This window comes from Cygnus atratus, chromosome 7 (assembly GCF_013377495.2).
Source record: "Cygnus atratus isolate AKBS03 ecotype Queensland, Australia chromosome 7, CAtr_DNAZoo_HiC_assembly, whole genome shotgun sequence".
Lineage (NCBI taxonomy): Eukaryota > Metazoa > Chordata > Aves > Anseriformes > Anatidae > Cygnus > Cygnus atratus.
In genome coordinates, this window is record NC_066368.1 from 20,789,947 (window position 1) to 21,054,464 (window position 264,518).

The window sequence follows — 264,518 nt, forward strand, 5'->3', positions numbered from 1 at the left end:
TGCAATGTGCTTTGCATTTTTACTTACCATCCAGCACTGCATTGTCTGGAGAGGAAAACAATACAGCACGGCCCCGTGCTGTCTGGGGAGAAGCAAGTTCACCCGCACGCACTGTGCACTGCGTTATTCAGCCTTCAGGCACCCCAGCACCACCCTGGCCTGACAGAAAATCCTGCGGATGCGATAGTGCAGCACCGACTGCCCCAGCCCAGCAGCATCAGGGAACTTCGGGGTCCTGGACTGCCTGATCCGGCAGCACAGGCGTGCACAGCTGTGTACAGACCACATGAGCAAATTGGAGCCTTCTATGGGCACCAAAGGATGCTGGTGCAGGACCAAGACGGAAAAGTCCCTTGCTGCTTTATTCCCATGATAATGCACCAGTTCTTACACGCAGCATGGGACAGCGAAACCCAGGATCAGAACAGCACACTCTGGGCAAATCATCCCCCAGGTTTGCACTGTGTGATCAGGAAAGCTGGTCTTTACTCTCACTGCAAAGATGCAGCCTTTCAGCTGTGTTTTTGTCTTGAATGTTTCTCCTCAGCCCACAGGGAGCATATGGAGGGGCTGCAAACAGTGACAATCCTCCACACAGCCCTTGCCCAGCTGCTTCTCCAGTTCACCTCCTTCCACAAGAGGCACGCGAGCAGCCAGCTGGTTGTGCAGAGCAGTTTCCATGGGGCACAGCAATTGCTTGTGGCAGCCTTCGTTCGGAACCAGATTGCCGGCGCAATAGCCTGCTCCCCACAAGCTTTGATGAGAATATAACAAATCCGTGCTGCCAACCACCTCAGCCTCTGCAATCTGCACTGATGGACGGGACCAGCTTTGCACGGTCCATTACTCTTGCTCAGCTCCTGCCAGTTTGCGGTCATCCACAGAAGCCAGATTTCAGACACGCAGGCACATGCAACACGGAAGTTTTCCACCAGGTTAAATAGTCTGGGAGAGGTTGAACTTCCACCCCCTTCTCGTGGAGGCTTTTGCTATTTCTCTAAGGCTTAGTGAGGTCTCCAGAAAAAAGGCAAAAAGAGGGATTTGGCTCAGAAGGTAGAAGCAGTTGCCGTGGCTAGGAACTACTTGCAGTCACTCTCCCCAGAGCTGAGAATCCAAAAAAAAAAAAAAAAAAAAGCCATTAAACACTGAACGCAGTTGTTCTCAGCAGCTGCTCCTTTCCAGAGGAAGCTCAGGTAGAGGCTAGCCACAGCCAGCTGAAGGCTCTCCAAATGGAAACTGATGTTCTGCATCTGGTGCAATCTGCACTCAGGCCAGGACCTACAACTGAAGCAACAGAGCTAAACTGAGACACTCAAAAATACTAAAATCTTTCTCTGGAAACTCTACAGAGCACAACACTGAAATTGCAGAGCAGTCCCATTGGGCTGAAACATCCTCCTGGCTGTTCTACCTAACCCATGTCTCAGGAGCACTCCTGCATTTCCCCGTGACGTGAAACTCTCCAGACAAACATCCCAATGCAATGTTTCCCATTGTCTCTACTTGGCCACGAGAAGCCATGCCTTTTTGGCAGGAGCAGCCTGACCTCAGTCAGTCCTATCTTCGTCACCTCTTGGCTGGACTACAGCTATGTGATACACCTGGGCACGAAGCCCACAACACTGGCAAATAGCAGCTAGAAGAGCATGCAGCAGTGGGAACCCTGGCCACCGCAAACACATCAGACCCACCCTCTGCTCCCCGTGCCACCTATCCCAGGAGGCCAAGCCACATGCAAGCCTTGCTCCTGATATTCAAGGCATCTGAGGGCATGGAACCAGCGTGGCTAAAAGATTAGTTAAGACACAAAGGTGGAAACCACGATCAACAATCAACAACTCCACCACCCTCCAGGAGCAGCAGAACGGCCGAATTTGGCTGTGGCAGAGACAGGGCTTTCTCGGAGAACAAACTCCTCCCGGCTGGTAAAAAGTAAAGTATGTCTAACGTGCTGAGTAATTCCCTCCTTTTGCACGTCCCATCTCTCCGCCAAGAGGTGAGTCAGGTTTGCTCTGGGTTTTGTTTGCTTTTGCTTTTTTTTTTTTCTTTTTCCTTCTGTTTTCTAATTAATGCAAAGTAGTAACATCTGTCTCCCGAACCCAGGTGAAGTTCTTGGTCTCTTCTCCAGCAGCGAATCCTCCAGCTGGCAAGACAGGATGAACTACCGCTAAGTCTTGGCACCAAGCACAAGAGCTGCTACTACATTTCAACAGCAAATGCTAGAGCCCTCCCTCCCAAAGAGACCATTCATGCAACAGGGCGGTTGCAAGGAGGTTGTCCTAGCAAAAGCCTCCCACTTCAGCTCCCCAGATCCTCTAATCCAGCAGTCTTCGTGCTGCACTTCACAGGGAGCAAGCTTGTGACATGGTGCCGGTTCTTATTTCCAGTTGCCTGAAGGAAATAGCTAAAAATACTTTTGCTTCATTACTACTTTAAAGCATAAGCACTAATTGTATTAGCTGCAGGCTACGCACCGGGAAAGGTCTGGAGGGGAAGGCAGGCAATTCAAAGCACCACCCTCCGTTGCTGCAGCCCCGGAGCTGGGTTTTCAGCTTCCCTGAGGCACGTGGTGATAGGGATGGACTGTCCCGGGAAAGCGCTAATGCTGCCATGCTGCGCCTGCTTCTCCTGACGGAGAAGAGCCTGTGCCGGCACGGGTTAAACGGGTTAAAAGCTGTGGTCCCGTTTGCTGTCATTTCTGGCAGGCCAAAAGCAGCGGGGCCGACATGAACCTCAGAGTGCCACCCTTACGAAACCACGGTAATTTCTCACGAGCGTGTCAGCATTGCCAACTCCTCTCAAACTCTCCACGCTTCTACTGAATTAACATGTTTGTGCACGGTTTTGAACCGTAATCTGTAACGCCTGTGTCTGCTTAACCCCTCCTTACACCCTGTGCTGCTTCGCCCGCATTTGCCCTCCATACATCACATCCATACGCCGCGGTGCGCACCAGGCAGGCTCCGCGATCGCGGCTCGTAAATCACCGGGGTTAACATTCACTCCCGCTCTCACGGCATTATCCCCTAATCTCCAAAACACGTCGGGGGAAGAGCTCGCGGGGGGGCCTTTGGCGCCATAAACGGGCGGCACGGTGCCATGGAAATGACCCCGAGGAAACCCGCCCGCGGCGGCCCGGGGCCCGACGGCGGGGCCGAGCCCGCTCCTGCAGCCCCCCGGGGCTCGGCACAGAGGGGAGCCGCCTGCACCGAGCCCGAGCCCCGACGGCGGGGCGGGCACCCCGAGGCTCGCCGCGCCGGGGGCCGGAGCCGTCGGTGCACGCCGGTGGGGCGGACGGCAGGCACGGGGCCGGCCAGCCGTGAAGCGGAGCAGGCGAGGCACGGCCAGGAGCAGTGCCCGGGGCGGGGGCCGTGCCCGTGCCCGTGCCCGTTCCGCTGCCGGTGCCCCCGACGGCCCCGCCGCTCCCCCGGCCCTGGCGCGGCGCCGGCGGCGGCAGCGCCCGCGCTGCCGGGACGGGGCGTGGCCAACGCGGTACGGGCGAGGCCCGCCGCGCGCCTCAGCCAATCCGCGTGCCGGGGCGCGCCGGGATGCAAATGAGCCGCGTTGCGATTGGTCGCGCCGGGCGGCGGGGCGGGGCTCGGGGCGGGGGCGGGGCGGGCGGCGCTGGACGGGGCGGGCGGCGGCGGGCGCGCAGCTGGAATGGGGCGGGCGGGAGCGGGGCGCCCGGTGCAGCTGGCGGGGGGCGCCGGCCGGCCGCCATAAAGTGAATGGCCGGGGTGAATGGGAGGCAGTCGGCCGGCGCCCTCCCCGTGAGCCGCGGGCCGGCAGCGAGGCGCCGAGTGCCCGCCGAGCCCCGGGATTTACTCGCCGACGGCGGCGGAGCAGCCCGGGCGGCGGGGCGGGGGGCAGCGGCTTCGCCCCGCTCGCAGGACTGAGGCCGCCCAGCAGCCGAGCCCGCGCCTGGAGCCGCCGTAAGTGCCCCCTCCGGGCCCCGCTTCTTCCGCACCCCCCCCCCCCCCCCCCCCCCCCCCCGCCGCAGCCGCGCCGAAACCGGCGGCGGGGCGAGAGCATCCCCGGCGGGGCGGCTCGGGGCGCTCCGCCCGGCTCCGCGGTCCCGGCACCCCCGTGCCGGTACCCCCGGGGCAGGGGGACAGCGGGCGCACCGGGAGCTGCCCCGCGCTCCAGCAGCGGCCCCGGGGCCCGTGCGCTCCCCGGCTGCTCCCCGGGCCGCCCGCCGCCGGAGCGCCGCAGCCCCGGCCGCCCCCTCGGGGCCGCCGCGGGCCCCTCCCGGAGCGCCTGGCGGTTGCTAAACTTAGGCATTTTCCACTCGGGCGAGCGGGGCAGGGGCTGTTTAAATTAGCCGGGGCTCGCTGTAAATAACGGGCTGCCGGATCGGCTGTCTGCAGGGTCCGGGGGAGCGGGGAGCAGAGGCGGGGAGACATCGCCTGGGAAAAGGAAGGCAGCCCGACGGCTTCTGGACAGCTGGATAAATGATATTTATGTAACGGGCTGCCGCCTGTTTACAGCGCGGCCGACCTCCCTGCAGCTCCGGGGAGAGGGCGAGCCCGGCCCCCGCCGACGGGGCGAACCCGCTGGGCTGCTGGGGGCTCCCGGGGGCCGCCGTCGCCGGGGCCCCGACCGGGAGCGTCAGCCCCGGCCGGCCCCCGGGGGGAGGCTCCGGGCGGAGCCGGCTGTCGGGCTCCGGCGGCGAGCCCGGCCCGGGGGCAGGCAGCAGCGCGGCGCCCCGAAGCCCTCTTCCTCGCGGCGGGGGTGCCGGTGGCTGCGGGCGGCGGGGAGCCCGGGGCGGGGGGAGAGCCCCGGGGGCTGCGCTGCAGCTGCTGGAGCCGGCTCGGGGGGGCGGCGGGGCCCCGGCCCGGTGCCGCCGAGGGGGGCACACCTGTCGGCCCCTCGCCCGGAGCCCCCGCCGCCGCCGGACAGCTGAGCGGGATGGGCAGCCCCCCCCCCCCCCCCCCCGGGCTCCGCACACCGCTCCCAGCCGGCTCGGCTCTGCGGGGGAGGCTGCGGGGGGTGCGGGAGCGAGCCCCCGGCCGCAGCGCCCCGGGGATGCTCCCACCTTGGTGTTCCCCAGCAGGGCTTCGGGGGGTCCCAGCCCGCTCTGTGCCCTGTGGGGCGTCCGTGTGGGGTGGCTTCGTGCCCTCCGCGAGTTGGAGAGACGCTGAAAGCAACAGTTTTGGATGGGAGCTCTCGGGAGCGTCCCCAGCGTTCCTGTCCCAGCTTCCAAAGGAAGGAAAAGGACGGCGTTTTTGGCGATGGGACCAGGGTCTCCGTGAGCCCCCCGCTCCCGTGGCGTGCCGGTGAGCCAGAGGGATGGGTGTTTGCACAGGCTTCGGTCGTGCCTTGCTGTGAGGGACAAAGAGCTTCCTGCTGGCTCCAGAGGGACCAGCAGGGCACGGGAGCTGCTCTCAGGCTCCACAAATGTTTGCAGAAACGGGGCAGGGTTTGGTTTTCGTTAGCAAATGGCCGCAGCATGCCCGGTACTCCCTACCGGGAGCCCTCGCAGGAGATGGCTGTCCCTGGCGACCCGGAGGGGGCTCTGGGCAAGGGCGGTGTTTTTCCTGATGTTACCGGGATTGCACAAGACCTGCAGGCTGGGCTCTCCCCATGAAACCCACCTATGTCCCAGTAACTGGGCTCTCCTGTACAAGGCACTGGTTTAAAAGTGTGATATCTGTTGCATTTCTAAAAGGGCTTAGTTCAGGCAATTAACAGGGCTGAAAACTTTGAATTGCCAAGTATTGGTTTGTGTACCCTGTGGGGAGTCGGCAAAAAGAGCGGCATCTTTTCTATCATCAGATGCTACCCAAAACCTTGAGATTGAGAGGTGAGGCTGACTTTGGAGACTGCCAAAAAGAAAAAGCCAGAAACCCGATCTAGGAGACAGCTCCAAAAGGAAGATGAGATGAGCTGGGGACATGAGTTCTGTCTCGTGACCTGGCACATGTGCCCTGGCTCTGGGGACAGGGGAGGTCCTGGGCTGGGAACGAAGTCCCCCGTGGGGATCACTGGTGGCCTCACACCATGCGCCCCGCTTCGGGAAGGCAGCGGGATGAGGCTGTGGGGTCGGGGGCAGGAGTCTGCGGCATCTCTGCGTGGGCTCGGTGGTTATCCGGCCATTTGAACATGGGACCTTGCTATTTGCTCAGGGCCTGGCTGCAGGGAGGTGGTCCCCACTTGTCACGGGATGCTGGGGTCCGAGGACATCGAGCTGAGCCAGACCTGGGACCTGGCTTTTGGCCGGGGCGCAGGGGGCACAGCGCTGGGCTACCCCCAGCTTGCCCTCTGCCTCCACTGACCAGCATCACAGTTAGCCTCGAGGCTGGGGGAAAAACCCTCTCTGGTCAGCACGGGGCTGAATCGGGGCTGGGGGCTTCAGGCGGCCAGAGAAAGAGGATTTGCGAGGCCAGCCTCGCTGCGCCTCCCCTTTGTGTGCCGCTCCCCGCGCCCGCACCCCTGCCCTCCCGCCTGGCTCACCTCTGAATATTAATGCCTCTGGCAGATTGGATAATAATGTGACTGGGAATTGAATGAAGCTGGTTATTAGCTCTTGGCTTCCGTGGGGCATTTAAGGCAGCCCGCAGGCTGCTGCTGGAGGCGCAGCGGGACGGAGCGCAGAGCGGGTCGCTTCTGCCGGCAGGGCTTTGCTCAGCCCTCCCGTGCCCCGGCCCAGGACTGGTACTGCTGTGGGGTTGCTGGAGACAGCCCTGCTGGTTTTCAGCATGGGCAACAACTAAATCCTGAGTCCTTCTGGGGAAGGAACCAGGAGATCTAGCTGGACGGAGGCTGAGAAGCATTTCCATTATTATTAGGCTTTAAATAGAGATACGGAGCTGGGGAGGGAAGCCCCCTCCTCTGCTGTCCCCACCAGTTTCAGGGTATTGCCCAGCAGATCTGGGAAGAGGCTGGTCCCCCACATGCTGAACAGGAAATTTCCTGCTGATTTGATGGGAACAAGTTCAAGCTCGGAGTGCCCCTTTTTGACAAACTGCACCTTCTGATCTCTCCTCATGAGCCTTCCCGTAGGCGGGTTGCTGAATGATTTAGCAGGAGGGAACGTTACCCATCTCGCAGAGGGGAAGCAGCCCAGCACAGAGCCAGAAATGCTGCCTCTGTCCCCTGACCCTTGATGCGATGCTCTCTGTCTCCCAAAGCACGGCTCCGCCAGAAAGTAAACATTTACCCCCTTTTTCTCCACGCACAAGAGTAGGGAAACCAGAGCTAGAAGTGCAGAAGCTGCTATTAATTTCGCACATCTGATTTTTCAACGATTCGAAGCATTCAGGAATGCATTGACGGTTCTGTAGCTACTCGTGATCTCAGCTGAAGCAGACCTGGGGTCCTGCATTTGTACAATTAAACTCCTAAATTACCGTCAGAGCTCCCGTGAATGAGACACCTGTCCGCAGACCCCGATTTCCCCGGCAAACAACTTCCACCGCCCCAAAACCTGAGAGCCCGAGAAACATTTGTGTCTCTGGGATGCGGCACATGCTTGGCTGTTTCTCCCAGCCCTGGTCCCACAGACCACTTTTATTAAATAAACGCCTTTCTTTGCTGCTAGCGGGGCTTCGGGGGGATGGCGTGGGCTGGGAGGCTCAGCCCCAGCAGAGCTGCCTGCAGAAATGCAAAGAGCGCACAGATGAACCGAAAGGCATCGTCGGCGAGTGCGCGGTGACTCTGGCCTTCCTTCCCCCCCTCCGTCCTGCCTCCCAGCTCCCTTCCAGCAGCAGCAGCCCCAGCCTCGTCTCCCTTCCTACCCCTCCTCAGGGTGCCGTTTCTGCAAGGCTAATTTTTAAGAAGTGCTTATAATAACTGACCAGAGAGAAGCATGAGAGCTTAACCATGAATCAAGTTGACCTGTCTGCGTGTGGACATTTTTATTTACTCGTCTTTCTGAAAAACAAATAAACAGAGAATGCCTCCCAAATAAACCAGCTCCCCACTTAGATTTGAACATACTTTAAAAGAAATCTCTTTTGTTTTAGCCATTTTTATTTCCTGTTTGTTTCTGAGCTTAGACTTGACAATGAAAACCACATGAAATTCCCTTTTTGTTCCATCAGTTTTATTTTTGGTGCCACAATATCCAAAACTTCCAGTTCTACAAGCTTTTTTTTTTTTTTTTGAGATGCGCATTTATTGCAGGGCTATTTTTTTAAAGTAAATTCATGGATTTTTTCCACCCAAAAAAAAGAGGAAAATTGTTTAGAGAGTTGGATGGATGGTGATGATTTTAAAAAATAGATAAATAAAAATCTTGGATGTAAGAGATATATGTTGAGCCATAAAAGTCACGCGGTGTGCGGAGCTGTACTTAACCAGGGAGAAATTTCACGGGCGAAGCGTTGAGCGGTGCGTACTTGTACGTCCTGCTCAGAAGGGGTTTTCAGCACAATTTTAATACGGGTGCAGAGAAGCCAGTGCGGGAGCTTGTCTGCAGCTGGGGGAGAGGGGCTGCCGGGGTGCTTGGCACACCGCGGCCGGTGCTGGGCTGTCCCCGGCCGGGTTTGGGGCTGGGGCTGCCGAGGCGTCTCTCCGTGTCCCCGCAGCGGTCGGGCTGAGGGGCTGCGACCCGAGCTGCTTCCAGAGCACTCGCTTCCCTCTGCCCCGGCCCTTTTTTCTCTGAACCACTTTGATGGGATTGCCCGAGGGCCAGGCTGAATGAGTAATTATGGATCTGCAGCTTTCTTCATTACCCACCCAAAATGCCTACCTCCCAGGGCTCTGTATGGGATGCAGCGTGGAACAGATGGAAAAAACTAAGGATTAAAAAAAAATAAATTAAAAAAGCCCAGACTTTGCACTTAAGCAGTGCAGTGCATTTCAGGACCCTGACGTTCAAAGCCGGGTTCCGCTGCTTCCCACGTCTTCGTGCCCCAAGATTTATGGCACGGTTTGCTGCGGGGCGAGAGGTTCCCTCGGCACCCTGGGCCCAATCCTGCAAGCGTGGGCCACTTGCACAAGGGTGCAGGGCTGGATCCAGCCGTGTTTGCAGTGGGGAGGGCCGATCCCCCCCCTCATCCCCCTCTGCACAATGTCTGGGTAAACAGGCTGACCTTCGGGGCATGTTGCAAGGTCCATAAAGGTGGTGTGTGTGTGTGTGTGTGTGTGGCGAGCTCCAGCATCTGCCCCAGCGACCCCCCCCAAAGGGGTGCTGGCAGCTGCCGCACGTCCTCTCCTCTCCTGCTCGGGATGCTGCGGTCTGAGCTCATTGCTTGCTTTATTCATGGCAGCCCGCATCCTGCAAGGGCGTTCCTGCCAGAGCACTTAAAAAAAAATATATTAAATATAAATTGCTTAGGAGAAAAAAATAATTATCAGGGAAACCTTACAGCCCAGACATCGGCTCCGCCGGCTCTGCATGTTGGGATGACGCAGCCCTGGCAGCCAGCTGGCCACATCGGGGCTCCGGTTGGCGTCCCCAGCAGCGCTGCCCCTCGGCCACCGCGGCACCCCCAGCCAAACTCCTCTCCCCTTCACAGCCCTGCCGGGTTTTAAAACAGCAACCCGGCGGCACTTCCCCCCAAAAAATGATTCTTTCCAGCCACCATTTTTGCCAAGTTTTGTCACGGAGCAAATGTTTATGACCGAGTCAAACTTCTGCGGCGAGGATTTATTGCAGAAACGCTGACTGACGGTGAACGCGGGCGGCTTCGCAGCGCGCCAAGGTCGGAGACGCATAAAGGGTGTGACGTGCCGGCTGCACGGCGGAGCCTTCCCGACCTTCAGCCCTATGCATCACCCGCCTGATTAGGGGCTTTCTTGAGCTTGTTTACTAATTGTGAGAATCATTTACATCCCTGGTAGCATCTGAGTCATCTGCTGCCCTCCATCTGCATACAAAGCTCCCGATGGCAGCTGGAGCCGCATAGCTCCAGCACCGCCTCTCAGCCCCAGCCTCCCTCAAACGGGTCAACTTTGCAGCCACAGAGATACCAAAAGGATGCCGAAGCTCTGCCGTGAACGCATCCGCCACGGGCATTGGGCCAGTTCCCTTTTACTGCTGGAATAATCGCTCAAACTCATACAGCCACCCAAACAAACGCAGCACGGCGTACCGGCGCACCCATGCCAGACCCGCTGCCCTTTGCGCAAGCAGCAGATCCTGGCGCGTGCTTCCGCCAGCGACGCTGCTCCACCACTGTCTCGCCCCCATCTCCGCTTCTGCTCAGCTTCTGGACGTGCAAACATGAGTGCTTTGTGCGTGCAGGGGGAAACAGGAGTCCCTCAGCCGCCGCAGCTGCGTTGCTTGCTGCCGTACAGATGCAGGCAGATGTGCTGCGAGCGCAGCCTGCCAGGGCGCACAGGGATCGGCAGAGCTGAGCCCCCTCTCTCTGCTTTATTTCGGTCGTGAGATGCTCTCAGGCAGAATTTGTCCCCCAAATCAGCCTCTTTTCTCCCCAGCCGAAGCGATTAGTTTCTCTGAAGGACTTCCCTGCGCCCGCAAAGCACACTTAGCTCCCAGCACTCCTGTGCTACAGGGCCTGACACTGCCAGCAACTTTGTGCAACTGCGATTCGTTCTGGCAAAACTAAGCCTTTGCTGATTTATTTTGTTCCAGATGCCTAACAAACAAAATAAGCCATAACAAAGTGCAGCTTTATTAATGTAGCTGCATAGTCTGTCAGAAAGAAAATCGCAGCCCCGGCTGATGGAGCCAAGGTGCTGCACGCCCCGGCGAGGCACAGCGTGCAAGGCACACAGGGAAGGCAGCTGGACACAGCTAGACCCACGCTGCAATTCCTACAAGGATGAACACAGCATGAACATTTCATTTAGGAAAAAAAAAAAAAAACACAACAAAAAACAACTTTGCAGAAAGTGTGGCGGGGCTTCCCTTCTGTATTATGATTAGCTCTTCATGTCCAAGCTTCGGGCACCATTTCAGAAGCTATCCAGGTAGGCTAACGGCAGCTCCGGTGGGGTCCCAAGCTTGCTTTGGCACAAGCCGAGTGAAGGAGCGCTCCCCTGGCTCCACAGATCTCTCTGCCCCCTGCAGCTGAGCTCAGCGGGGGCTGCCACAGTCTGGGGGCTGCAGAGGAACCCCTCTGGGTGAAAGTGTTGGGGAGGGCGATCCGCAACGCGTGGGTCACAGTATGCCACAGCTCTTCCCTGCGGCAGGGCCGTGATACAGACTTTTTTCCCTGCGGACATAGGTACAGACCTGTCAATCCTTGGGACATATCCACTGTGATAATCCTGCATGATACCAATGCTTTAATGCCTGCCCAGAGCAGGCATGTTGGCCGTCACCCTCCTCCACAGCCAGAGGCTTGCATGGAGGCCCGGGAAGCCAGCGGCTCGCTCGCACCTTGTGGGCTGCCCCCAGCCCCTGGAGAATGCGTTCGGCAGGGTCCAGCGAGGCTGTGCATTTCCCTGCCACCTCTTATCTGAGGATCTGGAAGCACTTAAAGGAATTTTGCTTCATTGCCTCTCACAGCTCAAAGAGGCTCATTAACATCATTTCTGAGATGAGGAATGGAGTCTCAGAGCAGCCAAGTGATTTTACCTACATCACAAGCCAAGTCAGCGACAGTGCTTATCTCCCCATCCTCTCCCCACCCTAGCCCACATTATCAGGAGCTTCTCCGATAATGAAGAGAGCAGATAGAAACAGAGAGGCTGCCCCTTGCAGCCAGCCCAAGCGGGAAGCCCTGCAGCGTGGCACCACGCTGCCTGCGATGCTCTTGCAGCTCAAAACAGCTTGCTCCAACAGCAATCAGATACCAAGCACCCCGGGGAGCTTTGGCAATTCCTACCGATGGGAGAGCAGAAAAAAATGTTCCAGGCTTTAAAGCTGCACACACTGCTACAAAGACACCCCGTGCCAGAGCTCAGGGGTTAGCAACGCACTGCAAGGACTAAATCGAGAAATAAAGTTTATAATAAACTGTGACTCAGCCCTCGCTGGTGGTTCGTGATCCTCTGGTGAGTGCACGCCTGGAAGCGCCGCTCGGCCAGCCGGGGGCTGCACGCAGCCCCGGGGTTTTGGAGGCAGGCAGGCAGCTCTCCTGCCTGCAACGGGGCTGCGCTCTGGGTAACCGGTTTGCTGCTGCTGTTTATCTTCCAGTGATTAATGGTCTCGCTTGGTTCCTGCTGCAATTCCATTAAGATTAGAGACTTAAAGTTACGCCGAGAGGTTTAGCAGCGGATGACCCTGGTCTCCCTGTGGCTGTATTTCTGTAGTCTTGAGGAAGAGAAGATTATTGTCTCATATCCCACCCTTCTTGCTCTCTTGCTGCAGGGAAGGAGCCCCCACAGGCAGCACGCGTGTCAGCCCTTAGCTTGGTGTGCAATTCGTGTGCCACGCATGCTGTGCCACTGGAGACCCCAGCCCGTGGACACTCGCGTGACACCGTCCTGCACAAACACATGGATTGGGACAGCAAAAATCTCTTGCAGGATGGGACAGGGCAGCCCCAGCCCTGTTCCCCTCTGATATGGGACAGAGGCAGGGGCAGCTCCACCTTAGCTCAACCCCCATGAGGACCAAAGTACATGTGGACAGATCCTCTTCCTGTATACGTGGTTAGATAAACTCGAGGGGCAGAAGGGGATACGGGCAGCCCTCGGGATCCCAAATGCCAGCTCCCTGCATATCCTCTTGGGGAAGGCAAACAGCATTAAACGACCGGACGGACAGCCTCTCCCCCCAGACAAACCTGCTGGTGCCTCAGCTCAGCGGGCACACGCTTGTGGCCCACTCCCTGGTGGCAGCGCAGGGAGCTCGGCAAGGCGCGCTTGTCAGTCTCGGGGTAGCTCGCCGTGGGCAGCACCCACAGCACCAAAGCCACTGCTATAATTAGCCCTGCTTGGCTTGCAGTCAGCCTTTATGTTTCCTTCCCACCCCTCCAAAAAAAACAAGCAGAGGAATCTCTGCTCCCAGGCGATGGAGCAGCATGTTACCGAGATCCAGGAGGAAGGTCATGGGGACCCTCGCTTGCTCTCTTTGGGTAAGCGAGGTGTCCCCCCTGGGTGGCTGGAGATGCTGCACCTCATGCCCACTGCCTTTCACAGCACCCAGGCAGCAGCAGTTGCTGCTCCCTGCCAGCAGAAGGGATGTGCATGGGTGGTGGCCTGAAGAAAAGACCTGTTTGTTACAGATTTGGGAACCTTTTATCACGGGCACAGTGAAGTATGTAGATGGAAGGAGCTACACGCGCCAGAGCAGGCTGGGGGCCAGGGGTGATTTTACAAAACTGAAAACGGAGCGAGTCTGGCTCCACGTTACAAATACAGAAGCTGCCCCTAAAGAAATGGTCCTTTTACATTAAGAGAAAATGAGATGAAGGCTCAGATGGCAACAATAAATCTGATGCTATCTAAAGACACTTCTGAGGTGCCAATTCCAGTAACTCCCTGAGAACAAACGACTTGGTAGGAATGCCACAAAGGTTTATCATCGACTCTCTTAATGTCTCTGCCTACAGCGAGATCTAGCCAGTGTGGAGGAAAGCTCCTTTAATTAAATCCAAAAGGGCTGTATAATCTAGAGTAATACCTACAGCCCTTTGTGTCGGCAGCAGGGGGTGTCCCCAGCTACGTACACCAGTGCGGAGTTCGGACGTTCACCCCAGCTCAGACCTCCCCTGCAGCCCTCCATGGCTGTGCGGAGCAGGTCTCCTCTTGCTTTTGTTTGTTCTGCCCATGGCAAGCTAAAAGGGCCTTGCTTGATGCCACTGCATAGGGCACTTGTAGTAGGTACATAATCACACACACACACACACAATTTCCTCTCTGAAATCCTCATAGTGTTATATTTGGTTGAAAAAATCAAACTTGCTCCTGAGTCAGAAGTCCTGGTTTCAACTTGAACATGGGCCACGCTTTACAACCAGTTTCAGTCCAGATCCCTGGCACATCCCTGAGGCAGGCCAAGCAGACTACAGTGCCCAGCAGCTCATATCAAGCACAGCCACTGCATGGGTGCAGTGCGGGATGGGATGTGAGTCCTAAATACTGGGGCTGGCTTCCCCCAAGCCTTATGCCTTATGTTGTCATTTACACTTATAAAGGCGGCTGTAAAACTGCTCCCCTCGCAGTTTCTGCATCTCCACCCCAGTTTGCACAGATGAAACCGATGCAAGACGAGCAAGAGTCTTGAGGCAAACAGGACCATGCACAGGAGGATGCTGTCCTGCAGTTACAATGAGGCAGGAGTCTGAATTCCTCCTTAAATCTGGTCCAGTGTGGAGTCAAGCCCTCGAAGAGAGGAAATTGTGCTTGACAGATGCAATCATATGCAAATGGCTGTAGAAGAGGGGAAATTATCATCTACAAACATTGGGCAGAAATTCCATCTGCCACCGCCTCAAGAAGGGCTCTTAATAAATTCTGAGACAGCAAAGTGACACACATCTTAATCAAGACTTAATCCAGCGAATTAATTCACTGCGCGTTTCTGCATAATTCCAAGAGCCATGCTAAAAGCCATGGCAATATCAGCAGCAGATGGACTCTCCTTACTCCATGCAAAGGTATTAAAGAAAACACAGCCCCCGTCACACTGTTGTGTGCGTACACATGGCAGAAAGCAACAGGGCTGTGCCCCGCTGCCGCCGGGAGCTCATGCGGCCTGCAGACACCAAAGGTCAGACAGCCATGGGGGGGAAATGGAAACCAGTCCCACGGCAAACACGGAGCCACTTCTGTCCGACAGGAGACAAAAAGCCCAGAGGAGGCAAAGGTCTGGGAAACCAGCAAGGGATGCTGCTCTCAGAACGGGGCTGGGGCCAGCACTGAGGTTCAGCAGGGGCTGGGGATGGAGGGGCATCAGGGAGGAGAACTTCTGGGGGAGTCGTGACCATGGCCTGCTGCAGAAACCAGCAGGACAGGCGCTAGGAATGGCTTCTCTTGCAGTGGCCTTGGAGGCATTCTGCAGGTACAGGGGCTGCCTTTGCCAAGGGCCCCAGCAGCAGCCCTGCTCAAATTGACAGGAGGCTTTTGACAGCTCTGAAAATACATTCTTAGTCACTGTCATCCACCTCCAAAGGAGGTGCAAAAGCTATGTTATTAATCTCTTGTTTACATGTTTAAAGGCTAGCGCAGACCAGATGAAATGCTGCCTCCAGTCAGCCCTGCCCCAACACGCGTGGATTAGAGGGGTCGTGCAATCCTCCACCAACCTTCCCAACTGACCACAACCTGTAGCTCGGAAATCCCAAACACCTGGTCCCACAGCCCTGTACCTGGAGGTCCCTGGTCCTGGCACGTGTTTACCGCCACTGAGTGACAGGCTGCCTGGCTGGGGTCACAGGAGCTTTAGAAACTGCTGGGCCCAGCCGCTCTCCTTGAAGCCTTCAGAAACCATTAAACCAGTGCGCACTGGCAACCACACATCATACTGTGTGCGGCAGCATTGTGAGATGAAACTTGGACTTAGGGCCTAACATGGGGCCTGCTCACCTTGCTGAGGTGACGTGGCTGGGCTGGTAGCACCTACTGCTTCACTCCTGCCTCTTCGTGAGACTCCAACAGAGTTCTGGATAGAGCAGCTCTCAACCAAACCCTTCCAGGCAACCTAGTCACAGGTGGAGGGCATGGAGGCCCAGAGGAGTGGGACTGGAATAATTGACCCTGGGACAGAAAAGCATGGAAAAGGAAGGTTGGGGAGTCCTGGTCTTGGCCACACTGTGGGGAGCAGCTCCCCAGCTGGGATGCTTTCAGTGAGGGAGGTGGCCCACAGCCGCAGAAGAGGAGCTGGGGAGCCTTTGGTCAAGATGACCCAAAGCTGGAAGCGAGCTGCTGCTGCAGCCAGGCTTACTCATCCCCCCAGCACCCAAGGGCGTGTAATGCGATTCCCGTGTTAATTCAGGCTCCAGAGGTCCTCTTGTAACCAACAGGAGTCCACTTGCACTGACCCAGCTCGTGGCAGCCTCCGTGCAGGCCAATGTGCCTTCATCCTAGTGCCACACGCAGGGGCTGCTTTCTGCTGGGTGTGCACATGTGTTTGTCCACGTTCACGGTCTCCAAGCATTGCTTGTGCCCGGCCAGCTTGCTGGGAAGTGAAGGAGAGCACAGGGAAGCTGCAGCAGGAGGCTGGGGAGAGGCGGGATGTCTGGGGAAGGTGCTAACAGCCCTTGGCTGGCCCAGAACCACTTCCTCAGATCTCCGTTACACAGCATGCTCCGGCGTTGCTATTTCAGTCTGAATGTCACCTATAAATTGGAGGCTCTTTCTCTGAAGGCTGCAAATAGAAGTGCCGCTAGATGATCTTTGATTTATAGGGGAGCTCAGCAGAAAGCCTGGCATCTCCATTTTCCAGCCAGGAAACTCGGAGGGGGTCCGAGGATCACACAAGGATCCCTTGCTCTCCCTAGGCCTCTCCTCAAGGGTTGGAAGGTCCCTCCCCGAGCGGGTGGGGAGAGGTCAGGAACACAGGTCCGTCTCCCTAACCACCCCGTGCCTGCTTTTTCAGATTCCTCCTCCTCTGCTGCCCATTCCTGCCCCATGGATTTCAACCTGCTGGCGGACGCGGAGGCTCGCAGCCCAGCCCTGTCACTCTCGGACTCCGGCACCCCCCAGCACGAGCACAGCTGCAAGGGGCAGGACCACAGCGGTGAGTGCGAGGCCCCGCGATCCTCCCTAGTGGGGGAGTGGGACCTGGTGGGCAGAAAGCGAGCAGGGGGAGGCATGGGGCGAGCATTGCCTGTGCAGGGGGAGCTGCCCGAGTGCTCGGGTTGAAGCTTTCCTTGCTGTGGGTTAGGTTGGCCTTGGGCTCAACTTCCTGGGTTCAAAGGAAGAGATGATGCAAAGCTCCCCCTAAGAGCACCTGCGCAAGGGGAGGCGAGGGCTGGGGACAGCCTGCTGCTCCCTGTGTAAAGCCTCCAGGCTCACCCGCGTGCAGAAGCTAATCAGCATAATGATGCAGATTAAAATTCCCTGGAGCAAGCATCACAGGGGGAGCATCGTAGCTATGGTCAGAGAATCCACCCGTCGAATTCCTCGCTGCACGCGTACCTTAGTTGGGCACATCCCCAAGCTCAGCGGCTCCTCGTCAGCTGCTGGGGATGCATGGCGTGCGTCTCCATCCAAGTGGCCTTCCCGATGGAGCCCCCCAGTCCCTGCACAGAACTGCCAATTTAGGAGCGGACTTCTCTTTTTTTCCATTAGGCGTGAGCAGCTAATTCCAGCTATGACTGCAGGAGTTTCATTGAGTGGGTGAACGTGCATGGGATGCATCCCACAGCCTATTTTAGGGCGATAATAAATGCTTGGTGCCTGGCGACGTCACACCCCGCTGTCTTACATAGTCTAGAAATAAAGTCACTCTGTGAGGCGGCCGTGTGCCAGCGTTACCTGCGCACGGGGACTGCCAGCTCCTGCTCTCACACCAGGGAGGCTGATGGCAGCTGCACCAGGCACGTGTCCCCAGCACAGGCAGGGAAGGGCATGGCACAGCACCATGGTACGTCACTTCTGGAGATTCCTGCCTTCCCCCCAAAAAACACAGCCCCACTTTTCCTTTGCTCCATCTGCAGAGCAAGAGATGGTAGGGAACAGAGCAGAAACCTCCTCTGTCTGGGCTTTCTGAGATTCTCAGCACCCTCCAATGGTGCTGAGCGTTTGCAACACCCCCTTCTGTTAGCTCTCATCAGGCAGGAGGAGAGCAAGGGAGAGGAGGATATTTTCTACAGCCAGCTCCTCAGTGTGGATTCAGGGCAGCCCAAGGGGCTCTTCCTTTTCCTGGGTTCCCCCAGACTGCCACACTTCTGGTCCCCACCACAGTGCCTTTACAGAGAGCACATTCCCCTGTCTGGAGAAGAAGCAGAAATGAAGACGATGTTCCCTGTAAGCAACGTTCAGGAAGAGCCAAAGGCAGCAGGTGTGGAAACAGAGAGGACACTAAGAGGAAGGTACGGCTGCAGGTTTTTCCAGACTCAGAGACAGGATTCCCACATCCGCTTCGACTTCACAAGATTTAGGGAAAGTCCTACCCCAGAGGGCATGCAGGAGGTGAATACCAAAGCAAAATACTTGGTTAGCTCTTCCACCAAGATGCAGCCCATTAGCCAGTGGGTTTTGCTCCGTTGTCATACCCTTTTGCTGTAATTTCTTCCTGCGTGAAGAACGGCAGCTGTCAGCAGGAACTCCCGGTTTGGGCACAGCCTCCTGTTTGGCAGCAGCCCCTTTTGAAATCCACGTGTCAGGGGCTCCTGTGGGAACATATCCCCTGTATGCATCAGGCTCTTAATTAACCCAGACTTAGCAGATGAGCAAACAAACCAAATGTTGTCCCTTCATCTGTACTGAGCCATTCCTAATAACTAGCTCAGATGTGCTGCCATCACTCCCTTTTTAATCTGTTTTAGAGATGGGTGATGCAGGAATCTCCCTCTTCCAACACTGGCTCAGAGCACTCAGCTAGAGAAATCAGATTTATCCCCTTGGCAATAACCACTACTGAAAAAATAAATAAATAATCAAGAACATGCTTCCAACAGTTCTGTTGGGATCCCTGCATGAGGGTGCTCGTGGCAGCAAGGAGAGCTCCTACAGGTCCTGTTTTCAGGTCTTATGGCTTCTTCCATTTCAAGAGTGCACTTTGAAAGTTCTCTTGCTGGTCCAGCCTGTCTGGAAACAGTGCCTTATGCTGGCTCTGGGAGCAGGAGATGGTGCCTTCCTGCCCAGCACAACCAGCTTGTGCCCTGCTGGTGGGAACCAACATGTGGCAGAGCTTTCTCCAGCAGTCTCAGGGCTGCTCTACACAGCCAGCTCGCTCTCCTTGCATTAGTTTCTCTGCCATCTGTTGGTACATAAAGAAGTGGTAAAGTTATTAATATTGAAGGTTTCAGAGGTCTGGCTAAGAAGTTTGCACTACCATTCCTTTCAACCAAAAGCCAGCAGCTTGTGATGGTTTCCAGCCCTCACTGCTGAGGCAGGGTGTGCCACCTCTGCAGACTACAAGCAAGCTACTTGATGAGTCCTAGGGTGGGCACCTGGCCTTGTTAACACTGGAACAGCTTTTTCCTCACCTCTCCTTCTTTTTGGAAACAGTATGGAGGTGAGGTCTCTGTAATCACTTAGCAGAGACTGCGGGAGCAGAGGAGATGCTGTGTGGATGCTCTCTTGCCATGAGCATAGTTAACAAAATTTCTGCCCGTCCCACCTTAAGTTTTACTTGCATTACAATGACCTCGGTCTCCTTTATATCCAACAGCAGCATTAAACATGCCACAGAACAGGAGGTGGATAGTGGGGAGCATACAGGAACTCTGCACTGCTGCAGTCCTTGCATCATATATCCGTAGAAACAAAATTCTTCTGGCTCGTGCTCAGGCTGTCCTCCATGAAGGGTGGTCACCTCCCCTGCAAACGCTCCCCAGGACCCCAGCATTGCTCCCCTTGGGGGAAGACAGGTGCTGGGGAAAGCAGGGTTTTCCCGGGAATGGCAGGGAGGGGTTTAAGAATTGACCGTCTGTGTGTCTGGGTGCCTTTCAGTCTCTCTTAGGGCCTCTCTGCCATTTGGATTTCATGGGTCTTACTTTTTGAAGGGCATGTCCATTGGCCTTGAAGAACCTTCTCTCCTCACCCAGCTGTATTCCAGGGTCCCCTGCTTCCTTGTGTCTTAATGGGCTGCCCAGGACAGCTTCCATGTTAGGATATTTTTCTGGGCTTTGAAGCCTTTTAAGCTAGCTTCCACTTAAAAAACCACAACCAAACAAAAAACCCGTTTCATCTGAAACTCAGTGGAATGATGCCAGGCTTTTTAAAACAAGATTCTTCTCCTGAATGCAACAGTTTGGCCATTGTTTGCAACCATTTCTACTTGGTTTTGTGGAATATTTCACACTGGAAAAGAACACCTCCCCTTCCTGCTGAAATCCCGATTTTCAGTTGGAAGCGTATCAGAAGCTCCTAGAGCAGCAGAAGGTGGTGGTGAAGATCAGCAGTGATTCATTTTATCTGGAATAATTTTACTCCATGGTGACTTGTCTTGTTTCCTGGCAGGGAATTCCCCCCTTTCTTTTTTTTTTTTTTTTAAAAAAAAAAAAAAAGCTGCATTTTCTCTCCCCTCTTACTGTTGTCCACTCACTGAGTGACTCAGCTGCAATGTCCTCTACTGAAGAGGAAGAAATCTTTACTCGCAGGGCGAGGGCTGTGGCAGAGGGAGGAGGGAGGCACCTGGTTTGGCCGAGCTGCCCACCTCCAGCCCGAGCTCAGAGCAGGCAGGCATGCTAAGGTCTGGATTTAGCAACTGGCAGCAGGCTGAGCAGCACTCCGTGGTTAGATATTGGTGCAGCCACCAGAGTTTCAGGATGTTCACCGAAGGGGTGATGAAACAAAAGACACAGCCTCTCAGAGAGGGAGCTCTGAATGAGGAGAAGGACAGGGAGATGCTCAAATAATCCATGGTAAGGTCTAAGAGAGGCTCTTTCCTACTTTTTTAGAATGAAAATATGCGCACCTAACCAAGAAAGCACTGGAAGGATAAAAGTTTGTGTTTCTTTGGCTTAGTTAATTTAAGAGCCTCAACTTGCCATCACTAACAATCTGCCTTTCCCCACTCACTTCTCTGCAAAAACACCATTTGATCTTTTGCTGTGCCATAAATGACAATTTCCTTTTGATTTTTATAAAGGGAGCCGTGGGTGCGGTACAAGGCAGACACTTGGTCAGCAGGGTGATGGAGGGAGGTGGGACTGCTCCTCTGGTGGGTGCTGCTGGAACTGCTGGTGACCACAGCAGAGGGGCATGCATCCAATACCCCAAGCAGAGGCTCCCCAACACATCCAAGCCCCCAAACTAACTCTCCTCTGTTTCCCTCACAGACACTGAAAAGTCCCAACAAAACCAGACGGACGACTCCAACCCTGAGGACGGCTCGCTGAAGAAGAAGCAGCGGAGGCAGAGGACTCACTTCACCAGCCAGCAGCTGCAGGAGCTGGAGGCCACCTTCCAGAGGAACCGCTACCCGGACATGAGCACCAGGGAGGAGATCGCAGTCTGGACCAACCTGACGGAGGCACGAGTGCGGGTAGGACTGCAGCCCTCTCACCCTCCCACGCACAAGCTTGTGGGGCAGGAAAACGCCTGTGATGCAAGCCACCAAGCTGTCCCCGAACCCAGGAAGGAATGAGGAATGCTAGAACACTTCCCCCTCTAGAGAGCACCTCACAATGGTCTCCACCTGAGATCCAGTACATCCAGCCTCACACACAGCCCGTGCTGGCCATGCCTTCCTCACCCAGCACAAGCTTACAGTAGTAGCACAGGGAAGTCCAGTGGCCAAGCTCTGCCCCACCAGCCAGCTCCCTGACCCAGCAAACCCCTTCCTTGTGGTACTGTCATCCCCAGCCTCACTGGAGGGCTCCCTTTGGGGTTCCCAAACCGCTGTGCAGTCACAGGCATGGCGTGGCAGGGCTCCAGCTGGAACGAGGTCTTCTCTCCGCTACTAGAAATATGAGTTAGCAGCACCATGAATAGCCTTCCAGCAGCTTCCATGCTGCAGGAAGTTATATTGTTTGAGTCCCTCCAACACTAACAGATTTTCCTGTTAGAAGACAGACTTCTAGCACCCGCCCAGCTGATGCTGAGGTGAAGGCAAAGCAAGAAAGGTTATTTCCTCAGCTGAGCAGCTCTCCAGCTGCATCCTGCAAATGCTTTGCTCCCAAGTCACACAACCCCAACCCCTGCTCCCAGGCTGTGCACACTTGGTAACACAGAAGCTGTTTTCCTCCTTTTTCTCCATGCAAAGGGCATTTGTTTGTTCAGTGTGGTGGGTGAGGCAGCACACAGAAGGCGGGCAGCAGGGGCTCTCTCTGTTAGCCCATGCCCTGACACAGATGCAGGCCTGCCCTTTAAAGCCAACAAGAACCAAGTATGGGCCACGTCCTTAGTCACTCCTTGATCTCCTCCACTAGTTTATGCCAAACAAACTCACTGCAGCATCCAGGGCCCATGAGTCAAAGCTACATTAGAGACCAGGAAGACTTCCAGAGGTGGTTTGTGGATGTGCTACCTGTGTAGGACCAGCACCACTGTCTGGCATCAACATCCACACAGCGATGTAGGACTGGGTGGGACTGGTGTAGGACTGATGTAGGACTACTGACTGTAGGACAGCACCCCTCCCTGGTGCCCAGCCTCCCAGCTCCCTGGGAACAGCCCCAGCCCTTCACCCACTCATGGCTCACCGGAGAAAGAGGCTGGGGCAAGGTCCCCTGCAGGGGACAGCCCGGAGTGACTCCATCCCCTCCCTTCTCTCCCTCTTGCAGGTCTGGTTCAAAAACCGCCGAGCCAAGTGGAGGAAACGGGAGAGGAACCAGCAGGCCGAGCTCTGCAAGAACAGCTTCGGAGCCCAGTTCAACGGACTGATGCAGCCTTACGACGACATGTATTCCAGCTACTCCTACAACAACTGGGCCACCAAGGGGCTCGCCACCAGCCCGCTCTCGGCCAAGAGCTTCCCATTCTTCAACTCCATGAACGTCAGTCCCCTCTCCTCCCAGCCCATGTTCTCCCCGCCCAGCTCCATCGCCTCGATGACCATGCCTTCTTCCATGGTCCCTTCCGCGGTGACTGGGGTCCCGGCCTCCAGCCTCAACAACCTGGGAAACATCAACAACCTGAACAGCCCGAGCCTCAACTCCGCTGTCTCATCCAGTGCCTGTCCGTATGCCTCCACAGCCAGCCCCTACATGTACAGGGACACGTGCAACTCCAGCCTGGCCAGCCTGAGGCTGAAGGCCAAGCAGCACGCCAACTTCACCTACCCGGCTGTGCAGACGGCTGCTTCCAACCTGAGCCCTTGCCAATATGCCGTGGACAGGCCTGTATGAAGGGCTGCCCGCCACCACCCGGGGACTTGACCTTAGCCTGACAAAAGGAGACCTTTAGCCCTACAACAGCGTACGTCCTGCAGAGAGTGAGAGTGAAAGCAAGAGAGAGCAAGAGAGCGCGAGAGAGAGAGTGCGCAGCAAGCGGGCAGACGGACCTCTATGATTTGTCTAACTATCGTATGGTGAATTTTGACTGTCTTTCCCCTCCCAAACCCCTTCCCTGCCTGCCCACCAACCCCCTTACCCTCCCTCTTGGTAAGGAAACCAAAACAGTCTACTGGAAGCCCCATGGGGAAGCAGGAGCCCCAGCGGGCAGGGCGCCTGGCCCGTGGGCAGCCAAGCTCAGCATGTTTCAGTCTGACCCCAAACCCTCCCTTTCCCGGGACAGCCAGTAATGGGAAACAGGGACGGGGCGACGTGGGGCTGCTCTTCAGTGCTTGGCCGACCCCTTCTCCCTGCACGCCTGTGAGATTTTGGTGGAAGACATCTTGCCCGCCAATTTATCTGGCAGATGGTGAGAAAGCATTTCAGTTGATTGGCATCTCTTTGTAGTGCATTTATAGGCATGGCCCTTCAGACTTGAAACCTTTAGGAACTGGGAGTTGGACGGATATAAAATATGTGTATGTATATATATATCATGTATATATACAAATACATATGTAGACATATATATTAAAATATGCCTTTTTGTTTTGTACCTGAAATAACCCATGAAGTAGACCTTAAAACCAAAAAACCCCATAAAGCAAGCATGTCCACCGAGGCGGTGTTCTGCCTGTCTTGCTTTACTGCTTTAGTCATTTCCAGTCAGACAGGAATACCTTTGCCAGTGTACATCCAAAGCATCCCTTTTGCAACAATCAACTCCCCCTTGCACATCTCCTTCCCTTCCTCAAATCCCATTTCAAAAAAGGAAGTAAAATAAAAGTTGGCACAATCCCTCTAAGGCTTCCGCCTGTCTGGTTATTGAGAGCACAACCTTGCACCTAAAGATTCAGAAATGGAGCATGAGTAGCCTGGGTGAGAGCGAGCGTCCTCAGGCAGGGCAGCGTGGGTGGGAGCAGGAGGAAACCTCTCCTTGCTGAGGTTTCCCCAGCTCACTGGATGGGACCAGTGCCTCTAGGCTCCTTGCAGCCTTCCTGGCTCCAAACAGCACCTCCTGGAGAGGTCGGCTGCAGGAACCTGGCCAGCTAGCCTGTCCCCATGCTATGTCTTTTGGGAATGGTGTAAAACAGAGCTGGATCTCCTGAGATGTACTCACACCAGCAGGACCTGCTGCTTCAACCGATGCAGAGGGACATGGTGGGTTTCTCCAAGGGCACAAGGAAGCTACACAGACCATGGAGTTGCAGGACATCCCCACTCAGTGCAGACTCCTTTTCCTCCATGGGGCACGTACCTCAGGGGCAAGCACAACCCTGATATTTTACTTTTCTCTTTGAGAAAAAAGTAAAACATATTACCAAGACCAACCAACCTGCTTGGGTGAGTGGGACAGACAAAGCTGGTGCAAAGATTTCTGCAACACTGCTAGCATGCACAGAGGAAGCAAACTGCTGAGAAGGGATTCTCGCTAGGAGACACGGAGAGGTCCCCCACAAGCAAAGCGTGCAAGTCACTCAGTCTTTGCCATCACCTGTTCCACAGACAGCAGCTGCTGCTGAAGGTATTGGTGAGCAGACACAGAGCAGTCACAATGTCAGGCCAAACACACTGTAGCAAAACTACGCTTTGCTCTGACCAAGATGAGGGAGCCAAGTACCCCTGTGCTGGAACAGCTACTGCTCCATCTGCAATGCACATGCAGAGATCAAGCACAAACACTGAAAACACACATCCAAGACAAGACCCAGATCTTACCTTGTTGCTGGGTACCAGTGCTGCTGTGGTAGCTTCAGTGATGGTGGCCTCTGTTCTAGATCCTCTGCTCCGGGGTCTCCCCACCAAGGCCTCACCTCAGTGCCCTCCCACTGACTCCCCATCTGCCACAGCTCCCTCCCCAGGAGAAGGAGCGAGGCCCTGGCCCCTCTCATTTCCTCTCCCCCTCTGGCTCTCCCGCAGCTGGGTTCCATCCTCTGCCTGATCCCGTGAGCCAGCTGGTGCCACAGCCCTCTCGTGCTCCTACAACAAGCCGCTGAGCCCTTCAGGCAGCTGCTGCTCCCCCAGTATCTCCACGCACCCTGCCCTCCACCCCACGCTGACCTCGAGTGCAGGTGGGAACACGGCAAAGCCAGAAGAAACATCTCTCATAAAATCGCAGCTTTGCCTGGAGAAGAAATCAAAGGGAGGCCCAGCTTCCCGTTCCCTTGGGTGATGTGTCTAAAGAGGGAAAGCCCAACTGGAGCTGAGAGCAACACGAGCTCCTTCTTCCTTTCAACCTGCTCTGGTAGCTGTGCGTTGCCTTCAGCAGCTCCATGTTGAGATGAACTTGTGGTGATCCAGCTCTCGTCCCACAGCGAGGATGGAGTTGGGGTGAGATGGGGTGGGATGGGGTGCAGCAGGGGAGCCCGGGACGGGTGGAGCAGGGAGCAGAGGGGACACACTGATCGGATGGGGCCAGCAGCTGCTGAACGTTGCAGGATTCAGCCTACGACAGGCAGCCCACATGCATGGAGTGAGAGGCCAACCTCAGCACATGGCTCTCCTGATCTCCTTTTGGAGAAAAGCCTTTGGGGGAAAGCCAAAACCCAGTTCAGTTACTGATTTTTCAGCCTGAGATTTTCCACGCAGTCATTTTGATTACCTTTAGGCCAGACCAGTCTGATTTCTGAGCAGGACAGACTCAGTCAGTACCTGCACCAGGCCACTGCTGCATGCAAGTGCATGGCCAGTGGCTCTGCAGACGGGCTACTGGGAACAAGTTTCTCCTCCCCAGTCCTGTATGGAGAAGACGGCGGGGTCTGTCTCTGCAGTCAGAGGTACTGCACCATGCAGCATCCAGACCAGGCGGCAACCACACACCAGCTCTGAGCTGAGAGCACTTTGTACAATGGCACCAAATGACTGACAGAACTTGGGGAAAAACCTTAAAATCAGCAGACACCAGAGATGGCCAAAAGCAAATAACGGAGCGAGCAAATTGGCAGCAGAGAGCCCTGGGAGAGTCCCCTGCTTTCCAAATGCCACCTGCCCTCCCGATGCAGCTGAGCCAGCGCAGCCTCCCGCACTCAGCTCCTTCCCCAGGGTCCCAGGACGTGGATGAGATGCTCGCTGGTCCAGCACAAATACATCGGGTACCCTGCAGACCTTCCCCAGGACCTCTCTCTCCCCCCAGGTCCCCAGGACATCCCTAGCTGTGTCTCCCTGATGCTGCAGCCCAGTTAGGTGGGGTTTAGCAGGCTCCTGCTTATTCTAAAGGCCAGTTAGGCAAGAAGCTTTGTCACTGGATACTTCCCAATCTGCAGATATAGCAAGCACACATTCTCCTCCATCATCCAGATCATTAATGAAAATGTTGAACAAAACCAGACCCGGAACAGATGTCCCTGAACTTCACTCAGCGTAACTCTTCTTTTTCAAAAGTGAACCCTAGATAACTTTCTGGGTATAATTATCCAGTGGGTTTTGTCCCTACCCAACATCCCATCCACATCATGTTTTAAAGGTTGCTTAAGAGCCTAGAGCGTGACACAGGTCAGAAGCCTTAAAAAATCCACTGAAATGGCAGCCAGGGCTCTTCTTCACCATGCCCTTACCTGTCACAGGAGCAAATCAGATTGCTTTGACCAGGTTCTGTCCTTGGCAAGTCCCCATGGCTCCTGCTCATCTCCACTGCTTACAAGCAGTGAGATTATCTGTTCCAGCGGTTTTTGGTGGGTGAGGGGATTTAGCTGTCAGCAGGTCCCGGCTTTTGGCCCCAGTCCCTTCTGAAAGGGTACAAAGCTTGCATTTTCCAGTCTCTTTATGCCTCACTGTCCCTCAGCAGTTCTCATAGATAACAGCAAACGTTTCTGGGCTTGCTTAGCAGGAAGTTCATCACGCCCACATGGTATGAAAAATTCCTGTTTGTCTAAATACTCCCTTTCTTGGGCTTTCCCTATTCAAGGCCAGGCTTGTAGCCCCCACCACTGGCATGGCTTGTGCTGCCCACTTCCTCATAGCTGTCTTTTTCCAAAGGCTAATGTAAAGTGTGCAGAACAGTTGGGTCTTCTCAGTGGCTGCCAGCAGCGTTTTCCCTCCCTGCTGAAAAGCCACGCAACACCATCCTTGGTTATTCTCTTACTGTTAGTGCAGTGGGGAGTTGTTTTCTGACATCTTGCTTGGTGCATGCCAGCTTTTACCATGGTCTGGTATCACAGCTCCAAACTGCAGGCTGGGTGTGAACGTCCAAGCTCCTGCTGGAGATGTTCAGTACTGGGCTCAGGTAGCGAGCTACCTGCGAGAGATGGAGCTAATTCCTGTCGACAATTCCTGTCGATAATTGCCTTGGGGCACCTGGCTGCATCCAGGCATGGGAAAAGGCTTGGGCTGGGCACGTTCCCTTACCACCTCTGGCCAGCAACACCCCAGCCAAAGTCCAAATTTCTGCACGGGCACCTAAATAACATTAAAACTGAAGAGGATTCCTTGCAGCCCAAAGCCTTTGCTGGCTACGTGGGGTCAGCAGCAGCGTGGTGCTGCCCGGGGCCAGCTAAGGCGAGCTGTCCCTGCCAGAGGGGCCCTCCAGCAGCAAATGCCACTGCTGGGCTGTCCCCACCCAGGGCCACCGCAGCACGGCCCCATGTCTCCGGGGCCCTGCCAGCTCCAGGCAGGGCCCCGGAGGCCCCCTATAAAAGCAGGTGAGGTGGTGTCACCTAGCGGCTGCCGGCACCCAGGACAGCCTGGGGCTGGCCCCACAGGGCATCCGGCTGCCACCCGGGCTGAGCAGGGGATGAAGCTGGGGGACACGGTAGTTTTCCTCGCAACTGCACGGGGCCCCCCAGGTGGCCTCAGCGGCTCGTCTACCCCACAGGAGCTGCCATTAATTTCTGCCATCAAAGACAAAAAAAAATATATCAAGTGCATCCCCTCCAACAGGGCTGTTTGCTCTTGCAGCTCACCAGCACTATGCAAGCTGGGCTTTTTTCTTCACGGAGTGCCAGGAGGAGTCATCTCCACAAAGACGTCCATGTGCCCACGGGGATGCCCGGCTGAGCTGAGCACTGCTGGGGCAGCCAGAGGCTCGGGGAGGAGAGAGCTGGCACGGCCCAGCAGGGACCGCACCAGGCACAGAAATGCCTCAAACTGGGACGTGCCATCATCTGGGGCTGCTCCTGGATGGGCTCAGGCTCTAAGGCTCACCTGACATGGCATGGCACCCTCAAACAGCCACATGGTCGGGTCTGCTGGTAACACAGAAGCCTAATTCTTGTTTTTATCATTATTTCCCTCTCATTCTCAGTTGCATGTGATGAGCAAAGGGACCAAGGCAGGTCGGGCTGTCGGTGACTGCTGAACGGGGAGCACAAAGGGACAGAGCCTGTCCGTACCTTGCTGCAGACAAACCAGCAGGATGCAGATGGGGAAAGCAATGCTTCTCCCACAGCCCAGAACAAGGGTTAGGCATGAAAATGGTATCAAATAATAAACCCATATGCAACAGCATTTATTAGTCATTTTTACATATTACGGCAACAGTTCTTGATGCACCCTGAGAGGAGTTTTTGGACCCTTCTGCCTCCCAGCCCTGGGGCTGTCCCTCAGTGGGACCACGGGCAGTGCCTCACTCTGCAGGCCAGGCAGGGCTGGCTCTGCTCAGCTCCCAGGCAGCAGCCAGCCAGGTCACACTGCTTGGTGCTGTGCAAGGGCGACCCTTGGGGTGACAGCCGCTAACATTTATGTGCTTTTGGGTGCTGCCATACAGGAGGTGGTGTTTCAACCTGTGTCAGGGCATTTAGCATTTACAGCTGATCACATAAGGCATTAACTCAGGCATTACCAGGGCTCAGCTCAGAGGTTGGTGTTGCTTTTCAGTGACAAATTCTGTACTCTGTGAGCAGCTGGGGTGAAGAGCAGCCACTCAGGCTCTGCTGCCTGCCCAGGGCACGGTGAGCCATGGGCAAAGGGGTCTCCAGCCCCTGACTGCACCCCTCTCCTGGCACTGCCAGCCTGCGACAACCCAAGCCCCCCTCTGGGGAGTCACTGCTGCAAGAAGGACAGGCCAGAGGCCGCTGCTCAAGTTAATCTGAAAGCTCTCATCCGCAGTGACCCTCATCACCCCAGCCCCGTCAGGTTCTTGAGCTCCAGCCAGGAATTAAAAGTTCCTCCTTCCCTCTCCCTCCCTCCACCCCAGCCAATTCCTCCCTCCCCGGTTTTATTCCCCCTTTGATTTCTGGGTGCTCGTCAGGTAAGCCTTGAAGAAGAAGTTGCAGAAGAGCACCAAGTAACTGAGGTACATTAGGGATGAAAAAGAAACGTTTGACCAGGTGACAGGGCAGACCTTATCCTCCATCCAAAAGATAAGCAAGACATTCACTATTATGGCTATCAGCATCTGCAGGATCTGTGAAAAGGTGATGGCCATGGCGATGTAGCGGGGCACCCGAAAGCCCGCAGCTCGCACGGAGTAGTAGGAGTACATGAATGTGTGGACGCTGAAGTTCATGACAGTGAACCAGCCGCCGCCAGGCACCATCTCCTTGTAGGCGTACCAGGCGTAGATGAGAGTGGCGATGTGGTGGTACCAGTGGAGGAAGATGAGCTTCTGCTTCCGGAGAACGATGAACACAGTGTCACCTTGGGACGGGGGAGAGGTGCATCGTTAGTCAGGTAAATTGCAGCAGTCGTGCACATTTTCAGGCAAGGCAGAATGAGTGAGCTGCAATGCTAAAGCCATCACCTGGCTTGAGCCCACCAAAACCTAGCTTCACGTTGGATTTGTCTGTACCAATAAAGCCCATGTAGGCACCTGTGGTTTGTAGGGAAGAAACTTCCCACTGACACATTCAACCCTCTGTGCATTGCTGCAGGCGCTTTTCCTTCTAACAGACTTGGCACCTGTCAACCAAAACATTGCCACAGACTTTCCAGCAATTCCTGCTCCAGCAAAGCCAGCTCTCGCAGGGTCGATGTGAGAAATCCCTAGGGGCTGCCCCTGGCCTCAGGCTTCCCACTTCAGAATCGCCTGTTGGCCTGGGGGGATGAAACCAGAGCAATAACCTCAGGCTGCATCCCTGCAGAGAGAGGACACGAAGATGTATAGGGTTGAGCAATGGGAAGCAAGGAAACGAGCAATGCGTGCAAGGTTAGACAGCCCCGTTCTCTGAGTAACATTTGGACAGACACCTGTGAAAAAAAAAAAAAAACTACTTATAAAAGCAAAGGAGTTCTGAACACATTGCACAGGGAGAGGTTTCAGACTCACCCAGTTCCAGGACTTTGCTCAGGGCAAATAAGTAGGCCCAAAGCTTGGAGACGTGGTGGACGTAGAAGGACTGATCACACACCGACTGCTTGAATCCCATGGAAGACGTGATGGAGGCCATGTATTTCCAGGACCGATGGGTCCCTATGGCACTGCAAGAAAACCAGAGATCTGAAAGCTGTGCCCAACCCACCACAGGACCCTAGGGCAGCACTGCACCCAGGAACATTTGGCTAACTCCATTCTGAAGCTCAGGGCAGCCTCAGGGATGTCTAAACAAACTGTTGCATCCCACAGCAGCAGCAGGAGGGCTGAGCAGCAAAGAACACTCTCTCTCATACACCCTCTGCTACAACTGCTTGAGAAGGCATGCAAGGGTAAGAACTGCTGCGTTTGATCTAAGAGGGGGGCAGCTGTTCTGGTACCCCATCTCCTAACAGGCCAATGGTGCATGCCCAGGGAGAACACAAACGGGGCAAACACGTCCTTTCTGTCCCCATTTCCTCTCACAGTTTCCACCAATCTGTGGTTTGTGGTCCCCAGACCTCAGATGGAGCTTTCATGTTTCACAACAAAAAAAAAAAAATCTACCAAGAGGTACTCATTTACTTCTCTTTTGAATCCAAGTATGCTTGTACCATTTACAACCTCCTGTGGTGGGAAGTTCCTACAATTTAGCAGATTACAAGGGAAAAAATAATAAAAAAAAGAAACACCTTTTCTTTGCTATCAGCCTGCATATTTCATTTGTGTAAGATCATCTCGAAACAGGCCACGAGTGGTCATTCCCTGACCCCTCTCTCCACACAAGCTGTGATTTTACAGACCACTGCAACGAGGGCAACCAGTGACCTTTAGACTTGACCACAGCCAACTTGTGCACGTGGGCAGAGAGCCTGCTCTGGAGTTAGTGTGCAGCAAGGTACTTGTCTTGTTTTGTTCTCTCCCCCCAGCCTGAAGAGGTGTGGAGACGTGGAGTCTGCCTGCTTAATTACACAGTATGGGCTGCAGCGTTCTCACCGTCACTGCAGGGAGGGAGGCAGCACCAAAAGACTATTTTAGACTGGTGTTCCTCTCTTGCATGGGGGATTTTTTTTTAATTTTTACTTTTTTAAAGAAATCAGAGCTAGAACTTGGCAGGTAGTGCCAGGCTCTTACCTGAACAAGGCCAGCCCGAGGGACCACAGGGTCAGCGGTGCGCGCAGCTTGTAGCCCCTCCGCTCCTTCATGAAGTGCTGGGTTCCAAAGATCAGCATCACATAAGCCGCAGCGAAGAAGAAGGACTTCTGCCTGCAAGGAAAGCAGAGGGAGCGGTCAGGGAAAGTGCCTGTTTGCAGCAGGACTTTGACAGCCCCGGCAGAGCTCTCCCCAAGAAATGAAACATGTCCTGCCAGCGAGCCAGGAAATCCCTGGGGATGGCAGAGGAGAAAGGGAGCTGTCATACCCGGGAGGCCCCCGCAGGACCCGGCAGAATGAGGATATGGCAAACTGTGGGCAGGGCCCCGAGCAGACATGTGGGTGCGTTTTGTCCCTTTACACACCTTGGGTGGTGCCAAGGGCCCGTTGTGGGGCACGGGCTGAGCTGCAGGCCTTCCCTCCCTGCTGCAGCAATGCTGCATTGTGTGGTGGGGGGAAACGAGTGGGAAGAGAAGGAAGCAGAGAATTGGACCCAGAGCTGCAGCCTGGCCCTGACAGCCCGACTATTGTACACAGGGCAAGCAGCAGAGTCCCAGAGGAGCAGGTACACAGATGAGACCTTGGCTGCACAGGTTTGGCAGCCCGGAGCCCAGTGACAAGTGTTCATCACAGTGTGTCTGACAGAGCGGCACAAGTTCAACGAGTGGATGACCCCGAGCACTGCAGCAAGCTCTGCCCCCCCCCAGCCACTGCCACTGGGAAAAACAAAAGGGCAAGGAAGTTTCCACGTACTCCAGGAAAGTGGTCAAGCCTCCTTCAAAACTTGCCCAAAGAAGCGAGGCATGGCTGCAGGAGCTAATCTTCCTGTTGGTACATTAGGGAAAGGAGGAAAGCACCAGCTGGTTTAGGCTCAGACACTCCTGGAGCATAAGCCACAGCTTGAGTAAGCTACAGAGCAACCTCAAGTCAACTCGGGCAACCACAGTTCACTACTGTGGGGTTATGGTAAAGGGTCTCCAGAGACCTGCCCTGCGCTTCCAGTCCTTTCCTCCTTGGAGGAAGGCACCCGCTCTGATGGATATTTATCCTAAGAAACCCCACCCCATGGACTCAGGAGCCCAGCTCCAACCAGCAAACCCCTCAGTGTGCCGTCCTCTACACGACGGTGTGGGAAATCAGACCAGCAATCTGCTGTGAGATCCCCAGCCCTCCTCACAACAGCTCGTGGCTGGTAAGTGCCTGGGTTTGGCCCCTTACAGCCTGTGTTCACTACGCACCAGCCTATCTTCTCAAGCACTCTGTGTGGCTTTCCCCAGGGGCATGTAACAGGTTGCAAGGAGGGAGGGACGGGGTTCCCAGCACCATCCGGGTCTCCTGCCCAACCCACAGCTGCACCAGGTACCCCACGTTTAAGAGCCACAGGAGCGCTGTGCAAACATCCAAGCGGGCTCTTGAAGCGCTTTAGCTGCCCTCATCCCATGACATATGCTGGCCATAAGGGGCACTCAGGGCAGTGACATGAAGGACACTCTAGGTCAGGTGAGAGATGTTTTTTTTAACCCCGCTCTCCAGCAGTTAGGCAGCTCCAAAATAAGCAGCTAGTGGCAGACTGGGCACTGCACTCCCACCTCTGTACCTTGCCCCTTCCCCTCCCCTGCTCGTGGCCTGCACACCAGCGGGGTGAAGCTGCACAGGGAGCGGGGCTGCTGCCCCCTGGAAGCCCAGGCTGGCCACCAGCGAGATCCCTTCGGGGCGAGCCTGCCCTCCTCCAGGCCTCTCTGCTGGGCCAGCAGCTGTGAGCCCCACGCAGAGGCACAAAGCTCTGCCTGAGCAGCCCTCTGACCCGTCCTCCATCCTCCGCCCCATAGGCTGTTAAAGCTGCAGATCCCAGACTCTGCCGCTGCAGCCCCACCTCTGAGCCACCATGTCCCTCTGTCCTGTTACGATTGCCACTCCTGCACCCAAATTTTGCTTCTCGCCCCTGAAGCCCAGGGTATAACGATGTTTCAGCTGGGGCTGGGCTCTGTTCCTTTCAGATTTCATCCACAGAGGTTTTCTGCCTAACACAATCATAAATATCACATGTAAAAGGGAAAAAATGCAGACAGACAGGCTTCCTCCAGCTGAAGGGAAGGCCAAGAAAGGGAAAACTGCCCTTTCTCCTGGTGCTCAAGCACCAAACAGGCTGTGCACCCCAAAATACAGAACTGCACAGGTACCAAACACTGCTGGAAGCAGGACAGCGATCAATATAGCTGTGAGTAAATGCAAGTGCTGAGAACATCTTGCCTAAACAGAAAGCCCTCTTCTCCCCCCAGATAAATTTACTTAGGGCAAGAGAATTAACCCTGAGCTCTAGGAACAGAAAAACAGCAGCAAGTCAAGAGCGTCACGTGGATGGGCTATGAAGCAAGCCCAGAAAACAAGGAAGGCATTGTGAGAAGCGAGGTGCCTTGCTGCGGGTTCCCCTACAAGGAAAGGGACAGGCTGCGGAGGTGTGTTTGTTAAAGGTGTTACGAGGGAAAGAAAACTTATGGTGAGCAACAAGAAAAGCAAATGAGAGGTGTCCCTGGCACTTCGAAAGGCGGAGAAAGCTTAAGGAGGAGATATAGCTAAACCTGGTGCATTTCTTTAATACTCAGCTCGCTTCTGTACGGCCGCGCACGAAGGGGTAAAGCAAGAAATCTCCAAAGAAACCAGTGAAGAAATAGCTCAAACGAGAGCCCAGTGGCGATGGCGAGGAGGCTGCTCTCTGCCGTCTCCTTTGACGCGGAGGGAACAATCGCACATTGAGGGCAGGCGGGGAGCCGAGCGGCTCTCCCGCAGGACAAGCCCCGCCGTTCAGGCCGCCGAGCAGCCCCGGTGCCGGCGCTCACCCACCAGTTGTCCCGCATCCAGCCCAGCGCCTCCCGCTCGTCGAAGCTCCGCTCCAGCTCGTACTCCCGCAGCGGCGGCGGCGCCGACAGGCTGAAGCCCAGCGCCATGCCGCCTGTTCCCAGCCGTGCCGAGCCGTGCCGAGCCCCGCGTCCCCCCGGGCACCGGCACCGCCCCGGGGCGGCCCCGGCTCCGCCCGGCCGGGTGCCCTCGGGGACCGAGGCGGAGCCGCAGCCGGCCCCCTCGGGCTGCCGGCGGTCCCGCAGCTCCCACCATTTCACGCGTGCCCCTCAGGAAAGCCCTACGCGGCCCCCAGAGCTGGGGAGGTTTGGCCGCCCCGCAAAGGTCACCGCGACCAAAACCAAGGCACCGGTGCAGCCACTGGGTACGTAACCCCCTGCCGTGGTGCGGGCTCCTCTGGCGGCATTGGCACCCAAATCACACACGGACACGCAGCCTGTGGGCAACCCAAGCCCGGTTATCTCTGTGCTGGGCGCTTGAAACCCCTAGGGGTTTCCTAGTCCACAGCCTGAAAACTGAAACATCTTTTGAAACCTTGCCAAGACTGCTCATTTGCTCAGTACGTATAAAATTGGGCTGCATCCACGTGATGAGAGGGCTTGCTGAACTCAGCCAGTTGTACCTGAACTTGCAATTGGGGCATCATCTTTCCAGGAACATAGCCCTTATAATTATTTATCTCCCTCTTTACAAGAATTATGTAATAATACTCTGCTGAGTTTTCCTGCGCTCCACTCGTTAGCTGTCATGGTCAAAGGCTACTAATTTTTGTTTGTTTGTTGAAGAGGACGATGCTACACTTTCCATAGGAAAAGCTTTTGCTTGCATATGGCATGGAAGGACGTGGAGAAAATGCTGCCTATGTCCGAGCTACTCCACGTGTTAGACTCCTCCACTCCACGTCAGCCACTCCAAGAAGGTGCCCGTGGGCAGGTACTGCCATCCTTTCCCCTCGGGCAGCAGTGACCTGAGTTGTCCCTAATGGGTGTGTGGGTGACACAGTGGCATGTTTCTATAGCAGCTTACCTTTGAGCCAAAGAGGGAACACCCCCAGATCCAGTCCTGTTGAATCTTTTCTATAATGGTCTGGATGTGAAGTCTTGGGGTGTTTATTAACATACTACAGAGTAGTGCTATTTCAAGTAAGAAATACAGATCTCCAGACAATCATCTCACCTGCTTTCTGCCAAGGACTTGTATTATCATTAAAATCACAGATAAAATTACTTGAATAAGAGTGGAAATGATTATTGATCATTAGCTGGCCACAGTCTTGACCCAAGAGAGCTAACTGCCTTGTACCACTGTGAGCCATCCCAGGGCTCCACCACACTATGAAAGCAAAGAACAACCTTCATGATCAAAAATGGTCAAAATGCCTTTTTACCACAAGAGAGAGAGCATAGCAGGCAAACCATGACTTTGTTACACCTATACAGTTTAAGTAGATTTAAGGGGTGGAATGGTGAGGATAAGGAAACAAATGGCTACTCCTGGCGGACTCCCTAACTTTGAAAAGGAAAGCCCCATTTTTTTTAAAAATGCATTTAAAACACGTTGCAGCAAAGAGCTTAACAGAAGATGCTAGAGGAATTACTCTGAGTATTATGCTAGCATTCAGCTAATGCAAAGCTTATGCCCACATAATCCTTAGATGCTGATGTAAAATGAGATATTACTTACATTTTCGGCACTTCAAAATGATATTCAAAACAGAATGTAGGCAGCAATGAACAGCTTTTTTTTTTTTTTTTTTTTTTTTTTTTTTTTACAAAAAAAGGCAACAGCAGATCATACAACACAATAAACAGAGGAGCTCTCTGAACACCAAAGCTCTGAGCATACAAACACACATTATCAGGTACATGGAGGCCTCGTAAGCACCAGTCTGCAGGAGACTTCTTACAGCTGTTTGGGTGAAATGCAGGCGCTGGACATGACTTGTTCCAACCCGAGGGAAGGGCTACCCAGTAAATATCAGAGTCAGAGGGCTTCATCCACTGGTGTACGCAGGAGGAATCGCTGACTTGGAGGATTCAGAGATGCCCAGCAGAGCTGGGTGACACATGGGCACCCTCTGGCACCAGAGCCCTGAGAGCACGGTCTCCAGCAAGGGCCTCTCTCCTCCTTGGCCATTAGAGGGGAGCAGAAGCCCGTGAATGTGCAGGGAGGCATCGCCCAGTGCGCGGAGCTCTTCACTCCTCGGAAACAAAGGCAGGCAGGAGACCGACTGTGCTCCTCCCTGAGCCCTTTTCCTCTGGGAGAAACAGGGGGTTCAGGCCCAAGGAGGAGAGAGGATCCCCTGCTCCTTGCAAGCAGGCCATCCTTCTCTCCCTTCTGCTTCTCCCTAGTCTCAGGCTGATACATTTTAAAGTTTATACAACTTTTGCCCAGTACTAAATAGTCCTGCCTTGCAGCTCCCTGGATGGTGTTGGCTGGCAGTCAGTAAAAGATGCAGCTCAGCCACAAAGTCCCTTTGCCCTGGCAAGACAAAGCCACAATAGGAAGCCCCCATATCTGTATCAGAGCCTCCCTGCACAGCGTTTTGTACAGACGTTCTGAAGGTTGTGTATGATAATCAAGAAAGTTGGAGATCTGAGAACAGTTTTACAGAAAGCCAGCCTTTTTCCTCTTTGATGCATATGTACTCCAAAAGACTGCTTCTGGTGAACACACTGCCATTCAAGACTGTTTCCCAAACAGGACAAAACCAAAGCAGATTGACTGAATGGAAGGCGGAGGCTTCTCAGAAGGCACAGTCTGGAGTCCTTACTAGTGCTCCAATTTAATTCTGACCTAGTTGCTCTCACCACTGCAAAACACTCCAAAGCAATAATAATATAAAGGATAGCAAGTGTCCTAGGGGTTACACAAAAGTGATGGTGACATCAGGAGCTATTAACCTAAAGATGTCACAATCAGCGATTGCTCTTGGGATGAACACTATCACAGCAGCTTCTTTACTCTAAATCAAGAGTTGCAAATCCCATGTGAAACACTGATGACAAAAATCACCTCTAAGGAGCTCTCAGTGGTGGTGTAGTAGTGTGCCATTTACACAGCCTCCTGTTCTTTGAAGCCTGTTTGTAAGCTCGGTGGTATTTGTAAACAGTGATTAAGGTGAGTGAATAGAGTGAGTGGCTGAGGTTTTGCATGGAGTTGCTATGTTTTCAAACTCCCGTCTGAAAACAGCAGTTGAATGCATTTTCAGAGTCTGGTGAACCCGATGAGTTTGTCAGTTTAATTCGCCACTGTTTTCACAGCTGGAAATTCACAGAGGCTGAAGGAGATCAGGCACATCTGACTACCTAACAAATGGGCCAGCTTCTTGAACCAAAAATCCTATTGAAGGACTTCTGATCAAGATTGAAGGTGTCCTTTAAACAACCTGATCATCTACATCTTCATCAGAGAAATCTCAAGACCCAGGATGAGTTAAGAACATCTACAGGGATTCATATATGCACCTATTTGTATTTTCTGAACTACTTATTAGAGAGAGACTTTGTACATGACATTCAGATTTTTTCAGCCAGAACACACTCAGTGCTTTGAAAGAGAGTAAAACAAACCACAGCACAGTAACAAGAGGCTCATTAACCAAATTGCCATCATGAGCGGTCATCTACATTGGTTATGGTACATAAAAGCTTTTCACCTTGCATTCTCGGACCCTAAATACAAAACCTTCTGTTTTGCAGAGCCAGAGTATCCCCTGGTATTCACACAGCCAGACCTTGCTGATGGCTCTGTCAGCCTTTCTTCACTTCACCGTTCTTCTGCTCATGTAAGGGGTCTGGGCTCACAGTTAGCAGAAGTTACACTGACACCAGACACAGACAAAATGACTTCTTTTCTCCAACTGAAGTCCATCAAGACTATAGAGTCCCAGACAAAGCAAAGAGCACAAAATGAAGGTTCAGCAAGTTCTAGAAAGCAAAGTGCTGGCAACAGAAACGGGACTAAAATGCTACCAATTTAAATCAGAGGAATTAAGGCTGAATGAGAAAGAAGTGTTACCCTAGCCCTGATCCTGACTCTGCTAATTGTTTTACTATCTGTTGTTACTCAGCTTTGTTAATGCATCGCCTGCCAACACACACATCTTCAGTACCATTCCTCACTCTGCCAATCCAGGGGGCAAAAGCAAGAAAGAAAAAAGCGAAGCAATTTATTTTTAGCAATAACTTTGGCCGGCCCATCTTCTATTTTCACTGAGGCATTCAGCTTCTTGCCACTTTGTTTTTAATGAAAATTGACTACTCAACACTTCTTCGCTATTAGTTTAGATTTTAAAAAGACTGGCCTTAAAAGAAAACCCCACATGTGATTGGTGGGTTCAGTGCATAGTCATTAAGAAGTTTCCCTGTCTAGAGTCCCAAATCCAGCATTACTGAGAGACCACCTCACCCAAGGCTTAGCACAAAGGGCACTAAAGCTTAACTCCAGCTGAAGCCTCTGTTGAACTCATGTCATTTGAATTATAATATATTTTTTTTTCAAGATATGCAGGTTAACCTATGGTGCTTCCAAGAACAGTTTAGCTATTGTTTTTCAATTCTTGATTCACTTTTCTAACAACAGACATTAGATATACAGGGCTGCCCATACCCATTAACATTCCGGTTCCCCTATGTCCTCCAAGCTTCTTCATTCTCTCAGATTTGATAAATACAAAAAATCATCGTTTCCTTTAAACTGTTGTTAACTGGTTCCATGTATCACTTTGAACATGCTTACCTCTTCACAATCAAGCAGGCTCATTCTAGTCTTCCAGAATTACCAATAAGAGAAGAAATCTCTTCGCTGCAAAGCTTCATACTAAAATCAGCAAGTTTTACATCAGAACCCATTTCAGAAGAGCTTGCCTTACAGGAGCACCTATTAATTAAGACAGGGATTAGGTTAACCAATGGCAGCACTATCATAACACTGATACAAAGCCCTCCTGTTAAATAATAATTCAAAAGTTCTCCTTAGGAGGATCACCATACAGGCCTAACTGTTAATGCTAGCACCAAGGCTACCTGCAAGAAGCCCAGAAGGAATCAGCCCCAGATGCATCCCACATGGTCTTTAGTAACAGCAGGTAGAGGGGCCTTGCTGGGGGTAAGCAGGCTCAGCTGGAAGGTGGGGAGCATGAGAACAAGTTTTTGCTAATGGCCTAGGAGCAATAAAGTCTATAATTGCTTTCCTTTATTACTTTGAGACTAAATACCCAGATAGCTAAAGAGTTAAAACCACAGCCTTAGTAATGCTTGTGCCTGTGACTGAGCAGCCATACATAATAAGAGGCTTTCCAGAAATTTAATTTAGCCCAGCCAAACCCAGCAATTGGTTTGAAGAGGCTATTGAGAGGAAGATGAGTGGGAATGGATGAAGGGTTAGAAAGGATGCAGTTGGAAAGAACAAGGAGAAGCATCCAAGGAAGGCATGGCCCACATCCTCAGGAGGATCAAAGAAGGGCATGGGGACCACTGGGGAGAGGTCCATGGGCAGAGCCAGCCCATAGTGGGCAAATGGCTGGGGCTGAGCCATGCTCAGGCTCCTGCATCAGCCAGAAAGATCTGCTGGCACAGAGGTGCAAGGAAGCTCCTTCACCCGAAGCTCTTTGCTCACTGCCATTTAATGATGGAATGAGTCAAAATCCCAGAGCCTTCAAGGAGCCATCCTTGACGTGTTCCTCCCATGGCCAGGGTGACTTCACACTCACCTGCAGAGGGAGACGGCTCCCCTTGATTAGCTAAATTTTGTTGACCTACTTTGGAGCCTCCACCTTCCCAGGCTGGAAAAACCAGCCGCGGAGCTGACGTGGCCGGCTGCAGGCCCGGGGACAGGCTGTCCTGCAGGGATGCTGATGGAGGGCACACAAGGACCCTCCCACACACGAACACGCTGGGGCTGAAGCAGCGGTACCTCATTAGCTGCTCACAGAGTCCTGCAGGAGATCAGCAGCTGAGGCCTTCCCTCACACCAGCCTGCTGCTGATCCCTGGAAAACATGCCCGTCTGCATCCCCAGGGTGTCTCCGGCGCTGGGACAGCTCTGCTCGCAAGGCTGCCATGTTCCTCACCAGCCCACAGGGCCGGGCCAACCTGAAAAGCCGGCTGACTTGCTCTCCGTGCCTCCCTGCCCGCACAGCCACACAAGGCCCTTGTGGGGGTTTTGTGGGCATGGAGAGGCTGCTGGCACTCCAGCTGGTGCTCGGGCTCCCCATGCCTTGCCAAGAGACAGAAGCAGAGGCAGAAGACAGCTTTGTGCTGTACGGGGCTCAGCTGGGGTTGCAGCTCCTGGGTGAGGCCTCGGCAGCCTTGGGGAAAGTGTTGAGTCATATCCTACTTCTCCTTGAGGATGAAAAAAGTGGGGGAGGAGGGGCTCAGTGCCTGCTTGGTGCCTCACAAACCATGGTTTTAATGCTAAATTACCAGACGTGGCACACATGTAATCTGGGGTTGCACATATTGCCCAGAGAGAGGTACCAGGGCTGCCGAGGGGCAGAGCGCACCCCCATCCTTCTCCCCCCCGACACGGGTTTTGACCACATGCATGTGTGACAGGCTGCTCATTATTAATAATTGAACTTAATAACCAGCTCAAGGCTGTGTTATACTTTCCTTCCGTATTCAACACTGAAAGAATAACATGGAAAAAAACAGAGAGAAAGCTGTGCTTTTAGCAGGAACACAGAAGAGTTAAGGAGGATAGGAATAAAACAAATCTGAAAAAACTGTATAGATGTATACAAATACTTCCAGAGAACCACCCTATAACTCTAAGAACATCTCCTGGCCATTTCAAAACCCAAACACAACTCTCCCTGGAGAAGACTCTTCCTTTTGGGGTGCCTTTTGAACGACCACTTCCTAGTCATGAGATCCTCGTATGGGTTTTTGCTTTACTTCACTAAAAGTAGCTTTCTCAGCAAGTTTTTGAACTATCTTTTAATAAGCATATATAATTTTAACTCCCTGGCTAGACATGCCTCCTAACTCTGCTGTATGTTTGGAAATGAGCATAGTCATGAAAAGCTTAAGGACTTAAGGATATAGCTGGTAGGAGGCAACATGTTAATGGTGCTATATTTTCCTTTTTGCTGGCTTGAACTTTTCTGAATTTGTAAACAGCAAGGCAGCAGCATTCCCAGTAAGCTAGAAAACAGACTCAGGTTTTTGTAACCCTGCACAGGCTCCTTGGGCCACAAACATCTCCCTGCTCTTTCACTTGAATGCAAAACAAGGTATAGGTCTCTGGCCCCATCAGGCCATGGTACCCTTGTTTCTTCTCATTAAGCTCACCAAGCCACAAACTTCCCAAATCATGTGCTATATTCAGACTGATCTAAATAGCCAGAACCTCATGTAGGCTGAAGTTAAGTCTCCCTTTTCCTCCCCAGAGAGAAGGAACTGAGCAAAACACCCTACCCCTTCTCCACACTTACCTGCCGGTAGATGACAACAAAGCCACCACAGGGCAACTGGCAGCCATGCTGCAGAACTTGCACCAATACATATTTTTCTCCAAAAAACTATGAACCTTTAAATTTTAACTCAACGGCAGAAAGGTGCCATGTAGCTCCTGTTTCTGCCACATATTTACAACCCCTGTTTTCCCCTCCTCCCTGTTTGTTTGCTGCTCACTTGGCTCTGACCTCCCCCGCTGGAAGCAACCAGTGTCCATGCCCTCAGCTCTGAGGCATGAAGCCACCTAGGGCTGCTACAAAGCTAGAGCAACAGGTCACCAAGCTCACCGCTGACTACAGCCAGGCGTGGGTATCCCAGGAAGCAGCAAGAAATTCTAGGAAAAACAGCAGCAGCTTAGGTCTATGGGCTGTTCTCATCCATCCTAGACAGCAAACAGGAATCTTGTCCAAAACACTTTTTTGCTACAGCACCACTGCAAGCTGAGGGCTGGGGAAGAAAGGTTGCACTGCCAGGCATCAGAGAAGCCTCTGAGTCAGAGCTGGGCACTGTCCCAACCCAGGGCATCCCAGGAACCCAGCCAAACTGTTGTTTGAGAGGTTATACACAGCACTGCACCTCCTTTGGAATGAGAAGCACATGCAAAAGCAGGAGCAGAGCCTGGAAATGAGCCACAGCCAAGAGCACAGCCATCAACCCTCGGTGCGGGGCATCACCAGTCAGACCATCAGCCAGTGCTGCAGGTAGGTTGTGCAACTGCACCCAGGTGTGGGTTTGTCTTAGAGCCCAGGGTGAGTAAAAACATGTGGGTATCGCTCCACACCGTGACCCTGAGGGGGACAAGAGCATGCCCACACATGTTGAATGTTTTCTTCAGAAAGAGCAGAGCTTGTTGCTTCTATAAACAGGCTGTATGGCCCATTGCCTGTGACCAGCTCTCCAAGCTGCTGGCTGCTATTCCTGTGGTCCTAGCACTTACATCTGTTTCAAATTCTTCTTTTATCACAGGTTTGGAGACTCCATGGGCATGGATGTGTTATGTACAGGCAGAGGAGGGATGGCACCACATGAAACCCTGGGAGAAGGCCAAGAGGAGTTGCTGACAGAGGTTTGTAGGGGTCTAGAGGTACGTGGAGACTGTAGCAGCAGTGACATGAAGGGAAAACCACTTGAGTCTGCTTGAACGACTTCCTCTTACAAGGACCAGAGGTTAACATTAAACTGAGACTAGAGCACTGCCACCCGGGGGAAAGAATATAACTTTATTTAAAAAAAAAATAATTTAGCTCAAACACAAACAAGATTGCAGAGGGTCGATGGAAGCAGGAAGAACAACATTCACCCACAGAACTTTAAACAGACCATTTTCTTTCAATCAATACTTTCATTAACCTTCCCTGTCCACAGCTCTACCTCCAGTCCTCACCTGCACATAAAGGAATCCTGACTCTTGGGGGTCTTGGTGACAAGCCAGAGGAGAAACAATGTCTGCCACGCACGAAACGCTATTCCTACCTCCAGAGCCTCCCCAGAGATCCAAAAAGCCAGAAGAGCAACACCAGCGTCTAAACCAACGTGCAATAAAAAGGGAACAACTCGCACTCCTCCCTGGAAGTCTACCTACCCATGCCCCATTCCCAGCGTCCTGGCCAAGTACTTCCACCCATGCCTGAATTCGCGTCCCCGCCCACAGGTGCTGTACACAGAGGTGTGCACACAGGCCTTTGCAATACACCTCCCTCCCCCCGGCTCTTCTCATCCAGACCTGCTGATCTTTCGCCTCTCTCTGTGCCTGCGTGCCGCACATTTCTTGGCACGGCAGCAGTTCGTTTCACAGTGAAGGGATGTGCCCTGGAACATGCTGAGCCACTACTGCAACTTCTTCTCTTCTGTGAAGTGGCCTTTCATGCAATTGCCATTCTGATAGACAGGGCTGGCCCTCTTCCTTCTGTACCACACCACAGACTTGTAGAGCACAAATCCAATGCTGGCCAGGCAGAGCAAGAGAAGAGCCAAGATGTCCAAGCAGAAGTACTCATACAAGGAGAGGTCGTAGACAGCGGGACGAAGGTAAGGTGCCCCATCATGACGGAGGATGTACTCCAGCCAGTACACTGTCCTGTTGAGAGCATGCATCGGTTTGTCCAGGTGCAGGGCCGAGATGAGCTTAGCTGCTTTTCTGTAACTGCAAAGGAAGACAAGAAATTGTCAATCTGACAGGGGCCTCATAGCTAAGAAGTGGCCTGATTCCGCAGTGCCTTCAAGTCCCAGGTGATACCTTAGGAGTGTGGCACGTTTACTCCAAGATTCATTTCACATCTGCCTCTAAAAGCCACTCTGATGGCAATCATTAGCCATGGCAGCACAAGCCAGAGTGCATTTTACTGTTTTGTTAACAAGGCTGGCAGTTCAGTTCCCAAGTTCCTTGGTAAGATGACTGCTCAGTGACTTCTGATGGATAAAGGCTTTTTGAGGGGAGTTTGCACCAGAAGGTCTCACCCAGCATCAAGCAGCAGTCACTTGTTTGGTAACTAGCCAAATACTTTGCTACTGAGTGGAACACCTCAACAACTTACTCTGAGGTCAACAGATGAATGCTCCTAACAGTTGATTAAAAATAAAAATAAAGCTCTTGGACTACACTAACAGTTGCATGTGTTGTATTAGACAGTGGGAGCCCTGTGTTACTGTGCTGCAGCAAATCTAGGAAAGGGGAAAAGCCTTGTTTTGAGAAGCAATGGATGAAGCATTATCTGCAGCCCATGGTCTGCACTAACTGTTTCTACAGAAAGCTTTTTGGACAAGACCAAGGAAATCACAAGGTAAGGATACAATCTCATTTTACCTGATAAAAGGCTGACATTAAAATGACAGAGGTTTGTGCCTCTGCATCTCAGAAAGCTTTCTAAGAAAATTACAGTCAGAGCCTAATAGGGCTAGACCATGCTCTCTCGCAGCAAATGCTGGAGTATATCTTCCTGCAAACATCTCAGGATTACAAGGCACTAACATGTCTGTCCAGCTGAGCAATATTTGCAACTCTGCTTGGTCCAGAGGCTGTGTAGGGGATGACACAAAGGCATCAGTCTCTAGGTGCAACCTGTACCAAGGAATTGCTTGATGCACCTGCATGGCTCACCTGGGGTCAGAGATAACTGTGATGACAGCCTGGTAAAGATCCTCTTCTCTCACGCTGCTCCAGTCCATGAGGATACCCATGCCCTTCGCCTGCACTCTGGTCATGATGTCAAACTGGTCCCCATAGAAAGGGAATCCCACCACTGGCACACCGTGATAAATTGCCTCAAATATGCCATTCATCCCGCAGTGGCTGACGAAGGCTTTCACGTTGGGATGGCCTGCAGGCAAAGAAACAGCAGCAGGTCAGTGCTTTCCATGCTGAAACAGGGCTACTGGTGGCTTCTTCAAGACACAGTGTGGATGCATGCTCAGGGAAAACCAAACGTGCTGAGCACAGAGGATGAATATTCACATTATCCTTCAGGAACACAGCAGCCCAAAACTCACTGGGCAGAACCTGGAGAACAAGGGAGGTAAGGGCCAAGATACAACTTCAAACAGGCCCTAGGTGAGGACCATACTATTTACAGATCAGACTCACAACAAGCAAGAGACTTAGACCCACACAGGTGCTGCTTTCCTTGTATGATCTTGCTGTGGTTTGGACTGAACTCCAGAGATGTTGCTAGTGGTACACACACACGCTCACACACATACACGCTCACACACACACAGCCCTGCCTTACCTAGCAGGTCGTTCTGGGGTAGCCACCCCATCATCAGTGTATTCTCGCCCAGGTTTCTTGGCTTCTGTCCGAAGTATCTGTGGGAGGAGATAAAGATAAAAAAAACAGGAAAAGAAAAACACACACAACGTAATTATAACAATTTATAACAATTATAAATTCAATCAGATGAAGAGATGGAAAGCAAACTGTCTGATTTTCATCCAACTGGAGTTAAGAGGAATCCCATTCCCTCCTCACCTCCACACCACCCTCTGCGGGAGGCGGGCAAATGCACCAGCCATCTTCTCCACCAGGTCGTTTGGAAGAGCTCGGATCCCAATGCCAAAGGAGACAACAACAACACCTGCATCTGCTGCTTCCACCCAGAGACGCAGACCCTGCGGGCAAAACACACACAGATGCCTTGAAGTCTTGCTGGAGAAAGGCCCTTCCCCCGTAGCCTCTGCCAGCAGAAAGCTGTCTACGAAGAGGATGAAGCCAAATCTATACAGAGCACAAAGCTAAGCGTTTCTGACCAGGGAGATGCTAAAACTACTGTGATTTCTGCAGCCAGACAGGCAGGAGTTACTTGAGCACTCAAGATGAGCTTGGCACTCCACACAGAGGTGTCTAGAAGTTGCATTTCGTAATACAGCTTTGGAGGTGACACAGTTACTCCTTGGTAAGGAGGCCTCTGAAAACACAGGGCCCACATAGGTACAGCCAGAGCAGCTAAGGGAGCTGGAGTGAAAATATTAAGGCTGTTTTCCATCAGCGTGCTAAAGCAGAAGGCCTGCCAGGATCTCTAAGTGTAGGCTAGAGGCTTCCTGAGATGCTGCATAAGCAGGTGGGTATCTAGGAGGAAGTCCTCACTCTTTTTGACTGGCAGGAGGCGAGGAGGCTGGAGGAGAAGAAATCAGCCAGCACACCTGCTGAGGAGAAAACACAGAGTATTCCCTTCTATGCCAGGCTGGGCTGAGCCTCTCTTGCCATGCGTTCTGTCCTGCTTCAAGCTTCCCATGCATCAGCTCACAGTCAGTAGCATTTTAGGGAAGTTTCTTAAAACGTCTTTGAATATGAACACTGTAGAAGATTTTGAAGGGCAAAAAAATCCCCAAACAAAACCAACAAATTAATTATTTTTTTAAAGGAGAAAAATAAGATGATTAATCTAGAATATTTTATTAGTAGTAGTCTACAAGGTTGAGTATCAGTACAGAGGAGTTACCCCCAGAGAGTAAAAATGAAATGTGCTTTATGTTTGTCCTCTGTTAGGTGCTTCAGGGACTCAAGCCTTTCTTTGCAGAAGAGCTTAAGAAGCCCAAAAATCAACACAACAACAAAACGATCAAGATGATTTCATCTAAGGGGTTTTGGTTTCTCCAGGCTCTTGAATCTCTGATTTTCTTTTGAGCAATACGACTGCTAGAACTTAAAAAAGAAGAGAAAGTACTCGTTTGGCTTTGCTTGATAAAGCTATAATGACTCATATAGCAGATGATTACATTATCCATTACAATCAGGCTTTCAGAAACAACTTCAGAGTTGCTAAGGGAAGCATGGTTGACCACCGCAGATTCTCACCACCTCTCAAATACATATCTATATTCCACCATGCCCTAATTAAAGGAACTCTCAGCCACGACGTTCCAAATATGAGGAAATAAATACCTTAATTATACAACCCAGCTTCTGTGGAGATGGGAGATGCCTTACGCTACACCTAGACCTACCAAGGCCCTCTCTTCTGTCAGCATCCTGTACCCTGGGCACAGGCATGCCTGCCTGCCAACACAACAGCCACCGCCTACTGCAGGGCTCTGGACTTATCTCCATCGTTCTTCCCCTAGGCGCCTTCGGCTCTGTTCTTGAAGCCATGAAGCACATGAGTAATGCCACAGCAAGCAACTCCCTTCTTTATAAGCCAGGCGTGTACGCAGCCAGGTTGGACCAAGCTGGTGTTTTGCAAGACCTGTGAGGCAGACACTCTCTGACACAGCTTTTGGAGCACCCTACATGCGTTACATTACCTGCATGCTGTGCCACACGGGAAAGGGTAATGTGCAGCCATACGCATCTGGAGAACTTCTGCTCCAAAGCACCTAAACTCCCTTTTTCCTTTTAACTGCAAAAAAATGGCATCCACAGTCTTGACTAAAGCTGCCATCGGAGATCTAGACAGATCCCATATCATTTGAAACTTGGATCTTATCTCTATTTCAGCCCCTTAGTTGGGACATCAGGACTACCCAACTGCCTCAGGGTTATTATCCAAGTCTACTTCCCCACAGCGTTTGTAAAAGTGCTAAAGCAATGGGAGGAAAAGTAGACACGTCCTGCTCCATTCCAACACTGTCTTCGTCTGGAGGCTTTAAGGGCTCATCCTTGTTCATCTTTACTGAGGATAGTGAGATACAGACCAGAGAGAGCCTCTGGGATGCCTGGAGAGCTTTCCTCAGGGCTGTCACTTAAGGAAGAGAGGACAATACACTTCAGTTTTGTACACTTTGGCACTCCACGCTGAATTCAATGAGAAGAAACACAGCTCTCCTCTATGAGTCCTTAAGACTACAAGCTTGAGGGCAGAAATACCCTGCAAGAAATTGAACTAAGGAAGAAATTCTGGATTGACTTAAACCAGTGATGAAGAAATAAAGACTAATTGTTCTTCCTATTTCCTCTTCAAATGTAGAAACAAACAACCTACTCATGTTCAAGTCCCAGGGGCAACACTGCCATCACAGGACTTCCCACACCATTTTACACAGACAGTGCAGCTGACTCCTACTTCAGGGTGGACAAATTAACTACATTCTCCCTGCAACCCCCCCAAGTCCTCAGTGCTCCCCATCTCCTCGCTACACACAGGCACCAAAATGCAGCTTCACATGGCATTTATAAGGCTCTTCAAAAGAAGGTTTGCACCACGTATCTCCGCAGGTTAATATGTAATCATGGCTCAAAGCTTTCCTGCACTTACCACTGGAAGAGGCTTTGCAGGCTCAGCAAGGATCCCCCCTGTGAAAATGACATGGGGGAGCGTTGGCCGGGGAAAGTCCAGCACCACATCATTGCAGAGGAAGAAGAGGCTAGTTCCATGGACAAGGTCCAGCATGGATGTCTTGGGCTCCACGCTGTGCTTCTCCATGAGACGTTCAAACTTGGGCAGGATGACCAGCTTTGTGGCCACGCGAGTGATCATGTAGACCAGGAGGTTCCAAGTCCTGCCGAAGAAGCCCATCCTGTCAGTCATCAGGGAGTTGAACTCAGGAACATAGGCAATGGGGGACGTGGCACCAATCTCTGCTGGGAACCAGAAACCAGTGGAGATCACAGCATATTTGACATGGAGGATGTGAGCCAGGATAAAGCCACACATCTCATTGGGGTCCACCAACAGGAGGTCAAAGTGCTCATGCTGGAGTTTCTGCAGGAGGGTATTGTTTCCCAGCACCAGGTCACAGTTTTCCAGGTACTTTTCCAAAAAGGAGAACATCTCCAGAGAGGTCATCTTCCCTTGAAAGACACGCTTTATCTTCTCCTGCACCCATGCGTCTGCGCTCTCCGTGCTGAAGATGCCCCAGTACCTCTGGATGCGGAAGGCGGGCAGGTAGGTTTCCACGTCCCGACCCTCGTGGAGGAGCAGCACGGGGTCGTGGCCCCGGTCAGCCAGTGCCTCTGCCACTCGCATGAAGACTCGCAAGTGGCTGTCGAAGACTATGGTGGGCATGATCAGCACCTTGGCACAGTGACATGGCTCCAGACCCAAGGCAGCCACCACAAAGAGAAGAGCAGCAGGGCACGGTAGCACCTTCATCTTCATCACTGCAAGGAAAGAAACATGTCATTAATATAATATAAAAGGCTCAGTCACATGCTTGGGCAACTAACAACTGGGAACGTAGCAGCAAGCTAGACGCTTATGAGGTGGGAGAGGAGAGCAGTATGGAGTTTGCCACAGGGAGAAAAGAAAAAAAGAAAAGAAAGAAGCCACACACACACAAAACTCAGATACTAGAGCGTGTCAGGTGCATTTTCCATAAATTCAAAGCCACTTCTCTGTGTCAATCCACTTCTAAGGCTCAAAAACAGGCAGACTGACTTGCAGAGAATCGGAGAGGGAGAACAACTGGCAGAGCCCTGCTGGGTCAGAGCACCAGCTGGGACCCCTGTGCTCCATCCCCACGTACCACTACAGAACCAGCACAGCTGGATTTTATCACTGTTTCTGCCTCCCCAGAACAGCTGACTGACTGCCTCCCAGCCCCTGCTGTCTGTGCAAGCTCCCCGGGAGGCCTGCAGAGCCCAGAGGGGATGCAGAGAGGCACCCTCTGCTTTTAGCCCTTGAGAGCCACTTTGCTCAGCGCAGACAGGGCAGGAGAAAGCCCGTACCACAGCAGGGCTCTCAGAGAGAAGCCTCAGCCCCAGAGAGCGCAGGAAGGGTCTGGATGGAGAGCTGCCCCACCACAGTCACTGCACCACTGACACATCAGCCGTGGGAGGGCAGGGAGGATCAACGGAAAGGGATGGAAGAGGTGCCAGGACTGATGGGGTGGAAGAGAGCAAACCCAGAAAGCAGCCCCGGAGACAACGTGCAACACCAGCGGCACAGCGACGCCCCTTAGTCACACTCCTACAGCTGTCACCCCATCCCAGCTTGGCGAAACACCCAGCATTTCTGTTGTGTAAGGGCTGTTGCTACATCACTGGAAGCGAACTCGCCTCACCCACACCTCACATTATTTTGGGAGAAGAATTACTTGATAATTATTTGGGAACAGTCAGAAGCAGAGCTGTGTCCTGAGGACCCAGTTCAGACTTGCTGGGAAGGGTGGGGGGAAGAAGTTATAATGGGAACAATTATAAGTGGATTTTGGATGGCCTCACATGCTAAGCCCCAAAAGGGCTGCGGGAATGTGGACCAAGATTTTCTGCCAGCTTCTCCACCACTGCTTGATCAATTAAGAGGCAAGAAAGAAAGTCACAAATAAGATCCTGCAAAATTCTACCTCCAGACTCCCTTCAGCAGCTGGATATCTCACTGCTTTCCAGTCCCACATCAAAGAAACACAGAGCAGCTGCTAACTGGGACCCTACTGAGTCCCAAAGACAACTACTGCCAGTGCTTGGACAATCATCCAGGGCCAGCTGGGCAGCTGTGCCTGCAGGAGTGAAGAGAAACACCAAAAATGCAAGCAGATGCTAAGGGTGTATATGGACCAACAGAGCAAGAGCTCCAGGAGGATGGAGGCACAGGTGAGAGCCTGGAGAGAAGGGAACAGAAGCTCCACGAGAAAAGTGAGGACCTGCCCAGAGCAATCCCTAGAGGTGCTGGGAATCCCTTCTCCCTGCCCAGACAACAAGAAGGCTGTAAGTCTTCCCAAGTGGTGGGAGGATGTCAGGCTGTGGGAAGGGACCTTTTTTCCTGCCCCAGCTCAAAACCACCAGAGCACCTCCCCGCACTGCCCATGCCCAGAAAGGCACCAGCAGGTACCGTAGCCAGGGCAGTACTGGCTGCAGCCCAGCCCTCCAGCTGGGGGCACAGCTGCCTACACACATTTTGGGCTGTGCACAGGTGGTTCAAGAACACTGTTAAGGGGGCTGTGCCACAGATGCTTTAGGTTTCCAGGTGCAGCAGGCAGCTCAGGGCAGCATCTCGGTAAGAGCCAGGACTGCTGCCTGCTGTGGGAGGAAGCCCTCTCATGACTGCCACAGCAAGCAGCAGTGCCCTGCCTGCACAGCCCATATGGCCCCCAGCAGCTGCTGGGAGCTTGCATTCAAAGCCATCAGAAAGAACTGAAGTTGAGATGGGAGGCAGTGGAAAGGGAGCATTAGTGAGAAGAGAGAAGAAAACCCTCTGGACCCATCCAAGAAACTTTTAACTGGGCAGAAATTTGCCCCTTGGCTTTGCCCTGTTTAACATGTTTGACAAGGAAGGTGTCTGATATTAATGGATGATTATATCAGTTTAACGGAAGTGAAGTAACTGAACATCCACAGCTCTAAAGATTGAAGTTTCTTGAACTCAGGTGCCTTTTTTTAGGATGAAGTACTAAAATCTCTGACAACGAGCATTCTAGTCAGAGATGCCAATGAAGAAAAAGCAGTAAACTGAGACCCCATAGCAAGGAAACTGCCTTTTACTTCTCTCCTCCTCCAGCATTTTGTATTGCCGAGTTCCTACCTACTACTTGGAAACCCATATTCACAGGGCCAAATTATTTCCTTACCTGCCTTGTAGTCTCCATCTAGCTCTTGCACACAGTAAGAAGAAATGTTTTCCCTGTAAGCTTCTCAAGAGCTAACAAAGCAGCACAATTCACTTGAAGCCAAAAGGAAAAGACATCTTCACCAGGACGCTCAATACTCTTCCTGGAACAAGAAACCAAAGTTTGCCTCCTCTGCTGGGTGTGATCCAGAGAAAACAGCACCATCTGCTACCATCAAGTTGATGACAGCCAACCCAGTTGTGGCTAATTTATGGAAATGAAAACTCCGTGCAGGCAGGCAGGTATGCAGCTCTGAGAGCAATGCTGCCACTGCAGGACGATGTCGCACTACCAGCAGGAGCTGCTTGGGGGGATCTCTAGTACAAACCTAGAAGATACAGTGCTGTGTAAAGCAAACTCAATAAAACGTATGTTGAAGCAGGGAAGTCTAACCGTCTAACACAACCCAGTGCTTGGTGGGCTCTGAGCTCTGTTTTGGGGTTATCACAACCTTCTACTTCACCATGGTCAGCAGGGTAAATAACACTGAAATACTAATACTAGTGTTTTAGTATTAAAAACAGTAAGCAAGGAGAAAAAATCCCTTCAAGTATAAGCTTTCCCACAGAGCTTATAGCCCTGATTTTTTAAAAATTATCATTCATATATATATATATAGTGAACAGTGCACATCTTGTCTGCTCAAAACAGCATTCCTTTCTAGCATTTTTCATTTGATGTCTTCATGGCAGCCCACAAGAAACACGAAGAATGAACAAAGCCCAGGTCCCAAAAAGACCAGAAGAGGCAACCACACGAGCAATCAGGTCAATGCCAGAAAAAAAAAAAAAGTGTTTGCACCACACTCAGTCCTACTGCTTCCACATATCAGCAGTGCTCTGCTCATCCTTGTCCATTCCGGACAGAGAGTTACGTAGTCCTGAGTCAGTGTGAAATTTGTAGGACCTTGGGCAACCTTCAACATCCTTTCTGGATGATCAGAACTTTATAGAGGAAGCTCTACAGGCAAGGTGGGAATATGTGGGCCAGCAGCAGGTTGGCAGTCCATTGGTCACAGCCAGGGAGCCACAGGACTAAAGAAAATAGCTGATCCATAACAACTGAGAAAATAAAATCTGTATGTCAGCTCGTCAGGCATTTGAAACTACAAATACCTTCAAGAACTTGAGCTGGCAGGTGGTGTCTAACATCACACACCTGCTTCCCCACCTGACCTTTCATCGTGCACTGAGTCTGGCTGGGTGGTAAGACAGATTCCCTCCGCTCCACACCCCCAGGCTTCCCGACTGTCTCAAGGAAGGGTCAGAGATGGTTTGCAACACCACCAGGCTCTTCCGGAAGGCTTTCCTCCTGCTTGCGACACGGTTGCAAGACGCAGAAGCAGCTGATGTGCAGCTGTGCTCTTCGTGAGCTGTCTCAGGTCTGCAGCGCGGAAGCATTCAGGAGCATTATTTGTAATCCCTGGGTGCTAGAGACAGACAGGCCAGGGGCCATTTCCAAACATTCATGAGAGCCACAGACCTTGAAGTGAGCGCACACAACAGCTCAGCATGCATTTCGGTCTTAAGAGCGGGTTACGTCCATACGACAGTCAAGTTTAACAAGTTCTTGAGACTGCAGAGAAAACCAGAGAGATACAAGAGCAGCAAACAAACTTTAGAGAAGCGGTCGAGAGGGGTGGGGGAGAGAGCCTTCCACTTACTGCCCTGTCATCTCAGCTTCTTTCTGCAGGGAAGCACCACATTAAAGGAAAGATGGCATTAAACACCGCAGAAGGTTGTGAAACCTGTGTAGGAAGCACTAGGGATTGATAAAGCCCTGCCAGACAAGTCTGATCACATTTAACAGCGTTACAGGAGCAGAGAAGCAGAAGATAAGGCTCATCTTCTGTATGAGAACTGACGCCCTCACGTACACAATCCTACTGGGCTCCGAGCGGGCAGCAGGGACGAAACCCGGCTGAGCTGCCACGAACACAACCGAGAAGGGATGCAGAAGAAGAGGAGGCAGGAGGGGAGGGAAGGCTCACCTGGGACGCAACCTCCTAGAAGCAAGTTAACGCAGAAGCACCCAAAATCTCCCCTCGGGCACCAAGGGGTGATCCTGCCCTGCCCAGCCCAGCCCAGCCCAGCCCAGCCCAGCCCAGCAGACCCCAGACCCGCGCCCCTCGCCAGCCCCGATCGGGCACAGCCGGAGCGATACCGGCCTGGTCCCGTCCCGGCACCCACCTGCACCGAGAGCCGGCGGCAGCGCGGCCCGAGCGGCGCCGCAGAGCCCTTCCCCTTTCATGCCGGCCGGCGGCGGGCGCGGGCGGGGCGGCCCCAAACCCGGCCCCAGCCCCGGCCCCGGGGCCGCCCCGCCCCGGCCAGGCCTGCGAGGCTCAGCGGGGCGGAGCAGGGCCGGGCCCGCCCGGCGGAGGCTGCCCTCGGGCCTGCGGGTGGACGAGGGGCGAGGCGGCCGCAGCAGCAGCAGCCCCCCGCCAGGGCAGCAGGAGGGGCCGAGGAACGAGGGGGGCCGAGGGCAGGGCGCCGGGGCACCCACACCGACCAGAAGGGGCTGTCCTGGTCGGCCAGTTCCAGCATTAACCGCGGCTCGGCCCAAGCTGAAACTGCACCGGTGAGGCACATGGAAACTGGCCCTAAGCACCCCGAGAGGCATTTCCTTCACGGCAGAGATGTAGGTTAAGCCTGCCTAGCAGCTGCGAAAAGCTTGTGAAGGGCACGGTCCTTCCTTAGGAGCGTCAGACATGTCACAGACCACGTAGCTTTGAAGGTCTCACAACACATTTCCCCTCCCAGCACCCAGTCAGGCTGGTGCTTATTTTCAGCATGACCGGTGACACTTTCTGCATGTGCTGCTGAGACCTCAGGCAGCAGCGTTACACCTTCTCCTACAGCACAGGCGAGGGGGCGAGCTGTGGCTCCACTAAGGCAGAGGGATTACCTGATGGATGCCATTAATTATGGACTGACACCCTATCAACCTGGCACTTCTGTTCATCCCAGCTTTTCCTTAGAGGTATAGCACAAGGGAAAAACAAGCATTGTAGTGCTCAAGACCTCCACCAGTCTTATTAGGGTTGTTTCCTTACCCTGCACACATAGTCACAGAGCAGGAAAGGATCAAAGGGAACATTGCATCTTTAACCAGGTACATACAGAGTTTGAGTTGTGCCTATTGTTTCTTACTCCCACAGGTTGTTGCTACCCACGTTGTATTGCCAGATACCATAAAGCTACTTTGGCAGCAATATTGCAGAAGAGCTGACTAGTTATTCTGGTGTGAAGTGACTCAAGAAGCCTGAGTTTGTCTTGGTGTAAGTAAATATCCTTCTACTCCCGTTTTCTCCAAATTTCTTGCAGCAACTTGACAGCCAATTGCACAGGCCATCTTTCATTTTTGTTACATCCATGTGAGTGTATAACTTAGGAGACAAGAATTGGTTGCAGACAGATGTAGTCAGACTTACCAATTCAGCTTTAAGACAGAGCATAGCTACACAGCTCAACATTTATCCCTCCCCTCTTCCCACCCACTATTCCACACCTTTAACTGTCAGATCCACACAGATTACAAAGGCAGCAATCTTTATTTTTTGAGACACTTCTGTGCTCACACATAAAATACCCCCAAAACATAAGTTTTGTTTAAAAGTTAACTTTGTAACTGTCAAAGGAAAAGATTGAAGAAGAAAAGAGGACAAATGACAAATTACAAACTGTATTTTGTTCAAAACCCCAGCACAGGCAGAAAAGTACTCTTCCCACCTTCCTTTGGCCTCTAACTTTGAGCTCTCTGTAATAACTGGGGTCTCCTGGGTCCCTCTGCATTGCTGCCTAGAATCCAACAACTCGACTGATTGTGCAAGCTTGAGGGGAAGTCCTGAAAAATGCTCATCGAAACATGTTGCGGTGTTTGCATATGGGGTTGTCTCATCACTCTCAGCCAACCCTCAATTATGAGCCATTGCTTTGCACACAAATGTGTCTTCCTCTAACAACAGGGCTCTTCTTACTGGCACCCTTCTGGGAGTGAATGGAAACATGGAAATAAGGCCCAACATAACCTCTTAGTGGCTGGCAATTTCACAAGATGGGGGGGAGATCTCACATCCCACTACCACTTTTCCCAAACATGCTTTACCACTGTTCAACTTATCCTGGCTATGCGCTCAGCATACTGCTCCATAAGCTAAAATTAACTTAACTCACCTTACGAAAATAACGCAGTTGGGAGATATATATACTTTAACCAACTGTGAGTTTACTAGAAATAGTAAAGAGGGCAGTCACAAAACTGGAGGGAAAGCAAGACCTCTCAACAGCAGCAAGCCTTTAAATTATCACAGTTGCACATGAAATCTCAGTTTAGGCTGCAAGTTACTGAACTTGAGATCTCATTTGCCATACAGAATTAGTGCTTGAAGCTAACACTTCAAGACAAACTTTATTTGCCACAGTGCTATAGGAAACTGACATTTTAATTCCTCAAAGGGACTTAACAGGTAAAAACAGTTCAGAGAGCAAGTGATCCAACCCGGTAAAGAAATTTAAGGCATCAGTTACATTCATCTCATCAACTAACAAGCTGTATGGCACACTGCTGAGTAACCATAAGCTGGCACATTATATGCTCAGCGAGAACAGGGAGTAGTGCCACACCGCAGTCAGAGCTTCCAAGAGAAAAGCAGCTCACAGCAATAAGCAGAGCTGGGTTTAAAAAAAAAAAAAAAAAGGACCTTGTTTCTTCTGCCTCCTTAAGAACTCCCACTAAACCAAAAGACTTCTTCAAATATGATAACCTACCTTTTGCTGTCTTCAACCCCCAGCTACATTCCCAGCATAAGCAGTACCAAAGGCAGTACTAAAGACCTTGGCCTTTTTGACAATAGCACCCAACTTGTAACTCCAAGCCATGTGATTCCTTAGCCACTCAGGTGTGTCTATACTCTGCTCCTTTAACTGCTCTAGTTAGTTGCCTCAATAGGAATGGAGGGAAGAGGAAGGTAAGAATTTGTTGCAATGTGAAACTGTAAGAGAAGGAAACAGAAGTGAAATCCTGCCACACTGCATCTATGAATTTGAAATGTCAGATGGGGATGGGGATTACAGCCAGAGTGTTCAAATGAGTTATTCTTACTGTAATAAGTTTTCCAGTGCTTGCAATTTCACGTCTGATTAAAACTACCTGAAAACGAAACAGGTTAAGTTACAGGGAAATAAATTCTTTCTTTACTAGATGGACAGGAAATTGGAAGGAAAAAAATCACTATCAGCCTTATAAAATTAGACTATAAAAAAATTAAAACTTGGAGGTCACCCTAGTGGCATCCAGTAACACCAGCTCAACGATGGTTCCGTATTAGGGCCTAAACCAGAATTAAAAATAAAGGGGGGAAACGTCCAACCACTCTCCCATATCCCCATACTGGAACTTCCTGCTCCGCAAGGGGCTGTGGAAAGTGGCATTCCAGGACGGCTCGTTGATGTCCACAACATCCAAATGCCCATCCAAGTGATTCTGGTGAGCCGACGGTTTACAAATACCCAAACATTCTCAGTCACTTTCAAACTTGACTGAATTGACTTGGGTCGATATAGTGCCTCCACAGTAGCTGCCTCGTTTTTTCTTAGTCTTCTCATGACGAAAAGATTTGCCCTTAGTGAATTTCAGGATATTGTTAGCCTTTTCTCCCCAGTCACCAGCTGCTCCTTTCTGTGAGATGAAGGGGGAGAAGAAGAAATTCGTGTCAATACTAATGACAGTAAAGGCAATGCTCTGCACATCATCCTGCCCAGCAAGTGCCAGTACAGGATCACTAGAGCTGACACCACTTCTATGCACCTCCTGACAGTGCTCATGCACTTCCTAACAGCACCTCCTGGTGGAAAAAGTTCCCACCAGAGGACTGCCCACAAGCACACCAAGGCTGCTCTGGTGACCTACATTTGCAGAGGTCAAGTGTTAGCACTCTGAGCACTACCCAGCCATACCTTTGCATCAAATGAGTTATCAGCAACACGGGCATCCACCTCAATTTCTTCTTCTCTTACACGTCGAAAAGGAGAAGCTGGCTGTTAAAGAAAATGAGATACAGTAAGTGCATACGTGCATGTGCTATTCCCTTGGTGACAGCCTCCTTCCCTCCTTGCCCTGCAAATATGGAGCCCTATACAGGTCACCTCAATCCTTAACCATTTCTCAGATTCATAATCCTTTCTGTTCTTCAGATCAAGCAGCACAGGGACAAGCACATCCAATCAACCTTTGCCAGAATAACATTATGCACATATGTGCATTAACCTAGGCTTTTCCAGACAAGATTCAAGTGCTTGAGGAAGGGACAAAAATATAAATAATTTGTGGGCTCCACCCAAAAAAAATTCCACAAAAAAACATTATTGGTTCAGTAGACAAAGACGCCTCTCCTACCAGTCAGCAGTCTGCCCTCACTCACCCGTTTCACCTTAGGAACTGTGTGTGGTGTTTTGGTTTTGATCTTTGCCTTTTTACTGTCTGGTGTCTCTGACTCCTGAACATCTTCCCTCTTCTGTTTCTTCCTGATCATGCCTGTTAGATGTAGAGCAGTAAAACTTCAAAAGGGAGTAACTGCAGCGTTGGGAAAGGTAATAGCATCTCTCCCCCAAAATGCAGTGCTGAGACATGTCAGTCAGTCCCTGCATTATCCCACCAAGAAAACAAACACCAACAGCTATCCTGGGGCAGCAAGGATTTTGCCATCTATCCTAATGAATAATTACCTTTATATTAATGACTTAGTGAACTCAAGAAAGTTGTCAGTTAAAATTTGCCAGTTCTTGGAGTCATCATGTATATACTCAAGCACACCTCTACTGCATTCAAAGTGGTTTCCCTCCTGAATGGATAAAGATTGTGCACTGGGACACCTGTGGTGCCCCATTCACAGCACAGACAAGGGCCCTCCAGTAGTCTGCCTTGCTGTCACTAACAATCTTCTCCATGCACAGATGGCAACCAGCAACAACTGTACAGAAGCGTGCTCCATGTTAGCACAAGTTCCATCGCCAACAGATATGAGATACAGACAAAAAGGAACAAAATAAAAACTGGTCCTTCCCCCTCTGTACTGCACTGGCAGTTATAACAGGATACACAAAGCAGACAACACTGTTTAAGAATGGCTCCCATTGATGTTTAGCTCAGTAACACACTGACCAACAGACCCAGTTCCCAGACTATAATACCTCCATTTGCTTTTCCTTTCTCCTCTTCAGAGCTGCTTTCACTGCTGCTACTGCTGTCATCTGCTGGCTTAGACTTCACATTGTTTGCTGTTGATGTGGATCCTTTTGCTTTTTCTGTGGAGGCAGTGGTCTGAGAACTGTTCTGTGCCCCTTTCCCTGTCTTTTTGGGTTTCTCATCCTCTTCACTGGAACTATCAGATGAGCTGCTACTACTGCTAGAAGCAGCCGTCTTCTTCCCTACAGTTGCTTTTGCTGCCCCTGGAGATTTGCTGGCTGGTTTCACTGCTGGCTTCTTTTCCTCCTCACTGCTTGAGCTCTCAGAGTCAGAACTGCTTGCTTTGGGTGCTGGGGTAGGTTTGGACACTGGCTTACTCGCTTTGACAGCGGATTTAGCTGGAGGGGCTTTCTTCTTTTTCTCATCCTCAGAGCTGCTGGAGCTGCTATCTGAATCAGAGCTACTTTGCGCTTTCTTTGCGGTAGGTTGTGGCTTCTTTGCTGCAGGGGTCGCTGCTTTAGTTGCGGGCTTCACAGGGGTCTTCTTGTGAGAGCTACTGGAATCTAGAACAGGAATCAAAATTCAAGACTCAGCCCTATTCAACATGAAGGTAACATTCAATGCTGACACAGTGCACTTCTCTAGCTGCTCAAAACAACACTGCAATGGGTATTTCCCTGTCCAACTGCAGCCTCATATACAGGATAGAAACAGAGATTTAGGAAAGTACAACATGCAGGCAGTAATTCTTTTCCTCCTATCCCAATACCTGAGCTCTCTGAGGAGGAGCTGGAGTCCTTCTTTGCCTGTCCAGGTCTGACAGCTGCTTTTGCTGGTTTGGAAGCATTCTTTACCAGAGGTTGTTTAGCTGGGGGCTTATTCACTACCTTCTTCTCATCTTCAGAGCTAGAATCTAAACAAAAGGACATTCCTCCAGTTAATAATCTTATGGTGCAAGTTATTTGAGCAATGACATGTGCATAACTCATGGGAAAATAAAAAGCAAAACTGGTTGTAGCCTAACACTGAGACACTAGATAACTGGCAATAAGCAGTATTTGATGAATGGGCAGGGGACAGCATTTGCCTTTCTTTGTTGGGAGAAGTGGAAATAAGGAGAAGTTTAAGTTCTTCATTAATTCACGCAGTAAGCAGCAAATATTTGGAGAGTAACATAAGAGAACAGGTATGGAATAAGGAACTGGAGAAGTACAGATATCACCAAAAACCAGCTCAGGGAGAAGAAACAGAGAAAAGCGCTAAAGATCAGATAACAGGCAAGAAATTACAAGATACAATTGTAAAAAGGGAGGATACAGTGAGGAGGCAACAGATCAGTTATCTCTTTTTAGCTTTCTATTTCCTATGTCAGATGTGCTTAGTATTCTAAGGGACTGGAAATTTCTGCGTACAAATACTTTTTTCACAGCAATCTGGAATACTACACCTGATCTATTCCAACATTTCTGAACACCTTCTTCACAACAGTAAACAAATCACTGTTAACTTCTGAAAAAACTAGGCAACAACACCAGAGAACACACAGAATTCCCGCTACTTGTTAAAAGGCCATACAGTCTACTGCAAGCAGATAGGCTGCTATCACCCACAGCCCCTGCTGTGGCATTACAGATTTTGAGATACAAGAATCAGGAGACCCCTAAACATGGGGGGAAAGTGTATTGCATAGGGAGCCCATGTGTGAAATACAGCGTTGCAAACCCTAAACCTGATCAACAGAAAACACAAAGCATGCTGTCCTATATTTCTAGGGCAACACTAGAAGGCATCTTTTGAGTCTGTTTTGAAGTTGGTATTGTGATAGTATTTTTTAATTTCCAAAACTTCCCCCAAAGTCCATAATGGGATAAAGTGAAAAAGCTTAAGATATGGATCCTCAAAAAGTAACCACAAACCTTCCTGGATAAACTTATTAAACACAATGTTCCCACCCTCTCAACCTAACAACCTGGTCTTAGCTGGTGCCTCACAGTCAAGCTCCACGCTGTGATGCAGGCTGTTCTTCATTTTCAGACCTTGTTAGCTATGGGGACTGCAAAGCTTTCAAGCTCATATGCTACAGATCTTTGCAGATACACCACTGCACACCAACTTGGCCAATGCAAACATTAGCAAAAAGCAAAACTATTTGTTGAATTACCTGAATCACTGTCTGAACTGGATTCCGCCTTCTTGGTAGTCACAGCTTTGTTTTGGGGGACAGGGGTTGTTTTAGCCGCTGCTGCTTTGCCTGCAAGAGCAAGTCTAATGTTAATAGGCCACATCCACACCAAACCTTTGACTCGAAGTCCAAACCTTTCCAGAAAGCTCCCTATTCAGTACGCCAGTCATTCAGACAGCATATCAGAAGCCAAGCAAGGACCTGGCCAGCTGCAGTAATGGACCTGGCTCATTCTGGCTAAACCAGATCCCAATGACTTTTCAAACCAACATGCGTAAATAACCCAATCTGCACAGCTCATATCCAGAGCTCATAGTGTTATGTGTGGGACAGCTTCAAATTACCCAATCTTCCAGAGAAACAAATAGCAACGTAGATCCATCATATGGCTTTTTCAAGGAAGCCAAGAGACTGACAGAGCACTGACTGCATCACACAATACTTCCTTTGCAGTCTCCGCTCCTCACAGCATACCTGTTCCTCCCTTTGGGGGCACCTGCTCTGCCTCATCGCTACTGTCTGAGGAGTCACTGCTGTCAGCCTTCTTCACTGGAGCCTTGGCAAGGCCCTTCTTTGTCTGCGCAGCTTGAGGAGGTGGTACAGCACTGTACTGACCTAGAGAGAGACAGCATTCAGATGCCTGTATGGTAACGCAAGCAGCACGTTCAGTTGTTATAGTTAGAATAAAGCACTTCTGCTATTTGGCTCCATCTACTCCTCTTCTGTATCTTTGATTAGATATTAGCTTATAATTTGAAAGGTTACACCCACTCCAATGCTGCACACCGCTTCTACTGTGAAGTTAGTTCCCCTCTTAGGGTTTCAGCTGACCCTACTTTCTCTGAGAAAGTTTTCTCCTCTTCTGGAAGGAAGAGAGCTTCCATTACCAACCTTTCAGAAAAAATACAGATTTCAATTGTTGCTAGTTTTCATTTACTACTTTCTCAAGTCCTCTGGTTAGAGCACCAGACTTGAGTTTCAGTGCTTGATCCTTCACTCCAATCATCTCTCTACTGAAATCCTAAAAGGGCTGTATTAGATTGGACATAGGCCCATTTAGGTCATCAGCTGGACTACAACCTAACCGCCCTGGATACTTCAGGGAAAAATAAAAATGGCTTCAAGTGCTGCAGTTACCGAATAACCAAACCACAAACAAATTACCTCCCAAATCCTTGCAGATAGGAAACCTGCAAGATGGTCCAAGACTATCTGAACAGAAAATATGCAGTAAAGCAAGAAGCATCAGAATCTCTCCCATTCCCCGTCCCTTAATGAGGATGGGTCTGAATTTTAAACAGCACGCACAAAAAATCTGCTCTTTCTGCTTTATGATACTACCACTGCTTAGAGGCTTGTGGGCAGCAAGATTTGCCTGTGGCTGGCAGCTGGTAGTCCTGCTGTCCTGCAGGAAGTATCCTCCCACATAGCAGTAATGGTGTTAAGTGCTTACCAGACTTTGGCTTTTTTTTTGCAGGTGGCTTTTCATCATCTGAGCTGTCAGAAGAGTCTTCACTACTGGAACTTTCCTTGGCGGGGGTAGGTTTGGTTTTTCCTGGACATGCCTGAGTGGCTACAGGTTTGGGCTGAGGTTTCTTGGGAACAGCCTTATCACAAGAAGAAAAGAAATATACATTAAAAAATCGTATTACAGAAAATCTTGGACATGGAGTTGCAGAAAATATTTTAAAACATTCTCTAGTAGAAAACCCAAAATTACAGGTAACTAAGCACAAAGGATTCATGCAAAAGTGAACATATAATGGAGACTACAATATGGTTAAGATACAAGGAGATGTCTTCCTGTAGAAAGTAGCAGAGGAAAGCCAGGGCATAGAGAGAACAATTCCACTGTAGAAAGGAAAAAAAGCTGTGTAAGAGCCATAAATGCTGCACTCAGCATCTATGCACTCTCTGCCCTACTCTATTCATTTCAGTTCCAGAAAGACAAAGATATACCCAGTATTACTACATTTCTACAGTCTTCATTAAGTCTTTGACAGTCTAATTTACCTTCTTTGGTGCAGCTTTTTCCTCATCAGAATCTTCACTACTGCTGCTACTGCTGCTGCTTGGTGCTTTTCCATTGACCACCTTGGTGGTTGCCTGAGCAGCTTTACTTCCTTTTGAGAAAAATAAAAAGGGATACTAGAAAATGTTCTGGGAGATGAGGAGTAATTGCATTCAGTATAAGGTACTGTAGATAGAAAAACGCAAGAAAAGTCAATAAGGAACTATTAAGGCTGTACTGTGAAGCTTTTGCTTTACCCTTCTGTAAGTTTAGAGACAGTTTACAGAAAAACATCCATTTTAGCTGATTAGAAGTTCCAGGAACACAGACTAAATACCGCTTTAAATTTTCTTCAGGTCTGCTCTTTATGTGAAGACACTGAGATAAAAGCACAGCATTAGCAGTTCGGGTTGCTGATTGCAGCTACTTATGGCAAACAATACAGCATTTGTGACCTGATGTTTTATTTGCAATCAGCTCTATACCTGACCGATGTTGGAAGCAGACTGTGCTGGAGTGCAAATGGCTGGGACAGTAGATTTTCAGACTATGTTAACACATGTCTTAGCATGCAGGTATAACCTCCATCGCTCCTCCCCATGCTTTTTTCGTGCGCTCAGACTCACCATACATAACTAAGGAGGTACCTGCTTTAGGCGCTGCTGGTTTTGGTGGCTCTTTTTTTGGTGCTGCTTCTTCTTCTTCTGAGCTGCTCGAGTCAGAGCTGGAGCTCTCTGCTTTCTTCTGAGGCTGGGTTCTGGTTACAGCTGGTTTTGCTGCAGGTTTTGCTGCAGGTTTTGCTGCAGGTTTTGCACCTTTCTAAAAAAAAGGAAGAAAACTGATTAACCTTTGTAGCAGAGCAAAGAATAACAGGCTAATAAATGGGACACGTATAGGAAGTTCAAATAGCTGGAAATCTCACTGCCTAATGGTTAGTGTTTGAAAAAAATCTCTGGATAATGGCTTTGCTCTGGGAAGCCTCCCAGAAGTCCATGGGACACTTCCTTTGCTCTCCAGTCTCCAGTTCTGCCTCCTCAAAATGAGGGAGATCCGAGGTTGGCGCTGTGTTCTTCCCCTCTGTGGATGTGATTAGTTTGAAGACTGAAAACACTGACTAAGTAACCCTGTTTTGTCTCCTGAAGTATGACACTTTTTCCTGCCTCCACTTCTCAAAACCATAAGTGCAGCAAGAAAAAGGAAGATTCTCTTTTTATAAATGTATACAAAGAAGTCTAACTCATTCTCACGATTTTAAAAACCTTCCTCTAGAAAAATAAAAACATCTTACTATGTTGCACCTGCAGCAGTCTAGGCCCTTCACAGAACAGGAAAAGTGAGCTCCATTTCAGAGAAAATTTTGCTGGTCAAGTTTTCTATTATTGATCATTATCAAGTACACATTAAAGCAGCTAGAAGCTGACCTTTGCTGGCTTCTCCTCCTCCTCCGAGTCTGAATCATCACTGGAGTCCTCGCTGCTGCTTTCTGCCTTCTTGGCTGGAAGAACTGCTTTTGCCTTGGTTACAGCTGTTGCATTAGCTGAAAATAAAGGACAGCACACCAATTGGTAAGCTAATTCACAACTTTCACACACACATATCCTGCACATCAGGCCAAAAGAATATACTGAATTCAGTAAACAATGCCTGAACTCCGTAATACTGATCTTCAATTTTTTTTTGTCAAGCAGCATATGGCAAGAGACTCCAAAACAGGTAGGCAAGAAGATAAAAACAGTTCTAAATTCATTCAGTCTTACTCATGCATTTAAATGCGGACATCTATCAGAAAAAGAACACCCCATATAAAAAGGGTCCCCACAAACTGGGAGAACATTAATTGGCCCTGTACAACTTCCATATATATATATACACACATAAGAAACAGACAAACGAAAAGAACCAGTGTAATGATGTGTTAAGGTTCTAATTAAGTTACACGTGGATAAGGAGCTCACACTTACCTAGAATAAACATACACCACAAATGTAAGTGCGAACCACAGGCAAGAAATTTGCCAGAAACGAGATCAGCATACAAACCCAGTCTTTGGTAAGGACCCTGAACGACTTCACGTGAGGCACAGAACTGAGACATACATGCAGGCCAAGAACAGGTTTCAAACAGACCCGTGGCCGGCCCCAGCGCCTTCCACAATCCTCACCTGGCTTCTTGGCCGGGGGCGCCTCATCCTCCTCGCTGGAGCTCTCCTCGCTGCTGGAGGAAGGCCTCCCCTTCGCCTGGGCTCCGTTGGGGACGAGCTTCCTTTTCTTGGCCGCGGGGGACCTGCGGGAAGGCGAAAGGCAGCGCTCCCACCAGCCCCGAGCGCCCCCGCGCCCAGCAGCCCCCATCCCTCACAGGACCGGGCGGCGCCCCCCCCCACCCCTCACCGCGCCCCACTCACTGCAGCCAGTAGCTGAAGATGTCCAGCAGCGAGGCGTGGTTGGGGTCCTGCTCCTTCTGCGGGGACACACACACACACACACACACAGAGGGCTCAGCCCCACTCACGGGGCCGCCAGCCCCCCCCCCCCCCTTTTCGTCCTCCCCCCCCCACTCACCGCCGCCGCCTCCCTGGCGAAGGCGCGCGCGGCCGCCTCGAAGCGGTGCTCGCGCAGGAAGCCGAGCACCAGCGGGAACAGGTCGCTGGGCACCGCGCGCCGCGCCGCCATGCTGCGCCGCCACGTGCCGCCTGCGCGCGCAGCGCCGTCACCGCGTAGCGGCAGGAAGGAGGGCGGGCGGGAAGGAAGGAAGGAACCCCGCCGCCGCCGCGGCTCCGCCCGCGGGTGAAGCCCCGCCGCCATCTTGTGTGTGGGGAGGGGGGGGAAGGGGGCCGGCCTCGCCCGCTCGCCCGCCGGCAGGGGGCAGCCCCCGGGCAGGAGAGTAAAAGTAACGCTGTGCGTCTAAGGGGGCTGTAAGGCTAGGGAAACCTACAGCACAGGTTTGAGCGATAACCGAGAGATAAAGTTGGGGATAAAGCTCACAGCAGATACGCCCGCAGAAATAGTCTAAGCAAGTACCAAAGGGCCAGGGGAGAGCTTAACTGGAGCTCCTGGCCTTATGGGAAAGGGGTGGGGTGGATGTCACAGGTGAGGCTGGTCAGGACAACGGTGGCCTGTTTGCGTGTTCGGGGCCCTGATAAAGAGGAAATTTAATTCAGCTGCTGTATAGTGCTGTGGTTTTAAATTAGTGGCTCTGGAAGTCGCTATTCTTGTAGTGTTAGGGAGGAAAAAACACCTTATGTAGTGGTGGGCTGTGCTATAAGCCTCTCCCATCCTGTTAAGGTGCTATTATGCATAGTGTAGAGGAATGCTATTCAGCTGAGGGCTTATTCAGTAAGTGCACTTTGTTTTCAGCCGCTCCCATTACGGTATGCCCTAACATGGGTTGCTCAGATTTATGTTGCAGAAAGGAAACTTTCCAGGATCCACTTTTTCCTCCCAGTTTTTGCAGTTCCTGCTTATTTGGGACTGTAAGATGCAGCCAGAAGCTTCACCTGTGAAACTCAGCACAAATTTTGTGCTTCTTTGCGTTAGAAAGGAAGAGGCACAGCCATTGCTAGTAAAGTGTCCTTAGTTTAAGTTCTGTTATCTTCAGCAATTTTGCTGTGAGGAGTCAGGGAAAGTCCTGGCTGTATTTACTATATGCTTGTTTCACTGGTGTACTTCCATTGCTTCTCATGTGGTTAGTAGGCATCACCCTGTCCTGCCAGACCTTTGTCAGTTAGGTCTGTTTACAGGTGTGCTGTGAGTGCCTTTTTTTTTTTTTCTTTGGAGGTGTTCCCCTGTGTGGTGCCTGTAACTTTCCATGTGACCTGGTAGGGCACTGCCATGCAAGGAAAGCTTCTATCTTGTTCTGTATTCTCCAAGATAGTAGTGATAGATTCTGGGATCTTAAAAGCAAACAAATTCAACTGATTTATGTAACTGCATGCAAATTCCTTGGTTTCCCTCTCCTATTTCTCATAGCTTTTGTCAGACCTTCCTGTTGGCTGGTGTATCTTTCATTAGATTGCAGAGAGAGTGTTCCATCAGCTCAGAAGAGAACGTTCCTGTGAGAGGTGTCTGCTATTCCCATTTTTTTTTTTTGTGGCAAAGAAACAGTGAAGAGAGATGGCATGGGTCTTTAAACACTTAGTGAATCCTTTCCTCCTTATTTTTCAAAAGTATATAGTAAAGTTGCTGTGCTATTTGTGTAGGTTTGCAGAAGCAATGGCTCTGAAAAGAGCAATCCTTTTCTTTGCACAGGGCCGCTGAGAAAAATGCTGCAAATGTAACTGTGTTCAAATGCTGCTCAAAACTGAAGGAAAAAAAAGTTACGATTTGTACAGTCAACTGTGGGCAAGGGAACATGAGAGGCTACCTCTCTTTCCTTACTTCTTAATAAATTACAAGCTGTGTAAATTTTTCACTTAGGCCAGCCTAACATACTAGAGTGTGAAGGGGCTTTTGTCTCTTATTGGTCAAGTCTCCAGGATGTCCGTGAGTTTGAATTCTACTTTGCATGAAACCATTAATATGGTAAAGTGAGGCTGAAAAACCAAGAATTTGGACAGTACTGAAAGATAAGGTGTAACTTTTGATAGACAAAATTTCTTTCTATTGCCTTTATGGGATCTCAGAGCAAATGGATTAGATCAGATCTCCCAGTGCACAAGGGAGGCAAGAGAAGAGCTTTCCCATTTTACAGGAGTTAAGGAGTGATGTGTACCTGTCTGCCATGAGAATCATCAGCTGAGCCTGTCCTGTTTCCCTACCAAGCACACAAATGAAATTGCCTCTAACATCAGTGCGCTGTGGGTTTGAACAACAGCTCCAGCAATTCAATCAGCTACAAGATCTGACCTCCGTATGGTGGATTTTGTGGGACAGATTTTCAGGAAAGAGAAAGCAAGTGATATATGTCTTCCTGTCAAGTGTAGCTTTAGTCGGTGCTGTAGTGGAAATGTGGTGGTAGGTAAGACAGAAATCACAGAATTAGAAGCATTGAGATCAGGGGTTTGTCACCCACAGGGGAACTGGAGGTAATAACATACATCCTGTGGTGAATTGTCGGATGTGCTCTGTAAGTCCAGGGTGACATCTCAGCTCTTACGTTGCAGGGTGGGTTAAGGGGTAGTGCTGTTCCAGCGTGGGAGAAGCAGATCATGCAGGTTCCTAACTAAAAAAAGTAGTTCAGCAGGGCTCAGGTTTTCTCTGAATTAAAGTTGAGATTTATTTTCCTTTATAGAGGAGGAGAAATTTGATATAGCATGCTACTGTGCATGGAGCTGCAGTCAGTGCATGAGGGCTGAGACCCAGAGAATGCAGAGCGATGACCAGGCTCTTCATCAGTAGAGCAATAAGGCATTTCTGTTGCTTTTTCCCAACCCACAAATTCTTCCATGCCTTGAAGTGAGACCTGCATTTTTTGATTCTTAATGTATAAAGCATCTAGTTGTCATCAGATTTTTTTTTCAGGTGGAGGCTGTTGTAAAGGTTGCTGAAACAATGCTTTGACAGTTACTTCACCTAAAGTCCTTTGGGGAGGCATATTAATTTTACTTTAGTGGCTAAAGAGGTTTCCTGTGAGCTTTGCATTGATTAAATAAAATACTCAGCAGCCTAAGCGACACTGGTCCATATGGAGAAGTCCCATGGGTTCTCATTGAGCAAGAAGCTGATTCTAAAGCCTGGCAGTGTCGTACAAAGGGCTAGCAAAGGGAGAAAGAATTTAAAAGTTGATTCCAAAGAGTATATTGAAATCCTAATCTAATATCAGAGAGATGATTTTGAGATAATCTTTCGATGTTTTATGCTGGGAGTTAAAAGATGCACAGCTTTACAAGGGAAATAGCATGGAACAATCGTTATGGATGTACATGCTTATCCATCTATTTTACTTTTATCTATTTCCTAGTATAGAGTATTATTCCATAATATTCAAAGAATTTGGATAGAGAATCTAGTTTCCAACTGATATGTTTTTGTCCTTTACGTAAATCAGAAGTAGATTCTGTAGTTGCATATTTCTACAGCACCCAGCTGTTCTTTATTCTGTTGTACATTTTTGGGATTTGTTTGGGAAAGTCCTGTTTTTTTTTTTCTCTGTGTGCCTAAGTTTCTCATAAGGCTGTATCATCAGGGATTTTATCCTTGTACTTATTGTAGGAGCAAACTGCCAGTTTTTGGAAGACAGGCTGTGGCATGCAGTTACGTGTAAGCTTATATTAGGCTTTGGTTGAAGAAGGATTTGGAGGTAGCAGGAGAGTTTAATCTAACTTTAAAGACTGAGTTGATTAGTAGGAAACAGGCTTGGTTCCTTACCGTGTGCAGGTAGCTGACTGGTGTGCTGTAGCGTTAGTGTTCGTGACATTCAGCTACACGCAGCGCGTGCACTGCCTGGAGGTGACTTTCTTCCCTGGGAAACCAGATCGCAAGGGAATCTGGTTTTGCTCACTAAAGTGCAATGATGAGAGACTTCACTGGTTCTCAGCAAAGAGGTGTTTCTGGATGCCAAGCTGTGCAGGTGGCTTTTTTTCTGAGTTTGCAAGGGAGTAGTCTGAAATAATCATTGGGGCAGACCCTGTTGGTTTGTCGTGGGGGACAAACTGCACTGAGCCCCGTGCTCTGAACTCCAGCAGAGCCTTTCTGCAGCTTATTTTCTCTGTGCTGAAACATGAGCGTAGCCATGTGGAATGGAGTAAATCTGAGTTCGGGCACCAAGGTGTGCTCACCGCTTGTCTTCTGTGCTTTCTCCTCATGTTTTCCACTTTCCCTGACCGTCCCCTTGCCGTTACCGCTCCCCTTTCACCTGCTCTTTCCACTTTCTCTCCCCTCCCGGCCCTCCGGCAGCGCTCTCCCCGCAGAGCCAGAGGAGCAGCAAGCAGCACTCGCTCCGAGCGCATCCCGGAGAAGACACGCAGGACTTCGCAAACCGGAGCCCGGCAGCACCTGGCCCTGAAACCCCTGACCGGGGCCGGGGCCGGGGCGGCGCTGGCGGGGCGGGGCGGGCAGGAGGCAGCCGCCGGCCGGGCCGAGGAAGCGGCCGCGGCAGGGGCGGCCCCGAGCGCTGGCGCCCGTCGGCGGACCCAGGGCACCGGGAGCGGCCCCGGGGCACCGGGAGCGGCCCCTTCCCCGGCGGCCCGCACCATGACGGCCCCCGGTAGGTGCCGCGGCGGGGGGGTGGCGGGGCCGGGGGGTCCCGCCTGGCGCGGCCGGGACGGGAAGGGGAAGGGGAAGGGGGCTGGCGGCCGTGCCCGGGCTGCGCTCCGCCTCGCCGCGCTCCGCTTGGCTGCAGCTCGGCAGGTGCCGCGGGGCTCGGCCAAGCCTCAGGGCCCTGCCCCGGCTGGGAGCCTCCGCAGAGAGGTTTCTCAGCTCGCGTTTCTTCCCAGATAGTGCTTCATCCCCTCCCGTTGCGTGCTCCCTCTTTGGGGTACGGCTTGCTGCTCTGCGGCACGGGACGGCAAGCGAACTGCGCTGGGCTGGTGTCAGGGAAAGGGTTTCACCTGCACACGCGGGGTTAAAAGACAAGAGCAAACTCCGGAGGGAGAGGGGTTTGACCCTTGTTGTGTAATCTCGCTGGTGCCCACTCTGCAAGTTCCCCTCTTTGCGGGGAAGCGCGTGCGTTTTATCTAAAAAAGGAAAAGCGTGCCATTCGCAGGGTGTGAAGTAACGGTGGGGTTTCACTGACACATGTCTCCTGGTGATGTAAAACAAGCTAAACGGAGACCTCGGGAGACTTGTGGGCAAAACTACTTTTCTCCCTAAAAACGGAAGGTGATTTCAGAGAGGCTCAAAAGTAGAACGACTTCACGTTCATGTATCGTAATGCAAATCTCACGTTCCTATCACAGAAGTTGTCTTCACCAAACTTATCTAGTTTTTCTATTTCCTCTTGCTTGTGTGCAGCGGTCTGAAGTGAAGGTTTTCCATTCCAGTCGGTTGCATGTTAATAATTACTGCGTGTGATCATTGTGACTTTGTTATGCATTCCAGCTAGGCGAAGAATGCATTCATTTCCTCCTACATCACTTAAATACACACACTTCAGACACCGCTATCGGAAAGGTACAGCGGGCTTCTTTGAGTGGCCTACCAGCGGCTCCTGGTACCTCTTGCGAAGGTCTCTCTCATTTAAGAATTTGATTTTTAAGACACCTTGGGTTGAGTTTAATTTATACCATAAGAAATTGGTTTTGATAAGAAGTGCATCTCCTTCTGTCAAGGGTTTGGACTCTGTATATTCTTACACCTTCCATGCACATGCGTACCAAAGCAAATTGATGATGATGTAGATAACGGGCTGTGTAGCACTTCTTCATTTAGTCAAAATTTGAGGCAGATTTGATTTAGCAGATGAAAATTGACTAACATGGTACTAGATAAGATCTTCTGAGTTGGATTGAAGGATTTATCTGCCTTTTTTTTTTTTTTTTTTTTTACCCATGGTTGGTCGTTGGACCACGAGAAGTCATGGTCTGTGTAGGAAGGGGATGAGCAAAGTGACATAGAAAAGCTGTGTAATGTTAGAGGCCTTGAATTTCCTTTATCAGACACAGAAATACAATGGAAAACTACTTATGATCTGTACACTGTAAAAGCTGAAACATTTTGGCTTGCACAATGAAGTAGTGGGTGGTAACAACTGGAGGGATCAGATTCAAACTTGGGAAGTGTAAAGTGGGCAAGATGTAGTCTTACCCAGAGCTGATCCACCAGCTTCCTGCGGTGTTCTCTAGCTCTTTCAGCAGTATTTAGGATCTTCCACATGGTAATCAGAATCTTTCAATATTGCCATAAACTGCTATCCCATGCTTATCCTAAGCTCAGAGATTGTGACCTCACTACTCCTAACCACGGTCCAAAGATTAATTTCTTTCTCAGAGGGACTATGAGGCTGTGATACGGTCAGTCACTTTAGGATACTTTTCTTCTCTTGCCACCAGCCTCTGGAGATTTTGACTGAAGTGATTTATTCCTTTCTACTTCATGTGCAGTTCATAAAGTAGGGGAAGCTGTGTATCTTGCTCTTTCTCCATGCTATTTAGTCTGTTAGCCTCAGTTAGAGATCTTAGGCATTTCTGCGGTGCTAGTTCATAATCACATCAGTCTTATGTCAGGGCTGTATAACTGAGTGTGCAACTAAGCACTAACAAGGGAGTTACAGCTGGAAAGGAGTCCAAAGATTGTTGCAGTTTGCAATGACAAAAACAGAACCACACCTAGATGATTTTCTGTGAAATAAATAGTTAAACATGCCCTGCAATATTATTAATATTGCTGACGTTTTGTAAGCAGAAGCAAAAATCACTTTCATACCCTAAGCTTGGGAATGCAGAAACAAGGTATTGCTAATATTCAAACAAGATAACGCTTGTTTGTGAAAGATTTTTGAAACAGTTGGCTGGCACAGATCTTTCTTTGTTGTGCTAATTCATATGCTGTTCTTGAATGGAAGGCTTCCTCGTGCTTGTTTTTCCAAAATCAGCCTGCTGAGTGCATCATCAAAGCACCTGAGTTCAGGCTTAAGGATATGCCTGGTGTTCACATAGGCATTTCCTTGTGTGTACAATTGGCAGAGTTTATTTGTGCTTTATTTTTCATGCTTTGAAGCGTGCTCTGCAAGTTCTTACTGTAACTGATGTGTCAAGAGCTGGGGGGACTCCCCCAGACATTCTGCATTCTCCATTTGTTACGCTATTCCTTGAGGACTAGCCACTAGTTAGTGCTGCGAAGGGAGATACTTGATTAGACAAAAAATAGCATGATCCAGAAAAGTGAGTCTCATGTAATTTTTTTTATTTTTTTAAGGGGTATGTTGCAATTGAAAATAAGTCAAAATTTTTGTTTTCTTTGAAATGGTCCCATCTGCTGACTTAAGCTTACTTGGCTCTTCACGACCCAGTGTTTTTGCTTATGAACCAAGATAATTTCCTTGGCTCCACTAGCGGAGTCAGTAATTTTGTTTTGCAGTTCCCCTTTTAAAGACCGTTGCTCCTCAGTTTATCTGAGGCGTGAGCAAAAGGCTTTAGGACTTAAGGCAAGAGAGCTTGAGGAGATCTGGCACAGCTCTGCGGGGAACGGCGTGCCCAGAGCAGTGCTACCCAGGGGATCGCTACCTTTCCTACACGCTGAGTGAAGTTTGTTGCTCCTGGGTGTAGAGGCTGCATGCTCTGGGTGATGTTATCTTGGGATATAAATACTGGCAGGGAGTCTGTCAGATTTGCATTGTCTGCATACCTGCTGGAGAAGGGAGGCTTCTTGCAGTGCCTGGCAGTGCAATCAGGGTGTAAAATGACTGGCTTCCCGAGCACACCCGCCCTCAGCATGGCTGCTTCCTTTTGTTGAAAGACTGCTGAGGGGGCTGTTTGCTAACAAGTGTAATTGCTAAAGCTGTGCTCTTTTTAAACATGCAGGGTAGGATTAGGTATTCTATTTTACAAACTGTTAAAATGCCCCAGAGGCTGCTGTTGCTTTACCCAGAGCCTGGAGGTAGGTGTCTTCCAGAGAGCTTGAGGGCAGGACTTTAGGAGGCCTGGGCACACCTCAGAGAGCAGCTGTGCATCTCCCAAAAGTGTGGTGCTAGTACTGGGGGTTGTTCAATGTTCCCCCACCCCATGCCTCAGCACCTCACTTCTCCCCCTCCCTGCTCCCAGGAGCAGAGCTGCTCTCCCCATCCAACCACCACAGGTAATCAGAACAGGGCTGTAGAAGCAGAAGTCTCTGGAGATTCTCCTTTTTTAGAATAAAACAATTGATCTCTGAATTCTATTTTTTTTTGCTGTTTCTGTTGTCCTTGTGAGGCATTGTTTAGCCAAAAGCAATATTTTGATGATAGTGGTGTTCTTGCTAGCATGAAAGCCATCTTTTTTTTTAAAAAATTATTTTATTTTTTTATTTATTTTCAGTGGTTCTGTTTTCTTAACCTAAAGGTTCCCAGGCTTTGGGTCTGTTTGTCTGTTTTACGAGTTTGCTGGATCCACTTCACTGAGAATGCTTTCTCCTACAAGATTCCATCTGGGGTTTGAGAGCTGTATTCATTCAGAAACATGCAGCAATACTGCTGAACTGCAGTGCCTATATTCTCGATAGCTAAGCCATCAGTCTTTCACTCTAAAGCCTTGTCCTTGTCCAGGTACATATAACACTGTATTGTGAGCACAGATCCCATCTCTGTGCTGTACTTTTCAACTGTATCACTTCTGCTTGACCACAGTTTTAAGTTTGTAACTGTATGGTTTGGAGCTGTGGTGCCGTAGTCGAGATGTCATTTCAGTCTTTCTTACAACTGTATTGAAGGTTCTGGGGAAGGTGCAGAAGGGAGTCTTTGGAGGCTGTTCAATTTTGATTGAATTTTAATAAGGTGACTGCAAAAATGTAATCTTCAATTTTGGTAAATTCTCTCTTTGCAGATGCTCTTCTTGGCATGCCAAATTTTAGGCATCGCCTTCTACTTTAATTAGCAAAATCTGCCTTTGTTTGCTTGCTTCTGGATGGAAATGGGCTGGAAATGTTGGCACTTTCAGTCAAACTGGAATTAGAAGGCAGTTTGCTAATGACATTTGAAATGCTCAGCATTGAAATTTGCCATGGGACCAGAGCCATAATCCTCAAATCTGAGTAAACTTCTTCACAGGTGAAGGGAAAAATTAAACTTAGACTTCAGAATTTTCTTGGGATTTATGGGGATAGCACTGCATCATGTCATATTGGTTCAATCTGCATGTGAGTTTTGCAGCAAACGGGAAGTTTTAAAAGTGCCTTTAATCCAGAGCACAGAAATGCAGGAGGGTGTAGTTAGCAGATACCTCTAGAGAGGCATTGAATAAGTCAACTTTGAGAATATTTCAGGCTGTTACAGCTACCACTATTGTATTATCTCCCTCCACGGAGAGTTTTTTTATGCCAAACAGGTCAGGAAACTTTTGTTTGGCAATTCTGGAGTTTCAATTCAAGCTTGCGAAGTGTCTGAAGCCTGAATGATAGGATTGTTGTGCTACAAGCACTGGGGCTGGCATACCCTTCAGCTGCACATCTGCCTTGCAGACGGTTTGCTTTCTGCTGCAATGAGAGAAAAATGTCTAACACCATGGAAGCCATAGTGACTTCCTGTGAGCATTGAGACCTCATTTAAATGAAGGCCTTTCTTATTTTAGGTGCACTACGTTCAGTGTGTACTCCACTTGAGCGTGTAATGGTCTACAGTTGTGTTGCAGAGCATCTGTAGTTGCCTAAAATGATTCCACTTCTCACCCAAAGGTGAACTCTCCTTTTCATGCTAATTTTTTTCCTCTTCATTCTTTTCCCTATTGATGTGCTTTACATCTGAAAATTTCCACGTGTGGTTTGTTTCACTTGAAACTACACAGGAAATCCCCTTCTTCAAGAAAGGTTTTTGAGAATGAAAAAACTACTTCAAATTTAGTGGGCTAAGTGTGTGTAGGAGTTCAGACAGCCTTAGAGTTGCTCTGTGGCTGTGAACACCTGCTCGCTTTGGATGCATCTACTGTGCTCTAAAAGTCTTCTGGAGCTTCTTACACGAATTACAAAGGTAGTGCTGCAGACTTTTTGCTGTAAAACTGACGGTCGATTCGTGCTTTGTATTTAATCCTGTTCTCCATGATGGTCTGCACCTGTACAGGAACCCATGGAGGATATGATGTGCTGATTGTGTACGCAAGTGACGCCACCGAATGGTGTCAGTACCTTCGGGACCTCTTCCTCTGTACTCGGCACATCCGAAAGCATCGGATTCTGAGCTACCAGCTGGAAGGCGACTCTGCCATCTCCCACCAGGAGCTGGACCTGTTCGCCAAAAGTCGGAGCATCATCGTGTTGCTATCTGTGGAGCTGGTGCAGAGTTTTTATCTCCCTCCTGTCCTGCAAAGCCTTCAGGAAGCTTTATGGCCCCCGCACAAAGTAGTCAAGCTGTTCTGCGGCGTTACAGACTCTGATGACTATTTGACCTTTTTCAAGGACTGGTATCAGTGGCAAGAACTCACATATGACGATGAGCCTGATGCTTACCTAGAAGCTGTCAAGAAGGCTATTTCAGAAGGTAAGGTAGCATCTGTGGAGCTGGGCTTTGTGATCTGGGGTTGGAGGAGGGATACATGCGATACCGTTCATCCTTATTTTAAATCTGGCAATGTATTTTTCTAAAATAGAAAACTAAAGTAAATTGCACAGCCAGTGTAAACTAGAAAGTTCTTCAATCTGTCCTTCGTGTACGTGGCCAATTGGTCCCTAATTCAGGAGAGATCACCAGTGACTCTCAGAGAACCTCTGAATTTGCGTATCATAACTGTTTGGTTTTGAATGTAAATGGAAAATTTTAAACTGAGTGTCTTTGAAATTCTGACTGTAAATATTGTGCCCGGGAGTTTATTGACTCCAATCAAGGGAAAACTAGCTTTTTCTTCAATCTTAAATGTCATACCAAAACCAAAATAAGGTTATCCAACAAGTATTCTCTAGCACTCAGTTTGAAGTCAGAGACAGCACCATTGTGGCAAAAGCTGAGTTTGTTACCTATGATGAAATGCCAGAGATAAGTTGAAGCATTGCACTGATGGCTTTAAAAATAACCCAGCCAGTCTGAAACTGATCACCTCATAATAAGCACGGAGGAGTTACTAGCACAGAAATATTAACAGGTCGAGACTAGAGATGCCAACGCACTGAATTTTAATTGAGTCTGAGATTTTCTAAACTCCAGAGGGGTGTGTGTGTTGCTCCTTTCTCATAGCTTGTGTAGAAATGAAGGCAGAGAGCTCCAGGGAGTCTAATGCTGGTTAAGATGTTTTTCTGATACTGCCATATTTAGGGTTACAGCATTCCTTGTCAGTCTTAGCAAGATTGAAGTCCTGTGACTGCATCTTGGATTAGGATTTATCTGCAGTTAGTGGCATAAATGAAATAGTGCAGTCTTTTGGTACATCTGGTGTTGTGCATACAAAGGGGCTTTACGCTGGGATAATGAGAGGAATGATTGTGATGACAAAATTATCACAATAAAAATAAATTTTGAAAGTCATGATCTTGGCCAAAACAGTCCCCCTGAAAAAACACGACTTAGGATTTGTGCGGGAGATGACACTATAAGGTGACCAGGCCACAACAGATGTTTCCTAGTACCATTTAACAACCTGCATAAACTGAAGTCTGCGTCCCCTTTTCAAATAACCCTCAACTGCCTTTGTTTCCTGATGGATAACCTAGGCCTCAAGCAGTCTGTCTCTCTTCCTTTTGGACTGAAAGAAGACAGAAAATAGTGCCTGAAGATTTGTACTTCATAAATAAGTAAAGCTGACCAGAGATTAAAATCACTTTTTTGACACTTTCTGGCAAAAGCCAAAGTTTTCTGCTGTTTTTCTCCAAACTTTGGCCTAGAACACAACATGAGCATTTTATTGTTTTGTTTTGTTTTGTTTTGTTTGTTTATATATATATATATATATATATATATATATATGTGCCTTTCAGAGTTAGGGAGGTTTAAACAGTATCTCCCTAGACTGAGTGTTAATCACTCGTAATTACTAGGGACTAACTATTAACAGTACAGTCAGAGCAAGAGTAAATTCTAATAGCTGAAGGATGTGTGAGTGCAAAGGGATGTAGATCCTGAAATCTATTCCCAGAGCCAGCTCTCACCAGCCTCTTCCTTTCTGGGTTATGGCATTCTGAGTGCACAAAGCACAGCATGGGGGCCGAAGACAGCCTCCTGCTTCCTGGGCTGCAGGTGGACTGGGAAGCACGAGTGTCTGTGTCCTTCATTAGATGGATTGGCTGGAGTGGGAGATCTCGCATAGCCAGCTGGATCCCTGTTAGTGAGAGGTTTTCACCCTTCTTGCTAGTTTGGGATGCATTAAAATTCAAAAAGAACTTGAGGTGGAGGGAAGGGGACAGGCATTGAAATGGGTCATCTATAAACTGCTCTGGATCAGCAACTACTCTATACGGAGAAGCTGTGTTTGTCAAAGGGAAGCGTGCATGATCTGACTTCTGTGCCCAGAACGTATATTTGTCTGTGGTGGTACACTGAATGCAGAGCCTTGTCAACTAGAGAGCAGCCTCCGCTCTTTTTGATGTCTGATGCAGTCAGTGAATTGTATTAAGCTGACCTGCTGTCTTCCTCCACTTTAACATGTGGCTCTCTACAGGTAAGCTAGCTCTTTCTCTGTATAGCTGGCTGCCCCTTGGCATGGGGGAGCTGCACCCAAGGGACCTGGGTGCTGGTGCTCCCAGCACTAGAGAGACTACCCTGGAAGGGGAGCGGAGGTGGGTCCTGCTGGCAGCACTGCCCTGTCTGAGCAGCCAAGGAAGGACTGTGTTGTGGGTCTGGCTGCCATACATCTATGGTACAACTTCTTTGGGGTAAAGCACTGAAGTCTGACTTTTCAGTTTGAAGAGTCCTTCTGCAGAGGTGATCTCTGTTGAAAGTTAGCATATGCTGAAAAAAAGTGCTTTAGCTACATGTAAATAGTGTTTTTAAAGGGAGATTCGGATTTTCGTTGTTGTTTCTACGTAACAAATAATTCAGCTTATTTTCTGTATATGCAGAAAGGAAGGAACATACAAAGATCTTACACTGGCTTTAGTATGTCTGGAAAATGTATACACAGAGTCAGAATCTCTGGACTTCTCATACTGTTACAGAAGGTCTCCCTGGTACGAGCTGTCAGCTGCACACAAGTTGGGCAATGTCAAGCAGTTCCATCATGCACGTCAGAGCAATTGCCAAGGCAAGCAGTTCCCTGTCACTGACTCTTGTAAAGGGAAAACCTACTTAAGATAGGCTGGGTTTATGGCAAAAGCATTTGGATGAATTTCTGCAGTTCTGCCACAGTGAGGAAAAAGGAACTGGGTGACCTCCCTCCTCCTGTGATCCTGCAGACCAAGTTTTGTGAATGGCCTCAAATGCAAATGCTCTGACATTTCCTCTGCAGAGAAGACAACCCCAGGTGTACATAGATCCCTTTTTGGGTGAAACTGTGAAAACTTTCTTCTTGACTGGTACAATAAAATTAGCATCTGCATTATAGTTTGGCTGTAGCCAACTCCAGCATGAGAGACATAAAGTACGGGTGTTTGTGGTAGCTGCCCTCTCCCATAGAGAAACACGGCCTGTGCTCTGCTCTCAGTGCTTCACTGTTAAGGTTTTAGATGAAGGCTTTATAGGAGGTCAGTTAAGTCCATTCTCTACAGCAGACTGAACTTTTCCCAAGAAAGACATCTCTTCCTTCCTGCAGCATGTAGCAAAGAAAGTTTATGACCATGTTTGAAATAACATGTCTCTGTGTCTTCCTCTCAAAGGGATTCTTTCCACAGGCATTCACCAGTGCTTCTAACAGCAGTGTCAGCACACAGTGAAAAACCAAGACTAATGCAAAAAGGACTGAGTTCAGCTTCCTGATAGCTCAATCCTGAGTAAGTGGACTGTATGACACAGGAGACAGCGGGGACAAATACTTCTCCATAGCCTGTGTGTTGGCCCTGTTCAGGCTATGCTATTGCCTCTAGCACAGCTGTGAGGCTGTGGCTTATTTAGTGCATCATGGGAACATGCCACCCACAGACATCACATGCTGAAAGCTGTTTTAATTTTTATTAGTTCAGTACAAAGTCAGAAATGAGGAAACATTCATCTAGCCATGTTGAGAACAAACTGTGTGCTGATGCTGATTCTTGCTGCCTTGTAGACAGAGCAGTTGTTACTTCAGTTTCTCAGTTGTGGCAAACTACAGAGGCCCTAAGGTTTCTGTTTGCAAGCCCTGTTGTTTGTGGGGAAGTTTTTCAGGCTGTGCACTACACTAACTGTGCTAAGGACATGAAAATGCTCAGGATGGCACTGCACAAGCTAGCTTCATTCTGGCAGGGTGTAATCACCAGCCAAGGTGCAGTGACCCGCCTGCTACTTAAACCGTTTTGTCTGGCTTGTGATACCACACCATGCTGTACAATGCACGTGCATTGAGCACCAGATGGGAATCTGTGCCTCATAGTTGGAGTCTTTCTCTTCCTCCTGTGTGTTCAGATAACTCAACTGACATCTGTTTTTTATTACACGCATATAGATTTATCTAGTTTATTTCAGCCCCTGCCTTTGTCTTAAAATTTTTGAAATGTCCTGCTTTCTAAGTCCATGTTTCCAAAATGTTTACTAATTAATCAGTGGCTTTGAACTTTCTATGCCTAAGCAAACTCTTGCAGGTAAAACCCTAGGGAAGTTAACAGCTGCCTGAGAATATTAAGGTGATATCTGGGTGTTAACAGCAGTTGTGAACCATGCTGTTGATGGACAGGTACAGCCTTGGCAGAGCTGAATTCTGGTGCAATGAGATGGACGGGAAGGAGAGATCAGTACTAGCAAACTTCTTGCAAAACAGGAGGATCAGAAGTGGCTGTTAGGAAGTGTGTGGTGAATATGAAGGACAGTGGGCAGCTAGAAGGAAGGTGAAAACTTTTGTTGAGGCCCCTTAGATCCAGAAGAGCTGGAATGTTGCTCCACCTAGTAAGAGGCTCATTGAGAGATGCCAGGGACCAAGGCAGTGGGCTTTGGTAACACCACAAGGAATGCGTGATACACCTGGAAGGACATGCGAAGAAGAGAGTCTCAGGGCTGGAACCCCATCTGTGTCAGTCAGAAAAGTGGGGTGAAGGAGCTTGTGATACTTTCAACCTGTGGTCATGTAACAGGAGCTTTTTCTGATGTGGGCTTGTTGCCCCTTCATTAGGGCTATGAAAAGCCTAATTCAGAGAAACTATTTGCCTGCCAAACGGCGTGTGGCTTGGCATTGCAGGGAAGAGAAGGAGATGCTATAAATGGCCTGGTTTATCTGTTGGGAGGGAAATGGCATAACAGAAACCACACAAACTGTTATCACTCTCGGGCCTGTACATGGCAAGGAATTGAATTAACTTCCTGGCTTTCTTTTCTTGCACTGGTGAAACCATGAATGAAACTTAAGATCATATAACAGAATTGTTGAGGTTGGAAGGGACCTCTTGAGATCTTCTAGTCCAACCTCCATGTTCAAGCATAGTCAGAGCAGTTGCCCAGGACCATGTGCAGTCAGTCAGGTTTTGAATGTTGCTGCTGCAGGAGACTACAATCTCTCTGGGCAACCTGTTCTGATGTTTGACCACCTTTACAGTGTGTGTGTGGGGAAAGTGTTTTCATGTGTTCAGATAGTATTTCATGTGGTTTAGTCCCTCAGAGTCTGTCTCCTTCTTTTTCATTCCCTCCCATTCACTGATAAGATCCCTCCAAACCTTTTCTCAGGTCTGGGGAGTCCTAGTTCTTGTAGCTTCTTCATGTGTGAAAGATGTTCCAGCCCCCTAATCATCTTTGTAGTCCTATGCTGGACACAAGCTATAAAGTAACCTTGGAATAGGATGCTCAGGGTTTGAGGTCCGGTTGGGCAGATGCATTAAATATTGTCAAGTGCCTCCCAACTCACGGAGTTGAAGTAGTTGTGCAGGGGAGACTGCTTTCAGCCTGACGCTTCTGTGATTGCTGGATTGTTAGCTTTTGCTCATTGCTACCGTTTAGGGCTAGAGCCTTACATTCACAATAAATTTTTAAGTCATGGCAGGAACTGTTCTGCCTTCCCACTACTTCTGGTGGTCATGCCAAGTGATCTGTGTAGTGGTGACACATATTCCTACTCGTTACCTGTCTTGATTTCTGTCCAAAGGCAGCTTTTTCTGGAGTAGCTCGTTGACCAGTAGTCTCTGTGGAAGTGTGTCAGGGCTCATTCCTTTGATTGCTCTGACAAGCTTCATGTTAGGCCTGGATGCACTTGTGGCCTGCTTTGCTTTGTATTTATTTCATGGCAAGCACAGTGAAATCCAGTGTTAGCTGATATGTTACCCTTATACTTCAGATGTCCTGAGGAATGACAAAGCAGATACTGTAACCTAGAGGAACAGTCTGTGGCTTTTGTGGGTAAATTTGAACACCCTTTCCCTTTTTTCTCCCTCCTCTTTTATATAAGGTGTATCCCTTCAGAATATTACCTCACATTGAATACTTTTAAGGGCAACTCTTCACTAGAAACCACAAATGCCACTAGCCAGTAACAGAGCTGCATGCTTTAGCATTGGGCACCGTTGATCTTCTCTCAGGTGCCTATTACAACAGTTCACTGAATTGTGGGTGCTCTCTATTGTACAGTGGAGTCGGTAAATTATTTCTCTGACCATAGCAACTATTGTACATGTTGTGCCATGTCTGCTTCTGGCCAGTAGTGCTTCACTCAGGACCCCTCTGTCAGCCTCACGCTGAGACTTGCAAGTAGGGCAGTAGGCAAGGGGATGCTGTAAACTAGGAAATACAACCTCACTCTCTCTTCATAGGTCCATTCCCATTGTATGGAAACATGCTTCTACAAGAAGTTGTGTCCTGTGATTTCCACTGCTTATGTAGCTTGCTTTATGTGGAGGCAGTGCAAGACCTAGTTCGTGTAGCAACTCTTTCCTGTGCTGCTTGATGTGTTTCATAAGGCATGGCCATTGAGCCTTGTGCCTAGGAATGCTGACTGCAGAGGGGAATCCTGGTAGGAGGAGGCATGGTAAGGTCAAGTACTTCATGAAGAAGTTTTGTGACCCCCTTAAAGGACAAATCCTAGATATAAAGCAGCCAAAAAGAGATCTGTGAGTTAATTTGACACCCTTGATCTAATACTCTATCTCTGAGGCTCCAACTTGTGAGCAGACCCCGGTTTCTGCAGATTTAACTGCAGTGTTCTTTTAAAACTCTGCTGGAGGCTCATTGCTTGTCTGTACAAGATCCTAGCATTGTATAGTCCTCAGCAGCTGATTCCCACGTCCTCACAGGGTGCCTGAGGAATTTCCAGTCCAAAGCATGCAGTAGCTGCTCTATGCAAGATCCATTTTGGCACTTGGGAAGTTCTAGCAACTGCAGATTGGACATGGATGTGCGTGCCAATTTTGTGATCTCTGCTTGCGTCTTCAGAGGCTGTTTGGATGTCTGAAGTGCTCTAAAGGAAACAAGCTGGAGTGAGGAAGGGCCAGCAGTCAATGTACATACCCTAAAGGGACAGAGATGTGAAGCTGGGGACCGCTTGCTGTTCGCTTCTGGCTGTAGGTGCTCTGTGGAGGAACATGTTCTGAGTAGTCCTCACACAGAGGATTGCATCCAACATTTATTTCTGTCAGCCTGTAAGAGTGGCCTTGGAGACAGAAGGTAACACGATTGTTGTACTGCGGCCCTCACTCCCTCCCTTGAATTTTTTTTTTCCCTTCGAAGGGGCAAAATTAAGAGAATACTTAAAACTGTATTTTTCTCTGTTATATTGTGTTGAAATAGAAGATACGCTTCTCTAACCCTGCTCATTGAAGAGGAACAGGTGATGTATTAGTCAGCCCGCTGAGCATAATGAGAGTCTGCTTCGTTATATGGGAGCTCTGCAGCCTGGCTGGTTCTCAGCGCCTGTCAGGGAGGGGAAACTGTGACACTTGCACAGGAGTTAAGGTTGAGAGAGCATACTGTTTTTGTACCCTTCCTTGCAGATGCTAGTGTAGCTATAAATGACTGATGCTGGAAACATAACATCAGAGAGCTGGTTAAAGCAAACAGAAACCTCAACTAAGCCCCCAGGAGATGCTGAGAGAAATGCATAGATGTTCTTATCCATCTGTACAAAACAGGATCAGGCAGTTGAAAGAGCCTTCCGAGTTACAGGATGGATGTGTTGTTTGTCATCAAGGTGCTTCATAAACTCTCAGTTTATGCACATTAAAAGCAATACTTCATGTCCTGACTTCCATGACAGAATGGGGTTCAAACAGTGCTAGTGTAGGTGCATACTGGCTTTCTAGATGGAAGCAAAGAAATGATAGCCCAGAACTTGTCAAGTACAGAAAATGGCATGGTTAGGAAGCATCAGGATGTAATAAACTTGATACACATCACAAATGTGCCAAACCTTTTTTCTCTATAGCTTGTATTTTTAATGATCTCCCCACAGGTTGCTTCAAGGTGGTAACTAAGGCTAATTTTAAATATCCGCCAACTTGAGCTGTGAGGCTTTAAAATGTGCTTAAAATAAGAGCCCAGAGACCATTGCTAATGGCTTCTTCCAAGTTTGAAACAGCTGAAGTTATTTCTGCAAAATCTTTGCAGAAGTTTGTGGTCAAAACAAACCTGCTTTACAGAGCAGGTCTGAAGAGATGTGTGGAGCAGACTTCGGGTTGTTTCGGAGACCTTTGTTGCGCACTTGAACGTTTGTCTTGTTCCTAGGTTTGCATTTGGTAGGATTTTGATGGATTCACCATTACCACAGAAAACTTTGGACACATTTTTCAAAAGTGACTTGAGAATACCAGTGGGTCTTGAGTTTCTCGTGGGGAGGTTTCGTCAGTGTCGTAGGATGACCTCAGCATGGTCTGCCCCATTCCCCACCTTTGATCTGGCTAACTAGCTGGGTGATCTGGTGTGGGCTGCACGGGTGGTATTCCAAGAGACTGTATGTAGAAAAGAGAGGGGGCAGGACTGCTCTGTCAGTAGTAGTCTGATGGAGTGGTTCTCCAAGTGGCTTCAGTAGATCTAAACCCAGCCAAGCGATGTTCTCTTGGTGGGATGTTTCCAAAGCAGCTACCCAGCTCTTAGGTGGAATGTCACCTTGTTGGACTTTTACGTAGACAGTCTTTTCTGTTGTGTGTTATGCATTGTGCTTAAATTGAAGCAAGGATAATTAATCAGCAAGTTGGATTTTCATGTTTCTCACATGTGGTAGCTCAGGAACACTGACTTGAGTCTGTGACTGATGTAATGTGATTTCAGTGTCCTCAAATTCTCCTCCATGCGTACATTTCTTCAGTACATGTGGCCTCCTCCTGGCACAGGTGTTTGAAGTGAACCATTCCAGCCCTTCTTTCTTGAGATTTTGGTCAGGTACATAGTGCCTGTTGTCTGGGTGGTCAGAACTCTGCATCTTCTTCTTCAGATGTCTCTGTCCTGTTCCCCTGCACCCCAGTTAGGTGTTTAGGTTTATGTACTTAATCCTGTTAACAAATTGAACACTAGGCTTATGAGACCCTCAGGCTAACTAAGAGCTCAAAGAATTACAATGAGTTGGCTTGCAATTTCTGAACTGTCATAGCCAGGCACACTTTTAGCTCAAGGCAGACGTGGTCAGATAAGCTACAGCAGATATATCATGTGTGTTGTAATAATGAATGTGCATTTCACCATGAGCTGGCAGGTTACTATCTTTGCAGGAGGTATGAATGAAATGTATAAAAGTTCCTCCTCGTCTTGAAGTTCAGGGGCTGGCAACTTCGCTTAACCCCCCCCAGTTGTCAGCTGCTCAAGCAAAGATCCTGGTCTTGCGTTTCAGTGACGCAGCCAAACACGTTCTTTTCCACTGGCTCCGCTGTGTGGGCCCCAGCCTCTGGTGAAAGTAAAGACAAGAAGGGGAAGCAGGAGTGGGGAGGAGGGCCATGATGGGTGCAATTGTATTTTAAGCTGCTATAGCTTTTTCTGTTGTGAACATCTGTCCTCCAGACAAGTGCACAGTTTATTTTTGCAGTTTGGCAAATTTTCTAAGTCAAGTTTACTGATTACTCTCTGAAGTGAGGTATACATTTGAGCCAAAACAATCTTTTCTGGTCAAGTAACAGCGCTACAGGGGCAGTGTTTTTGCTCATGCTTTATTAGGCAATAGAAGATGACAGTTCCTCTCCATGACTCTGAAAAGTCAGCAGAATTTTGCACACTGTCTCCAAACAATATTTTGAGGGGTCTGTGTTGGGGCAGTGTTTTTCTGTTAGTGGGGTTGGAGGGAGACCTTTGCTGGATTCAGGCTATGCATTCCCTGAGGCTTTGCATGTTGCAGTGTAGGAGTCATTGTTATCTCAGGTCCATCCAGTGAACGAGCAGAGGAGCATTGCTGGAGCAGATGACGTGTGGTAAGCAGTTTTCCAGCTGTTGCTTCTGAGACACTGGATCCATGACAAGAATTCCAGCAGCTTGTTAATACGGTTCCCATTTCCATCTTTCACTAGTGCAGGAAGGACTTCCCACCAGGGGTTCTGGTCTGCGCCTCTGCAGGTCAGGGAATGCCAAGTGAGGTGCAGTGGTTATGCACGTGTCTGATCACGGTTGCTTTGTTGCTGACAGTGCTTCTTCAGTCCCAGTGTCTGACATACTCATGCCCTTGTCCATCTGGACTTGGGATTTGATTGTAGTGTTTGGAAAGGAGAAGCAATGGGCTTTGTGTCTGCAGTACAATGGGATCAAAGTCAGGACCATAATGTAAACACACAATTTTCTAATTTGTGTTGTATGTTGGTGAATAATTAAAAACTGAACCTACTCCAAACAGCCAACTGGAAGTTACTGCTGACATTTGTCCCTAAACTGGAATAATCCCACAGAAGGTGCCTTTGATCCTATGGGTTATCTTCCTGTTTTCTGCTCATTCTCAGTGTGCTTGAGGTTTTTATTTTATTACTCTTTTCTAGTCTGGTATTTTTTCTCTTGCTCTCTTTTCTGTGTCCTTTCCACTTACCTGGCTTTTCAGACTTTCCATTCTTAACCTTACTGTTCTCAGAACAATGCAACCCTGGTATGGCATTTACTGGTCACTTTCTCATCCCTACCTTCCAGCATTTACTGGAGTGACATGGAATTGCCCTTGGCATTCTTTCAGTGACTCAACTTTCTCCAAATACTTGCTCATTTCAAAGAAGAAATTTTAAAAAATAACCTGGGAGCAGCATTTGGGAACACCGAGACAGGAAAAGTGAACAGATTAATTCACTTGGGTTAAACATTAATGAAGGTCATGAAAGCCTCTTGCACTCTGTTGCAAAGAGATTTGCTCTTTCAGTTTCATGTTTTGTAGTTTTAAAATATAATAAAGGAAAAGTGCTCCTTGAAGTTAGAATGAGATGTGATTCATAGAGGAACTGTGGAGTGATGTGTGTTCTCGAGTGTTAAGGGTGTATATTGTCTTAGGAGGTTACAAGGGTAAACACAACTGTACCTACTGGCTTCTCAGTTTGCTGAAGCACCAGTCCTGTCAGCAGGGCTCTGATAGACCCGGTCATGTTCTTAGTTCGAAACCAACTTCCCTAAGAGATGGGCATGTGTGGGTATGCACAGTTGCTCAAGCAAATCTTGGCATAGTAAAATACGCTTTGTTTCCTTGATGGGGGGGTTGGAACTATAATCCCAAATAAAATTTGACCACTTTTTTAGTAGAACTGAGAATCTGGTTTTAGTTGCTGTGCTTGTAGATTTAAACAAGCTGCTTGGGGTGGTGTTTGGAGAGAATGGGGAGATGTTCCATACGTAATTTATTATGTAGAGGCAGTTTTACAAAGTCTTATTTCCTGTGTTGATTTTTTGTCCTTGCCTGCTGCTTTTCCACATGCTTCCTTTCACTCTGTTGAGAAGGGAAATGTTGCTACAGTATAACCCAGTGTGAGGGGTTATCACAAACTGTTGCCTGAATGTGTTTCTTTTGAGGAAAGCAGGGACCTTGAGGATAGCATGATGCAAGATAACTTTCCCTGCTCCTCCGACTTGTTTATCAGGACTTTGCCTGCTTCTTGCAAATGCAGCTGGCATTACTTGGAGTCTTAATGTCCTTCTTCATATTTGGAAGAGGAAGCCGACCAGCTGTAAGTCTTGGATGACGGCAGAAGCTCTCTGAAGGTCCTCCATCTTGCTCTAGGTATGCCGAGGTGAAAGTGTGAGGTCTTGTCAAAACTAGTCTCCTCTGCTGGAGAGCTGGTTGACGGGCCAGTGCTGGCGAGGGGGTAGTCTACACATGCAGAACCTGTAAGGACAAGTAGTTGCTCAGTCATGCCATTTGCCTTCGTATCTGGATGGCAAAGCGGCCAGGGCAGACTGCTGACTGCATCCAAGCGCTCACATGTCCTGTGGTGTCAGGGCTGACTTCTGAGAAACCACAGCTGTCAGCTCCACACAGGCAGGCGCAGTTTGGCCAGGAGGAAGTGGATGGCAGAGCAAGCTCCGTGCTCTGTACAGCAAAATATCAAAATAACTGGCTGCTTCATACTGGTTTCTAGAGCTGCTAAAAGGCTCATGAAGCACGTGGCCATGCCTGTGTTTCCCAGGGGTGAGTTCCAGCAGGGAAGCTGTGTGAGGAGCCGGGCAGGATGGACAGAAGGGGCTGCATGGGCTGCGCTCTGCAGCTGAGCTACTGATGTTTCCTGGTGGGGAGCACACTCTTCGAAGGGAAATGTGGTTGGGTTTCTTGGACCGCATTTCCTCCTCTAGCTGCTATTCTCATGAGTATTACAGAGACTGTCAGGCGTGGCCTGAGGTAGCCTTCTTTTAAAGGGGAATAGAAAGGGCTTCCAGTGAAGGCAGAGCCTTTTATAACCACGAGCTGTTGACCTACAGCAGCTGCTCATGGAGAAGCTCAATTCAGGTATTCTCGTAACTTTCTAATGTGTCTGATCTCAGTGATGGCCTGTCTAACCTGGCTACAGTTACAGTGGTATAATTGCTGAATCTTTATATGCAAATGGGTTGTCATTAGCCAAGTATCTTAGTGAGTAGGAGGCCTGATCTAACAGCATATCACTTCAGAGCACAGATATTACTGAATGTAATGGGACAGTTTCCTTGCATGTTCATAAGATGGCGTGTGAATGGAACTTGCAAGATGACCATAGCATCACTTCACTGCTTATTGGGGAAGTTGGTGACTTACAATTTCAGAATTTTCTGAATGAAGAAAACAGATGAATAATTCATACCCGAAACCCCAGAGCCTCTTCCGTCAGCTGTTAATCCAATTACTGATTAACAGTGCTTCTTCCCATATTACCTAACAGCTCTGTTCTTACGTATGACCTCCAGGCACTCGACTCTGTTACAGGAAAGCAGAAGTGCAAGATGGGATCTAGCAATGCCGGAACTTCTTTAACAGCTCGAGTGCAGACTCCTGTAGTTGTCCTGCTAATTATTTACCAGTGTTAATGTCAGTAAAGCAGAGACCTGGAGGCTTGCTCTCTCTTATGCATGCTTACTTTAGATGTTGCAGCTGAGATCCACAGCTGTAGGTTTTCTTTCCTCTGAAACGGACCATATGTTGGGCAAGCAAGGAACCGATGGCTCCATATTAAGGAGTGGGGGATGCTGCGCTTAGGGTAAGGATTCTGGCAAGTGTCAGCTTGTGCTTATGGTTCAGAAATATTAACATGTTCCTATAGTCTGGTCACTGCTGGTTCTGTTAATCTGTGATGAGCTTAGTCTTTCTGATTTAGTCATATTGGAAATAACCAAGAGATTAGAGACTCAATTCTAGTAATGGTTGCCTCTTCTCCTCCTAAAGGAATATGCTGCCTTGCTCTGCATATGCCAAACACCTCGAGTGATCGCAGTCATGCAAGGGAAGGATGTGGGACTACTGCTTTAATTTCCTCCTGTGCAACTGGGCAGCCTGGCTCTCCCAGATGGGAGCAGCCCACCTTTTCCCAGGACAAGGGTTCCTAAAACTGAAGTCTGGCTTTTGCAGCTGGTAACTTTGGACAGTATCAATTAACATATCGAGTTAAGGAATTTAAAACCTCAGACCATTTTCTGTAATACTTATTGATACAGCCCGAAATTCCATAAGACCTTCAGTACATAGCAGTTTGTCAAAGTAGTTTCTTCTTGGTCAAATCTGCAAATTTGCGTTGGTGCCGTTTTAAAATCTACGTGCCTTATTGACATACATTGTTCTAGGTTTAAGAAATACTGATATTGGTAGTGATGCCTTACTTGAACTTTAGAGCTGCAGATTTTTGGCTCTGCTCTTTCTACAGCAAATATTAGAGCAGCATTGTGGTTATACTTGCTATGTAGAATGATTCACAAGCTTAGAGTTAAGTGTGTGTGTGACTCCGTGACCAAACCTTCAGCTGAATAATTTGCTAAACTTTTGTGACTTGAAACTAGTCAATTGAAAGCACAGTCACATCTGTGTAATTCATAAAATCTCGTTCAAACATGTAGAAAATACTTTAAAATAAAAATTAAAAAAAAAGTGTGACAATTTCAAATATCCTAAGTTTCAATCTTTAGTTATTATAATAAGGAAGAAGTCTAGACTTAAATTTCTGACTGACTCTTGTTCACTGTTTGAGACTAGCAGGACCTGACATCCTAACAGAAGCCTGCTTTAATAAATTTTTGGCGGTCTTCATTTTTGGAAACTATATGCTTGGAAGTTTGGGGGCGGGGGGTGTGGGAGTGGGGTAAAACCCGGACTGCTGGCAACTTCTCTGTGAGATGCCACAGGATAGACATTGCAGATGCTCTCAAGTATTTCTCATCAGGACTGAGCATTTTAAATAGAAATGTCTTAATAACATAAAAACGGCCAGTCTAAATCTGAGAAGTTGTCTAGTAAATAATTTGTATTGCTCTTTACAGATGTGTTTTATGGTAAGTAGTAAATAAAATAAAAACTTCCAAAATACTGTCTTAAATATTTCATTGCTCCTCAGTTTTCCAAAATTTGAATGGAAATTTTTGCCTGTTGGAGATTGTCAGAAGACTAGCATGAATTCTTAAGACTGAAGTAAGACAGTGACTTTCACCCCATGTTTTGGAAAATGAGGAAGAAAAGGTGTGAATTGAGGTAGAAACCAGATTAAAAAAAACTTTCTTCTAACTAAATGCAAATGTGTCTATTTCCTTTCTGCAGCTGGGGAAAGTATTTCCTGGCAGGGTAGGATAACTCTCATCTATGTTACTTTTTGCTATCCTTTTTGTGTGCAAGTGTTTGCTCTTCCATCAATAAAACATATATGGCGTTACTGTGAATCAGGAAGGAGAGCATTGTTTGGTACATGCAGATTGTAGGGTTACATGTGTTTACTTCTCTTGGGGCTGTTTGGGTAGAATACTGTGATCCTTCCACACAAAGGCTCTGGTATGTTTCAAGTTGACTTTTGTATAGTTATAGGAGCTTATACTTCTTGCTTGTGTGGTAGGATCCCTTCAGACTATTGCCTCGTGTTGTATTTTATCAACGTAATAGTAAACTTAAGAGCCAGAGTAAGCAGCGCAAGCAGGGTCGAGAAAACTAAAGATACTGCTGAAATAGAAGAAAAGTAGATCTTCATTTACTTTAGGAGAGGAGGACTTTAAAGGTTGTTGCTCATTCTGCAGTGCACTCAGTGCAGCTGGAATCAGATGAGTCCATTACTGATCAGTCTTACACCAGACATTAAGATACTTATTTTCCTGTCTAATGTGAGAAAGGGAGTACCCATCTCAGCAGGGAATGGCTTTGTTGTTTGTTTTGTAAGCATGTTTAGTGCTACTCCAGCACTTTTGTGTCTTTCTGAATGTTCCCCAGCAGTCCCCTTAAGGAAATAAATGAGGAAACTCTGTAGTTTCCCCTTTCTTCAACTAGATCCTCATTTCTAAACATTAATTTGAGAAGTGTAGCAAGTTCCACCCGACCTCTTTGGTTCTTTCACAGGATTGATGTATCCATGTCCATGCATTTTCAGCAAACGGAAACGATTTAATAGGACTCCATATGCTTTATTTTAGACTCGGGCTGTGACTCTGTGACTGACACAGAAACAGAAGACGAGAAGAACCCAGTTTACTCCTGCAGACTTGCCATGAATGAAGAGCATGGATCATCCAAGAGCACTGCGGATCATCTGGTGGTGCAGCCTGACCGCATACGCTGTGGGGTACTGTATGGCCACTCTGTGGGCTGTGTTCTTATGTGCTGGTGCAACACATTATGCTACTCTGTAATGGGCAGCTTTACAGGCCTGGAAAGTAGTCCATAATTCTTTTTCTGTCCCCTTTCTCAGGCTCCTGTCCTCAGTGTCTCAGTTTTAAGAGCTCAGTTCCCTAGGCCCAGAAATAGCTTGGTAATACGCAGTGTCTGCTATCATCTAGGCTGCAATGTCCCTTACTGATGGATAGTCCCACTGATATAGCTGTTTGTCTTGTGTGTTATGAGGCAAGTTCACACTCCATTTTCCATTCTGGTGAGATTTAGGGGTGCCAAGTGGTGTAAGGTGGTGGTAATGAGACAACTTCAGAGCCTAGATGCAATCTAGTATGGCAGTTCTGGTGTACGTCTTGCAAGTGATTCCAAAGCACTGGGATCATGGCTTCCTGTCTGAAAAATTGCATTTCTTAGCCTAGCGTTCTGTCAGGTGGAAAAAACCTAATACCATGCACCAGGAGAGAAGTGTATGGCACCACTGTCTCTACCTCCTCTGCAATGTACTTTTCAGTCAGTGTGGCTGGGCTTTCATTGCATAGTTTTGAGATGTGAGGCACTAGTGTAGGAGGGTCTGGTTGTCAGAGGAAACTTCATCTAACAGTTTAGAAAAACTTCGCTGCAGCGTGACTGCTGCTTTACATTATTTCCTCCTCTGCCCCCCTGCCAGGGGCGGACTCATGCTTCAGTGCACTGAAATGAAGCACTGTTTTATTTTTTTCTTTTGTCCAGATCAGTTTTGCCAACTCTTGGGAGCTTTGTGCTTTTTTTAACAGCACCAGTTAAGGCAATGTAATTTGGGGATCCTCTGCTTTTACTTAGAACCTGACCTTCGTGCTGTACAGAGAAACATGAAAAAATTAAACATAATAGCTCTAATTTGGTAGAAACAGTCTGTCTCCTGTCTTTGGAAAGGAACTCAAATGCTGTTGACCACACCTTGAAGTGAGACCAGAAGTAAACAGGCAGGGAAAGAGGAGGGGGAGTAACAAGTCTGCAAATGGCTATTAGAAGCTCATTTCTGCCTTGGCAGGAGCTCAGTGTGTGAAAGTGAAACAGCACGTCTTGTAGTCAGGTAGATGGATTGATTTTGTCATGTAAGTGTGTACCTTGCAGCGTGCTGCGTTTGAGGTACATCTGAGCCTGCAGCGAGAGTTGTGGATGTTCAGTGCTGGATTATTCAGTAGTCTATGAATATGTGCCTTGGACTTTAGGCATAATCTGCTCTTGACCTGGAATAGCATTCTCTTGGGGAAGAGGGAAGGCTGAAAGGAAGGAATGGTCATTTTAGGAAGTATCCTTACCGAAACAGTTTGTTCCCTTTGTGGTGTGTGTGGCTTGTGACTTGTTCACAGCAAGGGTGGTTTGGGAAGTCAGCGGACTGTTGGAATGCTTTAAACTTTTACACAGTTGTTGACTTAACACAGAGAAAACTGTATCCGGAATTTTTGGTATCAGCTGTATTTGCTTGTTCATGGGAATAGTGCTGTCCCCTTGTATTTACTGGGCATCTATTAGTGAATTCACTGCATGTGTTTCCAAGACTTGGCTGAATATTTTTGCTTCCTTGATGGAGGAATTTAGTGGAGGACTTGTTAGTGTTAGGTCAGAGGTTGGACTAGGGGATCTTGGAGGTCTCTTCCAACCTAGATGATTTTCTGATTCTGTGAATTTCTCTAGTGCAGGTGACTGGTGGCAGTGGTAGCAACAGACATGCCCCATCCCTGGAATTGTTCAAGGCCGGGTTGGATGGGGCTTTGGGCAACTTGATCTAGTGGGAGGTGTCCCTGCCCATGGCAGAGGTCTGCGTGTGTGTGTGTGGAACTAGATGATCTTTAAGGTCCTTTCCAACCCGAATCATTCTATGACATTAATAAAATCTACTTTGCAATGACATTGAGGTAGGTAAAACTCCTTTGCTGTGGCTGGTCTGTGTTTTGAGTTGAAGATAAATACCTTAACTGCATCATGGTAAGGAGCAGCTAGGAATGAAGTCAAGAACTTATTATGTGAGAGTTGCGGAAGATGACTCTACTCCATCTTGAATCATTTGAGTTTTCTGTTGCTGCTGGGCTGCTTGCATTGGCCCTGGTAGGGATCGTTATGTCCAGCATAAGTTTGTGGACAAGAAAGTCTCTTCAGGTTTCTCTCAGGTTAGTTATTGTAGCATCTAGCATAGCCATGTAAGTGGCCACAAGTCAAGCCTTTGGTGGTCTTTGAAAACCTGACTGGATGACAGCTGAGCAGTACGACATTTGCAGTATGAAGGGCTGCCACAAAGTATGACCCAGGAGATCTCCTAGTTTTCAGAACTAAGAATCTGGTCCAGAAATTCACTTTCATAATTCACATAAGTAGATGCTAGACAAGTCTCAGGCCAAATGAAAGACTTCAGCTATCTCATACATTTTATTACATGTAATGTAATAACTAAACTGTTAAACGCAGGGCCAGTGAAAATTTTGCAGACCTGAAATTCTTGCTTTTTAAGCAAAGCTCTGGCTAAAGACCCATGCTACACAGGTAGATAAAAAATAATTGGATAAGGTTGTTGCATCTCCAGAATATGTTACTTTTAAGTTTCTTTCTTTGTGTCTGTTCAAAATGGGGCTGTGCTGCTTGAGGGAAGAGGCTGCTGTGGTTGAAACTAAATCAGGTTATAAATATAGCATCACAGAGTTTTTATCAGCTTAATGTCTGTATTTGTGCTGGTGCAAGCTGTAACAGAAGCCACCTACCTCGTAACTCAGTGACTGGAAGATGTTACTGAAAATCATTCAAAACTGTGGAAATGACAGATGTTAACTTGTTAGTCGCAATAACAACAAAATCCCTGGAAAAGGGGCTTAAAATAAGTGTTCTTATATTGTGAAACTACATATTCTAATGCCTTTCTCTCTTAGGTGCAGACCACTGTTTATATTATCATGAAGTGTAGACTAGATGGCAAAGTGAAAACTGAAGTGGAATTCTCTCCAGAGAATGCATCGTCTGTGTGTGTGCTGGCTGAGATGGAGAATGAGTACACAATCTCCGTGGAAGCTCCAAGTAAGCTGGGCTGAGATTTGAATTCCCACCTCCCCACCTCTCATTGTTTCCTTTCTATCCCAACCTACCTGTCCTGAAAAGTGTCAGGGGTGTAAGGGTGAAGGGTGCAATGTGGGAAACACTGAGACCAGGAAATCTTGAATTTGTATTCTCATCTGTGATACTTTGGTGGTGTAGAACTGAGGAGACTGCTGCTCAGGATCTCTGTTTTCCCTGCTGCGGTGGTGGGGTTGCAAAGTGGAAAAAACTTAATTCTGAGGAAAGATTACAGCTTGTAAAGCACTTTGAACTTAATTATATGTTAGTATTACCAGTATGTTAGTATTGGCAGGCACGAAGAGAAGATAAGTGCTGGTAAATAACTGCATGATTGTAACAGTACATGTTTAATGTGTGATGATCTCTGTGTGGTTAGAGGTGAAGCTGTTTATCCTAGCTTGTGTTTTAATTCAGATGTGTTCTGTCATTCTAGATATTTACACTTAAAAAAGCTTAAGTTGTCTAAACTTTTCGTTCAGTAAACTTTAGGGGCAAGATTTCTGATCTTTTTAGTGATAGTAGTTTCCCAGGATTATTTTATTTAACCTATTGTGGTCTGTGTTCTTGAAGAGTCAATGTATTAGGTCTAGGAATAGACGCTAACAGCCATTATAGCAACTCTGAAGAAGTCAGTCAGGTGGATGGGTTTAAGGAAGACTACCTCAGCCACATACAAATGTTCAGTTTAATCTGTCCTAAATCAAGGCTTCTGATTTAAACACGAACCTGGAAACTAACATGCACTTTGGATTATAAGCCTGACTTTCACGTTGATGTAGTGTACATATATTTTAGCTCTGCAGTTTCTAACAAATACATTTTGAATTCCTTTCAGGTGTGACAGTAACCATTTCATTGTTTGTTTAGTTGTTACAGCCAGGCATATAGACAGGGAAAGATTAATTTCAGTGGAATTCAAAATACATGTGCTTCAGAGCTCAGACCTATGAGTACACACTGGGTAAAATATTAGGAAGCTCCAAAGTTGCATATAAGAGAGAAATCCTGTGCCTGTGTAAACTTGCAAAGCTGAAATTCTTCTAAGCTGATTTAATTCAGAGTAGTGAGACTGAGAGGGGATGCGAAATCCCGAGCCAGATGTGGAGAGGAGTGAGGTTCTGTAATTTGAGGTGGAGTACCATTATCATTAGTGGTCCAGAGTAGGGTTAGCAGATGACCTAGAAGGTCACAGGTGATATGCTTTGACGTGCCTATGAAGGAGGCAGTTCCAAAGTACTTTCCTACCTGGTATTCAGACCAGTATCATCACTTTTCTTTTTTGTGACTTTTCATGAACTCTATACAACAGAAACTATTTTGGTATCCAGCTGACAGTATCTCCAAATTCCTCCTATACTCGGCGCATTTGATGAAGACTTGTTCCCATTGTTTGTTCTTAAAGGTGATTTCTTCTCTTTTCTTTCAAAGATTTAACCTCTGGGACAGTGTCTCTAAAGATATACTCAGGGGACTTGATGGTGGGAGAAACGAGCGTCACCTATCATACCGACATGGAGGAAATCAGCAGTCTGCTGGCAAATGCAGCCAACCCAGTACAGTTCATGTGCCAGGTAACAACTCTAGCAAACAGCTGCTTTGGACACCAGCTCTTCTCAAAGAGTAGATAGGTGGACATGAGCTATCTTGTGGCAAGCGCTCTTGCTTTTCTGAAATGCAGAATGCAAAGTTGTTAGGGATATGAGAAGGTCCCTAAAAATCCCCTTAGAGCAAAAGCACAGGTACTTTTCCCGTATCTGGAGCAAATAGTTAGCTAAGGCAATTCAGGCTATCCAACTAACAAAGAAAATACTATCAGTCAACACCCATGTTTAGACCTTGATTTGAAAAGATTAGGGTGACAGAACTTGATACAGTAGAAAGTACCACGTAAAATGTTTGGAAATTTGTACCAAAGGGTTTTTGGAAAAGATGTGAAAATGTAACAAAGATTCAAACTAGCTGACTGAAGAAGGGTAAAATAAGTGCTAAGAATAAACAAATACATTTATTTCTTTAAAGCCAGTCCTCAGTTCTCGTATCATATTTTGCCCAGTTAGGGTACCTGAATCCTGTTACAGAGGTAAAGCTTGCACGAGCAAGTTCTCCAGATTTGTTGTCTGTGCTTCCTGCCTCCGTATCCCTGATTAGCTGTGTAGCAGAAGCCTACAGAGAGCAGTGTTAATCACCAGCATGCCTGGGGCAGAGGAGACTGTCTTTCACTTCCTTTTCAATTCAAGTTAAGGAGCAGCTGGTACTGGGCTGTGCTCCTTCTTGGGGTATAGGCATGCTTCACAGCCTTTGGCTAAGCACCAGTCCAAAAGCCAGGGTGTACACCAGGGCAATTCAAAATTGACCTACTCATACTTAGAGCATGAGTGACACTTCACTGGAGCAGCTTCAAAAGTGAGATTATACCCGTCAAGGAAGTAGGAAGTAAGTCTTCCGTGCTTCCAGTTACATGAGTGACTTTCACCTTGCACTCTGTCTTGTTGTGGAGTTTGTAGTTCTTATCTGTTTAGATTAATCATACTTTGTTTCTGGACCAAGAAGTTCTTCATGTTCCTTGTTTGATCTAAACATTGCCACCATCAGTGTCTATGCATACTTTTTCCTGATATATTCTAAATAAATAAAACTTACTACATCATCCTCTAAGTCTCATCTTAAATAACTATCTAGACTTAACCAAGCAAAATCACTTTCCATCTATCTCTAGGCCTTTAAAATTGTGCCATACAGCATAGAAGCACTGGACAAATTGTTGACAGAGTCACTGAAGAAGAACATTCCTGCCAGTGGCTTACACCTGTTCGGAATCAACCAGCTGGAGGAAAACGATATGATGACAAGCAAGTTGAAATATTTTTGTTTTATTTTGAAACTTCATCTATATCAGTAGTTTTTCTTTGGAGCTCCTTAACACTGCAGTGTGTGGTACTGCACAGGCTGTCTCAAGTTTTGAATCTCAGCCAGGAAGCTAAATTTCAGACGATGTCTATAGAAGGGGGATCGTAGTTTGGTTGTGTGACCCTTTTTAGTACGTCTGTCTCACTTTACAGTAGTGTGGCAGATACAGCTATGTAGACAGCTTCAACCACAAAGTGAAAAGATGATGCCCCCAGAAATGCTTGCCTTATTTTCTCACTTGTTCTCCCAGTCCCGTGCGGTATTTTTCCCCAGCACAGTCCTTTCCCCGCCTACCCCGTGAGTCTGTTCTAAGGTGCACAGTGGGCACTTGGCAGTTGGATTGGTGTGGTACCATGATTTGGTTCTTTACAGCAGCTGGAACTTACCGGAACGATGATTTAAGAGGTCCTTCTGAACCTGTGATCCTACATACATGTGGCTAGTACAGTGCCAGATTCCCCATTAAAGACTATAGGAATCAAATTTGGAGATGGGCTAGATACCTTAGGTAGTTCACTTGTGCAGAACTAGCTCGATTTTGAAATGGTGTATGTACTTTTCAGGGTTTTCAAACCTGCTTTGGTTGGTGTGTTTGCTAGGAAGTCTGTTTCTCATCTGCTGTCTCTGTTGCTGATAGAAGTTTAGATTCTAACAGACTTCTCTTCTCACAGATCAGAGGGATGAGGAGTTGCCAACGCTGCTTCACTTTTCTGCAAGATATGGGCTGAAAAACCTCACCGCTTTGCTGCTGACATGCCCTGGAGCACTGCAGGCATATAGTGTGGCCAACAAATATGGCCACTATCCAAACACAATTGCAGAAAAGCATGGCTTTAAGGACCTCCGACAATTCATTGATGAATATGTGGTAAGAGGGAGCAGCAGTCCTTTGTCCTTTCAGCAGGTTTGGGCAGTGGCACTAAACTCGGCATTGAGAGTGTTGTGGGATCAGGAGTGCTGAGGTACAAAGTGGTGTGGTAGGGAGTAGATGTCCAGCCACCATGAAAGCTTCCATGTGGGAGGGTTGATTTCATCTCTGGAGCCAGGAAAGTTCTTAAGGCTTTTCAACAGAACAAATAAGATGGAAGCAGAGCCTGCCATGCTGGGTTTCCTTATTGTTCAACCATCTAATGATGTTTCTGCAGCCACATGGTGTCTGATGTATTATTCTAATCTCTGATCTTGGAAAAACTACAGCCCCTTCATCCCACTTACTTTAGGGAATAGTATGGGAACTGAATATGTTTGGGCAGATACAGTCTGAGATACTCTTGTTAGTCATAGTACAGTCTGATTATTAGCTCATTCACAGCTGATCTTTGTTCTACGTGAAATGCATTTTTTCTTGTGTTGGGATATCTGTCCATTCTCCACTTGTTCTTGCTGTGGGAGCCCAATTCACAATTCAGTTCTCCTTTGAGCCACCCCCAGAAAACAGCACCCTGACTTCTTCCAGATTATGATGTGGACACCACCTCTCCTCCCCACCATAGGCAGGGATGCCACCCACTAGATCAGGTTGTCCAGAACCCCAAATTATTGAGTAGATTTTATCTGCCTTTGCTTTTTGTTGAAATGGTGTACGTAGTTGTCCCTAGCAGTTGCCTGAATAGTGGGAGATAAGTATGCCAGTCTATTACGGCAGTATTTAAGCCCTATTTTGGTGGCATGGGTAGTTCTTAGACTAGGGACTTGCTTCGTGATAAGAGGATAAATTTAGGGTTATATATCAGAGCTAAATAAAGGTCATATCCTGTCCTGAGATCAGGAAGGCTGCAGAAACTGTAAACTGATTAAAATCTTTGCATTGGGGTAAGAGAGATGCTCAGGAAGTCCTTTCAACTTTATTGCTGTACTGTGTTCCTCCCATGTTTTCTTTACCAGCACAGTGACAGAGCTGTGTTAAGAGTAGGTCCTGCCTAGTAGCCATCAAACTATCTGTGCAATTTAGCACCAAAGCACAAATAATCTGCACCAGTGTGTCCACAGCAGGGTAGTGACTAGGAGCATTGTGGGTTCAGGAGGAGTACTAATACGGATATTTGAAAATCCTAGTAACACCCTTTACTCACCTCATTTTATGTCTGGCAAAAGTTCCTCTTCACCTCCCTAAAGCATCACATGAGCTACTGACCCATTTTGGCTGCGAACAGAAGCATGTGTAGACAGTTTTGACACATGCCCTGTGGATGAAGGCCAATGAGGTGACGGTTGTGGATAGAAGAATGTCTTGTAGAATTGCAACCAGTTAAGGTGTCTGAGCTTGTGACATAGTAGGAGCTTGGTAAGGAAGCTGGGATGAAGATTTTCATTTTGCTCTCTTGTGGTGTTTGGTAAAGGTCAGCACTGCCCTCCACACCTTCTCTTTTCTCCCCTCATGTGGCAAATGTATGAGAGAGTTCTGCTGTCCTGTGAATCGAAAGTTGCCCATATTGCATGAGCAGCTGCCTGCTGTGAGGTTTCCTGTTAGTCTCACCAAAAAAGGTGGTCTGTGGACTCCCACTCTGTGTGTTACGTGCTGCTGCTAGTGCCAAGAAATTGAAACTGAATCTACAGTGAAGCTAAAACTTTGCTTTCTTGAAAGTGCTCCACATGCGGCAAGTTTTCCCACTTATGGTCATGTAAGCTACGCTTACACCAAAATAGCCTTTGACAAACCGTTGTAATTTTAGAATGAACTTTGCTCATGTTCCAGGAACTTGAAGACATCAGGTAGAAAATGAAATTGAGGGATAGAAAGACAATACTGGCTATTCTGAATGTTTCAGCATCTCCTTGCTTCACCTTTGTTACCTAGTGTTACAGCATAGATCCTGAAGGCTGGCCCCAAAAAGCTGTAATGGAGGCTAAATTCCTTTGAGAAGCCTTAGTCTTTGGGAATGGGCTACTCTTGGAAGGTTTCTTTCCATCAGTGGTGGGAGAAAGATGTTTTGCTTTGCATTGATTCTCCAAATTCTCTATTTAAATGAGTTTATTTTTTTGTTCTTCTTGGACTCCTTTCTCTCCAGGAAACAGCAGATATGCTGAAGAGTCACATTAAGGAAGAGCTGATGCAAGGCGAAGAGGATGAGTCTGTTTATGAGTCCATGGCTCACCTTTCCACTGACCTGTTAATGAAATGTTCCTTGAATCCTGGCTCCGATGAAGAGCTTTATGAATCCATGGCTGGATTTGTCCCGGGTGCCCCAGAAGACCTTTGTATGTATAATCACTGCGATATTCTGGGCTTAGAAGCCTCAGCTGCTCTGTCTCTCTTATACAATAATAGTGCCCTGGTTGAGTTTCAGAGTGAGGGCTGGTTACAGCTTTTCTGATGTCACCATAAGGAAGCCATGCTCTGGTTTTGACATTGGCTGGCTGATAAAATTGCCCTAAGGATTTCTGTGATTGTCAGGGTACATGGTCAAGAGCCATTTCCTCAGTGTTTTGAGGATTCTCTGAATCCTGAGCAAGTGATGTAGCATTTGGAAGAGAAAGTTTCTTTTGCTTCCCATTTCTCCCTCCTGAGATCCAGGGATGTAGAGACGCTGACTTAGTGGAAGACCACAGTGTGCAAGATGTAATTTTACTTAGAACTGTGAAACACTGAAAGATTTCAAACATGAGTTGAGTTTCTACCTCAGCAGCTTAGGAACAAAAGAAGGTGAACATCTAGAAATGTGTTTCAAAAAGATAGAAATTGAAAAATCATGATTCTAATCCACCTTATTTACTGATGAAAACGTAGAGCTAATTCTGGTAAATATGCAGCTGTTTAACTTTTTCACTATTAATGTTCAGTGAGGCTGATTGCAAATATAAAGTTAAGTACTTACGTTAAGCAATTGTAAATTTGCTGTTCTTACCTTCCTTCTTAGTCTTGCTTCATCCCGCTGGTACATTTTGTGGTTCACATGATAAGCAGAAAGTGTAGCTTATTATAGTTTAAGTACCCACATAAGGACTTCCAATGTTTCTGCAGCTTTAAGTATATTGCCTTGGGAGAAAAGCTTTTCCTGCTGAAACACTTTTGCTTATAGACTATATCTGTCCTGGGTTGTTTTCCTTCTCTTTTAGATTAAACAATGCTATAAAACACACTTTTATTGGTTGTGGAGTCCAGAAAAGTCTCAGTTCTCTGCCTGAAATCATATATACTTCTCCGCTAAATTTTGTTCGGCTACTGTGGGGTTAGTTGTGTTGCTGTCAAAACCAGGATTATTGTGCCTTCAGGTGGGGAATAAGCAGTAAGGGCAGTTGTACTCCTACGGAACAAAGCCGCTGTTGTCCACAGTAAGGGGGTTGCGAGTTTCTAGGTATTCAGAAGCTCTGCCTGCAGTCAGTGCATCTCTGAATAGGGTTGATAGACTAATTCTGGAGAGGGGGAAAAACATGCTTAAAACCACTGAGACCAACCTGTTGTCTTCCACTCCTCAAACATTTAGAAATCCCAGACACTATGAAGGGGGATATTCCTCTCTTCCGTGAATGCAAGTCAAACTCTCTGTACTTTACCACTTTTTCAACTGGACTCTGAAACACCTCTCTGAAATATCCTCATATTGGTTCAGATTTAGATCAGAATTGGTTGCTGTTAAGAAAACTATTTGCTAATTCTGTAGACTGTTGCTGGAAGGGCTAATTGTTTTATGACACTTGCTTCTTCCCAGCTGAAGATCACCACCTGTGTGCCACCTGAATTGCTTATGTATGTGCATTCTTGCCTGTTTCTGTCAAACTATGCTAAGTTTAATGGTTTAACTATACACGTTTTCCTGCTCCGACTTACTCTGGCAGATCTTAGGAAGGAACTTCGCTGCTGACGGAATACAGAAAACAGCCTGCTTGGCTCACAGGCATGGAAATGGAGAGCTAATGAATTGGCTGCCTAGGGATGGGAAAGTTGTGCATTCAAAGCCTAAGTCAGGCTGCTTTTCTTAGGCTTCCTTAGCAGTGAAAGCCCAGCAGGCCACTGCCCTTTTGGGGACCCTTCTGCAGCTGCAGCTATATCAGTAGCGTGGTAGAGGTCTTTAGGGTCAGCACCAGAAACTTTCCCTGGTGTATGCACATGCTGCGGGCTCTGCAGGGCTAGTAGGACTGGAGCGGTAAAAACCCAAGCTTGACTCTGAAGTAGATATTTATGATTTCTGTACTAGAAAGCATGGCTGGATAAGTCTGTTTTAAAATGTTGGATAGATGTGCTATATGGCTTATTTGTAACACCTTAGCAAGGGCAATGAGATTTCCATGCTTTTTCTGAAGATCTCCCAATTTATTGCTCCTGTGCACACTTCTTTGTCACCTTCCACTCAGGACTCTTTTACAGAAAATATCTGTATTTCTTATGTAGTCTGTTAGTCTTCACCTGATGAATATTTACAGCTTGTCTGAACGGTGCTTAAAATGCCATAACAGGTGCCTGTGTCATAATAGGTAAAGGTTAAACTGGCGCCATGTTCCACAATTGGTCTTGTTCTCTCAAACTGAAGGAGTTTCAATATTATTTACAATACCAGCACAGAGGTAAACTCCCACTGAAATTAGTGGGAGTGCTGGTTGGCTTAGGACTGACATCACAAATAAAAACTTCAATCTTTTGTACTGTTTTCTGAGGACAAAAAGCTTCCTAGGAAGTAGTAAACAACTCTTACTGAGGTACTTTCTGCAGGTCAGAATAGCCCTTGTGTAAGTGCTTACAGTTGTGGTCTAGAGGACAATACCTGGGCTTTTTTTAAATGTAGACATACTGTGGCAGCATGCCCATTTATTGTGATCAGAATGTGCTTCCACCAGTTTTTTGGAGACTGATCAAAGGAAGGTTGATACCACTGAGTCATTTAGCCTAGCAGAAACTGATTTGAAAACAAGGTAATGCAGGACTGGAGCCGTTGTAATGAGTTAAAAGTAGTAGCAAATATTTAGATGCTGGAGTGTTCTGCCAGTTCTTGTATTCTTCATCCCACTTTTTTTAATGCATTTATTTTCCTATCTGCTTTTGATCGTGGGGAAACACAGAGTGAAGAAGCTGTACAAGGACTAACTTTGCTTAAAGTGGTGCTGTATGAGGGTTGCACGCAGCTGTTTTGAGCTGCTAATTGTCCCTGATAGCTTTGGGATAAATAATGGGTTTAAAAAAAAAGAAAAGATTTTCTTCATCTATAGTAATATACTGCCTCCCCTTCTGCTGGAGAGGAGTATTCTTTACCAGATAGGTCTTAATGCCCTGAGCAGTGCAGATCATAAAGTACTTCTAACTAAATCACTGGAAACTTACTAGTTTTGCTATTACCTTGTTTGCTTTTTTTTTTTTTAAGTGACATTGAATTGTCTTATTTAATTTCTTATTGTCAACTGTAATCATTCCTGCTTCAGAAGAGCACTTCCCTTTTATTACCTTTTCAAACACCTGTAATGTCAAACATAATTTTCTTGAATATGAGTGGAATTTGTTCTAGGTTGGTGCGGGCTGCAGGTAAATATTTAGGTGGGTCACTCACACACTGTAACAAACAGCAGTCGAATAGCAAGAATGGGAAGTTATCTCCATCGTATCGATCTGGTAGTACGAACTACAGCATCAGATGAAGAGCTTCGCTTTTTCTGCTTTCTCCTCACCAGCACCTGCTGGATTTTACAAAACCGTATTTTTGAGTATGCTAGAGCTCAGCGTAGGGGCGAGGCTCTGGGAGCAAGGACTCTTGAAAATGCTGAAAACCTGTTTGATGTATGTGAAAATTAAACTGCCAGATTTCTGTGTGTGTGTGTTCAGAAGTGCTTGAAGTACCTGATCAGTTTGAACAAAAGGAATCCTCTAGAGTATGAAGTGTTACCACCCCTTATAACCTTCTCCAGTATCTCTCATGTACTGCCTTACCTTCCAAGCTGACTTTCCAACTGTAAGGCTGAAGTTTTTGACATTTTATCTGGGGAAACAGGTTGTATTTCCTCTATCCAAGGTCGCTGGCAGTGGCAAAGGGCTGGTGGAAACAAGTCCTGACTCCTAGCGCTGTTTCCACAGCTATGAACTGTGTGGACATTCAGATTTAGAGAGTGTGATTTTCATCCTTTATCCTTGAGAGTTTCAGCTGAATAAAACCTATTGTCCCATAGTTTGCAGATCTTCAAAACCTAAATAGTACATAGTAGTTGTGATGCCCTTATTCTACTCCTTCCCCCAATATTTTTATTCTCTTGAGGCCAGGTTTTTAACACTGTCCTCATTGACTTTCATTTTTTCCTCACTTAATGCAAGAAACAGCAGCCTCATTTTCCTTGAACAAACTGTGGGAATTGTACAGCAAAATATAACTTCTTAAAAACATCTGGGGTGTGATTTATACCAACACATTGAAGCCTTTGTCTTAGTTAATAAAGGACTGGTCTCTGTAAAGAGTAAATTTTCATGTGCAGGAATACATAACTTCTATTGTTTACAAATGTTTAAAGGGGGAAAGGATATGATTACTTTCTAAAGGGTGCCCACATATGCCTATTTTAGCTCTAGTGAAGGGTCAGTAGGCCATAATGTGTTTTCTGTATGTCTTGCTGCACATTGGTTGAGATCCCTTCTGAAGTCTTAAACCCAGCAAAGGGAAACTAAAAGTCTCTTTGAAAAAATATATTTTAGTTACTAAATTCTGAAGACTGACATCTAGGAACTCTCAACTTTCCTCTCTTCCCACTAGCCCTTCAGAACAGCATTACCCAATAGCCTCAGGAAGATCTGGGGATCTTTCCTGGCTGTGATACACAGGTTCTGTGCGTGCTTTCTTATTGCTTCTGTCCCACTGTCGTGGTTTTGCAGCAAGTGGAACAGAAGGTGGCATTGGAGAAGTTCAGAATTTCTTTTCCTTTTTGGTACACAAGTGAGATGTTAGAGCTTATCTGTATGCAAGACAGCCCCATGTGCCAGAGAGTATAAAGGTGGCAATCATATCTATTAAGTGAAACTAACTGGTTCATAAATTTAACTGTGTTTAATACAGTAATAGAAAACAAAACCTGCAGTATCCTGTTGCTCTGTTGGTTTAGTAATTATGTTGAGCACAGCCAAAACTGGGAGGATACTGCTCGTTCCATAGAGAATCAAAGGAACTTTGCACATCTGTCAGATTCTGTTCTGCCCCCAAATCCATCAAGTATTGGCTTTGCTCAGGGCCTATATTTGCTTCAGGTTTGTTTCTAAAAGCTATGTTAAAAATAACAATCACGTCTGGCTGCAAGGTAGAAAAATTACAGGAAAAATACAGGTTTGTAATGCTGATTCTTTACCATGTTCGAAGGCCAAATCTGGGCTTGTGTAGTGTAGCGATATTAAGTGAACTTTAAATTAGGTCGGTGGTGAGCAGATTAACTTCAGCAGCATGAAACTTGGCATGAACTGAAGAGCTCTGAGAAACTGCTGATGTGGTTAATCCACACAGCATGCAGTATTGCTGTGACTGTACAAAAGGTATACCTGCGAGGTTAAAGCTAGGTTGGGCGCGTTCATGCAGCCACAACAGGGTCCTTCGACAATGATTCTTTAATCGGAAAACCAAACAATCAAAAAAACCACAACCAAACAAAAACAAGAAACCCACAACCAAACAAAAAAATGAAAACCAAAACATACTAGCAAAGCAAAATCTTGGTAGCGTATTGTTAGCATTTACTTGGATCTCCTCAGCTTTACAGGAATTATCATGTAATCCAAAGTGCTATTTTCTATTCTCAGTTAATCCAAATAATCCAAACCATCCAATTTATATGGTAATAGATATTTTGCAATATGCCTCAACAATTCTTTTATATCAGTCTTGTTTTTAATATCATTAGGAGCATGTGTACCTAACTTTTTATCATCATGGGGTTTCAGCATTAGGTTTAGAGTTGCAGTTAGGTTGATCCTTTTTTTAAAAATAAATCAGAATCCTTCATTGCAAAATGAGGACCTCACAAAGTATTGTTTGCTGTCACTACTTTCTCAATACTAAGTTATCACTTGACCCTCAAAACACCTTCCAGTCCAGCTGGTTAACTCATCAGCTGTTTTGACTTTTATTGAGTAACCAAATAAAAGGTATCTTGTGTGTTATGGACAGATGGTCTATAATGTCTGGTTTTGGAAAGTCATGAAGTTTGCATCAATTTTGGCCTCCCAGGAGTGTCTGCTTGGAGCCTTGTCAGAAGTTCTCACCAAGTAATGTTAGTCACATCTGTCTTCCTCAAGCATAAGTGTCAGGCAGCTGGCAAAGATTTGTGCAGGGTGAACTGAACATAGCAATTTATCAGCCTTTTTTGAGGCAACTGTCTTGTCAGTTGTCTGGTTTAGTCTTTGATTTTCACCATAAAATGAAAATTCAGTCAAATATGTCATATGATATTGTTCCACATGTTTAAGGGCATAATCAACAAGTTCACCTTTCTGATTTTTTTTCAGATGTAGAGATGCTTCAGTCCAAGCCAGACACTGCAACTGCCAGAGATGAAATTTCTCTAAATACAAAAGACTCGATGCTCCGCAAGTTTTTAGAAGGTGAGACCTATTTGGAAAGGGAGGGGAACAGCACAGTTGAACTTGAGGTTTCTCCTTGATCTGTTAAAAGTGATCTGTTAAAAGCATAGGAGCAAATCCTCACCATATGATATGGACAGCCTTGCTTTAGTGGGTACAGATGAGACACAACAGTAAAAGCAGCCTGTGAAGCTTGTGAGGTGACTTCAGAAATGTGGTGAATTTCTTAACAAGAAATAAGAGTGACTTCTTGTTCCAGTGTCTGCTTACCTATGGGTGCAAACATGGTTGATACCTATTCAGGAATGGCTGTCTTTGGTACCTATCTTTGTGAAGGGAATTAATTCTGGTGTCCTGATGCTGGTGCAGGTTCCCCTCATAAACAAGGACAAAGTATAAAGTAGAGCAGCACAAGCTAGAGATGAATTTTAATGCAGATGCTTTATTCACAAGTCCATCTACTTGAATACAGCAGCCTGGAAAGAGGAAAAGAACTTCTGGCTCCCAGACCTGCTTTGGGCTATTCCCACTGTGCATGATTGGGTCATCCAAGCCTTTTCCTGACTCACCAGGTTCCGTAGGATCCAGACTTGCTTCTCATGGGTGACCCAGCTGGACTCAGAGCAAGATTAAGTCTGTCCTTTAACATTTTGTTCCATTTCCCATGCCAACACTGGTGCTCTGTCAGTTCCTTTGCATTGACTCAATTAGGTGTACCAGCATCAACTACTGAAGGACACTAAGTCCAATGGCTAGGTTATTTACTTCTGACTTGATAACAGAGGAGGCAGTTAGTCCGGGGGCTATTAATTCTTTCTGTGATCTTGAGTCAGTAATTTGCCAACATACAAACAGAGGGAAAACTAACAGTTAAATTGGGTATGGCAGCACTTGATGAATTTGCAGTGAATTTAGAAGTGAGAATAAAATGGAGATGATGAGGTGGTATAATGGTAGCTGGGACTCGTTAAGCGCAAATACATGTATCCAGCTCCTTCTGAGACATTGTTCTGAGATCAAATATACCGTCAGCTGATGGCAATTGCTTGTTTCAAACAAAAGAAGTCGTCCCTGTTGTACTCTGTAGATGACCCAGGTAGCTTTTGGAAGCCAGTGCCGTATTTGATTTGTTAACTACTGTGACATGTTAGTTAACTGGAACTTAGAAATCTACTGGTGTTAGTGCTTAAAAACACTTATGAGACTTTCTACTGTTTTTTTGCCTTTTTCTTAAACTGGCTTAGTAGTAAAGTGGCTTAGTAGCAAACACTTAAATGCTACTAGATATTAATGACTTTATCAAGTCCTGTTTTGAAGATCTTTGGCACGGTAACTCACTGCAAAACTGGCTATGTTTGCCTAAGAAATGGTCAGCTTGGTAAGAATGCGGTACATGGTACATCTGGAGGGTACATCAGTGAAGTGGCCAGGTGTTTTGCTTACAAAGTCCATTCTGTTTTAGGTGGTAGCATGGATGTGCCAGATTCAGAGGAAGGAGTTTACCAGCGGTGTGGTGAAGACCTATATTATTCAGTAGAACAAGATACTTTTCCTCAGGAAATGGCCAGCAGACCTCCAGTTCCTGTTCCAAGACCAGAATCCAGCTCTCCACAGCCAGATAATGAGCTGTACATCTCCAAAAGTGAGTTGGGTACCATGACCTGAACTGTAGAACAGTCAACTGTAGAATGGCCCTGATGTAGGCTCCAGTTGCCAAATAAACACCAAGAAAGTCTACCTGTGGCTTCCATTACCCTTTGATTGTTTGGCTCTGGAGTCTGAGCCCATAAGAGCTGGATTACCTTTGTGATCTAGTTTCAGGTCTGCTTTTCATTTTCTGTTTATGCTGAAAATGTGGGTGTTTTTTTATCCTGAGGTCTTGGCCTGTGATTGTTCATAATGAAAGCAATAAGATAACAGATTGCCCCCAGCCACTATAAACAAATACGACTAAATAGGAAAGATTCTGATATTATTGTAAGGACATGATCAAGCTAATAAATTGAGAAATTGCTGCTCTGTAATGATATTACTGATTTGGAGCATTTGTGTAGGACAATACCTCATTCTGAGATAGGGTTTAATTGGATTTAAAGAGAACTGCCTCTTAGTTTCCTAGGCACTTTGTGAAAATTTGGTCATATTTCACAATCTCGCTAACAAGAACTCCAGTCAAGTATGGGAAAGTAATTTCAGTGACTCCTCCTTCCTCCAATTACTTTACTATGGGAAAGTATTTCCAGATTTCTCTTAGAGATGGCTGAGCTATATTCTTTGAGGACAACAGAAAGGGAGTTTTACTGTGCAGCTCATTATCCTGTTCTCCTATGGACTTAATGGGGTCCAATAGGTCTTAACAGAAGCTGTAATGTGGTGCAGAATTGAATATGATAATATGCTTCCCATATTCATTCACGCTATTTGTCTTCCTGAGATGTGTTCAGTGTCTAAAGAGTGTTTGTTTTCCAGTTTTTGCACAGAAAGCTCAAAGACCTGAGAATCTCTATGTCTCTAGAGGAAAGGTGAAGAAAGGTAAGTTGGAGGTTTATCCTGGAAATCTTTCAAATAATCCAAATCTGAGGTAGCTTTAAGTGAGATGTGTATGTGATAGAATAGGCTGTTTTGTAAGACTCTGGGGATAATAGTCCCATATGAATGGCCTGACCTTATGTGACATTGGAAACTTTTTATATCTGCAGAGTGTGATGGGTACTCTTTTATCTCATACGATACATATCTGCTGTCTCAGAGTTTATCCTCAGTCAGGATTTTAATGATTATTGAAGTCCCTTTTTTATGTTTTGATCCACATTGCCTCGTGAAGTTGATGTTCCTCTTCTGAATAGAGTCACTGCCTGTTGATCATTATTTCCTGAGATTTAACCTGTATCGAACTGCTTCCCACTGATCTCTGCACTTTCAAAACTGTGACCTTATTTTTTAGTTTCTTACCCTGTGCATTATCAGAGTGCTAGGAATCGCACCTGTGCTTTTATCTCCTGAGTTGGGTACTCCTTATGTTGTAAATGAGTTGCAAAGAGCCAGCATCAGTGGGATGAGTTTTCAACTGTTTCTGGAATTATACTACATACTATCTAGGAAGTCTGGCTTTCTAATTGCAAAGGTGAAATACTGTTTTATGGATTGCAGAGGGTGCAGAAGAGAGACTTTTGAGGTGAGGAAGCAGAGTACTTTGAGGAGGACCTTTGGTACTGTTCACTTAAATTATGTTTTTAAGAACAGAGATTATCACTAGGATGTATTTGCACACAATGCTACCTCTCAGATTTCTTAGTCCTGACAAACAGCAGGATGGCATATGGACAAAATACCCTTCTAATTAGGGAAACATTCAGTCTCTAATATTAACCTTTCGGCATCTCTGCTATATCAAGGCTGCTTGAATTGCTTTGTATTCAGTGAAAAGGGCAGATGCCACAAGTTCAGTGATATTTTTGCTGTTGTTCTCTTTTCAGAGACAATAGTCAGGCCTGTAAGGGACCTGTCTCAATCAAGTATATACGATCCATTTGCTGGAATGAAAACCCCAGGTCAACGGCAGCTGATTACGTTACAGGAACAAGTGAAAATGGGCATACTCAACGTTGATGAAGCTGTACTTCACTTTAAGGAGTGGCAACTGAACCAGAAAAAGAGATCAGAATCATTTCGATTCCAGCAGGTACAGACTTATTCCACTGTTTAAGAAATACAACACTCCTTACGTATGTATCCATAGCAGTTCAGTTTGGTGGGAGCAGCTTTCTTTTCTGGTTGGAGCAGGAAGACTCCTAACACAGTCCCCCGGCCAGTAGAGTTCTCTCCTGGCATGGGAAGCTCTGTTACTATGCAGCAGCAAGCAGATAGCTGTTTTACAGGTCTGTTTATCTTGCAGTAATATTTTTAGTCTTTCTAACATGCAGATCTGTATACTAGCAATTAGGCCCAAATCAAGTTGGCTAAATTACCTTTCTTTTCACCTAGCACCTACCTGGTGGCAGGGACTTCTGTGAATGAACATTCGGGTTGTCAGTTTGCATCTATTTCAGTTCAGTGAAGACTGTGTCCCAGATGATGTATCGCTATTAAACTCCTGTCTTATAAATAGTCTGATGCTTCTTCAGGTTCTTTAAAAGGCAGAATATTTGATGGTTTTAATTCCTAAAGCTTCCAGGACTGCCTGTTCTTTGCAGCTGGGCAAAGTGAAAGTCATGGGTGAAAGTGCACTGTTTGGGTGCTCAGCTGAATGAGGACATCATTGTGTTGGCAGCAGCAGCATAATGACTGGGAACTAGCAGTCACATTTTAAAGTTTCCATTCTCACATTAGTTTGGAGCTCCCTCTTCAAAAGCACTGCCTGCTTCTTTTGGAGTCTTTTGTTCATGCTGTGGCAAAGTCTGCCCCAGCACTCGAGGTGCTGGTCTCCAGTGTGTGATACTGTTCTGGTAGCTGTCAGGACAAAGCCAAGACTTCAATCCTTCTCACCTGGAAGGGTCCTCTCTAAGCAGAAACAGTCATGGGAAATCCCTTCTTCAATAAGGAAGGCTGTAGTACATCTCTGTAGCAGAGAGGAAGTTGTGTGCTGCGAGCCCTATCCCATGAGCAGCTTTCAAGGTCTGCTGCAGATCCTGCCTTGTGGTACAGCTATTGTTCCTTCTGCTTCTCCACCTATTCAAGGACTTCTTCATTTTTACATTTTACAAGCTGTGTCCCTTCCCTTCCACCTCCCCACCTTTCCTTACTGTAAGATGCAGTATGCTGCCACACTTTGTTTCCAGTTGCATTTTCAGGAGTCCACTGTTGCTTCAGTGGGAGCATCCTCAGTTCTCTCACTGTCTGTCATGCTCTGATGTGCAGCAGCCTCCTCTGTCCCACAGTCATTATTACCTGTTCATTAGTACAGAAAGGACTGCACAGTTACTTGAATGTCTCCTGTTTCTGTGCCAGTGTAACAGTGGAGACAGAAAATAGAGGGAGTTCTAAACCAAATATGCTGCTTATCTGCAACTACCAGTGATTCTGTGAACTTGACCTGAACACACACAATAAACATCTGGAAAAACCTGCCTTCTGAAAGGCACGTACGGATTTCTGAAGGGAATAAATGGTTTCATGTGGTTTGGACTTCAGCCTGGTCTAGCAGCCTTTGTTGCAGCTTGGTTGCAAAGTTAGCTGATATATGTTACTGGTATTGTCAGAAAGCTGTTCATCCTCCTTTATCGAAAGTCTGAAAAGAATGTCTTGTGATATTTTTAGGAAAATCTGAAACGGCTACGAGACAGCATAACCAGGAGGCAAATGGAGAAGCAAAAATCAGGCAAAAGTACAGGTAACAGCCTCTGATTCTGACATTCTCTGGTAGTGAAGCAGCAACCAGTATCAATAGGTTCTTAAGGCAGAAATGTCTGTATTGTAATTATGTGATACGTTAATACTCACATTTGTGTGCCTGTTGAGTGAAACATTAAGAAGCTGCTTTATTCAGTTTCCCAGACTGAGTCCACATCTGTGGAGTGAATCTGGATTTGTATATGTACAGTTATGATCATCCTTATACAACTGAGTGTGTTTTGGGGTGTGAAGCTGTCTCACAGAGGTTAGACTCACGTAGATCATTTTGAGCTGTTCATTCTCATTTTCCCTTCCAGATTTGGAAATTACAGTACCTATTCGACATTCTCATAACACTCTGGGGAAACCAGAATGTGGCATATATGAATACACCCCTAGGAAAAATGTTTTCCCACCAAAAAAGGAGATAAAGCGAGGAGACTGGAAAACAGAAAGCACATCCAGCACAACAAGTAAGCAAACCTTGATTGTTACCCCTCAGGGTCAGGACTTTTGTTGCTGAATCCCAGTGCTGACGCCGCCACCCTGAACCCTGCACGCCAACTATTCTCAAAGCTGTAAAAGCAACTCCAGTTTCATCAAGGGGTTTGGACACACTTGTGTCTGCATTTCTATGGGAGGAAAACCTGAAAGCTGGGCAAAAGGTTCCCTTGAGTCTTCCCAAGGAAAGTGTATCCCCCATCTCCAGTTATTAAAAGTAGATGGCAGCTGCTTTCATAGAAAAAAGTATGATCCCTTGCTGTGACTCCCAGCAGGCAGTGTGCTATTCTGGCCTGAAGGGCGTAGCCATATTGCAGGCTGGGAACCTGCGTGTCTCTACATGTTACTTCCTCAATTGTTGTAGATAAAGGACTGCATTTTTCATTCGTTGCTTTGGGACCTGAACTCTTGAGTGAGTTGGATGCTCTGGACATTTTTATTAGTTGTTTTTTATTAAGTTTAATCTGTGCAAATTAAATCCTTGCATTCTCACTGTGTCTTCAGACTGAGCAATTTTCACAGAAATCATTAAGATCATTTTGGTCCTCTGAACTGTACACTGAGTCCCAGTGAGGTTACTCACCTTTATTACTATATCTTGGAAAGATATAGCTGGCACACATCTGAAGTATGTGCCAGAGGCAGCTGAGCCTTGCATAAAAGCGGTTGTGTGAGAATTGTTAAAGACCCTGCAGAGTTCAGGGTGCAGCTTGGCTCTGTTTTCCATGGTATGATTGTGAGAACAGACTCTAACACAGTATTTAGTGCACTAAATGCTGTTTGGACCAGCTGATAATGACAGTTACCTCAGGAAGGATGAGGAAGGACCGTATATTATGAGAAACCCTCTCTAGCCTCGATTTTAGTGAGTAGGTTTCTGAACATTGATGTCTCAGTATTGTAAAACCCTATAGAACATTACGTATTTATGACTGAAACCAGCCATAGCAGTGTTAGATATATTTGTGAGCTGCTGTCCCCTTCAGAGGTAGCATGACTGACTGCAAAAATCTTCCCTACTTTGAGTCTATGCAAGTTAAATGGGTTGGCATAAATGCTTGCTAAAGGTAGTTTGATCAAACTTGTCAGTTTTAGCTCTGAAATAGACTAACAAATATTCCTGTGGTGAGTAGACATCCTTAGAGAGGAGGTGGTGAACAGCTATTGGGAAAGACAGCCTCTCAAGCAGTCAGTTATTCCAGAAATTCATGTGTGACAGTGCCCTTAGCCATCCACCTCCATGAAGTTAAGGGACATGGGGACTGATAATTTAAATATATATGAGTTGAGTGTGTAACACTTGTGAAAATATTTACCTGACTTGCAACCTGATATTGACACTGGACCCTTTCAGTTAGATTATGGTTGAGTATTTACCAGAAGCCTGGACTTAAGCAGGGGAGAAATCTGCTAGAAAGAAAGCAAAGCTGTGTTGTATGAAATGCAGTTATTTGGATCCTGAACACGTGAAAAATATCAGTGGAAACTATTTAATCTAAACAAGCATTAAATAATGTGTGCAAGAGGTATGCATGAGGTTATAAAGAGTTGAGTTAGTGATTTGCAGTAAGATCACCAGGATTTAATAAACTTTTTTCTCTCACTTACTAACCCTAGGTAGCGCAAGTAACCGCTCCAGCACTCGGAGCATACTGAGTGTCAGCAGTGGGATGGAAGGGGACAGTGAGGTAAGCTTTCACCTCAGCTGATCTTAAATACATGATTTTTTCTTTATACAGAAGAAAAAGCTCAGGAATGCCAGTGCATTTGGAGAAATGGCTAAATGTAGCCACTTCTGTTGTGAGGCTAACAAAAACCAAATTCTGCTGGTGGTCTATAACCTATTCTAAAAGTCCTCTTCTGCTGCTTCTGTCCTCATAGTTCAGATGTTTCTGAACTGCACTCTATGTCGTTAGTGTCAAGCACTTAGAAATTTTGCTACCAAAGGTGACTCACAAGCTGTAGCCAGGCCTAGTTTATCTTATTTCACAAAATACAGCACACAGACACGTTACTAATAACACGTGTCTTTATTCTCCATTGCATTGTTCCCGTATCTGCGTATACTAAGTAATCCAGTCCAGAAGCTACGTGCCAACTTGGACACTGAGGAAAATGTGTGCTTTAGGGACAAAGAAGTGTGTTTCAGAATCACATGGATCCTGATGTACTTTTTAAAATTTTTATTATTTATTTTTTTTAGGACAATGAAGTCACAGAAGCAAGTAGAAGCCGCAGCCCTGTTGGCCACCAAGCAGAGAGGCTGCCTCTCCCACTGCCTGAAAGGCCTCCTAGAGTGCCTCCTCGAGGTGCAAGCAGGTAAAGCTAAAATGCAGCTCAAACATAAGCTTTCAGAGAATCAGTGTGGAAGCACTGGGTAGAAATTAAGGCAGGAAGCAAATGTCTCCTCAACAAGGTCTGACAGACTATTAAGTGTAAACAAACAGTGCTAAGTAATAGTAAGGTCCTTCCTTCTCGTGTGTAATACCTGGTGAAATTGGTTTCCTGTTGGTAACCTGCCTATTGCAGTGCAACTGCTGTGGCTCTCACCCTCAGTAGTGGGCAACACTGCTGAGGCACACACAGCGCGTGCCATAGTAAGGCTGACCCATCTCAAGCAGCATCCTGTACGTGCCAGAGGTTGAGTCCCTGATCCTCTTGAGAAGATCCTCTCACAATATACTAAACGTGGTCCAGGGGGAATTCCCTTTTGCCATTCCTTAGGAGGTTTGTTATTTTTCTAAATTTCAGAGCTCTCCAAAGCATACTGTACGATTGGCCTCAAAGAATCGCACTGGTTTGATAGAAGTGTTGGGGAAGGGGTGGGAGTGTTGCATTGATTTGGTCAGGCCACCGCAAACTTTAGTAACTTGCAAACATTCCTGTAGCCCAACCGCTGCAAGTCTATGAAGTCCAGAAGCAAGAGGATTATATAAGAGTAGATGTTAATAAAATGCTTCAACGGTTAAAATAGTGATTAATGATGTGTGGAAACAGTAAGTTCTGTGTTTTGGCTTGGTTTCTCTCGAGAATACAGCTGGAATTTATATTTAGTTTGAGTAAATATATTTTTATTTTGAACCTTTTGCTCTTTTCCTATTGCTCTTTGTCTAGTCTTCAGGGGAAAAAAAAGCTACTATAATATCAAAGTTTTATTCCAAACAAGCATTATGCCATCTCCTCCAAGTAATGGTAGAATTATTGCAAAGTAGGAGCAGACGTAACTTGGTCAGGAACAGGGCTCTAGCACCTTGGCATCAGTTCTATTGCTGAGTCACTGATAGCCTGCTTTTCTTCTTGTATGACTTTTGTTTGTACAGCATTATTAGATATGATGTTCTTGCATGCAGTTTGTTCCAGAACCCTGTTCTTTGTTACTTTTTTAATGCATCTGTATTCTGTCTTTTTATAGGCCTGTAAGCTGTGAAGGCCTTTATCCTCCACCTGTGCCCCCAAGAGGTCGCTGAATCTCTCAACATCTGTGGAATATGAGATTTTTTTCTGTTTGTATGTGTGTATTTGTACAGATATTTTTGGGGTTGTCTTAAATTATTTATAAGTGGGAGCCAAATGTTTTCTTCCCTTTCTTCCTCTCTAAAGCTCTGGTGACTTTACCCATGATTTTCAATGAGACTTTTTGGCCTTCTACAATTTTTTATTTAGAAGAATTTTCATGCTTTGAGACTTCAAGGAAAAATCATGGTTGGAAAAGAGAACACTGCTGTGTGTCTTGGCAGCCCTGCAGCAACATGGAGTTTCCTTTTGATCAAGAAAGAGCTTGTCCTTTTAGAAACTAAATCCTGATAAGCATTGTCAACAAAGCCTCCGATACAACGTGCAAGGGCTTTACTGGAAAACATGCTTCAAAAAGTAAAGACAATCATTTTAAAGACTTTGTTTGAAGAACACTCGTTACAGCAGGAACAGATGAATGCATTGCTGTTTGGTGTAACATTTTGGGTGGAGACATTGAAATTCCAGAAAATTTAGACTCTCCTTCCAGTATGCATTAAACCATAGGAGGATGAGAAGTTATCTTTATTTAAGAATGTGTTTTTCATACACTCTTGAAAATGTCTTTCCCTATCCCTCCCTGAAGAGGACAGCCATTAACAAGGTGCAGCGTGTGACACATTTGCCGTGAAAATTCCCAAGGCAGGTGGTAAGGGATTTGCTGTGTCAAAACAGCCGTACTTAGACCATGGTGGGGGTTATTGTTCCTTGAAATCATCTGACTGACCTCTTAAATTAGGGGGAAGGAAGAGGCAGCACTGCTTTGTTCTGTATCTCTCGCACATATTCATTGCAGCATTATGAAGACCTTTCACTTCATGTCCTGGAATAGTATAGCTGCTCTCCGGTTATAGATGTGCACACCTCACAAATACTCGTGTGGAAGCAGGCATCCTGCCTGGGGGCTGGGCTTTGCTTGCTCTGCTCTGGCAATGTGAATCAGCAACAGCTGTGTCCAGTCTTTTCTGCCTGAGGACTTGGACACTTAAGGAGAGTTTCCTGGTTGGGCTCTGTGTGCCAAGTGTAGAAAGCACATAAAGCAGAAATTAATTTTGATTCCTCATCCGAAGAGGCTGGGATCATTAAAGTAGGCTTTTTTAAGGCTTTGCAATCTTCTGTACATATCCTGACCCTTGGGGGACAAGTCTGGGGCTCTGGTTGTCCATGAGCGACATAAATGGGAATTCTGCAAGACAGCATTCAGGGTAGAGCATTAAGCCACGTTGCCTACTTGGTTTTCAAGCAGTTTCCCCTGAGAGACGCATAGTTTCCATCTGGTCATGTAAGCTTCTCTTGCTCTGTAGCAGAGCAGGCACTAGAGTTGTAGCTCCATGCTCTTGCGGTGGGGTGAAGCCAGCACGGGGAGCTGCAGGAGTGACAGAGGCCAACCATGACTCAGGCAGCGCTGAGGGAAGGTGGAAGCTCCCATGGGCATAAGTGCAAGCTAAATGTCATCCACATGTTGAAACCCGCAGGCTGTGTTCCAAGTACAGTTCAGATAGCCTCTCCTTTTGCTAGGATGCTGGCTGTGTACCGCAGCCTGTTGACAAAGAGGATTTATTGTTGTTTTTGTTTTTCTTAAGGACCTCAGTGCCTTCTTCACTGACAGTTCAAGCTCTTACTGACAGTTTGCTCTTTGGTCACCGTAGCCAGGGGAACAGTGAGGTGGGAGGTGCCTTCCTGTGCCCTTCTAGAAACGGAACACAATTCCTAGCACTATTCAGTCAAATCGGAAGCAGGGAAGGAGGTTTTGGTGCTGAAATGAGGAAGATGGTACCATAGATAAGTGAAAGAAGCAGGGATATAAGAAATAAAGGAGGAAAGTTAACAGTTTGATTCTCTTCAGCTGTCGTGTGTACTTGGTTTGCACATAGCTCCCTGGTTTTGTTCAAAGGTCCCCCATCTTAGTAGTTCTGCCTGCAGCTGTGCTCCAGAGATGGGAACTGCGATGTGACAGGACTTTGCTTCCATGTTTGCCAGGCACAACTTAAGGCAGAAATGTAGCATGCAGGGAAAACTGCAAGAAGGCAGGAGGTGAAGAGCAAAATACGAATGTCATACAGAAGATTTCCTTTCAGAGCTGTTGGACGGAAGCAGTCCAGGGCTGTCTTCCCCTGCCTGACTTTTAATTCTACACCCCTGCAAGCAATAGACGAATGTCTTCTCCAAGAAGGATTTATCTGAACTGTATCTGAGCATTTGCCTTTGCATAATCCTACTAACTTGGCCGTGAACTAGATTTGTATTGCTAGTACTGCAGCAAGACAGTTTACATCCAAATAGCTGAAATGTGTCTCATAAGTAGTCTTTTGGTCCCTCTCCCAGTTGCAGCTTAGATCCTTCCTCAGTCTGACCTGAGCTATTATACAAAAACAAATGCTACAAAAACAAATGCAAGCTCTGGCTTGGACGGGAGGTGAGCTGGGATCAGTGAGGCTGAGAAGTCTTAAAACAGTGCTCTGTTCACATCCCTTTTGCACTGTGGAAGGGGAAAGATCCAAGATGTAGCTGTAGTCTCGGGCATTCCTTTCTCACTGTCTATCTGTAAGTCTGCCTGGATTAGTTAGGCAAACCGCTGCCCGGCAGTCACAGCAGAACTGTCACCCTGTCAAGGAGAAAAGGAACAGCAATAAAATGGCTTCACTGTAAAATGAACGTAAATGATTGGGATATAGGCATGACTTTTGCAAAGACGCACCTTCTGAGCTGCCCAAATGTGTCTACAAGTTGGTTTCATTTCATTTAATTGCTTTCCCCTCTTACGGCTCTGTGTGTAGAGTCCTTGTAGCTGTAGGCTCTAGTTGTGCTGGAGGAGCTTGTGGCGTGTATTGCCACCACCTGGGGTGAGAAATGCACTGAAATTAAAGCTCAGAAGAGACCGGAGAAGAAAACTGCATGTGACCAAATCGTTGATTACGCATGAATATGCTTGGGGAGAGGAAACAAAGCGTGTTTCATCTAGGATTGGAGCTCAAGGACTGAGCCGATAATAAAATTGCTGGTAAAAAGTAAATGGCCTTTCCACCTGTCTGGGCACCGAGCAATTGACGGAGCTCAGGTGGCAGCTGGCTGGCCCAGGACGAGCGTTTGCTCTTCACGGCGTCCCTCGCAGCAGATGGCTCTGGCTGGCGCCGCTGTTGACCGAGAGGCTTAAGTGGCGAATAAACGGAGGTGCGGAAGCCCCCTCTCTGCCTCCCAAGGGGGGCCTACTCAGTTTTGGGCTGAGATGCAATGACTGGAGAGAAACATATGGTGTTAGCAAAGCAGCCTAGGTTCTCCTATTTATTTATTTTTTAATGTAAACAAGGGTTTTCAATACGGTTTGAGGAGTATTTCTTCTAAGAGGACCTTGCTTCTAGTGAAATAGACAGGACTGCGAATACACCTATGAGTTTAGCTTGCTGAACTATAGGCTGGATGTGCAGGACCACAGGGGGAAGGCTTCGCTCTGGTGACGGAGGTAGGGATGAGAGGGGAATTGCTTTGGGGTCGCCCCGCGAAGCCCGGGGAGCTCCCCCCTTGCCGCCCGTGCGTTTACGCGAGGTGCAGTGTTTGTCCATCGGTGCGCCGAGACGGCGCAGCCCCCGGTAGGTGAGCTTGGGACGGCGGGCGCCGTACGGGCCGCAGCTCCGCCATGACAGGGCCGCCCCGCCCCGCCCGGCCCCCGCCGCCCCCCGTCGGCGCCGCGCTCCTTCCGCCGAGCGGCCCGGATGACGTGGCCGGGCGGAGCGGAAGTGGCGTTGGCGGCGGGGCGCTGGGGCCGGCCGGGCGGCGGGGCCTTGCTTCCTGGCGGGGACGCCGAGGCCCGAGATGGCGGCGGCCGGGCCGCGCCCGCTCCCGCGCCCGCTGCTGCTGCTCCGCGCGGCCGCCGCGCTGCTGCTGCTGCTGCTGCTGCTCTGCCCGCCGCGCGCACGCGCCGACGAGCACGAGCACACGGTGAGGGGCGGGCGGGGGGGCGGCAGGGCAGGGCAGGAGCCGTGCGGCCTCCTCCCCGGAGCGGGGCGGCGCGGCGCGACACCGTTCCGTGCCGTTCTGCCGCCTGAGGGTTGTTTGGGGTTGGCTTTGTCTTAGGAAAGTTAATGGGGTTTACTGGCGCCGCGTGAAGCGACGCGAAAGTTAAGCCAGCGTTGGGTACTTCCAAGGAGCAGGTGTGCCCGAAGCAGGCTGAGGGCCCTGCGGGTGTTCTGGCTGAACCTGGCTTCTGGGGGCGGGGTTTGCTCGGGTAGTTTGCAGCAGGGCGCTGCGTTTATCTTAAAGGCTGTTCGGTTCGGGGATTTCCTCGTAACTCGTTTAATACTGGTAGCCTTACAGGGAGAAAAGTGTTTCCCAAAACCATCGTTAAATTCATCTTTTTTTTTTTTTTTAGAGCTGTCTTTTCAAAAGTGAATTCTTTTAACAGTTTTATCTCTTCTGAATAACTACCTAAACAATTTAATAATGGACATTACAAATTCCCTTTTAAAATCGGTCAATTTTTCATCTAAATTACTTAAATCTCCCAGATTATAACTCTCTCTTGATTTAGCGTTCTTGTTTGCATCATGTCCAGTTTAGTAACGTCACATGAGAGGTCAGAAATAGTTGATGGAAGAGGACAGTTATCTCTTTGGAAGTCTGTCTTGTTGGGTAGTCATTTTGAAACTTTAATACTCTACGGGAGATTGGGGTGGAAGTATAAATAGCATAAATGAAGCACAGAGTGGTGTTTTATTAGCACGTGCGTTTTTAGATTAAGAAACTAAAGGAAGTGTTCTTTGAATACTGCATGTCCGTGAATTTTCAGGTTTGAAAATGACTGTGCTTGGAAGGTGTATCTTTGTGTAATTGAAGCGCTTGGTTATGTTTTGGAGGCTCTGCTTGCTCTTTGGGAAGTGGAGGGGAAATAGTAGCGTGCTGATTCAGACTTAATAACTTGAAAGAGTAACTTTCACTGACTTAAAGATCCAGTCCACCTGCCCGCAGTACGCAGTGTTACAGGCTGCTGCTTCCTTGTTAATCCTGCAGCGTGCGGTTCCTCGCTCCTGAGCACCTGGCTGCGTGGGGGTCAAGAGGTGTCAGTGTATCTTGACGCAGTTTTTAATTTTCCCTGCAGATGTGCAGTGTCTTACCTATCTGCAGCATGCTTAATTGGAAGTACTACCTTAAGTGTTTGATGCTCCATTTTAGCAGGTTAACTTTTATTTTTTTTACTGCTCTTATAATAATATATCAGCTATAATGTGTTTCTGTAGATAATACTCAAATTGGCTATTAATATTTTATCTGCGTCCTTTATTTTATAACTGTAGGACTGTAGAAGTAAGTATTATAAAAGGAGGTTGTGCAATAGAGGACCCCACATTAAGCTCTAGGACTTAGTGTCCTGCTACTGCTTACAAATAAGTAGTGATGTTTCCAGAGATCCTGGGTGCGCACAGCTATATTGTATCAGTAACTAAAACTATGAAAAAGCATGCTTTATCTTATATATATGTCTTTAAAAGTGATGTATGCGTTTCTTTAGAGAAAGAATAGTGTAAATACAATTATATGATAAAGACTTAACTGCTTAAAATCCATAGTAAGTAAAGAGGAAATTGTGAGTTGACACAGCCTTTAAAATCTTGGTTATCAAAAGACATCAGCGTAACTTCAGACCATCACAGAACAATTTATCAGAAAGTGAAAACTTGGCTGCTGATTCTTCAACTTGTATTCATGCTTCGGAGCGTGTTACGTCAGAGAATATCAGAGAATATCCTGAGTTGGGAGGGACCCACAAGGATCACAGAGTCCAACTCCTGGCTCCACACAGCACCACCCCAAAACCAAACTATCTGAGCGTTGTCCAAACACTGCTTGGCTCGGTGCCATAACCACTTCCTTGAGGAGCCTGTCCCAGTGCCCGACCACCTCTGGGTGCAGAACCTTTCCCTAACACCAGCCTGACCCTCCCCTGTCCCAGCTCCGTGCGGTTCCCTCGGGTCCTGTCGCTGTCCCCAGAGAGCAGAGCTCAGCGCCTGCCCCTCTGCTCCCCATGAGGGAGCTGCAGGCCGCCATGAGGCCTCCCCTCATCTCCTCTGCTCTGGGCTGAGCAGACCAAGGGCCCTCAGCTGCTCCTCACACACCTTGCCCTCTGGGCCCTTCACCATCTTTGTAGCTCTCCTTTGGACGCTTTCTTAATAGTTTTACGTCCTTATATTGTGGTGCTCAAAACTGTATGCTGTACTTGAGGTGAGGCCGCACCAGCGCAGAGCAGGACAATCCCTTCCCTCGGCTGGCTAGCCACACTGCGCCTGAAGCACCCCAGGGTACAGCTGGCCCTTTTGGCTGCCGGGGCACGCTGCTGACTCCTGTTCAACTTGCTGTCGATGAGAACCCCCAGATCCCTCTCTGTGGGGCTGCTCTCCAGCCTCTCATCCCCCAGTCTGTACGTACAGCCAGGGTTGTCTCGTCCGTCCCCGGTGCAGAATCCAGCACTTGCTCTTGTTGAGCTTCATACAGCTGGCGATATCCCAGCCCTCTGGTCTGTCAGGATTTCTCTGCAAGGCCTCTCTGCCCTCAGGGGAGTCAACAGCTCCTCGCAATTCAGTATCATCTGCAAACATAACGCAAAACACCTTCTAGGCCTACATCCAAGTCATTTTTGAAGACATTGAGGAGAACTGCTTTTTGCCTATGTTCCTGCTTTTTGCCTGTATCCTGATTATTGTTCCATTTGTTGACTGTTGTCTGTGTACTTGTGGAAGCAAGAGTATAGATGAGCTATCGGTGGCCTTATCACGATGCCATCTGATCCCGCAGGAGCAGGGTTGTTGGTTTAGGATTGTTGGCTTCTGCTTGCTCTTTGCTTTCACGGCTTCTGTTACCAGACCTGGTGGAGTTGATGATAAGCTATAAGAATACTCTGAAATACCTTAAGGCTTTTGATGGAAGGGTCTAAGGAGTAGGTAGCATTTTAATATTGCTTCAGTTTAGTTTCTAATGCTTTGTAAGCATGGAAATAAATGACAAATAGTGAAAAATAAACACAAGATAGCCTATGCTGAATAGCAAAAGAGTTGATTTGTAATGACTGAGAAAAGTATTTCTCTTGAACTTTCAACCTGATGGAGTTACATTAAAACCCTGAGACTGTAAATCTTGCTTAAAATTAACACACAAAGTTACGAAATTTGTATAGTATCTGTAAACCGTCCATTGGAGAAACACTGTAGGAAACACTTCTGTGCAGGTAAAATACATCTTTGCAAACAAAGCTGTATGCAGACAGGCAAGGCAGCCTGGTTCCTTTTTGAAGAGGTGGAAGGAGTGTCACAGAAGCAGGACGAGGTGTGCCTGAGCAGCCCCGTGTGTCTAGGAAGGGTAGCAGTGAAAAGGCTGCTTGTACAGTAGCTCGGACTGTGCTGCTCTACCGTTGTAGCCATGCTTTGGTGAACCCTAAAATTCAGAGAGAAACATGAAGATGTTGGTAGAAATAACTTGTTCCATCTGAAGGAGAGCATGAGGCTGAAATCTACAGCTTAATTGACTGTGGATATGAGCTGCAGTTGCAGATTATGACAATGCCTGACAGAATATCCAAGGTACTGGGCGCTAGAAGCCCAGGATATTAGTTGCTGATTGAGTCTTACTTGCTGCCTCTATTATTTCGTGCCCTGCTTTTTGCTCTGCAGTTTTGCTCTGCCAGTAACAGATAACGTTGGTCCTTTTTTCCCTGAAATAAGCGCTAGTATTTCAGGCACTGCTTTCTGGAAAGCCTCACTCCAAACTTCAACCTGAGAAAAGGGGTAAAATTGTAGTGTGTCTGAAGGGAACTGTCTTGATCTGGAATCCTTTTGCTGAATCATCATGTAAGTTTTGGTAATTGTAATCTTCTCTGTGCCTCCAGCATTTTTTATAAAGTGTTTCTAATGGTTTAAAAAGATCTATAACCTACCAGTCTTAAACTGTTTTCTGCAGCCTTTCATTTACTGACTTAATCTAGCCTTAATTGTTTTATGGACTAAATTGTTTATTTCTAGGGTTTCTCTGCTCATTTCTACAGTTGTGCAAAGAGAACATTAAATTGTGTTCCAGATCGCGAGTGCCCTGCTGGGTAACGAGAAAGAAATGTGTCCTGTGCTGAAGGTGGTCTCAGCATTGCCATGTTTGAATGGTTGTAAAACCGTACAGGTGTATGGAAGTTGTCTTTGCAGTAAGCTTCGAGGTGGCACACAGACCTGAGTGTTCAGTAGTTGTACTCTCAACTAATGGAAGTCGGAGCTCGGGCAGTGCAAAGTGTGCCGGCTTCACGGCTGTTGAATATTCAGCAGGGGACCGGAATGTGCTGCCTTGTTGCAGGTGGGATGGGCTCAGGGCACTTCTGGCTTGCACAGGTACAAGATCTCTGCGCAGGCAGTATAACCATCCCATGCTGCCCTGGAAGAGGTATTCCCAGCTGTGATGATGGTTATAGCTGGTACACGGTTGTGCTTGAGGCGCAGGTTGGTCCTCCACCACCTGGCTGTTAAAATGTTTGCTTCTTTTCTAAAAGGCCTGTAGCAATGACGGGTCGAGCGGTGACTCAAAAGCACTTATTGTATGTGTAATGGGGGCAAGAAGTTTCCATTTAAGTCTCCTAAGAAGACGTCTAGTCTTGGTGAATTTAACTTGGTGGATGCTTGATGTGGATGTTCTCGCACATTGTGGTTGACTTCCTCTTTTGTAGGTTCTGTGCCTGTCTTGATAGGGAGTTCTTGATGCTGCTTTCTTGTCTTATGGAGTCTGGAGGAATCTCAGTGAATCGAAGTATTTCCTTGTGTAGTAGAAGAGAAGGCATCTATCACACTTGCAGTTGGTTACACAAGTTTTATATTGCTGTATAACAATTGTTAAGAAAATATCATTAGACTCTTCATCCTATCGTACTCTATATTAGTATGGACTATGTGCTATTGCTGACTTGCCTGTTAAGGTTAACAAAAGGTTATAGGATTTTGATTTGCTCTGGTGTGCTCAAAGCTCAGAGGGAACAGCTGAACAGTTGTTCATTGGTCAATATCAGAATAGAAAAAGGAAAAATTCAGGGTTCTGTTTGATCATTTTGTCTAGTGCGTCTGGCTGGTGGGTTTCTGGTGAAACGAGAATAGTTGTTTCAGTATGTATTTTCTGCCAAGATGAAAGATGGTACTTCTCCAAACCGAGGAGTCCTCATATAGAGGTGACAGAACAGTCCTGGAAGATTCTCTGGTTCTTTGTCTCGTCCAAGGAAAACCTGCTTTCCTGTAAGTGCTTTGCCACTATTACTTGTTGTAGACACTTTGACATTGTAAAGGCAACATGCAAAAAAAAAAAATACTTGAACTCTGGGAGGCCTGAGTTTCTTGCCAGCAAATTACATTACCACTTTAAAAAAAAAAAGCTTTGTAGAAGTAGTCACGGATACATCCTCTTGCATAAAGAGTGAGAAAGTGATAATAGGCTTCACTGGGACTTTGTGTCTGCCTGTGCCTTAACTGCCAGGGCTTCTGCAGCCAAGGGAAGATGTGTTTTGTACAAAAGGAAGTCATAAAGTAAAAGAAGAACTTGGTTGAGGAAGGTTGGCAATATACATTGCAGAGAAAAATGGATGGACAACTTCCTGATGTGGGAAAGCAACCGAGCTCCAGAAGATAGTTCAGCAGTCTGTCATTATTTTCTCTGTTCTTTGGGCTGCAGGATGAAGTTAGGCTTAATTAGACATTTTAAGGTGGGATGTTGTGGCTGCCCAAGTCGTGGACTTCCTTGAAATGGTAGAGATGTTTCCTTTCGTGTGTCTCTGATCACCTCTATATTTTTCTTCAGAGGGAAGTTCACTGCCTACAACTGGGCACTTCAGCTGCCGGGGTGGAAGGCATGCCGTACTAGACACTGCTAGCTGTCCTTCGCATATTTTGTTTAAATGAGGTCACAGATGGTTAACAGGAAGGCGCATTTAAACCTGAAAGCTCATCCTTATAATTGAGCATAATCCAGCAAATACAGAGAAAAGAAAATCCATTTGATTTTTCTGCTAGCCACCATCCCCCAAATTCAGACTGAAGTCACTTAAGCTTGTTTTTCTTACTGGAACCTTTTTAGTTTGGAAGGGCGCTGGGGCACATGAGGGACTGCAAATTGCTGTAGCTGATGTCGGTGAGGTACAGCCTGGGAAGGCTGACGTGCCTTGTTCTTCGGTGTAGCCATCCTGCACAACTTTCTCTTGAGCCGTGCTGGGATGGAGGGTTCCCAACTCACTCTGAAGCAAGCCAGAAGCAAGCAGCTAAGTGAAACAGTGGTCAGCGTTGTCTTCTTCCAGGCACTGTCACAGATGAACTCACAGAGCTACGAATGCTGTCATATTCCCTTCCTGAAGGATGTGCAGAGACATAGTTCAGTTTACACGTAAGCTGTTGCATTACAAGGAATAATGCTAAATTGGGGGGCTTGACAAGCTAGGACTATTTTGAGAAAGGGCTGTAAATATGTTCTGCAGCTGTCAGAGGGAGAAACAAAAGATGTCTAGGCAGAACAACAGGAAAGAGGTACGGACCAACTTGTCCCTTGCTGCACTGGCAAGAGCTAGAGGCAGTACCGTGGTGCCAGTTCCACTATCTGCTGCTGAGGGGCTGGAACTAAATTTCCTTTTTTCTTCTCTCCCAACCTCTATTGGAAGTTGGACAAATGCACTGCACTAGTATAACCCTTCTGGTTGCTGGCAAAGAGGAGGAATGTCTACTTTCTCTTGCTGTGCTCTTTACTTTTTCTCTTCTCCCTTACTGATGTTCTTTACCCTTCAGAATTGTTCCACAGCGTGTGCGTGCCTTTCACGGCTGGGTTTGGTGAGTGCTTTACCTCGGCTGCTGTTCAGAATGAAATTAGGAAGGTCTTGAAAATTTCTTCTTGATCACTCACATGAGACAGTGCATCTTTGTGAAGAAAGATGAGGCTTGTAATTGAGGAGACATCTGTTTAAAAGAATAAAATTATTCCACAAAATATGCTTGTATAAATCTTTGACTGTAGCTTTCAACACTTCATCTGAAGAATTTATTGCATCCCAAGTGCAGCTAATTATTTCTGGGGTAACCTGTTGGTATGACAGTGGTTATTCAGAGTAAGTGGAGTTGAAGAACCCTTGCTCATTTGTTGGAGGGAAACAGAGAGCTGCCTTGAGTGTTTCAGTTGTGATCTACGAAATAGTTAAGGCTAGTTAACAGTTGACTTTCTTTTCTTCTCCAGTGTGTTTAGCATTTGTGAATTGGTCTTAAAATAGTACTTTATTCTTCTGTACTTAAAAAAAAAAAAAAATCGGGATCTGTATGGTGAATGTGTTTGGAGGTGTGTACAGCTACAAGTATTTCCTTTCTGCCTGAGGAGTTAGGTCACTGCCTCCTCATCTGTTGAATTTACAGTAGGTGAAGGAGTTGTGTTGGCTGAGAGGCGTTGTAGTATTTGGCAAACCTGGCACCTCGTTCACATGCAGTCAGATGTAGTGCAAGTAACGACTGCAAATCACTTCGTTCTCTTGGATACAGGCAGTATTGGAATACTGATAGATGAATGGATTTAAGGACTTTTTTCAAGGTCTTAAATTGGAGGAAAAAAAAAACCTGGCTCCTAGCCAAGGAATGTTTTACTGGCTGACAGAAGCTGTGGAAAGTTAAGGGTGGTTGTTCCCACAAAGAATTTCATGGCAACCACCAGATGCCTTGCTGGTCTGGTTTTTCACTGTGAGTGTGCTGGAAATGTATCCAGATACAGTCCCTCTGTCTGACCGTTTTGTCTCTTGGCTACTGTAGGTATGCCACAGTTGAGTTTTAGAGCTTCCTGTAAGGCGTCGCGCGCTTCTGGGAGTTTTGAATGTAATTCCTACCAGTACAGAAACGAAACGGAGTTGCGTTTTAGGAAAATAAAGTATACCTGTCACCGTGGGTAGACTGCCTGATCTGCTTGCTAATATTTTGTTTAACAAATCATTTGATACTTCCTTTGTCTCAGTGGAAATGCATAGAGTTTTGTATTTAACTGATAAATGTTGCCCCAAAACTTGTAAAAAGTTTACTTATGTTTAAGACTTCTGCTTTTCTCCACTTCATCTCTCTGCCTCTTCTGCTTCTCTTTCAAATTTGTGTGACGAATTCCCCTCTTCTCATACTTAGCTGAGAGACTACCCCTTAAATCTTTTAAAGGAAAGCAGGCTGAAAATCTTGTTCTATAACTGCTGTCACCCAAAAGATAAAAACACCAAGCTGTCTTTAAATGAAACCGTTGCTTATGATCAAGTGTCCCGCCTTGATAGTTATATGAATGAGAGAGATTCTAGAATATCTTTATGCTGCTGGGCTTCTCATCTAACTCAATAACTTTATTTTTCAGTATCAAGATAAAGAGGAAGTTGTTCTGTGGATGAATACAGTAGGACCCTACCACAATCGCCAAGAAACATACAAGTACTTCTCTCTTCCTTTCTGTGTGGGATCAAAAAAAAGCATCAGCCATTACCATGAAACCCTAGGAGAAGCACTTCAAGGAGTTGAATTGGAATTTAGTGGTCTTGACATCAAATTTAAAGGTAAGCGATTGAAAGTGCGTTTAGTTGCTTTTAAAAAAACATGAGCCTGTAAAACTTGATTTTTGAGTTAGAAGAACTGAAAGTCTGCTGTCGCCAGCAACTGAGTGGCTTTCTCATTGTTGCTTCTAATGCCCTGCAAGGTTTCCTGCTCCTGTTTGCTTTTCAATTTACCAAGTTTACAACGCCCCTTAAGGAAGGTGCTTAGAGCAGACGCATGCTTCTGAAATAACTGATTATATTTTATAGAGTAAAACTAAGCTTTCTGCATATGAACGATTAAAAGCATATTTACTGGAATTAATATTCTGTAATTATCAGTTCTGACAACGCATTTTTTTCTGTCATGTTGAATACTTCTAAACACTCAGCAACTGGAAAGGAGGAGCAAGTACTCAAGAATTCAGAGTTCTTCTCTAATAAGTTAATTATTATGTCCGTCTGTTTACTGTCTTGTTTGAAATACCTTTGGCAAATACTTCTGTGGTATCACATTGGCTCCAGATTCTTGCAGATATATTTCTTGGTGTTATGTATAGAATGAGACTTCTACTGCAGAATTTCTCTGGACTGTGTTCTTTGGTACTCAAAGTCTTTCCAAATACTGTAACTGGCAGTTGTAGTGCTATAAGTAACAATAGATTCATTTTGCTTATATTGAATGTAACATTTATATATTTAATCCAATTTGGGAGTCTGTGTATGTTAGATACTTTTTTTTTAACCTTGAAGGCTATGCTTCATTGCATCAACAGTGCTTAACTGGATGGGGAATGTAAGCATAATGTCTCAAGTCTGACCATTTGTTGTCAGATGGGACTTAATTTCTGTAGGTTGCAAAAGTTTTATCCAAAACTTGGCATCTCCAAAATAAGAGACTTGATTATACTTGTGTTATTAGGTGGATAAATTAAATAAAAAAGTAAAAGTTGGTTAAAATCATGAACACTTCAAAAAGTTTTAAGTTATATAAGTGATTGCATCTCTGTATTAAAGGAATTCAGAGTTGAATCTTTCCTTTAAGAATTGAACTGTGCCTGCACAAACAATAGAAAATATTCCTGTTGCTGATCTGCAAGATTTGTAGCCTGCTGAAAACTTTAATCAATGTGAGGGAAATAGCTTTCATGTCAGAGCTCATAGATTATGTTCAGAAACAAATCGGAAAGAACAGAGAGGGCAACAGGCAGCAGTTCAACATGTCTGTGAAAATTAAGCAAAGCTTCTGTTGACAGAATACGATAAATATTTATTTTTACAGCTGGTTATGTCTAATTTTTTGCTGCCTCTAATTGCTACATCTCTGCTAAGAGACTGTGTTGTTTCAGGGACAAGTGTACTTTCTAGATGCAGCACCAGACTGAAAAGACATAAATACTGTTAAGAGTGGTGGCACTTTCTCCATCCTATTCCTAAAGCAAAATAAGGTCTATTTCACCGTTTTACTCCCCAATTTATTTTCTGATCATTAGCCACGACTAATTTATTCCCCTGTCATTATTATCTTTTTGCCAGTGCAAGTCTGGGAGGAGTACTGCAGCAGATTGTGCTGCTTCTCACTGCTTGGCAAGTCTGTCCTGGGCCTGCCTCTTTCCTTATGGACCTGGAAGTAGTAATTAGCAGTCTGTTTTTATAGTGGAAGTGCTGAGATGATATTGAGGGAAGGACTGGTTCAACAGCAGGAGCTGGCTGAAATGCTTGGAGAAGTTTCTTCTCCAGAGGTGCAAAAAAGGTAGAGCCTCTGCTGTATCACAAGTACGTGCAGCAGTGAGGCTGGGTTAAGCTTGCAAAGCACAATCTTCTTGTTCTTCCTGAGAGAAGAGATGCAATAGATGAAATTTTCAGTTTATCTTTTGCCTCCTCTTGTAACCACCTTATAGCCTGAAGTTTTATGGAGTTTATCTTTCCAGAATGTTTTCTGCCATTTCTGAGGGAAATATGCAGAAGCAAGGCATTAGGCATGTCCATTCTTCTGTGAATAACTCTCAAATACTTCTGTAAAAAACTTAATTAAGAAATTAACGTGCTTGTTTCAGTAGTTTTCATTTAACACTTGGAAGAAAGGTACATAACACCTGTTTTCTTACACAAAAATAAGTTGAACTAAGGTGACTGAACTTTAATTTAAAAACAAATAAAAACGAGTTCCTTTCTTGTCATCAGAGTTTGACTTGGCTGCAGTAACAGGTTAATGTGAAACTGCATCTTGTTCATATTCAAAGAATTATTTAGGATGCAGCTGTCAGTAACTGAAGTACTACACACTGGATAAATAAAACTGTCAGTTGAATCAGTGGAGCTTGTCAATATTTCTGAAATAGAATAGGAAGCTGCAAAATCAAGGCTCTGCAGAAATGTATCCTGCCCGAAAGGGAGGTGTGCACTTGGATGCTCACAGTGGTGACTGGTGGGACAGATCTACAGGATAACCAGGAATCCATGAAGTAGTGTTCCTTGTTGCATTTACAGATGTCATGTGAAAGGACACCTGTGGCCATACAGGATAGCTGGATTTCCCTTTTGTTACAAATATGGACAATGTTGGTCTTTTTTCGTAGGTCCCAAATCTGTATAAATATTTTTGTGAAGAAAGTCAATTATTAACATACGCTTACCTTGTAATAAACCTTTAAGGTTTTAGTTGGCTTAATTCTCTTGTCAAGCTAAATCTAGAGTAATGATGTTTTTTATATAATATGTCAAGTTCTTTATTCAAGCATTTCAATTGACATCTTCTACACATTACACCTGAGACCTAGTGAATTATTAAACATATTGAACATTGCCTTCATAGCAGCTTCGATTAGAAAATTATTTTTTGACATTGCCATTAGTACATTCCCAATTAGAGGAGATGAATTTAAAGGGGAAAGGATTTTTTTAACATACTGAAATTTTGAACTTACTTAGAAATGTTATTAAGTTACTGTACTTCTGAATAAGAACTCCTTTCCCAAAACTTCTCTTCTGCATCACCTCTAGAGAATGTGACAGGTGTGCAGGGTGATGTTCAGTGTACTAAGAGACGGTCGCATAGAAGGCTTTATGTGGTTTATATGTCTGTAGTTTATAGGTCTGAGTGAAACCTAATTGATCAGGTTTTATGGGAAATTTGAGATCTGGCATAAGTGTACCTCCTTTTGTAACACATTTTGCTTTCATTCTCTTGTAAAAATTTGTTATTGTGCTACTGATGTTAGTGAACCTGCAAATGTTACCTCTTTGGCATCCATGAGGTAGGCACCATGCAATACCTGTCTCAAACTTCACATTCCTCTTTCAACCATAACTTAGATTAAAAAGTATCTAACAAAGGCAAAACTTCAGATCTGGTAAAGCTGTAATGAAGTAGTCTCCAGCTTCCACAGCCACTGAATGCCCTTCTAAGCTACTTCTATTTAATCGTGGCCTTAAGTGTAGCTGTCTAATCCTGTCCTGTAATTAAAAATAAAAAAGGTTTCTCCCGAGCAACAAGTGATAGGATAAAAGGAAACACCCGTAAGTTGTGCCAGGGGAGGTTTAGGTTGGATATTAGGAAAAATGTCTTCATTGAAAGGGTTGTGAGGCATTGGAGCAGGCAAATGCAGGGAAATAGTTTAGTCACTGTCCCTGGAGGTATTCAGAAGGTGTGTCTGTGGTGCTTAGGGACATGGTTTAGTGGTAGACTGGGCAGTGCTAGGTGAACGGTTGGACTTGATGATCATGGACATCTTTTCCAACTGAAGTGATTCTGCGATCCTGTAAATCACAGCTCAGTGTTCCTGCTGGCTGGAGAGGTTGTCTTCGCTCCTTTTGCCTGGCCTTCCTGGAGGAGTTGTTTTAGGGGGAGGCGGGAGGAACTGGACTGCATAGTATGGCTGAGAGTGAAATGTCTGCTGTTAAAATCATGCATGTGTTTTGCAAGAATTAAATGAGGTTGTTTTGAATAATTCTGCTGGCTTTTCATGTGTGTGCACTGGATTAACTTGTAACATGGTTGATCTACAGCTGATTGTTTTATCGCTGTGAGGGCTTCTTGGTGTTCCTGGATGCTGGAAGGAAAAATCCACGAAAATGGAGGAAGGCAGCTTTTTCGTGACATGCTGCTATCTGCAGCCTAAGTCGGACATCAGTGCCATTATTTCCCTTCAAATGATATTTCAAAGTCTTTTTTTTTACAGCAGCAAAAGCCAGTATTTACATCCCCCAGGTTTAGATGCCAAATGGCTTATTTCAGTTAGCAAAAAAAAAGCAAATTCCTAGGGTCTGAAAGCCCATGGAGGAACTTGGCATTGTCTTATAATCTAATGCCAGATTTGTTTTAGTTAATAACTGCAAACAAAGGCTGCTGTATTCGGGCTAAAATGGGAAAGGTCTCTCAACAGAGTATGTATGTGTAGTTCATATGATTTTATTTTAGTAGTAGCACTTGCTCCCATTCGTGTGTGCTGGTTCAGCTGTTTGTGTGGCTTTTTGGTGAACATACAGGCAGGAGAGAGAGCTGCTTAAAAATAACCTGGCCCATAGCACTTCCCCCAGATCAGGCTCTGGCGCTCTGCAGTGCTTCATTTAACAGGCTCTACCAGTTGATCTTTTTGAAATAACTTCACCCCTATTTTAATTCGTGTGTGTTGAACCTCTCTGTGTTGAAGAATCCTATGAGAATAAAATCTAACATTAGAAAGGGGCTACGTGTTACTTGATTATTGCATGAAACTGCTAGAGAGGGAAAATAAAATGCCAGGTATTATGGAAAGAATGAATCCCTACTTAGCAACAAATCCAGAAAGTAGGCATTATCCTTTTTTGTTGTTGTTTAACTAATGTCAAGGTGACTCAAAAACCTGTTAAAGTGAAAAAATGCCAAAGACAGGCTTGGCTGTGTGTTGTGGTTTTTTTTGTTAACGTCGTCCAAAAAGTATAGGATGCAGCTCAACAGAGGCATAAATGCAAATTGAGGCCTGGATTTTTAAGTCTTTTCCCATTGTAGTGCCAGCTTTAGTGGCTTTTCTCTCCTGAATGTACCTGTATGGATCTTGAAGGCATAACCCACAGATGCTTCAGAATGCTGGCTTGAATGATTTTGGTTTTCTCTTTGTTCCCAGCCTTCTAAATGACTTCAGAGCAGTAAAATGTTTGTCTAATATGACAATTTGGAAAAACGATTTTTTCTTCAGTGTACATATGAGGCTTAGAATGCACTCCTTACATCTTGGAAGAACTAAAAATGGAAAATGTTAATGTTTCCATAGGAAATAGGAGAAGGAGTTGCATCCACTCCAGAATAGCCAGTGGCACTATTTTCTCCAGGGCTACAGGAAATTACTCCAACTGTGCAGGACTGCTGTTGGTTGATTTCTTACTGTCTTGCTTCTCCAAGCTCTATATCAGATTTGCTTGACCAGAGTTACTGTCCATACTTTTGTTTTCACAAATTATTGTTATCAGAGATAGTATTTTGTGTTGGAAATCAGTGGTTTTTTTTCTGTATAGGTGATTGTTTTCTTGTTAAACTTTGTTGTAGTAGTGTGTAGGAGAGCTTGAGTAAGCTGAATTTTGATACAAAATAGAGCTTTATTTGGGGCTCAAATTAATACTGTCTACTAGGAGTGGGTCCCAGTTCTCAGTGATAACAAAGGAGGGAGCAGGAAGCTGGGATTTGTTTACATTCGCTTTATTTTTTACTATTTGGAGAGAGAAAACATTCACATAGAAGCAACTGTTATTTTTTAATCTCTAAATCCATTGCTGCCTGAGTTCTTGTAAATGTGAGCCCTTTTATTGTGTTTCTCTTGAAAAGGAAATTGAGGTGTGAAAACATGGCTGTTAACTGCATTACTTCTGATTTGTAGACGCTGAAAAATAACTTTCTGGCTTGAAGGGGTGGATATTTTTATTTCCAAATGCAGCCTCTTGTGCATTCTTTGCATTGTTCCTACTTCTGTTTTCTGTATTTTTTTCGTCTATCTTTACCCTGATTGCTTTGTTTCTTCCTGTATGCTATCTTCTTGAAATTGCTCAGAACTTTAAAATACTTCCACTTTATAATGAACAGTATTCCTAGCCCCAATGGGGACAGTCAATGAGCCTGGAAATACTAAAATGGAGAGTGAATATCATCTATAGTTTTATCTATTTGTTAATAATTTCGTAGCTTTTGTTAAAGTGTTCTCACGATCTATATGTCCAGATAAAGCTACCATCAGCAAATGGATCTTCATCCTGTGCAGGTAAAATAGCACAAGGATACTTTGAAACCTTTCCTTATCCAGTCAGTGGGAAGCTTCTTCATATGGAAAGGTAGAATTACAAGAACAGTCATGTAATTGCTTTAATGGTTCTGTTCTGAATGTCCTTTTCTGTTACCTACTTGAACATAGCCAAGAGGAGTTAAAGACTCCAGCAGTGCCCATTCTTCCATCTGCTTGGTTTGTGTTCGTTTTGAGCCAGCTCATTAATAAATCGTTAACAGTGCTTTATTTATTTTATTTTTTTTCAGAGGATGTAATGCAGACTACTTACTGTGAAATTGACTTGGACAAAGGAAGAAGAGATGCCTTTGTGTATGCTATCAAAAATCACTATTGGTACCAGATGTATATTGATGACTTGCCGATATGGGGTGAGTGATGTGCACTAACAACTTGATTGCAGCCACAGGATTACAACCCACTGTGCTAGTGGGTTTTGTGAAGTCATCAATGAATAAGCTTCATTACAAGAAACTCTCAAGTATGTAGAATTTATGTAACCAAATAATACAAATGAGTTAAAGGGTTATTGCTTTTTGTTGGAAGAAGTGGGTGACTAGTACTAACGAATTGCACAAGCAGGGAAAGCCAGTTTTGTTTCTCAGCTACTGATTTAATAATGCTAAATTCTTAGGGTTAAATTCTTCTAAAAGTTCAAATAAGTGGTAATTAGATAGGTCAAAGTAAGGTCCATGTTAGTGTGTTCACGAATCGCAACTTCCGTAAAACATTGTCTCTGTTATTTTGGTAGTTCCTCAGTGTGTTAATAACACAAGGTCTGTTTGATTTACTTTTATGGTAATTTTGTGCCTTTTAACAGCTTTGCATGTGCAGTCTGTGGTTATATGGAATAGTTTTATTTCATATGTTCCTGTACAGTTCTTAAAATTGTTCTTGCTGAGTGCTATTAAGACCAGTGCTTCTGGTCTAGAAGTGCTTGTGTGTTATATCAATTTTATGTGGCGTCACTGCCGTTGTCTCATAAACTCTCTGTTTTTGTCACTCCCCTGTACCTAGTCACAATCCTAGTAAAGAAAGCTCTGCACATTACACTTTGTACTTTACAGTAATAGTGATCAACCAAACATCCCAAACTCTAACCTCTCTGTTGTTGATGTAAACAGAAGGGAAAGGAAAAGCACCACAAAAGGCTGTTACATTAAGGTTTTTGTTGTCTGTGTTATGAGAAAGATATGAAACCCCAAAATAAACAAAACCCCACAACACCTACAAAAATACGATTTAAACCTAATGGTAGAAGTCCTTCGATTGGTAGTATGCTGAATGATGCTACCCGTCATTTCTCCATTCTGACAGAAGCTGGGTTTCTTTTTTTAGCTCTTACTTACAATTTTAGTTGTTTTTAGAAAGTAACTGACTCTTGAGTCCCAGCCAGATATGCTAGAGCTTTATTTATCTGTTAGTCAGGAAGTCTCTTCCTTTTTTATTTTTATCTCTTTTTAAGAGATACATTAGAGTGTCTGACAGAAGGACTAATACCATCGTAGTTCTTTTCAGCTGGTTTGCCTAGGATGTGTAACAGCTCTGTGACAAGGCTTGGAGTAGGTCCTAATTAATTGGTAGCGTTTACTGTGCTTCTTGTACAGCTTCTGGAAGGCTTTTTAAAAAGTATGCATGTATGACAGTCATTGCTACAATATTTTTTATCGTTTTGACCTTTCAGAAGAGGGAGGGGGAAAAAAGGCAACAGATTTTCCTAGATTGGTGGCAGCTTTAGACTGCCCAAGGGTGATGGATGCTAGGCTGGAACCATGTGGGGCTAGTCTCAAACTTTTTTTTGACTAATTTTTCTTGTTTTGTTTTTGGATTTTTTTTGTCAGCTCAAATACTGAAGAACAGATATACTTACAAAACTTTCTACGCACTGACAATTTTATGATCTGAACTGAAAAATCCATTTTAATGCGAATCTGGTGTTTTTAATGTTCTTCAGTAGTGTGCTCTCTATGCACTAGAAGTCATTCCTAATGCTACAGCTTACAAACACGTGGGCTCTGGGTATCATCTTTTCTGGGCTCATCCAGGTAGTTTCGTGGTGCTCTCCTGTCTCCTGAAAACTTGAGTTAAATTCGTTTTGTATGTTCTTCATTGTGTTCCACCTTAGTAAGGCTTACTAATGTCAAAGTCAGTGTGACATATGCACAACCATTAACGTTTGTTATTATCCTTAGAAAGTCCTCAGAACATCCAGTAAGGAGTACTCTACTTTCAATAAAGTCCAGGGGTGAAATACCTTTCTTAACTGTTGGGGACTAAAAGTAATGACTTCAAACTGCTGTTTGAAGGCTTTGGAAGGATTGCATTTTATGTTTTGACCTGAAAAGGGCAACTAACTCTTTTTAAGTGCATTCAGATAAAACTGTTCAATTTTCTGTTTTCTCCTGTGCTGCTATCCCCCAGTGGAGTAGCTAGGCTTATCTGTTTCAGGACATCTCCCAAAGTATATGGAGCAGGGTATTAGTTCATTCCTTCAGGTGCAGCAATTGATCAGAAAGTCCTTTAAGTGCTTTAGAGATCTGTATTGTCACTGTTTTGGATAATGCCATGGGAACAGATGGTGTGCCAGGTGTTAGGCTGTATGGCAAAGGCGCAAACTGCTTCACGTATGTGGCATATACGGGGCAATTCTGACAGATGAGCATGGGTAAAAAATACAACAGAAAATACCTCCTTGGAAATTAAAAGCACACATAACATGTAAGTGCCATTCCTTCACACCTGCTTCTTTGTTGTAACCTGTTTCATGTCCTTCACCTACTTATTCTCTCTCCCCCTCCTGGTCTTTGTATGTCTTCTGTGCTTTTATTGTGGGTTTCCGTCTTGTATGTCATCTCTATGATGTTCTTGACACTTAAAGATAACGACTGCTTGTTTTCTTTCAGTGTACTTCATTCTCTGGAATTTTTCTATAGTAGATTATTCATTTTGCAGTAAATTATTGAAAAATAACTTAATCATGGCTAAGAATGAGCGAGCTCTGCTTCAGGAGCTTCTGAGCAGTGGTCAACATTGGAGGTGACCAAAAATTTTCAAGTAAATGATTTTTAAAATTTTTTAAGAGAAAGTAACAGAGTAGTCAGGAACTGTGTTTTTTGGGGAACTAGCAGAAACTTGTGTGCAAATGAGAGCAAAAAGTGTGTTCTGGGAGATCAACTAAGGAGCAGAGAATGAAAGCAGAGTTCTGAAAAGGAAGGGGAGTGAGTGAAGGGATAGGCTGAACAAGGAGATGAGAAAATATAGAAGTCTGGGGCTAACTTATATTCACGGAATTTAGATCTGTGTTCAGTTAGTTCTTCATCAGGTGAGAAGTCCATAAAGAAGTCTATAAAATTAGAGGAATTGTTACTAATTCTTCTGTTGCTTGTGTAGTGTTTGTAGCTGAATGCTTTGGTGTTTTAATGCCACTGCAAAATGCTTCTTGCAGGTCACTTTAACACATGGACCACACCTTCAATCACAGTTCATAGAAGGAACATAAGGTCTCTGTGTTCTCTTTTTACTGTAGTAATATTATTTTATAGCTGCCAAAACTTTTGTAATCTATGTTTCTAAGCATAATTACATAATTTTTGAAAAGCACACCTGTAATAGATGCTTAAATTTGTTTCCTGTACAGGTATTGTTGGAGAAGCAGATGAAAACGGGGAAGATTATTACCTTTGGACTTACAAAAAACTTGAAATTGGTTACAATGGCAATAGAATTGTGGATGTCAATCTGACTAGTGAGGGAAAGGTGAAACTGGTGCCAAACACAAAAATCCAGATGTCGTATTCAGTAAGTAATCTGTTGATGCATGTGTAATAAGAAACTTTACATGGTAAAAGAGCTTTAAAATAGTTACTTGTGTACCTACAGCTATGTATGGATGTAAAGTTATATTAGAGGAAGACGCATCTTCACTATTTCAAATATTTTTTTCATTACTGAAGAATCTTGGTAGGTTTATTTAGAGTAAATGTAAAATGAGTATTTTTGAAATACTTCAAACCTACCAAAGCTGCTATAATCTGCAGAAAAGTGCTTTGGTAGGAAAGGAAGATGTCCAAAAAGATATAGAGTCTAGAACTGTAGAGGACCCCAAAGAAGCTACACAACTCCTTAATGTTTGGAACATCTGCAACATAAATTTGAGCTGGATTCTGAGTTAGGAGCAAAACCCACTATAAATCTTTGTATTTTGCTGGCAGTTAGTATTAATGCTTACTTTGTTTTTGCAGTTGCAGTAGAAATTTATAGCCTTATTTATAAAGTTTTCTTTGAAGCCTTCTGCTTTTGTATTGAATTGTTGTGATAAAAGGTAATGAATCAATTGTGTTTGCTGATCTGCGATAATGAATTTTTTTTAGTTTTCCCTTCCTTGATTATTTGACATTACTTAAATCTCTAATGGATCGCTTCTGTCATGTTCACCACACATATACAGAAACCAGTTCTTAATGCATTATTTTTCTACAGAATGTTAGCAGTAGGTGTCAGCATAAGATTTTATTTCAGAGAATATTCTTGCTGCTATTATATTTGCCTTATTTTGAATAAGTTGTACTGTTTGAAGGGCAGGTAATTGTTTTTATCTGTGCTTTCTCGAGTTAAGTTCCTGCTGCAAAATTGACAGTAGAATTTTTGCAATTTTCTATTTCAAATACCACCAGCATTATGAAGTCCATCTGCTCTCTTAATTTGGAGCTGGACGGTGCTGAGTAGCTGTCAGTAACTAAAGTAACATTAGATGTTTCTTTTAAATACTTCTGGTGTGCGGAGCTAAAGGCTTATCTTCCCATCTCTTCTGGCACCACTGGACAGTTGCTGGGCTGGCAGGCGTGTGGCGTTTAATTCCTGAATTGTATCATTGTATCTAGCGGACTTACTCTAAACAACAGTTCTTAATTGCAGGTACTGTAATGAGAAATGTATCTGCTTAAAGCAGTGCTGAACAGTGTTAAAGTTTTGAGCTGTTCATCTTGAACCATGCTGTAATTTGAAGTGATAACATTAATATCGTACCTCAGAGTGAGTGTAATCTTTAAGTCTTTCAGTTTTAGTATGTCACAGGACTGTGGTGAGTGATAGGGGTATTCAGTTATGTTTGTAAGCTTTCTTCTATAGTGAGTAAGAAAGCATCTTCTGGAAAAGATAGATAGTTGTCTTGTATTTTAAAACATGCAAAACAGAGTTGCATTAGTTTCATGAACAATAAAAATCATGATGTTTCTTAATCTCAGCATGCTTTTGAAAAAATATTAGCATAGATTTGTATTTTATTTCTGGAATTGCATTTAAAAATTTGAATAAGAACAATCTTGTGAAGGATTCTGAAAAATACTTTTTGTACCATATTAGCAACTTCATCAGTACAGTTAACACTTCCAAATCCAAAGCAGTGCTCTGCACAGCTTAGGGAGTTGACAGCAGTAATATATGCTGCTACTCTGTGATAGTATGGCCATAAATGTATACTTTTCCAATTGTTTTCAGCCTTGTTTATTGCTGATTGAAGTGTTCACATTGCAGAATGATGTGGCCTTAAAGATTTTAGGTGGCAGCTTTTTAGCTTGTAGCTTTCAAAATTTTAGTGCCTGTCTTTTTAGGTCTACCTTGAACCCTTTTATCCAGTTTCGTTCCAGGCTCCTTGTGTCTCAGTTTATGCCCTTTTATTTCTTCTTGGCATGTTTTAAATCTCCTCTTATATTTTCTCATCTCCTTCACTTCTGCTGGACTGCTTCTTTTTTTCTTTGGCACTGTACTCAGAGAATTTGGGTACAAGATGCTGATGTCATTGAATACCAGTTTCAATGCATGGCAGCAAGATGGATTTCAGCTGCTATGAGGGGAGCAGAAGTAGAGGAAGTTTTCATCACTCATTGCAACACCGGTAACGTTCTCCACAAGCCTCTTTCTGTACGAGTCAGTACATGGAAATGTTGAGAAAGGAAGCCTGCAGTCAGAAAGCAATCTTCAGAAAAGCATCTAAAGTGGATGATTTAAAAAATTTGTTTTGGGTTTCTGCATGTGGGTGTAACTGAATATTATAACAAGTTTCTCAAGTGTAAATTTTTCTCTTTGTAGGTGAAATGGAAGAAGTCAGATGTGAAATTTGAAGACAGATTTGACAAGTACCTTGACCCATCTTTCTTTCAGCATAGAGTATGTACTGTTCTAAGACAACCTTACAAAATAACCCTCTAAAATGGGTGTGTTAGTTCGGAAGATGTCATGGATTTTTTTTGTCTGTGCCCATTACTGTTCTTCTAAGGAGAAAATGAATCAGGGTGACCGGTTTGAAGCAACCAGTGATTAATTTATTTCTGGACCTTACATTTATTCCCTCCGTGTCTTGGTTGTGTGGTGGTTTTTTTTTGTGTTTTTTTTTTTTTACTTGCATTCTTATTTTAGGTTTGTGAATTGTCTTCTGCACTGAAGCAGATAGATATCATCATGCACTGTGTTGTTAAACTTCCTGAAATCACCCATCACCTTGCTGTTCTGAATTTCAGGCCAAAAGGTGGTTTGCAATTTTTAGAAAGGAGCATTTTTGGGTTTGGGGTTACTTTTTCTTTAAATTGCTTGCCTGTTGTATGCTCTGGCAAGCTGGCTTCTGCCTCCTTTTCCCTTTGCAAATCTGTGAAATGGCGTTTGGGTGGCACAGAGGTGGGAAACTACTTTTTTATATAAAAACATAAGTTCAAACAATCACACCTAATCATAAAGTGAATGTTGGAACTCTCTCTGAATATAGTCTTTCACAAACACTTTGAATGTAATTCTTTGATTGAAACATTGTCCATCCAACGTGCTTTTCCGTTATACAAAAAGCTTAATTGTGCTGGACTCCTTAAACTCAATATTGCTGTGTTGTAAACTGCTTGAGAATTACAAAATTAACTTAATTGAAGTAGCACTCTGGTACTTCAATTGAAGTACAGTAAGCAATGTAGAAGCTTTCTATGTAGAATCTAGGACTGCAACAACAACTTTTTTGGACAGACCTGAAGAATCTCAGTTGATATGGCATAGAGCTACTAGGCAATAGAGGGTTATTTAATAAAATAAAAAATCTTCAGGTTAATTATTTCCCCTCTTTATTGTTCATCATGTCTTTGTGGCCTGTAAATTTGAGGTTTTCATCCCATTTAGCAGCTGGCAAAGAAATTTTCCTCTATTTACCTGATGTTGTGAAGTTTAATTCTTGTTAGTCTGATGTATTGATGCAGACTGGAGCCTACTGGACTGCTGTATTAATGGTAAGGTGTTTTGGGACAACAAGACAGGCAGGTCTAAGACTATGTTTTAAGTGGTAGTTCTGTTGCTTAAATAGGGTGGCTCCAGTTTTCTTTAGTGCTTCTTCAGTAAATGTCTGCATGCGAACTTCAGGTGTGCAGCAGATACTAGGCAATTCAAGTAGATACATTCACACGCTCGGAAGTGGTGAAACTTCAGGGACACAACTGTACAACTCCATTGCTTGTCAGTTGAATAACTACAGTATGTACAATTCTGAGTGAAGTAAATGCAAAGCAAAAAGGATTAGCGTAAACCAATTGATGATAACAGTTGTGATGGTTTAAACCTGTTATTACAGTCTCCTTAAGGGTTGTATACTGAGCTACACTTCTTTCTAAAATTAGAAGTTTTACATTCTGTTTGGAGCCTGGTAAAAAATAGAAGGCATACTTGTCAGAGGCCGTACTTTGGTCCTCTGCAAAGGAAATGTTCTGTTGGTTTTCTGATCGTGAACATACCTTTTACTATCGGAAACCTCTTTAGGAAGGCAGCAGTACATTGTGTTGCCTTTACTTTGCCCAAGGGAGCATGCATGGAGTTGTTCAGACTTTGCTGGTGCTTAACTAAACTGTGGTACATTGGTCATGAGGAAGTTTGGCTGTTGAAAAGCTTTGTGTGGTGTTTCACAGGCCAGTTTTAGTGGGACGTTAGCAGACTATGCAAATCTAGTGTTGCTTACATTAGTGTTGCTTACTTAGCTAGTACTGATAAGCTGTTCTGTTATCAATGATATATCTGTATTGGAACAAATTCGAAACACATTTATGAATCTGAACCTTCAGGATGTGTTTTCTTTTTGTAGATTCACTGGTTTTCAATTTTCAATTCTTTCATGATGGTGATCTTTCTGGTTGGCCTAGTGTCTATGATATTAATGAGAACTTTGAGAAAAGATTATGCAAGATACAGCAAGGAAGAAGAAATGGATGATATGGTAAGATCTGCATTAATATTTTTATTTCAGGCTTACTGATTTCTCTTCATATGTTCGTTGTGTTAGCTGCGATTGAATGGCTTTCTTCGGGTAGACAGAGGACTCCCGATGTGTGTCTTGAAAGTGTTAATGGTTTTCTTTGTAACACACTCCTAGGTTGCAACCCAGAATTCTGTCTGTAGTCACTCTGTTAATGTTCATACTCAAACTTAGATGAAATGAGGTCCATTCTGAGTGTGTAACAGAAGCCTGCTTTTTCTTCTAAGTGCTTCAGAGGATTTTGGAGGCAGGGAGGGAATCTAATAGAATTTATTGCATCGTGCATTTAGATGGTAATTTTTAGCATCTTAATAAGCATCTGAAGAGTAAACATCTCGCTTGAATGCATCGAATCTAGAAGAAAAGTCATACTTACACTTGAAGTTGCTTTACTAAATCAAACCTTTAATATATAATTAGCTTGTGTGTTTGTCATTGATTATGGTGACTAGACTTAATTTTTTGTTGTTGTTGTTGTTCCTAGGACAGAGATCTAGGTGATGAGTATGGGTGGAAGCAGGTCCACGGAGACGTTTTTAGACCATCCAGTCATCCTCTAATATTTTCATCGCTTATTGGTTCTGGTTGTCAGATTTTTGCTGTGTCTCTTATAGTCATTGTTGTTGCAATGATAGAGGATTTATACACAGAGTAAGTGTAATTATGCTGTGCCTCCCACATATAAATGATTAAATGAACAAAATAATTACAAAAATGAATGTCTTAACTGGTCTCGGAAAAAAAAGTGTTCAAGAGTTTGTAGCAAATTATCAGTAGTATTTAGGAGAGTTCTTTTAACTTTTAGTGACATTTTGTTGTACTATTGCCACATGACTTGATCTCCTTTAACTTCATTAAGCTTTTTTAAATGACATTATGAAACTGTAGTTTGTTTCTCTGCAGCATTGCTGGTAGATTATTTGGGAAATAAGTGTTAGAAGGTACATGGTTTCACTCCTGTTTTCATCTGGAGTGACAGCATTTTCCTGTCTTACCCTTTTTTTTTTTCCCGTTCTGTAAAGATTGTAGTATGAGTTTACTGTGCTGTGACAATGCGTTAAGTCAATTTTATTCACAGCTCTCAGGACTGGAGATTTAATCTCTTACATTTTTTGAATCAGATGCTTCTCAACCAGTGTTGCATGCAAAGCCTCCAGCAACAGGTGGTCTTTGTTCCTGACTGGAGACAACTTTCTTAAAACAAGCTGTACTCCAGTTTCCATTTAACGCACCAATTATGGTTCGCCTCAGTCTCTACCTTGCTTTTGATTTTGGAAACTGGAGAAAAGTTGTGTGGTTTTCTGTGTATGTGTTCTTTTTCCCTTTCCCTTGCATATCACCTGTAACCATTGGTTTAACAAGTTGCAATACTTCTGATATACCACTAGAGAGAACTCTTGTTTTTGAATTTACCTGCCTTTTAATAGCATGTTTACAGATCTACTCTGTAGTCAGTATCTTGGCATATTTTCATTTTTCATAGGGTGTTATTCCCTTTTTTGGTCCCATTTGTCATATTTCTGGATAGGCTTATATACACGCTTTTAATTGTACAGCATATTGGCCCTTTAAGAGAGGGATTGAAACCATTTTAGGATGTTTGTGCACTGTAGTGAAGCTGTACGTTAGCAATAGCAATTGTAAAAGGCATCAGAACAATAATTTTTAAAATTATGTGTACGTAATCTTTTATTGCAATAGGTCTTTTTATTACTTTCCTAGTGAATTTAATTCTGTGTGTATAACTGAGCAGTTGACCAAACCTCGTACAAAGAATTTGTATGTTGAGGAAAATAGCAGTGCAAGTTGGAAAATGCTGTAAACCAGAACTACAGAATGATTGCCTATCGATATTCTTCGGGTCTGTTAAAACTCTTAGAAGTCAGGCACCTGATACCAGCTAAAAGCCTCTCAATGGAACTTGATCATGTCAGCTACTAATTTATTAATACTGGATTGTGTTTTCAGCAACTTTGCCATTAGAATATTTAAAACATAAGTGAGTAACCTTTGAGAATAAGAAATTTTGATATAATTTTAGATGAGCATCTGCTGGTCACTTTAGGGGTAGCCTGTGTTTACGCATGTCACTTCAGACTGTGCTTGATCTTCTGGTTTTTTCTGTATGTTTCCAAAGTGGCTTAAATCAGGAGAGCTGTTAAAGCTGGTCTCTGTCTAACTTTTTAAAGCAGAAAAATAACATTTTCAATAGAAAAAAAAATCACTTTTCTTAAATGGAAATATTGTTTATTTTTTTTAACAAACAAATGTTACTGTACTGTCCCTTTAGGGTGTGTGACCAGCAGTATATTTACGTAGTTTGCTTATTCTAGTCATGAAAGTTGACTAAAGATTGCTTCTTTGAGTAAGGCAGGCATCCAGTAATTTTTCATCAGAAGCCAAGATACCAATAGTCTGGAATCTCTCAGAGCAACTAATGGGGAGATAATACAGCAAATTGAGATTTTTCTGCTGCTTTTTGCTACCAAAGGATAGCAGAGGGACGTGGGGAAATAGCTCTATTCATGAATAACATGTCTAGCTATTCTTAGATATTTTAAAAATGTGTTTTGGGATGGTTTTTATAATTTAAAGTTATTAGCTTTTGCCTGTAAAATTTCAGAAGTTATGCCAAAATGAGTGCTTCAACATTTAATGAGGTGATAATTTCAAAATATCTAAACTCTTCTGATTTGACTACTCCATGCTGATTTGTGGCTTCATTATAGTTTCTAAATCAGGTTTTCTAATTTTCTTTAAGAGGAACACTTCCAATCTTACAAGTTAATTTCTGAGGGATGGCAGAAACATCATTCAGAATCAGTCTATTTTTGTTAGCATTGGCCTTGATATTAAGCAAAGAGTAACTTCTATCTGCAGTAGTTGAATCTTACGCTTAATATTAAATAGTTCTTAATACAAATCAAAATGCAAGTGTATTTTGGTCTGAGTTGAGATTTTGTACTTAATTCCACTGAAAATTAAATGCAGATTAGGAAAGAATGTTGTATGTTGCACTACTGTTTTCCAGATTGAATTAGATTTGTCCAGAAGCTTTGAATACAAACAGTTCTCATTTTTATGTAGGTTCTACAACTTACACACTTGCTTTTGATTTTCATATTACATGAAACTACTAGTTTTTTGTTTATTAACTTATAATAAACTAAACTTGCGAACTTTACATTTTGCTCTAGTACTGTTTGCTTTTCTGTTTCATTTATTAAATCACTTCTTGCAGGAGAGGATCAATGCTTAGTACAGCTATATTTGTTTATGCTGCAACATCCCCAGTGAATGGATATTTTGGAGGAAGTCTTTATGCTAGACAAGGAGGTAAATTGTTTTCATGTTTCAGCATTTTTGGTACATTGCTAAACGGAAATGTTATTTTCTGACTTACGCTGGTATAGAAGTATCTTCATGGAGTTAGGTCATTCAGATGGAATCCATTAAGATAGAAAATATTTTGAATATATAACTTCCATGTTACTTTCTATTCCATATTGGCTGTCTATTCTAACTAAAGATAGCTGAACTATTTGGTTAATTTAAAGGTAATAAGAAATATTAAAGGTAATAAGAGCTATTAGCAGTTGTATCTTTTATGAATTGCTTGTTATACTCTTTCATACAGTTATGCTTGCGTCATGACATCCAGTGAGTAGTACAGTCTCTCCCTCTTCTGTAACGTATGCTGTTAAGCAGCTCACATCATCTCCAGATGACTCCTATGTAGCCCTCCTCAGTGGGTACTGTTGGATTTGTTTACTAATACTGAAAGGATGAGTGTACAGTACCTACTAGGACATGAATTATGGGCAGGGAAAAGTGTTTATAGCAACTTTTTGAAGGAGATTCTTCTCCTTTTCAGTATGTGCTCTGCTTTGTACAAAGCAAATTGAAAATGAGTATCAGTAGAGAACAGAAACCCAACAAAGCTGACATAACAGATTTGGACAGTGTGAATTCAAGTGCTTCCTACCATACCTCTCTGAGTTATGACTAATGGCATCCTTGTAGTTCCACTAGCTTCATCCATTCCCTATGCAGCAATGAGAGACTAATCAATATCTATTATCTTCTACAGTGCTTTAGGGAAAATAATTCTGGTGAGTTTGCAAAAGATGTTTACCTCCTTAACAAGACATATTTATTAGTATTCAGTGTCAACTGTACTGAAATCCATTCTGAGTTTGGAGGTTAGATGTCTATATTCATGTGTTGTATGTATCAACCTAATGATTTGTAGGTAAATCAGTTACTGATCTAAAATGTTGTACTTTGCTCTACAGTTGAGCCAGATTTGCAATTTGTCTCCAGATCAAATGTAATAAACATGTAATAAAAGCACGTGAAATGCTATTATGTTGGCTCATGGTGAAAATGTATATGATGGTCTTGAAAAGTGTGTGCTGTTTTTTCTGGCTGTTTTCTATTCAGTGCATCTATGTTCTTCATAATTAAAATATATATATATGGTATTTAAGAGCTTAGAAGGTGAAGGGAATACAGATAGTGAAAATTCTTAAGGTATTGCCCAAGAGGTGCTTTGGTTTTGAGCTCCTCGGGGAGCTCTAGATATGGTAATAACTACTGACAAGTGTTGCTGTTTCCTTAATGTTTGGGGCTTAGAAATAATTTTCCTTCTAACTTTTCTACTATTGAAGATGCCACAGTTCAGTTTTGCTGTATGTTAAGTGCTGTGGCATTTTGCTTTATACCAAGGATAGGCAGTTCTTTAACGCACCCTGAATGTATGGAGTCAGCATAGTTGGGTCAAGTCAACCTGGAGCAGGTGTTTCCTGAAAGCGGCTGTACTAGTGAGCTGTCCCCAGAGCAGTGCAGAGCTCTCCTTCAGTGCTGCTGTAGTACTGGGGTGTGAACAGGCTCTGCAACAGGGCCAGCTCTGCTATCTCTGTCACTGCTAATCTGTAGCCTGAATACACTCTTATGTTTCATACCCCAGTTTCGTTGGCCAGTTTAGTCAGCATATGCTGCCAGCCAGAAAATGATCACACTGTATCTCTTTGTCTCGTCTTTTCACCTGGCCTAATAAATTGATTAATGTGCTGCATCTTGCAAGCTTCCAAGAGCCAAATAAAACTGTTAGTTGAGACTTGGCTCTTGTATCCTTGTAGTATGTTGTTACTTATTTATCTTTTGGGGGAAGGGAACTAAACATCTAAATTCTGGACAGCTTGCTGGTATTTTGTTGAAGAAGTTATCAATTCCATTGGAATGTTCCTTCTTCCAGGAAGGCGATGGATAAAACAGATGTTCATTGGAGCTTTCCTTATTCCGGCAATGGTGTGTGGAACTGCCTTCTTCATTAACTTCATTGCAATCTATTATCATGCTTCAAGAGCTATACCATTTGGAACCATGGTGAGTCATTTTAATGGAGAATTTAAACACCACTGTAGACACAAGAAAACTACCTTTTAATCAAAATACCATTGTGAGTCATAGCTTTAGCTTTCTAGTTAGAAATTTATTCTGAGAGGGTTTTAAGTTCAAGTATAATTTCTTTTAATCAGTACAGCTATTGGGTGCCAACAACAGTCCTCTGCATAAAATGGCACTTTGCTTTCTGTTCCATCTTCATTCTGTAGCAATCTTAAGTATAGCATGGAAAGTTAGTAGTTTGATTTTTTTTTTCTTCTGGATGACCAATGCAAACTGGCTGTAAGCTAAAATGCAATACAAAAAATACAAAATAACTTTTTTTTTTAAATGGAGTAGTCATTACTTTTCATGTTTGTGCTGGTTATAGTTACTTCCTTATAAATAGTATTTTTAATGCCTGCCTAAATAGAAAATTTATACATTTATTGAATTAGTTGTTATAAAACTATTAAGTACAAAATCAAGTTAAATGTGTATAAACTGTTTGCTTTTTTTTTTGTGGTTCTTTTCTTCAAGGAGTTAGGTTAAAATTTTATCTTTGTTTTTATTAATCGGTCTGTGTCCCAAAGGAATATTGTATTGGTTTATCTTTCCTAAGCTTGCAGCCATGTACAGTACTGTCAGAAAGGTTTACAACAGTGATCTCTGACATGTGTAAAGAGGCTCTGTTTTACTGCTGAGCAAGCATTTGTGATATCAGATTTCTCACTTGTATTCCCATTTGGAACTCAGAAATGCTGAGGGAAGGGAATTCCACCTGGGTTGAAATTTGTCTTGTAAATCTGTTCAACTGACTTGTATTTTAAGATCATGGAAACATGTATGTGTAAAAGCAAATGGCAATATAAATCTTCAAGGGTCACTTAATCGGGATGTTAGGACTCTTTATACATAGTGATTTTAATGATCTCGAGGTTTTATGAATGTTTGAATCATTATAACTGGTCATAAAACTTCAGTGGAGTTAGCAAACTTTTAGTAGGAGTGGGTTATGGATTGGAAACTTCATCAGAATAAATAATGCTGTAATAATTTTGAATTAACTAATGAAGCTGGTTTGTAGAAGGCAATGAAAATTGTATGAAATTACCATGTTATGCTTCAGTCTGAAGTCCCCGGGAAGCTTTCTAGCTACATGGATAAGATACCTTTATATCTTTCTGCTTTTGTTTTTAGTGTAGTGAATCTTCCACAATTCTCTACTGTAAACTTGCTGCTGATTTCTTGTTTTCGGGAAGTAAAATCTCTGTCAGCTAAATATACTAAACTCAGAAATGACTTCATTTGCCCTGGGATGTCTTGAAGCCACCCTTCTGCATTTAGTTGCTGGCAAGAATTAACTGTTTTTTCTTCGGTACTGTGAAACTGGAAGAAGCAGATACTGAGTTTGAAAAGAATCACCGAGCTAAAAGGTTGCTAAAAGTCTATGCTTAAATATGGCATCCTGTGCTTTGCCCGTTTCATATTGCTATTTGCCAGTGAACCTCTAGGACCAGTCTCTTCTCTGTGACTTAATCCCTCCCTCGAGACAGATTTTTCTGTTGAAGGTAGGCAAGAGCAGCTGATACTGCTGTCAAACCAAGGTATCCAAGCTAACATGCAGTGGCTACTTCTTCGATCTGCCTGGTATATGCTCTTCTGCATTTTGTGTTTAAATGCTCAAATTGATAGGGCCTTTCAGGACCTTCATACACGTCACTGTCATTTCAGTCTGTTTTGTACATCAGAGCTTTGTCCACCTGGAGTATCTTACTCCTGATGTCTGGAATCTCCTGAAAGATGTAGTAGGTACTGGGAAGATCCAGAGTTTGTTTGTGCAATCATTTGTCAGTCTTGTCTCTGCATGTAGCCCCTTTGGATATTTGTGCAAGCTGCACTGTTACAAACCTTATGCTGGGAAATATACTATGAGCAGGAACAAAGGCTTTAATTTCTTCCCTGGGATATCTTTGTTGCCTTTTTCTTCAAAATACAGTAAACAATGTGACATTTTATTCAAATATGAAAGCTTTTTAAAACCTAATGGTTTAACACTTCTAAATCCCTAAGCATATGAAGTTGATATAAAAACCTGTGTTTTCTTTCATCTCTTCATCCTTATAGATACAGAGTGAGTGCAGTTCAATTCTTTGGAGCCCAAATTTGTTATTTTGGAGTTGTTTTTTGTTTAAAATATCACATTACTGCTGAACATGGAGTACTTCTGAAGGTGTTGTACACCTTGGCTTACCTTCTGTTGATTCTTTGTGAGTGTTTTCAGTGTAATGATCATTTTCCTATTTTGTTGTGTTTGAATTATAAACAGAAAATGGATCACGGGACAATTGAAATAATTGTAAATAGTGGCAAGTGAAGTGAGCTCTCTTTACTTTTACAAGGAATGTGATGGTAGTCCTACACAAAAATGCTTAGAAAAGAACCATGGAATCATTAAGGCTGGGAAAGACTTCCAAGATCGTCTGGTCCAACCATCTAATATTGCCCACTAAACCATGTCCCTCAGTACCACGTCCAGCCTTTTCTTAAACACCCCACGGATGGTGACTCCACCACCTCCCTGGGCAAAATTATTCATTGAGTAAAAATTCATTCAAAATTACTTATTAAGTAATGCAGAATTTCTGTAGAGTACACCACGACAGAATTTAAAGAGGCCACCTTAATGCTGGCATTTCACAAGTTGTGTCTGGGTACGTTGTTCTGTGTAATAACATAATTTCAAGATTCTCATTATGGCTAGTATGACTAATATTCTGACTGCAGAATCCGAACAGCTTATGTTAAACTATTTAGATTGTACCATTTTTGTTTTGTTTGAGCAGTAGGTTCCTGTATGGCTACCATTTCCAGTATGCATTCTTAATGATTAATTAAATAAGGTTATTCACATAGAATTTCTCTTGGGATCAGTACCCTAGTGTACACATCATTTATACCTTGTCGAAACTAGAAAGGTTTCCTCCGACAGCTTAATCCGGATCTCTGACAGCTTTAAGTTTAGTGTTGGCTGCCACTGAAAATGGTCGACCTGATATCACCACAGATTTTCGTGCATTGAGCCAGATCAGAAAATGATCTGGCTGAAATACTCCTGGCAAAAAATAGAAGGAAAAAAAAAAAAGATATACATTTAGTGGACTGATTCTTCAGATTGCTTGAAAATGACTGTGGAATCTTTGTCAAAAACCTCACTTATGCTGAAATAGATACAGCTTAATGCTTCTGGCTACATTTTTTACAGTTCTGTTCTTTACTCAAAGTAGCACCCTAGATTAGCAATATAGTTGTAATAAAATTAATAACACTATTGAAGCCTTCTATTCTTTTCTTTTGCGTTTGATGTCTTGGCAGATTCTGGGTAGAAAACTGTTTCACTGTACAGATTTTGTACCTCTGTACTGCAGGAGAGTTTCATGCTGTCTGAGGGTGCATTTTTGGTAGGTGACAGGAAAGATCAAGCTGCTGCTTTGACAGTTAATTTTTATTGCTTTTCTCTTTTGTGCATTAAGCAGTCAAGGCACCGCAGCCTGCCAGTAGCTGTTTAATATTAGATATGCTCATAAAAATTTTAATTATCACATTTGAATGAAGTTTAATCTACAGTTGTCAGAAAATATGAAACACATGGCACTCAAACATAAATTATATTCTTCTCAACAATGTTTCCTTTCATATAAGGAAAACTGAATTCTACACATTCAGTCAAGGGCAGTAAATATTCTTCCTCCTCAAAATAAAAAAAAAAAGGGAGAGGGACTAGAAAGAATGTAAGCTTGGTGAGGTTGATGATCTCTCTTATGACAACTAAAATCTGCAACCTAAGTCACGTACTGATTTATGGATAAGATGTTTTATATAACAAAAAATGCAGTGGATGAAATAAGTACGTTTTAATGTACAGGCTTGGTAGAAAAACTCATGTAATTTGCCTTCATTTGCATGGATTATGGAGAATGTGTGCTTGCTTTTTCACTGAAAAACTGCGATTTCAGATGTAGTAGATCTGTCCACATAATTTGTGTTTTCTGGAGTGGTAGTTAACAGCATTCTCTGAATTTCTCTTGGATGATGTTACAATAATACTTCTCTTAAAAGACTCATTAAGACCTAAATCTCACACCTCTGCCTGCTATTATTGATTCTTTTCAAAAATTAAAAAAAAAAACACGAAACTTTAGCCTCCCTCTGCCGGAAGGTGCTTCTGTGGGAAGGCAGAGCATGCTTCTGTGTTGATCCTTCCTTCATTTCCTCTTACCATTTGTGATGGTGAACCAGGGGCCAGTTGAGCTGCTCTTGCCGTTGTAATCTCATTCTTTGAAAGCTGTGAGGCAGAAATCGCTCTTCTTCAGCTTTCTCTCTTTTTTTTTTTTTTTTTTTTTCAGATAAGATACTTATTTACCCCACTACCCTGTGTTTGCTTCAGATTGGCTTTAAACCCTCTAGGCTTAGGCATTGCCAGTCTGCATCCTCACTGCCCTAGCAATCTGTGGCAACAGGCAATACTTGTTTAATTTAGGAAGGAGTAGTGTTTTCACCTCAGATCTGAAATTTAAAGGAATATGCCTGAAATTGCAGAAGCAAAAAAAGCTGGCTTTCTCCAGTCATCTCTCACATCCAGAGAAGACTGTTACTGCCAAGAATGAAGAAAGTAATTTTCAGCAAGCATCAGTCTGAGAAGGTAGGCTACCTTGGGGGTCAGACAGTGAGTTGAAAGCAAGACAGAAGGCACACATCAGCAGCGTGTTGACTAAACAACACCAGTTGTTTTGGCCAGTCTTCTAAGACTAGCAGGTTGCTTTCACCAGGGCAGGGTTATTTCAGAAGACAGAACATCAGCTTGGACAGCTTGTCAGATGCAGGTAGAAGTGGGAGACATCACTGAGCCTACGCTGTGGTCTCCCCTTGCTCATTTAGTTTGCCTTCCTTTGCACTGCAAAATCATCTCAGATGATTTCTAGACTCCTTAGTGACTCTAGCTAAAAAATGCATTCCAAATCCAACAGAACGTAGCATTGCATTAAGACAGATGGTGCATTGTTTAACAAAGCACTGGTTTATCTTAGTTCTTACTAGATTTCACCAAAGGTTCTAGCTGTTCTACCTGAAATCTGTTCATTTTTCAACGAAGTAGAATGCAAGATAGTACAACATTATCAGTCATGGCTTGGCTGATCAGATAGTGAAACCACAAGCACTCAATTTTTCTGATGTATGCCAACTGCAGATGTACTGGGGACAGGTTGGCAGTACTTATTGAAGCCATTATTCAAGGAACATTGGTCTGTCTTGGCTTGTTCTATGTAGGTAAACATTTTTAGGTTTCAGTGCTGCTGGTGAGTCAGTCTCCCAGACAACACAACAACCATGCCCAGCAGGAGGAAGTTGGGCCTACTCCTTGCCCACCTGATTTGATTGCACTCAGCTCTGTAGTTAGTGTCAATGGAGAGAGATGCTACTGACTGCCTTTCCTCCTCTCAGAGTTTGCCAGATAAGCAATTAAACCTGGATGATTTCTTCCCTGAGGTTATATTATTTCCATGCAGATTCTCTGTGGTAGATGAGTTTTGCAAGACAAGCAATTACAGGCTTGTAGGTTTTGTTCCAGGTGAGCTTGGAATTCAAGGCTGTTGCTGGATAGTTTCTTTCTACAGTAAAGTAGTGGATTTGCTCTCTACCAGTATCCCCAGCCAAAGGTTATTTCTAAGATCAAGAAATGAAGCTATGAACACCTTGATAACGGCACTGTAAAAGACGGTTCCAACTGGATGAGTAATATGGATGCCCAGCCCTGCTTCTGCCGAGCTTTGTGTTTGAGCCAGGCCTGAAGCCTATGTGCCAGCACGTGTGGGGAGCACCATGGACAGAGCCAGCCCACCACGCCCTGTGCATGCAGGATGCAGAGCAACCTCTTCTTGCAATGGAAATGGTTTCAATATGGTCAGCTAGGAAATTCTTTGGAGCATGTCCAGGCCTTAATTCTTGAATGTCTTTCTTCCCCCTACGGCTCAGACAAGCTGAGATTTTTTAGTCAAGATCCGTTCAAGTTTATTTAGTAGTGATTTCAGAATGTTATTTATTTTTGTGGTAGTGCTTCTCTTCTCCTGTTATGTTGAAGGGCTTTTAAAGGATTTTAGTAAATGTGGCACTCAATATGTTGTTATTTTGTAGTTTTTGGTGTTTTTCTCTGAAAATTCTCATCTACTCATTCTTTTAGATTGAGTAGCTTTCAAGTGCAGGGTCTGCATCCATTAAGTGATTTATATGCTTCTGTAATTCATTCTTAGGTGACCTCAGTGTCCTACCTAAGAAATTGTGCTTGTTTTGCTTGTGTTTTTCCAGTAATAGAAGATGATAAATGGGAGATATTAAATGTGTATTAAATGTATAAAATCTACTTTATTATTGCCAAGTATAAATGCTACTTAGTTTCTCCTTATTTACTGCTGAGGCTTCAGGTTTTAGTGGCTGATGATATAATGCTTTAATAACATCTCGAAGTACAAAGCAGTCTGGAGAGCGTTTCTGCTCATTGACCACCTGTTTAGTGTACCCCTTCTGAGAAGCATAAAATCTTGCTCCATCCGACCCCTGGCAATATTTTCCATTCACATCTGGCCCAGGCTAGTGACAGTATGCAAATCAGTAACAGAAAGATAACTCACTCTATTTTGTCAGATGTTACCTTAAACTCATGTGATTGACTTAATGTTGAGTCTGTGTTGAGCTAATGTAGTACAACTCCTCATCACAAAAAGTTAACAAAATATTTGATGCTAATTGATTTTGTGCTAAAGATTTGAGAGTATTTTACATCTTGCTAAACATTTAAAATTATCCTGTTTTGGAAGATAAAAATATATTGCCTTCCAGGAATAGCAGAACTACATACGTATGTTGAGGGGAAAAAAAAAAGACTCATGATAAACTTCTAAGGAGGATGTTCCATTGCGTAGCACAGGAACATTGGCTTGACTTTGCTGCGTTGTGTGTAAACCTAATCTTTGTATGTAAGTAGGGCCATTGTGCTTCTGAACTGAGTATTTTTGCATACCAGTGGTCATTTGTGTTTTTGGCAGCTCTTAATTACCTGGTTGGTTGAAAAAAATCAAACCCAAAATTTTGATTGGTAGCATTCTGACATGGCTTCACTATTCTTGTTTGGGTTCCTTTTTTTGGTTTGGATTAAAAATCTCATAGCCGTATTTGTCTTAATTATGTATGTGACTGCCTAACTGCTAGATGTTAAGTCCGAGGGATAAATCTGCAAAAAGTTAAGAGAAGCTGACAAAGCTCCAACTGACAAAGCACCATGAAAATTTCAGTTGCATTCCTTTGTGATGCTTTGTGATGTATTGAATATAATGATTAGAGGAAAAACAGTTAAAAAAAATCTATAATAGTTATGTTCTCTGAATTGATGTAAGAAAATATCCTTAAAACTTTTTAATAACATCTACTATAAAGTTTCTTAGGAAATAAATACTTTAATTAAGTAGATGTATATTGACTAATTCTGTATAACCAGGAGTATGATTCTACAGCAATAACTACTAAGGACTAATATATACAGGATATGTTGGTTATCTTCTTTCATCTTTTTATACGTTTTTTAAAATTATTATTTTATTTTTCATTTACAGGTGGCAGTATGCTGCATTTGTTTCTTTGTCATTCTTCCACTGAACCTCGTTGGTACGATTCTTGGCAGAAATCTGTCGGGACAGCCTAATTTTCCATGTCGTGTCAATGCAGTGCCTCGTCCCATACCAGAGAAAAAATGGTAAAGACAACTGTGCATCTTAACTTAGATGTATTCACTTCAGTACATTTAAAATGACTTTTCAGGTGTGATCATTAAAAACCTTTCTAAAGTAACTTTTTTTATTTGCTTTGAGCTGTATCTAGAAGAATACCCGTACTGAAATTTTCTTAGTATTTTTTTTTCTGTTGGATAAAAGCACCATGAGCGGGTAACAGTTAATAGTTGTAGCAGTTCTGGATCACTGGTTTACATTTGGCCTTAAGTACTCTTCAGTCTCTTATGTAAAAGTGATGATTCCAAGGCAGTTCTGATATGGGTATCTTGAAACTAAACCTCACCTCTTTAGTTAATGCCTCTTACAGATTTAGGATTGAATGTGCCTTAGAGGCAGACCTGTTCTGTTTAATGGTTTCCATGTTCAAGCTGAGATATATTTGCAGGGTGAAGGTAGGGAGAAGCTTGCAATGCTCTTCTGCACTTTTGTTGATGGCACAGAGCCTAAAATACTTGAACTATACAGTTCGAATTGTGAATTAATTATTTTTGAAGTCTATGTAAAGGAGTGCCGGTTCTCAAAAAGTAGTCTTCATTTTTTGGCAAATTTGAATGCAGTCATTTTTTCCTACTAATTTATTTCAGTGATGGAAGCAGCAAGCTATGGAAATGAAAGTATCCTCAGAGGATTTTTTTTAATATATTTTTCTTGCTTTTCCTGTTAAGAGGAATGGAACAGTGTTAAGGGGGCACTGAAATGTGTACACCCACAGTAACCAGCAAGTGCAGCACACTTAGTCTCTCGTTAGTGGCAGGTTGTGCAGCTCACAAGCTAGGATTTGGTTTATATTTGATTTATATTGTGGCATGTATCTTGGGAATCTGATGGATTTTGCAGGATTAGGATGACAGATTAAAAGGAATAAGATGCTTTCCATGAAGACAATGAAAGTGCACACCATCAATTTAGACAAGTCTTCAAGTAAATAATAAAGGAAGCTGCAGATGAAGTCACGGATTGCTGGCTAGATTCAGCATCATTGCAAGTACTGGGCAGAGATCACCTTTAGTAAGTGACAGGACCATCTGTGGGTAGCTGAGTATCAATTTTTAGCCGTGTGCTTATGACTCAGTATAGCATTAAAATGAACACTGGTTTTTAATTATATAAGCATTACTCTGAAATTTTCATTGCAGTATTTGCAGTATCTGTGGTCATCAACAGCACTGAGTTTTTACTGTCTTCGTTGAAGGCTAGTGGATGTTACGGGGTTTGATTGTTTAGGCCCTTTTCAGGCAAAAGAGATCCTTTCTGTAGCTGGTAAGACTGGTTAGATTCCTGACCGTAGGCCTGTAGATAAGTGTGAGCCTTATGTTTGTTTCTTACTTCTCCCAAGAAGGACTCCTCCTACCCATACATGACATCCTATTAATTAATCCGTATTATTTTCCTGGTTATATGTCTTAATATATGTTTATAAATAAAAGATTAAAATTGTCCCTAAACTAGTTTTAATGTCTTTCAGGTTCATGGAACCGGCTGTTATTGTTTGCCTAGGTGGAATTCTCCCTTTTGGATCAATTTTTATTGAAATGTGAGTTTGTCAGAGATTTCTCCATTTGATTTAAAAATAATCTAAGTACAATTACAATATCATCTGCATATTTTGTTTGCTCTCTACAGGTATTTCATTTTTACTTCATTCTGGGCTTACAAGATCTACTATGTTTATGGCTTTATGATGTTGGTTCTGGTTATCCTCTGCATTGTGACAGTTTGTGTGACTATCGTTTGTACCTATTTCCTGCTAAATGCAGAGGATTACAGGTGGTAAGTATTCTGTTATTTGCTTAGTTGAACAGACTGTGGAAGTTTTATGGAAAAGCTGTGTCTCATCAGTGTAGACAGGTCTTTTCAAAGTATCCCACAAACAGATTTTAGCTGTAGGGAATAAAAGCAGTTCTCGGACCCTTTCTATCCAGGAGCTTTCTCAGTGAGTGCACATCTGTCCATGCATGTATATATGCATAAAAAATATGCTGAAGCACGAAGGAATATAAAGAAGGGTCATTGCTGGTATTAGTGACAGATGTTGCAATGGAAGCTTTTAGCACTTGTAGCAGACAACATGTAGATTTTGTTAAATAAATCTATAGAACAAAGATGCTTTGTTTTTAGGGCGAGACTTTAGTGCATTGTGCATTTTCTTGGGAAGATTTTTGGTTTAGATGTATGATGGGCATCCATGTTTACTTTCAGGCAATGGACAAGCTTTCTTTCTGCTGCATCAACTGCGATATATGTTTACATGTACTCCTTTTACTACTACTTTTTCAAGACAAAGTAAGTGGTAGTTTTCTTTCTTGAATATCAGATTGCCATATTGTCAAAGAAAAATGTATTGAGAAAGATGAGGAAAAATAACTAGCATAATTTCTTCTCTCTTTTTCAGGATGTATGGCTTGTTTCAAACATCATTTTACTTTGGTTATATGGCAGTATTTAGCACAGCTTTGGGAATAATGTGTGGTAAGTTTCAAATATATTGAAAATTTACTATCAGAATTTTTCAGACTGTCATGTTTCTGGTTTTAGCTTTGTGCTTTGGTGGAGTATGTATGTGGTGCAAGATCTGCTCAAAAAAGTGTACAATCCTTAAAATTAATCTTACATTTCTCTGTTTATACTTTGTTCCTACATAATATAGGAGGTTCCCATAGATTGTGTCTTCTGATAATTTGTTTTAAATTTTAAGGAAGAGCATTTATGTATTGTGCAGAGAATTTCAGCCTCCATGCAAGGTTGAAAGACTCCGTATTGGGCAAGAATACAGTAATAGGTTACATTTTTAATGCAGTCTAAATTCTTCAAAGTAAGTTCCAATTTAAGTTGAATCCATGTTAATTTTTTTGGTTTTGAGTTTTTACTGTTGCTCTGGGATGAGGAGCTAGGTACACACATTGAGCTATCAGTGGTGGTGCAATGCTGATGGCACTACCTTCTGCATCCTATGACATGTTTATGTGAGGGTGACAGTCCAGAAAGGAATGAAACCTCAAGACAGCATTTGAAAAATTAGTATTGGAATATTCGCAGGTGAAGAGAATGCAAAGTGCTCCTGTGTGCATCTGGGTTTCGTTGCTTTTTAAGATACTGTTTTGAGAGATGTTTAGAGGAAAACACCTCTCTTGGCATGGAAGTCATCTGATGAAGCCATGTATGCTTATTTAACTGTTAGCTTTATTTTTACTCTTTGCTTTATGACTTTCAGGAAGTGCTGCTTTGTTCTTTTGCACTTTACATTACCTGCTTTTCAAGTATGATCCTTATTTAATACTTTCCTTCCTACCAGTGAATAGTCCTATAGCCTCTAGTGGAAGGCTTTCTCTCAGATATTTGAGGCCCATCCCCAGAGGGTAATTTTACTATGCTTTTTGAAGGGGGGAGGGAAGGAATCAGCTCTTAGCTGCTGAGTACCTGTTACCCATTTCTCTTGTGAAATCTAATCTTGCCTCATTGGGTTCTTGGCACATTACAAGACTTCCCTGCTGTTCTGGTAGTCTTGCAGCCATTTTTTTTCTTTAATAGGCTTATACTTTTCAGCTCTAATCTTTTCTTTATAAAGTGCTCAGGCTGGTATTGATTAAAATGTCTATGATGAAGAAGCCAAGCTTGCCCACCAGTTCCAGTAATTAAAATGTTTTGTGTTCTTTTTAACATGGAAAAGGAAGATTGTAAAATGCTTTCCTGTCATTGTAGGACGCTACCCGATAGAATATTGGAACAAATTCTAAATTTATTCAGAATCAGAAAATACTTGTGTGTATGAAATCTTATTTCCACAACCGTATTGAGATTATTTTTCCTTTTTCATTTTTAACTGTGTTGGAAGAGAAGCTGTGAGATTCCTTTTTACTGTGAACTCCTATTTTCAGCATGCTGGGGGAAGAAAAAAAAATCCCTATCAAAAGCATTTGTCCAGGGAACTTGCTGTCGTTGAGATCTAACGACGTGTCAGCACAAACGCTGCACAATGCCATAGTGACTACATCTCTAGTGAAAGCGTGTAGAGCTGTGCTTTGGATGCTCGTGTAAATTAGCATGTTCAGTATCACACAGCCGGATATAAAACAAACTAGTTTGGACCAAGGCAGTAAGCTAGTATCTTCCAACTCTTGTTTTCAGCGCTTCTGATTATGCTTACTGAACTCAAATCCCACATGTAGTAGGATGCTTTGATCCAAAGTTTTTTGCCCTCTACAGAGCATCTAAGCCCAGGGACTGGACAGTAGGGAGCCATGAGAACTTCCAAATCTTTTGAGCTCCTCATACTTGCCTCTTAGTGCCAGAGAACAAAATTGAGTTATGAACTCAGTGTATGGCTTAGGAATTAAGTAGTATAGAATGGTCTTTTGCAATACCACGCTTTGGCATCCGGATAATACTGTAAGTATGATTGAAGGATGTTTGAAAAGCTTACGTGCTTACAAAGACACAGCTGTAGTAAGTGCTAATTGGCTTGAAGTAATAGATGGGAAATAATCTATGATTTCTTTGCAGCTGCTCTTCCTTGCTATTTGGCTTATTTTGGGTTCTGTTCATTTAAAAGGCTTGTTCTGCTGAAATACGCTTACAGTCTATTTCTGCTAAACGTATGTAGGCTAGAACCAAATTAAACACCTTATCAGGTGATTAAAAAAGAATCAATGTGATTGCTTTTTTATTTAAACAAGCCTGCATTTGTCTCAGGAGGGCGTTGCTTAATTGTTTGTCATCATTGTCTAGTGTTCCTCCCCCTCCCCCTGCTTTTATTCAACTCCTGTGAAGTAGCCTTGAGGATTAATTTGCTGGTTTGGACGTGACCATGACTGGTACTTCATGGATAAGGCTGCTGTGGTTCAGGATGGGTTGTGACTTGTTTATGGAATTTAGAGCTGTGGTCTCCTGTGACTGCTGCTCTCTACTCTTCCCCCTCACTTCCATCTCATGCACACATTCTACAGATCCCAAATGAACCACAGTTAGTGCTTTGCTCTCCTAAATGTCTGTAGTATCTGGCATGGGCAAAAAAAGTATCTGGCATAGGCAAAAAGTGATGTCTTAAAACAGGGGTCCAGCGCCCTTATTTTGTCCGTTTGCTGCCTGCAACAGAAGATGAGTTCCTCCACAGTCTACAGAACAGTCTGTGTGCTTCTGTTTGACTCCAAGCTTATGTCACCTCTGCACGTCATTGCCAGGCTTCCTCTCTGCTGCATCCTCAGCACGCTTGCTTGTGAGCAGCAACCTGATCTTGTATGCAGTGTATTAATTTTAATTGGACTCTACTTTGTCCAAGTTTGTAATACAAGTACTTCATTTGCTGACTAGTGGAATGATTGTCATGATATTTTACACTGCTTGAAATGCCATGCAACAACGTAGACTGACTCTACAGGCTCTTTATTATTCCAGTGGTACTGGAATCATTCATCAGGTTTGCTTTGTGCAGATCTCCTGATTTTATATGAATGTTGGGCTTTGGGGGTCTGAAAACCAGAATTCTGTGCATGTTTAATGGCTGGACTCATGAATTACTTGAGCAGTCCCCAGGATTTAAAGAACTGTCCCAATTCTAAATAAATCTGTGGTCAGCAAAGGTAGCTGAAAGAAAAGCACTGGACAGTTCACTGCAGATATTGTATGACAATGATGCTTAATCAGCCTGGCAAAATAGGTTCTGGGTTTCAACAGTAGGCTGCTGCATCTCTTTCTGAGAAGAGGTCCTAGTCCTGTGCATTTTTTAAAAATTTTCCAGGTGTCCTTAGTCCTGCAGTATTTTGGATTTAGCATAAACTGTTGCCCCTATCAAAAATGCAGTGACCTGTTCTTTTACTACGGCTGTGACAATGCATAATCTGCTCATGACTCTTACTAATTTGAAAACCACAGGTTGCAATTTCCTTTAACTACTAACTGCTACTAGTTTAATCTCTTTGTACAGACCTCCTTGGAGTTTAAGACTCCTGGGATGGGGATCTATTATTGTTTGTGCCTTGTGGGAAGGAAAAAGCCATCTGCCAATAAAACACTCATCCAGAAGGCATGCAACTTCTAATAAAAACCCGCCCTCCCATCCACCTTCCCTGCAGAGTGGGTGATTGTACGTTTTTTACCCTCTGTTCAGAAAAAGGGACCTGCTTATTGGCAGCAGTGGGGGAGCCGCTATATTTATCGAGGCCAAGTGAGCATGGCCTCTTGGTAAGATGGCTTAATAGATTTAGTTTGCTAGGCTAGGGGAGTTCTTGCCAGACGTTCACTGGGAGCATGGATAATTGGAATTTGAGAAAAATATTGCAGGTAAATAATTTTCTGTGTGCAGAGTGCATGGTTTTATGTGACTCTGTTGAAGTGTGTGTGTGTTATTTCTGATTTATTTTGATCAGCTCTAATGTATTCAACATCTTCTGTTTATTTTTCAGGAGCTATTGGTTACATGGGAACAAGTGCCTTTGTTCGTAAAATCTACACTAATGTGAAAATTGACTAAGGAAATAAGAAAATTGAACTATGGATCAGTTCCTGTTTTCAGGGGGATGAACTTGCACAACAAAAAGCGCGAGAAGAGATTTGGGTTTTAACACTGGGCACTATATGGGTCTCCATTTTGTGGATGGCTTAAAGTAACATCTATTTCATTGATCCTAGGTTCTTACTGACTGCTTTCTCCAACTGTTCACAGCAAATGCTTGGATTATATGCAGTAGGCATTACTACAGTACGTGGCTAATCTTCCCAAAAAAAAATAAGGAAAAAAAACCTAGCTCGTTAAAGATGAATAGACTAGCTCTCTTCAGTGAAGAGGACAAACAGTTTATTTAAAGCATTTGTTCCATTCAATAAAAAGAGGGAAACTTGGCTGCTAAAACTACTTGATTAGTAGTCTTCCTGGTACTTAACATTTCTAAATTATGTAAAAATGCTGTTCCAGAAAGATTACTTTTCTGATTTTTACTGCCATTGCCAGGATAGGAGGTATGTTTTATATTTTGAATCCAGGTGCTTTTGGGTTTATTTGCAGTATCAACTATACCCTACACATTTGTTTAAAAAATAATTTAAAAATATAGAAAAAACCCACCTGCATGTAATATATCAGCTATTGTTCTAGTTGGACCAACTTCCCTTTATTTATCTTTAAAGTAATATCCAGCAACATCTTAAATCCATCCAAAGAAAATACAGTTTGAAGACGGAGTGTGTTCTCTGCAATGCAATTTACTGTACAGTTAGAAAGCAAAATGTTACATGAAGAGGATTGTTTGTTTTTTAATAAACACTCTGAGGTCTAGATTAAAACAAAACCAACATTTTAACTGAATGTCTAAAGTGATTCTCCTTTTCTTTCCAAGTTAGTCTTGCATATTTTTTTTTGGTTTGGGTTTGAATGAGAATTTTCCTTTAGACTTACAAGGGGTAATAAGTGTATATAACATTAAATAATGTAACTTAGGTGTAGATCCCAAATGTATTTGGATGTACAGATTTACTACAGAGTACTTTTCTGATGATTCGGTGTAAAAAATGTGTGAATTTGGGTGGCTTTTTACATCTTGCCTGCCATTGCATGAAAAGTTGGGGTTTCTTCACAATGTGTGTATGTCATGCTTTTCTGTTCCTTTTCCTTTCTGAAGCTCTTACAGGACTTAAATTTGTAATTTAGAACATTTTAATTTTTGTTAATCCTATCTGGACACTTGTAACATCAAAAGCATAGTTGCTTTAGAGTGTTCAGAAAACTAAAATAAACTTTTCAGACAAAAATATTCTGATTGTGGAAACAGATGAGTTTGCAGTTGAAAGTGTTTGAAAAGGCAATACTGCTGAATGCCAATTTCTGCATATGATATTAGTATGGTTTTCAAATATCAAAGTCCCACACTTTGAATTCAGAATTTGCTTGCAACTGTATTGTACAATACAGCTCCAAAGTGGATGACCAGCCCAAAAAGATTCTTCTTGGCTGAATTCTTTGTGGAGAAGTATGTTTTGTGATCCAGCTAATGTACTGAGAAAAAAGGGGGTAAGCACAGACTGAAATAAATGGGCAGATAAAGTTAAGTCTTTCTAAGATGACTGTTAATTATGCACTGTATAAGCTAGAAGAATCCTGAGTGTGTTTGTGACAGATTTAAGAGCCGCTTGGCTTGATGGATTTGTGTTTTGTTTCTTTTGGGGGGGTGGGGGGGGGCAGGAGGGGGCGTCTGCCATATCAGGATGTTTTTATCAGTGTGGCTGTCTGAAATACAGCACCAGCCACGGAGAAGGCAACTTCCTGAATTTAAAAAATGAGCAAAGTGGTTGTATTGATTAGTACTGTATTGTCTCCATAAAAAGTATTGATAATGCAGTAGCCACAATGAGAAACAACCCTGCTTCTGCAGGGGTGGGTTGAAGAGTGGGGAAACTGAACTTACAGTTAATACTGAGAAGCGATGCATCCTGCTGTATATAGCTTCGGTAACATATTTGAGCTTTCAGCTCTGATTTTCTTGGCCAATTTTAACCAATCTCTCAGAAAATAATTAAGTTTTGCTTCAAGTGAATGGTTGGTGTCTGTAGCTGAACACTCTGCCATTTAACAGAAGATAATTCTTTTTTTAAAGTACAGGCTGATTTTGAGATGGGCTCATAAACTGTATCAACAGTTAGTTTTCCTTTGTTCTAAAACATGGAGACTTAAAGCAAAAAATGGGGTTTGTACTCGTTCTTGCTTGTGCATATGGATGGGAGAAGCCCTCTGTTCATCCATGTTCTTGTAAATCTAAAGTGAGAAGCCATTATCTCCACACAATAAATACATTAAGTACTCCTCTGAGATACAAGTTTTTTAAAGGGAATATTTTGATAATGGGTCTGTTTCTCTATTTAGAGCACTGCTATGTGATTAGTCTATCAGAAATGTCACTAAATGGTTTGTGAATTTCATTTAATCACTTTTTAATACCACAGAACGGTGGGCTGCCTACCTGCTTTCTCTATCCTCTGGCATTATTAGCTTTTGCATACCCAGATAGGATTGTATAGCTTTTAAAGTGACATTGAAAAGATACTTACTGCACAGGCATTGCTTTTCTTTCTGCAAGCACGTTCCTCTGGAGAAGTACTGTGCTTAAATAATTGACATTTTTGTACTTCCACCGTAGCACATGAGTAAGTTGGGATTTTACTTTGCTTTCCCCCTTTCTTTTGGTTTCTGAAGGAGTGCAAAATGTGACCGGTTTTGAACAGCTTGTCTCTACGGTTGCTGTTTGGGGTAAGGCCATTTATTTGCCCACCCCCAAAAAAATGCGGATATGGTGTGAACCATCTTGCTTAATAGAATTTGGAAGTTCTCTGCTTAGATGATGTAGTCCTTCCTCTTTTATGGAAGAAATAAAGATGCTACAGACAACACTCCTCTTTCCATGGTTGTTTCTTAGGATTTTCTGGTTCTTGAATTGAAGCTTTTGATGACTCCACAGCTGGCCATTCAGTGCTTCTCCTATTTCTGGGGCCAGAGAATTGAGCAAATAGTTGTGTAGTGATAGCCAGTATTGATCAAATGCTTTAGATAAATACAATTTAAAATCTTATATATTGTGGCAGAGTACATACGGAAAGCACTTCTGGTACTTTCTGTGTGAGAAGTGCATAAACACTGGATTGGATGTAATGGAGACTGCAAATAAATATATTATGCTCCTTTCTGATGTCTGAACATTTTGAAACAAGTTATCTATTAATTCCTCTCCAGATTTACATTCCAAAGTTTGTAAAGGGTACACATTACTTTCTGTACAATAGTGTAGGAGTACTTTTCACAAGTTTCAGATATTAAATATATATGTGTGTATATATATATATACACCGTTAATATTATGCTTTTGGTGTTATAAAACTGGGTAAAATTGGTAACATGTTTTAAAATATTTTTATCAAGGGGCATCTACTAGCTTTTGTGAAGATTTGCATTTCTTATCACCATCATCACTGCACAGGTAACTCAAATGAGGGTTATGTTTTGCTCTGGCTTCAGCATCAATAGCATCCAGCCAACTTGCCTGATGAAGGATATGTAGGCAGCTTTACTGAAGACAGCAGAGTTGCATAAGTGTGACTGCATCAGCAATTACTCCTGAAATGTGTCAGAAACGTATGAGCTCAGGAGAAAAAAAAAAGCCACTTCTGCAGTCTGTGGGCAGGTAAACTGAGTAGTTGGAGCTAGAGTTAATTGAAGGGTCCCCTTATATTGAATTAATTCTTAAGCTTGTAGTTTAATTAATTAGTTCTTAAGTATGTGCTTTAATTAAAAGTCAGTTGGAACTGTGGATTGGACAAGGATTCCATCCTCTGGATCCCTTCAGTCTTTCCTAGCTGAATGCACTGTGGTAGTGGCAGACCTGCAATGGCTGTTGGCACTTCTCCTGAACCAGCAGTCTAAACCAAATATCTCTTAACAGGGTTAACACTGAAGTCATAAAAGCCACTGCTATTGTTAAAATTTTGTTGCAATAAAGCCCCTCTTCAAAATTTTGAAGCAGCGCATTTACAGCTTGCGTTCTTTGGTAGCATCTTTTTGCAAAAAAAAAAAAAATGTTTTGGTGCCATCTTTGGAAGGCAGAAATGTAGAAATGAACCCTGCAAAGGACCACTTTTTTTTCTAAATAATTTCAGTGAGAAAATTCTCCCCGTTTTGTGAGGAGATGCATCAGCATGCAAGTTTTACAAGTAGCACTAGTATTGTTCACATCTTGCAGTTTTATCCAGGAGGTTTCTTTTCAGTTAGGGGGAAGGGCTGTTACTACATTTACTTTCATGGCTAGTTACATTGTTATGATGTTTTTTGTTTGTGGTTTTTTTTTTTTTTTTTGGGGGGGGGGGCATGGGGGGAAAAAAATGCTGTGAGAATCCGTGAATCTTGGAAGGCTTTCTGCAGTTTCAATACATTTGAGCAGTTATTGGACAGAATTGCTTTTAAAGGGCAGAAACCCAGCTGGGAAAAGGATAAGAAAGAGTTGCTTTATTGAGTGGACTATCCTCTTTCAAAGACAAGCCTCTGGAGACAAATTTTTAGTTCCAGTATCATGTGCCCCAGCCCCATATCAATTGCTGCCTTTTTATTTTCATCAGTGTGTTCACCATGGTGCAGGGCTTTCATTTGCAATGTGTAGTGCAAATGAAGCCAGGGGGGTTGGCGGGGGTGTTAGTTGTTACAAATATTTGTGGCTTATGGGAGAGTTAATTTTCCTACTAATACAATTCTGAAATATATGTCATGCATGTCTGGAGGCTCTGTTGTGGCAAGGCTTTACTTCTTATGAAAAGAAAACCTGTAGGAACTTTCCCTACATTCTAGACCGAAGATTTCCTTCAAGATCTTAGGCTTTGGAGCATTCCAAAGCATATCGACTATTCAAGTTCACTTTTATCCTTCAGCTAGCTTTGCGTGACTGCCTTCCAGAAAATACGTGCATTTTTAGCATTGGGAGCTCATGTGCAATAAACAAAATACCAAACTTTTTTTTTTCTGTTAAGAAATAACCTTTACTTAGAAATAAACTTTTCTAATATCGTGAGGCATACTTCCCATGCAATGCAGGAGTTACCTTGATAAGACTTAAGCACTGTAAACTTGAAATACTATGCTGGGTCTGAGCCAAAAAGTTCAGTCTCCAGTACTTCTATCTAAAAAGCTGAGCAAACTAGGAAAAAAAAATGCTGTAATTAGCATGCTATGATTTTTTTTTTTTTCCTGAAGACACTGAGTGGCAAGCTTCTACTTGGTTTATGAAAAATTTTGAGAGTTTTGGGAACTTTTTGTGAAGCTTCTAAACACAGCTGAGAAAATCATGCAATACTGAACTCAAGGAAGCTTTTGTTTGTGGCTCATTTCCCAAAGGTTTGTGTCAAATGTTTTGGAACTGTGTGATATACTAAAGCATTAGACAAGGCATGGTTGTTTTCTGGGCTACTAGAGATGTAATGCTCCCTTGGAGTTCATGTTACGCAGTTACTTGATTCTGAATCGCTACAGTCTTGGTTTAGCCATATCACTTTACTGGGCTGAGAATATGGTATATCCTATCCGTTGCATTTCAGTATTAGCTTAGCCTGAGGCTTTTCCTTGCTTTGCTAAAGAGGTGTAGTTGCAAAAATGGGGAGGATGTTTTCTCATTTCCCACCTAATGTCTGGCGCAAAACAGCGAGCATTATGATGAACCAGTTTATATTAAAAAGAGGTCTGGCAGTTTTACAGACACACATTTACCTGCAAGAATCAGAGATGATGCTTTTTCAAGTGATTTTTACAATAAAATGTTGAAGAGGTGCAATTAGGTTACTTAAGTTCTGCGTTCGGACTCCGCAAAATCACTTTCAGTAATCTGAGTTGCTTATCTGAAAGTTGATTTTGAGATTTTTTTTCCTGTTTATCTCACTATCAGGAAGTGAATGAATGCAAACATCTACCATTGTCTGAATCTGAAATGTAAACACTTCTTTTTAATGATATATATAGCTAAATAAATAATGGAAAAGGAAATGGCTATTTCTGATTTTAGCAGTGTAAAGCGCAACATGTAAGATGAACCTAAAGTATTGTTTACCTAATTAGATGAAATGTCTGCATGGTCTGTACCACAGCCAGGTGTGTGATTTGGTTGCAGATGCTACTACAGATAAATCCACATGCAGAAACTGTGATTGGGAGACTTCTTTATGGCAATTCTTCATGAAGCATTACCAAAGCTTTTTTGGCAAATTCAGTCACTCTAAACTCAGGTAGGATGTGCTGTCAAACACTAAGAGATGCCTGTGGGTGAGCAGATAAATGCAACTATCCCATCCTTTAGGAAAGAGGGAAAAAAATATTTGACAGAAGATTTTCTATAGCAAAATACAGGCTGTTCTTTGGAAAGACCAATGGATTCACCTTCCAGAGTTTTGAACTCAGCAGATGCTTTTCCAAAGGTGTTCCCATGCACTGCTGTTTAACCTTGCAGCAGACACCACCAAAAGCACTAACTGCTCAGAGCTTTCCAAACACAACTGACTCCTGTGTGAACCCTGGAAATAGATGTTAAGTGAATTAATGGAACATCATTTCACATACCTCAATTTGGGAAACAGTGGTCAAGCCAAAATTCATACTTCAGATAAGACAGATTTCTCCCCCTGACTCCCACAGCTTGTCTCAGTACATCTCAAAAATGCCTCAGTTAGTAATTTGCTTTTCCCCACGGAGTTTAAGGACTGCAGTCACAATGGGAAAATGTTTGGTGTTTTCTTTTTTTTTTTTTTTTTTAGATGGGTAACTTACACTGCTGTCTGCTGCTATTTTGGTGAACAAAAATGATTTTTCCAAACATGAGTTACTTACTCCTATCTTCCTGAAGAAATGTCAGTGCTTGTGTCTACGCTGGGCTATGTCAATACATTTATGTTGAATTGCTAACAGCTCTGTGTGCTGGGAGCTGTCTTGTATGGCAGATTTCAGAACCCCTGGAACATATTTAAGCAGACATGTGTCAGCACCTTTAAAGATTCCTTTTGGGCAATGAATCATTTAAGCTTAGGTGAGGTATTTGCTGGGTGGTAATGCAGTAAACTTGAAAAAAGAACAGCCCACCCCCATCCTATAGCAGGAATGACTAAATGAGGGGTGGAAGGAAGGAAGAGATAGCAGGGATCAATAGTGACCTTTGTGATACTTCCATTTTATCATCTGGATTTGTCAATGACACTGGCCAAACTAATGAAGAAAGGGTGTCCTAGGAGGGGTCAGCTCTTGGAGTGATAATGGGGGTCTAAAGCAATAGATTGGTAGATAAAACCAGATGGAGGAAATGGGCAAGAGGAAATAGGATGAAACAGGACAGGCTTCATCGGGTGGGAAGCCTGTGGTGATACTAACAGGCTAAATGAGCCTGTGATACAGTGTCATGAAGCAGAGGGATAGTGGTGCATCTGCAGAGTGCTCAGCAGTGCCTGTAGGAAGCGATGCACATCAGGTTCAAGCTGCAGCAGCGGTTGTTTCCTACCAAAAAGGAGGCAAATAAGTATCTAAACAGAAGGGAGGGGGTACTTGAAATGCAGAGGGAAGAGAGATGAGAATTCTGTGGGTTCAGAGAAGTGAGCTCCGTCTCTCCAGGGCTCCGTGCTCTTGTAGTGGTGATATAAATAGAAGAAGAAGATCTTTGTGTATTTGGGGAGCTGAGACCAGGAAAGGAAATCTGCTTGTAAACCTGGAGGAAGGAGAGGAACTAACAGTGAGACAGGCTGGAAAGTGCCTTAATCACTGTTAGATTTGAAGGACCCAAGTGTTGGCAAGCGGCAAGAAGCAGGTCTTGTGGAAAAACTAACAAACTTGTGTGTTTTGGCCTCAGGACATGTTGTGTGCAGAGATAGTCCATCAACGCTAAGTAGCTCCCACATAGCTTTGCTCATGGATGCTGTTCAAAACAAGCTGTGTGCATTCTTGTTCAGCGAGGCTTGAAAAGACGGTGGATTTTGTTTGCATGCATTGGGCAGGGGGGGGATTCTGAGCGCAAAGGGAAAGACTGTCTTTGACAGTGATGGATATAGATTAGGTTGTTTTCAGGTAATTAACTATTGCTGTCACGAGTTGCACTGCCTATGTGTAACTTTGCCAACTGTTTTAGCAGCTCAGATTAAAAAAAATACTTTCACAGGGATTTTGTTCCTTATTTGCACTGATGAGGCACCTCCAACCAAGACGACATAAAGCAATCCTCTGAACGCTTCGAAGCAGTTGTTATCCTGTGTACACTGCTTTGGCTGCCAGTTGCAAAATGCAGTGATTGTTACTGAGAGCCATTTCTAAAAAGGTTATGCTGCTCTCGTGTTAGGGAATGGCTTTCCAGAAAGAGTCTGCTGTAGTGGGGGAATTTCATTTATGTGGGGATAATAGTAACAGGCTCCTTTTTGAACTCTCTCATGAGCTCATTCCAATTGCACGATTAAAAAGACAATTTATTTTGTTCCCTCCTCCTTCCTCCTTCAAAGCTGTAAGATGTCCTCTTATATACCACATCTACGTATATAATAGAACTTCTATATGCAGAAGAGCTCAGGCTCCCCTACATAGGTTGTCATCCTGGAAGAGGTCAGCAATTTCCATGCATTGAAAAGGTTTTGTTCTTTTCAGTGGGTGACAGTCCAAATCTCCCCACTGCTGACAAGTGCAGAGCTTGCTCTGCTGATTCATGATGCTGATCAGAGAACTTCTCGATCAACCCTTGCAAGTGTCCAAGATTTTATTTTCCAACTTCCCACAGTACTCAGAAAGTAATGCTGCTGGGACCTCCTCTACAGAGAAGAGAGAAAGGAGCAGTTAGCCTAGTGTTCTCATCTCATAGGAGTTGGGAGTCCCTCTAAAGCATGGGGATCAGCCTTTCTTTAAAAGATATTAATACTCTGCTCTTTGTCTGGAAATGTTGTAGAAAATAGCAAGATAATGCAATAAAAGTTGTTAGTGTATGAACAGTACAAAACTTGGGAGATGGGGATCTAGTTATCTTACAAAGCTTATTCTCATGGATTTTTGACTACATTCCTCTTAAAACAAACAAAACTACAGCCTACCTTTGTTCTTCATGGCAATCTGTTCCAGGGCTTCCCCATTTTACTGCTAGAAAGCTTGCCTGAAACCTAAATCTTCCTTGATGCAGCTGATGCTTCTTCTTCCTTTACATGTTTGAAGCTGGCTACTGTGTTCCCCTCTGTCCTCCCTGCGGGTCTCCAGTGCTGGAATAGTTTCCAAAAATTAGCCACCTTTTTTTCATTGCTTCTGTTAAGGACACTCATCACCAAACAGGTCATCAAATCCTCATGAGTTTGATGAGGGCATGCATTCATTTAGGGCTCCTCTCCAAAGTGACGTTATTCTCCAGGCTTGATCTCAACAGGTGGATTTGGTATTACAGCCCTATTCTGGTGATCATCATGTGAGGAGCGAAGGGCTGTGAGCTGGGACTGAGCACCCTAAGAGAAAGCACATGGCTGGGAAGCTGTTGTTATCCAGTTACCAGTAAGTCCCAGTCCACTGAAGTTTGTTTCTCTTATATCTGTTTTTGCCTCATCTTGCCAAGATCAGTACACTGAAGGGATGTTTCATTCTTCCAGTGCAAACAAGACCTTTCCCATGTGTGTTTTCTCCGTCTACGCTGTGAGCAACTGGGGCCCCGGAGTAGCCTGGGCTTTCCCTGGGGAGTGATCCAGACTCCCCCACCTGTTGGTTCCTGTCCTTCAGGTTTCTCCTCTCATTCTCTGGGACTGGCTCAGAAGCACAAAGTGGAGGAAAATCGGTGTGTTTTCTGCTGAGTTGCCCAGCTATTGCTGGAACCTTTCATGTTAATCTGCATGCAGGTTCTGGCTGTTGCTGTGGGCTGTTGCCCAATTGCTGTGTTTATCAGGACCACAGAATAAATGGCCAGCTTGCTCCACCTCCCATCACGTTTCAAAAGACAAAGATTCTGAGGTGTTGGTGAACACCTGACTGCCATTGCCTTGATAACAGCCCTTAGAAAATGCAGATTAGACAGAAAAACATGTGTTAGAAGTTTTCTTCAGGGCATTTCTGGTGCATTGGGAAGGATCACGTTCATCAGGTGTGCAGAAGTGATTCATGCTGTAAAGATTTTTAGAGTGCTCTTGCTGGAACCTCTAAGCCCTTGCTGGTAGTTGTATATGTGACTTTTTTTTTTGTCTTTCTTGACCTTTCCCTGAGTAGCTATGCGTGTGGAGGTGGGATACCTTGTCTTAGTGCTGCCTGATACAGAAGGCAGGTGGAGAACGTGATGCTTCGAGTGGAAAGCAGGTAATTTGTGACAGCCTCCTTTATGGTGCTCCCAGCTGGCTGTTAGCCTTTGCCTGGCAGGCTTTTCACCAGGTGCAGAAAACTCGTGTGTGCAGCCTGCAGGGCAGGTTGGGAGCTGATGCTGCAGTGGGAAATGGTACTCGTGGATGCTGCCCTGGGAGCTTGGAAGTAGGCTGCTGACAAAGCACAGTTACATCGTAAGAGATGGTAGTTCACCTCGAGAACCCTGCACGGAGCTTGTAGACGTGTCAGTGCTCCCTGCTCACTGGCGCAGCACCGGTGCTGACGCCACACCTGCCATGTGGCAGCAGGACAGGGGAGGGCCAGAGCATGCCGTGACAGGTACCTCCTGCTGCAGCCGGTGACCGTGACGTCTGCTCCGAGGAGAGGCTGCCCAAAGGCTTTTATACACCTCACACGTGCCATGTTCTTTTCCCAGGCCTTGCTGTACATGGATCACCCCCAAGCTCAAGTTCGCGGAAGCTGTAGAGTGGCCCCGTTGCACCTGAAAGCTGCTGCCCTTTCACTGAAGGAAGGAGAGGGGACTGGATGCATCTCCTGCTGCTTCATCCTGCCTTCCCCTCAAGCCTTCTCAACTCCACTACCTCTTCCTCAGAGGAAACACCTCAACTTTAAAACCGTGCCGTGAAACTTTGCGTAGCCCTTCCTTCGGGCGCTACCACCCGGGGCAAGGCACTTCTCAGTCTGAGGGCAGCCGCCTTTACCCCACGCAGCCCTCGCTGCCAGCTGCAGGGGCTGCCCCGGGGCTCTGAGGAGCGACCGTTGGGCACGGGGGGCGACCGTTGAGGCTCTGAGGGGCGACCGTTGGGGGGCGCGGTGCAGCGCCGGCTGCCTGAGGGGAGCCCTCCGGGGACCCTCCCGCCCCGGGGGGCGTATGGGGTGGGCGGGGCGTCAGCGCCGGGCGCGGGCGGGATTGGCTGGCGGCGCCTGAGTGACGGCGGCGGGGGCCAGCCGGGCCGGGGCCGGGCGGCGCCCCCCCCCTCCCCGCCCGCCCGCGGCAGGAGCGGCCGGCGGCGGCGGGCCGGCCGGCAGGGGCGGGCGCGGGGCTGCTGGCGCCGTGCAGTGCCCGCAGGCCGGGCAGCCGCGCCGCGCCGTGCCACCGCCATGGGCCGCGGGGCAGCCCCGCTCCGCCGCCTGCTGCTGTCGCTTCTCCTCCTGCCCGCCCCGGGGCCGGGCGGCCGGGGGGCCGCGCTGTCCGCCCGGGAACTGGAGCCGGCGGAGGAGCCGGCGGAGTACCGCGACCCCTGCAAAGCCGGTAGGGCTCCGCGGCAAGTTGGGCGGCGGGACGGGGCCGGGGCCGGGACGGGGCCGGCAGGTGGCTCCGCCGCCGGGCTCACCTGGAGCCGCGCGGGCACCGGGGGCGGCCCCGTGTGCGGGTGCCCGGGCGCTCTGAGCACGGTGCGGCTTCGCCTCCATCCCTCTCGCTCCTCCTGTCCCGGGACCGTCGTTACATCGCCGTTACATCGCGCTCAGTTGTTTCCGAGCTCCTGCTAACACTTTCTAACCGTTTTGATTCCTCCGAGAGCTCCCATCATCACTTGTATCTTAGTTGGAAGGGAATTGCTCGTGTTTTCTCTCCTCGTACTTTTGGCTCACACTTTTAATGTGACTGTCGCTCCTTCTGCTCCTAGCCATCAGCTGATGTTTCGGTTCTGTGGATTGCTGCTTCTCTGCTAGGAAATTGGTAATCAATATCTCGTTAGTCATGTTCTATTTGCAGATAACTTTGTGCAAAATCCTGCTTTTTTTTTTTTTTTTTACGCTGTAGGAAGGAGTTTCTGTGTGTGTGGTGTTCCTGGTCTCTCTGTAGAGCTGGGACTTTGCCCTCCGGATGGTCTCCTAGCTTTTCCTTCATGTTACCTGATGATAGCTTCCCTTGTTATCAGCCATCTCCCAACTGTTTTCAGGGTATTTGTAGCTGGATCTGATCATGTAGACGAGCTCTGTCAAGACAGCATCTATCAGAGCCCCTCTGCCTTGTATTGCAAATTGTTTGACTGGTCCATGTTACAAGTGGTACATTTTACTCCAAAATTCATCTCAGCCCTCTTCTCTCCAGTGTTGTTAGCACAAAACATTCCTTGACCAGCAAATTATTTGTCATTTGATGTGTGTATATTTTTATTCAGTTTGAGGCCCAGCCCACCCAAACACGCTTCTACCATCTTTGTGTCTACTTCTTAAGTGGTAATGAATTCATCTCTCCTCCTTTCCAGTGAAGCTAGGTGTTAGTGATATGGCTGTGATGCAGACCTGGAGAGCTGAAGGTGCATGTCTTTGGTCTTCCCATCTGAAAAAGTCTTATCTTCTCCTTCTCCTCAAAAGTGTGGCATCATTTGCAGTCTACCTCATTTGCTCTTGGGACTGCTCAGTGTCATTGCCAGCTTGCCTCAAGGTGTGTTAGGTCAGGTATGCAGAGGATGGGGAATGCTCCTTTACGGACCACATAGAGAACATTTACTTTAGTTAACTTACCTGCATCATACAGTGAACCTGTAGCAGAAACAGAAAAAAAAAATCCGACGTGCCATTGCTGTGAGACCCTTTCTTTCTCCTGCAGTTCCCCCATCTTCTAGGCTCTCCACCTGTCACTGCTGCACGTACACAGAGGAGAGCCTGGACCACCAACAGCAGCCTCCCTTCATTGTACATCCTCACTTCCTCTCGTGGCTGGCAAATAAACATTTTGTGTATTATTCCTGTCAATTCAATTCAGTCAGGATGAATTGCAAAAATTAGCTTTATATTCTGACTTATTGGCGTTTGTCTCTAATACTTTTCCAGTGTCTTTCTAACAGAAAGGAAGGAGTGAACAAGACCTCTGGAGGTCACAGTCCTTTTCTTGAGCCCAATAGCAGGCTGGTATTTGCAGCAGTGCTGGCAAACATCTGTGGATGCTCCCAGGCAGCCTAGTCCAGCATCATTTTGGCTTTCCTATTGTCTAACCTGAGGCTCTAACACTGCATTTTAAGTCTGCCTTTCTCACCCAATCTGTATGGGTGTGATTGACAATACTGTGCCTTTTGCTTTGCTGCAGTCCTTTTCACCTGTGAGCACTGTTTGTTCCTGTGTTTCTCGTGTCTCAGTTGTCTTTTCTGTAGACTGTGTGACTGGCTCTTTCAGTCTGTCCTAACAGGATGTATGTTCTGGCTCTCTAGTTCAGTTTCTCTCCATGTGAGCTGTATTAGCCTAAACTGAAGTGCACAGCACTTAGGCTGCAAGACCTTCCTTACATGTACCTGTCTCTATGCACTGAATGGCTGCGGTTTTTGAAGTCAGCTCAAAATCAAAGCAAGCAGGACTTTTACCACATGGACTTGTTAGACACTGCCTCTCCTCCTCCCCCTGCCTTGCTTTCACATTCTCCATCTTCCAGTTTTAGACCATTAACAGACCTACGCATGGGTTCTGTGCTGAAAACATCATCCCAAAGGGTTAGTCCAGCCAGTTAATGAGAGAAGAGATGGACTTCTGTAAATGAGGTGAGGTGAAGATGCCTCTAATGGAGTCAGCCCTCCAAGATGGACTATGTAGGTGCAGTTGTCTAATGATTACACAGGAAGTCTTTGAGCTCCATTGCTGATATGCCATAGCAGTGACTAGTCTCCTTAACTTCCTGGGGCCTGAGTTTCTCCACCAGTGAGACAATGTCAGTGTTTGTCTAGAAGAATGACTTGCAAGAGGACAATGATTGCAGACCCTGCTGTGAACAGCTCAGACGCCAGATACTTTGTGAAGGCAAGTTTTTGATGGTCTTCGGATACAGAGCTGGCACTGTGAGACTTGCAGTGGTATTTCCTTGGTCACTAGTCACAGCCTCCTGGGTACAGTCCTGTGGCTGCAGATTGTATGCAGACTCAGCCCATTGCAAAGACAAGCTGCTACTCCACTTACATGTTTTCCAGAGCTGTTAAAACTATAGTGCTTTACTTCTCTTTTGCTGCAGGCTAGTGGCTGTGACCCAGAAGCTGTGATGGATTTAGATCTGGCAGGTTAAGAAGTGAAAGCTTGCCAGTTCCTCACCCCTGCAGCTCATGCCCTGAGGTTGAGTGCAGACTGTCGATGGTTCATCAACTAGACTGTGAGTGAAAAGCCTGGCACACGCTCCCCTCTGTTGCACTAGCTAAGGATGTAATAATCTCCAACAGCAAGGCAGGACAGATTGCACAGTGTGCTAACCTCGGAAATCACTGCGGCTACTGAGCTGCTAATACAAACATGCCCAGTTACCAGGACTCATTTGATGTGTCATAACTCCACTGCTGCTCAGTCTCGAACTCCAGCCACCCAAGTTTTCTTTTTCATAATCTGTGGCTGCTTTTCTGCCTTTTTCATAGGGTAGGAGGAGAAGGCAAAGTGTCTGAATGAATAGTAAAGGGGGAATTGAGGTAGGGCTGTACAGTTGGTTGGGGTTGCCAGGGGAGATGACAGTGCTTACTCTGCTTTGTGGTTTTTGCTGAGTGTTGTGTCGTGTCACTGGGGCTTTTCAAAGGGAAGGGTACAAAGGTTCCTGCCCAGATCCCTTCTGTAGATGGAAAAATGTCATAAGCCTGATGTGTGCTTAGAATCTGCTGCTCAGAGGGTCCAGCTCATGGATCACGTAGTCACTGCTTGCCATGCTCTTGAGCAGGTAGAGCCTGGCATAGAGAGGCTGCGAAACATGAAGATGGCACCAGAAAAGTGAGTTTGTCCCTAGGGCTTTTGCAGAGTGTCAGGGATGCGAGCTCAGAAGGAAGGAACAGAGGCAATAAGTGCAAAGGGTCTCTGGAGAACTTGGCAGTAGTCCTATCTCCTCCGTTTCTTTATCAGTTGAAAAGTTGTTAGAAAAGCAATTGCAAATTTGTCAGTGATAGAGCAGCTTTTCCTACTAAACCGTTGCCCCCTCAAGAGTGCATGCTAGTTTTCCTGGTCATAGGATACCACTATAGGTGCCTCTTCCTAATCCACCTGCTGATTTGATCCACTGGATTCTGAAAGTCCCACATCAGAGGTCCTAAGCCTTGACTGAGTGCTGCTCAGAGTGAATTTCTCAGAGGGAGATGTAAATTGTACTTTGCTTTCATTCTGTTCCTCCTAGCTCTCCTCTGTAAAGGCACAGTGCCTTTTGTTCTGGAGGCAGTGAATTTCATTTGAGTTGTGGTATAAACATCTGAAGTCACATGCAGACATTTCTGTGGGAAGCTGAGGAATTCGCTGTTAGGAACTGAAAGTCCTGGGGGGCTAATCAAATGGGAAAGGGGAGGGGGGGAATCTGTGAAGTCCAGATTTCATGAATATTGCTTGGGTTTTGAGTGCAATGCAGATGTTGTTTTCTCTGTTGGAGCATGGATCCATCACATTAGCAGGGAAGCTTGAAAGCTCTTTGCAGGCTACCCGGTGGATCCAGCCCACTCCCCCTGGGACTCTGCAGGTCCTCGAGTGACAGATATGAGCATAAGCCTGACTCTTGATCAGGGCTTTCCCGCATTCTTGCAAGATGTCCCTTTTTGTTTTGGCAGTGATGTGAGCACTGGCAGGAGCATTTGCTAACCCGCTGTTTGCTTGGGAATCCCAGATTCCTGTGGAGCAATCTCATTTGCATCTTCCTGATTTTCTCCTAAAGCTTTGAAGCCTCTGAGCTGGTGTGGAAAGCCTAGTGCTGCGGTGCAGGTACCGGTGTCTCTGGCTCTGAATCTTAGAAGATGGTGGTGGGAGTCAATGACTTACCCAAGGGCAGTCGTAAGTCAGGGTGGCAGTGATGGCAGCTGAATACGGGTCTCCTGACATTTGAAGCCATATGGGCTTCCAAAAAATAGTTTCTTTCCTTCTTCCTTTTTTGACATCAGTACTTACACGTGTGCTTTGAGGTAAGAGAGAGAATAGAACGCAGCCTGTGGATTCCTCGATGCTGATGCAGAAATTTACAGAGGAAGCAGCAAGCTCTCACAAGCAATCATTCCCCCTTCGGTTTCTTTCTTCAGCAGGTCACAGGAAGGGTTAAAACCCCAAGGAGGAAGTTGAGTCTTTTTGGGTGGTCTGGGAAAGAATGAGAGAACAGACTATTCAGTCTTTAATTTACCTGCTTTGGGGAGGTGACAGCAGTTAAAGAATGGGAAAACAGGTGGGTGAAGACTACCGTGGACGCTCTGTATTTATATGCGTTCAGTGAGATTTTTGCGGTGGGGTAGAGCTGTGGCAGAAACTTCCTCCTCAAAGGGAAGTTTTGTGGTGGCTTTTATTATAATCATAGCCAAGCACAAGCTGATGGCAGAGGCTTAAAGTAAAAATAACCACTAACCATTTTCTTGCAGCTTGAAGTTCCCAGGTAGAGAATCCATTGGTGTGGGGAATTTGAGAGCAAAACCTTATGGGCAAAGAAACACTTGAAATCTGGGTTTGGAGTCTTCCCACCATTTAGCTGTCTCGTCGGTGTCTGAAAAAAATCATGCTTGATCTTTGATACTTCTTGGGGTGGGGTTATGTTGGATCTGCTTGTCCTGCATGAGATTTAACACTTAGTGCTATACCTACACCTCAAGATTTAGCAATGGACAAGACAAGGGATGGACAAGCATAGCATGTAGGGCTTTTATTTCTAGAAAGAAGGCTGGTAGAGCAGGGAAGAAATGTTTGGAGTTGTCATGGATACTTTTCTACAAAGAACTTGTAGAGCTTTTATTGAACATTGCAGTCTTAGTGGAGTTCACAGGTGTATGCCCTTGACTGTAACCTGTGCAGGTTGATCAATGAGGACAGCTCATTCCTCAGGTGTTCCATAAAATGAGTAGTCATAAAGCCCCAGCCAAAGGAATTTAAAAACTATGCTGCATATCTTCCAGGCTTCAGAAGTCCATAAAGCTCTCTTAAGTCCCTGCCAGAAGCAGTTGCTCAAGTCCTTCTCTCCTTTCCATCTCAGGTGTTGTGAGATGTTTTCTGCCTCAGTCTTTGTTTGTGGGGTACCCTCTCCTCTCCTGTCCCAGCAGCAACTTAAGCCATTTTTCCTGTTATCTGTAGGTTTTTACATCTTTGCTCACCTTCACAGCAGCCCTGTGCTATGGTGTGCTTTTACCTGTTGTGATGCACTTAATTAACTTGTTCTGTGGAAAAGGCCATTTGCTGTAGTAAGTGAGCTGCTTTGCCAGTCTCCCGTTTCCCACAGAGTCCAGAGCGAAACGATAGGCCTGGCTCCTGTCCAGACCTGTCTGTACCAAAATGATGGTGCTGGGACTGGGAAGAAAACTGACCTGATGGGGGGTCTGTATGCTCTTTTTGGAGACAGGCAAACTTAGAAGGAAGGAGGCACCTCTGACAGTGAACGACCTTGTTGTCCTGGATCGCAAGTATTGCAGGTATGAACCTGCAACAAAACTGCTTTCACCTGGTGATGAAATGTGCTTTCACAGCTCAGAAAGGATGGATGATTGAGTAGAAACTGGTTGTTGTTTTGATTCAGCTACTCAGGTTTTCTGCTTTTTATTCCCTTTGTTGTAGCTGTGCTCCCTGAAAACGCTGATCTCAACTGGTGGGTATACTTTGATGTTCAGATCCCCACTCTAGCACTTCCTGAACAGGAAGGTTCTCTGTCAATAGAAACTGCTTAAATGTGCAAAGAGGCCTTTGATTAAACAACTGTCAATGATTGATTGATTTTTCTCAGCCAGTTTGTGTCAGCCCAGCTTGGAATGGAGAAAAATGTTTAACTCTGAGTTATGAAGGAAGCCCACACTAAACCCCAGCCACTGGTAAATCACCCTCTGGTTTGACTAATGCAAATCGTTAAAGACCAGCAGCTGCTGTTGGTTCGTGAATCAACTCAGCTTTTGACCCAAACAGAAATTCATGCCCTCTCAAGTCATTCACGCAAATGTCAGCACCCAAACAACATAGCATCTGTTTCACCTCCCCATCCACAAATTCCAAACTATTTCCAGAGAGAATCATACCAGTGTTATAAAGCAGAAGTTCAAGATCACTGAGTATTTGATCTCTTTCTTTTTGGAATTAGTGTTGGAGTACTGTTGAGTCCCTTTGTCTCCATATCATAAACTGATTGATACAGTCCTGGACATTACTGAGAATTACCTTTCTCCACTTCTTATGTCATAGCTGTGGGTGTTACCAGTTTCCCATGCCTCATCAGCACAACGTTGAATTTAGATAGTATTGCCTGCAAAAACAGCGTTGTCTAATCAACAGTGTTTTAATTTGCTTAGAACTTCGCCAAAATTATATGGTTTTGTTAGTATTTTTCACACTGAATTTCAGGTCAGACCTGCTGGGGGTTGTTTGTTCCTTGCAGAGAACAGACTTTGGAGGAGAGATTTATTTACAGACTGTGCCCTGCCTTCCACGAGCACTGGCTGTATGTAACAGAAGGGGCTATCCCAGTGGGAGATGGCTGCTGTGGAAGGCCAGGACTGTCTGCACTGGTGTGTGTGTTGGCAGGATGCTGTGTGATGAAGATATTTATTCCTCAAGGCTTTGGTTTTGCTTTAAAATTCTCCAGGATTCAAAACAGTTAGATGCACTAGCCTAGTAAAGTCAAAGCTCCCTCTGCAGAAATGCCAGAATTAAGTCTACTTTGGAGCTTGTAATGTAGCTTCTTGGGCATGAAGGGAGACTTAAATGATGTGCATCTCTGGAACTCTGTGCCTATTCCGAGACTGCACCAAATATGGGTAACAAAGGGGACTTTTGGCTGCATTGCCCATGTCTCTGTTGCAGAAGATGGGTAGTGCATAGAAAATGAGGCAACTGCTGCAGGAAAACCTTGGGTAGCTGCATGACAAAGGAATTTGAGCTGTGCTGCTGGACCCCAGACTGAGAAGCAGCAGTTGGTAAATGATCCTGCCAGGCCAAGGAGCTGGCAGGCAGTGGGGAAACCTAATATAGTGATCTACAAGTTAGGGGACCTTGGAAAGGATGGAAATCATGCACCTGCATTTCCCTTACTGAGTATCTTGGGCTTAAGTGGGACTGTTCCTCAGGTGGCCCACTGTAAGTAGCTCAAGCTAGATGTAGGCAGAGGAGTGATAAGACAGCAAGGATCTGCAGTTCCTTTGTGGAGTGTGTAAGTAGGGCTCCAGGCAGTAGAAATTGCAGCTTTAAGTTAAATGCACCTGGCTGTGGAGTATCAATGCATTTGATACTCCAGAGGTCTAATTTAGGCTTCTGTTGCCACCAGATCTTGTACGCTGCTGTTGTCCACACGCTTCTGTGTTGGTTTATCTGCTGTGTATTCCTGACAAGAGAAAGGCAAAGCTCTTTCACTACAAGTGAATTTTGAGAAGTTTTGGCTGCTGGGCCAAGAGCTTTCTGAGTTATTCGCACAGTGCGAGTTCTCATGTGGGCTTTTTTTTTTTTTTTGTGTGTGTGTGTGTGTAGTTCCATTGCAGTTACTCTGATTAGAGGCCTATAGTCCAGTTTGTTTTGTCCCTGCTGACCTGGAAAAGCGGAGATGCTCCAGTTCTTGGGGGTCACTCTCGGGGGGGAGCTGGGGTGGCCTGTTGGGCTGCTTTTGCAGTGGAAGAGAAGCCTGTTATTTGCTATACTGTTGATGTTGGAAGTGTATTTTGCTCAGTGACGCTCTGAGCTGCAGCTGGCCCTTGTATTAAGATGCTGATATGCTGTGCAGTTGAACGCTGCCTGGATTTAATCTCTAACCTTTGATTGTTCTTGAAAGCATGTTCTAGGGATTGCATTCCCACCCACACTGCTACTATGACCCTTTCCATTTCCTGGGTGTCTAAGTACAGAACAAAAAAGATTCATTAACCTGGCAAGTAACCTCTTTTTATGGGGGAAGTGATTTTCTGTCACGCTCTGTTAGATCCTATTGATTTCTGTTTTTCCCCTCTTTGGCCTCTTCTGCCATATATTCTCTTCTTTGTCATGCTTCAGTTAGGAGGTGATATGTGATATTCTGTGTTGTGTTTTTGTTTCCTGGGCAGAGAGCTGGGATCTCCTAAGGCCATTGCTGAAGTTCCCAAGTTTCTGCCTTTTCTTGGAAAGCTTTTCTGTTAAGGTAAACTGCTGTTTACTAACGGGATGTTGACACTAGGATTAAAACCTCCTGGCTGCTGTCTTTTTTCTTGACAGCAAAGAGCACTTTATATCCTTTTGCCCTTTTCATACATTGTATAATTACTAATCTCCTGGCAAAGGTATATCGTGTTTGCTATGGGGTTTGCAACTATGTGTGAAATAGGGACCCTCAAATGTACTGTGCCTGCTCTTTCTGTCTTCCTAGGCAGTGCTGACCGCTGGGTCCTGAGGCTGTGCCTGGGTACTTCACAGCTACGCCTCTGCTTTCAGAGCTGAATCCTTGCAGATTTGAAGAGCAGGGCTGGACCCAAAAGGTCGTGAGCACAAGTGGCACGCAGTGCTGTGCTTGGCCGTGCACTTGCAATCTCTTGTCTCACCTGCAGGCTGGAAGAGGACATGGGGATGTGCTGTGTCCCAGGAACAACAGGACATTCTGTGCAGAATTTCACGAAAGGATTGTGGAAAATGTTTTCTTCCCAACAAGTTCCACTTTTCCTGTGTACGACTAATGCAACTATTTCAAATATAAAGTATTACAGAGGTAAATGCTAAATATATGCTCTCTGGGCAGGTTACCTCAGCTTTGAGAAGGCTGTTGCTATTTACCGATGTATTAGGTTTTTAGACAGAGCCTTTCTGTGGTTCGAGGCAGACTCACAGATATTCCAGTAAGTAACTAGTTGGAGAAATAGTTTCCCTTCCAAAAATACACTTTCACTTTTCATATTAATTTATTAGCTTTAACAGTTCTTGCTAAATTCCTCTTTTTTATGTCTGAATAATTTATAGTAGCCCCGTATAGAAGTATTTCAACTTAAGTGTCAAAAACTTCAAATCTAGGGGAATGCTGTTGTTTACTTTAGACGTTTGTTTTATTGCAAGGAGCTGTATTGTGAAGAAATGGTTGACCTTTATGCTGCCTGTCCTACTGCTGCTCAGCTTCAGTTGATCAGAATTAGGACCTCTGTCCAAAGAGAGAAATAAAACTTACTACAGCAAGGCTTGTCACTTAGGTTGTGCTAAAGGAAGATACATGAAGAACAGTTCCTATTAATATCCAAATCTTAGTCTGTACTTTCCTTAAAATAGGCAATTAAAAATAGGCTAATACTGGCTATATTGGAGGACATTTCTCTGTAGTACAAGAAAAACATTTTATTGGAGATTGGCCTTGCACGTGGTGATGGCTAAAGACATCTGTCAACAAAGGAGAAGATTTCTTTGATGTAAAATGATGTGAAACAGGATTTGATTCACAGGAGCATTTTGACTAAAATTCCCCAAACTGCTGTGTGACCGATGTTTTTGAATTTTATTTGAGAGTCTGACAAGATGCAAGGTGCCCATGGGTATTTTGCACGTGTGTGTGTGGAAAAGGGCTGTCTTTGGAGGAGAAAGTGGTATGTGGAGTTGGGAGGTCTCGTAGCAAAACAGGAAAGTTGGCAATGTTGCTGTCGGCAGAAAGCACAATCAGAGGAGCAACTGATGGCTAGTGAGGTTTGGGACTCTAAAATGTGCTTGGGAGGGATACTTGCTATCCCTTGTGAGTGCTGGACTGGAGCTGGGTCACCAGTCCCTGCAGGACTGTTTCCAGAATGCCCTTTCAATCACTGTGGAGGCGCAAGGGATCGTGATTAGGGGTGTTCAGGTCTGTCCTGCATGAGGAGTGGACCTCTGCTGTGTGATGCTGCTGTGTGATGCAGGCAACCGCTACTTCCTCGAGGGCTGGCCTGAGGGTGCTGTTCCCTCTGGAAAGAGAAGCTTTGGAATCAGCCATGTCCTGGAGAGACTGGAGGTGAAGGATGGGGTTGTGTTGCAGGTGGTTCTTCTCTCATTCTGCTGCTGCTGCCGAGGCAGGGAGGGTGACAGATAAACCAGAAGTCCGGTGCCTTCTGGGGTTCTTGTTACTCATTATCAAAAACCTGCCAGCAACCTCCTTTACGCTGACACAAGCCAAGGTCCTGGCTTTGTCTCCATCCCCCTGCCTTACCCTGCATTTTGCTAACATGCATGAATGCAAAGTCCTGAAATTTAGGTTCATGGTTCCAAAGTTCATGGTCTTGAGAATAAACAAAAAACTATTGTAGTGGCTGCGAGCTGGGTACCCCATTAACCCAGAATCATGAATATTTATTACATTGGATTACAAAAGAACATAGAGACTATATTGTATTTCCTATAACTTTATTTCCATGGCATCTTTTCGTGGCGGGTCACTTTAATGTAAGCTTTGCTTATTTAGTTGCACACTTTAAGCTGATTAACTTTTTACTAATAAAATGTGTGTTGACTCCCTTTGTCCCAACTCCTGTTTGTTTGTACCTACACTCCTGTGACAAAGAGTCACAGAGAACTGCTTTAAGCTTTGGCTAAATCCCCCTGCTGGAAGCTTTGAACGAGCTGAATGTGTCCGGAGGTTATTTCAGCCTTGCATTTTCTCTCTTGCCCTGTCACTGCCTGGAAGTTGGGCCTTGCAAAGCAAAATCTTCTGAACACCTCCTTCATTTCTGAGACCATTTGTGCTCTTATGGGGTTTGGCAAGAACAATCCAGCCTGTTATTGTCACTCTATGAGCTGGGTCAGAATAAAAGTGGGGAGGAATTGGAGAAGCTTTCCAGACATGAAGACTGATCTGTGGTTCTGTATGTTCGGTAGTTTCCTGGCTGGAAACTGTGGAATAACCACATTATTCCTTCTTCGCTTGCATAGCTTGCCCTGCCATTCAGTGCCTGACATATCATATGTTCTACTGTGGGATGTTCCAAGAGAGAGATGACTACACCATATCTTTTTATAAAAGGTGCTCGATAAAAATTCCCAGCCCAGCTGTTTTTAATAACATAAAATACTCATCCTTTGCTATTGCAAGAAAATCTTTTCTTTAAGGACTCCACACTCTCAGTGGCTAGCGAAAAAGAGAGGATATGTTCAGGGGAGTAGTAGCCATGCTCCACACCCCATGGAAATTGTGTAGTACATCCCTGCAGCAGATTTTCCAGATGAGTATTGGACCATTCAGAAATTGTTTGAGGGGTAGTTTTGAATGTGCTCATTGTCTCACATGCAACGGAGAGGGGATGCCTGGAGTCATTTCTCCCCCATTGCCTGTGCTCTCCAGGGAAGTGTCTAACAAGTTGTGGCGGGTGGTGATGGAAGGAAGGACAGTGTAGGAATCCAGGGGGAATGTACTCAACTCGCTCACCACTGTAGTATCTGGGCATCTTCTTGTACTGGGAGTTTGAAACTTTTGTTACTTTGTTAGATTTTTTTTGTTTAGTGAGTTTTGTAGCTTAAGCAGTGGTTTCAAAAAGTACCTTCAGTTTGTGATGGCAAGGGTTTCAGGGAACAACGTCCTGCCTTTGCTACTGGACTCCTGAGAGAACGATTAGTTTGCATCATGGCCAAACTCTGCCCTTGTTGGGGGACTCCCAGTACCTCTTAAGGAGCAGAGGTGGGAAGTGCTTGTGGGTGATGTGGTGTGAAGCCGCCTGGGTGATAAACAAGTGGTTCTTCACCTAGTCTCAGCTATGGTTAATATAAAAGTACAGGTGTGTACCATGCAGGGAAGCACTGGCATGTGATAGATTAAAAGTTGTGTTGTTGATGGAGCTGCAGAGGAATAGCTGTCAGGAGTGGGGTGGGAGAAGATCTGCTGATACTTGCTGCTGGGTTGTTAGAATAGTCAATAGCTGGAAAGCTTTTTTTTGATGGGGGTTGTCTTTCTGGAAACTGCTTGCTGTCTGTTTTCTGCTGATGTGGAACTGGCACTGGCATCCTGCTCCCCGAGGTGGTAAGCTGGGAGCAGTGTGTGCGTTTCCACAGGAGATGGAGATCCATCTCTTGAGGAGATGGATCCATGGAGGGGGAGGTGGGTGGGACTGGGTACCTCTCTCTGCTCATCCTTTCAGCTACCTTAGTAGATGATAACATGGGGTTTTCCAGTGGGGATGGTGACTCTGTCTTCTGCAGATATACAGGAGTGCCCCTGACAAGGTCTCACTTAGGTCTCACTTACAGCTGTGGGAAACTGGAACCAGTTTTTAGTTTGCAGTTCTTTGGGCTGGATTTTTTTCCTGACATTGGTCTGCTTGGGAATGAGAATTGTTTTTAGAGCCTGAACCAAAAAATGGCTTCAGTGCCTCAGAACAAGGCTAATGCAGGAGAGACCTTGCTGGCAGTGTTAAATTCTGGCAGCTGTCTTGTGGCAGCTCTGGTCTCTCTCCCCTTTGCCGTCTGCTTTTGTCAAACTGCAACCTCCCACTTCAAAGCCAGGCACACTCCTGACACAAGACTGTTTGCTATCCAGAGGGCATAAGCATCTTGTCAGGGGAAGAAGTTGTCTTCATTGTAAAGACATTTTATTAAAGCTGGGTAATGTCAAAATTGAAGTTGCTTTTGCACATGCAATCCAGCCCTGTATGTGTAGTGATAGCCACTAATTATATGATTGCATTACACTGCCTCTGGAATTGATCCAGCTCTGGGGTGAAGCAGACTGATGATGACAGGGATCCTTTCTCTTCTCCTGCAGAGCCGGGGATGTGCACAGTGAGCAAGGATGAAAAAGGCTCTGTCTTTTAGACAGCAGAGTGGTACCATGGCAGTGCATGCTGATGCTCTGCATCAGTGTTCCTACACGCTCTTAAGTGAGCTGTGGCACCAGTCTTTTCAAGGATTCTTACCACCTTTTTGCTTTTCTGGGTGTTTGACATGGGAGCATATGGATTATTTGCTAAAGTGCTTGCTACCACAAGGGAGGAAGCTGAGCTCTGACATGGAAAGGACTAGACTAATAAACAGGACTCATCCAGAGTCTTTCAGAGAGGGTTGGCCAGCACAAGTGGTTATGGTGCCCAATTGGGGTTGTATATTTAATGTAACCTTGTGAATAACAATGCATCCTTCAAATTACTTATTGTAATAACTAGTTATCCTGACTCTTGATATCTGTTGTGATGTGATACAATGTGGTTTGTCATGAAGGGCCTTTAAATGGCCAACAGCTTCCACCTGAGATCCTTCTGACTTCAGAGCCCTTGATCCCAGTCTGGATCTGGGTTGATGAACAATGATATTTAGTATGAATTCCACCTTGCCTTTTCAGGTGGCCATGAGCTGGTTTTCCTTCTATACAGAATCTCCAGCGTACTGATTTCCATTCCTGAGAAGTCTTGTGTTTTCTGCAGTAATATTCCCAAAAGCTTCATCTTACTGTGATGAGACAGACTGTAATGGACAACCTGGGTATGTTCCCAGCACTGTCTGAGGGCAGCCTTCCATTACTATAGCTTCATAATTTCATGTGCTTCAGGCGTCACATAGAGTTCAGGGCATGAAGTATCTCCTGTAACTTGGACCCAAGGAAAGACCCTGAACTGAAGACCCTGTACTACTAGTGGAGAAAGCTGAGGTGGCTGCCACTGGCATGCTGAATTGCACAGCGTTTTCATTCATTCCATCTGTTTAACGGGATTACATGAGGAGTGGCTTCTGCCTCCAGGCACTTAGTGCCTATGGAAATCTGCAGCTGTCTGGATCAGTTATGTGCAAATCTGATGCCTCTCCTTTATGCAGAGGAATTTATGAATACTGAAACCATGTGAATCAGTCACATGAGTAATTTTTTATGTGCTGCACTCTATGTCAGATTCGAGGGGGACTTTGTTAACCGTGTCTCATCCCTGACAGCTTCGCCAAAAAGGGAGGAGATGCTTCAGGATGGCCACTAGGTGTAGGAGTAGGACAGCTTTGGTGAATGTGAATCTCCTTGCCTTGGACAATGGGAAACAGCCCAGTGTGCATGTGAACTGTGGTTGCTTGGTCTGCCTGCCCTTCTGTAGCATGACTCACTTGTGAAGTGACAAGGACATGAATCCTTTAGCCTCAGGAGGGAAGGTAACTCTAGTACCTGAGTGCCACCCAACAGCAGATGGTCTGTCTTGTGTATGAAGCACTGGACTGAGGAGCTGGGACATCCATCTCTGCTTTGGATTCTGTAAAAAAAACTGATTTGTTTCTTCAGGACATCCTGAGAAACATATCTTTGGATGACTCTTTGGGACATCTGTTTGATGCCTGCTTCAGCAAGCTTTGTCTAAAGAAATGAGGCAGACTTTACTGTGCAGCAATTAGTCCAGTGGATGCAGATTGTGCATTGCACTTTCTTAGGGTACAAGTACATGCCATTACTGACAGGCAAAATACTGGCATCTATTTACCTTTCCTCTTTGAAGTGTTAAATCATTTTAGTAGCCTCCCCTGCATTTCCGAACAGATATTTGTTGTCTAGTTCCCTGACCAGATCTACTTTTAGGAGAGCAGTGACCCTGAGTGAAGTCCTTACCTATCTGCTCAGTCTTTCCATCCACCCAACTACAGACTGTTAGTTTGGACGTGGTCTAGCTGGAACATGACAAATGACCCGTTGCCAGGATGGATCTGAGCAGGAAGCCACAGTGGGTGCAATAAAAGTGAGATCCTATTTTCAGATGTACAGCAAGATGTTGAAGCATAAAATTCTAGTTTACATGGAGTCTCAGAGCCTCATTTATGCTTCAGGTAACTCTAACAGCTACAGCCTAGCACCCAGTGGTAATGCCTGGATGAGGGCTGGGCAGAAAACACACCTGTCCCACGAGTAACTACTCTGGAACCAGGAGCAGGGGGTGGTTGCACTGTGCGAATTGATAGACCTTCTTCACTTGCTTAGGTGTTCATCACAGGTCTTTTCCGAAGTCTGCTGCGTGCAATTCTGAAAAAGCGTGTTGCTGCAGTGGTGGATCCCAGTAGGAGGCAGCATTTAGAGCAGTCAGCAGCATTCGACCGCAATAGGCACTGGAGAAGCCCAGGCACACCGGGGAACAAAGGAGCTGTTGCTCAGAGCTGCATGATAAAACCTTTCTCTGTGGAAGCCAGACAATCTACCCATTTATTTGTAAGTGGCATTCGGTCACAGTTTTTTGGCAACATATGGAAACTGTTTAGATTAGCCGTATGAGCCATACGTGAAACAGATGCATATTCTTGAGCAGGCTTTTGTCATTTATGTTTGAGCGAGTGAAGGGTGCAGCTGGCTTGCTTGTGGAGTGGGGAGCATGTCCTCACCCGCATGTAGTTAAGTGCTGGGAGTGAAACAGAGAACCAGACGTTGATAACGACCAACTTCTCACAGGGACCTACTGCGTAAATAAGATGAATGGATGTAATGGCACTTGATCCTTCACTACTTTCCTGATTGCTCACTGCTGGCGCAGGATCAGTTGTGTGAACGGAAGGCTGTATAGTCCATGGCTGTCCTGCTCGTGTCTTCCACCTGTATGCTAGCTTATCAACAGAATAGTTTAAAGCTTGGAGGTTTGATCAGAGCAGAATTCTCTGCCTTTTTGAGCCATCTTAGTAATTAAAGGGATACAAGACCTTGTTGAAGAAAGCAGAACATTGTGACTGCTGTGGCTTTTGAATGTGCATCCTAAGAGAAATTTTGTGGGGGGAGAAACTGCACCCAGACTGATCCCTCTGTAACTGGACCTGTGACAGCCGCTGAACTCATGGAGCTCTGTACACAGGGAGGATTGTGTTGCTGTGCAGCCCTATGTGCTCGCTGTGGTGTGTATGGCTGGAACAATAAAAGTGGCTTTGAATAGTAAGAGCATTGACTTTACGTGTGCCGACTGTTATAGAATAGACTAAGGTGGGAGCTGCTGAGACTGCAGTGATGGTTTTTGTGGATGTTTGCATGGCTGAGTTTAACTGTAGGACAGTAACACTGGAAGACAAAAATGGGAGAGTTTATGGCATGGGATCCACCAATGGGCAAGGAAACAGTAAAAGAGCTCTGGGATGAGCGCTGTTAGGGCTGACTGAAAAGGAAGTAGGTTTTGGGACATCAGCAGGAACCATCCTGGCCAAAGGAAGGCCATGGCAGGATGTGAATCACTCTTACAATGGCAACACTGATTTTGTGTGCCATGCAGGGATGTTTGTACAGTAAAACATTAATTCATGGGTGTGCTGCTGACAGTCTTGTAATGCTTGCCATCTCAAAGTAGACTCGATGAGGGCTGAGCTGGGCTGGGTGACTAGGTCCTTTCCCACATGTATGTCTAAAGGTACAAATCCAGAGAGGTGTTTGAACAGGCTGCTGACAAGGCTTATGAGTGGCAAAAGGGGAAGTAAGAGATCCTGTTTACTCTATTAAATATTAAAAGACAATCACCATTTTTTCTTTAATTTATTATAGGAGTTTAAAACATGCAGGGAATTACCAGAGAGGTCTGAGGTGTTTTAGGGGGCTCTAGTTGTCTCCCTGAACCTAGAGTCCCTTGCAGCAGCCAGTACTCCGGGCTCTGCCACACTGAGCTAGCAGCATGGTTCAAGTCTGGAGCATCACTCTATCCTGTAGGATTGTTCCCTCTGTGAAAAACACGTTTGGATTACATGGTGGTGAAGGCCAGGTTTCTATAGTCAAGGTGAGTTATTTGGCAAATGCCTGTTTCTAGATGAATTGGTGGTGTGGAGCACAAAGAAAATTTCCATGTGTTGTCCTCTCCTCTGTGAGCTCAGCTTGGGACCAGAACAGAGGTTCTGTAGAAAGGTGCCTAGAATTCACTGCAGCACAGGTGGTAAACTTGTCCAAACGTAGAAACAACGTGTTTTTAAACTTAACAGGTGAACCAAACATCTGTTTGACATCTTCTCTGTGACAAATGCTGATATTTTGGCTTGTGGGTAAACCTGAGTGAACCATCTCTTGTGTTTTGACCTCTCCTTTTTTGGTTTTGTTCATGTTTCTTTGAATTGCTTTTGCCAGTGGTGAGACTCATCCGGAAGCATCCTTGTCATATGCATTACTCTAGTAATGTTTTGCATACTGCAGGGAGTGGAGCGCTTCATTTTCAAGGTTATTTTTAACCCCTAAATACTTCTGTTGAAGCCAGTCCAGGACGGTGGCTCAATTCTTCACAAGGAAGGGCTGCGCGCTGCTGCCAGGGTGAGTGATTTCCACTCTTCCTGCTTGGGGTGCTGCTATGATTTTCCATGCATAGTATCGCCCTCTGGGGAGTGTTTGTACAGTTGGATTTTAGAGGGAAGAGGGAGGAAAGGAGGTAAAATCTGCTGGGCTCCTTTTGTGGATTTTTTATTGTTGATGGTAGAGGATTTTTTTTGTATTTTGCCCCTTAACAATGCAGTGTAAATGCCATGTTTCATACTGCATCTCAGCTCAGCATGTGCCTGAGACAGTGCTTGTGTCTTTTGTGACCAACCTGCTTCCTTGGTTTCTCTCCTAACTTGTGGTGCCTGGTGTTTTGCTGGGTTAAGCTACAACACACAGTCACCTGTTTCCCCTGTTGTGAAAACCTCTTGGTTTTCCTCGGCACTGTGATTTCACAGCTTGCAAGAGTCCCAGTGCCGTGGGGTTGCTGAGACTTTTATTGCCTGGAGTGAGCTCAGTGGTCTCTGAAGGTTCTTGCTGGTTTGCCGAGCAAGAATGTGACATTTGCCCGTTTCCTGAGATCTTATACAAGGACGCTTATAGATTTTTTTTTCGTTTTCATCTGTTCTCCTGGGACACCTATGCCTGGCTTAGGGCACAAACCTCGGTATAGTCTGGGGTTGTTTTGGGGTACATCCCTTGCCCCCACGATGCCATTCAGTGCTGCAGCCATTCTGGCTGCTAATCTCATTCTGATCTCTTCATTGTTGTGTTTTTGGCAATCAAAATTCCCCACCCAGGCCTGAGAATTTAACATCAGCACATTTGCATGACTGATCAGATTTGTCTCGCTTCTATGACGACATTGTTTCTATGGAAAATTAATGGATTCTCATGTTGTATTTTTAATGGCTGAAACCACCCCCCTGCCACCCTTCCATCCCCGAGCCCAGAGGAGAAGTCTGTAAACAGCTCAAATTAGCTTTCCTCCATAAATGGTTCCCATTTCTTTCTTGCCTGCTGTCCGTTTCTTTGCGTTCTTCCAACAGTGCTGCAACACTCCTCTCCTGGTGTTGGTAGATAAGGAACAATGAGCAAAAATGAGCTTGTGTTTGCTTTCCTTGTCTGGCCCTTGAATAGATGTGATCTATCATGGACTATCCCCTTTCATCCAGCACTGTGATTTTAAATTGTTAGCCTGCCCTGAGGTTTGCTCCAAGCAGGCTTAAGCAGTTACCTTCCTTTTTCTCAGGATGTTACTTAGCTAATGGTTCTGTTCCTGTTCATTTCTGCAATGAGCTAATTTCTTCTGTGTGGGGGCATTTGGCAGTATATTTCCTGCATGTCTGCTTAGGATCACCTATTCCCCTGCTGCATTGCTTGGGGCTGCAAGCGGGTGGAAACACTGAGATTTGGATACCTAGTGTGTCAGGGAAAAGCAGCAGTTTTTGGAAAGAAACCGGCCGCTTGAAGGAAGAACATCCCTCCCCAAATGTTGCAGTTAAATAAGCTGTAATGGTTCTTTGCTTTGTGGTCATTACTGGTGAAATGTCTTTAATGGGGGAAAGTGCTTAGCTGCTGAACCTGTCCAAGTGAAACTTGGGGCTGCAGCAGTTTTAATTTCATTTTTCTTCTGCATCTCGAAGGTTGTTATTCCTCAACTTCATTTCAAGGAATATGTCCAGGACAATTCCCATGATGTGAGAGTTACCTGAGGAGAGGGGCTGACCTAGATCGATTCCTCTCAGAAGACTGAAGCTTGATGGCCAGGAGGTTCAGAAAGTCTCTTTTGTGTGACACCTGGTGAGGGGCATGCAGTGTTTTAGGTCAAGGTCTCCTGATCCATGATACTGAGAAAGTATTGTAGCAAGGACCTGAACCTCAAGACAGCAATCTGTCTTTGAAATGAGGACTGGCTTGTTTCCTGCAGCTGTCATTGTCACACCTAAGTCTGAAACTGCTGGCACCCAGTCCCTATGCCTGCCTTTGAGGTGACAGTGGAGATGAGTCCACAGGGCTTTTAACTATTTGCCTTGTTCCTGCCTCCTCCAGGGTGCTCAAGGGCATCCTTTGTGGCATCCCACACTAGCCAGACCTCACAAGGTGGAGGGAAGGGCCTGTTGAAAAGAGCTGGTTCTGTTGACTGCTGGACTGCACTGGACTGTCCTTTTCCTGTCTAACCCAAACTTGGCTTGTGGACTAGGGCGTGCTTGCCGCTAAGGGTCCTGCTTTCAGTCCTACAAGCCCAGTTTGGGGTGGTGTCTCTTTTTAAGGGTAGGTGGAGCTATTGGGGAGCTCAGCTGAACTTGGTGTTCCTACCTTCCAGTTTTATGTTGGTATCTGGAGAACAAGACCAGCCTGGTACCTCAGGCAGGAGGTCATGTTTGCAAGTGGAATGGGCTTTGCTATAGCACTTTGGTAATTAAGATGTGCTGCTACGGATGGCAGGTGGAAAAGTACGGGGAGGAAGATTGCTTAGTTACTTAGAAGAACATTTTTGCAGGTTTGGGAAGTAAAAATGCTGGAGATATGGAGATAAAGTGGTCGATTTGAATCTTTGCAGCACAGGGAGGAAAGGAGCAAGAGGGAATCTGCTCTGGGCTGGCAGAGGCTGGGCTGAAGCACCCGACTGCAAAGTGTTACGTTTCTGGATGTGATTGTTGCTTAGGGCTTTGGATTATATTAGCATGGAAGAAAAGCCTCCAAGTGAAGGGCCACAAATCATATCTGGGCCTATAGGGAAGGAAAGGAGACTATAAAACAGGAAGTCAATTTAATACTCAGTGGGTGTTTGCAGCGTGCTCACCCTTCCTTCAAATTGCCAAAGGAAGGATTAATTAAAGTTATATTGAGCAGCAAAAATGATGGAGGGTGTGAGATGGGGCTTGTGTGGTACGGCTTTCTCCATAGCTAATTGATAAAGGTATGCTTGGATTTCATTACCCAGAACCTTGCCATCTCCAGCTCTTAAAGGGCAGCTGAAGTGATGCTGTATTTGCTGTATTTCCAAGCCAGCCTTGCTGCCTTGCCGGGTGAGCTAATGAGGAACATTTCATATGCACTTGGGGAAGGTGAAGTAGAGATGGAGGGAAAAGATGATGCCTCTATCAAGTAGTATCTTTGTCAAGTGCCACCGTGCTGTTTATCGGGCCTGTCATTTAGGATCTGACCACAAAATGCTTTTTTCTGCTGGTGGTTTTGGTTCCTGGCTCCCACTTCCGCTGTGGTTGAGAGCTGTGTGCACCGCAAGGTGTAGGTGTTGGCAGGGGATGGTGACAGCTGGAGCCTACATCTCTTGTCTCTGTCTGCTGACTTTAGTTAGTTAGAATAATTTTTGAGCAGGGTGTGACAAAGCTGTAAGAGAACTGCTCTCCGAAATAGAGAGAGGAGTGTATGGCTTCCCTTTCACTGCTAGCATGATCCAGTTGCTGTGTGTGTCCCTTCTTTATTTTAATGAAATACTGCACTTGATCAATGCTAACTCCTTGAGAGGTTTTTCCTGCTCTTGCACTGGCTGCTTATTGGGACTACTGCATGTTACTTTCTCTCTTCCTTTTTGGGGTAGGCTTTGGAAACACCAGGGTTTTGCATTCATGGAATTTCAGAAGGAGCCAACTCCTGTAAACTGAAATGCAGCCCAAGCTGCCAGCTCCTACCTATCAGTAACTATAACATTTTCCCCTGAATTTTCCCATTGAGATCTTAATTTGTTTTGATGCCAACACTTGCCTTGAAATGGGCTGGTTATGAAGCTTCCCGTTCTTGTCCTGAAAAGTAGCTGTGCCAGTCCTCTCTAGGGGTGTCTAAACACTTTGTGGTGTAAGAGGGAGTTTCTACGTACTGAGCTGTTATAAGGGGAAGGCTCTGCTATCCAGACAGTGGTCCAAGGTCTGGCAATCCTGGAAGCGTGTTTCCTCTGTTGATTTCTGTCATAAATTACTGAATATGCTCACTAGTGCAGGGCTGAGAGATGTAGTGCAGGCTAAAGCTTTAGATTAATTGGGTGCAGCAGCTCTAACCCATATTGGCAACTTAAAGCCATGGCCATGCCCAAGTTCTGTTTGTTGTGCATTATGGCTGTGATGATGGCTGATAGCGCCTAGCTGTGAGATATTGCAGAAAATAACTTTTTTTGTTTAAAAAATATGTTTATGTTTAACAGTCTCTTGGTGCAAGGCCGGCACAAGATGTTCCTAAAACCAAATGTAATTGACTACACAAAGAAGATGAAAAAGTGATTGCAGCTTAGTGTAAATACTGGGTATGGCACTTCTTATACCAGCTAGGACGGAAGAAGCAATGGCTGAGTTGGTTAAATTACATGAAGTTGACAAATCATGGGGGATTTTTCCCCCCTTCCCTTCCCCTGTCTCCCCTTTTTCCTCTGCACAGTCAACTAGAGGAGAAAACAGAGTGCAAGAATGTTATTAAGGTCACATAGCTCAATTTCCTTTGCATGGAAACGTGAGGGGTTAAGCTAGACCCTTGGGGTTTGCATACTGCATTACAGGGAAGTAGCATCCTGAAACCTGTAAGAGCTCTGAAGTATTAGGCAACTAACATCCTCCTGCAGTACTCTTTTATGAAGAGGTGGGTGTTTAACCATTTAAGAGCCCATAGAGGGAGCTGCTTTGCTGTTTGTGGCATGGATTTTCTGCTGTGTGTGTTCACTTACGGTCTCCTGCGATGCTCACTGTACCAATAATGGTTTCGTAGATCTCTGGGCAGAAGTGAGTACCATGTAGATGTGCAAAATATATAGACCTTGAGAGAGGAAGCAGCCAGCAGCAGGAGAGTTACAAATATTACAAGGAAAAGATCTTTCTCCTAACCTAATTTTGGCAAGCAGTATAATTCATGCCACTGAATTTTTCAGTTCTATGTTAAAATAATGTATCATTTAGCCAAGAGAGAGTATGTATTGTTCCTTAAAGCATGTCTTTATGTAGGATCACATATATGCTTTCAGCTTTGGACAAATTCAAGCCAAAAGTATTTGATCATTATAGCATCATTGCCTTCCAGGAAAGGAAATCCATAAACTGGAATTTCTGGACTATCTCCTGCAGATAACTTCCCAAGAGAGGGTGCTCTGGAAACGCTGCACGTGATAATTCAGGCAGTTCAAATTTCTGCGGAAGTCTGAACAGGGCTTCAGACTCTGATTCCGAGGATGTTTTGATGTTCTTGAAGTATTTCTTGTAACTTAGAAGTGGACCAGGTTCTTAATCATTCCTTCACAAACTGTGTCTCTGAAATGAAATGTGATCCCAGATCAGGGGAACTTCTCCTTACTGGAAAGTGAATTGTTGAGTCTCTGTTGCTGAGGGACTGTGCTCGTGCCAGACAGCAGCTCTGGCTCTAGATACTCTTGTTGTGTGGACAAGTTTACATCCAGAGCCTTTGGGTCAGTTTATCCCTAAAGCTGGCCAATGGGAAATTTCTGATTATTCCTACTGAGGAGAAACAAACTGATGCAGATAAAAGCATGACAGCTGAATGTGGTGGTCTTCATGCTTTTCTAGTACTCATTGCTGTTGCTTGTTTCTCGTCCTTTGGCTCAGGGTCTGGCCTTATTTCCAAAGTTTGTGTTTAGGATCTTTTTCTATTTTCTTTCACTGGTTTCTGCCTTATTTTGAGGCATTGCTCTTCTCTCTGACACAGTTGTTACTTTGCCCAAAGGAATGTGTTGAGGTTTTTTCTTTTTTAAAGTATGAATCTTTCTCAGCATAAGTCAGAATACTTTCCTACTGGTTCCTGGGTCAGGACATAGTGCAGCAGCAGCAGACCGATCTTCCTGCACGTCAGTGTGCAAGAAGAAAGAAATATGGATGTGCTGGAAACTCACCTTGATCTGTTGATTTACTTACTTATTGCTAGACTGCAGAGTGTTAGCCCTAATGACAGCATGGCCAGCCCTGAAAATTTAATCTCCCAGCACTCAGACCTGTCAGGCTAGAAGTCAGCAAACGCTTATAAGTAACTTGCATGTTTTTGCCAGTGCATGAATAGTCATAGTGTGTCAGGAGATGACACTCATTATTACCTACCTGTGTGTGCATGTACCCAGCACTCCTTGCCTGTAGCTCTTATTGCCAAGGTGGGACACTGGCTTTCCCTTGTACTATCTGGTAAGGTGCAATCACCTCTGGAACAACAGGAGCTGTTGAACAGGACCTCTGGAACAACATGAGGGAAACAGAGATCTGAGTGGGGACAAACATTGCACCTTCAAAATACATGTGGGATTGATCTCGGGGGTGTGTTAAGAGCACATCCTTTGGTTGCAGTGTGAGACACAAGCACAAGTAGCTCGTGACTTGGGTGACACAGTTGAGTCTTCTGCATGGGCTGCCTGACAGTTGCATCTGTTGATGGCCACAAAATCGGAAATGCCAGATTAATTGTGCAAACACATCTTCTTTGGATGTTTTGCAATGACACACATACTCAAGTAGTCGTGAAACATTCCTTTTTGCGAACCCAGCTTTCATTTACACACAGTGTTTGTGGACACTAGCAGAAACTGAGTTTGAGTCATGAGCTTTGCTGAAACAAGCGTGAGGCATCTGTTTGGCTTCACATAGCTATTTGTTTTCTGTGCTCATTGCTATGCTGCACTGTAGGAAATCTGCTGGGCAAGAGTAAAGTCCTTCCAGCAAAAATGTGTTAAAGCTGCACTGGAAGAACTGAGATGAAGTCTGTCAGCATGAGCTGTGCCAGATGGCTGCAAGTTCAGACTAGGCCCTTGGGCTGATGACATACGCGAGCTTAGCATGCCTCTGTCCCCACAGAAAGAAGATTCCTTTGACTCAACTCATAGGGCATAGTCCTCAGTTGAGGTTCAGATCCCATTCAGCATCTAAAACTTGCCATTTCTTAATACAGCTTCCGTCACTGAGTCTGTATCTGAGATGCAGTGGCATGGGGGGAGTTTTCCTGGCAGGCAGAGTATGCCTGTTTCCAAGGCCTGGTTCTCTGTGAATGTCACAGCTGTTCTTGATAGGCGCTTCAGGGAAAATTCCTGTGGTCTCCCATGGTGTCCAGAGGCCAACTGCTTTGTAGATCCCTGTCATCAGGGTAAATCTGTGGGCTATGCTGATCTCTTGGTGCTGGAATGGGGTCTTCGTACAAGGGGTCACTGCAGTCAAATGGGTGAAAGTTTTTCCCCTAGTCATGGTTGGTGGCTGGAGATCAGTTCAAACACAGACATCAGGTGATGTTTCTCAAGCATGGAGTTAAATTCTTCCGTCAACTCAAGTGGCTTTCATATACTTGTGTAAACTTGGAGCTGACGGTGGCTGGGGCTAAGGATAGCTGTCCCTAGGTATTTTTCTCGAAGTCTTAGAGATCAGCCTGCTTTTAACAAATCATAACATTGCATTTTGTTTTGATGTTTATTTTTAGGAACAATGTTTTTTAAGTTTATGGCTGAATACCAGAAGCTTTTGTAATTTGTTTCTACTTGTTGCCTTTGGAAAAAAGAAAAATAGAAAGGAAAGGAATTTCGCTAAAAGGCCTGGATGAAACACAGTTTCATGGAAAAGGAATATTTTAAACTGTTGTGAACATTTTGTATTGAATTCTCATAAGAGACATAAAAATTATTATTTTTTCCCTGAATTCCAATTCTGACTCAAAAACAGGGAAAGGAGAAAGTGCAAGGAAGTAGGAGAAAGGAATTGCTTGGGGGCGTTGTGGGGAAGAAATAGGTCAGGGGGGTGGTTTGCAGAGAAGAGAGTTAAAGATTTTAGAAGGAAGATGCTTTGTACAGTCACATTGCTCTGAAGTCAGAAAATGCCAGGAGTCCTCCAGACATGTTACTGTGGAAAATGGGCTGCGATTGGTGGGTTCAGACTCTGTGCCTGTGTGTGAAGCACAAGGAGAAGCTGTTCAGCCTTCCTTCTGACCAGAAGGAGGTGTTTTCCTTCCCTGTGCTGTCTGTTGTGCCTTCCAGGTGCCACGGTGCCTCCGTGGTCAGTACACAATGCAAATGCCAATGCATGGACATTCAGTATGTCCTCCTGGGGGAAACTAAACTGAAAATGATGACAAGTTGCAAGACTGCTTGTTTGTTTAGATGGTGGATTTATTTGTTAAACACAGTCATACTTCCCCTTTGCCCCAACAGACGTGCTCTCCTATTGCATGTGCTCAAAGGTTAAGCATTCTGGGTAGTTGGTGGTGACTACTAGTCCAACATGGAAGCAAACTCTGTCATATTGGCTGCATCAGCGTCATTAAGAGCTGCTCTGTTCTTACTATCCAGAGCAATTAATGCCTCATCTTAAACAAAAGCTGGCACGCTATTGCACTGAGCGTTAAGAGTTTGCACCTGGCTGTACACTGCAGAGATTCCTGCCAAGAGAAATACTGGTTTCCAAATTTGTTATCCTGCTGTTTGGAGATTTTAATTTTTTGTTTGTTTTTGTTTTGTCTTTTGGAAATCCTCCCACATTAAATTAAAAAGGAGACATTGATAAAGGAAATCAGAAGGGATGCTTTGAGAGGTTTCATTTGCCCGCAGTCTCTGAACTTGTGACCCTTTAAAATAAAATACTTGGGCTTTCCTGTGGGACAGATCCCTCAGGGTGGAAGCAAGCATCTTTCAGGCTTGCTTGCCTTTAGGAAGGAGCCTTTGACAGCACAGGAGAAGTTGCAGTGCAGCATTCCCAGCCAGGACTTCCAGTAAGGAAAGTTGTTCAGCTGGCTTGAGACTGTGATAAATCATGGTTCCCCTTGAGCATGCTGGGACTACAGAGAGCTGGAAATAAATGCTAGGGAAATTCGGCTTTTGTTGTGGGCTATCTTTCAGGATGATATATGGCTTTGTAACAGAAAGAGAATCCTTTGCTGGGGTTGGGAGAAAACTACTGCCTTCTATTGGGAAGGAAAATGTACCAATTCTGTTTGTGTGAATCCTTGCTGCAGCTTTGCCTTGAAAGCCGTGTTTTGACGTGAACTACCTGATCATGAAAAACAATCTATGCAGTACTAATGTAGAAGAGCCCCTGAGAGCCCAAGGTGGTGGAAATTAGGCTGGGGATGAAATGGTACTATTGGTTTGTATTAGGGTAGGGAATGATATCTAGTTGGCCAGTATAACAGGGATCTAGTTGGCCAGTATAAATGTGGCTGGGGAAGGAACCTGGATGACATGGGATGCTGTTTGCCTCTCTGCCTCTTGACTCTACATTGTCCTGAGCAAGTCATTTCTCTGTATGGATAAAATGTCTTCAAATCGCAGTCACAGGAACGTTATGTCCCTGTTTCTTTCACTGGTCATTGCCAGTCAGCCTGCCTCATGGCCACACTGGCCACCTCTTGGTTAGCTGGTGGTGAGCTGACAGTATTTTAGGTTCTTCTCTGTTCTGTGGGAGGACTTGGGTTGCCAAGGCATTGGGGAGAGCCTGAGCTGTGTGTTTGTGTAGGCTCCATCCTCATTATAACTGATGTCAGTTAGCATGTAGGTTTGCCTGCACTGACTATGGCCTCTTCTGGAGCTTTTGCTGTATTTCTGTACTCTGCGTTTTGGTAGCGCTGTCACAGAGAACCAGCCAAAAAGCTATAGCCAGTCTCCTGCAGGGCTAGGAGTTGTGTTGTCCATTTCTCTGCTGTGGCCAGATAACCACAGGCAGGCAGAGCCTTGACCCACAGAAGGGAAAACACCTGAGGCCCTCTCTGCTCATGCCAGGGCTCTGCTGCTCGTAGCAGCAATTTGGTGGGGCAGTGTGTGGCTGCTGGAATGTGTCTGGTAGCAGGCAAAGACTTCTTGCCCTCTCTGAGTTAACTCTTTAAAATTCAATTGCCAGAGATCCAATTGCAGATTTCTGATATACAGACAAACATCCATATTTCATTTGGTCCTGGCAGTAAAAGTGAAATGACAAGTAAAGCCCATTGGTTTCTCAGACCTAATGTACTTTGCTGCTGCTAGCATAGCAATGGGACTATTTTTTCCCCAGGAATGTAAAAGTTGTGTTGTTTGACAAGAAAAGAAAAGGTGATTCCATCCCATTCAGTCACTGTTGAGATAACTCAGTATTGCTGCTTGCCTGACGTCCTGAGTTCTCTTGAACTGTACCAGAGATTAATTTGCTCTTTTTTTCTTTTTCATCAGCTTACACAGGCTATGAGTTTTAACTGTTCATAACATGATTGTTATCTCTGAAGGATCTGTTCTGTTTAGTGAACTGCTTCATCATCTCTGTTTCCTTTGTTGAAATTCCACAAACGGTAACTGTACACTGTGCAGAGTCATCTGTATTCCAGCATTATCAGTTTTTCTACTCAAAAGGTTTCCAGTCTATTCCTTTGAGCTGTGAGTGTTGAGGTATCAGTTTGTTTATTTTCATGGCTTCTGGCTGAAACCCAAGGATTTTTTACAAAATTAAAAACTCTGCAAACTCAAATCAGGTTAACTAACCTCAAGGGGACAAATAACCGGTGTTTCTCCAGCCAAGTGGAAATGGTGGGCTGGCTCTCCGCTTGGCTTTAGACCAGCACAGTGTGTCTGAGTGCTAACCACGTGTAGTAGGTCCTACAGGCTGATGCTGTAGCCTTTAGATTTGCACTGATGAGCTTGAGTGCTGTGTGGTTTTCTTCCTGTCTTAACTGTTAGCCTGAGGATGGTGAGGATGCAATATCTCAGTCAGAATCTGAGCTGCAATTTAGTTCACTCCTTCACACTAACTAGGGAAATATCAGTAATTGCCCCCCACGTAGGCTTTAATGTGCAGTGACCAGTACCACCTTACGGCCTGGTAGAGCCAGGCCTGTAACAAGACTAACAGGAGGCATCTCTGCTAATCAGCTCCTCTCTGTGCATCTGCACAGAGGATTTTTACAAAATTAAAAACTCTGCAAACTTAAATCAGGTTAACTAACCTCAAGGAGACAAATAACCGGTGTTTCTCCAGCCAAGTGGAAATGGTGGGCTGGCTCTCCGCTTGGCTTTAGACCAGCACAGTGTGTCTGAGTGCTAACCACGTGTAGTAGGTCCTACAGGCTGATGCTGTAGCCTTTAGATTTGCACTGATGAGCACTGTGCATCTGCACAGTGGCTCATTTTAAATACTGTCACTTGGCCTTCACTATGTCTACTCTCTCTGTACTTTTAAATCTGCTACTATATATTATTACCTTTTTCTGGTCCATGGAGTAATTGCATTTGAGGTGTGGTACGGGCCTCATAGGAATTATACTTTCCTTCCAAAATAAAACTAAACTAATTGCAGTTTGTTTCTCTCCAGCTGCCTTTTGGGGAGATATCGCTTTAGATGAAGATGATTTGAAGCTGTTTCAAATAGACAGAACTGTTGACTTAACAAAGCACTCAGATGGCAACGCAAGACACACTTCAGGTAAGGGCAGCCCAGAGGTGGCAATGCCTTCTTTCCCCTGGTTTTGTTGTTAGGTAGAAAGGAGATCCCTGTCACTTACGATGCTTGTTCTCACAGGCAGGGAAGTGCATGTAGAGGGAGCTTAGTTGTGTGACTGAGGGTGGGATCCAACTCTGAACGTTGTTAAATAAAAACAGAATCATGATTTGCATTATAGGGCAGTGATGCAGCCTTTCTATCTGGCCTGAGGGAGAAGAGTTTTAAATTTACAGCACTGGTCTCTTCCTGTGAGGATCTACCTCTACAAATTTGGAAGGAAATGTGTTTGAAGTAGGAACACTCAGTTTGGCACTCGATTTGACTCTTACTGTCCTCCCCTCCCCTCCTTTTTAATGTATGATCTTAATGGAATAATGTATTTTTTCAGCTTTTTACCCAAGTAAAACCTATTGAAGTCTAGCATACAGGCTGCCCTTGAAGTGATGATGCAGTTGACATCGATTAACAATCATTGTGATTTTTTATAAAGCCAGTAGATGGGGTAACATATGCTTATGTTGCCCTCTGCCCCTACACAGCTCTTATGTATGCTCAGTTTTGTGCCAGACCAGAGTTGTTTCTTGAGTCAGAAGCTCTGCTTTGAATCCATCTCTAACAGTCTCTGAAACACTGCAAATGGTTTGAAGGGTGTGAAGGACTTCCCTCAGTATCGTTACTTCTGCTCCACTTTATGATGGCAAGAGAGAAATGGTTGGAAATCTGAGCTGTGAGAGACACCAGTGGGACTGGAGACAGGGCAGGTCAGGATAACCTTTTCCTTTCTCTGCTGTTACACTCTTAGGTTAGCAGTAGTGTGAACAGTTGAGTTGAGATTCAAGTCCGTGTTTTGTTCACCTGACCCATGTGCATCTCAGCTCATATTTTATCATTCATAAGGACTGGTAGCTGGTTCTGTATCTTTGTGACTACCTACCTTTGGTTTCAGAGTGTCAAAGCCCTGTATAGGTTCTGTTCTGGGGGTCAGTGCTCTAGCTTCCTGTTGGAACAAGTGTGAAAGATGACACATCCATCTCCCAACACAGATGTATGGTTTTGATGTCAACATATCTAATTTAAACGCATGCTGATGCTGAAATTCTGGGCAAAGGAGGTCTGCACGTTTTTTTATATTACTGATTGTTCCCTGTAAGTGCCATTATCCTGCATAGTCGTGTCACTTAGCCTATTCATGTCATGTTTTGAGCTGCGGTGTATTCTCAGGTGATAAGCGATTAGAAGCTGGTTGCCTTCAGAGCAGAAGGTAAGTCAGAAAATGAGGATTAAGTAGGTGGGACAGGATTCATCTCTTCCATGTCCCTTTGTCAGCTCCTGAAGTTAGATGAAACTGCTGGGGAAGCAAATCCAAATGGTGTTTGAATGTATCAGTTTGCTGCGGTGTTTTTTTTTAGTTGTCAAATCATGCACATTTTTTGTGCTCAGCACTTATGCTGGACAAACTAGCAAATTAACTGAATTTTATAACCCACTGGTCTCTTACAACCATGTCTCCTGCTGTGTAGTTAGGCTAGTGTATTCCTGGCACCCTTTATTGACTGAGGCAAAGTTGGTGCATCATGCGATGCACTGCGTAGGGGAGTTGTGCTGTCGTGCTCATTTGGCCCTGTCCTCATCTCCAGCAGGTTTCATTCATCCCCCTGGCTTTCAACCCTTGGAAGTGCAAGCTGACAAATGGCCAGCCCCTGTGACTGTCACAGTGAGTTTAGCTTTCTGCAGAGTACACATAGAAGGTTTTCTGTATTCACCTGCCCTGCAAGGGGGCTCTCTACAGGGGCAGGAAGGGTTGATTCTTCTCCTGTGGGACTTACTTGACAGTCTTGTGAATTGTAAGAGGGTGGTCTACATCAGCATGGTGGGGATTGGGACCCATTCTTCCCTGGGAGAAAGTCTTGCTCTCTGCTCTTTTATTTCCAGTGGGAAGAATGCAACCTCTGTACAGAAACAGTCTAAGACCTTTTATGAGTGGGACCCCTTGAATTATAACATTTCAGAATTTCCTAAAGCTGCTAATCGGATTAGTTGTATAGTGGAGGAAGTACTTAATACGTATATACAGACACACAGGCTCTTCGTATCTGGGAGCTGCAGTTCTGAACAAGCTATTAGGCCAGGCATTCTTCTTTCCCTGTGTTGTTTCCTTGTCCCCAGAAAATGTTGTTTAGCTGAGGGGAGTGGGAGGAGGGGTGAAAAAAGTGCTACTTGACACTCTTGGGCTGTTTGTAGGCATACGCTCTATGAGCTTGTTGCAGGCTCCAGAGGAAGAATGCAATTTGCATGCCCCTATGGGTGATGGGGAACAGTGTTCTCCAGTAAACCTAGATCTACCTGCAGATGATCTATTTTTGTAAAGGCTGTGTATTGTCTGATGAGGGCTGAGACTTCCAGGTGTGGAAAGGTTTCCCATTCCAACTCCCCTTTGCCTTCTTCTAGTCTCCTGTATAGACATCTGGATGTCTCTGTCCAGTGTGCCTGGATTCTTTTGTGTGAGTGGTCACGCAGGGAATTGGCATTACACAGGAAATTGCACCTCTTGTTTTACGTATTTAAAGTACATGTCAAGACTGACATGAAAGTCCTTGTTCACATGGGCAGTCTCCTTTCACAGAATCACAGAATCATCCAGCTTGGAAGAGACCTCCGAGATCATCAAGTCCAACCTCTGACCTAACACTAACAAGTCCTCCACTAAACCATATTTGTTCCAAAGGAGCTTCCTTTTCAAGCATTTGTTAGGGAGAGCACAGGTTGGGCAGCTGAATACTGCAGAAGGCAGTATCAATAGCATCTTGCATGCAAAGCATCACTCTCAGATACTTCTGTAGCAGTGGGGTTTTCTTCAGACTCTGTAGAGGGAAAGGCAGACACGATGACAGTCTATAGCTAAGTGTAGCCCATTTAATCCAAGCAGGTTTTGTGGAGTATGTGTGCTGATCTCTGTCCCCTCAGTTAAAACTCTGAGCTGTGAGTTAACAGAGAGTTTTTTGCAAACAGTGCAGATGAACTCTGAGTGAATGCCACGAGGCATGCTCTTACAAGAGAGCTCGTAACTACCAACTAGTTCATTTCTCATCTAGACCCTTTCAGGATTTTCCTGAAGATTTATTCCAAAGTGTTTTCTGCCGACCCAATTCTAAACATCCAGTGTTGTTTCTTTCCTACCTCCATTAGCTGCTCTCCTTTGAACCTAGGTCCTAAGGTCATAGAATTGCATGTGTTCTTTTTGTTTGTTGCTTTTTATACTAGTAGGCCAAATTGTGTCCTCCGTACCCTCCTGTTATTACAACATGTAATGCCATATAAAAACATGCTAAACAGAAAATTTCTCCCTTCTCCCTAAAATGGTTTGCAGCTAAAGGGGTGAAAAACAATAAGGGATGTTGGTAAAGTGTTACTTTGCATTTAGAATGTTTGATAGCTGCCTCCCTGCCTCTGTGGGATGAAGTCTGCATGTCATGTTCGCTATGAAAATCAGTTGTTCTCATGGGATAGTGTTGAAGTGGATACCCTTAGGATTTGGCCCAGCAGAGATACAGTAATGGTTCAAAACATAATGAAACAAATAAGGTGTCTGGAGATCTGCCAGTGGGTGCTATTCTCAGTATGTCCTTCACCAACTCATAATTTTGATGAAAAATTGTCCAACAGCTTATGGTTTTGAAAAGTCTTATAGATTTTTTTTTAAGTTTATTGAAAATACTTGCTTTACTATATCAATAGTTCAGAAGAAATTTGAGTCTAAGCTTTGAGGATTCCTGTGCTGCTGAAAACTCACTGATGGCTTTGAAATGTGGGGAAACAAGAAAGTCCACTGGCAGGCTGTGAAACTGCACAGTCAGATGCATAGTCAGATCACAGCCAGATCGAGTCCTCCATCTGCAAAGTGATCCTCTTTGCTGTATTGCTTTATTTGCTGAAGCATTAGTCACAGAGGAAGAAGGCCTTTTCTTTTCTTGCCCTGCCTTGGGAATGATGTGCCTATTTAATCTTAACGGCCTAATTTAAGTCTTTTCAGGCAGTTTAGGGATTAAGAGGAATTTACTGGTATATTATCTCTTATCCTGATTTCTGTATCACTTGAGGCAGCTTCAAGTCCTGAAAGGCACCCCTGTGGGTGAGAAGGGCAAGTCTGTCTTCTGTTTGTTCTACTTTGGCAAATCAAAAGACATGGGAGTCTGGCTGCCCTCAGTGCTACCACGCTGTGTTAGACTTGCTGCTGAGGCAGTGACTACATCCCACTGCAGCCAAGAATGCTTTTCAAGAACACTCAAACTAGGTTTTCTTGGCCTCTGATACTGAGAGATTTTTAGGCTCATGGCTTGAAGGCCTTGATGAAGCTTTCACACTTGCACAGATCAGTTTCAGGAAGGATTTATAGAGCATCTTTGTGGGATAGAACAGGTAATACTTCAGATAACAGTGTGGTCAGAACCGGGGGTATGTATGATCTCAGGGATTTTACTGAAATAACAGCGGGAACTGCCTTTGAACCATGTAAGGTATTTAATAACTTGTGTTGTGACAGAGGCTGCCGCGAATGGCTGGAGGTTCTGGTATCAAATTAATGAGCCTAGTGCAAGCAAGTTATTCTCTGGTGAATTAAGCGAAGAGGAGTTCTGAATTAAACCTTCTATTAATAATAGCAGGGAGCTGGTTTGTTGGCACATTTTTTTGCACAGCTCTGCTGTTCTCGAGTGTGTTGTGAAACAGCAAAGTAGCTACTTTTACCAGCTCTGCACAAGGCGCACATCTACAGCAGACTGCTTTTCTTTTTTGCGTTTTGGGATGCCTGTGGTGATCTTGTTTCACCCTGTTTCACAGGACTTTTCCTGTTTCAGGACTTGCTTATGGCAAGTACTGTGCATAAACTGCTTTGGGGTATGGAGGCAAACCCTGAAGAGATCTGGAAGGGAAGAGAAGAATGTGCAGTGCTGTGTGAGTGCATACTTGGAAGGTCTGCATGCTGCAGGGGGGATGACTGCAGTGCTTTTCTAGTTGCATAGCAGCTTTCCATTCAAAGTGTGGTGGGCTGGCAGCCACTGAAACATATTTCTCTTCTCTCTGGTTACATTACTGAGACAAGGCATTAATTCCCACATAAGTCTGGATTGTTTGCAGGACCTTTTACTACAGTGCAGCTCTCCTTCTAAGAGCTATATTGTTTAGCTTCAGAATGGAGAATAAGACTTCTTCACCAGTGGCATGCTTGAGGTGTTCAAAGCAGTCACAAGCAGGACTTCTGCTGCTTCACGTTGGGAGAGATTGCTTAGTTTAGGAGCTGAATGACTTGTGGGATGTGACTGACTGATATTCCAGGGAAGATCTGATTTACAGATTGGAAGGAGAGATGGTTAAATTCAGCTGATTTCGCATATACATGCTAAGCTCAGAGCTGTTTTTCCTTCATAGCTCTTGTTTGGTGCTCTGCTATAGTGGTGCTCGGTTCAGGGTAGATGGGGTAGACTTCAGCATTGCTGTATTAAGGGCTGCCTGGGGCCCAAGCTTGAATTCATTTCAGTTTGGAGCGGATCTATGGGTTGTGCTATCGTAATCTGAGCTGTGTTTACGATAACTGGCCAGGAGCAACACAAATAGCTATGTATGTGGTATAACTCATATCTGAGAGCGCTTCCACTGGGAAATCATTGGTGAAGGCTGCTTCCTCTTATATGGGTAGAGGAACATCTTTATTCTGGGAGAGCTGTCTGAGGGCTCAGTTCATCTGTGTGCATACCTCCTTTCAGTTTTCCACAACATGTGTTGTGCACACTAGGGATTTCTCTTTGCAGTCCGTGCAGTCTCTAAAAGGGAAGAGGAGTCTTGGCCCATTCTGTGGAAAAGTAGGTGGCAAATGCCTGACACTTGGCCTGATGATAAAGTTTATTCAGCTGTGTCAAATGATTTTTCCATGACTAGCCCCAGTGTTCACCTTTTTGAGTCCGTTCAGTCAGGGGTTTTACCAGAGAAGGCAACCATGAAATGAATTTCCCATAGTTCTGTAGTTTACAAAGGCACGGCAAGAGTTCTACTTCGGAAGAATTGGATAAATCCTTTAGGGCTGAGAGTGCTCGTTTCTGTGCAGTAAGCCAGTCACCTTCTCTTTGCAGAAAAGCAGATACTGTTTTTTTTTCTGCCAGTTCAGAATCTTGCAATCCTGTTGCAACCTTCTCAAACCTACCAGATTTTCTCCAGCATAAAGGTAATAGCCTAGAAGGCTCATGACCCTTGGCTATAGCTGATGAACCTTCTAATTCCCCGTGTGTAAGGCCACATCTGCCTGTTCTCTGCTGCCAGCTGCACATCCTGGCACTGCTGCGGGATTTGTCTGTCAGGAAGGCAGTGTCTGTGGGGTGATCCCACAAGCTTCGGGTCTAGAGCGCTGGTGATATGTGCTTGGCCATCCAGTGAGCTGCGGCTCAGTTCACAGGCACAGATTCTGCTCTGGAAGGCCTTGCAGCTGATACTTCCAAAAGCACACCACAGGCCAGCTTTGTGCTTTTGGCTGTGCTGTTTTATCCTTTCCGCACTGCTTGCTTCCAGTAAGGAAGAATTCCATTGGTAGTTTAATGTGGGAGCACAAGAGAGATGCAGAGCAGCAGCTCATTTCTTTGCTTTGCCTTTGTATGTTTGAGTGATTCTTCTGACTCCCTTGCTCCATAAACTCCTGTGTGTTGCATATTCAGTTCTGCTTTAGAGATTCCGTCAGTCCTCTGTAGCCCCTTGCGCTGAGTACAGTATTCTCCTTCCTCTTGGGGCAGTTTCACTTTGCCCCCTGCCCAGACAGGGTTCTGTGCATTTGGTCTTCCATTACAGGTTAATACATGTTCTTCTTTCTTGTATTTACCAAAGGGAATTAATTCTTCTCCTTATTTGTCTCCTCAGAAGCTCTCCTTATGGGATACCTGTGGAGAGCTTTCACATGCTGATAAGTGCTGTCTTACTGTTCCCTTATCCCTGCTTCACGAGTGTTTTTTTTGTTGTTGTTGTTGTTTTTTTCCTACTTTCATACCATTTTTAGGCTGTGGTTTGTACAGTCCCTATGTGTCTTTGAAGTATGATGGGGTGAGAGAGTGGTACTTGAGTACTAAATAACATTTGAGTCAACATCAGATGTTAATGGAAGACTGCCACTGACCTCTTAGGCAGTGAGATGCTGCTTGTGATGTGTGTATGTAGTAACAACAGATACTCCACCTGTTGCACAAAAAGGTATGCAGGATCTGATTTTCTTTGGATTAGGGACTCTCCAGGATGACACTTTACTTCAGAACCACTTAGGACAGGCGTTGCGGTGTTCCTTCATGCAGTGGGCTGTGGTATTCCAAACTCAGCTTATGACAAACAGAGAAATGCTTCACTCACCACAAGAGAAATAAAAGTCTATCTCCTCTTCCCTCTTTGCTTGTGATAAATGTGATAGATGTCCTGCAGGGCAGGCTAAAGAAGGTCCCAAGCAGTAAGTGATTATACCATTTGGCCCTTGCCAGTGCACAACCTGAACAACACAGCCCTGCTACTTGCTCTGTGTCCCCCTTGGAGTAAGATGTTGCTTTTCTTTTCCCTCTTGTCTAGGTTCCTGATGGCAACTGGTCACATACATGACAAAGTTTGTTTTGGAAATGAAATGTACCCTGAAATCAAGTTTTCTGAATGGTGGCCTCCCACTTGTCAAAATAATTAGTTTCATTTTTGTTTTGCAGTCAACATTCAGCTTTTCATCATTTTTTTTTTTTTAATGATTTTGAGCTCTGAAATTTTGCTCAAATTAAAATGCTGTTAACAAATGGCATCGTAAAAAAAATCCCCAGCTATTTCTTTTCCCAGATATGTTACTTATCCATTCTTAGTGGTAACTTTGGTAGTGTTTATCCTATGAATCTAATTCATATGCTTCTTTCAGAAATAAACCCGGAATATGACAACTCAGTATCACTCTTGTCAAATGCTGCACATCAGAAATTAATCAGGTTACGTTTTGTTAGTGAGCAGTTAACTTACTTTAAACACCCAAAGACAACTGCAAAAATTGCTGTAGTCTAAGCTGCTTCCAAGCAGCCCATTTCTACAGCTTCTTCCTGTTCAGTGTGGTGCCATCATCCGATTTGGGCATAGCTGCAGATCAGAGCAGTAGTTGCAGCACACTGTCAGTGCTCAGACAGTGCAGAATCCCTGTTGCTACCTGCTTGGCTTTGCCTGTCTTTGGCTCCCAGCCCCACAGCTTTGTCCATCCCCCAGGTTCTCTTTTGGGCAGGTCTCAGGTACCTGGAAGTTGGTACAAGATGGCATTATTAATCTTTTAAGGAGCTGGGGTAGTCACCATGTAGAGCATTTATAACATCTGATTGCTGTTTGCAACTGTCTTGCTCTTGATCGCTCTTAATTAAATTTTCTTTAGGTCTTGTCTACAGCTGGTGCAACACACTGGGAGACTGTTCCTTTTACTGGTGCCAGAAGAGTCTGAATAGTCTTTTGTATTTAAGTGGAGGTTATTAAATAGATTTATATTAATTAACTGTGATGCAGGGAACACATGGGCAAATGTACTTGAGGAGATTGGTTTATCCATATGGAAATTACGTTGGAAGTTAAATCCATTACCCTAATTGTAAAATTCGACAGTGCTTAGCCAATAACTGTGGAATTGCCTAACTCATGCATTTGTTTCAGAGCTGGGCAAGTGCCTAATTTCCTTGAATACTTGCTCAAATGAAAAATTGAATTTGCCTCAACTGTGTATGCTTCTTTGTCATTTCTATGAGTGTCCTAGCAAATGAATTTGGAGATAGAAATGGTCAGTGAAAGACTAAAATCTAAGAAGCTATGAGAGGAACCATTGCAGGATGGTAACTCTGGGAGGCTAGCTTGGACGCTTTGAACTTCTGGCTCTTTCCTTTAAAGCAGGGATGTTGCTGTGCCTGCAAAATAAAAGTTGCTTACCCCATTCAGTGAAATAGCTGGCAGGTCCAAGAAACAATCAGCAGCCAAAATGACTTGATGAATAATAGCAAATAACAAATAAATTAGAAAAAGTTGTAAACTGCTCATGGTCAATTGTGAACAGAAAGGAGTTAGGTTTGTGGAATAAATGTGTTTGCCTCAAGCTGGTTGTTCAGGCCTAATTTGGAAAGAAGGCTGGCGTTTGTAGCTACAGTGGACAAAAAAAAAAACTTCACTGCAGCTCCCCTTTTCAAATGGCAAGGACAAAGTATTTATTCAGCTGTCAAGTGGGGAAAGAAAGCAAATTAGTTTTAGGCTGAAATGCTGTGCTGTGTTTGCCGCTGCAGTTTTGAGGCCAGATGGTGACTTGAACAGCCCTGGGGAATGGGTAACAAGTTTCTCTGGGGCAAAGATCACAGGCAAAAGGAAATATTCAGATTATCCTGCTGTTTCACTTCCTAGAGCTGTTCTACAGAGAAGATAGTGTGAAATTTAGAAAGCTGTGTCTGTTGGGGGGATTCACTGCTGTTCTTGAAGCTGATGGAGTTGCTGAATCCTAGAGTCAGATTGTGGCAGAGATGCAGAGGTCTGAGAGTTGCTTTTCTACCAATTTGATTCTTCCACTGAAGTGCAGCTGTCCCTGGGCCGGGTTGGGTAACTTCTCTGCCAGCAGCTCTCAGTGTGGCAGTTTGCTGTGGTGAAGAAAGCTCACTTTGCCACTTACACCCCAATTCCCCCGCTCTTTTTTTAATGACTGCAAACGATTCAGGCATCTGTTTCACCAAGGAGCTGAGAGATGGCACCTGGAGTGGAGTGGCATCGTGCATAGGTCCATTGTGGAAATGTAGGTCTTGAGCTCCTGAGGCAGTGCTGCTTTTGGACTGCAACCTGCTGAGGTACCAGCTCCTGGCGTTGCTGCTGCAGCAACAGAAATCCGTGCCCCATGGTTAGCTCTGTGCTCAGAGAAGCTCTTGCTCAGGTTTAGGTCTTCTCTGGGCTCCTTTATCTGCATGCCACCTGGAGTGGTGGTATGCAGTTAAACGCTGCTGCCAATCCCCTTGGGAGCCTGGAGGGAAAGGCTCTGAATAGTGATAAGTGAAGCTTGAACTGGCTCCCTCCAGCATGCTGAGAAATGGTGTGGTGTTGCTGGCTCCAGTGTTGCTCCTGCTCCGCTTGCTGCCTGTAATGGTCTTGCTCCCCTTGGCCTGCAGAGCCTCCCTGGGTGCCCACTGGGGAGGCTGATGCCCTGGCTGAGCACGTCCTGCTGCTGCTGCTGCTGCTCACAGCTGGGGTGGGGGCAGGGGTCTGCTGGGTATGGGGCTGGAGTTGACCTGAGGCTACCCAATGGCAGCCACACCTGTGCTCCCAAAGCCTTTTGAGTCCCAAGCGAGGCCCCACTTGCCCTATGGCCTCAGTGCTGGCTCATTCCTCAGTTTCCCAGCCACTGGGAAATTCCCAGTCAGTTGGGGTGTCCTTTAAATGAATTGTGCTTGAGCTGGTAGGTAACCAAGCAAATGGGGTGTCACTACTGCTGTATCTACTTAGGGTCCTCATCCATCTGTTAGATATGGCACAGACCTCTAGAGGGGGCAGAAGGCATCAAAAACTCTCCAAGAAGCTACAGGACTGGGAGTGTTTGAATATCCAGGCAGAAAGCAGTCTGGAAGAAAGTACTCTGTGCTTGCACCACATGTGCTCCGTGAAAGGAGTTTTAATTGCTTTTAAACATAATTCAGCTTCCAGTGTAATGTTTTCATTTAGAGTTAATTTTTATCCAGTACAAACAAGGTGAGGAGAAAACAAAAGGATTAGAAAGGCTCAGTGGGAGGAGAGCTGGCTGGCTGTGCCTGAGAGCCCACAGCTGGAAGGGAGCAGAGGGATGCTGCAAGAGAGCACAGAAAGGCTGAAGCAATTAGATTGTGCAGGTCAGAGGGAAAAGGATGTTAACAGGAGGGGGCCAGGAGGGTTTGTACTGCCCAACAGAACAGCATTGGATGAACACCAGCCAGCTCTTACCATTTCCTTAACACCTGGAGGTTCGCTTCTGTTTTCTTTTACTTTTAAAGGAGAGACAGGTAGAGGAGGATTATTGTGAATCAAGAAGGTTGTCATGGAGAGGCAGACACCTGTTAGAAATAGATCTTGATTATTTGGATTCACAGGAAATCTAATGCAACAGATTATAGTTGATGCTACATATTGCTGCTTTGATGTGCTGGAGGGGAGAAGTTGCACGCTGGGTTTGCAAACCTGGTTGTGCAGCAGAGACATGCACGTGGTGGAAGTAGTTGTGTACTCACTTTGGCCTTTCATTTTCACTTGACTGAGTACAAGTGAGAGCCTTGCAGGACTCTCACTGGAAGAAACAGTCTGTAGCTTGCTTGCTTTCTTTTCTCTCCCATCTGTCTGTCCCTTTTTTACCCCAAGGCAAAGAGGTGGTTGCTAATAGCCTGCAGGAAAAGGCCCTCTTCCATTCTTCTCAGTCCTTCCCAGTCTCCGGAAAGTATTGCTCCTTTCAGCATTGACTCTTGGTTGAAGGGCTGATGAAGAGGTCAGTTCAGGTTCTTCCACTCCTTGCAACACCTTCTTTGAAAAGAAGATGCATCACAGTGTAAAAGTGATGCAGCCACTTCCAGAAAACCCGTGGGTGCCCAGGGAAACCACAGGGTGCTGCTGATGCTTCTGCTCTGCCTGCAGAGGATGGCCAGCAGAAGGACACATTAAGTGCTTTACAGCTCAAGTTTTTGGCAGTGCTGCATTTGCTTAGCTGTGATCACCTTTCCCTTCTTGTGAACTTTTCTGGGAGGCTGGTGTCTTGTTCCTGCACGAGCATTTGCAGAGCTGATGTGGACATGACACATCTGCTTGTCAAACCTCTGAACCCTGGGACTCTCCTGAGTTACTGCAGCTAGTCAGCTTACTCTGAATAAGAAAAACAGATTCCTGAAGGGAATTTGGAATTCGGAAATCTTTTCCTCTTTAATTTATTTCTCCTTAAGTAAATTGAGGGGAGCGTCAGCTATTCCACTGACAGGAAATTGTAAAGGATCTATCTCAAATCATTTGCTCAGATCTCCAGGGCCCTGGGGTTTATGAAAAGGTTTTGCTATAGACTCTCTACCAGCTCTGGGAAACATCTGTTCTGCATTCTGAATGCATTTTCCAATACATCTCCCAACAGAGCTTGTTTTAATAAAATCATCGCTTTCTCTGTGGTTAGAAAATCCAGTGCAATAAAGGGTTTTGTGTGCCCTAAAAAGTTGTTGACCACTGGTTAATGAGAAAATTAAAAAGCAGCATGTAACATCATTTGTCTTACCCTATCCTTTCAGAAGTTTCCCTGATGGTCATAATATGACAGAGTTTACCAGATCTAAAACTCTGAAAAGAGATGAGTGCTTAATGTTACCTGTAATTCTTATTTTATATTGATACTTCATTGTAGCCTCTGTTTGAAATCCAAACTCGAAGCTATGGCATGTGACTAACATATGTATTGAATGAAACTATTAAAGTGAAGAATTTTAAGGTATGAGGAGGGGAGATTAAATTGTCTTTTTTTGAATTTATGACACATTTTTCCTTGGTTGTGTCCAAGCTCTGAAATGGCTTTTTCACCACCATAAGATGTAATAGAAGAAGTCTTGCTGAGGTTCAGTTCACGTGAGACCAGATAATTATCTGTACAGTCAAGTTGTTCTCTGCTGAATTAGAAAAGCAGGAGAAACTGGCAAAGTCCCCAGGGCTTACTGGAGACTCCTTTGTCCTCAATGGAGGTGACAAACATAGTGGTTGAAGCTATTGCCCAAGTTCAGCTAAGTAGCCCTTCCCCTGTATGAAAAGCAGCCAACGAAAGAAGAGAATATCCAGTGAACATGGTTGAGAGGGTCTTTGTGGGCCTGGAGAGAAAAAATTATCCTGGCTTGGAACTGCATTGGAGGTGAGAGGGTTTGATTTGGACATTATCTGTTCTTTCACCTTGGAAAAAAGGGAGATGTTGCAGCTTCATCTCATCCAGCTTCCCATGTAGGAACATTTTGTGTTCTCAGTCTGCAAATTTTCAGACACCCACAATTCCTCTTGACTATCATTGGGTTTTAAACTAAAATTCTAGATAGGCATAGTCTCAAAATTAAGCTTCTAGTATTTCAGGATGGATTGATGTTTCTCTTTTGCTGTCAAGTGACTCAACTCTCTCTAAACTAGTGTTTTCAGATAAAAACTTGAAGACGTTGTTACAGTGTTTTAGAAGTCAGCAGTCTCTCAAGCAGTTTTGCAGTGTTATGGGGTGTTATACAGTGTGTACACTCAATAGGACAGTGGTGTGTATTTTCGGGCCCACAGCTCGTGTCCTAATTAGCAGACTGCTTTGCCTGGCTTTCCTCTCCTTTGTTAAACAAGAAGGCCTTCATGGTTTTTGATCAAGTGGAAGGAAGCATAGAATTTTTATTTTGTAAGGGATCTCATCACCCTATCTTCTGTAGTTCAGTCTACTTGCATTTTAAAACAAACAAAAAAGCAGAATGCATGCAACAATAAATATTCTCAAGCCTAACTTGCATCTGGTAGAAGACAAATTTACAGTTCAAACAAATTACTAAGGTATCCTCCTTGTCCTAACCTCTCCTGTGGGCATTATGGATACTGTATGGAGTCTGCTTCCTGCTCTTTCTTTGGATTACATGTCTTTTTGCCTGTGCTAGTGGCAGAAGGAAACTGCAAATAGTACAGTTTTATCCAACTCTTGGCATACTTTGTGCTCTCTCTTTCTCTCTTAATCTGCTGCCTTTTATTTTGGTCCCAGCTGAGCAACTTGGACTCCTTTAAACAAAATTGGGTTTTCATTTTCCTCTTCTGGAAGAGGGGGAGAAGCTGCTTTTCCCAACAATGCCACAGCCTGCTGCTTTCTGCTTCACTGGACCCTTGCATATCACCTCAAGCTGCCTCTGTAGTTTCTGCAAACAATTTAGGCACCTGTTCTTCAGCCATGATTGTGAGCGTGGTGAATTAACTCAGACTTACAGTGCATTTAAGCTACTGGAAGCAAGCTCCCTTGGCAGTGCTGGTCTGTGGGGAATAGAAAAATGAATTGCCATACAAGTGCACTCTAGGCTGAAGGTGAAATATTCCAGCCTGGGAGGAGAATCTTTTGTGTCTTTGTCAGGCTTTGCACAGGAGCTAAGTTATCTAGCAAGGGAGTCCAGCAATGCTCAGCTGGAGTTGTTAATTCCTACAAATCGTTAGGAAGGAGAGAATCATAAAAGTGTGGGAGCTAAAAGAACTTTGGGGATTTAGTACGGCTCCCTACACAGAGGCATGATCAAACAAAATCTATATCATCCCTGGTTGTGGGAGAAGCAGACAAATCTTAAAAAGTCAGGATGAGAAGCATGATAGCTGGTCTGGCATAGCAACAAGTATGAAGTACTGAGCATGAAAGTGATTTTGGAGGGCTTGATAACTGCTGGATATACATTAAAAAACAAAAAAAGTCAGCCCTGTTTTGCTTATGTTACTAAAGGTTACTGTAAGTAGTAGATCAGGCCTGCCTTTTTATTACTATGAAGGCTGTTGCATCAAACTGAAAATCTGCATTCTCCCTTTCAATGTTTGTAGTGATAATAGGCTTAAATGCATACATGGGCAGTTCATGCTCTGGAGCAGTGATGGCTGGAATCCACTCTGCTCTCTGATGTGACAGAATAGTCTGACAGAAAGGTACAACAACTTAAGGGACTTGTTGAGGGAGCAACAGGACCCACACATTGCCTGCAGTCTATGTGCAGTTGCTTTCAGATACAAGCTACATTTCTTGACTTTATTGATAACATGCCAGTGACTTATCTTTGTCTTGCCAGGATCATGCACTATCCTTCTCTTGCGAAGAATTAGGAAAGAGGATTAAATGTCTGTCAAGTCACTTTAATCTTTGGGATGGATGTGCTTAGGTATCATAAGGATAGGAAATGTTTAAAAGCCCGATCAGAATCAGAACAGTGTCTTCCAAAATTCTCAAATATGATTCCAAAATACCCCTGGGGGAGAGAAGGGTGTGGGTGCTCCCTGTCTGTCCTAGTGAGATTAGTAACGTTTGAAAGTATCTGGTGTATCTGCGCACCCATATCTGGCTTTTGTATAGCGCTTTCCCCTTTCATGGGCTACAATGAGACAAAATATGCAAAGATGTTTTAGATTTCATTAGTCACACTCGTTTATTCAAACATCTCCTTTGCATAAGAAACCAAGGCTTGCACTGATCTCTGGGAAAGAATGTGCTCACAGCTTGGAAAAGCAGTCTGTGCAAATGACACTGCTGCACGGCAGAGGTCAGCAGCCCGGGTGCAGGAGAAGGGGCCCGGCTGCAGGGTTTGGTGCCATCATTTGCAATTCAATCCCATGCAGTTCCCTTTTAGGGGAACAATTCACTCAATGCAGAGTTGTTCTTTTTTCCTAATTCACCATATAATTCACCTCCCAATTTCAATTAAGAAGCAATCTGTTTGTGACTGCAAGCTGCATTTGTTTAGAAATACGAAATTATCCTTTGCTTCAGCAAAACCCACATACGTTAATAATTCTGGTGGTGAATGGCTGGTTGGGGTTTCCTTTAAATGCAATGGGATGTTGTGTGAAGAATAGCGTACTTTGGGAGGGTGAAAAGTCCTGGGGATGTAAAATCTAACTAAGAAGAGGAACTTTTGTTGAGCTTGGGCTTAAGGAAGTGACAAGGACTGGGTATGAAAGAAAACAAAGGGAAATCTTAGGATGGGACATTGGGGCTGGAAAAGAGTGATAGAGTTCAGAGCAATCCATCTTGCTGAATCAGGCTTGTTCCTGTTCACACATCTAGTGGCTTTTGTCCAGTCAAGCTCTGTTAAATTATGGCACTTCCTTTGGGAGACAATTCCCTGATTTAGTGCGTCTCTTGGACCAGGAAGCTTTAACCTATAGTCAGCTGAGAGTCCGGCTATTTTATTTTCTTCTGGTTCATTTTATTGCTCTCTTCCAATCATGCCTTTCCTGGTATGCTAATTAGTTCTTATAATATAATATTGGGGGGGTTGGAATCTGATACCGTCCTCTCAGCCTTCTTCCCAGGTGTCAGAGATGTACCTTTCCCTGCCTCCTTGCCTACTTGGAGGGGCCGGAGGAGGTTTTGCAAGAAGCCAGCTCCAGAGCAAAAGGAGTGTCTTCCAGCTGGCAAAGCTAGACTGTTTCATGGGCTGGAACATTTCCAGCTCTCTTGAAAGTGGGACATCTCTCTTGAAGCATCTACACTGCATGCAGCAATGCTGTATGAGTAACAGTATCTCCCTTGCTGCATCTGATGGTTGATCATGGTCTTCCTGCTTCACCTTGCCACCAAGACTATAGAAGTTTGCTCTTGTTGATACTTCTGCAGAGATCAGCCCAGTCAGCATCCCTTCTCCTCACAAGGGACCCATGATACCAGGATGGGGAAGGAGGGAGGGTGACAACAGTGACGGTGTTAGAGGCACTGCTTAAGGCAGTGGATGTAGTCCCAAAGCACATTTTATTTGTGTTATAGATCTTGTTGTCTCATGTGTTGTGTTCTTTGACCCTCGGTATGATTTTTGAGTTTTTCTTCCTACTACAGTAATGTGGAGAGCTTTCCTGCCAAAGAGGTGCTGGGCTGATTTTCCATGTTGTTTCTGTGACTTCAGTGGCTTGCTGCCCAGGCTTCTGTGCTGTGTATAGCTGCTGTTTGGCTTCTGTGGTGTTCCCAAGTTGGACTTGTTGCAGAATGGAAAGACTTCCCTAGAAGAGACGTTTTGGCTTTTCAGTATATGGGGAAACTGAGGCACAGGGTGATTATGAGTTGAAAGGTACCATTGTAGTCTAGGAAGAAATCCGGGAAAAGAGCCCAGCATTATCAGGCCTTTAGTTCCTGCTCCCTGTACAGGTGAAGCAGCCATTTTCTGTGGCCGGCGGACATACAAATGGCCTCACTGACAGCCGTCGTCCTCCCTATGTCAGAGTTCTGACAGCGTACTCACCAGATGTCTCTGCTCTTTTTCTTTTTCAGGAGGCCTTGGAGAACAGTCTGTTGCGCCAAGCGAGAATGCCACTTCAACCGATAGTAACAAAGCAGTTAAAAAGGGTAATGTGGTACCCCACCCAGACCTTTGGGTATCTTTTGTTTACTATTTTATCCTCTGTAAAACAAAGCTTTGTCCTGTGTATAGGTGTGTGACTCCATGCCTGGGAGACCTGCCCTTCCAAGGCATCTCCATTGTTGCATTTGTTGGTGTTGGTGGACTCTCTGCAAGGGTGGGTTTGCCTTTCATGGTGTGGTGGGTTGACCCAAGCATCCACACTTGAGCTCACTCAATTCCCTCTCCCCCAGTTGTATGGGGGAGAGAACAGGAAGAGCGAAAGCAAGAAAACTCATTGGTTAAGATTAAGACAGTTTAAGAAGCAAAGGAAAGGGGGGGGAAAAAACCACAAAACAACAACAAACGAACAAGTGATGTAAAAGCACTCCTCACCCCCTCCCACAAGCAGAGTAATGTCCAGCCAGTTTCTGAGCAATGGCTACCTTGGAATACAAAACCCTGCAGTTTTATTGCTGAGCATGGTGTCAGATGGTATGGAATATTCTTTAGACTAATTTGAGTCAGCTGTCCCAGCTGCATCCTCTCCCAGCTTCTTCCCTACACCTTGCCTGCTCACTTGGGTGGAGAGGGCTCAGCGGAGTGAGAAAAAGAAATCCTTGACACAGTGCAAGCACTGTTCAGCAATAGCCAGGACATTGTTGTGTTATCAGCACCAGTATAGCCACAAATCCATAGCAGCACCATATGGGCTGCTGTTAAGAAAGTTAACTCCATCCCAGCCATACCCAGTGCATATAGGTGGCCACAAGTGTTACTGGGCAGCAAAACAATTTGACTCCAAAGCAGAGTGTGTAATGCTAGCTGGCTGCTTCTTGCTTTTGGGATGTTTCAGCTAAACTCATTTAAGCTTGTGTTCCCCTGAAGCTGGGAGATCACTCAAGCAAAGTTTAGCAGCTGTTTTTTCCCCACTCTTGTAGGGAAGGTATTGCTTACAGGATCAGTCCAAACCTGCAATATTACAGGTATTCCCACAGGGTTGCTGTGGTCTGTACAAGATGTTTGTGACCACTGTGTGCAGGAGGGACTGGTGTTTCCCCCTTGTAGACGGAAGCACTGAAGCAGAGAGACCACACAGCAGGTCAGTCTGTGGAGGGCATGTCCCGTTCATGAGTGCTATGTTCATAGCCCAGTACTATATTCCCATGTCAGGGCTGCTCATGTCTCCTAAACTGCTGGCAGGCCTAAGGTAGTGAAGCAGTGGGCAAGAGCACTTGAGGAAGATGCTTCTGCTTGCAAAGCTGTGTTGGTTGCTTCTACCTCACTGTTTTGCCTTAGAGGTTGGCTGGTGCTGCTGTCAGAATGAACCTGAGCTGCCTCTGCTAGCCAAGAGTCTTGAGAGAGCCCTGAGTGAGTTTCACAGGGCAGCTGTGCCCTTCTAATGCCCCAGCAGTATCTCTGTGGGATAGATGTATGCAAACAAGGGGAGGGCAGTTCTTATTTCATTGTGGGAACCCTGCAACAGTGGAGCGTCTGCCTTTAGGGTCCAGCAGCTGGTTTGAGGATGGGACAACTTCTGAAGTGGCTGGTGCAGCCAGCATGCTGCGGAGGTGCTCCAGAGTTAAACGGAACAAAAGGCAAATTTCCAGCTTTGTCCTACAGCTGACAGCAAGGCCTCTGTCAGGAAGGGCAGGGCCTGATGAAGCAGGAGGAAGAGTTTGAAGTTCATTCCTTCCATTCCTCCGCACTGCCTTAATTTCCTTCCAGTTGTTTTGATCCCTTCAGCCTTGACAATAGTGGTTTGCTTTACCCATGTTTCCATGTTTCCGCTGGAGGGATGAATAGGAGAAGACACTCTCAGCAGCTGCTCTAATCCCAGGAGGAAGGGCTCAGCGGGGCTGGTGTTTTTTCACAACCCAGCAGCCCATGGCCCTGACTGAGAAGCAAAGCCGTAGCCAGTCTTGATGGTTTCCATACAAATCACAAGACCACAGCTGAAGCTTAGATCTCTCCTCTTGGAGCTTCAAAAAGGCCTGCCAGCACCAAGGAGCCACTGTCAGCAGAGTTGCCTCTTGAGAGCAAGAAATGAGATACCCGTTCAGATTTTCTTGTCACATTATTGCTCCTTTTCATTAAAACGAAGAGGTTCAGCAAGGAGATTTGTACTAAGTATAGAATGCATCAACTTTTCCACCTTGAACATCCCTCCTCCAGCAGTGATTGTCTGTCTGATCTGTATATGTTTCCTATATTGAGAGAGTGCTGCTGCTTGACAGAGTGGGTAGCTAGAGACAGCAGGGTTGTCCCTTTACACATTTCTGGGAGAATAGGTTTGTTATAATGCATAGTGGGGGTCCATGACAAGAAGGGCCAGGTTTCCATGGATTAACTGTCTCCAAGTCCCAAATAAATCACTGGCAAATCTGCCTATGGCTTCTGGTTTGGTTTAACATCTTGCCTTTTCTGTTTTTCTTTTTCTGAAGCTCCAGGGTATTACCTGAGGGCTGCACGTGGAACTAAAGAGGATTTAAATGGTGTTGCCACTCTGTCTTGCAGACGGCAGGCAGAACACAACACTTGTGAGGAGACCGAAGAAGGAAGAATATAAAGATGAGTCAGGGATGGATACACAACCCTCTCCCAGAGTGCGCAGGGCAACCACATCCAGGGCTGAGAGGATTTGGCCAGGGGGAGTCATCCCCTACGTGATCGGAGGAAATTTCACAGGTCAGTAGTGAAAATATTGCTCCCTGTTTGCTCAGGGGTGAGGGTCACAAAATGTGTGGGAGATCTTGGGAGCAGTTTTCCCACAAATGGCTCGGATTTTGGGGAACATTTTTCTTAAGGCAGGGTGGTGAGCGTGTGGTTGCACAAGGAACTGTGCGCTGTGGAAGCCTGAGATGGAAGTGTGCAGAGAGATGGTTCTCCTCTTGGAGTCCAAGAAATAATTGGGTGACTGGGTTGCTTTTCTTGATTGCTTCAGGGACCAGCATCTGTGAACTGCGGTTACACCCTGTGTTTCCAGAAAGGGACCCTCTCTGCAGTTGGAAGAGCAGGGCACTTTGGGAACCACTCCTGTACAGTGTGGGATTACCTCCCCAGTGCTGCTCCTCTTGCCAATTAGGGGTAGTCCTCAAGACCTCCTTAACAAATTCACAGAGACCGTGCCTCATGCTGGCACCCAAGCTGCTGCCAGGAATCTGTGAAGCCCTAATGGAAGGGTCTGTTCACCTCATACAAGAGGAGGGGCTCGTGCAACCTAGCAGGATATTGAGTAGCTTACTAGCTATGGGTGTCCTGCAGATTTGTAAGAGAACACACGTCCACATCCTTCAGAGTCTGACAAGAGAGTCTTCTCTATTTTGCGTGTGTCCCACTGCCCTAACCATCCAGAGAAGGTGACACCATCCTTCCATTTGGGTGACTGTGTAAGAAGCAGCTCTCACAATAGTGCAATCCTCTCTTACATTCAGCTTGGTGTTTTGTCTCAGATAAGTGTCCCCTCTGGAACTCGTCTCTGCATTCCTTGTGCTTTTTTTTGTACTTCTGGCCTTTCTCCACTTTTTAGTCTTTCTTGAGAGTGGCAGCTTACTCTGTAGCCCTGTGTATCCCAGAGGCTATGCTGGAAAGGCAGTACTGTAGTGAGGCCTCCTGGAGCCACGTACTGCTCTGGGGTGTCACTTTCTGGCTGTCTGTGTGACTGTTCTGGATGCAGCTGACTGACCACTGCAGGTATCCTGCTCCCTGGGGATGCAAAGTGCTGTCGCCTGTCTTCTTGCTAGTGTGAGCCAGGCATAATACCCTTCTTGCAGGTGTCTTCCTGTTCAACTCCTGATTTGTCCCTGAGTTCAAGCACAGACCAGCAGTGTATCTCTGTGCCTTCTTACACAGCCCTCAAACCACTCCGCCTCTAGCTACAATACAGCTTTTGCTTCTGATTTTAAAGATAAATTTTCTGGCAGTAGTTTTGCCTCAGTTTTGTGGAGCACGTGTAGCAGCGATGTGAGATTCCTGGGCCTTCAAAGTTGTGTGTGGTGATTTTATGTTGCAGCATGCCACTGAGTAGCTGGTGCACAGGCAGAATACTCAGCAGCTGTGCCAGAGTGACCTTTACCAATGAGGTGACGTTTCTTTTATGCAGAAACATCGATGTATTTAATCAAGTTTGTGGCCCGTTTAATTAGAGCCATTAATTCATCAAGCTCAGGAAGAGAGAAAAGTATGATACAGTAAGTTAGTGCAGAAGTAGGAATAGGGTTCCAGATTCCTGTAGGTGTCTACAGGTATAGGATTGACTATTGGAAAGGTTGACTGTACCCCTATTCCTATAACGTCCATTAGAAATTTTCTTGAAAGCCAGGCCTTGACTGTTTGCTGTTCTTGGATTTCTTTTTCAGGAACCCAACGAGCTATCTTTAAGCAAGCTATGAGACACTGGGAGAAGCACACTTGTGTGACATTTGTGGAGAGAACGGATGAAGAGAGTTTCATTGTGTTCACATACAGAACATGTGGGTAAGCGATACATACGTTTCCTGAAGCTATGCTGCAAACGTGCCTTTCGTTATATGGCTTTGTAAGTCTGTCTCTGGTCAGAATAAATATGGGGGGAATCTGTCCTTTCTGGATTCTTTTCCTAGGATAACACTTAAGGTGTATGTATGCATTTTTACAGACATGCAGTTATTTCTTTCTAGATACGCATACATATACAACTGTGTGCATGCATACATATATATATGTATATATATATATACATACGTGCACACTGAAGTACATTTAGTGTATGAAACTGCTGGCCTGTCCCTGTCTCAGACTTTCCCAATTCAATGATGACCTGCATGGGTTTGTGGGTTTTCTTTTCCAGATGCTGCTCATATGTGGGCCGCCGAGGTGGGGGCCCTCAGGCCATATCCATTGGAAAGAACTGTGACAAATTTGGGATTGTGGCTCATGAGCTGGGTCATGTGGTAGGTTTCTGGCATGAGCACACACGGCCTGACAGAGACCAGCATGTCACAATCATCAGGGAGAACATACAGCAAGGTAAAATGGCACTTCTGGTTATTCTGCTTTGCTTTTGGGTGGGTGGAAATCTTCTTCCTTGCTGGGCTTATGCAAAACCCTAGTGGTCTGTGAGCTGGGATGAAGAAAAAATATTGCTAGTCCTTGTCTAGAATAAGGGCCAAAATAGTTGAACAAATAGAAATTTTGGATGTCCAGCTGGAATTGTTGGAATGTAGGAGGATATTTCTTTAATTCTAGACTCTCAGACCAGGAAGGATTTTTTTTAACTTTTTAAGTGATTTTTTTTTTCACTTTGTATGGCAACACAGGTCAGGAGTACAACTTTTTAAAGATGGAAGCTGGGGAAGTGAACTCGCTGGGAGAGACCTACGACTTTGACAGCATCATGCACTATGCTAGGAACACGTTCTCCAGGTGAGAATCATAGACGACCTGTCCTTAGTACTATTTTTAGCAGTCATCATTAGCTGTGTGGAATACCTGGAGCCTAGAAGGAGACCAGTGGTTTATTGCAGAGAGATGTGGCAGTGAGCTCTGATGCACTACAAAGCTTGGAAAGCATTTGAAAAAGCAAGGTATGTGAAGAGAGTTATTGTGGACTACTTTTTTTTCCCTGCCTACTGTATTCACCTGGTACTGGTAATCCGAGAGACCTTCCAAAGATGTGTTAGCATGTTTTGCAGCCTTCCCAGCCAGCATGTATGTGTGTGTATCTGCCCACCTGCAAGGAGATAATGCTAAAATCAGCTTTGAATCTCATGGTTGTGCAGCTCTTGCTTTTGAGTTACACTATTGCCTTCTGAGAATCCAGCAACTTTGCCAAGGACTTGAAACTGTAGGTCATGATTTTTAGTTGCTGGGGTATTTTTTTAACCATTTGTGTATGTGTTCTAGATCATAGCCTTGCAACTTTGTAATTCTTTGTGATTGGGTTCCTCATGGAGTACTTTTCAGTCCCGTTCCTGACCCAGCTAATTGGCCGATTTCTATGTGGGGTGTCATTTGCCCTTAACTCCCATCTTGTCCCTCCAGATGCAGCCCATTTTCTGAGCAGAGAGCTCTACTAGGAAGGTGTGGTGAGGTGAAATTAGTATACTTATTTATGTCCTGGATTTGGAATGAGAGCTACTGGATGACCAGCTCCATTTTGCTACATTTTGAAGGTTTTTCCATAAATAGAATAGGAGCTTTCCTTCACGATATAGGCCAAGTAAAGGGGATGAGAGGTAGAGCCCAAATATTCACACTCTCAAGAGCTTTTTTATTGCTGAAATTAAATCTGTCTTTGGGGCTTTATTTCATTTGCCAGCTGTATGGGAGTACTGAGTCTATTGTTTTGTGCTTTTGTTTCTGAAACTTTGTATCAAGCAGGGGAAAATTATCAAACTTTAGCGCTAAAGTGTTGCTTGTTCTGGCAGGAGGAGATGGTGGCTGGGCAAGGGTGCTTTGCAGCCTTTAGAGATTTCTTTGGATCAGATACCCAAAGCAAACAATTTTTCTTCCCTTGAGGCATCTGCTAGCTCCTTCCAGCATTCGCTGGACTCTAAATGGTTGGAATTGTCTTGCACAAAAGCAGGATTAAGTTATTACTGCCATTTATATTGTGGATACCTTTGAGTCTGTCTCTCTTGAAAACCAGGGTCCTTCAGAACACTGCTGGGCCAAAAAGGGATAAAAATGGCAAGAGTCCTTCTAAATTTAAATTGGTGCTTAATAGGATTTTTAAGTCTGTTTTCTTTAAGTCTTTTGTCTCTGTGACCCACCCTCACCCCAGTACCAATCTTTGTGCAGTAATTGAACTGAGCACTAAGTGGATCTGTGGGATGATTGTGCTTTCAGGGTAAATAGGCAGTGCTGGGAACAGGCTTTTACTTTACCAAAGCCTGTCTTGAGATCTGCTGACCTGGGGGAATGACGCTTGCTTTGACCAATGAGCATGGATACAGATTTGTGAGTGTGTGCATGTCCCCTTCCCACCTTACTGAATTTTGCAGTTATTAGACAACTGCAACTAACAAAGGCATAGAGCCCATGAAGATACTAAATTCTAGCAAGGTTCATTATGACTAGTAGGTAGATATGAGAGGCCCTGCATAACCTTACGAAAGGAAGGACCGTAGTAGATTAATACATCAGCAGACTATAGAAAGTCCATGTAGAAAAAAGATAGTATGAGCACCATACCAATGGAGAACAACATGTGAATGAGGAGAATATGAAAGATTACGAATAATCTGGCACAAGAGTCTCTAAAGCTGCACCTGCGACTCATTGTCTTGAAGCAGCTCTTACACAGCAGTCAGCACAACTTTGTTGCTTATAACTCCTGGTGAATACTGGTGATAACAAATCATGTGTGTGTTTGAACATGTTCAAATACTGCTGCAATTCCTAGGCCATTTTTATTCTAAACTTTGTGCTTAGGACAGAAATGTACAGTTTTTCTGAGACACGATGAACCCTAGCAGTGGAAATGGCTTCCATTGGTGCTTTTGAAAAATGCCGCAGGAATCGCTTCTAGTTTTCAATTCAGAGAAATGTACTTCTCACTTGCATTTGTGGCTGGCAAGAATAGGAGTATCGCATCAGAGGCTGTAATGACAGCAGTAACAAGTTTTTACCCTGACAATGTCTGTTCTATGTCAGAAAGTTGCTTGTGGCTTAATATGGCCCCAGCTTTTATTTCCCGGTGCATTCTTTACAAACATGGAAGCAAATTGTGTTGAATTTTGCTGCCTCATAAAACAATTTCTATAATTGCTTTCAAGATCTCTACAAATAGTAGTTTAACAATAAGAAAGTTTAAACCTTCAGACTCCTAAGCAAACAGTGGATTACCTTAGTTCAGTAAGCCTCTTGTTAGTAGGCCTGGCGGCACGTCCTGGAGTTACAGCACATGGCTCTGCTTTTCTGCGAAGCTTCTGTTGGAGTCAGGGTGCAGGTAACACTGTTTGCAAGGCAAGGGGCATCTTCTTCATGTATTTGCAACACGCCATCCTAATCCTGTGTAAGATATATGCACGTCACACTCATATCCTCAACAGTTTTTACTGTGTGAAGTAGGGTTATGCTGTCTCTCTTCTGCAGATGGGGTTGTAACTACAGAGTAGGGACAAAATGTAGCTGTCTGAAGTTGGGTGCTTAACCTGCGTTAAATATCGGCTTCCTTGAGTGGTGGTTAAAACACCTGTCTCTATTGCCCTCAGATGGGAGAGTGATCAGCATTTCTCAAGATTAGTTGATAACTTCATCATGATATTTGCATAACACATTTGTGGTGCTATGTGAATCTTAATGACTCTTAAGAGCATCTCTACTCAAACTCTGTCATTCTCAGCTGATAGCGGTGGTGGGTTGTGCTTGACTTAATCAATGCATTGGGCAACTAGTGCATGCTCTGCCTATGCCTGCGCATCAGGAGAAAGGGGCGTATGGTATTCTGGTTCTCTTCCTCAGTCTGGAAGAAGAGGTTAGGTATCTTATTCAAAAATGGTCCTGGTGTTATACTGCCTGAACTGCTCTGTTTAATGGTATCTGCTTGGTGTTTATTAATTTGTGAAGCAAAGTATTGGTGCTCTTAGAGACACTCATCAAACATGCATCTTAACATCATCAGTATTGCTAACCAAATGGGGTTTGGTTGGGCAGCACGGAACTGCTGGAACCTATGAGGTTTAGGCCAGAAAGACTCCCTCTTGTTCTCAGTTCCTTTGAGTGTGAAATGATAGGAATATTGCCTCCTCATTTGGAGCAGTGTTCAGCAATGCTTGTGAGGGGAGCACAAAATTCAGTTGGTGGAAAAAAGTGAAACCTTAAATCTTCCTGCCCCAGCCTAGTGTACATCCGTCTGGAAGAAAGTGTGTTTGGCAAGTAATAAGGGATCACAAGGTAATTTGAAGTTGTGTGTCGTTTGCGTTGTGTGAGCAATACCCTAGATGTATGCTATGTGGAGGAGGCTGGAGGCTATGTGTATGCAGTTGTGTGGGCTGGAACGGTCAAAAGAATCAAAGGTTTACATGCACAAGTGGTGGTTACTCTGTTAAACTTTGTTAGTCTTCACTGGTGGAGCCTGGGAACCAGCAGAAAGCATTTCACTGCCACAGAACTATGTCCCTGCCAATTGCCAAGTTCTTTTATGAACTCCCGAGAAGGCTTGCAAAATTACCATGAGCAAACTGATCTGTCTCTGTGTTCATGTTGTTTCTGGAATTGGAGTATTTATTTTTGATGCATAAATAAATTCAGACTGAAGCATGCAGCTGGCATGTAGAACGCCAGCCTGAATTTGTCAATCAACATTTGATGGGCTTACTTCAGAGCTTGTAAGCACTGATTTTATTGCTGATCAGGAATTTTCCTACCACTGGAAAAAAAAAAAAAAGAAAAAAACAAACAAAAAAAACCCACCACCCTTCCTTGCAAGAGTTGATTCTAGTTTCTTAAGCAGATTAAATTCCTTCCCCTCTATTTCTTCTGTCAAATTGAATATTTACAAAAGATTTTTTCCCACAAAATATGTTTAATCGAATGATATTTTCTGTTCAGGAATGCTAACTACAGCTTTGGACAGCTGTGATCTGCATGCTCTGCTTGTGGTATTTATTTAAAACTAAGCCAAAGCAAAAACTATCTGAAACTTCTTCTTGAGGTCCTTACTCAGCTGAGCAGCCCAATGAATAAGCTTAACCCGTACCTGAAGATTCTTGTATCAGGACTTGCAGCACTAAAATTACTGTTTCTGCCCTGACTTTTCCATTTGACTCTATGAACTAGTATCCGTTCCTTTGGAAAGAGAAGTCTGCGTCTCAGAGCTGATGCCAAAGCTTCAAACTCACTGTTAGCATTGGCACTGTCAGGCCTGTCAGACATTCAGGGATGCGGTGAAATGGCTCCTGTGAATTGGACAACCTGACTACTAGAGCTTCAATTTTTACCAACCTGGCATTCCATTTTCTGATTCCTCCCTCCCACATTAGCTGTGCAGTCTTAATGCTCTCTTGTGTGCAGGCTCTTGTATGTATGCACTGACTTTGCATTTGGATGGAAGTGAGACTTGAGCTTAAATCCTTTGCTGGACTGAGATCAGAAGTGCAGTAGAGAGCTCCCAAGTATGAAGTACAATGTGGAAGAAATAGTAGCAAGGGAAAAAAGGCAGAGACAAATGGAGTTATTAGCCTGGAAACTCATGCAGAACAAAGGTAGAGCACTTGATCTGTTTCTCGTCTGTGGCAACCACAGCCACTGCTGGTCCAACCCCACCTGCTACTGAACAAACAGCCCTTCCCTCTGCTCATAAGTGTCCAATCTGTGCTCCTGCTAAGCCAGATGTGCCGTGAACCTTCTGCAAGAATATTTCATTGCCTTTTCTGATTTATGGCAACGGATGTGTCTATGCTGAAACACCAAACAGTGGCAATTCTGATATGTCAAAATAATTTACTGGCTTGGCAGACTTGCCTGTACATTTGGAAGCTATCTGCTATAGGGAGATGGCCACCTCAAGACATGCAGTTGTTAAAATCTGTATTACTCTTTCTTGTTAGCATGGGATACTTGCTCAAGGAAATGGAGTGGGAGGCCTGCCAGGATGGCTTTCTGTGCATCATGTCACTTTTCTTACTTCACTACTCTTTGTCTCTCTGTTCTTCCCTTTAGAGGGGTTTTCCTCGACACCATCCTTCCCCGTCGTGATGATAATGGGGTCCGGCCAACTATTGGTCAGCGTATTCGCCTGAGTCAGGGAGACATTGCTCAGGCGAGGAAGTTGTACAAGTGCCCAGGTAAATATGGCTTGTGGGAAGAGCTCCTGCTTTATCATAGACAATGTTGAAAAGCATGGGAGTTCAAGAGCACGTTAACAATCTCTTTGATGAAAGGACTCAGGAAATGTAGGCCATCAAATGCTTCAAGCTGAAGCTGTGGGAGAACTGAACTTGTCTAACATGTGTCTCCTATTAGTACTTTGCCAGTATTCCTGTTTTAGGGCTTTGGTATCTGGTAGGTTGGAGTCTCTGCATACCAGCTGTCGAACTTCTGTTGATTTTTTATATAGGTGTTGTCCCAAGGGAGAGCTTTAGTGAAATCCTAAGTGGTTATGGTGTGTGTTGCACAAAGGTTTTGGGAGTAACATGGAAGACAGCTCAAAGATTTTTGAAACAGCCAGGTACTGGAAGCTGGTGCTTTGGACTGCTGAGGGGAGGGTTGCATCCTTCTTTCTGCTGCAGAAGATGTGATAGACTGGGAAGAGCTTTGGTAGAGAACCTATCTAAATGTATGTGACTACTAAAGACAGTCTGAGTCCTGCTTTATCTGAAGTCTGCAAAGATTGGCAAAAAGAGCATTGATGTCACAGCTATGATTTGGAGACTAAATTTATCCACCAGAATAAAAGAATCCTTTTAAATTAGAGATGTTAGTAGAAGTTTATGCAAGTTTTAGCTGAATAGATTAATAGAGAAAAACAGATTTCAGAGAAGAATCCTGTAAGACTTAAGAACAAGTAGAATTTCAGGATGTAAAGAGATGCTTCAAGGAAAGATGGCACTCTGTCTGGCACCTGTGTCATGGCCTGCAGCAAATGAGGACAGAGGTAGCATAGAAGGTGTTATGCTTGGAGGGAGAAAATTTAACTAGCTCCGAGTATCTGCTGGTAGCAAAACATCCATGAGAAGACACTAGATAATGAGAGAGTTGCCCTAGTTTTGCAGAATGACTCTAACATTTGTAATAATGCAGGGAGGGAAAAAGGGACTTTTGCAAGCATGGTTGGGAAGTTTATTGAAGTGGGTGAGTCTGGCCAGCATATTGATCTGATTTAGAATGGTTTTGATTGATCATAAACCTTCCCCAGATCAGTGTATGCTAAACAGAACAAAAGGTTAATCTGCCTAGGATAAGCATGTCACAGGGAGAGGGGAGAAGGTGGGAAGGAGAGAGAAGTTTTACTGGTATACAGTCACATCTTAAGTGAACAGCTCGCTAACACTGATCTGTGCTGAAAAGCCACAGAAAATGGTCTGTAGTTGGTGTGCAAAGCCTCTTCTCTGTATCTAGGTATAGGTCAGAGAATATGGGTTCATAAGGGTCTAGAATAAATTCTGAGGATCAGCAGTACTTCAGGATCCACGATGTTTGGGGATCACTGCTTAGTTTATAGTGAGGGATGTAACTTTCCTAGGTGTGCTAATCTTAATTAACAATTTTTTTTTTCTTTTTACAATTCATATTTTTTTTCAAGTAAATCCCCTTTTGGCTGAAGAAGATGAAGTTCTAGGAAAATTACGTCAATTTACTTTAGGGATTGGGTTGTTAGAATACTCAATAAATAAATAAATAGGGATGCCTTGCACCAAGTTTTTGATTGAGTCAGACTTAATCAAGTTAGGCTTTTCAGTCTCTTAGCTGGAAGCATTGACTACAGGTTCAGATTTCTTGAGGCAAACTGAAAATCTGCTTTTGGCCTGAGGTTAAAGTCAAACTAAAAGCTACAAAGCAACTTTTTTAAAAAAGAGGACCCTTCTGAGTCTCAAGTTTTCTACTTGCAAAGTAAAAACTTGTTTTTTCCACAAAACTTAGCAGAGGAGTTATTTCTGTTCAGAAAATATTTGGCAGCAGAATGATCAGAGCTTTAAGCTTACTAAACCAACTTTCTTCAAATATCTATTGTTTTGTTTGTTTTGTTTCACATCAAAATTTATACACAGGTTGCATTTGAAGAGAAGGGGTGCAGTATTTTTAATGAAACAGACATCTGCAGCTGCAGTTTGAATCTGTAGCTTGGAAAATGTTCTTCTGCAAAATGCAAAGCTCAGGAGTTCAAAACCAAGGGGCTTGGTTGTATGTTCAAGCAGGATCTGACTGAGATTTTTGGTTAAGGACAACTTTGTTCAGTAGTCAAGCTGAGGACTTTTAGGTGAAACACAACCACGTGATCCAGGAGTTGAACGACAGGTGGTTTCCTGTTTAGTAAGAGAGTATCTGCCTGAATCCCCACTGCCAAAAAAATCTAGAATGATGGAAGGAGAGTTACAAGCGTGCACTGGTATGAGCCAGAACGACTGTTGTCTATTATAAGAGACATGGCTTTCCAACTCATTAGACTTTTGGCTGCTACATTTTGGGCTGTCTTAACTTTTCCATCTAAAACTTTGCTGTTTTAAATTGCTTTTAATTCCCTGAAGGTTATACCTGCTGGGTTAAAGTTAGTGCCAAGCCAGGTGGAACCAGATGAAATTTGCTGAAGGAATTTCTGGAAGGCAAGATGAATTCTACTGCAGTAAACGCTGGTTTTGATATGTCTGCATAGTAGAGGCTTTGATGAATATAGTCACTATAAAAGCCTGTCCTGCTGTCTTGTCCAGTGCTAAAGGAAACAGGCCTGCATGGCTCTGCTATCTATATAATGGTTATACGTTACATTGAGAATGGTCCTGCATTGTTATCCCATCCAATTCCCTGTGAATTTTCAAAAAGATGTACTGGTGAACAGTAAGTGCCTGCTTCTCAACTACTTCATTTACAAATGAGTTTTGAAGTATTCACCTCCTCTGCTTTGGTTTTCACCTCTGTTCCTTTCTAGCAGCTTGGGTGTGCAATAGCCTCTTAACCACGTGCAAAAACCACCTTGGCTCAGTTTCTTGGATCCCAGAAGCACCAAGCACTAAACTTATTGGACCTCTTGTCTTCTTTGATACTAAGCAGAGTACATTTGTAATGCTTGTTGGTGTCCTCTGCAAGAGACTGTGCTCCACACCTACATATGTGTTGCTTGTTAGTATCCTGCTTCCCCCAGCACATGCAGGCAATCACCCTCCTCTGCACTGAAAGGCCAGCCTCTCCCAGCATGTCTGGTGAGCCTCCTCTGCAACATGTAGATAGTTAGCTAGGTCATGACTCTAGCAGAATAGTGTTTGGTAGTAGATGTGTTAGTACCTGCTCCATAATTACACATTTTTTCCAGTTACCGTGTAATTACACTTAGGAGAACTGGGTCTGGGCTGTTGGAAATCTTCACTGTGGTTCAGCTGAGCATAGCAGTCTTCTTTATCCTGAGTCATTATGATAATATAGTGTGTGTTCCTAGTTTCTTTATAATTTCATGGGGATAGCTTTGTTTAGATAGATTTTTGAGCAGAGAAAATGAGCATCTGTATACCTTGGTCAGTTGTGGACTTGGAATCCCCTGTTTACTAAGATACCTTGTCAGATGTTGGCATTCTTAAAATAATCCTAAGCTGGTGGCCACTCCAGACCAAGTATTGAGATGTTTATCTGTTGGGCCATCATGTTTTTCCTGCCTAAGAGTCCCAGGAGCATCCTGGAAGCTGGAAATATATCCTAACAGATTATGCCACAGACAGCAAGGCGCTGCATCTTTTCAAGAGATGGAGAGGAAACAAGTGTGTTTGTTCTGAAAATAATTGTCCAGATTTCTTCTCCAGTGCATGCAGGCCATCACCTTTTACCACCAGCCCACCTCTGCCCACCTGAAGATTAGAGGTGACATTACCATGCTGGGAGAGTCTGGGGAGAGATAAGCTATTTCTGCAGGGTACTGTGAAACTAAAACTTCCTGTGCAATGCTCCTTTGTAGTTGCATAATGGTAAGGGAAGTTCTCAGGGCTCAAACCTGAGGAGGGAGCATGGTGTAGGTTTTGAACTCTCATTTATTTGCTTCTTTCTATAGGGCAGATGTGTGTATTTTCCTGCCTGTTTTCCTCAGTGGTGCTTCTTTCTAGTAGTTTTAAATACCTTTGGCTTTCCTGACAGAAATCACTTTGCCAAAGCCCGTACTGACCTGTTCCCTGAAATATGTGCAACTTGTTCCTAGTAGTGACTTACCTTCCAGAGCAACCCTAGGAGCTGCTTGGTTGAACAAAAAAACCCCTTTTGTGTCCCTGCCCTTTGTTCATCTAGTCTGACATGTCAAAATGTGGGTCAAAGTACTTCAGGGAAATTAAGAAATTCTGGCCTACGTGACTCCCTCTCTCCTTTTTGAAGGTATTAAACTTTTTGAATGGGATGGGTCTCTTTTCACCTCCAGCTTCCGACCCGCCCATCTAATAGTGATCATGGCTGAAAAATTAGCGAGTGTGTGATAGCATGAGGCCGAGGAACATCCCCTGACATTTCCATGAGAAAGGGAGCCAGATGTTCGGTCTTGTCAGATCTTTTAAAGCACTGCTACTTAACAAGGGATTTTTGGAAGCTCCCTTACCATCGCTGAGGAAACCAAGCTGGAGCTCAAGGGGAGCTTTATAACATCAGTGGGCTATGACATTAGAAAAACAACCTGAAAGTAGGCAAGCTAAGGTCCCCGCTCCTTGGAATGGGTGTTTGCATGTGCCTAGTGAGTATTCTCAAGGATGGGGATAGGAACTTTGGTACGTATGATTCTGCAACCTAGGCAGTCAGCTGCTATGGGCATATACACACGGTCATTCCTTGCTCCAGTGAAGTTCTCCAGGCACAGAGAACAGAAACTACAACAGTTGTTGCTTTCCCACACATTGGAAGCTGCAGTTCCCAAAAGGAACATATGCAAACTGTTTGCTTCCCAGAAGTCACTCTGGGATCTACATTTCATCAGCTGCAGCAGGACACAAAAACAGAAAGGTGGGGAGCAGAGTGAGCTGTGGTGTTCGTATTTTATCCTGTGCTGTGTGACATCAGGGTAGATGCTGGACAGCCAAAGTCTGGAGTCACTGGGGTTTGTCATGCTTTTTTTTTTAAAATGTTTTAACCTAAAAGACACTTAACAGTGGTAAACTAGGGTGAACTTCACAGAGAAGCAGGTAATAAGGGAAAACAGACTTGCTGGCAGCAATCTTGGGGTTGCAAGGTGGAGTGGTCTGTGATTTTTTGTTCTATCAGTGGATGAGATATTCCTCAGTGGGGCTGAAACCTTGAAAGTGCTGTTGTGTGTAAAGATGAAAGAAGAAGTGTGCCTTTTTAAAAGCTGTTTCTCCTGTGTCCTTTTACTGGTTATCTTCTATCCCAGGAACCCTGATGAATTTCACATCATATCCTTTGGTGAGGTCTCAGGTGGTAGCTGACCTTGTGCCAGTACCATGAATGAAAATCCTTAGACTACAAGCCACCAACCTGTACATAGCAGCCATCTGCAAACATTGCATTAGACCCCAATATCCTTCAGAGAGTCACTCCTTTTGCTGTTTTGTTATTTTTCCCATCTCTTGCAGCTTGTGGAGAGACATTGCAGGATACAACAGGGAATTTCTCAGCCCCTGGCTTTCCAAATGGCTACCCCTCCTATTCCCACTGTGTCTGGAGAATCTCGGTGACCCCGGGAGAGAAAGTAGGTGCCACACAAGGACAATGTGTACTCTGCAGTTCTGCACATGTGTTTCTGCCTGTGATGACATTGTTAGTAGCTGCCAAAAGATTGTGCTGTACATTTCTGCATGCCTGATGTGCAGGGATGAAGCCTGGAAAGGCTCCTGAGCACTGCTGTTGTCCTCCCAGAGACGGGACCAGGAATATGTGGTCCTTAGAAGTGGTAATTCTGGAATAGAGCCTCCTTGCAGGTCTGGGCTGTGAGTTGATCTCTGACCCTTTCTCTCAAATAACAGCTAGACCCTGCCTGGACAGTTTCCTCAGCTACTCAGCGTGCCACCTGGTATATCCGGTTGAATTGAGAGCTGAGAAAGTCACCTTTCAAACCAAATGCTGGTCAGATGAGTTACATAAAATGGATCAGCAAGATGGGGCCCTGCAGGGAGCTGAGGAGTCATGAGTGACAGCAGGGGTCTGCCCCTGTCATACAGGCATAGCGTCCCTGTCAGGGGACCCCTGCTCCCAGCCTCGAAATGCTGAGGCCTGCTCTACATTGGTTAGCTGCTCTGTCCACTTTACAGTTCCTTTTGTGATATTGATCTTTCTGTGAAAATGAAACCTTTCCTTAATCCACTAATGCCAGCCCCTCAGCCTTTCATGTCATACCAGGCTGCAATAATTCATGGCCTGGCTTGGGAGCTTCTTGGCAGAGCAGCTTTGCTGAGGACCACCCTTAAGACATGCTTAGGACTGAGACTCGAATGAACAAAGGATAGCAGAGCTTACTTGTTTTGAGTCTTCCTCATTGGCTTCAGGGAGAGCTTTGCAGGGAGGAAAAGGTACCAAGAGTAGGCCAGGTTTTGAAACAATTTCTGTGGCAGACAATATATGTAAATTAATATGAGGGTCAAATTGTGCAAAGACAAAAATGCCACAAGTACATCCCATCCGGTGACTTCCTTAGGCCCAGAGCAAGGCCAGTAATCCTTGTTACAGAGGAAGGAGACAAACGGGACATTTTCTTGCTGAACTCTGTTCTGTAAAGCCATTGAACATAATTGCATCACAGTGATTATGTGAATATAAGTGTCAGAATGTGGAAGCTTGTCAGCAAAATTAGCTGTTAGTGGAAACATTTATATGAGGGAATAAACCCCAAACATATGTATTTTGGGGAAATGTGTGTCTCCATAATATTCACATTAATCAAAACCAAGGATTTCATTTTCAATTTAAAGAAAAAAAGTCTTTTTAGTAGCATTTTAGTAACTGAGGAGCAGTGACTGTGTGAACTATAGAATGGATGGTAAAATGCTGTCTTCTGTAATGTACTGTGTAGTATAATTAAAATTCCTTGAGAAGCCTTCTTTTTTCAAGGAAAGCTGATGTAAAACTCCAACCAGTTGTCCAACTATCTTTTCCTGCATACTCACATACACACTGTAGCAAAGATGAAGTATGTAGTCTATAGGGTCTTCATTTTAAAGTAGTTCATATTCCAAAGAAATATCTGTTCTTTCAGATTATGTTGAATTTCACATCAATGGATTTATTTAAAAGTCGCCTTTGCTGGTATGATTATGTGGAGGTGCGTGATGGCTACTGGAGGAAGGCTCCGTTACTGGGTGAGTAGCTGTTTCGTATTAATTGCATTTTGTGTGTTCTACTTGAAGCTTATTGTGGGGGGAAAAAAACAACAACAGAGCAAACAAACAAAACACCATAAACCAGCCTGGAAGGAGCTGGTTTACCTGGAAGGAGCCTGTGTCCAGGCAGTGCACTGGCCATGTATTAATGTCTCCATCCAGAGATGTCAGTGTGCTGTATTCACACCAAACGATCAATGCTCCAAGTCTTTTGGTAGCAAAGACTTTATTCCTTTTCTAGCTTGAAAAGTGAGGCAGAGAGTGAAGTGAGAGAGAGAAAGTGAGTGAAGGGCATGGCTGGGATTAGAAATGTGGTCTCTGGAGCTTTACTTTTTTTTTTTTTTTTGTAAGATCTGAGTAGAACCATCAGATGATAAGAACAAAGCAGTCATATAGCTCCTGGCCCAAGCTCCTGCAATTTTCTCCTTAAGAATACAAATCATGGAATCACAGAATAGTTTGAATTGGAAGGGACCTTAAAGACCACCTAAATCCAATCCATCTGCCATGGGCAGGGACACCTCCCAATAGACCAGGTTGCTCAAAGCCCCATCCAGCCTGGCTTTGAACACTTCTGGGGATGGGGCATCCACAGTTTTTCTGGGCAGCCTGTTCCATTCATGGCCATTTGTACTTTGAGCCTCTGTACTTTTAGCAGTGAAATTGCCTCTGGGCCCAAGGATTACTGACCATGCCTAGGATATCAAACTGTGCAAGGGCTCTCTTCTACCTCTGCTCCCAGAGTTCTCAAAAAGTGCAGGTCCTCCTCAGTGTCCTCCCTATTCATTCCTCTGCTTCCTGCTATCGTAATTGCAAGTTTTCTCCCAACCCTGAGTGGGCAGTCAAAGTTCCCTCTTACTTTTCCCAGCTTTGCCACTGGCTCTATCCTGACCTTCTCACTTCAGTGTCCTTACATGCAAACAGTTACTTCCACCCAAAAGGAAAGAAGCAATCAGCTTGTGTAGCATCACCAGCTGCGTTAGAGGTGCTGTACCCAGTGCTGCAGCACATATCTGTGCTAGTGTGAGGTCAGTGGGGTGATGGAAATTTAGGTGCCATGCTCACCTTAGCCCCATGGGAAATTCCAGCTGTAATACAGAATGAAGTTCTTAGGTTGGAGCTGTACTGCTCTCTAGAGGTTTCGATGGGTCTGTGTTTCAGCACGGAGTTGGCAGCTGTTTTTATTGCTTCCTGTCTGTTTTGGGGTTGGTAGCAGCTATTGTTTTCTGCTGCACATACATCAGGTAACATTGCTCCTGTGGCTTTAACTTAGGTCCCCATTATTTATTTTTTTCTGCCAAGCAATTTGAAGGTATTTCAGAAGCCAAGCCACCTCCCTGTCACCTTCATGCAGGTGTACTTGTGAGTGTTTCCATCTGGAATGAGACACTGCTTGAGTGGCCACAGCTCCCGCAAGGGGCTGAGCCCATGAAATTAGCTCGGAAGAGGCAGACAGACGGCAATTCAGCAGGGGGCGGGGAGGGGGATTAGTGTGAATTGTGAAAGCATGGACTTCTTGCAGAGAAAAAAAAGTACATGTGTGCTGCATATTTTCCCAGGGACGTGTGTGAAAACCCAGCCTTTAAATGGTATATAACTTTTTATGAATGGGCCCTTTATCATGCTCTGAGGAGCTTGCTCATTCTAGCTCTTCATCTGTGTTTCCTCTCCTTGACACCCTTGTTAAACTGCAAGTATAAACCCAGGAGGCAGTTGCTCAGTGACCCTAGAGGAAGGAGCTTTGCAGCACTGATGCTGTTTGTTAGTATCCTTTTGGGGAGTGAAGATGGGAGATGGTATTGTTATGCTGTAGGCCTGTGTCACGCTTCCCAAGCAGTGCTGGACAGCTTTGGGGCACAGAGGCTCAGAACAGAACAGCTGAGTATAGCTCAGGTGTGGACTAATGTTTGAGTGAGGGACTCCACAAGGGGAAAATGTTGGCGGTGAAACTGCTGTTGGAGACAAGCAAAGTTCGCAACTCCCTTTCTGTGCATTCTCGTTTGCCCTGACTGGCCTGTCATGGGGGCAGAACTCTTGCATCCCTGAAGGTTATCAGCTTCCCGAGGCTGCCAAATGGTGATGATGAGGTGGGCAGAGACAAAAGTGGCAACAGCTGATTGTGGGCAGACAACTACACAGGGGGCCTCTTGGTTTCTAATGCACAAGATTCATGCCAACCACTCTCCCTGCATATGCAGGAATGTCGCAGTCTTCTCTGCCTGTCAGTCAATAGAACTAGAACAATCCGTCTCTTTATCCAGTGTAGGGAACCACTAATACAGCCTGCTAGTGGGAACTAAGGTGTTGTCTTGCCAGTAAAGCATAAACCAGGTTTCCACCCAATGGAGGGTTTTCAAAGAAGAAAGATTGTCTGGTTTCACAAGGCCAGGATCAGGATCCTTATCACTACTGTCCTGACTGAATTTTAACCCAAGTAACTGCTCTCTGCCCCTGTCAAACTCCTACAGGGAATACAGTCGGACAAGGTGCCAAGGCCTTCAGCACATAGCCCTGCTGGTGTCAGCTGAAGTGAAGAACTGTGTTTGCAGTATGTGCTTTTTGTGCATACTTAGTGTTTGCTCTGTTTCCCTGAGGAGCTTCTGGGTGGGCCAGGCAGAGGAACACCAGAACTGAGTGAGGGTTGTTGAGGTGGTTTGGGCTGTTCTGGCAGGTGCCTTCTGCAGCTGGTCTGTTTTAGGATTGTCCATTGCTGAGGGTTTCAGGTATATACCAGTGCTGATGCATACCAGAGAGCTCATGGCAGAGTGCATGATGGACTAAAAAGGTTCTTGGTCACAAAGATACTGAATGGGAAAGAGATTGAATGACTATGAAGGTTTAACCTGAAAGAGGTAGGTTTACTAGAGGAATAAGACCAGAGGATGAGATAAGGGACTTTTAGCACCAGTAACAGGATAAGCTATGTTAGATGGTTCTTTAGGGATTCCGCATAATCCTCTTAGCCACATCCCGCCCTCAGATTGACTTGGGCAATTTGGTCTTGGGTGCAAATAACTGAAGGAGTTTCCAACATTTAACAAGTGGAAAGGACATTCCCTATGCCCTATCTCCAGGACAGGTTATGGTTCTCCACCTTTGTCAGCTCATTTGCCCAATCATGTAATTAAAACAAGAACCCCTTTGAACTTACCAGGGTAACAAAAGCTGTGTCTGTGACTACAGGATTCTCCTGCCAGCTGAAGGAAATCTGTATTTAATAATTGAAGAGAATTAGAATTAATGGGGAAAAAAGAGAAACTCTCTCAAAAGTAGGCGTGGTGGGAGTGAAAGGGTGTTTTACACAAGCACTGCTCCTTTAACCACAGATTGTCTTTGCTTCCTAGAACCACAGGTGCCTGCCACCAGTAGGTGTGCTGCCAATCAGCCAGGAGATCTTGATCGTCTCTTTCCTGCCTTCTAGGTAGATTTTGTGGCGACAAGATCCCTGAACCAGTAATCTCCACGGACAGCAGGCTGTGGATCGAGTTCCGGAGCAGCAGTAACATCCTGGGCAAAGGCTTCTTTGTGGTCTATGAAGGTACAGCCTTTAGCTAGAAGTGTGTTGCATTGCATGGAGCAGTCAGAACAGGATGCAGGGATTTATGGGGTCAGTAGGAGTTCAGCTTCACCGTGTAGTTAGACACAACACCCGCTCTTGCTTTTATGGGAATTGGCAGAATTTGTGGGTTGTTTCAGCAGACCAAGGTATGGATCTTCCAACTAGATCATCGCATTTCTTCTGGAGAATAGGATAGGATAGCAGCACAGGGCAATGGCTTCCATTCATAGCCCAGGGTGCTGTTTGCCCTAACCAGCCTCTGCAAGCAGGCTTACTATATGTAGCAAGGGTTGCTTCTAGTAATTTAACAAAGTTCTGGTTTAGGTCATATACTTTACATCACTTAATGCAGCTTATTTTTTTGGTGTTTTTTTGCTTAACTCAAATGCAAAGGCTGTTCTTTGGTTTCTCCCTTCTATGTTTTACTTAAAGAAGATTAGAAATTAGCATGGCAGATTTTCTGCAGATCAGGTACTTTCAAAGTTTGCATGGCACTGGGATGCTGAGACAGCTTCAGAGGAGGAGCAAAGTCATTAGTAACATCCCCTTTCCATATATGCTTATTTTTGACAATAACAATTCTAAGTTGTATTAAAAGCCTTCATTGTTCTCTGAGCATCAGGCATTTTCTTAGAAGTACCAGTGTCCTCAGTAGTAGTGAGTTTGAGTGGAATGGTACCAACGATACATCATCTTTCTGCAGCTGCAGGAACAAGCATGACATTGGAAACCCAGTGCTGAGTGTCCAGTATACTCATGAATAATGATACTAACAGAGGAAAGCAAAGAAAATGCAGGACTGTTGGGGAGGTGCAAATAAAGCATATGAGGATTTCGCAACAGTGTGGGGTTGGCACATCCTTTACACAGGAGAAATGTCTGGTTTCTGCAGGAATTGTTGTCCAGAGGCAGAGGTAGCTTGCCTGATTTTTATGTTTCTCCTGAGAAGCAGCTATTGCCTGGACCATGCGGTTTGTAACACCCGTTTTATGGTAGTTCGCTTGAATTAGAAGTGATCAAACTAGTGGGTCTCTAATAGACTGTTTTATTTAGGTTTATTGCTTTTGTGGGCCAGTCAGCTTAGTTCTTAGCACTGGAGGATAACCCACTGTATCTGCTCTAACTTTGAAAGAAAAAAGAAACGTAAGGAATGTTCTTGGGAAGCATCTTCTCTGTTCTTCATGATGTGTGTTCATATGGCATCATGGTTTATATTGATAAATGATATTGAAGTATTCTTTTATATATATATATTTGCTACAACCCAAAGTCAGTTTGCAAAACTTTATTTTCTTTGGATAACTGTCTGTATATCCTGTTGATGAATAAGTGACCCCTATAGGTTCATTAAAGATGAGCAATACTTGCTTCACTTAATTTCTGAGGAGAGCAAATGAAAGTGGTAATGTGTATCTAGTGGGTCAGACTTTGCGTCCCTCTGACTGTTCATATTTTCCTGCTTCTTCAGGGTTTCAGCTTTCTATGTAATCCCTTCCTGTAAGCAACTTCCCTTTGGAAAGGTGGGAAATCTTGCCAATTCTGAGAGCAAGTACAGGTTATGACTGGTGGAAGCCAGTTTGTAGCAGTGATGGCCCACTTCTTATTTCTTTTCTTAACTCAGCCTCATCCTATTAGAGGAGCAGGTAATGAGATTGTCTGCATCTCTCTGGATATTTTATGTGCTGAAGTGGGAGAGTTTCCAAAAATCTTCCATAATCCCAATTTCCCTCTGATTCAACTGCAGATAGATAATAGCTTGTTTCTTTCCTTCATTGTCAGGTAGTTTGCTCTGATGCTTTGTGAATTCTGTGTCTAGGCAATAAGGGTAATTTTTATTTCTAAGAGAGACTGCTCTGAAGTCTTCAATTTTCTGTTAATTTTTGTCGTAAAGTTTTCTGCATTGCTGTTAGTTACTCTTTTTCTTTCGAACTCTTCTCCCTCACATATTGAAAAGTCAAGGTGGGTCTTACCACTGCTTCTCTGTCCTCTTCTTTTCTGGGAGTGCATCTAAACTTCTGCACATTCAAACTTTGGTGGGAGCTCTGTGGGTGAGGACTGATTTTTGGATTAGATTCCTCCAGTTCTTGTCTCTAAGGTTTTAAATAGATGGGAGAAAAGAGGTAGAAGCATGTAGCCGTGTAATGGTAGAATTATTGTATAGTAAAAGACAGGAAGTCAGTTTAGTGAAAGTGTCCTCATTTTTTCAGTCATATTGTTCCTTTTCTTTTGTTATATTCAAAATGGAGAAGATGCTGGTGGTTTTGTCCTATAGCACTGCTGGCAGCCTCAAATTTATCATTGTTATTGCCTTCTCAGACTCTGTCAACAGATGTTCTTTCCATTTAGCGGTAAAACTCTTCCAGTACAGTTAACCACTCAACTGAATATTAGTGTGAACTACTGCCATGGGTAGAGAAACTACTGTTTGCAGGCTGACAATTTTATGGCTGTTAAAAATGAAAAAGTAAAAGACATTGTCATTTTTTTGCTCTCATAGTCCTCTTTCTGTTAGGTGGGGAACCAGTTCACTAAAGGGTGCCTCAGAGGTTCTAGCACCACTTGTAGCTCTGAATATGTGAGCTTGAACTGCGATCTAAATTGTGCTCTGCAGCTGAATTTCAGGTGCAGTTATTTGGTTGTGCCTGAGCTCTGATTCTCTAAGAAAGAAGTTAGCACTGCACTAGTGAAGCACTTCTTTTAAATAGATTACAGTTAAATATCAGCAACTCACAAGACAAAACCAAGACAATGTTACCTGCTATAAGCAATTTTTAGGACATAAGGAGGCTCATATCCACACAGCTAACTCCCTCCAGATGCAGGACCTTGCACTTGCCTTTGTTAAATTTCAAGAGGTTCCTGTCTGCCCATCTCTCCAGCCTGTTGAGATCCTTCCAAACAGCAGCACAGCACTCTGGAGTATCAGCTACTTCTTCCTGTTTTGTATATTCAGCAAACCGGCTGAGGGGGCACTCTATTCCTTCATCCAAGTCACTGATTTAATTTATTACTCAGTTAAACAATACCAGACCCAGTATTGACCCCTGGTGGACACCACTAGCTATAGGTCTCTAACTAGACTGTGCCACTCATGACATTCCTCTGAGACCTGCCATTCAGCCAGTTCTCAGTCCAACTCACCATCCACTCATCCAGTCCACACTGACTGAGCTTGCCTATGAGGATGTCATGGGATACAGTGCCAAAAGCCTTGCTGAAGTCCAGGCAGACAACATCCACTCTTCTGTCATCTGTCCAGCCATTTGTCCTATCACAGAAGGCAACTAGGTTGGTTAAGCATGATTTTCCTCTGATGAATCTATGTTGACTATTCCTGATCACCTTCTTGTCTTCCACATGTTTAGAGATTCCTCTAGGATGAGTTTTTCCATCACATTTCCAGGGACTGAGGAGAGGCTGACTGGCATGTAGTTCCCTCGGTCCTCTTTCTCGCACTTTTTGAAGACTGGGGTGATGCTTTCTTTCAGTTTTCAGGCACCTCTCCTGCTTGCCACTATGCTGAATTGCTGTTGTCTTTGAGGTCTCTGCTATTTTTGTATGAAACCAGATTTTGTATTAAGTTATCTGTTCTTGGTCTTTAAATTTATTCATTTTTTCATCTAGCACAAACTTAAATTTTTCATGCGCAGTAGTCAGCCTGATGGTCTCCTGGTGAACAGCTCAACTCACGCTTGTTAATACTGCCATCTTGTGGTTGGATTAGATTTGCAGCTGTTCGTTTTTTTTTTTTTTCTTCCATCTTTTCCTGGTCCTTATTACTGATTGCACGTGTTAAGCAGTTATGGAGGTGACCCTAGAGTGTGAAACACACAAATCCATAAAATTCTTTGTCTCAGTGAGTTCACCTTCTAAAGAGGTTGGTACAGCAAGACAGGAGATGCTATTAAAGACATAATGGTAGATTTTTAAAACCTGCCATGACATTTGTGTTGCCTTTGTGCAAGAAGTGTTACTGATACAGATTTGAATGAGGAAGAATGCTAGCTATGGAGCAGGCTTTACCCCTGCAATGTCATGTTTTTGCTGCTTGTTTCTTATGAAGCTATTTGTGGTGGAGAAATTCACAAAGATGCTGGCCAGATCCAATCTCCTAATTACCCAGATGACTACAGACCTTCCAAAGAGTGCATCTGGAAGATCACAGTTTCTGAGGGCTTTCACATAGGAATCACGTTCCAAGCCTTTGAGGTGAGAAATGCCATTGTAAGCTCTTGAATACTTATTGTTTAAGCTCTCTAGGTCCTTTAAAATTAAAAGGGAAGTAATGTAAATAATAATACTTAAATAATGTTCTGAACTTTTTTTTTTATGCTCACCAGAAGTTTGCTCAGAAATTTTGAAGCCAAGTTTAAAATATGATGAGTTTTCAAAAAATGTTAGTCCAGATAGGAAGAATAAGAATGGGCACAAAATTGCTGATTATGTTAAGTAAGGGATTCAGGAGTCCTTAATACTTCACTCTGGTCAAATGAAACTGAATGTTCACAATCCAAGCAAAAAACCTCCCATTGGTGTTACTGGGACTTGGCAGATTTCAGGGTGTTTGTGACTGTCCAAAGAAACATCACACTTCCAGATGGCAGACAGTCCTTGAAAAGCTCAAAAAGGTTTTCTACTATTATAGGATGTCTTACACTCTTAGTTAGGTGCTCGATGATCTATTTCTGACTACTAATGTGTTAGTCACAGTCAGGAGTGGACAGGACCTGGGTTTGTCCATAAATCCCGTCTAGCTAATTGGTTGCTGTGGCTTGTGCACACTTACTGTGATTGTCCAAGAAAGAGCTGACACCACTACTCCCTGACTGTAACCCCAAGGCTATTCCTTGAGCACATTTATTTGTAGTTGCTCTTCTCTATTACTTACAGCTTCTCATGGAAAAGTAGCTTGTCATGGAAAAAGTCAAGGACCGAGTTTCACTGGAGGGTAGCCATGAAATAGTTGTTGACGTGAGATGTATCTGTATTTGAATGTGATTTCAGCTGCAGGAGTAACAGCAGCCATGAGACATGCAGCTAGTTGTGACCAGTTTGGGATGCTGCTTTCAAAGCTGATCTCTGGCCAATGTCTAACTGGGTAGCGATCCTGACTCAGCTCTCATGCTAGTGAGCAACAGGCCCACCCTTTTCTATTTGCAGATTGAATGGCATGACACATGTTCCTATGACTACCTGGAGATCCGAGATGGCCTCACTGAATACAGCCCATTGATCGGTCAATTCTGTGGCTACGAGAAGCCAGGAGATATCAAGTCCAGCTCAAATAAAGTATGGATGAAGTTTACATCTGATGCAACCATCAATAAAGCAGGCTTTGCAGCAAATTTCTTCAAAGGTATGTGATCTCTGGTACCTCTCAAGGTTGAACTTAGGGACCACTCATCCCCTAACCTACTGCCAAACTGAAGTTAGCATTTTATCTGCTTTTAGTTAAAAGCTTTTCGACTTATCTGTACAACTGCCAAAATCAAGTCTATACACAAATTGTTTTGAGAGTATAGAAAGGTTTGATGATGAGGCATGAACATCACCTTACTGATGGTCACCCTCAAAAAAGGGCAGCCTTTCTTTTATGGGTCATCACCAGCGCAGGCACTAGCACCCTGTGTGGAGTAACACAGGTATTAGCCTGTGATCTTATTTTCACTTGTTATATAGTCTTTCAGAAAATTATCACACACTACTCCACTAGATTGAATGTGACCCCCATTTTTCTGTGCCAGTGGATACTGATATTTTCAAAGAAGGCATTAGTACTGTATAAAGAGTGTTAAAAATAACCCTCTGCTTTAGTTCTATTCCAAAAGTATCTTCTGGAGAGAAGGTAAATTGAAATATAAGTAGAATCCCAGGGAAAAATTTAGAATGCTTTTGGAAACAAACATGTTCCTAATCTGAGATCCTTTTCAGGAAGATGCGAATGAAGACAAAGATTTTTCTTAAGAGCTGGATCCAAGCCATGGTTCTTTACCAGCACCCTGGTGGCTTGATAGAGGCAGAAACCAAATATATAACTACTTGGGAAAATACCTGATGCGGTTGCTGTGAGGTAGTACCTAATAGCTGCAATGCCAGTATTTGGATTGCATAAGTCCTTTATTTATTTCTAATTCAACTTGTGCCTTTGTATTAAGGGTGCTTACAAGATCACTAACAAATACTGTGATGTTTCATTCCAGCCCCTGGACAATTCTCAGAGCGCCTGGATTTACTTGTTTAAATTTCTCAGGTTCCATAGAGATACAGATAGTATTTCTTCCTCAAGACATGTTGGGTTCTTTCAGGAGCTGATAGTGCAGGGTGATTGTGCCAGGGGTATAAAACTGCTTAGAGTGAATTGTTAGCACAGTTGCAGACATGGGTATTGTCTGTGCAATTTTTACTGGCGGACTAGAATTTGCAAAGTCCGCTCAAACTTGCATGTGTGAACAAGAACAATGCAGCTTGTGGATGTTAAGGGTGTTGCTGAGTCCCTGTTAGTCAGTCCAGCTGAGGAGTGTAAGTGTCTTTGCTTGGGCCAAGCACCACAGTAGCCACAGTTACACATTTTCTAGCCAACTTGCACTGTGGGCAGAGCTGATGATGGTTTGCAAAAGCTGGGTAGACATACCCGTAGTCTGTGTGGAATCCCAAGCTGGGATCTGAAGTCTGCAGACTACCTCCATATCCAGAGGGATGTTGTGTGAGTACCAGCCACTCCTTGAACAAAATAAACGAACAAATTGCATGTCTCTGCAGGCACTCAGCAGACTACCATCCATACCTGATTGAGCCAATGGGTCAGCTTTGCCCTAACATACTATGAAAGAAATAGAGCATAAATCACATGTCATACAACACTGAAAGAAAATAACTCAGCTTAAAAAAAAAAAAAAAAAAAAATTGATTTGAAATTTATGCCTTGTGACAAGTTGCAGTGGTAACTTCTAACTTCTCAGAGAAAATAAACCTGCAAGCAGCTCAGAGAGGGTAAGTCGTTGATCATGTCCAAGAGAGAACGTCAAGAAGATATGAAGAGCAATTACTTCTTGTCCAACCCTTCATGTATGTCTCAAGGGAAAGCTCTAAGGTTGTGCTTCGTTACTTATCTTCATTTTGGTAACAAGTCGTTTATATGACTGAAGCATACATATTCTGTACATGGTTAAAGTATTAGCTGTGGTGTGCTTGACTTACGCTCACGTTGTGCCTTTCTACCTGATGGCAAACATTAGTGGAAAGACAATACTTAGTGAAATATAGCTGCCCATGGCTAGGACGTGAGAATTCATGTCCCTCCCATTGTGAAGACTATTTACAGGTTTTGTTTGTTTGTTTGTTTTTATGATTGTAGGAGAGAACACCTCTCTTTCCTCTCAAGTGCGTAATTTAACAGCCAGATTAGAAGCTATTATACTGTGTCCAAGCGTGGAGCAACAAAGGAATGCTCTACTTTCTTCATAGTGAATCCACAAGCAGAAACCAGAAAATGAAATCTCTGTGTACTATCCTTCTGTCCAAAAGTGTTACCTGAGGAATGTGAGGGAAAAGAGTGACTTGTTCTGGTTTCCTCCTGACAGAGATGGATGAATGTTCTCTGCCGGATAACGGTGGGTGTGAGCAGCACTGTGAGAACACACTGGGCAGCTACAAATGCACCTGTGAGCCTGGCTATGAGTTGACAGCTGATAAAAAGAGCTGTGAAGGTGAGTGATGTAGAGATTGAGGCATCTCTCCATAGGGTGGGTACTACAGCTAGCAAAGGAATTGAACAAGCTTGGAGATGATTCTCCTTTTCCCTTCATCTTCTCTGGTTCTGTTTATCTACCCCCCCACCCCCACCCCAATCAACTCCCCCCAAAATTGTTTTGTTAACATCAAGTTTAGGGTGAAAAACTGAAAATAGAGTGATTGTCTACTGCTAAATCCATCTAAAAACTGTTGTCCTTCTTGGTCAGAGCAGATCTCCCATGGTATACCATATAGGGTAGGGGGAACATTGGAAGCTGACAGCTAAAGCTCCTGGCCTGGCTTCCTTAGGCTGGATGCCTAATGCTATCCTGCCTTCTCAGCACAGAGCGTGTCTTTGTTATGGAGCGGACAGCAGCACGTGCAGATCTGTGGAAAGGACAGTGGGGTTCCCCTTTCTGTCACTGCTACCTGCTCTCGTGCAGAACACAGATGGCCTGTGTGGGCAGATAGCCTAGCATTGCCAACTCTGATGGAGGGGAATGTAAATGCAACCTCATTGTCCCCCAGATGAAGTGGTTGTTCTACCTCTGCTAAAACTAGTGAGGTGCTAAGAGTAATAAGCAAATGAGTTGGAAAGTTTTGGTGAAAATCCAAATGCTTTGTGCAATTTTTGTTTTGTTAGGTTCTACAACACTCTTGATTTTATATTACTCTTTGCTCTATCAAGTCCATAAAACACTTGCTGCACTTTTTTGCATTGAAGCTGCTCCCTCGGGTTAGTTCTCTTAATGCAAAATTATGCCAGGAACAAGGCACAGAAGATTTTAACCTCGTGGATTTTGAAGATCTAGCCATATCTCATTACTCCAAAGAAACAGCATGGAAAAAATGCTTTGTTGCAAGTAGAATTTTGCATTAAAAGAGCAAACCGAGGTCAATTTCTTTAAGGTAAAAACCATTCCCTCTCTCAAGAGGGTGAAACTGAGATGTCCTGAAATTTTAAAGGAAATGAAAGAGTAAAGCTAAGTCTCTGATTTTACCTTCAATTTTCCCTGGTGAAAATGCAGCCTACTTGAAATAAGCCACCAACAGGTTTGTTGGTGTGTCTTGACGGGAGTGTCTTCCTGAGGAGATTCCATTGCCCTCTAATTAATCCTTACTGTTAAACTTAATAAGGTTTGTCAGACTGAGTGTGGGTGAATTTACCAAGCTGACCATTACAACTGTATTGTGCATGTTAAATCTACTGATCCATAGTAAGCCCAAGGCTGTAGAGTAAAATGCAGTTCAATCTTACACAGTTTTAAGTGACTCGTAGGGCCGCTGCGTGGCTGTGTGTGTTTCACTGGTGGTTTGTAGCAGGTAATGTTTCTGCCTTCTCTGCAACTCCTAACATTTTCAACCTGTTCTGCAGGCTGGGATTTGAAATGTGCCACTAGTCAGGGTCTGACTCATTTCCTAGCTAACAGTATGGCCCACTGTGTGTCTGAATAGAACTAAGCAAACCTTGTGTTCATTTATTGCCTCTCCAGCTGCCTGTGGGGGCTTCATCACCAAGCTCAACGGGACCATTACTAGCCCTGGATGGCCCAAGGAATATCCTACTAACAAAAACTGCATCTGGCAGGTGGTAGCTCCAGCTCAATACCGGATCTCTCTGCAGTTCGAAGTGTTTGATCTGGAAGGCAATGACGTACGTAACCAATCCCTGCATCTCAGAACTGTGACTGTTGGCTAACTTGGAACTGGGTAAATCCTTTGGGTACAAGCAAGAGGAGTCTGACTTGCTGGTGGAGCTTCTGGTTGTTTCCCAACCCTTGCTATAATAAGCCAATAACAGTGATTGTTCTCCTTGAAGTCTGAATCTTCTTTCTCTAGGGAGTGGAGAATTAAAGTTGTTCTGTTATAAATGGGCTTCTTTTCTCAGCGAGTTTTGCAAAATTGTAGATGTTCTCCATCCTTAATAGGTGTCCCATCCCACCCTTCCTTAGGCTGCCTTTTTAGGAAAATAATTGGAAATGAACAAAGAAGTAGCGTTCTTCAAGGGTAAAGAAAATAACCATAGAATCTGTTCTCTGCCCTGCCAAGGAAAGGATGGATTCTGAACAAAACTTTCAGGTTTCATTTCCTCCGCTGTAAATGGTTCTTCTTTAATTCAGGAGGCTGCTGAAGTTCATTCAATGCCACTAGGCTCTTGAATAAGGTGGGATTAATTATTTTAGCTAAAATAAATGGAAACCCTACTATTCTAATAAACAGACCCCAGCTGTAAGACTGGGGCAACAAGGGAATGGGGTAAGAACACTGACAAAAGAGATTTTGGGGAAATTAGGAGTGTGTATGAGTATACGGCTGTTTTCTTTCCCTGTCAGTCAAGCCTCTGTCCCCTCTCTCTGAAATGCTCTATTCTGAGTTGACTGCCTCCTGTCTTGGCAGGTGTGTAAATATGACTATGTCGAGGTTCGTAGTGGGTTGGCTTCTGACTCCAAGCTGCATGGCAAATTCTGTGGCTCAGAGAAGCCCGAAGTAATCACATCATATGGCAACAACGTGAGACTGGAATTCAAATCAGACAACACAGTATCCAAGAAAGGATTCAAAGTCCACTTCTTCTCTGGTATGTGTCTTGTCTCCTCTGACTGAACCTCTCATTTTTTCGTAAATTGTCTTAAACCTCCTGACACAGTTGCATCTAAAAAGCATAGTTGCGTTGTGCTGTGTCATCCTTCATCTTGGTTTCTCTGTGCAGTGTATGGTCCAGTTTCACAATGTGATGTCAGCAAGGTGCATGAATTTCATCAATGCCTCTTGTCCCTCCACAGTGGAAAGAACGAGGAACCTGATCCTAGAAATTCTCTCTGGCCCTGGTGTCATTAAGAATTGCTCTTTTTCTCTGAAACTAGGGGAGTTAGAAAATTTCTAGAAATCTTCTATGCAGCAATCCTTTCCATCGGTGCTGTGCATACTAGTGGAAGTTCTGACTCCTCCATACCTGTTGGTTTCAGTGATGCACCTTGTTGGGAGGGAGCTCTCATGGTTAACTGTGCATTGTATGAAAGTCGACGTTCAGTTCCGTGCTGTCTTTTCAGCAGAGGCTGAAGAGTGTTAATATTTTTGAGGAGGATGATCAAGTAAAATGAGCTTGAGCTAAGACAGTGGCACAGTAGAATCAGGGCAAGGGGCTTGGCTTATTAAATCTGACAAGAAGAAGGAAAGGTGAGGTGGAGTGTGTTTTATCTAGAAATGTGTTTGTTAATGAGGAGTCAGATGAGGTTAATGAGGTCCAGGATCGAGGGAATCAGCTTGTCAAGGGAACTCTATAGTGGGAGGGCACTAAAAACAAGTGTCTTCCACTATGCTTTCTGGATGCTTTCATCGCCTTTACTGTAACCCTGATTTTTTCTGAGCCAACCCCCTTGGATTTGTTTATGAGAAAGGTGGGACAGAAGTATCTTTATTTTCCCTTTTCTCTGAACTGTGCATGGGCTGCTGTTCCGTCAGGGTAAGAAACAGTCTCTCTGTGGCCTCAGCATAGAACTGAATATACAGCAATGAACATCTGGGGCGTATTTCAGCTTCAGATAGCAGCTCATACCTTAGATCCTCTTCTCTATCTGCTTGTGCTCTTGAACAAAGCAGCTTAAAGATGGAGGCTCAACAGAGCATTTAGAAACTTGAAAATATAGAGGTTGACCAGCAGATTTTTGCATACGCTAGTGAGTTTGTGTGATTATTTTCCTGGTCCCTATTCTAGAAGAAAGAGGCATTGCTATAGGTTTCTTTTAGATAAGGAATCTTTAATAATTCAAAACCTGCATTATATAATAAAACATTTTTGTGGTACATCTTATGGAATGAAAAATGGTTGAAGAAAACTGTGTCTGGGCTAATAAGGTGACTGGACAAATCCATCAACAGAGGTTGGAGGTTTGTGTTTGTATTCAGCAGTCTGGATATGGGATTCACAACTGGTGACAGTGGTCATCTGTTTCTCACTGGTAACTCAGTATTTGTTGGTTTGATCTTGCCCAGACAAGGACGAATGCTCCAAAGACAATGGTGGTTGCCAGCATGAATGTATCAACACTTTTGGAAGCTATGTATGCCAGTGCAGAAATGGCTTTATGCTGCATGAAAATGGCCACGATTGTAAAGAAGGTAAGTCCCTGCTCTCTGCATTCAGGAAGGATGAGCTACCACAAACACTATCTGAACCAGAATGCTTCCTGCCCTATATTGGAAGCTAGTTTGTGCAGCCAAGTGCTGTACCAGTCTGGGGCACTGAAAAAGGCCCTGCTAGCTGAAAAACTAGTTAGGGAAAGGAAAGTCAGGGCTTGTTTTCAGCTGGATCCATTTCCCAGTCAACACGGTGGCAGGGTTGGAGACCTTGTCACTGGGAGCAGGGCAGATGAGACAGAGGAGCAGGAGAATACATTTGGGAGTGAGGGTACAGGTGAGGTTAATGGGGCTCAGGGGAATAAGATGGTCTCTTTCACCAGCTGATCAGTTATCTCAGCCAGCTAGGCTGGCTGCACCAGGGGATGCCAAACATACAGGCCTTTCTGGGGACAAACCCACCAGAATTATGCAGTAATTCTGAAAGACTTTCTCCAGTGACTGAAGCCTTCCCTAGTTCTGCCATGCTTAGGGTCTTGGTGGACAGCAAGGAACATGTAGGATGTTTCAGTAATGCAGTGCCTGTATGAGACCTACCTTGATGCCTCTGTCTTATGATCTCTCTCTTTCTCAAGCTGGTTGTGAGCATAAGCTGAGCAGTGCAGAGGGAATGATGAGCAGTCCAAACTGGCCTGACAAGTACCCAAGCCGGAAGGAGTGCACCTGGAATATCTCTGCAACATCTGGCCACCGAGTGAAAGTAGTGAGTGATCAGTGAATGGGAGTGCAAGGGGAGAAACATTCTCAGATTTATAAGTGTCTTTTTCATTTTCCTTATTCTTACTGTAGACCTTCAATGAGTTTGAGATCGAACAGCACCAAGAATGCGCCTATGACCACTTGGAAATGTATGATGGGCCCAACAGCAAGTCACCTATCCTTGGTCGCTTCTGTGGCAGCAAGAAACCAGACCCTGTGGTAGCTTCTACCAACAAGATGTTCCTTAGGTTTTACTCTGATGCTTCTGTGCAAAGAAAAGGTTTCCAGGCAAAACACAGCACAGGTAAGCTGATTCCCTGCCAATATCCCAGTGTGATGAGATGTCATCAGATCTCACTGTTTTGTTTACCAGGCAAGATCAGACACACTTTTTTGCAAAAGGAGCTTAGCCTGAGTTTTATTTTTATTAGCTGAGAGGTCTACTGACATCAGGTGTTCCTACTCATCTTCACTTGTTTAAATTGAAGATGGTTGAGCAGCTGCCACATCTGTTCCTCATCAATCCTCAGAAAATGAGGTGATACAGCTTAGCTTAGCAAGAGATGCCTCTCAGGTATATTGACCCACACACAGAATGAACTTATACTAGATTGGCTATGATGGAAGCAGAGATGTGCTGTGAACAGACACAGCAAGCTTAATCTTCTATTTGTGGCAGCCCAGAGGTGGGAATGTTGTATCAAGGTTCACTTTTCTGAAATCTTTGCCACTAAATGAACGAAGTAGACTGGGCAGCAGTGCATGTGAGAGGAGGCATCTACCTCATTGGCGGCAGAGAAACCGAAAGGATCAGGCTTCTCTACACTATGTGGGTCATTGGATTCATGGATAACTGAAGAATTCACTGTTTTGTCTTAGTTAGGTGCAGTGGTTAGTTACCTTCCCTGTTGTACATATGCTGGAGGTTTTCTTTTCCCACAGATGGCCCAAAAGTGGGATGGCAAGTCTTTGTTTTGAGGTAGGGCCTTTGAGGAGACTGTTTTGTGCCCTTTCTTCCTTCAGTGTGTGGTGGGCTCTTAAAGGCTGAAGTACAAACTAAGGAGCTATATTCCCATGCTCAGTTTGGGGACAACAACTATCCAGGTCAAGCCAACTGTGACTGGGTGATTGTAGCTGAAGATGGTTATGGAGTGGAGCTGATATTCCAGACATTTGAGATCGAGGAAGAAGCTGACTGTGGGTACGACTACATGGAGATCTACGATGGTTATGACAGCACTGCACCCCGCCTGGGACGCTTCTGTGGTTCAGGGGTAAGCCATAGTGATGGGGAATTCACAGTGGTGGCTGGAGGTGGGAAAGAAGGGAATTCATATCCTTTTTCGGAGAGGGTCAGCAGTCACAAATTGATGATGAGAACGCCTTGTGTGTCTGTGTTTTGCTTCTTCCCCTCTTGCTAAAGATTACAGTCATTTTATCTGATATACAGAATTGGTCTGAAATCCTTTCCAACTGGCTTTCCCTTGTTAACCCAGGGCCGTGCAATCAGCATGGGACTGCTGCACTGCTGTGCCCTAGCCTTGCACCGAAAGCATTGTGTGAATGTAAGAAACCACTTCCAAAGGCTGGTTTAATCCTCAGTTACTTCCTGCCTGAAGGCAAGTTACATTGCAGTTGTGCTCTGGAGAGAGTGAAGGGTGGAGCTGTTTGACTACAGGATGGTGTGCTGTCTCCTAAATTGTTATCTGTGTCCCCCTTTAACAGAAGTGACTCCGTTATTTTGAGTGACAGTGTGTGGTATTTAAAACCAGAGGTTCCATGTTTGGTTTCTCTAGGACTTCAGCAATGAAACGGAGAATGTGCTTATTGAATTTAAAGAGAAACGATCAGGCAGCCCGTGTGTCACAGTAGTCTATGCAAACCTGGGAAATGGTCTGGAAAACAAACAAAGGCATAGCAGATTGGTGCGAAGAAGTTCAGGACAGTGGGGCAGTAATCACCTACCTGCATGCTGTCAAACAGAGTGGTGGGGAAAGTATCAGTACTGCAGAGAAGCACAGGGAGGTTATAGCAGGTCACAGCAGCGAGGGAAATCACCAGTTTTGCTGGTAAGATATATGGCTAAGTTATTTTGCTGCTAATCGACCCTGCAAGGGCCTCAGCTGCCAACAGGGTCCACTTTGCATTGTGTCATTTCCTGAAAACATTAGGACAAATTAGAGCGTACTCAGAAGACTGGACCAAAAATGTCAAGGGACTGGCATCAGTCTTCAAATGTTAAAAGGCAAGCACGCAAAGAGCAAGGGAATATGCTCAGGAAAGCAGGGCAAGGCAGGAGGTACTGAGCACTCAGTATTTGTGTTTCCTGTCCAGTCTGTCTTCACTGTGAGCTTAAAATCTGGCATAGTAATGCAGACAGTTTAGTATGCAAACTTGACCAATCTGTGTTCTCTTTTTTTTTTTTCTTTTCTTTTTTTCCTTTTCTGCAGCCTCTGGAAGAAATCTACTCTGCAGGGGATTCCATCATGATTCGATTTCACACAGATGACACCATTAACAAGAAAGGCTTTCACGCCCGATACATAAGTACCAAATTTCAGGATGCACTGCATATGAGAAAGTAATTTGACTGCTCCTTACAGACATTCCCCATCTGAAGACTGAGACATTTAACTGTGATCTTTCTTTTTTTTAAGCTTCTGTGCACCTGGCCTAAAGCAGTGTACAGCATTTTCTGTAACTAAAACTAAATCCAGTCACAAAGGTTTGCTTCTGAAATCATTAGCTTGACCCTCTCATGTTAACATACCCAGGACCAAAAATTGTCTTCTAATCATACCTGTCAGGGCATAATCATTGTGTTTTGCACAGCTTCCCATGGGGTTGAGTGAAGACTGAGCTTGAGTTGAGAAAAGTCTTGGTCTCTTGCATATCCTGTCTCTAGGTGACATTTCCTAAGCATCCTGTACATGAGCTGTCTGAATGCATTTTCTGGAGCAGATGGTGTGGACAGCCACCCGGTAGGATTTTCTCAAAGGACCTTGGGGACTACCCCCTCTCCCCTACAAAATACTCTGTGCAATAAGTGAACAACCAGATGGCCGGGACTCCAAATTCCATGGCTCCTTCTATCCCATCTATTTATTGTCTTGGTTATCATGGCTTGAAAGGTAGGAAGGGGTACGGGGAGGGTCTCTTTAGGGCTGCTAGCTACTTAGACCACAATGAACAAGAAGTGCCCAGTGCCTGATCTGCAGTAATTGTCACAGTATGTGTTGAATGGAAGTACTTCAATGCAGTGGCCAAAGGAAGGGCTGTGGCTGACAGGGAAGTGCTTCAGTAGGAGGCAGGGCATGAATGTGTGATGGTGGCAAAGCTTAGAAACTGGAATGCTGGCAGCCTGTTCCCATTACACTGCGAGGCAAGACAGGTCAGAGGGCTGTGGCAGCAGTCCAGGCCTTATCTTAAATAAGAAGTCTCTCCTCACTCCACCCATGTTTGCTTTCTCAGTCTTCTTTATGCTGCTTCCATTCCACGCTCCTGTTGTTCCTTGGTACCCCTTTTTTGTGAGCCCTTCCTTTTCATAGCTGTCTGAGCTGCTCTCCCCAGAGCTCCCCACAGCTACCTAGGGGTGCTCTGCGACATCAGCTAGCCAGAGCATCTCACAGGAGGACACATTGAGTCAGAATTGGACAGAATATCTTAGCGTAGCGTCACTGGTTGTTCCTGAGGCAGAGGAACACAGGCCGTGCTGCAGGTCAGTTCTGGTGAACTCTGGGAACCTGTCAAATATGTGCATGCTGCAGGCACAGGATGAGGAATGGAAGAGCTCTGCTGATTTCTGCTGCTTCTCCATTCTTTGCTAGCCCATGACCCGGTCTATTAGTTTCATAGCAGTCCTATAGCCCGGGCATGCGTGCGAGATGATGAATTAAGCACTTTGAGCTATAAGTCTGAGATGTGCTCTGTGTTGCAGTTAATTATATACGTGGAAGCTACTGCACCATGGACTTGCATAATTAACAGATAGCTTGGCACTTCTTTGGGAAAAAGTAGGGAAAAATGCGCTTTGTGGGGAAGCACCGTAATTGAACTGTTATGGGAGAAGAAGAAAAGATTTTATTCTGAATGTTTCATTAAGGCACTCATGGGCAATTATGAGCTAAGAGCTGAGGTATGTTAGCTTTAATGAAAGTATTTATAATCCAAGGATTACTATGTTTACATAACCAATGTACTGTCAGGCTCTGGGGTGACACCTTCTGCTTGGGTGTATGACTGTGAAGTGGGGGGCCAGCGCCACTGTCAGGCACAAATGACATTTCTGGAGATGAGGCCATTTCCAGATGGATAATAAAATTGACCCAGCCCTCTCCAGAAGTCCTTGAACAGAATATGGTCCAAGTATTGTGAATACTATGGGAAGCAAATGCATGAAAATATTTTCTTGCTTAGAACAAGAAAAATAAAATAATTTATACACACACACAATTATATGTATATAAAATGTGCATGTAGAAGACCAGTAGTCAAAGCCTTAATTGTCATGTGAACAATACTGAACCATTGACTATAGCTTTACTGCATAAAACCATGTTATTTCTGTTTGTTTTTCTAGCTCTATTTTGTTTCTGTTTTTCAGTTTTTGTGGCCTTTTTACAGGCAAGGCCTTTTGTCTCAAGCTGTTTGTCCATACGGGTCTGGGAAAGTGAGGTCTGCTAGCTGGGGTCTCTTCCTTGCCCCCATTCAAGCAAAAGTGCAGTGACTCAGGTCTGGAAATAAATGCCTGACGCCAGTCCCTGTGAAGCAGAAGGAAAGTTTCAAGTGGCAAGCAGCAGTTCAGATTTCCTGGCTCTCTAATGGGAGTAATGACTCTGGAGAGAAGTTACTGTAGAAGCTTCCTCTGTACTTTAACATCTGTGTTCTCTGTTCCGATATTTTTTTTATCTTTCTCAGACTGTATTCAGTGCTCTGGTTCATTGCAGATGCTTGCAATATGGTTTGATGGATCTACTGCACTTGTTACCATTCAAGCAGGTGTCTCTTGTGACAGTGTACTCATAACTGTTGTACTGTACGTTTCAACCAACAATCTGTGTGGAATATTTCTGCTGTACTGACTGGGCTTAACAGTCAATAATCCTAAATGTGTGAAAATTTCTTAAGAAAAAAAACGTGAGATCCTCTAAAGGTGTATATACATATTCTGGTCTTCGTGTGGTTTTACATTTCACTAACTAAAATATTTTTTTTAGAGGGGAAGGAGAGGGAGGGTGTGGGGGGCAATCAAAATGTACATGTGCAGAATGAGTCTCTGCATTCATTAAAGACTGGATTCAGTTGCATGTTATGTTGTATGCATGCATTTACCACTTCGTCAAGGGGAGGAAATTTCTTAATACATTTCTGTTTCTGCTGACTGTTGTTTGTGTCTGCTGCTAATAGCGGGTGGGATTTACTGTCTGCAGAAAGTAACTTTCACTTGAGCCTTAGCTTTGTCTTGGTTTTTGGAATCAGAAGGACACTTAGGAAGTGACACTTGGTCAGCCAAAGGCTACATCATTGTCTTGTGTTCTGTGCTGATCCTTTAGTGATCTGGGATGTAGATCTACAGTGATAAACATGGATCTGGAAATTATTCCATAAGTAGACTTCAAAAGAGAAAGCTCATATAGTGCTGTACAGGGTAGAGCCTTCAGCAGCAGGTCCCAAAGTCTCTGGGACATGAAACTCCTGTGTAAAGGACAGCAGGGTGAACACAAGGCAGATGTTCCTTACTGCAGCCTTGTGGTCTGCTCTCCCACTGTAGCAGCAAAATGTTCAGTAGCCAAGCAGCACGTAAAATGCTTTTCTTCTTCCTTTTGTCCTCTGCTTGATGCCTGTCATGCTTCCTTAAGGATCATGTCTGTGTTATTCCCCCAACACATACCCAGTTCATGCATGTCCCACCACCCAGTATGCTTCCTGTGGTGTGTGTCACTGCCACTCAAAACTTCATAGTGACTGAATTTCCTCCCAGCTGCTCCCAAAGTCAGAGCAGCAACAGAAATGCAGTAAGAAACAAGCATCCCTGTGCAGCCTCCTGCACCAGAGTATTGTTGCACAGTATGACTCTGGAATGAGCCTGGATGCTGACAGTCAACTCACTTGGTAGACATGATTTCCAAAATGAGGGCCAGGAAGCCTCCAGTCACAGAGAGAGTTATGGACTAAAGTGATGTTGAAACATTGGAAACCATGCAGACCAAGGGAAGCCAGGGGGAAATAGGAGGTAAAATAGCAGATGGAATATGAACCGATGTCACAGAAACACTGACATCTGCAGTTGCAGCAAAATATGTTCTCACTGTGTGCATGATCTATCTGTTGTACATGTAGGGATCTTTCACGGGCATATATATATTCCCTGTGGTCCAAATAGTATTTTCCTTTAATTTCTCTTTCCACTTTGATTGCCAGCCACCAGTGCCATGGGAAATGGCCAAGCCTCATTTCGAGAGACAGGACTTAATTTTCCAGAAAGTGCCCAAGGACCGTCCAGTCACCATGTGTGAGATGCTGAAGGGAATATCTGTTGTCTGCCAGGAGATTCTTCATCCTTTAAAAACATGAATTCAGTGGTACACCACAGTCGAGACAGAGAAGGATGTCTACAGCAGACAGGCCCGTTTGTCTCAGCATCAGGCATGAAACAAGCTGGCAGAAATCGTCCACTTTGTCCTGTCATTCCCAGTAAACGTGCTCTGTCAGACAAGGTGTTAGCCTTAGAAAATAAAAGTAGGATTCCCTTCAGGCTGGGCTCTGGTACATATTAAACACATCATCTGAGCCAGGAGCAATTTTGCTTGCCATGAGGCAGATAAAAAAGAGGTGGAGTCCTCAGTGCCCTGAAGCTCAGCTTTCCACGTGCTGGCCAGACCCTGCCCCCGGCAGAGGAGCTGCTTTACCAGGTGTGCTGGAATCCAACCAGGTTACTTGACTCACCCTGACAGAAATGTCATCGCCTCTTCCTCTTTACAGGTCTGCAGTTTGTTTTTTAACAGGAAGAGAAACTTAAAAGGAGTGCTAACCTGGAGTCGGACGGTCAGCTGTTACCGCGTGCAGGGATTTCTCGGGGAGGAGAGCGAAATGGTGAGTGGGAGCCGTGCTGTCTCTCTTGGTTAATGGATGAACTCAGGGGAGAGGTCAGAGGGCAAGAGAGGTGAGGCCATGGGAGCACTCAGGTGTTTGATGAAGCGCTCCCTGGGAGCATTCAGCCCTCCTGTTCTCTGCCCCAACCAAGTCAGTCAAGCTGACCCTTCTGCTATCTCTGCATTTCCCTGTTGTGCAACCAATGTTTTCTGGCACCTGACTGGGTTTTAGTGTCTATCCCAGCTTTTCTGTCCTGGAGGTATCACCTGGTTGTAGGGCAGTTGGAGCAAAGTGGAAGCATGGTTGCATTGTTTTCTTTTTTAAGCTAAACTGCAGTTATAACGCTTTCTTTTGCTCAGGATGTGCCCTTGGCAGACAGTAGCTACTGTAGTTAATGCTGCAGGGAAATCTACCCAACTCACATCAGGTCACTGATGCTCAGAGCCCTCTAAACATCACGCTAGAGTAATCCAGGCAACATGTGAACAAAAGTAGGAGTACTGCAGTCTGCAACCACTATGTTGAATTATGCTCACTTTAAGTTTTGAAATTTCAGAGCAGGCTGATCAGGATTTTCAGCTGGGATGACTAGAAGTAAATACATTGGAAGTCAATAGTAATTTACATGTAAAGATCCTTGGCTCTCACAATGTGGCTAGCATACAAATTTCCATACTTTTCAATTTTTGCAAATGACTTGAGACAATTGCTTTCAGCTACTGTACACTTGAGAGAAACAAGCTAGTTCTGTGTCTTGCTCCAGTGCAGAACCAGGCTTGTCCTTTAAATAAGGGCTTACTTTATACTTTTTGTTCTCTAGTGTTAAGGAGCTAAGTCTTTATCCCTGGTCTGAAACTATGATTAAATAAACTAGGAAAAGCATTTCTACTCAAATCAAGGGCTACCAATCAGGTTATTGCAAGTAACAAATAGACCTGTTGCTATCTGGCAACTTAATTTTGTCAAAAATCAGTTGCACACACAGATATAGTTTCACAAATACCTTGAGCACAGAGAGGTGAACAGAGTTAAACAACACATTTTATGTGGCTTCTTCTCTTCAGGCTTTCATTTAATCTGCATATGCACAGTCCTGGAAATAATCATGAAGTCCATTAAGTCTTTAACCGAGAAGAAGGAAATAAAATAAATGTACAGCTTCAGAGCAGAGAGAGAGAGATAAATATCCAAGCTCAAACATTAACAGGTCAGCTGTTCAGAAAGGTATGTTTCAGTGAGGAAGTTCAAAGAATGCACAATAGAAAATTCAGGTGAGAACATCTCTGCTGTATTTCATTCCCGGCTGGCAGCCTGGGTGCAGCAATACCTGTGCCTCTGGGGAGTTAGGAAGAAATCAATCCTTTTCACTTGGTGGCTGGTTGTTAACTGTGTCTGCTCAGAGGCATTTCCCAACATCTGCAGTCCCTAAGCTAAGCCATTGAAAGGTTATACTTCCAATTCAGTGTCCACGGCCTGCCTGTAAAGGCCACGGTTCTGAACATGCCTCCAGCTGTAGTCTGTAGTAGGAGGATAAATTCTGGACCTTTCAATGAGCATTATGATCCTTCACGCCCAGTGGTGTGTCCTGCTCCTAGACCACAGGACTTAGACTGGGCTGTGACTGAAAAGTCACATCTCTCTCAGCTTGCTTGCATTCCGAGCCTTCCTTCTCCATAAACTGCAATGCCCAGACTTTTATTGGCGTGCTTTGACCTCCCTGATCTGAAATAACCATGCCCTACTCAGTGCATGGCAGCAGAACTTCCTGCATACAGAAAAAGGGCAGCTTTCTGCCAGCTCCCTCCCTACTGGCTTTTGGTGGATGCAAAGTGAAGCTCCCTTTCAGTCTTCTCCCGTCACCTTCCACATCAGTTCCAAGGGAGATCTCAGCAGCTTTTGCTCTTTCGCTCCATTTTATTTAATTCCTACGTGTTTCTGGTGCTGACCAAGGTTCAGTAATAACACTGAACCTAAGCGTCTTAACAGAGCTGCTTCCTGTGGATGCCCCTGGATTAAAGGAGAGGGGGGAAAAGCTTCTGCACTGCTTGTCCTCATTGCCTGCCTCCAAAACTAAGCTTCCCTTCCCAGCACTGTCAGTAGCACCAGTCCCTACAGGCGGCCTCAGCTGCCCACACAGCTCACCATATAATGAACTCTATACTGCTTCCAACAGTATAGTTACACCAGCAAGAGAGATTGAGAGCAGCTTTTAACTTTCTCCAAGCCTCTTTCTGCATTCCTCCTAGAATGGTAGTGTCTGTATCCCAACTGCCCCAGGCAGCAAAACAGCACCAGAGTAAACAGCTATTCTTCTGTCTGTGGAAACAATTTAGTCAGGAAGGAGTTAAAGTTTTTTTTTCAGCTGTCTGTTGAATCAACAA

At 44.9% G+C, this 264,518-nt stretch overlaps 7 protein-coding genes and 2 long non-coding RNA genes across 19 annotated transcripts; 5 read left to right on the top strand and 4 right to left on the bottom strand.

Annotated features, from left to right (window-relative positions):
• The first annotated feature begins 5,224 nt into the window (after positions 1 to 5,224).
• Positions 5,225 to 22,760, top strand: PITX3 (paired like homeodomain 3). Its single transcript, XM_035540686.1, has 4 exons — positions 5,225 to 5,276; positions 16,397 to 16,537; positions 20,751 to 20,956; positions 22,197 to 22,760. Exons 2-4 carry the CDS (start codon positions 16,429 to 16,431, stop codon positions 22,758 to 22,760), a joined length of 879 nt encoding a protein of 292 aa, XP_035396579.1. The 5' UTR covers positions 5,225 to 5,276; positions 16,397 to 16,428.
• Positions 22,761 to 28,326: 5,566 nt separating this feature from the next.
• Positions 28,327 to 38,895, bottom strand: ELOVL3 (ELOVL fatty acid elongase 3). Of its 2 annotated transcripts, none has more exons than XM_035538745.1 (4): positions 38,878 to 38,895; positions 31,264 to 31,395; positions 30,106 to 30,257; positions 28,327 to 29,477 (listed from the first exon to the last, which is right to left on the bottom strand). In XM_035538745.1, exons 2-4 carry the CDS (start codon positions 31,359 to 31,361, stop codon positions 29,056 to 29,058), a joined length of 672 nt encoding a protein of 223 aa, XP_035394638.1. In that variant the 5' UTR covers positions 31,362 to 31,395; positions 38,878 to 38,895; the 3' UTR covers positions 28,327 to 29,055. The 2 variants fall into 2 exon arrangements, with proteins under 2 accessions (XP_035394638.1, XP_035394628.1); XM_035538735.2 differs by lacking the exon at positions 38,878 to 38,895 and adding an exon at positions 34,123 to 34,292.
• A 3,899-nt stretch (positions 38,896 to 42,794) lies between these two features.
• Positions 42,795 to 53,874, bottom strand: LOC118243154 (2-hydroxyacylsphingosine 1-beta-galactosyltransferase-like). Of its 3 annotated transcripts, none has more exons than XM_035536967.2 (6): positions 53,762 to 53,874; positions 48,284 to 49,128; positions 45,562 to 45,701; positions 45,322 to 45,398; positions 44,694 to 44,913; positions 42,795 to 43,739 (listed from the first exon to the last, which is right to left on the bottom strand). In XM_035536967.2, the coding sequence occupies exons 1-6, from the start codon at positions 53,820 to 53,822 to the stop codon at positions 43,424 to 43,426; spliced, it is 1,659 nt and encodes a 552-aa protein (XP_035392860.1). In that variant the 5' UTR covers positions 53,823 to 53,874; the 3' UTR covers positions 42,795 to 43,423. The 3 variants fall into 3 exon arrangements, with proteins under 3 accessions (XP_035392860.1, XP_035392870.1, XP_035392880.1); XM_035536977.2 differs by lacking the exon at positions 53,762 to 53,874 and adding an exon at positions 52,748 to 52,769 and having other exon boundaries at positions 42,843 to 43,739; XM_035536987.2 differs by lacking the exon at positions 53,762 to 53,874 and adding an exon at positions 51,534 to 51,664 and having other exon boundaries at positions 42,843 to 43,739.
• A 1,228-nt stretch (positions 53,875 to 55,102) lies between these two features.
• Positions 55,103 to 65,751, bottom strand: NOLC1 (nucleolar and coiled-body phosphoprotein 1). Of its 2 annotated transcripts, XM_035550236.2 has the most exons (14): positions 65,506 to 65,751; positions 65,349 to 65,404; positions 65,109 to 65,230; positions 64,369 to 64,484; positions 63,595 to 63,766; positions 62,950 to 63,059; positions 62,390 to 62,543; positions 61,411 to 61,551; positions 60,916 to 61,005; positions 59,524 to 59,667; positions 58,760 to 59,317; positions 57,991 to 58,103; positions 57,527 to 57,607; positions 55,103 to 57,248 (listed from the first exon to the last, which is right to left on the bottom strand). In XM_035550236.2, the coding sequence occupies exons 1-14, from the start codon at positions 65,746 to 65,748 to the stop codon at positions 57,090 to 57,092; spliced, it is 2,259 nt and encodes a 752-aa protein (XP_035406129.1). In that variant the 5' UTR covers positions 65,749 to 65,751; the 3' UTR covers positions 55,103 to 57,089. The 2 variants fall into 2 exon arrangements, with proteins under 2 accessions (XP_035406129.1, XP_035406224.2); XM_035550331.2 differs by lacking the exon at positions 57,991 to 58,103 and having other exon boundaries at positions 57,099 to 57,248; positions 65,506 to 65,668.
• Positions 65,752 to 69,946: 4,195 nt separating this feature from the next.
• On the top strand, positions 69,947 to 117,009 carry PIK3AP1 (phosphoinositide-3-kinase adaptor protein 1). Of its 6 annotated transcripts, none has more exons than XM_050712095.1 (18): positions 69,947 to 70,087; positions 75,566 to 75,982; positions 91,484 to 91,632; positions 94,580 to 94,724; positions 96,192 to 96,334; positions 97,480 to 97,612; positions 98,342 to 98,538; positions 100,679 to 100,868; positions 107,071 to 107,166; positions 108,608 to 108,787; positions 109,615 to 109,677; positions 110,622 to 110,827; positions 112,402 to 112,474; positions 112,794 to 112,949; positions 114,595 to 114,665; positions 115,181 to 115,296; positions 116,390 to 116,488; positions 116,578 to 117,009. In XM_050712095.1, the coding sequence occupies exons 1-17, from the start codon at positions 70,075 to 70,077 to the stop codon at positions 116,442 to 116,444; spliced, it is 2,403 nt and encodes an 800-aa protein (XP_050568052.1). In that variant the 5' UTR covers positions 69,947 to 70,074; the 3' UTR covers positions 116,445 to 116,488; positions 116,578 to 117,009. The 6 variants fall into 6 exon arrangements, with proteins under 6 accessions (XP_050568052.1, XP_035400997.1, XP_035400987.1 ...); XM_035545104.2 differs by having other exon boundaries at positions 116,390 to 116,484; XM_035545094.2 differs by having other exon boundaries at positions 116,390 to 117,009.
• Positions 117,010 to 120,200: 3,191 nt separating this feature from the next.
• Positions 120,201 to 164,808, top strand: TM9SF3 (transmembrane 9 superfamily member 3). The gene is given in 16 exon segments (XM_035545082.2): positions 120,201 to 120,238; positions 120,240 to 120,426; positions 128,848 to 129,043; positions 135,519 to 135,641; positions 138,908 to 139,068; positions 141,358 to 141,435; positions 143,375 to 143,506; positions 144,030 to 144,196; positions 146,787 to 146,881; positions 148,803 to 148,933; positions 156,595 to 156,734; positions 158,237 to 158,305; positions 158,395 to 158,541; positions 158,971 to 159,054; positions 159,164 to 159,240; positions 163,170 to 164,808. Coding segments are annotated over 16 exon segments (1,893 nt in total). The 3' UTR covers positions 163,238 to 164,808.
• Positions 164,809 to 174,656: 9,848 nt separating this feature from the next.
• TLL2 (tolloid like 2) lies at positions 174,657 to 260,424 on the top strand. 2 transcript variants are annotated; one of them, XM_035542019.1, is made up of 21 exons: positions 174,657 to 174,842; positions 203,795 to 203,905; positions 220,923 to 220,997; positions 223,507 to 223,677; positions 225,348 to 225,465; positions 225,818 to 225,996; positions 226,287 to 226,392; positions 231,634 to 231,758; positions 237,180 to 237,295; positions 238,796 to 238,898; positions 242,341 to 242,457; positions 246,542 to 246,687; positions 247,639 to 247,834; positions 250,059 to 250,184; positions 251,703 to 251,863; positions 252,607 to 252,787; positions 254,203 to 254,328; positions 254,922 to 255,049; positions 255,136 to 255,349; positions 256,069 to 256,319; positions 257,496 to 260,424. In XM_035542019.1, the coding sequence occupies exons 1-21, from the start codon at positions 174,692 to 174,694 to the stop codon at positions 257,628 to 257,630; spliced, it is 3,036 nt and encodes a 1,011-aa protein (XP_035397912.1). In that variant the 5' UTR covers positions 174,657 to 174,691; the 3' UTR covers positions 257,631 to 260,424. The 2 variants fall into 2 exon arrangements, with proteins under 2 accessions (XP_035397912.1, XP_035397921.1); XM_035542028.2 differs by lacking the exons at positions 174,657 to 174,842; positions 203,795 to 203,905 and having other exon boundaries at positions 220,941 to 221,026; positions 257,496 to 260,276.
• On the top strand, positions 183,553 to 184,899 carry LOC118245666 (uncharacterized). Its single transcript, XR_004777924.1, has 2 exons — positions 183,553 to 183,590; positions 183,816 to 184,899. It is a non-coding gene; the product is annotated as an uncharacterized LOC118245666 (long non-coding RNA).
• Positions 228,411 to 242,129, bottom strand: LOC118245660 (uncharacterized). The gene is made up of 4 exons (XR_004777923.2): positions 242,071 to 242,129; positions 238,060 to 238,145; positions 228,817 to 228,981; positions 228,411 to 228,570 (listed from the first exon to the last, which is right to left on the bottom strand). It is a non-coding gene; the product is annotated as an uncharacterized LOC118245660 (long non-coding RNA).
• Positions 260,425 to 264,518: the final 4,094 nt, after the last annotated feature.

Bases quoted from the DNA above. Each gene is read 5' to 3' on its own strand.
- PITX3 (XM_035540686.1), top strand. From the start codon at position 16,429: ATGGATTTCAACCTGCTGGCGGACGCGGAGGCTCGCAGCCCAGCCCTG. The intron at 16,538-20,750 runs GTGAGTGCGAGG...TTTCCCTCACAG, and splicing joins CAAGGGGCAGGACCACAGCG to ACACTGAAAAGTCCCAACAA. The intron at 20,957-22,196 runs GTAGGACTGCAG...TCCCTCTTGCAG, and splicing joins TGACGGAGGCACGAGTGCGG to GTCTGGTTCAAAAACCGCCG.
- ELOVL3 (XM_035538735.2), bottom strand. From the start codon at position 34,226: ATGGCGCTGGGCTTCAGCCTGTCGGCGCCGCCGCCGCTGCGGGAGTAC. The intron at 31,396-34,122 runs GTGGGTGAGCGC...CTTTCCTTGCAG, and splicing joins GGCTGGATGCGGGACAACTG to GCAGAAGTCCTTCTTCTTCG. The intron at 29,478-30,105 runs GTGAGTCTGAAA...CCCCGTCCCAAG, and splicing joins GAGCAAAGTCCTGGAACTGG to GTGACACTGTGTTCATCGTT.
- TLL2 (XM_035542019.1), top strand. From the start codon at position 174,692: ATGGGCCGCGGGGCAGCCCCGCTCCGCCGCCTGCTGCTGTCGCTTCTC. The intron at 251,864-252,606 runs GTACGTAACCAA...CTGTCTTGGCAG, and splicing joins TTGATCTGGAAGGCAATGAC to GTGTGTAAATATGACTATGT. The intron at 252,788-254,202 runs GTATGTGTCTTG...GATCTTGCCCAG, and splicing joins CAAAGTCCACTTCTTCTCTG to ACAAGGACGAATGCTCCAAA.
- NOLC1 (XM_035550236.2), bottom strand. From the start codon at position 65,748: ATGGCGGCGGGGCTTCACCCGCGGGCGGAGCCGCGGCGGCGGCGGGGT. The intron at 65,231-65,348 runs GTGAGTGGGGCG...GCCTTCCCGCAG, and splicing joins ATCTTCAGCTACTGGCTGCA to GTCCCCCGCGGCCAAGAAAA. The intron at 63,060-63,594 runs GTACCTCCTTAG...TTTTCTCAAAAG, and splicing joins ACCAGCAGCGCCTAAAGCAG to GAAGTAAAGCTGCTCAGGCA.
- PIK3AP1 (XM_035545094.2), top strand. The intron at 96,335-97,479 runs GTAACAACTCTA...ATCTATCTCTAG, and splicing joins CAGTACAGTTCATGTGCCAG to GCCTTTAAAATTGTGCCATA. The intron at 112,950-114,594 runs GTAAGCAAACCT...TACTAACCCTAG, and splicing joins AAGCACATCCAGCACAACAA to GTAGCGCAAGTAACCGCTCC.
- LOC118243154 (XM_035536967.2), bottom strand. From the start codon at position 53,822: ATGAAAGGGGAAGGGCTCTGCGGCGCCGCTCGGGCCGCGCTGCCGCCG. The intron at 49,129-53,761 runs GTGGGTGCCGGG...CTTTCCTTGCAG, and splicing joins GCCGCCGGCTCTCGGTGCAG to TGATGAAGATGAAGGTGCTA. The intron at 43,740-44,693 runs GTGAGCCATGCA...CTTCCTTTGCAG, and splicing joins ACAGTTATCTCTGACCCCAG to TTACAGAAAAGCAGCTAAGC.